The following is a 243,793-nucleotide window of genomic DNA, read 5'->3' on the forward strand; positions in this document are numbered from 1 at the left end:
TTCCCTGATGATTAGGGATGTTGAGCATTTTTTCATACGTTTTTTGGCCATTCTTATGTCTTCTTTTGAAAAATTTCTATTCATGTCCTTTGCCCATTTTTTGATAGGATTGTTTGATTTTTTCTTGCTGATTTTCCTGAGTTCTAAATAGATTCTTGTTATCAGTCTTTTATCTGATGTGTAGTATGCGAAAATTTTTTCCCATTCTGTAGGCTGTCTGTTTATTTTCGTGACTGTTTCTTTGGCTGTGCAGAAGCTTTTTAACTTAATCAGGTCCCATTCATTTATTTTTGTTGTTGCTGCGATTGCCTTAGAGGTTTTCTTCATAAATTCTTTGCCTAGACCAATGTCTGTGAGAGTCTTTCCTACATTTTCTTCTAGAATTCTAATCGTTTCCCATTTAAGGTTTAAATCTGTTATCCACCGTGATTTGATTTTTGTGAGAGGTGAAATCTGTGGGTTCTGTTTCAGTCTTCTACATGTGGCTATCCAGTTTTCCCAGCACCATTTATTGAATAGGGACTCTTGTCCCCAGAGTATGTTTTTGTCTATTTTGTCAAAGATTAGATGGCTATATGAGGATGGTTTTATATTTGGGTTTTCTGTTCTGTTCCACTGGTCTGTGTCCCTGCCCTTGTGCCAATACCAAGCAGTTTTAAGCACCACAGCTTTGTAGTATAGTTTGAAGTCTGGCAAATCAATACCTCCCATTTTGTTTTTATTGCTTAAGATTGCTTTTGCTATACGGGGTCTTCTCTGTTTCCATACAAAGTGTATAATTATTTTTTCTAAGTCTGTGAAAAATGATGTTGGTAATTTAATAGGAATTGCATTGAATCTATAGATTACTTTGGGTAGTATAGACATTTTAACGATGTTAATTCTTCCAATCCATGAGCATGGTATGGATTTCCACTTGTTTACATGTTCTGCAATTTCCTTCCTTAGCGTTTCATAGTTCTCTTTATAGAGGTCCTTTACCTCTTTAGTTAAATATATTCCTAGATATTTTATTTTCTTTGTTGCTATTTTGAAAGGTATTGAGTCCTTAATTTGGTTCTCCGATTGAATGGTATTGGCATATATGAATGCCTCTGATTTGTGTGTATTGACTTTGTAACCTGAGACATTACTGAATTCGTTAATTAATTCCAGGAGTCTCTTGGTTGAGTCCTTGGGGTTTTCCAGATACAACATCATATCATCAGCGAAGAGTGATTCCCACTCAGAACTGGAACCAGACAAGGCTGCCCACTGTCCCCATTACTTTTCAACATAGTATTGGAAGTCCTTGCGAGAGCTATCAGACAAGAGAGCAGAATCAAAGGTGTCCAAATAGGGACAATGGGGATACTTGTAATGGACACCTTGACTTGGCCGTGGGATGCCCAGATAACTGGTTAGACATTCTTCCCGGATGTGTGTTGAGTCTGTTTCCAGAAGAAAATCACACCTGAATTGTCGGACTGCGTAAAGTAGATGGTACTCCCCAATGTGTATGGGATTCATCCAATCCACTTGCTGCCTCAATGGAACGAAAAGGCAGAAGAAGTTTGCATTCACTTCTCTCTTCCTGACTGATGGAGCTGGGACATTGTTCTTCTTCTGCTCTTGGTACTCGTAGTTATCAGGCCTTCATATTTAGGCAGGAAGCCATACCATCGACTCTTTGAGTCTGAAATTTTGCTTTCCTGGCTCTCCAGCTTGAAGATCCCAGATTGTGAGATTTTTCAGCCTCCATTATAGAATGGGCAAATACCTTATAATAAGTCAATCTCTTTCACACACTCCCTCTATCTCTCTGTCTCTCTTACTATTTCTGTCTCTCCCTCTCTCTCTCCTATATATACACACATACACATACAATACATATATATGTGTGTGTATGTAGATAATATTCTTTGTGTGTGTATATATATATTTCTATAGATTCTCTGGAGAACCCTAATACAAGCACTTGCTATACAATTAGTGAATTTATTTATTTTTCTTCAAAATTAGAACGAAATACCTTGATGCCACTGTTTAGCTATTGCCCTAAAATATGTTTGACTTAGAAGATTTCTTCTAAGACGATGTAAACATCACATTTTTATAGCACTTGGAAAAACTTCCATATGAAAATTTTAGAGAATAATCATTCAAATGTTGATTAATCTTCTCATGTTTTTCCTAAAGGACAGAGGTCCTTCCCATTCACCTTACTGACATGTGACTATATAGTTTGATTGGCAATCATTACTATCGGTCTTCCTTCTCATGAAAAAGTAATAAAAAAACACAGTATTTCAACCTTTGAAACAGAAGCCCTATTGAATTCTGCAACCACCTGCCCCAAATAAAGACAAAAGTACAAAGCAGGGGATGGAAACTTTTAGAATAATTGCATAGTGCTATAGTGCTATTTAAGTAATGAATGTAGGATGTGTAGAAATTCCATATTGACTGATCTCCAAATAATCTGAATGAGAAAAATTTTGCATAACTGATTATTTAAAAATAATTGTTCTCTGTGTGCTTTCAAATCAAGAGCACAAACATTGCTGAACCAAAACTTTAGTTATGGATCTTATAAATCTATATTTCCACAAGCTTTCCAGGTAACTACAATGCCCACTGAAGTTTGAGAAACATTGTTTTAACAGAACAAACAACAAAAAGCAGTCTACACAAAAAAGTTCTAGACAAAAGAGGTTCTGATAGGCACCTAATAGGTATAATAGTTAAGATTCCTCCATAGCTAGTTCACAACCCAGGCTCTAACAAATACTGTTCTAGTTTTGATTGGTGGTTGTTATTTTTTTTCTAATTCCTGATTATGTTATTTCGTTCAACATCATCTTGGATAATTATGTCAGCAGTTTCCTGAACATTAGAAAGCATTGTAAAATGGCGAGAAAAATATGTTTATACATGTACATATATAAAGACAAACTACAAATTCTTTTAAATCTCCAGATTAGGAAATGAATACACCTTAATTCTTAATACTCTAAATAATTGAGAATACTTCTACCATGTTATTAGAGTTTCAAAGGATAGTTTTAAATTCAACATCAGCAGTATGCCAGAAAACTGGGTGAGCACAGCAAAAAGAATACACTTTATATATAAAGATTAATTAAATAATATATATGTATTTCTTTTTAAATGTAATTATATGTAGTTTCTTTTTAAAAGAAGCATAATATCAAAGCTAAAATGCAGGCTTTGCACAAATGTATATTTTACTTTTTCTCTAGCATCTTACTTATGGGAACAAAATATTTACTAAAGGGAATAAATCTATAAAAGAAGAATGGGGTCACACTAAGAGAATAGAGATTTTCTTGAATTTCAGAAAAGTATAAAGTAGTTGAGACTGTACTGAAAGACAAACCAGAGAAGAGGAATCTGTGGACTAGACATGTACAAGAGAAGGCTACAGAAAGAGTCTGAGTTTCTGAGAGTCTCCTACCTGCCCCTTCCATACTCACGCAACCTAGAGTAGGACTTGACAGGTTACATAACAGCCCATATACTCATAGTTTCACATGTCTCTTCTCACTCAAGGAAAAGGCTAATTAGGAAATCAGACCTTGAAAGTGGCAGAAGAAAGAGACACCAGATGCTTATATTACTAATCTAGTCTTTGGGTCATAACAGTGAATGATAAAGCAAACGTCTAGAAAATTGACAAGAAACCATTAGTACAGTGGATATATCATGGAGTAATAAAAATGAACAAACTAAAGACATAAACAATGATATAGATTCTTTTGGGTGAGAGAATAACAGTAGCGGGATTGTCATCCCTTTACTCTCTTCCCTGGGGGGGGGCAGGTATCTCTCAGAGGAACAAAAAAAGAGCAAATGACCTGGTTTAATCATGTGTACTAGACCTCTAGATATAAAGAATAATGATATGTGTTTTAGGTACATATGTTTTATATTGTTTTATTAATAAGATTGAATAGCTTCTATCTGATGTCAGTCTAAACAAAGAGCCATTGGGATTTGGTAGATAACAGAATTGCTGGATTTTTGCTCTGCTCACCCAAACAGAAACCTGCAACCAATATATGGTATATGAATCTCAAGGCTATACAGCTCTATTTGGTGTATGATTTATCATACTCAAGTTCTTCTCAGAGGAGGTACACAACTTTACCTTTTCATGTTTTATAAAGACAAATGAAAAACATATATCCTGTAAAATGTTTTCCTTTGTTTTCTGCTTTAAATATTCTAGAACAAGAGGACAAATGATTAAAATTTGATGTGTATTTTCAAATACATAAAAATATTTTAAGCTTATTCAATATTAACACCTTAAGTCTTTAAAAATCTAGGACAATTGCAACTGCAAAAAAAATTCAACATGCACAAAATTATACCCACATCTAACTGGAAAAATTTTGTGACTATTTTACAAAAAGAGAAGAGATATTACTACAAGACCTAAACTTTTCCCTTTAATGTTTTTTTCAATGAGTCTATGACTTGCTTATTTCTCAGGCTATAGATAATTGGATTTAAGAAAGGAATTATAACAGTGTAAAACAGAGAGTCTATCATGTCTCGATCATTAGATTGTAGAGATGCAGGGAGCACATACATGAAGAGAAGAGGGCCATAGTATAAAAACACAGATAAGAGATGAGCTCCACAGGTGGAGAAGGCTTTCCTTATGCCTTTGACTGATTTCTTTTTTAAGATTGTAAAGAGAACAGATGTATAAGAGACAAGAACAGTCAGAATGGTGAATGCTTGAATTGAACCTGCAAAAACATAAAGCACAAGATAATTAATAGACGAGTCAGTACAAGAAATCTTTAACAATGGGATGATGTCACAGAAAAAGTGATGTATTATGTTGGAATTACAGAAGGTTAACCTAAGTAAAAAACCTTCATGAATAGTGGCATGAAGAAAGCCACCTAGGAATGACAAGACTAATAGCCGGATGCATAGTGCATTGGTCATAATCACTGGATAGAGTAAAGGTTTGCATATCGCTACATAGCGATCATACGCCATTGCTGCCAAGAGAAAACATTCTGTGGTTAAACTGATTGCAAAGGAAAAAAATTGTATCATACATTCAGAGAGAGACATCATCTGACTCTTGGATAAGAAGTTGATCAGCATGTTGGGGGTCACTGTGGAAGATAACCAAGTATCCACAAAGGCTAAATTTCCAAGGAATAAGTACATGGGGATGTGCAGGTGAGGGTCATTCCAGATGAGAGTAATCAGACCAAGGTTCCCCACAATGGTGATGAGATATATCACCAAGAATACCAGGAACAAGGTGATTCGCCACTCTGGTTGATGAGTAAGTCCTGTGAGAACAAACTCTGTCAGCAATGTTGCATTTTCCTTTTCCATGTCTTCCCTTGGTGTCCTCTGAAATAAAATGAAGTACATATAAAACATATATATTCACTATGCATTAATAATTACTATGAGTTCAAATTGGGGTAGGGAGTTCAAATAAAACTCTTATCAGATCACCTTTTCATTTTATTTATTACCAGTAAACTGAAGGAAACTTTTTAGGAAATAGAAGAAAGGAATTAAAATATAATTACTTTCCTTTAAAAAATATGCAGTATTTAATGGATTTAGACAAAAAGAGATACATTCTGAGCATGTGCTAAATTTGTCAGGACAGGATTGAATACGGTAAGGAAAGCCTGTGTCTGGGACATGGATTCAGCATCAAGGGAAAAGGTATTGGAAGGTCGAGGATTAATAAAGGAATTAAATGCCATGTTAAGGATCTTGACCTTTAATTCTCAGGCAATAATCATGCACTGAAAACTTTTCAAATGGGGAGTGGCATTATGAGATATTTTTTAAATCAAATATTTGGTAGTGCAGAAAAAAGCTTGTGAGAAGGGGAAAATGGAGTCAGCAATACTAATTAGGAAACTGCTACTATTTTCCAGGGCTTCCCCCAAAGCAGATTACACATCAGAATGCTCTGGGGGAGCTCCTTGTGAGAAATATAGATTGCAAGGTAATACGGTAAGTATATGCACAGTAGTACAAGAATGGAACCTAGGATTCTTAATTTTCAAAATGTTCTCAAAGTGATTCAAATGTATCAAAGTGATTAAACCATGAGTGATATGGCATTAGAAGTGATGAGGAGAACAAAGTAACAGATTCAAAGAATGCAGACTATAGAGTCATTAGGACTGGTGCCTATTAGGTGTGGAGGGGATGGTTAGTGAAGGAGAGATGAATCACTTGGTTGCTGGGTAGAAGTTTTTCAAAAATTGAGATTAAGGGCTTAGGGGCATTGGAAAAATTTGGAAGGAGCATCCTCTGAACATTTAGGTGAGATATACTTACTATCATATGTCTATAAATCTTAAAAAAATGATAACCTTGGAGTCATGGGAGTCATTGACGGCATAGTTATAGATGACCCATCCATTGCAGAGTATGCAAAGCAAAGGGATGATTACCAAGATAGACACTTGAGGAAGTTATATTAGAGAAGTAAAAAAGTGGACACAGTAGTCCCCCTTTTCTTTCCATGGTTTCAGTTACCTGTGACAACCTGCAGTCTAAAAATATTACATACAATAAGATATTCTGAGACAGAGAGATCACATTGACATAACTTTCATCAGAATATACTGTTATAATTATAGTGTTTTATTATTGGTTATTGTTTTTGATATCTTACTGTGCCCAACTTAAACTTTATCACAGGTACTATGTATGGGAAAAAACATAGTGCAGTATATAAAATGTTCAGTTGAGATTTCAGGTATCCAGTTAGGGTCTTAGAACGGATGCCCTGCAAATATGGGGCGACTACTGTATATGTCATTTATTAGATGACCAACACCTGATCGCCTTTTCTACCACATGATTCTTGATGGTGAGCCGAGACTACCACCCACTCTAGAACAAAAAAGCTAGAAAGATATTTTCTTATCCCCCTTGTATCTAGAGTAAGGGGACTCGATCTATGTTTGCTCAATCAAATTCACCCAAACTAGATTTGGAATATGGAAAGAGAGTGCAATTACAAGGTCAAAGAGAATTCTCGTCGCAAAAGAAAAAAAAGCCAAGGCAGACATACCAAGGCTCCAGCAAATGCATCCTGCATCCACAACAATGACACTGACATTGTCAGTAAGGGCAGCTCAAAGTGAGCAGCAGTAAAACGAGCTTTCATTGAACTAAGTTGGCACATGATTTTTGCTGTTTCCTTTCTTCTACTGCCCATTTTTCCAGCTGGTTTTTCAAACTGTACCAACTTTTCTATGTTAGAGACAATATCCATTCAATAAACTAATTTCCTACTGCAAACAAAGCCCTTACTCAAACTAAAGATTAGGGAGAGGCTAGAAAAGAATACCAAACAGAGTGATGAGAGAAGGAGGAATACTGAAAAGCTGAGTGTGTGGACATAGGAGAGGAAAGACATTCAAGAAGGACAAAGTGAAGTACAGGGCCACGTGCCAAAATAAATGCTCTAGAAGAACAAGGAGTGAACAGAGATCATTGAATGTGAAAATTAGGAAATGATTAGAGGGTTTATTGGGAGAACTTCCCATTTAATAATTAAATTAAGGTCAGATAATAATGAGAATTAAGTGGGTAACAAGTGACACAACAGTAAGTGAAATGAGATGGAGCACTCTAAGAAATTAGGAGAATAGTTGGCATTTGTCTGCTGCCATGGACAATTGTAAATATTTTTCTATAGAATTTTTGACAAAAGTTATCAAAGGGAGAAGAGAGGAATATATAAAGAGGAAACATTTTATTATTTTAATGGAGAGGTGGAAAGGGAATTTGGATGGGTGAAAAGAGAACAAGGAGGAACAAAAATAGGTAGAGAATAACAAATGCATACAGGGATTAGAGTATATAAAACAAACCAAAGAAGTTGGAGAAGGGAATCATCAGAAAAAGGCTGAAGACTAAATAAAGGGGAAAGCTCATAGGCTTGGGAAGGGTGGTAAATATTTGTCTTAACACTAGGATTTATTAAAAGATGTCAACCCTGAGATTTTCTTTTTCTGTTATTCAAAATTCAAAGTTTGTTTTCCTTTGGTGATTTTTGCATGAAAGAGAGATTTGATTGTAAAGACTACTTTACAATCTTTGTGTTATTCATAAAGATCCTAGCACTGCCCTAAACTTCTTTACATATTTAAAAGTTGCTTTTTGTTTGTTTTTACAATGATTACAACTGACATTCTCTAGGAATATTACTGATTTTACTCTTGAGAACATATTTAGCCATAAATTTTTTAGCAGAATAAAGTCAAAGATTGTAACCTGATCAGGCTATAGAAATGGCAGAGACAATAATTCCAGTTGTTAAAGTTACCTTTATTTGATATAGTTTCCTTTTATGTAATTCTAAACAACAAAATATCTGAAAATTTTCAAATTCCCTTTGTGTGTGGGTACTTAAGTCATAAATGCTGCAATTTAAGAACTAATAAACTGATCATTGGAGAGATATTTTCTGTATATTTCCTACTATATACATATATGTACACATTATTAAGATTTTGATATATATATATGATACCAAATTAAATTGCTGTTTGGGTGAAAGGATCTAGGAGCTAATATTTAAGTGACTTACCTTAAAAGTTTTATTCATAATATATATTTAATTCAACAAAATGGGTTTTTTTATTTTAATCATCAGAAAGATTGCTTACATTAAAATCATTATGACATAAATCTTTAAACCTAGTTTAAAATTATTTACCTTTTTATTTACCAGACTTATCTGATAAATTCATCATAGTTAAATTAACAAGATAATAAAACATTGTTAAAGGAGAAAAATCATGCTTACAACTATTTTGAGTGTCCAGATTAAGTCATAAAAATAAAATATACAGAAAATGTACTATTTGCTTTCCATTTCTCACTGGTCCTGGCATCTTATAAATCCAATCTAAAATTATTATAAATTAAACCATATTTTTAACTTTCTAAATAAAAGACAGTTTTTTGGAATCATTTCTCTGTTACCCATACCTTAAAAGAAATTGTGTAGATCCTTTAATAGTGTTAGGCTTTCTAAAGCACAAAGAACACAATAGCATGGAAATGCCAATAAAAAAGGTAGCAATTTCTTGCACAGTGATTCATTCTGTAGGCTTCATTTCCCAAGCTCAGAAAAATGTTGTTTATATAAATTTGCTTTGGGCACAAGAGTCAACCAATGGTACAACTGTGTGCTTTTGCCAGAAGAGGAAGGAGTGGAAAACTGGAATTCCCATAAGAGCACCTGAAGATTTCCTGTAGGAAGATAAAGTGAAGCTCTTCTACTGGGCACTGTGGATTTGGACAAATTGTCCCACAGGTCATTATAGTCTTTGAAATGATAAACATCCATTCACTGTAGGCAGTTCTTTTACCAACTGAAATTTTCCACCAAAGGTGACACTTATGATATGTGCAGGCAAACTGACGTTTATATATATATAATTTGTTGGTCTGAGTACCATGATTAGTTTGCTCATGTCTGAGCTAATCAAAACATAATTTTAATGTGGCCAAAGATCTAGATTTCTTTCAGGAGCCAACTCCAATTAAAGTTTTCCATCTCATGCAAGTTGCCTCTGAAATCCAGACATATACTATTAATAGCTCCCCAGCTTTCAGCTGATAGAAATCCTACTAGGCAAAGGGGGAGGAGCCAAAGAAAAACAAAGACCACAGTGGGATGAGTAAGGAAGTTGAGCATCTTCTCTAGTTCTTACTTGTCATCCATAATTCTTCTTTGGTTAAGTGTCTGATTAAATCTTCTGTGCATTTTTAAATTATGTTTTGTTATTATTGAGTTCTGAGACCTCTTTATATATTCTGGACACAAACACTATACTTAATACATAATTTGTAAATGTTTTCTGAAAGTTTGTGCGGTTTTTTTTTTTATTTTAACAATGTTTCTGAGAAGCAGAAACTTTGAATTTTTTTAATTTCAGCATATTATGGGGGTGCAAAAGTTTAGGTTAAGTATATTGCCCTTGCCCCACCTTTCCCCTCTGAGTCAGAGTTTCAAGCATGTCCATCCCCCAGAAGGTGCGCATCGCACTCATTATGTATGTATACACCCATCCCCTCTTCCCCCCCATATGCCCAACACTCGATTAATGTTATTCCTATATGTGCACTTAGCTGTCTATCAGTGAAACCAATTTGATGGTGAGTACATGTGGTGCTTACTTTTCCATTCTTGGGATACTTCACTTAGTAGTATGGGTTCCGGCTCTATCCAGGAAAATACAGGAGGTGCTATATCACCATTGTTTCTTATAGCTGAATAATACTCCATGGTATACATATACCACATTTTATTAATCCACTCATGGATTGATGGGCACTTGAGTTGTTTCCACATCTTTGCAATTGTGAATTGTGCTGCTATAAACATTCGAGTGCAGATGTCTTTTTATAGAATGTCTTTTGTTCTTTTGGGTAGATGCCCAATAATGGGATTGCTGGATCTAATGGTAGGTCTACTTGTATCTGTTTAAGTTATCTCCATATTGCTTTCCACAGAGGTTGCACTAGTTTGCAGTCCCACCAGAAGTGTATGAATATTCCTGTCTCTCCGCATCCCTGCCAATATTTATTGTTTTGGGACTTTTTGGTAAAGGCCATTCTCACTGGAGTTAAGTGATACCTCATTGTGGTTTTGATTTGCATTTCCCTGATGATTAGAGATGTTGAGATTTTTTTTATGTCTGTTGCCATTCTTCTGTCTTCTTTTGAAACATTTCTATTTATGTCGTTTCCCCACTTTTTGATAGGGTTGTTTGATTTTTTCTTGCTGATTTTCCTGAGTTCTAAATAGACTCTAGTTATCAGTCCTTTATCAGATGTGTAGCATGCGAAAATTTTTTCCCATTCCGTAGGTGTCTGTTTGTTCTTCTGTCAGTTTCTTTGGCTGTGCAGAAGCTTTTTAATTTCATCAGGTCCCATTTATTTATTTTTGTTGTTGCTGTGATTGCCTTAGGGGTCTTCATAAATTCTTTGCCTAGGCCAATGTCTAGAAGAGTATTTCCAACATTTTCTTCTAGAATTCTTATATTTTGGGACTTTTTTTTTATTTCAGCATATTATGGGGGTACAAAAGTTTAGGTTATGTATATTGCCCTTGCTCCCCCTCTTCCCCCCAAGTCAGAGCTTCAAGCATGTCCATCATCCAGACAGTGTGCATCGCACTCATTATGTATGTATACACCCATCCCCTCCCCACCTTCCCATCTGCTCAACACCCAATTAATGTTATTCCTATATGTCCTCTTAGGTGTTGATCAGTGAAACCAATCTGATGGTGAATACATGTTTGCTGGCCGTTATGCTGTCTTCTTTTGAAAAGTTTCTGTTCATGTCCTTTGCTCGTTTATTGATGGTGGTTGTTTGATTTTTTTTCTTGTTGATTTCCTTAATTTCTATATAGATTCTTGTTATCAGCCCTTTATTGGATGTGTAGAAAGCAAATATTTTCTCCCATTCTGTAGGTTGCCTATTCGCTCTAAGGACAGTTTCCTTAGCTGTGCAGAAGCTTTTTAATTTGATCAGGTCACATTTGTTTATTTTTGTTGCTGCTGTGATTGCTTTGGGGGTCTTCTTCATAATTTGCAATTGCAAAGATGTGGAAACAACCCAAATGCCCATGAGTGGATTAATAAAATGTGGTATACCATCGAATACTACTCAACTACAAAAAACAACGGTGATCTAGCACCTCTTATATTATCCTGGATAGACATTGAGCCCATCCTTCAAAGTAAGGTATCACAAGGATGGAAAAACATGCACCACATGTACTCACCATCAAACTGGTACTAACTGATCAACACTAAGGTGCTCACATGGTAGTAATACTCACTGGGTGCTGGTCAGGTAGGGGGGATGGGGGGGTGGGGGCAAGAGTGGGTGGGGTGATAAACCCACAGCTAATGGAGATGGGATGCACTGTATGGGGGAAGGACACACTTGTGGCCATGCCTTGAGTGAGGCAAATACATTTCATGTAACAAAAATGTTTGTACCCCCATAATGTCCTGAATAAAAAGAAATTGATGTATTTGTACTTGTCTTATTTTATATTTATAGAAAATAGAGCTAGATGGAACTTTAGGAGGAAATTAGTGTGGAGTTTCCACATGTGCCACTTTAAAGGAACTGGGATGGCAGGATACATTCTTATCATTATAGAAGACATTATTTCGAGAGGTTTATCATGTAGTTTCAATATTAATTATTTCATAAGATGTAATTATAATGAATTAAGATTGTTTTTTAATAAAGAGTATGATATTTATATGAGAAAATAGATAAATAAAGGGAAAGAATCAGAAACATATTCTACCTCTCTTTTATGGACCATATTTCAGAAATTTAAATTTAATGAGAGAAAATTTGTCTTTATAGAAGAATTACAGCTAATAAATGCAGAAGATGGGTGAGGGAATTCGCATTTTGCAACATCTGATAAAATAACAGATTTAGCCAACAATCATTAAAATCATTTTGTGTAGCCTTGATAGGGAACTCAGTAATGAATGGCTCACACTAACATGATCTCAACAGCCATCAATGAATATCAATAGAAATGGGGAATCAGAAATTTGTTCTTCTTGATATTACACAATAAAAAGTCCACAGCCCACAAACTAAAATAAAAATATCCTGAATTTAATCAAGCTTCTATATCTAATTCTATCTCATTTGCATACAATATATTACCTTCATCAAAAGATATTATCAGTCAGATCCAGAATGTAAAAAATTTTACTGGACAAATAAACCAGTTTCTTTAACAAATAGGTGAAAGAAGGAAGAAGAAAAAACTGTTATAGACTAAAAGAGATTTAAAAACTGTCATCCAAATACAATAAGCACATCTTGTTTAAATCTTGGTTCAAACAAAGAAACGACAAAATTTTTGAGACAAATTGGGAATACTGAACACAAACTGATATAAAATAATATTAAACAACTATTACTAATTTTGCAGCATGTAGTAATAGTACTGTGGTTAGTTAAAACAAAATATTTGTTAGTATTACATCCACTAAAAGATTAATAAAGCTTCTGCACAGCCAAAGAAACAGTCATGAGAGTAAACAATCTACAGAATGGGAAAAAATTTTCGCATACTACACATCAGATACAAGGCTGATAACAAGAATATATTTAGAACTCAGGAAAATTAGTAAGAAAAAATCGAACAACCCTATCAAAAAGTGGGCAAAGGACATGAATAGAAATTTTTCAAAAGAAGATATAAAAATGGCTAACAAACATATGAAAAAATGTTCAACATCTCTAATCATCAGGGAAATGCAAATCAAAACCACAATGAGATACCATTTAACTCCAGTGAGAATGGCCTTTATCAAAAAGTCCCAAAACAATACATGTTGGCGTGGATGTGGAGAGACAGGAACACTCATACACTGCTGGTGGGACTGTAAACTAGTGCAACGCCTATGGAAAGCAATATGGAGATATCTTAAACAGATACAAGTAGACCTACCATTCGATCCAGCAATCCCATTATTGGGCATCTACCCAGAAGAACAAAAGTCATTCTATAAAAAAGACACCTGCACCCAAATGTTTATAGCAGCACAATTCACAATTGCAAAGATGTGGAAACAACCCAAATGCCCATCAATTCATGAATGGATTAGTAAATTGTGGTATATGTATACCATGGAGTATTACTCAGCTATAAGAAATAATGGTGATACGACATCTCTTTGGTTCTCCTGGAGAGAGTTGGAACCCATTATATTAAGTGAAGTATCCCAAGAATGGAAAAACAAGCATCACATGTACTCACCAGAAAATTGATTTCCCTGATCATCACCTAAATGCACATTGGGGAATGGTACCAACTGGATATCAGACAGAGACAGGAGGTGGGGGGAGGGGATGGGTGTATGCCTACATGATGAGTGTGTTGCGCACCGTCTGGAGAATGGTCACGTTTGAAGGTGCTGACTCGGGGAGGTGGGGGATAGGGGGAGGGGATGGATGTATGACTACATGGTGAGTGCCAGGCGCACTGTCTGGAGAATGGACATGCTTGAGGCTCTGACTCAGGGGGATGGGCGGGACATGGGCAATATATATAACCTGAGCTATTGTACCCCCATAATAAGCTGAAGTAAAAAAAAAGATTAATAAAAATTCAGTTATCAGTTGTATTTTTAAAAATTCAGTCATAAAGTATCCTTGCAGAAATCAGAAGCATTATGGAATGTTTCTAATTGAATAATTAATTGCTAATAATTTTTTACTTTAACTAAAAAAACTTTTTAAACATTTGAGACATGTACATGTGGAAATAAATTTATTTTTTTCAAAATGGCATTATAACAGGAATTTAAGAGATTATAACAGAGCAGCAACAGTAAATAATAAGAATAGAACCCTAATCAAAAGTAAAAATGTGATAGCAAAATTAATCCTTATAAATTAACCATCAAGACAACAAAATTAATCAGAATCTCCTGAATGTCCGTAGTATTTCTAAAGGAATACACTCAGTTGTGTAATTTTTTTGTTATAGGAATAAAACCGTCGACTTACACAAATATTTTTCATTTGTATTCATACATCAAATAATCAATAAATTTATGATGTATAGTATGTCTACACATTAGATTAATATTTTGGTTTATCTACTGGAATTACAGCCAAAAAAAAACTAAAAATAATTTTTAAAATCCCACAGCAAGAGATACATTTCACCCCTATATCAACAACTTTAATTTTTATTTCCTATTAATTCTTTTTTCACAATGCTTGAACAGATTGCTCAAGGAACACAATTCATACTTTGCAAAAGAGGATTTGTGTCCATTCTATTATGCTAAAATAAGTTGATATATATTAATATAATTCTGTCATTGAATTAGAACTAAATTGGTTGCTGAGACCATGAGAATCTGGTCTCAACTTTAAAAGCATTCACAGGCTCAAATTTGCACCCCATCCACATACATTTAACCAGTTTCTTATCCTTGCCTTCTGCCTCTTGGAGTACAGCAATGCATTCCCTATGTTTGATCATGCTTACTACTGCAAACAAAATGTTCATGTAGATAGAGTACAGGAGTTTTGTAATGTTTGAGAAGGCTGTATACTGAGATATTTTCTAATCTGCAAATTTCTGGATACCATTGTATCATATAATGCCCTATATAAAAGTTATTATATGGACTTCTAGATATAGAAAGTTTTAAATTCTGATGCTCTATTATTCAATTCAAGCCAACCTCTTTTTAAAAAGAGATTATTGTTGTTAGCCAAAAATTTTAAAGGTAAAAAGAGATATCAATTTTTTAAATCCTTCATTTTTCTTAATATTTCTGACTTTTATTTCAGGAACACTGCAAGAATCTGAGTTTTTATTGTGTTATTATTGTATGGTGGAGTATTACAGAGCCTTATTAACACATGGGCCCAGTGCAGTGAGCCATGAACTAAATGACTCGCATTTATATACCAGCCTCCATTTTTGTCAATTATTCAGTGGAATTTGGGTGAGGAGTCCCTGGCAGATAAAAGATTTTCAAAGACTAAATGTCCAGGTAACAAGGAAGTAAACTTTTTTTAAATAAATCAACTGTGGATGATGTGAAGACACTTCAATTGGACCACATCCCAGTAAATATAGTACAAAGCTGGGTTCCCTCACGGAGTGCGTGCACATCCTGACTGCTAGCCCCGTGATGCAAAGGCACAGCCATGACGAATCCAGAAGACTCCATGACTTGTTTATGCAAAAGGTGAAAGAAAAGATTTGAAATTTTGCTAAGGAACTGTTTACTTCTTTGTAACTCTTTTTAAGGCATGCATAACTTCTTTATTTCTCAAACTGTAAATAAACGGGTTTAGTAGGGGAATTATAATCGTGTAAAATAGCGAATACATTTTGTCCTGATCTTCAGCTAGGCCAGATGCAGGACGCACATACATGAAGATAAGAGTTCCATAGTATAATGAGACAGAAAGTAGATGGGCACTGCATGTGGAGAACGCTTTGCTTCTGCCCTTTTCAGACTTTTTTTTCAGAATATCAAAGAGCACACGTGTATAAGAGACTATGATGGTCATTAAAGTGGATATTTGTATGAGAGCTGCAAAAATAAATATTAGTAGTGCATTAATAGATGAGTCATTGCATGAAATTTTGAACAGTTGTACAATTTCACAGTAGAAATAATGTATTATGTTAGACCTGCAAAAAGTTAATCTTAATAGCAAACTCACATGAACCAGGGGATGCAGAAAACCAATTGCATATGAAACACTTATCAACTGAGTGCAGAGTTTGCTAGACATCACCACTGGATAAAGCAAAGGGTTACATATGGCTACATAGCGGTCATAGGCCATCACTACCAGGAGGAAGCATTCTGTAGTTGCACTAGAAGCAAAGAAGTAAAATTGAGTGATGCACTCAGCTAGAGATATCATTGCAGTCTTGTCTAAGAAATTGACCAGCATCCTGGGGGTCACAGAAGTGGAAGTACAAACATCTACAAATGCTAACCCACCAAGGAATAAGTACATAGGCGTCTGAAGATGAGGGTCCTTCCAAATTAGAGCCATCAGTCCAAGGTTGCCCACCATGGTGATGAGGTAGACCATCAAGAACACGATGAAGAGGAGGACCTGCAGCCATGGTCGATCTGTAAGTCCTGTGAGAACAAACTCTGTCACAATAGTCTTGTTTCTTTCTGACATAGCCACACTTGTCACTGTAATAAGAAAATGGGTGACAGACACAATCAGTAAAAATAACACAAAGCAGTGGCATTTTATTTGTGAGTTTATCTACACTTTTGAGTTTTCCATTTAATTGATGGTTTTTAAAGTTTAACCTTCATCCCTTTGTAAGATTTGTTTACAAAGTCTGTGTTTGGGTATCTGACCCTAAAACTGGAAAATACTGAAATGAATGAAAATATTTGAGGCACTACCTCTACCCTCTTAAAGTTTTTGGCTGGCCTGAGAATTAAATAGATATAAGACAGGTTAGCAGGAGGAAAGCATACAAATTTATATAAATTTTACATGACATGAATGTCCTCATAAGTAAATGAAGACCCAAACAAGTGGCAAACTTAAATATTTTTATACTACATTGAACAAACAGAGGCAACTGTGAAAAAGCAGCTAAAGTATGTGAGTAGGCAAAAGGAACACAATTATTTTAATAAGCTTTATTTGTACAGAATTCTCTTGGATGTAACCCCTCAAATAGAAGAAAACAAAGTTTCTTTTCTCCTGGTACCAGAAGGGCATCTTTCACGTGGGAGTTTTTAATATCTTGTTTTCAGGAAGAAAAGGAGAGATTAGCATGCCCTTCTTCCATCTGTTCCTTCTTTATGTGCCTTTAGCTCAAAACAATCTATATGCCTAAATTTCATATTTTGGAGTGGCATATTTGCCACCCTTGAGAGGCAATATTAAAACCAGGTAGAAGAGATGCAAATCTAAAACCATTACATTTGGAAGAGAAATAGACTAATCATTGAATGTAGGCATAACTACGTAATTTTTATGGCATGGCAGAAGAATCTATAAGCAATGGGAAAGGACAAAAAATATGTTGGGAAAATATCTGTAACATAATTTGCATATATAAGGTTAATACTTTTACACATACAACACTTATACTCTCTTATAACTTGGTGAAAATAAGAGAACTCAATTAAAAAATGGGTAAAAAATATGAACAGTCATGTTTACAGAATAGCAAGTGAACATGACCAATAAATATATAAAACAATGTTCAACCGCTTTAATAATCAGGGATATTTTAAAAATTGATGCATCATTTTCACTTGTCAGATAAGCAAAAAAGTAAAATGAGAAATAATATCTGCTGATGACAGGAAAATGACAAAAGAATCACTCTAATAAAACTGGTGAAAATGTAAATTGTTTTTTTTTGGTTTTTTTTTTTTGAGACAGAGTCTCACTTTGTTGCCCTGGCTAGAGTGAGTGCCGTGGCGTCAGCCTAGCTCACAGCAACCTCAAACTCCTGGGCTTAAGCGATCCTACTGTCTCAGCCTCCCGAGTAGCTGGACAGGCATGCGCCACCATGCCCGGCTAATTTTTTCTATATATATTTTTAGTTGGCCAGATAATTTATTTCTATTTTCAGTAGAGACGGGGTCTCGCTCAGGCTGGTCTCGAACTCCTGACGTCGAGCGATCCACCCGCCTCGGCCTCCCAGAGGGCTAGGATTACAGGCGTGAGCCACCGCACCCGGCCGAAAATGTAAATTGTAACAACATTTTCAATCTGGACATTATCTAACAAAATTTAGTAATTAAAAAAACCTGTGATCTAACAATCTCTCTCCTGGCTACATATGCTAGAAATAATGTCACTCATACACAAGAATGAAACACAAGGATGTCTGATAAAGCATTGTTCATGAAGGCAAAGTCTGGAAACAAAAAACACTCATCAACCAACCACAGAATTACTGACTAAATTATGGCATAGTCTGCCTATGGGATATTATTCAGATACAAAGGAAATGGATTTGAGCTATATCAGTTAATAATAGGAGAATTTTCTCAATGTATTATTAAGCAAAAAAACAAAAATGTAAAGAAGTTTAAATTACTTGTCCCATTTTATAACTTTTAAGCTTTTTGTTTATGTATGTAAATGTCATGATATGAGCATGGACAAAGACTGATTTGCTTTCATGAATTATAAGCTACCTCTAAAAGAACTTCTAGAATAAAATTTCACAAATATTCTGGGGTGAATGTATGTAAAAGGATGGTTACCTGCATATTTATAGAAATAAGAATAATAGGCCGGGCGCGGTGGCTCACGCCTGTAATCCTAGCACTCTGGGAGGCCAAGGCGGGTGGATTGCTCGAGGTCAGGAGTTTGAGACCAGCCTCAGCACGAGCGAGACCCTGTCTCTACTAAAAATAGAAAGAAATTATCTGGCCAACTAAAATATATATATAGAAAAAATTAGCCGGGCATGGTGGCGCATGCCTGTAGTCCCAGCTACTCAGGAGGCTGAGGCAGTAGGATCACTTGAGCCCAGGAGTTTGAGGTTGCTGTGAGCTAGGCTGACGCCATGGCACTCACTCCAGCCCGGGCAACACAGCGAGACTCTGTCTTAAAAAAAAAAAAAAAAAGAAGAAGAATAAAATGATATTTTTACCTTTAACAAAGAGTATTTGACACTGATAGCTCTAATGTAAAAGGAATAAATAATCCATAAATTTTTCATACAAAATATCTATTAATGATCTTTTATGTTTAATGATATTTTCCAAATATTAAATAATTGGTAATAGATACAACTATTGAGAGCAGGTATGATTTTTTTAAATAGTCAGAAATATTTGAAAATTATATAAGATAGTGTCCAAAGTATAGTTATCATTTTCATAGTTTTTTCATATACTTCCAATACTTTTCTTATTATACTTTATTCTTAAATGTTTTGTAGGTTTTGTTGCTATTATGAATATAATATCTGATATTTTCATGACATAATATGATTTATTTCCTTCTATGATTTATAAATTATCTCTGAAAGAACATCCAGAGTAGAATTTCCCAAATATTTTGAGTTGAATGCATAATCTCCTACGATCCTTGAAAGGGAAACAAAGATATATTTACCACAAATAATAAGAGTAAAAAAAAAATCATAATTTATTCACTTCAAAAAATGATTTCTTAATTTCATAGCGCATACCTCTTGACACTTATAATACACAGAAATGTAATATTAGAATGAATTAGAAGAACTGAGTTTGTTTAATCAATAGGAAGAATGATGAGTTGTTATTCTCCATCTTCACTAAGCTGAAAAAAAGATTAAATAAGTTTAAAAAACTAAACACATACCCACAGGCATCCCTATTACAATACACACAACCTAAAAAATTCACTGGAGTGTATTTGCTGAAAATAGGTTATGTGGATGTTATGGAAATGTAGTTTTCTTTCCAAAGTGGAGATTTTGTCCTAAATAAAGTGACTTGGCTTTCTTTGCAACCCAAACCACCAAATAATAGATATTTCTAGTCTCACATTATGAATTCAGTATAATTAAATCAAGAAGTAATAAGATTTGGGAATTGTTTTCCTTAAAATTAATATAAAAAAAATACTTATGGGTTGGAGTAAAGGAGATGATGGTAGTTGTATTTATTGACTTTAGCCCTTATTCTTATGATTCCATGAAAATTTAAAAGCTTTTTATAATAAACAGCCACCAAATCAAAGGATAGGATTATTTACATTCTGCAAAATCACAAATAATGTAGAAACAAGCTGCATGGCTTGTGCCTCAATTCTAAACTTTCTATTCTATAAAATAATATGATAATATAAAAATAATTTTAAGGTTGTTGAATCATTCTTACCATGAGTGATTTTCCAAGTAACTTCCTTCTTCTATTAAAATTTATTACTTATGAAATTTTGTGATAAACATTTCTCCTCTACGGTAAGACATCCTCTCCCATCTGTCTAAATTTTGATGTCTGGTTGAGAAGAATCTCAATGCCTCAATGGAATTTTAATTTCTCACATAGATATCTCATTATTATCTAAAGACATTGAAAAACTCTAAATAATAAAAATTGTAGAAATCACTATATTCTCACCCAGTTCCTGCAAAAACATTGGGAAATTGAAAGTGATACATTTCCTGAAGTAGCATAGAAAATGCAGAAATGAGGCAGTGATTACTTACACATTGATTTTTACTAGTCACTTCAACATGAATGAAGATAATGTGTATTACTTATATTTCCAAACTTGTTCTTTAAAAAAAAGGGAAAGGAAAGAAAAATATTCCCTCTACGCTTTCAAAGGATTCCCTATAGGATGAAGTCAAATTTGTTCTACTGGGCATTGTGAGTTAATCATCATTTCACCCCCACAACTAGCTGTAACCATTAAAAACTGTTGTAATCCAAAGGGATTACTGTGGGGGGCACCTGTAGAAAACTTTAATACACACGTTAGGAAATGTTTGTTTTTCCATTCTCTTCTTTCCATTTACAATAGCATCATCCAAATACCTCCTTGGCATGTTTCTTTGGAAGTCTAAAAGGTACATTAGAATCACCATGTCCAAATTTAAAATTGGGATCATCTGTTACCTCACACCCAGCCCTAGTTATCTTCCAGTGTTCTTTGTCTTAGGGAATAACATCATTAAATAATCTGTTATGCAAGCCATAAACTAGGAAGATATCCTGGCCACTGAACTCTCCTTCAAACTCTAAGGATCAATGATTGCCAAGTCATATAAATTTCATCTCCTAAAATCTCTATCTTTCTAGAAATTTATCCATTTCCTCTAAATTATCTTATTTGTTGATATAGAGTTCTTACATACTATTCCTTTATAACTCTTTATTCTTGTATGGTCAATGGTGACATCCCTTCCTTGATTCCTTATTTTAGTTAAGTCTCTTTTTTGAGAGTTTCTTTTTATTTCAATAAATTTAGAAGTACAGGTGGTTTGGGGTTACATGGATGAATTCTATAACAGTGAAGTCTGGTTTTTTTTATGTACTCATCACCTAAATAGTGTACATTGTACCAGATGGGTAATTTTTCATTCCTGACCCCCTCCTACCCTTCTCTCTTTTTGGGTCTCCAATGTCCATTATACTACACTGTACTTCCCTGATTCCCCATAGTTTAGCTTCCATTTAAAAGTGAGAACATGTGGTATTTGGTTTTCCATTCCTGAGCTACTTCACTTAGGATAATAGCCTCCAGTTCCATCCAAGTTGCTGCAAAAGACAATATTTTATTCTTTTTTATGGCTCAGTAGTATTCCATGGTGTATATATACCACATTTTCTTTATCTAGTCATCAGCTTTATCTACTAATCAGCTTAGGTTGATTCCATATCTTTGCAATTGTAAATTGTGCTGCCATAAACATATGAGTTCATGTGTCTTTTTTATATGATTTATTTTTCTTCGTGTAGATCTCCAGTAGTAGGATTGCTAGATCAAATGGTAGGTTTAATTTTAGTTCTTTGAGAAATCTCCATATTGTTTTCCATAGATGTTTTACTATTTACATTCCCACCAAAAGTATATAAGCATTCCCTTTTCACTACATCTTTTCCAACATTTATTATTCCTTGACTTTTTAATAATGGCCATTCTGACTGGGGTAAGATGGTATCTCATTGTGATTTTAATTTGCATTTATCTGATGATTAGTGATATTGAGCACTTTTTCATATTTATTGGCCATTTGTATCTCTTGAAAAAAATATCTGTTCATGTTGTCTACCCACTTGTTAATGGGATTATTTGTTTTTTTCTTGGTGAGTTGTTCGAGTCTCTTGTAGATTCTAGATATTAGTCCTTTGTCAAATGTATAGTTCGAGAATATTTTCTCCCATTGTGTAGGTTGTCTATTTACTCTATTGATTATTTCTTTTGTTGTGCATAAGCATTTTAGTTTAATAAAGTTTCATTTATTTATTTTTGTTTTTGTTGCAATTGCTTTACTGGTCTTAGCCATAAATTCTTTGCCTAGGCCAATGTCAGAAGAGATTTTCCTAGGTTTTCTTCTAATATTTTTGTGGTTTCAGGTCTTAAATTTAAGTCTTTAATATATCTTCAGTTAATTTTTATATGTGGTGGTAAATAGAAATCCAGTTTTATTCTTTTGCATACATCTATCCAATTTCCCCAGCACCATTTGTTGAAAGGGTGTCCTTTCCCCAGTGTGTGTATCTGCTTTGTTGATGATCTGTTGGTTGTATTAATAGCATTTGGATTTATTTCTAGGTTCTCTATTCTATCCCATTGGTTTGTGTGTCTACTTTTATACCAGTACCATATTGTTTTGGTTACTATACATTTGTAGTATAATTTGTTTATTTTAGCTTTTGAATTTTTTATTATGTATAAAATTTAATTACAAATTTAATTTCATCACACAGGTTTATATGTAGTTTTATGAAGCAGTAACAGTACATTCTTATTCTTTATAAAGCAAGTAATATCTTGAGAGGCATATTTATTTGAAATACAAAGGAGGTGTGTATAAACAAAAGCCATGCTTTAATTTTAGAAAACGAGAAAATCAAGAGCTGTTTTACTTGCCAACAGAACCAAAACCAAACATTGACTGAATACATTCCTTAAATTGATCTCACCTAAATAAGAGCTTTTAAAGGTCAATTGAACTAAAGTGTCTGTTCAACAAGTCTTTCATGTGAGCTCTATTTAGTTTAATGAGGGTCACAGTAAATATATGGACTACTATTAATTTATAGTGTTTTATTTTATGCATAACCTGGCAATAATAAAAATAATACAAAGACTATATTTCCCTTGTTATTAAAAACTATCTTGTAGTATGATTTGAAGTTGGATAATGTGATGCCTGCAGATTGGTTCTTTTTTCTTAGAATTGCTTTGGCTATTGAGGTGCCATATGAATTTTAGAATCATTTTTTCTAGTTCTGTGAAAAATGACATTGGTGTTTTGATAGGAATTGCACTGAATCTGTAGATTGCTTTGGGAAGTAAAATTATTTTCACTATGTTGATTTTTACAATCCATGAGCATGGGATATTTTCCTATTTGTTTGTGTCATATGTGACTTCTTTCCTCAGTCTTTTGTAGTTCTACTTGTAGAGATCTTTCACCTTCTTGACTAAGTCTACTACTTGATAATTTTTTTTGCACCTGTTGTAAATGGAATTGAGTTCTGGATTTGATTCTCAGCTTGGTTGTTATTGGTTTATAGCAGTGCTACTGATTTGAAGATGTTGATTTTGTAACCTGAGATTTTACTGAATTCATCTATCAAATCTAGCAGTCTTTTGGAAGAGTCTTTAGGATTTTCTAGGTGTAAGATCATATTATCGGCAAACAAAAATAGTTTGACTTTCTGTTTTCTAATTTGGATGCCTTTTATTTCCTTCTTTTGCCTGACTGCTCTGACTAGGACATCCAGTACTATGTTAACTAGAAGTGGTAAAAGGGAGTATCTTGGCATGTTCCATTTTTTTAGGGGGAATGCTTTCAACTTTTTCCCATTCAATATGATGCTGTATGTCAGTTTGTAATATCTGGCTTTTATTATTATGAGGTATGTTTCTTCTGTGCCTAGAATTTTGAGCATTTTCATCATGAAGGGATGCTAGATTTTATCAAATACTTTTTCTGCATCTATTGAGATGAAAATGTGGTCTTTGTTTTTGCTTCTGTTTATGTGATGGATCGTATTTATTAACTTGAATATTTTGAACCATCCTTGCATCCCTGGGATGGAACCCACTTGAACAAAGTGAATTATGTTTTTGATGTTCTGTTTGATTCAGTTTGCTAGTATTTTCTTGAGAATGTTCACATTTATATTCACAAGGGATATTAATCTGTAGTTTTGTTGTTGTTGTTATTGTGTCCTTTCCTGGGTTTGGTATTAAAGTGATAGTTGCTTCATAGAATGAGTTGGGGAGGATTCTCAATATTTTGGAATCATTTCAGTAGGATTAGTACCAGTTCTTCTTTGTAGGTCTGATATAATTTGGGTGTGAATCCAGCTAGTCCTGGGCTTTTTTGTTGTTTTCATTGGGAGATTTTTTTATTACTGATTCAATCTCACTACTTGTTATTGGTCTATTCAAGATTTCTATTTCTCCCTGATTCAAACTATGGGATTTGTACATTTTCAGGAATTTATCCATTTCCTCTACATTTTCTAGTTTGCTTGCATAGAGGTGTTCATAATGGTATTGGATGATCTTTCCCATTTCTGTGGCATCAGTTGTAGTTCCATTTTCATTTTAGATTGAGCTTATTTGAATCCTTTCTCTTACTTTCTTGGTTAATTTAGCTAGTGGTCTATCAATTTTGTTTATCTTTTCAAAGAAGCAACTTTTCTTTCCATTGATCTTTTGCATTGTTTTTCTGGTTTCATTTCATTTAGTTCTGCTCTGATCTCTGTTATTTCTTTTATTCTGCTAGCTTTGAATTTGGTTTGTTCTTGTTTTTCTAGTTCATTGAGATGTGACATTAGGTCGTCAATTTGTGATCATTCTGTCTTTTTGATTTAGGCATTTAGCACCATAAATTTCGCTCTTAGCACTGCTTTTACTGTATCCCAGCAATTTTGATAGCTTGTATTACTGTTATCATTCATTTCAAAAAATTTGTTTAATTTTCATCTTGATTTCATCAATAGCCCCCAAATTACTCAGGAGCAGATTATTTAATTTCCATTGTATTTATATAATTTTGAGACTTCCTCTTGGCATTGATTTCTATTTTTTTCCACTGTGGTCTGAGAAGATACTTGATATTATTTTGGTTTTTTAAAATTTATTGAGACTCGTTTCATGGCCTACCATATGGTCTATCTTAGAAAATGTTCCATGTGCTCATAAGAAGGATGTATATTCTTCAGTTTTGGGGTAGAATATTCTGTAAATGTCTATTAGATCCATTTGTTCTGAAGTCTAGTTTAAGTGCTGTGTTTCTTTGTTGATTTTCCTGCCTCAGTAATCTGTCCAGTGCTGTCAATGGAGTGTGGAAATCCCCCACTAGCATTGTATTGCTGTCTATCCTTTTCCTTAGGTCTAATAGTATTTGTTTTATGAATCTAGGAACTCCAATGTTAGGTGCATATATATTTAGGATTGTTATATCTCCCTGTTAGACCATTCCCTTTAACATTATGTAATGACCTTTTTTGTCTCTTTTTACTGTTGTTGACTTAAAGTCTGTTTTATGTGATGTAAGCATGGCTACTCCTGCTTGCTTCTGGTTTCCATTTGCCTAGAACCTTTTTCCCACCCTTTTACCATGAGTCTACAAGAATCTTTATGACTTAAGTGTGTCTCTTAAAGGCAGCAGATATTTAGGTTGTATTTTTTTATCTGTTCTTCCAATCTATATATTTTTACTAGACCATTTAGACCATTTACATTCAAGGTTATTATTAATATGTGAGATACTGTTCCAGTCATTGTATTGATTGTTACTTAGTAGCTTTGTTTTCTCCGTTGTGTTACTGTTTTACAAGCCTTGTGATTTTTGTACTTTTGGATATTTTTATACCAGTGAGAATCGGCCTCTCATTTTGATGTTCAGGACTCCTCCTTTGAGCATTTCTTGTAGAGCCAGTCTAGTGGTGACAAATTACCTCGGAGTTTGCTTGTCTGAGGAAGACTATTTTTCCTTCATTTATGAAACTTAGTTTTTCAGGATGCAAAATTTTTGGATGATAATTTTTCTGCTTAAGAAGACTAAAGATAAGATTCCAATTCCTTTTGATTTGTGAGGGTTCTGCTGAGAAGTCTACTGTTAATCTGATAGGTTTTCATTATATGTCATTTGATCTTTTTGTTTTTTTTCCCTTACAATTCTTTCCTTCACATTGATTTAGATAGCCTAATGATTATATACCTTGGTGATGTCCTTTATGCAATGAAGTTCCCAGGTTCCAAACTTTTTGCTTTTTCTTCTTTCTCCCACAGGAATATCCACATTTCTTAGCTATGGGCATTTTATTAGTACATAATCTCATATTTCTCAAAGACTTTGTTCATTTAATTCTTTTTTCCTTATTTTTTTATAACTTGGTTAATTCAAAAGACTTGTCTGCAAGCTCTGAAATTATTTTTTCATCTTGGTCTGTTCTATTATTTGAGCTTTCAAGTGCATTTTGTAAATCCATGAATGTGTCTTTCATTTCCAGAAGTTCTGGGGTATTTTAATATATCTATCTCTTCTTCAACAAATATTTTATCCTTCATTTTTAGGATAAATGGCCACAGATTTCCAAAATGGTTCTTGTCCTCCAATTCCGAATCTTCTGTTGATGAGCAAGGTATATTGCTTTTCTTTAGCAGGAGAAGAATCATAACATTCAGATCATTCAGCACTAGAAGCTTATATCTCCTTGAAGTGTCCTATAGTCAATCCCAGTGGCAGGGCTGTAACCTGGTCATGAATATAAAATGCTCCTCTAGAGCCATAATCAGTGAATATTCCTATATATATTTTTCATTTCATCAATAAACTATTCAATTGTCTCATATTTTTTGAAACATTTCATTGCCATTGCTTAGAACATAATAGGTATCTCAAGTTTTAAAATTATTTACTATCTTTCCATAGAAGGAGCTATTTCTACCAAGGTCTAATAACAAGGACTACACTTTCCTTTAAAAAGGCTCTTCCTTGCTGCACATTAAGTAATTTAAAAGTCCAAAATCCTGATGCACGTCATTGTATGATAATGTTGATGTTTGCCAAAGACTCCAATCTTCATGACGCTACACAGCAGACACTTTTGACATCAATTGTGCTTTAGGATGATATGGCTCCAAAGAGACTGTTTGGGATATAGCTTATATGTCTCTTAAAGTTTGAGGATTCTTTTCCTCACTTCAATAAAACTCAGATTTCTTTCAAATAATTCAATATAGGGCTTAATAAAGTATCCAAGGGCAATAAATACACTCATCAACATGCATATAGCCCTCTTCTTATCCATGGGGTCTGAAAAGTTAGTAATTTATTCTCATCTGTCTATAGAATGTCTATTGTGATTCCAGTCCCAATTATTCCCCAAAATCATATGGATTGTGTAAGGCCTTGTATTTTAGTAGGATTGATTAGCCATTTGTGGTTAGTCATATGTGTCATTACAGTCCTTAATTTCTCTGAAATATAAATTATATAATATTATAAATTTAATGAACTTGTTTTCTCATAGGGATCAAATCTGGTTCTTATCTGACCAAAGTATATGTCCACACTGGAAAGATTATTTCAAACATTTATTAGAGACTTTACCAAAAGACAGAAAATTGACTTTCTTTTGAAGTTGGAATAAACATAAAAATCCTTGGATAACTCTGTAGTGGTATGCCAGTCACCTTCAGTTTGTTATAGGTTCTGAACAGCTTTCACTCTATCTGACATAGAGAAGACTATCAGTAAACTATTTTATTTAGTTCTCATTAGTCTATGGTTAGTTTCCATGAATTGTATTTTTTCTTAGAGACTAGATAGGACTTTTATAAAATTAGTTGATAGGGATTGATATCCCTGTTTTAGAAATTTATTGTGGTCCTCCCGGAATTTGGTTTTGCTTAATTCTCACTACAGAGGAGAGTTTGCACAATTCTAAAGTTTCTCATTTGTATGTCAAATTGGAAATGGGTAGAGGCATATGCAACTAATACCTGTTTAGAAAGCAGGCAATGGAAAATTGTTCTATTCTCATAATGTATCAAATCCAATAAGACATCCAGATAGAGGTGTCATTTCCACAAGGTATTCTTAATTTCACATTTTCCAATTTATAATTTAATATAGCTCTGGTACCTACTACCACAGAATCACATTATCCTCAAAGTTTTATCTTTATTGGTCCTCTAATGTTGCCCTCTCTTCCTTTTGATAGTATCTCCCTGTACTGTGTTCTAGTTTCTGGTAATCCTAGAAAACTCTGTTCACCACCTATTCAAGCTAGACCAAACATACTTCTTCGGATTTCCCTGCTGAAATTTGCAAGTAGATATCAACCTTCTTTTATTCTATTGCTTTAACAGAAGTATCCTCTGCACCTTGCTTACATACTTTATTTTCCCAATACCCTTTGACATATTCAAAATAGGAGTAAATAGAACCAATATAGTCAGGTCTATTCAGTGAGGTGAGTACAGTTGGCTGAACTACAAGAAGTTTTCCACCTCCTAATTAGTAATAATTCACTATGTTATTTTATATAGCACGTTCACCAATTTATTTCTTTTTTTATCCTACTTTCATTAGCCATCAAACTAACAAGTTTGTCATGGCCGTCTATATAGTATTCTATTCTTCTAAAAGGAAGATTATGTAAGGGTAACAAGCACAATGAACTGTCCTTATCACTGAATTTCTTATAGTCTGTGTTGAGGCATTTTCCATTAAGAGTAATTCTATGGTTTATCAATATTCAATCTAGGGTGACTGCATTTGGAACATTTTTCCTATCTCTGCAGGGCTCTTTCATCTACCATTATGTGAAACAATTGGGTATGAATTCCAGGGTAAGCTGGTTGGATTTTTACTTTAACCATGGGATATCATTATTTAGAATGAGAAACATGTAGTGAAGTTTATATTAGTCTGACTATATAATCCTCTCCATTCAGACTGAATGGATTCCCTATCATTAAAATATTACTCCCTTGAACATGCAGTCTGAATATGCAGATTGATAAAACCTCATCAGATTTCTAGTGTTTGTCTGTTGGCAAGATGCTTCAATTATTTAACAATATCCTCTAGCTTCTATGGTCATCTGGTATTGTCTGCCCACCTCTTGGACAGTCAGTGGTCATAGTTAGTGACTCTACTTGAACAGTAAATATAACATCTACCAAGCTCCCAGCAAAACTTGTCATGACTCATCTCCTATTTTACATATTTGCCTCATCTCTTCTAAGTCAAGTCTATTTCTTTGTGTTCTCCTGGTAGGATTTCCATTTCGCTGATGCTATTAATAATGATGAAGCAATATTTCTAGCCATTTTTTCTGCTTGCCTTTTTATTAATCCATTTTGCTTAATCCTAGAGGTTTGAAGCTATCTCATCTAAATTCCATTGATAAAGATTTTTCCCCCATAATTTGCCTCAAAAAATGTTCGCTACTTCAAGCCAAGGATGAATTGGCAGCCATCCCATCACCAAAGTCTCAAAAGATCTTCCCAACCATCCTTGTGCATGAGTCTCATTTAATCATAAGATCACTAGAGTAGATTTCAAGTGTACAATGACCATCAAACTCACTTATTCAGTGTTTACTTTGCCACATATATTGCTCAAGTTTATTTAGCTGTAAGCAAGATAACAAACAGGTAAAGCAGCAGCATGAACAGCAGCAAAATTCCCAAGGCCATGGACATGCAAATACAGCTTCCCAAGTCTCATCACTGAATGCAAACTGATATAAGTACAGATTAAAGTAGTACAGGGAAAGTAGGTGGTCTAGAGTCTCTTAGCTCATGTAACTTGTTACCTAGCACCTAGACAGTGTTTGCATTGCCTCCATTTTTTAGTACAGCTGCCTTCCATAATATACAGGTTATATAATAAACAATCTTGATAACTGGTACAATGTACTTAGGAACATTTCAGATCAGCAGGCAGTTCAGACCAATCTCAGTGATTTGTTCTGAATTGATACACATCTTGAGCTAATATTGCAAGATTGTCTAAATGTCACTTCCTCAGGGGGCTCTCAAACTGCAGGAAAAAACTACAGTTCAACTGTTACTCTTTTCTTTCCATGATAATATAAAATAATAGCTGGGATTTTGTTAAACATAATCCTGATAAAACCTGTATTATTTGTGCAATTATAAAAATAATAAAAGAATTTTAAAAAATAACACATAGTTTTTTATACAGGTACTCGAAATAAAATACTGTACCATTTAAATGAAGAAATAAATTTATTTATATTTACATACATAATAAAAAGTATTTAGGGGACTATATTAAAAAGACCAATAGTAAGTTACAGAAAAAGGATTTTACTAAAAAGAAAATAAAAACATTAAGGAAATTAAGATTTAGCTTACAGTGTTTACAAGATGTGTCTCGAAGCTGCATGATATTGCTGAAAATTACCTGCAAATACAGAAAATTTTTAAAAGACAATAAATTTAATTTTATGGAGTATTTTTTTTCTCTTTTTTTTTATTTCAGCTTATTATGGGGGTACAAAAGTTCAGGTTATATATATTGCCCATGCCCCCCCCATCTCCCCGAGTCTGAGCCTCAAGCGTGTCCATTCCCCAGACAGTGCACATCGCACTCATATGGAGTATTTTTTAAAGAATTTTGTTACTGGGGATCTGTTGGAATTAATCTTAAGACCATACAAACAAGTTGACTTTTTCCAGTAATGTGCATATGATAAATAGGTTTAAGTGATAAAAGCTATTTATTAATATCATGTACCTAAATCTTTAGATAAATCTTTTAGCCTATTCGTTGGTACTGTTGACTTGACAAAAGATAATGTGTTTTGGAAATACTAGAACAATAAATATATCTTCATTCTTCAACAACTTAAGCTTAATTCTCATTTTGTATTATTATTTTTCCTAAGTATGCCAAAAAAAACCAGATTGCCTAAGGAATATAATTGTTTTACTGAAATAGAAGTTGAATCATTTATGTTTATATAGTAAATATAAAATTGTGCCAGTGAATTCTCAACCACTAATTTATTTCCATTTCAGGGACATATATATATGTGTGTGTGTGTGTGTGTGTGTGTGTGTGTGTGTGTGTGTGTGTGTGTATGTGTATATATATATATATGTATGTGTGTGTACATATATGTAATTAATTGGCACAATTTTTTACTCATATCTTTATATACTAAACCAGTACCTTATTTCTAATCTAATCTCCTTGCCTTCTGCCTGGTCAGCTCCTACTAATACTGACAGGCTCTGAACTTGCTTTTTATTACAGTAAAATATTCCTAAATTTATAAATTATTGAATATCATTCTATATTCAATATCTCTGATTAAAATAGTATGTGGAGATACAAATATAAGCTGTGATTAGTTGATGTTCCACTCTTAAATTCATACTAGCTTCCAATCTTCTTCCTAAGGTCCACCAATTTCTTTCATAGAATTTTTACTTTTTTCTAACTTTCATCACTGAACAGTAAATTTCTCCTCAGAAATATATTCTACCAAAATGCAGAGTTTTATTTTTATCAGACTACTAGAGCTACTGTATCTGGCAGAGAATCACAAAGGTTTATTAACTTGCAGGTCTAAAGAGGTGGGTTGGGCTCATTCACTTAAGTAAATAACCATCTATGCCAGCCCCAGAGCTATTTCTCAATAAGTATTTCTCAGATGTCACAGTAAAATTGCCAATTACTACCTGTAATTTTGGAAGTCCCTAGAAAATAGTTAATTTGCAAAAGCTGAATGCTCAAATACAAATGGAACGCAATGTTTCTAAATAAGCTAGTTATGGCTAATATTACCAAACTGTCACTGGACCCATATCCAAGTAAACATATACAAAGCTGGGTTCCTTTACACACAGCTTGTGGACCACCCTGACCACTAGCCCTAACCTGTAGGACTTGGGTTTTTTCAGCAGAAGATAAAGAAGAAACAGTTTGAAAGTTGTCTGACAACTGTTTATTTCTTCATTATTCTTTTCAAGGCACAGATAACCTCTTTGTTCCTCAGGCTGTAAATAAAAGGATTTAATAGAGGAATTATTATGGTGTAAAATATAGAATACATTTTGTCCTGATCTTCAGCTGTTCCAGACCCAGGACGCACGTACATGAAGAAGAGTGTGCCATAGAACAAAGACACAGAGAGCAGGTGGGCACTGCACGTGGAGAAGGCTTTGCTTCTGCCTTTCTCAGACTTCTTTTTCAGGATGGCAAAGAGGACACAAGAGTAGGAGATTATGATAGTGATAAAAGTGAAGCCTTGTATAAAAGCTGAAAAGATTAAAACCAGAAGTATATTAACCATAGGATCAGAGCAAGAAATTTTGAACAGTTGTAAAATTTCACAGTAGAAATAATGTATGATATTGGACCTGCAGAAAATTAATCTAACTAACAACCCTACATGAATTGCTGAATGCAGAAAACCAATAAAATATGAAACACCGATAAACTGAGTACAGAGGCTATTGGACATCACCACTGGATAAGACAGGGGACTGCATATGGCTACATAGCAGTCATAGGCCATCACTACCAGGAGGAAACATTCTGTGGTTGCACTGGAACCAAAAAAATAAAATTGGGCCACACAGTCAAAGAGGGATATCACATGATTCTTAGATAAAAAATTGATAAGCATCTTAGGAGTCACAGAGGATGAAGTGCATGCATCTGCAAAGGCTAAACTGCCAAGGAATAAGTACATGGGGGTGTGAAGGTGGGGGTCCTTCCAGATGATAGCAATCAGGCCCAGGTTGCCCACCATGGTGATGAGGTAGATCAGCAAAAACACCAGGAACAGCGGCACCTGCAGCCCTGGATGATCTGTAAGTCCTATGAGGACAAACTCAGTCACCAGAGTCTTATTTTCTTCTGCCATATGTGACCTGGCCAATCACTAAAACAAAAGGATAAGTGAGGAAATAGTCACAAAAGAGTCTTAAAATTGGTGACATTTTTGTGTGACTAACATTTTCCCAAGAAGTGCTTCTCATTTTATTAGTAGCTTTAAATTTTTACCTTTGTTCATCTACTTTTATATACATTCAAAATTGTTCATAATAAAAGGTCTTAAAATGATAATTTACCTAAAGTGACATCTAAATTTAATGCAAATCCTTTTCGATCTAACAGGGTTAGATTGTATATATTCATCTTAAAGTTCATATTTTTAAAAGTTTGCATTTTCCCCCAGAAAAATATAAACAGTAAGAATAGTCAATAGTACCCTAATTGATATTAAACTATAATAAAAAGCCATAATAATCAAAACATTAAGATACTAAGCATAAGAATAGACAAGAGGATCAGTACAATAGAATAGAGAGCCCAGAAATAGATTCCAATATATACAGGAATGTGGCATAAGACAAATATGGTATTTCAATCCAGTAGGAAAAGGATGATTGATTTAATGAATTGAACTGGTGCTGCTGGCTGTTTGTCTGGAAGTAAATAAAGTTAGGATTCTACCTCACAGTGTAAATATTTTCTAAGAAATTTAGGAGATGATAGTGTAACACAGGTATTAGAGAAAACCTTAAAGCCAATATAAAGACATAGCTACTATATAATTTTGATGCATATCAACAGAGTCAAAGGGTATATAACAGATTAGGAGATATATTTCACCGTATATATAAAAGACATAGATATGTGTCTGTAACATAAAATAACTGTTAAAAATAGATAAGAAAAGGCATACAGCATAAAAGAAAAATGGGTAAATAATATGAAGCAGCAAGTTTACAGATAAACAAATCAAAAAGACCAATAAATGAAATGGAAAGATACCAAAATTTCACACACACATACACACACACACACACACACATACCTCTCTTTTCATGTATCATATTAGTAGAATTAAAATGAATAAAAATACCCACTGCTGATTGAAGTGAGAAAAGTGATACTCTCGTATATAACTTGTGGAACTATTTTTGCAACAGCCTTTTAGAAAAGCAATTTTTATTTAATTTAAATCATTAAATTTAAAAAACATAAACCCTTTGATCTATAATTTTCATATACATATATATATATATTCTAGAAATAAAAGTACCATTACTCAAGGATAAATATACAAAAAGTACCAGACACATCCACAGTGAAATGATTGGATAAATCACAGCGCATTCATATTACGGAATAAAATTCAGCCATGAAAAAAAGAGCTATACCAATTGAACTGAGATTTACCACAATGTACAGTTATCTGAGAAAAGTAAGATAAGATATAAAAAAAATTTTTGGAAAAACTTTTGTAGACATTGGCCTAGGGAAAGAATTTATGAAGGCCTCAAAGGAAATCACAGCAACAACAAAATAAATAAATGGGACCTGAAAATTTTTTCTGTTTTTTGTAGAGTTGGGGTCTTGCTATGTTGCTCAACCTGGTCTTGAATTCCGGGCCTCTAGCAAGCCTCCTGCCTCAGCCTAACAAAGCAAATGCATTTTAAAATCACTCTTTCACCTGGAAAAAAATGTGAATAATAGACACTAAGTTTATAACACTGATTTTAAAGTGTTATGGGAGTAGTGGTAAAAACAAAGAAAGTTTTGGGGAAGGTAAGGGGAATGGGTCAAAACAAAAGTTTCACAAGAAAAGCAGCATATATATTATTATCTCTTTTACATAAAATTATATAATTATGTGTATATATGTATCTATATACATATACAAAGGGATGTGTTAAAGAGCAGTCTCTAACATGATGATGGAGGAAAGAAACAAGAACAATAAAATTCTGTTGTCTTTGTAAGGAGATGTTTTGGCACTGAAAATTCCAGTGTAAAATTAGGAGATGATAATCTCCAAATTTTGCACTCAAATATCAGTTAAATACAGAAATGGCCTTCAGACAAATTTGCATATTCTTTTGGATATTATCAATGGGAAAGACTTTTGAGCATTGACAGATGTACTTCAAAGTAATCTATAATTGTATAAGATAGGGATTCAAATAGAGCAACAGGGTTTTTCAGAGTTTTTGTAATTTCTGTTATGTTCTTATTAAATTTACTCCAGTATACTTTATTTTTTTGTCACTGCTGTGAATTTAACATCTGGTATTTGCATGAAGTAACGAGATTGGGTTTTCTTTCACTATTTATATATAGCCTCTAAAAGAACTTCAAAGAGAAGTTTTCCAGTGACTATAGATCCTTCTAGAGTACCTTGAAAAGAAAAATAAATACATTGAATCATACAGATTGTTATGGTATTTTCATGTATGAAAACATATTTCTATAATTGTACAGTCATACCTCTCAATACTTAGGAAACATAAAAACTTTTTACTACGAAAAAGTATTTTTTTAAAACTGGGTTTGATTAATTTAAAAATATAAATTAAAGCTTTTTTCTAAGAATTAAATGTCAGCAATAGAGTAAGACCCTGTCTCAAAAAAATGCATTGCTTGTTTTATAATAATGAGATAATATTCACACTTATCTGTATCTTTCTTTTCTCAGATAACTATACATTGTATTAAATCTCAATTCAATTGGTATAGCTCTTTTTAAAATGGCTGGATTTTATTCCATAATATGAATGCACTTTGATTTATCCAACCATTTCACTGTGGATACGTCTGGTAGTTGAGAGATATTAGTCCATCTTCACTGAAAATATTAATAAGTGAAGAATAGAGTTTTAGAATTTTTACTTTTAAATATATATCCACAGAGGGCCCTAGTATGTACAACAGGGCCATAAATATAAATTAAAAATTAAGAACCATAAGAGATGTTTGCTCTGGGCCATTTTTCTTTATGACCTCAAATAACTGAATTATTGATATTCCTGGTTTTAGTTCCTACAAGGTATAGTTTAGCCAAGAATTAATAAGCTTTGTGAATTTTTTTCTCAAGTTATGTGAGACATAAGTAAACACAAGGAGTCTGTTGAAGTTACCTTCAGTGATGTTAGCCCATATCCTCATGATTTCATGAAATTAAAGAATTTTTATTACATTCATTCAAACCAAACCTTAGGTCAGAATTTCTCATTCTGCAAAATTACAAGTAAGTGAGATTTGAGCAGCATATCTTATAACTCTTAAGAAAACTTTTCACATTATAAAATAAATTCTGAATACATTGGATTTTTCTTATCATTATTACTTAAGTTTTTCATTTTTCATTTTTCTAATAACCGAAGTTTATTTAAAATCTTCACAACAATTGTGTTATCTCCACTGTAAAAATTCTGATGAAAATATACATGTTTAGACAAGCATTTACTTCTGTCTGTCCAGATTTGGGTTGCTGATTTGAAAAAAATATCCTGTCTAGGATTTTAATTTCTTACTTAGATACTTTGTTATCTTATAGACAACTTACAAAGATCTAATAATAAAAATTAGGAAAATCTTTGCATCCTCACCCAGTTCCTAGAAAACATTGGGAAACTAGAAATGTGCTTGTTTTCTGGAAGTAATATAAAAGGTACAGAAATGAAGCAGTATTAATTGTGTACTGCTTCAGGCTGCTTACATAATTCCTTTGAAACTCCAAACTACAGAGAGATAGCATTTCTTTCTTCTATTTTCAAATCCATCCTCTAAAAAATGTTTAAATTCCCTTAGTGTTTCTAAGGGATTCTCAGTGGAATGAAGTCAAAGTTGTTCTACTGGGCATTGTAAGCTAATCATCAAATCACCCATATACAGCTAGTCCATAACAATTAAAACTATACATTGTGTCCTCAGGGTTCACTGTAGGGGCATGTTTATAAAATATCACTGGTAGAGTTTATAATAAGCTTGTTTTCTTTCCCCTTGTCTTTTTCTGGTGCCACAACCAAACCACCTAATTAACTTGATTTCCATTTGGAAATCCCCAAGGTACCTTAGAGTTAACATGTCCAAATCTGAGATTAAGACTTTCCCCTATTCCACCCCTAAACCTGGCATTCTTCCAGTGTTCCTTGCCTCGGGGAATAGGGTCACCAAACAAGCATTTATCCAAGCCATAAACCAGGGACACACCTTTTACACTAACCTCACCCTCAACTCCATTGTTTTCAACCATTGCCAAGACCTCTAGATTTTATCTGCTAAAGATGTTTTAAATCCAACTATTTCTTCCAAATTACACCTTTACCCTCAAAAGCCCAGATCAATTCATCTCTTGCCTGGACTTATTAAATAACCTCCTAACTATATCATCTGTATCTGCTAACACACTCATTCAGTGTATTTTCCGTACTTAACAGACTGCACACTTTTCAACCACCACAGCATAAACACATTCCCTCACTTAAAATTTATAAATAACTTCTCATTGCACATAGAATAATAGCTAAAATTCTTTTTTAAATTTCATGTTATTTTATTGACAAATAATACTTGTACATATTCATGTGGTACATAGTGATATTTCAATACATATAATGTATGGTGATCAGATCAGGGTAATTAAAATATTCATCATCTCAAACATTTTTCATTTCTTTGTGTTGGGAACATTCAGTATCCTCCTTCAAACTATTTGAAACTATATAATATATTGTTGTTAACTATAGTTGTCCTGTAGTGCTACAGAACACTAGAATTTATTCCTCCTTTCTAGCTATGCTTTTGTATCCCTTAACAAATCTCTCCCTAGCCTTCCTTTCCCAGCCTCTCATATTTTCTGTTCTACTTTTTACTCCCATGAGTTCAACATTTTTTAGTTTCCACATAAGAGTGAGTGTTTACCTTTCTCTTCCTGGCTTATTTCACTCAATGCACTCCAATTCCATCCATGTTATTATGAATGACAGGATTTCATTCTTTTTTATGGCTGAATAATATTCTGTGGTATATGTGTATCAAATTTTCTTTATTCATTTATCTGTTGTTGGACACCTAGATTGATTCCATATCTTGGCTGCTGTAAATAGTGTTGTAATAAACATGGGGGTGCAGATGTCTCTCCAAGATAATGAATTCTTTCGGATAAATTCCCAGTAGGGGGATTGCTAGATCATATAGTAGATCATACATATAAATCATACATCTATTTGTAGTTTGTTGAAGGACCTCCATACTGTACTCCATGGTGGCTGTTATAGTTTGCATTCCCACCAACAGTGTATAGGTGTTCCCTTTTCTCCTCATGCTCTCCAGCATTTGTTTGTTGTTGTTGTTGTTGTTGTTGTTGTTATTGTCTTTTTGATAATAGACTTCTTAACTGAGGTGAGATGATATCTCGGTGTAGTTTTATTTGCATTGGTGAAGTTGAGTATTTGTCATATATTTGTTGTCCATTTATATGTCTTCTTTTGAGAAATGTCTGTTCACATTGGCCCTTTTTTAATAGGATTATTTGGTTTTTTGCAGTTGAAATTTTTGAGCTCATTGTATATTCTGAACATTGATATTCTATCAGAGGAGAAGTTGGAAATATTTTCTCCCATTCTGTAGGTTATGTTTTCACTCTATTGATGGATTCCTTTGCTATGCAGAAGCTTTGTAGTCTGATATAATCCCAATTGTTTATCTTTTTTTAGATGCCTATGCTTTTGAGGTCTTATTCATAAAATCTTTTCCCAAACCAATGTCCTGAAGCATTTTTCCTATGCTTTCCTCTGGTAGTTTTATTGTTTCAGGTCTTACATTTAGGTCTTTGATCCATTTCGAGTTGATTTCTGTATAGGGTGAGAGGTGGGGGTCTAGTTTCATTCTTCTGCATATGGATATCTAGTTACCCCAGAACCATGTATTGAAGAAACTGCCCTTTCCCCAATGAATGTTCTTTTCACTTTTTCAAAATTCAGTTGGTTATAATCATGTGGATTAATTTCTGGTTCATAATTCTGTTCCATTGGTCTATATGTCTGTTTTTATGCTATTACCATGCTGTTGTAGTTACTACAGTTTTATAATATATTTTGAGGTCTGGTAGTGTGATGTTTCCAGCTTTATTGTTTTTGCTCAGGACTGCTTTGGTTATTCAGGGTCTTTTTTGTTCCATACAAATTTTAGGATTTTTTTCTTTCTGTGAAGAATATCACTGGTATTTTGATAAGGATTACATTGGATCTATAGATTGCTTTAGGTAGCATTTTCATTTTAATGATATTAATTCTTCCCATCCATGAGCATTGGGTGTCTTTCCATTTGTTTGTGTCCTCACAAATTCCCTGAAGTTGTTCACCTCTTTGGTTAAATTTATTCCCAGGATTTTTTTCCTTTTTTGTGCAGTTTTTTTTTTATAATCATTGTAAATGATATTGTCTTCTCTATTTCTTTTTCAGCTAATTCCTTGATCATGCCTACAAATGCTGTTGATTTTTGTATGTTAATTTTGTATCACAAATCTTTACTATATTTTTTATCTAGTTCTAAGGATTTTTTGGTAAAGTCTTTAGGTTTTTCTATGTATAAGATCATGTCATCTGCAAACACAGACAATTTAACTTTCTCCTTTACAATTTGGATGCCTAATTGCTCTGACTATGTTGAATAAGAGTGGTGAAAGTGGGAATCCTTGACTTGTTCCAGTTCTTAGAGGAAAAGCTTTCAGCTTCTCTCCATTTAGTAAGCTGTTTACTGTGGGTTTGTCGTATAAGGCTTTTATTATATTGAGATACTTTCCTTCTATACCTAATTTATTTAGAGTTTTTATCACTAAGGGATGCAAAATTTTATTAAAAGCCTCTTCTGCATTTTTTTGAGATATAAATGATTTTTGTACTTCATTCTATTGATGTGATGTATGACGTTTATTTAATTGCATGTGTTGAGCCATCCTTGTATTCCTGGAATAAATCCCATTTTATCATGGTGTACTGTCTTTTTGATGTGTTATTGGATTTGGTTTGCTATTATTTTTTTCAAGGAGTTTTATGTCTATGTTCATCAGGGGTATTGGCCTGTAGTTTTCTTTTTTGTTGTTGTTGTTGTGTCCTTGTCTGAATTTGGTATCAGGGTTATGCTGGCCTCATAGAATGAGTTAGGAAGAATTTCATCTACTTCAATTTTTTGAAATAGTTTGAGAAATATTGGTATTAATTTTTCTTTAAAGGTTTAGTAGAATTTGGCTGTGAAGCAATTTGGTCCTGAATCTTTATTTGTTGGAAGATTTTTTATTACCAATTTAATTTTGTTAGTTGTATTGGTCTGTTTAGGTTTTTACTTCTTCTTGGTTTAATCTTTGTAGGTTGTATATGTCCAGGAATTTATTCATTTCCTTTACATTTTCTAAATTATTGGCATATAGTTGCTCATAGTAGTCTCTAATGAACCTTTGTATTTCTGTGCTGTCCATTGTAACATCTCATTTTCTTTGCTGACTTTATTTATTTATTTGGGCTTAGCCTAGCCCTGGGTTTGTCAATTTTGATTATATTTTTAAGAAACCAACTTTTTGTCTCATTGATATTATGTGTTTTTTATTCTCAATTTTGTTTATTTCTGATCTGACTTTTGTTATTTATTTTCTACTACTTTGGTTTGTTTTTGCTTTTCTAGTTCTTTGAGGTGCATCATTAGGTTGTTCATTTGAAATCTGTCTAGTTTTTTGATGTAGGCATTTATTACTATAAACATGCCTCTTAATATTGCTTTTTCTATGCCCCATAGGTTTTGACATGTTCTGTGTCTATTTTAATTTGTTTCAAGGAATTTTTTATTACATTCTTAATTTCTTTCCTTACCCATTAGTCATTCAGGAGAATGTTGCTTAATTTCTATGTATTTGTATAGTTTCTAATGTTTTGCTTATTATCAATGTCTAGTTTTATTCCATATGGTTACATAACATAGTTGATACGGTTTCAATTTTTAAAATTTTTTGAGACTTGTTTTGTGTTCTAACATATAATCAATTCTAGAGAATGTTCCATGTGATGATAAAAAGAAAGTGTATTCTGCAGCTATTTAGTGAAATGTTCTGTAAATGCCTGTTAGGTCCATTTGGTCTATGGTGCCATTTAGATCTAATGTTTCATCGTTGATTTTCAGTGTAAATGATCTGTCCAGTGCTGAGAGTAGGGTGTTTGAGTCCCCAGCTATTATTGTATTGGGATCTATCTCTCCCTTAAATCTAATAATACGTGCTTTTATATCTGGATGCTCCAGTGTTGGGAACATATATATATTTACAATTGTTATATTCTCTTGCTGAACTGATCTTTTTATTATTATTTAATGTCCTTCATCTCTTTTTACAGCTTTTAATCTGACATTTATTTTTGTCTGATATAAATATAACTATTCCTGCTCACTTTCTGTTTACATTTGCATGGAATAATTTTTTCTATCCCATCACTTTCAGGCTATTTATGTATTTACAAGTGAAATATCATTTACAATAATATTTTTGCCACATGTAATATTAATAACTATATTTTCTCAATGTAAAATTTTGTAGGATTTATCTGTCATTTCCTGAAGTACATGAACTTTACAAGGATACTTATCCAGAGTACTTATCAGGTCTGATTCATATATCAGCAACATAATGGAGTAGAATGCTGTTCTGTAAAATGTCCAGGAAATAAAGCTTCCTTCAGACATAGAACAGAAGAGTTAGCATAGTCCTGGGGCAACATCATCAATGTATACTGTTGCCCATCCCAAGTGAATGTAAAATACTTCTGATCCTCATTCATTATCTGTATTAAAATAATACATTTTGTACATCAATAACCACATATCTCACACAAGATATTATATCGACATATTCTAGTAAGGGTAGCACATCTGGCAGAACAATGGAAATAAGCACTACAGTGTGGCTAAGTGTGTGGTTGTCTATCATTATCAGCCATGACCTCTATGGGTTTTGTAGAGACCAGGATGAAAGAATAAAAAGCAATATTATGGGAATCGCCACCATTGCAGCCTTTGAGTCCCTGAGAGTAGCACTAATCTCTGACACTGAATCAAAAATGCCTTATATGTCTGTCTGAGATATGAACCTTTCAAATGACTGAAGCTGACAGACCTCACCATTCTCACAGGGAAGCCTCTGAAGGACTATTTGGACAGTGCTGCTTATTCTAAAGAAGACTATTCTAAAGGAGACCTCAGGAAGTTACAAGTCCTTTAAACACCAGGGGAAGCCATGACCTAGTGCTGCCCTTATCCCAGGTGCTTTGACTATCTGCAAGAACTGGACTACTTAAAAAATGTTAAATCACAGAATCTAAAAGGGAAAAAAAGTGTGCATTTATAGGACAGCTGTCTTGAGTTGCAATGGTTGCCTCTGATAAGCATTTAGCATATGGAAATCTTCCACGAATTTCCCTCAGTAAAGAGGTAAATTTCATTCTTTGTGGACTTTTATGGTTTGTTTATACCTCCCAAGTCAAAGGTTTGCTGCTCATGGCATTGCAGTAACTTGAAAATCATCTCCAAAGATATCTCCCCAGGGTATGGAGGAAACGTTATGTAGTGTTAAATTTTGTTTTTCCAACAGTGAAAACACAAAACTAGGATTTTTCCATTAAAAAAAATAGTTTAAGAGCAGAGAGTTGTTGCATAAGAAATAAATACCTGAGTTAAATGAGAGCTACACAAGAGCAAATTAAGTTACCTGAAAATTCAAGGGATTCAATAAATCACCCAAGTAGAAAATGACACACAGCCTGAGTTCTCCCCTCAGTGCAACTGCAGGGATTCCTGGTCCCATCGCAATACCTGGGAACTGTGATGGGAAAATTTCAAGCCACCCTCTGTCTAATCTTGTTGCAAACTATGCCCCAGAGTTGTACAGGAAAGACCAAGAGGTGGTTCCTTGCCACACTCTAAAACAAGACTGTGGGAAGAAGCCTCCTCCCTCAGGCTCTATTAAAACTATCTACAAATCTCTTCAACTCCAGATTGGAGCCTGCCAAAACAAAATTGGGACACAGTCATCTGACTGCTTCCTGTCCCTATCTATCTCCTTATTTTTCTCCCCTCACCACTCAGTGAGAAAACACAGGCTTACTTTTTACTTCTCTTACTTTACTTCCTCCTTGTACCATAAAGAACCCAGCCTCAGCCTAGCAGGCATAGCTACATTTATAGTATGGAACTCTGACCTAAGTTTTCTGGCTCACTTCTTAATATATGAATACTAAAGAGCTAGATAAAAGAATTTTTATGAATATTCTTTCAAGAAAAATTCCTGTTTTTGACGTCAGAAGGTGAACTTCTTTCTTTTGTATTGCTTCTATAACAATTCAAAACATACTCCCAGACAGATAGAAACCTTATGCCAATTATAAAGCCAGCTCTATACTCAGAGTGGTGACTAAGAAAAGAAAATTAATACTTTCCATCCTCTTTGCTCCATTACTTTCTCTCCTTAGTAAATGAGTCCACTCAAAAGATTCTTATTCTTTTAGGAGTGCGGAAGGGGAATCTACCTACTTTTTTTTTTTTGAGACAGAGTGTCGCTTTGTTGCCCTGGCTAGAGTGAGTGCCGTGGCGTCAGCCTAGCTCACAGCAACCTCAAACCCCTGGGCTTAAGAGATCCTACTGCCTCAGCCTCCCGAGTAGCTGGGACTACAGGCATGCACCACCACGCCCGGCTAATTTTTTCTATATATATTTTTAGTTGGCCAGATAATTTCTTTCTATTTTTAGTAGAGACGGGGTCTCGCTCAGGCTGGACTTGAACTCCTGACCTCCAGCGATCCACCGGCCTCGGCCTCCCAGAGCGCTAGGATTACAGGCGTGAGCCACCGAGCCCGGCCGGAATCTACCTACTTCCTAAAAGATCTCTGAGTTGAATTTCTGTCATTCAGATTGTCAGAGTTGGGCTAAGTAAAACCGGATATTGGATGAAAGTCTTTCCTCCTATCAGGAAGCTGCCTCCACCCACAGTACAGCCCATCCTTGTCCCAAGGATTCCAGCTACAAGGTCAGCAGGTCAACCTCCCTTGGGGAGGTGTAAATATAAGATAGGCCTTGACTGGAGGTGGACCATTTAGCTTTATAAAGGTGTCAAAAAGTATAGGCTTTCACCCAAATCCCAATTTTTCTCTTTCCCCACTCTCATATACCTACTCCCACTGTCAGGTGATAGCCCCATCTCTGCCTCAGCTGCCTGGCTGGAGTGGAAACAGCTGGATGAGCTGATTCTTGGGAGATTAGTAGGACATCCCCCACTGATCTCCTGGGATCTCTCGTGCTGGCCTTGGAGAAGGGTCTGGACACCAACTGACTGGTCCTATAACTTGTCGCTCATAAATATCTTAAAATTGAATATACTAACAGTGAACTGTTACAGAGAATTGAGAATAAAAAGTACATGGTATATTTTATGCCAAAATCTCAGAAAATGATACTCTGATTCAAGTTCAAAAGTATTTTCTCCCTTTCTTAGGAACGCTTTCATATCTTTCTATTGAACAAAAAATAACCTCCATTTTTGGTATGATATATCTCATTCTTTCCTCCAAGACATTAATGGCTTCAGTAATGACAGTAATTTAAAATCCCATTTCTGCAGTTTTCTATCCATTGCCATCATGTTACTTGATTATATATTCCTCAAAATCATCCCAAAGTTCTAATCAACTCATTTGATTATACATTTCTCAAAACCTTATTTCTAATATACTGTTTATATTTCTAAAAATTTAAAAAGTTCCCCAAAAAACTCTTTTATATGAACATAATCATCATTCATTCGGTCAACAAATATTTATTTAGTATTTCTTAAGTTAGTACACTGTCATTCTTAGCTCAGTCACACATAGAGCTGTAACCCTGTGATACTACAATAACCCCTATTTTAAGAATAAAGAAAAAACAAAGACACTAGCCAGCTTATTTGCAGACATGGAACACATCTGAGAGCTATCATTAAATGTCAATGTACTCAATTATCCAGTTAACTAAGAATGTCTTTTACTATTTTAGAGGTATATAAATCTAACACACTTGTAAGGATTTTTTCCTTCCTGATCTTTTTGTTATTACAAGTGGGACTATCACAGTCAAAGTGAAATAAAACATTACAATAACACCATAGTAGAAAGAATGGCCAGTGTTTCAATTTTCTGGATTCAATTTAAATGGTAAAAATTATAAGTTTTGTTTACATAGTAAATTAAATGAGGAGAAAAGAGAAACCAAATTAATAGGAAATTACTATTTAATAACATAAAGATAGGCAAGGCAGTAAATATCTCAAGCTGAAAATGTATTCCTGAGTTTTATAATCCTGGAAAGGATGTGAGAAGGCTCGATCCTCTGGAAACCCGAGGAAAAAGGTCTAAGTCAGCAACATCACAAAGTATTTCTTTAATGACAAACTATGCATAATTCTGGACATAAGATATGTTTTATGTATTCAAATCTCTGCCTTGGTGATCTAAAACAGGAGCTACCCACATAGAAACAGCAGACCTAAGAATATAACCGTTAAAGAAAGATTTATAAGTATTAGATTCACAATTCTCAGGCTTTCTTTTTTTTTTAATTCTTATTTCAGTATATTGTAGGGGTATAAAAGTTTAGGTTACATATATTGCCCTTAGCCCCCACCCCTCCGAGTCAGAGCTTCAAACGAGTCCATCCCCTAGACAGTGCGCATGGCACTCATTATGTATGTTCATAGTAAGGCCAGCCAAGTGGGTGTCATACTAAGACAATTTTTACTTCTATAACCTAATCACCAATTCTGTATAGACATAGCTAACATCTTCACTCCCCAAGTCTATGCTGGCCTGAAACTAATTTTCTCAAAGCATCTGCTCTGAACTTGAAACTAAAGGCACAATAATGGAAAATTTAAGGAAGATAAGGTTGGTGAAAAATGCAGTTCTGACAACAGTAAAAATATATAGAAGCACTGGGATGTTTTACATAAGAAAGCACCCAGGGGTTTGGTTTCATACTTCTCCCTTAAACTGAGAGGTTATTCTGTAGAAAACAGTTCTCCATCTTTATCAGGAATAGAAAAAGAAAATTAATTGGGGGGTTTTATTAGATATTAAAATGCACTAACAGAGAGGCTGGTGATGTTTGCATTAATCATTGGGTAAACATGCTGCAGTCAAATCACCAAAAGTACCAGCGTATCTTCATTTTACATCGGCCAAGAATATGGTGATGAAAATGTGGCTCTCTGCAGATGTGGTGAGCTCTTCTTTTCTGTGTATTTCCAGGAAGTACTATCTAAAGCAAGATCCAGATTGAGGAGAAAGATGTAGACTCCCCACAGGAACCACATATCTCTGTGATCCTTTTTACACTGCATATTTTGAAACAACTTATTCCCCAAACTATATACTAGCAAAAAGAAATAAAAATACTTGTGTTTGTTTGCATATGCATATGTGTGTATGTGTGTGTGTGCGTATAGAGATAGATACATACATACACACACAGATATAGACATAGATATATAGAAATCTATGTATCTATATATATACACATGTACATATATATCTATATATATGATTCAACTTGGCAAGAAATATAACTGACATACATTTTTGACAAAAATATAAAATTTTACTGAGAAATATAAAAAGTGATATAATGTATGAAAATTCATAATTTTACCTAAATAGAAAGGCTCAATTAAAACTATTAATTTTCATAAATTAATGTATGAATCTGATGCAATTTCAAACAAAATCATAGGGAGGTAATTTGACTAGAAAATTCTATGTTGCCTGTGGTTTTGGGGTCATATCCAAAAAATCTTTGCCAGGACCAATGTCAAAAAGCTTTTTTCCCTATGCTTTCTTCTAACAGTTTTATGGTTTCAGGTCTTATATTTAAGTGTTTAATCCATTCTGAGTTGATTTTTGTTTATGGAGTGAGGTAAGGACTAGTTTTATTCTCCTGTATGTGGATATCCACTTTTCCCAGCATTATTTATTGGAGAGATTATCCTTTCCCCATTGTGTATTCATAACACCCTTTTGGAATATCAGTTAGCCATGTATGTGTAAATTTATTTCTGAGCTCTCTATTCTGTTCTATTGGTCTATATATCTATTTTTATGTCATACTGTCTTGTTTACTATAGCTTTGCAGTATATTTTGAAATCAGGAAATGTGATGCCTCCAGTTTTATTCTTCTTGCTCAAGATAGCTTTCACTGTTTGGTGTATTTTGTGCATTCACATGAATTTTAGAATTGTTCTTTTCTATTTATATAAAGAACACCACTGTGATTTTGATAAGGATTTTGAATTGGGATTTTGAATCTGTAGAATCCTTTGGAGGATATGGACATTTAACAATATTAATTCTTCTAATCCGAAGTCACAGGATATCTTTCCATTTATCTGTGTCTTCCTTAATTTTCTTCATCAATGTCTTATAATTTTTAATGTATAAGTCTTTCACATCATTGATGAAGTATATTCTTAAGTATTTTATACTTTTTGTTGCTATTATGAATGAGATGGTTTTATTAATTTTTTTTCAGATAGTTCATTGTATATTGATTTTGTATCTTGCTATTTTACTGAATTTGTTTCTTAGTTCTAAGAGGTTTTTTATTGACACTTTAGGTTTTTCTATATATATGATCATATAATCTGCAAATAGAGATCATTTTACCTCTTCCTTTCCTATTTGGATACTTTTTATTTCTTTTCCATGTGTTACAGCTTTGAATAGGACTTCTAGGACTGTGTTGAATAAAAGTGGTAAGAGTTATCATCTTTGCCTTGTATCAGATATTAGAAAAAAAGCTTTTCATTTTTCCCCATTGCTTATTATGCTAGCTGTGGGCTTTTCATATGTGGACTTTATTATGTTGAGGTCAGTTCCTTCTACGCCTATTTTGTTGAGAGTTTTATCTTGAATGGATACTCAACTTTGCCAAATGCTATTTCTGCATCTATTGAGATTATTATGTGGTTTTATCTTTCATTTTTATCACTGTGGTATACCACATTGATTGATTTACATATGTTGAGGTATTCTTGAATTTCAGAGATAAATTCCACTCGCTCAAGGTGACTGATCCTTTAAATATGCTGTTGAATTCAGTTTGCTAGTATTTTGTTAAGGATTTTTACAACTATATTCTTCAGGGATATTGGCTTACAGTTTTCTTTTCTTGTGGTATATTTCTCTGGTTTTGATATAAGGATGATGCTGGCCTCATAAAATGAGTTTGGAAGTGTTCTTTCTTCTTCTGTTATTTGAATGAATTTAAGAAGAATTGGTATTATTTTTTTAAAAAATGTTTGGTAGAATTCACCTAGAAAGTAATCTAGTCCTGGGCTTCTCTTTTTGTTGAGAGGTTTTTGATTACTGATTCAATCTCCTTATTTGTATATTCAGAATTTCTATGTCTTCTTGATTTATTCTTGGTAAGTTGTATGTCTGTGTTTTCATTTCAATTTGAAGAACTCTATCTAGAATTTTTTGCATGGCAACTCTCTCAGTTTTTGTCTAGGAAAGACTATCTCTCCTTTATTTTTAAAGAACAATGTTCCTGGGTATAGTATTTTTGCTTAGAAGTTTTTTTTTTCCTTTTAGTCTATGAATATATTATCTCACTCTCTCTAGGTTTCTGCTGAGAAATCTACTGATAGTCTTATGGGGTTTTCTTTATATAGGATGAGTTGTTTTTCTTTTACTTCTTTTATAAGTCTGTTTGTCCTTGACTTTTGATAATTTTAGTATAATGTGTCTTAGTATAGTCTCTTTTTAGTTGATCCTATTTGGGAACTTTTGAGCTTAATGAGTATGGACTCATAATGCCTAATCTTCTAAGATTTAGGAAATTTTTAGCTATTATTTCTTTAAATAAGTTTTCTGTCCCCTTTCTCTCTGTGTTCTTATAATTCCATAATTAGTTCACTTGATGGTGTCCCACAAATCCCACAACTATTTTTCACTTTTTTCTTTCTTCTTGTCTGATTGGATAATTTTAAATGGGCTGTCTTTGATTTTGCAGATTCTTTCTTTTGCTTGATTGAGTCTGCTGTTGAAGATCTCCATTGCATTTTTCATTCCATTCATTGTATTCTTGAGCCCTAAAATTCTGTTTTGTTTTTTTTTTAATGATTTTTATTTCTTTGTTGAACTTCTCATGTTGTTTATGAAATTGTTTTCCTGATTTCACTAAATTATAAATCTGTATTTTCTTGTAGCGTGCTGAGCTTATTTAAAACAATTATAATTCTTTGTCAGGCAATTTGTACAGCTGCATTTCTTTGGGGTTGGTTAGTGGATATTTGTGTTCCTTTGGTGGTGTCATGTTTCCTTGATTTTTCATTTTTCTTATAGCCTTGCACTGATGTTTGCATATTTGAAGGAAGAGTTACCTCTTCCAGACATTACAGACTGGCTTCAATGGGGTAAGACTTTCACTCACAGAATGTGTGAGGGTGGCCAGATGGGGTGTAGCAGCTCCTACTTTGAGGTGTTACATTGACATGGACTCCTGACAGCTTCATCAGCTGAGGTCAGTGTCAAAAAAGACCATGAGTGTCCTTGATGACAAAGACTGTAGGTGTCCATGGCAGCACCAAGAGCTGCTGAGGTCCTTCTGCTCTCCTTTTCCTTCACAGGGGGAGTCTTATCTGAGACTAGGAGTCCACCAGCACGCGTCATAGTGGCACCAAGGACCAAGAACCATGCCCGGCAGTGGCAGCACTGGGGCCCAAGGAGATATATTAATATCAGAGACAAAAGGGTCTAGTAACAATGGACATACAAAGCTCAGGAAAACTAAAAATGAAGTTTTGAAGTAAAAACCAAACTAACAAACAAAAAGGGGGGAAGATATTAAAGATGACTTAAAATTTCAAGCCTGGGAAACAGAGACAATGGTGGTAATCTTAATCAAAATCATGATGCTGGAAGATCATACAACATTAAACATTTTTACAGATGAATGAGAATGGTAGCTAATATTAGTTATGTTAATTAATGTATTTTCAATGTACCAGACATTGTTCCAAACACCTGGTCTCATCAATTCTGACTATAATCCTAAGAAATAGATTCTAATTTTATTATCCTTAACTGACATATAAAGTAACTGACTCAGAGAAAGATATTAGGCCATTAACAATGTTCACATAAACAGTAAGTGGAAGAATTAGGATTTGTACCCATGAAAACTGACACCAAAGATCACATTCTTAACCACTGTGTTTTATTGTCTCCTCAGGGATCTCAACAGTTATCTGTATACACGTGCTTAATGAAAACAGAAAAGGAAATTGAAGTCCAGGAAGTCTAAGAAGCTTTCTAAACATTATACAGTAGGTGCCACATTACAGTCCCAGAGCCAGGTCTCCTAATGTCTTATCTAGTGCACTTTCAAAATATGACTCATAACAGGCACTTTATTTTTACAGAAAGCTCATTTTTCCACAGTGTTCACATCTATCTCTTAGCATTTCCAGAAATAAAATGCTTTTCTTAGGTCTAGACAAAAGGTGAAATCTTTAAAATATGCTTAGTGTTCAAACAGAAAAACCAATAAATTGCATTAGTCAATCATTCAAGGTAAATAATTGCATTTTTCTCAATAACAGGGTTTATGTTTTGTTTATTTGTGGGTTTTTTTGTTTTCTTTCCTGAGTCATTTGGCATTGTATCATTAATCTTTTCATTTCACTTGGGCTGTGTTGGTAAATACAAATTATTCAGCATTCAGTTTTTGGGTTTTCCTCACATGAGGAAAACAATAGCGTTGTCTGGCTGGGAATGTGTGTCCTATGCTGCCATCTAGTGATGATATTGCACTATTACACTATGCTAACGACTGCTGCGCTTTAGTGCCGCCGCCTTCCCTCTAAAACAGAGCAAGATCCTTCAGCTCCTATCACAGCTGATTCTGTATCTCAGGAAGGACGTGAGGAGGGAATAAAAGAAAGGTGATACGAAGGAAAGATGACCTACTGGGGCTCTGATAATTCTGGGAACCAGAGAGGAAACAGGATTTTTCAGTGGGAGCAAGGTTTTTTGGAGGGATAGCAAATGCCCCCTACTGGCTGCGCTAGGAATGGCCAGTTATATTTCCAATGCATCAGAGCAAAATACAGTCATGTGTAGCTTAATAACTGGGATAAGTCCTGGAAAATGCTTCATTTAGTGACTTCACCACTGTGAAAACGTCACAGAGTGTACTTAGACAAACCTAGATAGGATAGCCTACTGCATACCTAGGCTATGTGGTATAGCTATTGCTCATAGGCTACAAACCTGAACGGCATGTTACTGTACTGAATACTGTAGGCATTTGTTACACAATGGTAAGTATTTGTGTATGTAAATGTATCTAAACATAGAAAAAGTGCAGTTAAAATATAGTATACAAGATTTTAAAAATGGCATACCTATATGGGGCACTTACCATGAATGGAGCTTACAGCATTGGAAGTTGCTGTGGGCGAGTGAAAGTGAATATCTAGGACATGACTGTACACTACTGTCGACTTTATAAACACTGTACACATAGACTACACTAAATTTATTTTTAAAATATTTCTTTTTCTTCAATAATAAATTAGCATTAGCTTACTCTATGTATGACCACCGTCATCTATGCAGTCCGTTGTTGAATGAAATGTCATTATGTGGCATGTGACTGTAAATAAGAAAATAAAAGCAAATGAATCGATCACTTAATCTCACTACTCCTAGCTTCCTCATCCATAAAAGATGGAAGGAGGTAAGTGAGGATAGTCTAAATAACCTCTGAAGGTCCTTCCATATCAACATTTTATAACTCTGGAATTTCCACCTCAAGATATTTTGCCTACAGGGCGTCCTGTAGACACATTTAGAAATTTCTAGAGGCTTGGACTTTGTTGTTATTGTTAGATGTACTTGATCCACTCAAGAGCTTATTTTTCCTTTTGTTTTCTCTTGGTAGGCAAAATCATAGCTACATATCCCAAGATGAATACTGGGGACACAGCCATGTTATCTAAGTTTTCTCTCTGTCCCTCTGCCAAAGGAAAAGAAACTGGCTGACATCATCAGAGTGGAAGAAGAGTGAACAGGAGGCAGTTTATGCAACAGAGAGCTTAAACTATTACAAAATTCTCCAGTGACCCTGTGATTCATTTTGTTTCCTGGTGGTTACCACTTTCTAATTTTGACAGATGTGCTCTTCTGCTTTTTTTTTTTTCTTAAGAAGCTTACTGGGCTTGCAAAAGAAAGCTCTAAGGGGATAAGGTTAAGGAGCCGACTCAGCATGAACAGAGACAGATGCCTTGTTGTAATTGAACTAAAACCCTTAGACCTTCTATAAACCAACTCTTTCTTGTCTCAGCTATTGCCTTATTTTCATTTTTAGGCAAACCATTCCCTACTTAAAATTCACCACCAAAATAATATAAACCGCTTTTCTTTCTTCCTTAATGTTAATATTGATGTGAATAGTTGGTTTGGCAAAGGTTATTCGATAAAAAGGTCAGATGTATTCTCATCATTGATTCATTCTCACAGTGCAGAAGGAGATACTCAGGGCATCCTAACATGATTTAAACGACACCAAGGAGGCATACGATCTGACAGATACTTCTGAAAAGCAAGTGTCCCCAAATACCTACTATAAAGTGGACAGCTTCTACTCCAGTGCTTCCTCCCCTCAGGTCAATGACTGCCTTAAGGAATCCCCTCTTAATGTCTTGCTTATTCTTTACCAGCTACCAATACATCACTGTGAACTTCATAGTTTAGCAGTCAGTAAAGGTAGTCTTGAGATGATAAGACATAGAATTTTGGTAAGGAAGATGTGTAAAGCATGGATTTATATATAAATCAGAATTTCGCAAAATGACTGTCCTGGATCTGAGGTCAAATAAGTTTGAGAAACAAAATTCATCAAAACAGAACTAAACAGGCTTTTTTACTGAAGCCTTTAATGTATTAATATTCATTCATCATTTAATACATATTTATTAACACCAATTACATGCCAAACATACAAGTGGTTGGAATACCCCAGGGAAGAAAACAGACAAAGATCACTCTCTTGTAGAGTTTATATTCTAGCACGAGTAGATAGATTATGAACAGTAAACATAATATGTAAATTATATAAAACATGCTAAATGAAGTATAAGTTTGTATAAGGTTGTTGGAGGAAAGAAAGTATGTTGCATTTTTTAAAAGGGTGGTCAGTGTATGCTTCATTGAATAAATGACATTTGAACAAAGATTTAACTTGTTGAGGGAGTTAGTCATATAGCTATCTCGATGAATAGTGTGTTAGGCAAGGCTGACAACCATTGCACAGGCCCTGAGGTGGGAGCATGTTTGGCACGTCTGAAGAACAGCAGAGGCTAGCGTGCCTGGAAGAGAATGAGTTGCTGAGGTGAGGAGAGGGGGTGGTAGAGAATAGTAGCATAGTGTCAAAGAGGCCAGGAGGAGGAGGAAGTTACCAATTATGTGAGGCCTTCCTGGCCATTGTAGAGACTTTTTTAATTGAGAAAAATGACAAGTCATTGCAGAGTTTTGAACAGAGGACTAACTTGTTCTGACATTTTAAGGGATCACTGGTTGCTATGCTGAAAATCGACTGAGATGCAAGGGAAGAAGCAGGGAGACCAGTGAGGGCACTGTTGCAGTAACCCAAGCGAGAGATGAGGATGACTAAGACCAGGGTAGTAGCTGAGGCAATGGTGAGAAGCACTCAGTTCCAGGATCCATTTTTAAGTTGCAATGGATATGGAGTGTAAGAGAAAGAGAGGAGTCAAAAAAGGACAGTATTGCTATCTGTTGACATGGAGAAGGCTGCAAGTAAATCGGGGGAAAATATTAAAAAGTTTACCATTGGACATGTTGAACTTGACATACTTATCAGACATCTCAGTAGAAATATTAAGCAGGCAGAAGTAAAAGTATAATATGACACCATTTATATAAAGTTTTAAAAACATGCAAGATGTTTGTACATTATGGATATATACATATATAATAATAGTGCAACTGCATACAATTATAAACACTAAATCAAAGATAAGAAGAGAAGGGAAGATTTATTATAGTACTCTGTATATTTGTAATATTTTACATTAAAAATATATTTTAAAGAGGAAAGATATGCCTAAGAAACGTAAGAAGAGGTTTTAATGCATGGGCTAAGAGAAGACATAACCCAAGTCAAAATAAATTAACCTGATAATAACACTGGATACAAAGTGTCAAGGACACAAATCATTTTGAGGAAATTTAAGAATTCCCTTCACAAAACTATATTTTGGGGAAGAAAATGGCATTCTTCCTAATTCCTAGTAGACAGGTCAGTTGTTGTATTGCTCACCTTTTGATATTCTAGCTGAATAAATTTAATTTCACGGACATGTCTATTCATGCACTTTGCAGACACAGAGGCAGTATTTCCAGGAAATATTTCTACTCCATGTACGCAAAGTACCTTTAGGAGACTGTGTGTTCATAATTTATGCTTACTATATTAAACTTTAAATTAAACCACTTTTGTTATTAATGGAATAAGCCATCATCTTAAAATATGACTATTTACCTGACAAAAATAATCATTTGAATATGTGTTTGTGATAAGGCAGCCTGTATCCATTTGGAGAAGAAAAGATTCCTTTCTGCATTAAAAAGAACCATGGGATAAAGGAAAAGGTCTTCATATAACGAAGATTAAGTTAATCATCTTTTTCTCATTAAGCATATTATTTTGTGGAGTCATTCAATATGTTTAAATGATATTGCATTGGATTAAGGGGATTAATGCCTAACCTCACATCTTTGTTTTCCCAGAACTGCAGCTGAGAGTTTACTGAGTATGGATCAAGCATCACACACTAAGAACCTTTCCCGGAAAAGGGGACTCACAGATGTAAACTGAAAATTTTTTAAATCTGCTTTGATTGTCTTAAATTTCCAACAACAGATATTTTCCTATAAGTGATGTGAATCTATTTAATCTACTAAAAAAAAAAAAAGAAGAAGAAGAAGAAGACAGCACTGAAGGCAATGTCTCTCCTTTTGCCTTAAAACCTTTTACCGGGAACACTATTTATTTTTTTAAAAGACACATGAAGAAATTGTGATAATCCACCTGCATTCCTTTCTTTTGGAAGAGATGATCCTGGCCTTCCGCTTGGTCTTCTTTGCGTACATCTGGATCATACTGATGCCAAATGCTTTTGCTGCTGCTGACATCAAGGAGACACCCCAGTGGTGCTTCTCTTCAATGCAACAAACCCGGTAAGTTGCTCATACTATGGTTCATGGAATTATTGCTCAGTTTTTCTTACCAGCTGCTTCAGACCTATTGCAAACCTAGAAGCATATCTTTAATCGTAGGACATCTTTGTGGCCATGTCTGTCTCTAGAGATAGTACTAACTCATCATAATAAATCACCTCTGGCTGGCTTCTGAAAGATTGGAATCTTGAAACTCTGGTGGCACTTGTATCTTTATTTATGCTTATTTTTGGGGAAATAGTTAAACAGGTTCATTCTTCTTTTAAGAAATATATTTCTTCCATAAGTAATACATTTGTTACTAATAAACACTTTAATGTTCCTTCAAAATTTTTTTTGAGTAGAAATTAGTTTAAGCACCAACTTCTCTTACTGCCCAGTATTTGTGAGGTATATAGTTTCATATATTGATGGCATAATACCCACAGGCATTAAAACCATTTGCCTTTCAAAAATAGTTTATATGCATTTGGAATATCCTGAATATCAACACATTATCATTATTATCTTCCTGTCAATAATCAAGAGCATGTTTGGACGTGCTAGTAAAGGGAAACAGTGATCTAGAGTGACTTGTTTGTACCACCTTGCCTGAGACTTTAAACAGGTTTTAGTACTGAAAGTGCCAGGAATCCCTTCAGCTCCAGACAAATTAGAATGATTGGTCACCCTACTATCCATATGGCTTTAATAAACAAAGAATGTCTTTGAGAAAGTCTTCTCTTTTTACCAAGCACAAGATTTCCAAAAAGACCAGGAAGGAGAAATTGAGAGATGAAGATAACTAATATCCAGTCAACCCTGGCCGTCGTGGGGTGATAGATGTTGCAGCCAGATTGTCCTCACATCTTGAATATTTATTAAGCATTCACCACAAGATCAGGAAACAGAACATAAAATTTTAATAAATAATTTCTGAAGTCTCAGGTTTAATAGTCAAAAACAAAAGAGGTAGTGAGGATTGAGGGGTTACTGTCTTTCTAATTCCTGCTCTGCAATTAAAAATCAAGGATACCTCCCACACTTTTCTTCCTTGCTTCTGCTCCCAGATCCCAGACCTGAGATGATACAAACTCGAGTTCAGTTTAACAACTTTCTGAGTCTTCAATGCACTTAGGCAAGGAAATATTTGTGAAATGTGGGGTTATACCATCAGACTACATATTATTTTCAGATTGTAACATTTATATAGTATATTTTATCTAATTTTAGATGCACACTGCTTAAAATTTCATCTACCGTACAAACAGTAGGAGGTTTGTCCAGTGTGTTTGGTGAATGTTTAGATGAGAAGAGAGACTGTTGCAGGAGCTAATCCATCACACCGGCTCACTATCGGTGGCAGAATTGCTGCAGAAAAATTTACCATATATATTTTTTAGGTGTCATTTAAGAGACAAGCAGAGAAAATCAGTTCTTTGTTGTGGTCTAGGGATTTTTTTTCTTACGTTAAGTGCCTCATTTTTAGATCCTATCTAAAGGAAGAGAAGAATTTTAGAGACTACTCAAAGTATAATAGATTTCCTCCATAGGGAACCACAGAATTTCTGCTACATGGGTCCAAACGTGTTTGTTCTTACTTCTCTATGTCCTGAGCGATGTGCCCCTTTAAATCACAAGCTAGAATAGGATTCATTAAAATATACATCTGCTCTTTTGTTCTCCAAAGAAAAATCCTCTAGGGCACTGGAGATTGAGTAAACCATCACACTGGTTCAGAAGTAGCCACTTAGAATGAAACTCAGGTATTTTCCCTGAGTGAATAGAGTAATCCAGCTGGCCAATTTCTGAGCTGTCACTCAAGCACTCTCTCATGCATATTTGAAGGCATTTGACAAAAATACAGAAATTACTCTACAAGGCAGTTTCTAGAGTAAGGAGCCCAGGAAGCTTCATATCTTGAAATATGAATAAATACTGTGAGATTCTTTGCCCCACACCAACCTGATTATCCGTCAGTAAATAAGTAATAAACTAATTAATAATCCACTCTTTTATAATACAAGAGAATGAATAAACATGAAAGGAAGACATGGTCTTTCTTTGAAAATTATGAAATATATTTATATATACTACTTCATATTTATATGCATTATTTTTGACCAGTTGTCATACAATCAGCCCTTTAAATGCTTTGCTATTAATTGTTTCATTCAGAATATAACCTCATTTTTTATCCAAAGGTTCTCTTTTTTAAAATTCAAAGTTTTAAAAAATCTTTTATGTATATATTTATTTATTTTTAATTTTTTTTTATTTCAGTATATTACAGGGGTACAAATGTTTAGGTTACATATATTGCCTTTGCCCCACCCGAGTCAGAGCTTCAAGCCTGTCCATCCCCCAGACAGTGCGCACCACACACATTAGGTGTGAATATACCCATGCCCTCGTCCCCGCTTCCATCTGCCTGACACCCGATGAATGTTACTACTATATGTGCACTTAAGTGTTGGTCAGTTAATACCAATTTGATGGTGAGTACATATGGTGCTTGCTTTTCCATTCCTGTGATACTTCACTTGGTAGAATGGGTTCCAGCTCTATCCAGGATAATACAAGAGGTGCTATATCACCATTGTTTTTTGTGGCTGAGTAGTACTCCATGGTATACATATATCACATTTTATTAATCCACTCGTGTGTTGATGGGCACTTGGGTTGTTTCCACATCTTTGCAATTGTGAATTGTGCTGCTATCAAAAAGTCCCAAAACAATAAATGTTGGTGTGGATGTGGAGCGATAGGAACAAAACTCTTTTATTTAAAGATTCCCTTTGTTTTTTAAAAACACAGTGGAGAAGGATGTGAATAAAGTAAATTATGGCAAGTGAAAATGTCCCTCTTTTGTTTAGGGAAGAAATTTGTTTCCTTGATAATGCAAAGAAGATTAAGCATATAGACTCACTGAATATCTATTCATTCATTCAACCACTGTACTGAGTGACCTTTACATGCAAGTGCTGGACTGGGGGCTAAGGATGCTGTAGGGGCAACATACTGTCTCTGGCCTTAAGAATAATCAGCAGAGGGCTGGAGTCTGCTCAAATTCGCTTGCAAGAGCCAATCGTTAAATTTTCAGAAAATTTGTGAGCTGGCTGTTATTTAATAAAAACAAACATTATTAAAAATTAAATTACATAAACCTACAATTAATTAAATTATTTTTAAAACAAAGGTAATAAATACTTAAAACACCACTTCCTAGTTATTTTACTACATCTTACTATCACCCGTCACTCTTAAGATTATTTAGGCCTGTTGTATCTGTGTGGTAGAAATACTGCAGTATACTATACTATACCTCGGCGCCACTCCCCTCTGCTCTACTATACCATACCAAACTATACTACGGGCTACATATATCTCATGCATGTCAGTAGCTTGAAATGAGCCATGTGGGAGTATTTACACCATGGAAATAAGCAAACTTTACAAATCAGGGCTTTGTTTTTTTCCTGGAGATCCACTTGTTAAACACTACCCTGAACCTAATGTAAAAGCCAGGTGGGTCCTAGAGATTGTAAATTCAATGCTACTGCAAGCAAGACAGAGTAACAGAGACTCCAAGAGTCTGCAGAGAGTCTCCAAGAGTCTCCAGAGTGTCTGCTCTTCTGAGGGAGAATGGCTGGTCAGGTGCAGCCTCCTCTTGTTACAAGAGAACTTGAGCCTACTGTTGCCAGATTTTCTGATTTATTTTTTTCAAAAGAAGCAGGAAATCCAGATTTTCATATGAAATTTTCCAATTTATTACACCATGTGGGCTATCCAAAAATGTCTGCTCCTAATCTGATTCAATTTCCTCATTTCACAAATGAGGAAACCAAGGCCTCATCATCAAGCTCATGATCTGACAGAGACCCAGGTGGGATCTCTCCCTGGCTGGCCCTTCCACAGAAATGTCCATCTGCTTGGGTTTCTCCTTTACAAGAGATAGGCTGTTGACTAGAGTCAGGTATGGATCTTCAGAGTTCAGGGGTGAACAGCAATTCAATCAAAGCCACAAGATTTTCTTCATCTAATGCACCCTGTCCTCTCTAAGATATCTCAAAAGCATCAGGACCTGGAAATATGCATTGGATCAGAATCCTGAAGGTTTTCTTAGTAATGAAAAATTGGATCAACTAATTTCTCCACTGCTTTACTTTATTCCTTTCACTTCTATGTAGCCTCATCAAACATTTTTTATTCATTTTGTATTTTTCTAAAGAAAAATAATGAGCCTACAAAAACCCTTTTAAGATTTTGCCTACATTATTTGGGACAGTTCATAGTAAAGCTTTATCTTATTATGAACTGTCCCATGTTAGCAAGAGGGCATGTGTCTAGAATGAAAAGGAGAAAGAAGTGATAGGTGGAGAACTGTGACCACCAGATCCTTATTTAGAAAAGATTCTAGATGGCAAGTCCAATTTATTCTAGATAATTTATAAAACATTTATTACAGAAATAACATTGTAGCAATAATGGAAAACATGGAAAAAAAATACCAAGAATCTCAAATATGCTTTCTCTTTTCGAAGTTCACCTCTAATCACCTATGTGATTTTTTTTCATGTTTCAAATCATAGCATAGAAACTATTTCATAATCTTAAGCATTTCCCATATTCCTTCATAGACATTTATAATGGTATTTTTAATCACTCCATATAATTAATATGAATTGATGAACAAGAATTACCTCCTTTGTTTTTGAACATTTATTTTCAACTTCACACTGTTACAGATAACGGCAATAAATATTTTCACTCATGTAATTTTTTTCCTTTACCAATAAGAATTGTAATTTTCCTAGAATTGAATTACTGAGTCAAAGCATATGAAATATCTTTATAGTTCCCAAGACGAATTTCTAAAAGGTTTTAACAACATTTATATTCCCACCTGAAAAGTATAAATGTTCCCACTTCATCAAATCCTTATTAGTATGGAGCACTAACATTATTTTTTGTCTTTTGCTCATTTAGTAGGTATAAATGGTAGTTATGGTTTACACTGGTATCTCACTGTTAACCCTTTCAATGAAATATTTTAAAACATGCTTGCCAATTATATCCTCCCTTGGGTAAATAGTCTTTTCATGTCAGGCCTAGCTGTTTTCAAGTTCTGATCCTACTTAACTAATCAGATATATAGGCCTCAAAGCCCTCCGGAAAGCAGTTTTGTAAAGAGGCCAATTGAGTGTTTGTGACTCAATTAAAAAGAGTTTTTGTCATCCCACTTAGAAAACTACTGTGCCTCAGAATGAGTTAGGTATATTTCTGTTTCCTCAACCAGCTCTATCACTTTTTAATTCTTTGTCTACTATGTCCTCCTCAAAGACCTTCGTAGGACCCATAGAGACCACTCAAAATCCAGCCTTTCCTTCCTCCTGGACACTCCCTTTCTTAGTCCCAAAATTATAGTCGAGTTTCTGACACTGAGGAGAGGGAGGAGCATAGACAGGTTTCCTCTGTAGGATCCAGGAATGAAAAGGCCCTAACTCAAGGAGAAAAACCCTGACTATTACCAAGACATCCCTACTGTTTCTCAAACAATAATACTTATAATACTTTGTGGGGAAAAAAAAAATCAAAGATTAAGAACGCTGATGAAAGACTTTTCCATGAGTTGAAGTTTCTTTGCTTGATCCCATCAGGATCGTCAGGACTCAGAATTCTGGAAGATCTTCTCCTTAGAAGTTATCCAAAAGCTTTCTCTCAGTAACTAGTAAAAATGAAATCATTTTTTCTAGAATAGGGGCGAGGGCAAAAGACACAAAGTGGTTTAAAACGATACATATACATCTGATGGTCTCTCACATAGTAACCCTTTCATTAACTATATTTGCTTCTGTCTCCTTTGTTTTATTTCAGTCTTCATTTCAGCAGTCTTTCTATGTATGCCTTTTAAAAATTATTTTATAAACCAGGGACCTTCAAACCAGGGCATCTATACTCCTGGGGTATAATGTACCCCTACGGGTACATGCAAGCTATCTGAGGGTCAATTTCTGGATCTTTAACTTCCTTGTTGACCTGTTTCCTGAATTGATCCACCTCAAAACTCACCTGCAGTCTCCCTTTAATGATTGCTTTGTCCCATGTGGCAAAATAAAGGTAACCCTCTGTCTCTTCCTGAATCCTACTATGTGCATGGCCCCAGTGTGTGAAAAATTTTCTGGGTACAAAGAGACCACTATAAGTATTATTGTTGAGGTAGTAGATGGCTCTCATCTAAATCACACATCCTTTCCCAAATTGGGTAAATTCCTATTTTTTGCTTTCAACAAAACTGAGAGAGGAACCTTATTAATTTGTCAGGCTATATGTCATGAAAAATAATTGTTGATGATAGATCACACTACATGAATTTTGAAGAATAAGAAGGAATTTAAATAACTGTTACCTTGCTAAAATAATACTGAAACAAAATTTCTTCAGGTTCTATGTACTTACATGAAGATGAACAGTTTTTCAACATTTTCAGCTATAAAAATAAAAAATAGGAATGTAATTTATGCAAAATCCTGTTTCATTCTAGCAATGAGTAATATCTACTTACTGATACATGGAATAATTGGGGAGAACATACCATCACTTCATTAAGAAATTTTATTCTTAATTTTTAAGAGTATCAACATTTATGAAATATTTTACTTCATTTTAACAGTCATAGACAATAAAAAAGTTAATTTTAATGTCTACCTATCTTTCTTGCAAAGATATATGGAGTGATAAAATTTCTATGGAAGAAATAAAATCCAAACACAAGTTTTAAAAAAAAGGAATAAAATAAAATTTCTCATTTTTGAAGAAGAGCTTGTTCATATATTTTTAAATGTATAATGTGGGTATTTAGATTCATTGGACACATTTAAAGGCAGAATATTTTATTTTAAATCATCAGTATTTAAGTTATTTTAAAATTTATGATGAAAAAGTTGTAGATGTCTATTTAAATATGTGTGAGGGAGTACATAGATTTTCAAAATTCTTTTAGAGAGTGTATAAGCAACAAATTTGGAGGAGAAGATAGATGAGGTGCAAAAAAGACAAAAATAGATGAATATAGAATATATCATTGTGTATCTGAAGAACCTTAAAGTAAGAACTGGTGCATGTGCTTTCATGTACTGCCAAGAGAGCATTTCATAGCAGGCTCTGTGTTCAGTGTTCTTGGGAGTCTTAATTAAGATTTATCCTTTCCAATCTCATGGAGAGAAGTGCTTCTGAAAAGATAAGTTAGTGACATGCCATTCAGTTATATTAAACAAATATCATTACCAAAGGGGTTCACAAATTTTCATAAGTTTTCACCCAAAGTTACGTTTCCATTTGTCTTAAAATAATAACAAGTAGCTAGCTTTTATTAAATGTGTACTATTTTCTAGGCCAGTGATTCTCCTCAGGAATTATAATAAATGTAAATTCTTATACCCCGAATCTATTGAATGAGAAACTGTGGGCATGGGGCCCAGGAAACCATCATTTGAATGCATGCCAAAAAACATAATATTTACAAACATCTGGCATGGTTCCTTGAATGTAGTAGGCATTTAATAAAAGCTATCTGCTATTATTTTTAATCAATAGTTCATTCTAGCTCCTTGGAAGAAGTTTCCCAGTTAATTCGAGCCCCTTGGAAGAAGTAGGTTCTAGGTGTTCGAATGTTCACGGGATATAATGGCTTAACATATTTAAACCCAAACTCATTGCCTTCTACCCAAAACAGATTTCTTCTCTCAACTTCGCCATATCTGTCAATGGCAAAAATAAATCTGTAAACCTCTGAGGGTTTCAGCCAGAAACTGCGCTGTTGAGAGACCACATTGGTTGATCTCAGGTGCCCATAAACCTGAACGTATTTCTTCTACCAGCTGCTTCGGGGTCTGAAATTCTCCCCATAAAAGTCACTTTACCGAGTTGAGAAATTGCGTCTCCCAGTCTTATGTTAAAATTCACATGCATTTCCTGGAGAAGATATTTATTAATGCAAAACCACATCAGGTATTCAGAATGATGAGTATTCACTTAGCAGAGCCCTCAGGATCTTGTGTTATTGCTGCTGCTGACCATGATGACGGTGATGACGACAGGCACATTTTTCTGGAAAGAGGAGCTGAGCAAGGTCTCCATCAGGAGAAGACAGTTACATGTCACTCACAAAGGAGCTTTGCTCTCACAGACATTTTCACTGGGAAGTAGGTGTCAGGGAGGTCCAGCGACTTGCCCAAGTTCTCAAACCCAGGGAGAGATGGGGCTTTATTCCCACATCAACACACCAATGGTAGAGAAGCCACTCCCTGCTTTGCCTTTGCCCTAGGGAACTGTAGGTAAAGACAGGCTCTGTCACCTACTTCACAATTTGACCTGGCATCAGGTTCAAACATTGCCATGCCTCAGGTTCTAGAACCTCCGACAGGGATTCTGCTTTCACTCTCAGCCTGCACCTGTTTTCTGCTCATTTTGTCTTTGTAAAACACTATTTTAATCAGTGTACAATCTTGTAGTGTTTTCACTTCTTCATTTAGTGCAGAGATTGTTCAACTTCAGTGATCCCAACAGTCACTTAGGTAGCTTGTTTAAATTTAGATTCCTAGGCCCTGTTTCTTGGTGGCTGGTTTAGTCAATCTGGGACTGAGGTCTATAAATCTGAATTTTGATCACCTCCACCCAGGTAATGGGGATATTCTAGGTCTAAAAAACTGTGCTGTGAGAAACAGTGCCAGTTCATAAATTAAGTCCAAACTCAGTTTGTCATTTAAGGTGCTCCAAAATTTGGTTTACTTTATCTGCTCCACACTTATATAATAAAGAGCAAATGTTGACAGATCTTTGGCTTAATATGAACTGAGAAAATGAGCTTTTATGAATGTATTTCAGAACATGCTATGTTGAGCACAGATGGCTAACCTAAATCAAAATATCCAGAAGCATATGTATCTCAAAAGTATTTTTTTTCCCTTTGTGGGAACAGCAAACAAGAAACTAGAAGGAAGAAAGATGACAGTACCAAAGTATGGCCCCTGAAATATAAGCAACTTCTCCAAATAGAGGACCACGATTTTGCTATGAGACCTGGATTTGGAGGTGAGTATTATCTTTACAAAGCTCATGTCAAAACCCATTGCACTGTCAAAATTGAGGTGAAAATATGAAGCAATTGAGACCAAAACACAAGTAAAGATAATCAGTTAAAAAAAAAACTTTTACAATTATCTTCTATTGAATGAGAACAATTGATAATTTATCTATTTTAAATTGACCAAAAAATTCATTTTTCTACTATGCACACTATTGTAAATAGTATGTGTTCAATAAATAGTGAATGGATATACCCTGCCTATACACCAACTTACTGTTTTAACTAAAATCTATAAGTCAGATTACATGTTATTCATAAAATCTTGTTAAATATGCCTATGAGCTGAAATACTGGAAGAACTAGTATGTCAAATACCATAGCTCCCTATGAACCAACTCTGCTGAGTTGAGTTTTTAATAACTTTTATCACTTCTAGCAATTAAAATTGATCAAAATGTTAGAGTACCAGACACTGTGCTAAGGCCTTTAATCCACTATCTTATCCCACTCTCACACTGACCCTATGAAATAGGTACTATCATGATGTTGAATATGGCAGTGTGGAAACTGGGTCTTAGGTTAAGAGATTTGCCCTAGACCGTGAAAGCAGTAATTGGTGGAACCAAGCTGCTATGGCAGACAAGGAGGAGGGAAGACGTCCGTATTAGAAGTGCATGCTTGGAACAGCTTTTCTTCCCCTCAGATTGTTTAAGGTGCATATAGATGCATCACTGAGGGTATCGAGTGCTCCAGCAATACGCAAGGTGTGGTGAAGTCAACTCGTTGCATTGAACTCCGGCTTACTACTAAATTCATCCTGACTCTTCTTTCATTGACCCAAAGGTCTCCACTCCCACAGTTCCTGAACTGATAACTTTGCAGAATCCTACATATGTGAAGATGAGGGAGAGAAACAGGATCCTCTGGCAGTAAAACAGGTTCAGCTTTTTGATAAATAACTAATACCTGATGTATTCAGGATGTGGAGGGGAGATTCTCTTCGCATACTATGCTTATGACCAAGGGAAGCGCAATAGACAGGTAGATACCAGAGAATTAATTTGTTAACAGGTAAAAAACAAAAAAGTATGTCAGGTAGGTATTATGTTGAGGATTGGGTTTTTGTGTTTGTCTTTTGTTTTTTAATTTCCTGAAAACCATTGGGTTACGATTCTAAGGGTCTGACCTTGATTTCATTAAATCAGGGACTCAAACTTTAGCAAGCGTCAGAATCACCTGACGGGTTCTGAAGGCACAGATTATTGGGCCCCACCCCAGAGCCGCTGATTCACTAGATTGGGGGTGGGCTGGGGCAATGATTTGCATTTCTAATAAGTTCCTGGTGATGCTGATGCCGCTGGTTGGAAAATCACATTTTGAGAACCACCGCATTGGACTACCAGCATCATATTAAATCTTGGTGAGTTTAATTTTTTTGTATTCCAAAGCACTCTTCACACTTATAGAATCCTAATTTAAGACATTAGAAGTTCTGATGGTTTAGAACATAAGGTTTTTTGTTTCATGTTTGTTTGTTTGTGCTTCTGAGACTCTATATCTTTTTTCCTTCACTGCTTCTCAGAGATATCATCCTATGGCAATTCTCCTAACGATGCTTGAGCCACTACCTACCATTGCCAATAGACCATTTCTTCCCCCAACCAAATTTGCCAAAACTTGGATAATATACTGTACAGCTACCATGCAGATACTCTGTGCTTTGGTCTCTACGATTCTATAAAAAGTTTGTAAAATCCCGTACAAATTCCCCTGTAATGGGACTCTTGCCTGGCGATGGGGTTTTTAAGCCACTAGGGGGCGCCAGTCGCACGGGAATAGCTTGAAACTGGCATCTCCGAATCAGCCGTTGCAGGTTCCCCATGATGGACTGTTTTCAACAACAATTCAAAAAGCTGCCCTAATTCCTGTCAGGTTAGATTCCTCAATTAAATTAATTCCTATCCTAGAGGGAAGGGTTTTTAGGGAGATTATTGTACGCCATTGAAAACCAGAAAGATTGAGAGAAAAATGACTGTCCTTGAATGCAGACCTCGAAACAAGCAGTCCAGAGAGGTCTTGTCACTCAGAGTGGCCCGAGGACCAGCAGCAGATCACCTGGGAGTGAGTTAGCAATGCAGAAGCTCAGGCCCCGACCCAGGATTTCTGAATAAACTCTGCATGGTTAGCAAGCTCCCCAGGTGACTCCCATACACGTCACAGTGTGAGAAACACGGCTGCGGATCACTAAGGGCCAGTCTTCCTCTTCTGTCTTAAAGCATTTATGCCTTAATTTTCCATGCTCTGTATCAGCCCCAGCCTCCAGAAAAACAAGAAATTGACCTTAAATTTCCACTTTGCTTGATCTGTTAGAGATACATGTTAAGATTTTTTTTTTTAGATGAAAATGTGGGGTTTTTTTAATTTATTTTTTTCCTGAGACGACTCTGTGAGGTTATTAAAAATGCAATTGAAATGTGCTACTTAGTGGCAGGTGGCAAATCATCCCACGATTAAGAAATTTTTCTGACAGTCATACACTGGGGCCAAATGGTGTCCAAATTGCTTGTGTGTTCAGTCAGTTCAGGCAGAAAAATCCATAAATTCAGTCAGAAGTGTCAGTCTAGTAGCTCAGTGAAGTATAGTCCTTAACCTCTTGTCCGTCTTGGTCAGAACAACTTCTTACACCAGTGACCCGTTCCTCTGTTCTCTCACAGCTGCCTTCCTTGGGAAAATCAGATTGCGGGATATAAAAGACATGCTTTAATTTATCTTCTTTTTCTTAATACTTGTCTGTAACACAAACACACGAACATACTTCTTCCCTCTTCGGCTAAATGTAACTTCAGCACTTCTCTTGCCTTAATGTGTTTTCCTAATTAGCTTTAACATTAAAACCAGCTGCTACTGCAGTGTTTTTTACTTTTATAAAGCATTAGAAGATTAATTGACTCATTATGTGGAAACAGGAGGATATAAATTTAGGGGAGCTTTTTGTTTAACTTGGGTTATAAATTGCAGCTCATTTTCTTTATTTATGTTTCCCCTACCCTTTACATCTCCCATAACTAAGGGCTGTTTCGTTACAGTCTTACAGATGATAATTTCTTTGTTTCTTCAATGTGAAATCAATTTAGCATCTAGATACTGGTTACTGAGTCAAGACAAAAGCTAGCGTTATAAAAGCTGCTTGTACAGTTTTTGCTTGTCAAACAAGAGCACTATACTGGGAGTCAAAAGGGCCTGGCTATTTTCCTATCATTAATTAGCTTTGGGTTTCAGGCAAATGTTGTAACCTCTCTGAGTTTGCTCATATGTCAAGTGGAGCTCAAATCGGTTCTATCCATCTAACAAAGTGGCTATAATGATAAGATGAGATAATATTTATAGAGTCAATTTTAAATGCATTATATAAATAAGATGTATAACTTTTATTTAACTCTCATTATTCCAGCCTGCATAAAAAACAGGTTGATGCTATATCTTTATGCACATAAAAAGGATTATAAATGTGTGTGCTGCTGCCTAGTTAGTGATACTGGGAAATGAACACCATAATCATAATAATTAATAGTTATTTAATTTTTACTATATCTTAAATGCCTTATATACAGAATAAAAATATAAAATTATGATTTATGTTGTTATATTTACTATTGATCCAATAGATAATGAATAAATTGATTGTTAAGAGGTTTGAATGGGGTTAGGCTAAGGACTTAATAAACATTCTTTCATGTAGTCTCACAGCAACCCTATAAGGCAGGTGCCAGATATTTATTTCTCCTATTTTATAGATTAACAAACTGAGGTATGAGGAGTTAAGGAATTTACAGAAGTTTGGCTCTAACTCAGGTTTATATGGCTACAAATTCCATGAATTTTAATCCTGCTTTTTTGCCACCTTCTCTCTGTGACTCAGCTCCTTATCTGTAAAAAGAATATTTGGAGGTTTTATCCAGCTCAAGAATTCTGATTCTGTGTCTTGCCTTTCCATGCCCCTAATTCTGCACTCTGTCCTCAAGAATGCCAGAGCACAGTACAGATTCTGAAACCCAGGAGTAAGGTGCACCGTGACATGGAGCTCAAAGGAGGCAGAAATGAGGCCAGACAGCACCTGAGGGCACACACTTTCCTTGCAAACAGAAGAGCTCATCCTCACAAGAACACTGTAAATCTGCAGGGAGGAAAGAAGAAATCTATTTCCAGGAACCCATTCCTGATGGACAAGCCATGTTTTAACTCCACTGTCAGCCCAGCCTTCAAAACAGCCCTGAGGCTTCAGTGCTTGGACAGCAGTGGCATGAATATGTTCGTATTCATGTCCTGGTTTTGTCAGAAAATAAGTAATCAGAAGCACCGGATCTCTATTTTAGTGAAGAGAGGACTGATTATCTAAATGTTTGTGTAAGGAATAGTGGCTTGTGTTCCTAAGGGGTAAGTTTACATTTTTGCTACACTGCCATAGTAATAACATTTATTTTGTGCCATTTATTGAGTACCAAGTTCAGTAACTGTATTATTTTTAGTCCTTAAATGAGTCTCCAAGATGAGTATTCCTACTCAGACTTGAGGAGACTAAGCTTAGCAACAACATTACTCATCCTGATCACATAACAGTGATGGAAGCCGGCTTCAAACTCTAGCCTGTGACTCTAATACGGGAACTTTATCCAAGACAGTCGGCCACTCCTCCAAGATCTTTGCAAATCTTTCATTCCCTTGGAGTATTGGAATTAATAAGAAGATATACTCACCATGAAGTGCCAAGTAGAGCCATGAACTAGATATTTTCATGAAGTTTCATTTTAATATTAATTACTAATTTAAGAAAAAAAGGCACACATGTACAAAAAAAACCCACCAAAGCTTAACCCTATGAAGGAATAATAATGAGATGTTTCCAAGTTAATGCTTCAGCTTCATCATAATTATCATTGAACAATGTTATTCATAGAATTGTCATAACTAATGGTATGGGATGTCCATTAATTGCTCCAATATGGCAGGAAGAAGTTGGTAGTTAAGATGCAAGTGAGGTATTTCTGGAGCCTGAAGCAGGAATGTGTGACCAGCCCCAGACCTGGCTAGCTGAAACCCTTCACAGTAAGGAATCATATTGAGGGTATGGACTTAAGGAACCAAAAAAAGGGAATCTCATGTTAATAAAGTGAAGATAACATCAGCCAATTAATGGGGGAGTCACAGAAGAGATACAGGGACTGGCAAGATAGACCTTGTTTTATAATGTATTGTGCATTTATAAAAGGCTGTGAATTGTATGTACACACATGTTCCGTGTAGCATGTACAGGCACTACACAGCCTCAGTGAGGAAGCTTTTTAGGCTGGACCCTTCTAAATCCCCTAATCATTAGATTTATATTTTTTCAACAATAGTTGAAAGCATTTTTTTTAACTCAGGAGTATATAGGCAATAAAGTTTAATTCAGAGTGGCTTACTATGGAACAAAAATACATGAAAGACTATATGTATAAATGTACAAATTATTTCAACATATATATGCATCAAATTTCATACACAGAAATAAATGATGAAGTATTAACATCAATCTTTAATCACACTGGAAGTGGTGAAATCCTTTGTTAGATATAACCAGGAAATGTCATAGTCTCAGTCTAGTCTGGATTCTCTTATGTTGTCTTTCAGGTTTTCCGGGCCGGTGAACCTGATTCTGGGAGCCCCAACTGCAAATAAGTCTCAGCAGTTTTTCTCTGTCTGAAATTGCCCCAATTCTGACTCTCAGTATATTATCATCAAATGCATTTCTAAGGATGTTTGCTTCTTTCCAAGTGCAGCCTGTGGTTACCGATGCTCTGCAAGGGAACTCTTCTGAATCTGCAGTGTCTGTGTGTAGCACTGTACTATTATCTGTGTTCCTCTAATCTGCCAACCACCGCACAAGTGAAAAAGGATGATTTTTTTTTTTTTTGGTAGGAGAGAAAAGGTTCCAACACTGCCCAGAGTCAAGGACTCTGTGACACTCCCTGACTATCCAATATGACCGTTACCATACAGAATACATACTTGTACACACCCTTAGACATGTTTTCCAGACACTGTTCCTTTTTAAATTACTACTAGCTAAAAATAAAAAAATAAAATAAAAACCTGGTGATACCATTTCAATACATAGAAGGATAATATTGAGATGTTCTCAAGCAAATGAGTAATGATTATTGGAATACCATTTATTTACACACGTGCCTTTATTGCTATTGAATGTATAATTCTGATTCAATAGATGATGGAGATATTTGTTTTTTTTAAAAAAAACTTGAAAAGTAATCCATTTACAATCTATGAACATTGATCTTTCTCCTTTGAAATTATTGTAATGCATTTCTCAGCCTGTTACCCATTCTTCTTTCTGAAGGGTCCCCTGTACCGGTAGCTATAGATGTCCAGGTTGAGAGCATTGACAGCATTTCAGAGGTTAACATGGTAAGTTTCTCCACGGGATATTGATTGGTATTTTTCTGAAAAGATTAGAAATCAACAGTATCAAACTCACTGGTATTTTAATAACTCATTTAATTAGGCATATTATTTATTTTTGCTACTTCACTCAATAATAGAGTTGTGGTTGCTGTTTTCCACATCTTTCTGCCCTTAATTACAATCCTCATTTCTTTCCTACTCTTCTCTTTTCCTTCTAGTGGTTTTCAGTGGTGAAATACTGTAGATCATGATATATTTAGCTATATAACATCAACTGGGAACAGTTGTAATACATGTGCAATATGAAATCACAACCATGAGTCCTTACCCACAACATGATAAACAGTTGAACCGAGTTTGATGGGCTGCTTCCAAATTTGTCAGTTGTTATTAATTTTGCTTCTCTATCTGTAGACAACCAGTAGCAGAGGACAAAGAGTTTTTTTTTTTAATTCATGGGACTAAAAATAAAATTAAGAAAAATTTTATATTACCTTTTATTTTTTAGAACTCTAGAAGGGACTGCCATTATTTTATTTTGCAATGAAACATCTGTATTTTCATGGAGTATTACTCATGAGCCAATGTCCATAAAATTTGAAACTGATCACTTATTGTTACATTTAACCTTCTTCTGTCTTCTATGACATTTTGCATACTTTGATTTTTTTGTTTCTTCTTCCATTCCCTTAACCTGATTTTACCACTTTAGCTATTTTTATGTTTTAATACCTTCTACCATAATTTTTCCATTTTATTTTCTCTATTCCCAATTTAGAACACCTTCCTTGTCTGCATAATTACCAGATCCATTTTTCATGTAAGTCATTTTCACAGTTGTGCAGAATTTTGCTTTAAGGACAGATAGTTAATACCATGGCTAATTTGTGTGTAAGCCCCTACATATTTGTTTTCAGATATATTTCCTTTTTACCTACTCCTCTTCTGTTAATTTGTTAATGTAGTCTCAGAGTTTTGTTTAGCCCCTTTTAGTTTACTTTTCTATGCCAAATTAAGAGTGCCTTTATAGTTTCAAAATTTCAATGTCTGTTTCTTTTTTCTTACCTAATTGCTGTGTGTATTCTTATATTGGGATCACACTTTCCATCTCATTTCAGTCTCCTCAATCATGCTGTCTTCTGCATCATCCCTCTTACATACATTTCTTTTGTTTCCCACCAACACCATGCTGCATGCAACTATTAATGATAAGGACCTTAACAGGTACCCACGAGTAAGATACAACTTATGAATATGTTTGGTTTGGCTTCAATTTTGGATTTGGTTTGTATTTCAGTTTTATTCTCTGCCCCTCCACTCAGAGTATTAAATAATTGAATTTTTGAGTTCCTTTGGATGGGGCCTGTGCCCTCCAGATTGCCCTGAAACTGGTGCCTTGCTTTGCGCTAGATACAGCCTGCTACCTTTATTAAATGAAGTTGCCCACCTGGTCCTTAGAGTCATTTGCCATTGCAGCCCTTAGAGAGATGCTTTTTGTCCTTTGTTTTCTGCTTTAAATTCGGCAGGTTGATTTTTTTGTGGTTTTGTTTTTTAATAAGGAGTACCTCTTTCTTGAAGAGGGACAAGTTAAGCTACTTTCTTTTCAAATTCCATTTTCAGTTTGAAAAGATATTTGTTATTTATCCAATTTACTCATTTAACAGACTTTTTTTGTGTACACTAATCTATGCACTTCATTCTCTTTTCTGGAATCTTTTATACTTGTGTTCTTATGATTTTTCAAATGTTGCTTTTAAATACTCTTTGGAATAAAAGTATTTTTGATACATAAACTTATAGCAAAGTGATTTTTATAGAATTAAGTTTTGAAATTTAAATTCTATATATTATTTTTGTAATATGCGAACACCACCATTAAACATAAAAAGAGAAAGAGAAAGCAAACAAAGCAGGGATCTCCAAGCAGGGCCTAGAAAATATAAATTACTAAGATCAAAAATCTTTTCATACATATATTTACAATAATGTTAGTATTTATAGTGATTCCTCCAATTAACTGAAAGAAAAGTTCAGGACATATAAAAATTCTAAAAAGGTCTAAATGAAATCTTCTTTGACCTGTTGAGTCTTATTTTAGTCTATAAACTCTCCAGCTGGTGTTCCTTCTGGTCCTCATCATTATCTAATTCAATTCTTATTGCAATTTGATGTAAGCCTTAAATTAAATCTCCTTCATGTTGCCACCCTGTACCCAAAAGAAATAGCGCCAATAGGACTCAAGGTCCTGGTTTAGAAGATTTTAACCCTTGCCTACCCAGATGCCACTCTTATCGGTACTTCCTGGAGCTTGTGCTCCCAGAACAAGCTCTTGTTTCCCCTCTCCTGGCATAATATCCAAGCCGTTTCTGAATGACCCAGTCTGCATTGAAAATTCTTATTATCTCTAACCTGCAGCACCCAAAACTGGACATCATCTTTCTCCCCTGAATAAGGTTAGCTTTGCTACTAGATATCAAATAAAACTTGACTGGATTTACCATGTCCAATTGCAAAATGCTTTCTACCAGTGACCCCCTCTCCCCTCCATGTTAGATTTTTTACTTCTCATTTATCATTTTACCACCCTCTTTTGTCCCACCCTAAATTCATTCTTTTTTTTTTTTTAATTTTAAAATATTACAGGGGTACAAATGTTTTTGGTTACGTGGATCACTTTTATTATGCTTGAGTCAGGGTTATACGTGTGTCTATCACCCAGTTAGTGTTCATTGTACCTGATAGGTAGGTTTTCACCCATCCTCCCACCCCCACTCGATTTCCACTGAGTTTTACTTCCCTCTGTGCACAGGTGTGCTCATCAGTTAGTTCCAATTTAATAGCAAGTATATGTGGTATTTGTTTTTCCATTCTTTAGGTATTTCACTTAGAAGAATGGTCTCCAGTTCCATTCCATTAAATCATCCTTCTTCACGGCTGAGTAGTATTCCATAGTATACATATACCACATTTTGTTAATCCACTCATGAATTGATGGGCACTTAGGTTGATTCCACATCTTTGCAATTTTAAACTGTGCTGCAATAAACATTCAAGTGCAGGTGTATTTTTAATAAAATGACTTCTTTTCCTTTGGGTAAATACCCAGTAGTGGATTGCTGGATCGAATGGTAGGTGACTTATTTGGAGTTTACTGAGACATATCCTTTGTTTGTATAATAAATACCAAAGTTCTATTACATGTACTAGTTCAATAAAAATTTGATTATTGTTGGGAAATAAAAGATATAAGAAATAAACAATTGTGAAAAGTGAAACACATTGTTATTGTCCACACCCAATGACTTGGTTAAAGTTGGGAGAGTTTCTGTTCATACAACCAAATATTAAATGTAATATCTGAGAGCCAAACAAAACTAAATTATTAACAAAATATTTTTTTCCTAATATAATGTTAGTATACTTTTGTCCTCTCATCCTTATGTCCTTATAACTGAGATGAACATTAACAATTCAAATCCCTGAGTCATACTGAATCAGAATCTCTGCAAACTTGCTTATGGAAAATGTACCATTTCAACAAACTTCACAGGTGATTCTCTTGAATACTAAACTTTGAGAATCACCATTTCATTTCATGATAACTTTCTGTCTTTCTAACAGGAAGATCACTGTCTCTGTCCCAGGACTTCTGACAACTTGCTTTCTACGAATAGCTCTAATAAATGCTAGGTTTCTGTGGGACCATAGTTTATTCAATTTGAGAGGTTTTCTTTAACAAAAATAATACAAAATTATAAAACAAAATCAATTTTAAAGGGGAATATTTATTTAGAATTAGAAAAAAAATCACCATAAAATAATGGATAATAAAATAGTGGAGTTTCGGGCGCTTTTCTTCTGAGATCTCTTTAGGTGATTAATCAGAATGCTTACATAGAAATGCTTCCCATTTATAACCTGACTTCCCTTCCCCAGTTTGAATGCTCCATAACTCACAGAAACTGTCAACATTCACCAGAGCTCATATGAGGGAAAAGCCCAAAACTTAAGCTTATTAGCTTCCTCCTAAATCTACCTGAAAATACAATATGAGCCATTCACTTATAAGTCATTAGCTCCCTTGGAAATCAGTCCTGGGACTAATAGTGTTGAAGTGGTCATCTTGAACCATATTCCTACTGGTTTTAACTGGTCTCTTTTTGTCTCTGTCTAGGACTTTACGATGACTTTTTATCTCAGGCATTACTGGAAAGATGAGAGGCTCTCCTTTCCTAGCACAACAAACAAAAGCATGACATTTGATCATAGATTGATCAAAAAGATCTGGGTGCCTGATATCTTTTTTGTCCATTCTAAAAGATCCTTCATCCATGATACAACTATGGAGAACATCATGCTGCGTGTGTACCCTGATGGAAACGTCCTCTTCAGTCTCAGGTGAGGAGAGTGGCCTTTGGCTTCCTCAGACCACAGGTGTCTACACCAAAGCTGGTGGGTCTCACTTCAGACTAAATCCACAACATTGCTTTCTGTTTCACAAGCAGAAGATGTGATTTTCCCTGGTTGTAACATTCAGATTTCAAATAATGGTTTCCTATTCTAACTCTATTTACTCTGGGTATATGTTGGTTGGACAAATAGAATGGAGTTGAATGATGGAAATCCTTAAAAGTCTGCTTTTCCTCCTCACCAGCTCAACCCCACCCTGCACCCCACCAAGTAGTTTTAGAATCTTGGATTAGATAAATAATTTTCTTAACCATCTCCTTCATTTTCCATGGGAAGGCATAGTCATCATCCATGTTACCACTGTTTACTCACTTCATTTTTCTGTTTGGTTTATTTAAAACCTGTGTTCTAACAATATGCTATAACAGGCCTCCATCTTTGATGTTCCATATTTTCTTTTAGCCTGATAAGTCCTCTGTATAATAAGTGGTTTATCATAGATAATTCTAGAAAATGTTTGGTGAGTCCAAGCAATTCAACTTGTTTTAATGTCCTAGAAATCCCAGAAAGATTATAAAGTAGGTTGAAAAAATATGATCCCCCAAAAGATATCCACATCCTAGTCCCTGAAACCTGTGAAGATTACCTTATATGACAAAAAGGATACTTGCAGGTGTGAGTAAGTTAAGGATCTTGAGATGAAGAAATTATCATGGATTATCTGATTGGGATGTAAATGCAATAATAAGCATCCTTATAATAGAAAAGTAGAGGAAAATTTGATACACACAGAAAAGGAGAAGACAATGTGACCACAAGCCAAAGAATGCTTGTGGTGACCAGAGCTGTAAAATGAACAGATATTTTCCCCTAAGGCCTCTTAGGGAGACAGACCTTTCTGACACTTTGATTTCAGCCCAGTGATAGATTTAAGACTCTGGCCTTCAGAACTGTGAGAGAGTAAATTTCTGTTGTTTGAAACCACCAAGTCTGTGATAATTCCTTACAGCAACAATAGGAAACTAATAGTTTCTTTTTTCTTATTGAAAAGAGAATTGTAATAAAGGTAACTTCAGTTCAAAAAAGCTGTTGCCAGCCATTTCATAAAGGCTACAAATCTTTTAAAAAATGCCATTAAAGGCAAGTACTGTTCTCAATAGGACTTTTAAATCAATAGTAACATGGAACTCCTAGGTACTGGAGTCAAGCCTTACTTGGAATAAGAAGCAAAATGGCAATGTCTGGCCAAAGAATCAACTGTTTTAAATTGATTTTGGTGAAGCAAAGTCCAGTAAAGGATTGATTCAGTGGATTTCCTTACTTCTGTTCATTCCAAAGAAAGATTTGGTCCTTTGCTGGCTCCTGGGAGGTAATGTCCAACCCCTAGGAATATCCAGCCTGATAAGAGTGTCTTTGTTTACCTGGGGGCCTTGGGCAATGCCAGATAGTCTATGCTAACAACAGGATTTATGGTGGAGACCTTACGCCAAGTGGGTTTCAACTCGACCTCTGGAAGGAGGGGCTAGAGACTAAGGTCAGTCACGTGAGTGGTTAGCCATTACTACGTGAAGACTCTTAATTAAAACTGTGGACACCAAGGCTTGGGTGAGCCTCCCTGGTTGGCAATCTCCATGGGTGTTGTCATATATCATTGCTGAGAGAATGTAACAGAGTAGTCGCCTCTCCTCCCATAGATAGAGAAGCATGAAATTGAGAGTGGAGAAGATGTAACAGAGGGAATGGCCTGAGGGTGGCGGGGGGGGGGGTAACAGCAAAAAGATGTTTTCTGTCTCTTTAAAACTTCCCTCACTCTTTTTGGGAACTGAAGCCTGCATCCCTGTCTCAGGCAGGTGGTCAGGAGGGGCAGGGGAATATCTTTTGTTCTTTGTGTTACAGGAAATGGCTCAGTTGAACTGTTGGCTCTATCCCAGGCCAGGTGGCTGGCCTGCAGAGGTCTGGGTGGGCCTCTCAGGTGGGCGGAGAGGCTTTGTCTTTTGCAGAAATGAGATGATTCTAGAATCGTGAAGGACACTAGCCTAGAACTTTGTCTTTTGCAGAAATGAGATGATTCTAGAATCGTGAAGGACACTAGCCTAGAACTGAGGGCCCTCCATTTAAAAGCCCTGTATTTCTGCTTATGGACAGGAATTTGGATTTTGAGACCATCAAGTCTGCCATTTTCCTCCTTTGCTGGCAAAGTAATAAACTTCTCTTTCCTTCTCCTCAAACCTCTTGTTCTTGTTCTTCTGATGTGGCCTCAAGGACAAGTGCTGAGCTTTCGAAATGAGAATTAAGCACTGTCCATATAACTCTAATAGGAGAGGACAACTGGGAACTTATTCCTGGCCTGTCCTGGAATCTGCCCTGTACCCCTTTTCCATTATTGATTTTAATCTGTATCCTTGCATTGTAATAAAGGTAGCCATGAGTATACCAGCTTTGCTGAGTTCTGTGTGTCTTTCTAGCAAATTATTGACCCTGAGGGTGGTCTTGGAGATGCTCAAATGCAAGAGGAACTCAAAATTGTTCCCAGCACGAGCTTTTCTGGCCAACAGCAGAGCCAGTCCAAGCCCAGTGTCAGGTCACCTGGTTCCAGGCTTGATTCTAGCCACCTAACCACCTTGGTCATTAATTTCTCCATGTGTACAATAAGGAAAGTGGACTGAAAGTCCTCAGTGATCCCTTGCAGCTTTAAAGTACTAGGAATACATCAAAATGAATGTTTTCTGACATGAAGTCATCCAGATACTTCCCTGGCTTGGCATTTTACTATATAACTCTTGACAGTAGAATTCAGCCCATAAAAAATAAAACGGTTCTATTCCTCTGATTAACTCAAGGGCACCATGGGTAGGAGCATCTGTTGCCTTTGTTTTTTGTAGACCTGCTCAGGGGCCTTTTATGAACCTCTGATCTGCTATTGTGGGTACCAAAGTTTCTGCTTTGAGGCAAGATCATAGTACAACAGCCTCTGCCTGAAGCCAGGAAAATCTAGGAGGATATAAAATTTGAAAAAACAATCCTCATCAGTATGCAAGCCTATTGACTTAATAGCACCTGAATTATGCATTGTGTACACAGATCTATTACTAAAAATGCTCCGGGCTTTTCCCTCACCACTGGAAAGAGAATTTCCTCAGGTAAACTTACTTTGTGAAGGAAACCTTTACCTACAGGTTTTTATTACCATCCCAGCCCTTTATTACTAGAGACTAACCTTCCAAAAAGCAGAAAGTATTTAAATCTATTTAAGAGTCTTCTCACTTTGAAGTGTGTTTTTCTGGAAACATCAGAGCCAGAAAATGCACAGAGGGCTGACCAAGAAATAGTGAGATCAGAAGCAATTATGAGAGCTGGGATTTACTCATTAACTCTGTGTCTTAAACAAATCACCTACCTTCCAGGGTTTGCTTCCTTCTAGGTTGTTTGAACAAAATATAGTAATGCCTGTTTTGCATTATTCTTAAAAGGCACGCAGAACAGGCAAACAGTAAGAAAGCTTCAATGTTGCATGCTTATTTGGCCAGATGGTTAAATGATCTTCAGGGTTCTTTGTCTCACTCTTTTTATAGGGTAACGGTTTCAGCCATGTGCTTTATGGATTTCAGCAGGTTTCCTCTTGACAGGCAAAATTGTTCTCTTGAACTGGAAAGCTGTAAGTCTTACTTCCGATGGAGTGAGTATACATCATTTGAACACACCATCACATACTTGCGTGCAAAATAAGCATGCTCTTAACAAGCCTTTTAAAATCTTGATACATTGTCCAAAACCAAAATGGTTGTGGGTTTTTTTGTTCTTTACTAAAGGTGATAGCAGTTTGTCTCTCAAATGAGAAGATTCAGAGGAAAAAAATGTTTTGAAAATTACATAGTCTGTAGTTTCCACATTGATTATACAGAAAGAGTTCTCTAAAAAGGTACATTTTTGGTGATGTTATTATGTAGATTAACACAGACTTTTCACATTTGGAAAGCTCTAGAATTCATGTTCCCAGATGAGTAACAATCCTCCATTAAATATACCTGGATTCCCCAGAAAAACCCAGCTCTAGACATAGACCCCCTAATCAAAGCTCTGTCACAGGGCAGCTGAGCTAGCTCCCTGTCAATCACGTTGACCTGTCAGCTCCTTTTGATATAACATCTTGAAAGCTAACTGCAATTATTCATAATGTGTCTAAAATGCTGGGAATCTCAGTCAGTATATACTCCATAGACGCCCTTCCCCAAATCCATTAGAAACTTACTATACCACTATTTGACTTTAGAAAGAAAATTCTTTATGAGCTAGGTCCATTTTGGAATTTCATCCAATAAAACCACAGAACTAAGGGGAAAAATAATGGCATGTGACAGTGAGGCAATGCTATGGTGTCATTCCGAGGCCTGGCTTAATATTTTAAGAGAATGAACAAAGATGGGAGCAACTATTTGGAGAGTTTTAACTTATTGTGTGGGCACAATAAAAGATCTACACTATACCAATCAGGGTCTCATTTTGGGAGACTTTTTTTGCTCTTTTTGCAAGATGTGAGTATGATCAGTCTATTGGCAAACATACTTTTCAGCACTTAATACATATTATACATGTCAGTATAATATGCCATGTGGGCACTGGGGTGACAGAGCTGAAGAGAAACATGGTTATAGACCTCATGGAACTTACAAGGACTTATTCCAATTACAAGACTGTTATTTTCTTGTTTTAGATGCCTACAATGATGAGGACCTAATGCTATACTGGAAACATGGAAACAAGTCCTTAAATACTGAAGAGCATATTTCCCTTTCTCAGTTCTTTGTTGAAGAATTCAGTGCATCCAGTGGATTAGCTTTCTATAGCAGCACAGGTACAGCATTTTACATGGATGATTCCTCAGCATTCATTGAACATTTACTGTGTGCAAAGCACAACATGTGAACAGACCTGTGTTCAAATGATTATCCAATTTGGCAAATAACATCATCCCTCGCGTTTTATAGGCAGCCACCTCCACATTTCCAACCCATTGCTTCTCTCCCCTTCATACAATGCAACCACCTCTAGCTAGATGCCTTGCTTCCACTCTTGGCCCCTCCAATCTCAACACAGCAGATAGAGTAATCTTTTGAAACACAAAGATCACAATTCTTTCCTATTCAAAACCCTCCAGTGCTTTTTCCATCACACTTAAAACAAAAGTCAAGCTGCTCAACCTGATCTATCTCCTGCCTAATGCTCTGACCTCACCCAGTCCCCCTACCTTCCACCCTCACCTCCTATCCTCCCTGTGGGCCTTACTGCTTGCCCATCTCATTCTGCCTGCAGGGCTCAGCTCTGGCCTCGTCTCCCTCCACCTGGGATGCTCCCCAGCCCCTCTTCTCAGGACCAGCTCCTTCACTTCAGTCAGAGCTTTATTCAAATAGCTCCTCAAACAGTGCATTCCCAACCATCCTGTCTAAAATAGGTGTCCTTCCTCGCCACTCCCTGTCTCTATTTGTCTTCACGGGACTTACCACTACCTGAGATATGTACTTATTTGGCTACTTTATTGTGTGAGTACCTCACTAGAAAGAGGGCAGGAACTCTGTCTGCCTTGTTCACCATTTCTTTCCCAGCACCTGGAATGTGCTGAGCATCTGACAAATGCTCAATAAAAATCAGCTGAATGATTTTTATTTATTTATTTTATTCATTCAAATAAATCAATAAATTGCATCATTGCCCCAAGTACAAAATCCATCCAAAATTGTACCTAAATTGTGTATTCTTTCCTATGACAGACATATTTCTGATTTGGCAGCATTTATCCAAGGCACTGTTGTACTTGATCTCTGCTGTCTAAAGTTAGAAGCAGCCTCCTCTGTTCCCCTCCACGACTCCCCACCATCAGTCCCCTGCTGGATATTAGTATTCTGGGTAATTTTAGGTAGAATCTGTGTAGAATTCCTTTTCAGACTCAATGAAGCCATGTTCAGACCAGAAAGTGTGACAGCTGCTGCCCCTGAGGTTCAGAGCTGTCCTGGCTAGAATCCTTTCTCCTGCTCTGCTTTCATGGTGTTGCATTCTCTCCTCAAAGGTTCTCCACTCTGAGGTCCTTAGAACTCTGAGAGTAGTTATCAAGTTTTTCCCTAAAAGCCTGCATCTTTAAGAGAGAAACCGAGATTTACATCACAGAGAAGCTAAATGACTTTCTAGGACCAACAGCTATTTAGCTATTTAGACCCCAAGAAAATGCTCTATTTCACTCGTTATTTGTGTTATTTGTTTATATTGCTTGGGATTCAGCAAATGATGCTATTAATTTAAATCATGTTTTTTGCCTTTTCTGATTATATAAGTTAACACACATTTATTTGTTTTGATTACTGATATAGCCCTGGCTCATATGAGATACTCGAAGGCTAATTGTTGAATGAATGAATAAATGGCAGATAATGTGAAAAGAACTCAGAAAAGTTTAAAGAAAAAATTCTTTGTAATCCTGTCTCATAGAGATAAACTCTATTATTTTGATATATTTTTCTGCTCCTCCTCTTTTCTTTGTCTTTCTCTATATAAATAAATATAGGCATATTTTTATCAGGATTTTTAATGTTCTTAGTTCTAAACTAAATTAATATATAGATAAAGGAATGGATGCAATGGACAATGATACATATGAGGTATAATTTGTAGCTTTCATTTCACTATTGCTATGATGAAATAACTTAGACACATGATAAATTGTGCATAGAGCTTTGCAATGTTTAATGCTAGTATAATGTGATACATATGAAACACAGAAATCAAAAGTATTATTTCCTGCACAGAATATATACAACAGAATAATAATAATGGCAATGACTTTTTTTAAATTTTGAAGCACGAGTATCCATTAATCTACATCCAGCTCTCCTCTTAAAAAGAAGTTAAATTCCACTTCCAAATTCTACCTTTACCCCTAAATCATTCATTGGCTCCATTATCTATTTGTACCTGTCGGCCTCTTCCAGCCCTACCAGGCAGATCCAACTCTAGTTCATTTTTGCCCTTTGCTTCACATTTTAGAGTCTTTCTAAATCCAAACAGAATATTTTCATTGAAAAATATATTGCTCACAAAGATGATTTTAAGTATTTAGAAGTGAACTATAAATCCTTAGCATTCAAGTGTAGTTACGTTTTCAAGAAATAGCATTTTGTTTCCTAAGAAAAATGGAAAAAGTAGAATTAAGTTCAAGTGTATGTACTTTGTATAGCATAAGATGGAAAGTTATCCATAGTAAATTAAATTAAAAAAACAAGGTACAGAAGAATATATAAAATATAATCCCATATTTTTTATTGCAGAAAGGATTTATACATATATGTGTGTTTGTATATATGTGTGTATGTGTGCATGAGATGTATATATATGTATGTGTGTATATGTTTTAAATGTCTAGAAAGATTAACAATAGATACCTCTGAGAAGTGGGTATAGATTAGGGAGATTTTCAACTTTGTTTCAACACTTTTTTGTCTTTTTAAATTTGTTATATACATTTTTTAATGAGAAAGATTAAAATATGCTCTAAGAGTAGGAAAAATGCAAGAGTAAAGCATTTTGGAAGTTGTATATTCAAATATCCAATTAATAATCATATCTGGGTTCATGTAACCATTCCTTAGGTTTCAAAAGATCACATTTAAAAACTTAATTTTAGTTCATGAGTATGTGATAGTTTTGCCTCACATTATTCATGAATTATTAAACATAGTCTCCTGTCAGTCAAACTCATATATCTTTCTCAGATTGGTATCCTGCTTAAATATATTAGCTTCATCAAAAATAATTTTTGATATTTTTTCTTCATTCCTGTCATTACAACTACCCACCATAACTACCACTCCCAAATCAACTTTATAGAAAAACCATACATCTGGCTCTGATTTTCAAAATTTTTAATTATTGTAAGAGCTAGATGTGTAGTTATAGAACCTTAATTTCCATTTTGTAGCTGAACAACAGGGTCCTCGCTTTTTTTCTTGCCATTGCCTTCACCTCTACCATTGCCACTGTTCCAAAACCACCATTACCTGGCAATATTAATAAGCAGATGAGGGCTTCTGCCCCCTCCTCCCTTTCAATGCTCCTCAAGATCATGCACTATAGATTTACAAAGGAAAAAGAAATGACTCGTGTCCCTAAGGGATGAATCGAACAGTTATTCTTTATCACAGCATGATCTAATGGCTAAAGTATAAGTACTAGAGAGAGATTGCCTAAGTTCAAACTCTGACTCTATCACTTATTAGCAATGTGACCTTGGACAAATTACATAATCTCTCTAACCCTCAATTTCCTCATTTTTAAATGGGTTTTGTAACACTCTCTGTCTCCTAGGGCCCATGATTTAATACACATAAATAACGTAGACTGCCACCTGCCAGAAACAACTGTCGGCCATATGTAGATACTCAATAAATATTAGTAGCTATGATCATCACCATTTCCATCAACAATATTATCCTGATTCTTTTAATTCAGATTGAGGTCTTAGTATCAAGAAGCCATTGAAGGTGACAGTCTTCAGGTATAAAAACATTTTTCAATTTTGTCTGTGGGCCAACTCCCCAGTTACTGCTCCTCTCCTGCGTTTCCCTGGCTGCCAACTTCCCAGCCCTTTTCTCTCTTTCATTAACTCCTTTCTACTGTGTGGCAATGTACCTAATGGAGGCAGATGGACCCTCCCCCACCCCAAATTTGATTCAGATGCCAAAACTGATGATGCCTTACACATGAAAAAAGGGTATAAAGAGGTTTATTACTCACATAATGAGGCTTTCTAGAGAGAACAGGCAGGCTCCCAAGCAGGTCTGAAAATGGCTTGAGAGAAGAGGAAGGGGTGACTGGCTTGGGTTTTATAAGCGCGTTCAGAAGTGGGGCAGAAAAGAAGAGGAAATTGGGTTTGAAAGCTATCAGCAGTCAAACATCAAAAACAGAATCAGACTTTTTATTAAGCTACAATGAAGGCTCCACGTCTTCCCAAGGAAGCACCGCCTTTCCTGGGAGGTAAAGTGACTCCTCCCGGCCTGCACCTGCTACAATACCACCCCTAGTCTTCCCTTCCCTGAGGAACCGCAAGACAGAGCAGCATTTTTCCTTCGTGGTTACTCCTCTCCACTCCCACCCCCCGCAAAAGACAATTATTCTTCAGAAAATTATGAGTAAAGAAAGGATGCAGTTACCTTAATGTCTTTTGAGAACCTCAGAACCAGGTAAGGAAGAAAAGGATAATGAGCACTTAATTGAGAATAGGATACTAGGAGTAGAGTCTGCCATTCAGCGTAGGTGTATTTCTTACACCAAGAGGGAAAAGTATTTGCCTGATTTGTGTTATATGTTTGCCATCTTGGGTTTCTAAGAAATTACTACTGAGACTAGAAGAGTTCTCTAACTCTGCAATACCTATGATTTTATTTTATAATTTTTAACTTGTAGTCCCTGTGTTTAGAAAACTCAAACAGCATTTGTCATAGAAAAATTAATCTTACCACTTATTCTGAGTAAAGGTAAGATTAACCATAAAATTCATTTTCATATTCATTCATTTCATTGTTCATTGCCTTATTTTAGTAAATATTAATAATATTGACATCACAGTTATTAGAGATGCATGAGACAGATAAGGGAAAAAACAAGGGTAAGGTATTATATGTAACCTGCCATTCTGGTTGTTACAGAACGGCCCTCAGAGAAATCCTGTAAATGGTCTAGAAATATGGCTTTAAATTTCCCTTTACTCGTTGTGAAAAGGGAAACCTGAACAAAATATGTGTGCAGATGTGATCACAACTGGTGCTTTTGATCAGCACAAGTAACCAATGTTACCAACATGAATTTATATAATTCCAACAAGATGCAAAGGAATATCATCATTTGATTACCTTTTTGTAGATCTATCATAGACAAACTATGGTGTCCATGACACTTTAAAATAATAAAATTAATTTATGGATACTCTTTCCCCTATTCTTTGAATCCCTAGCTGCCTCAACCCCAGGTTGAAATCCAATGACCTAGTACCTACTGTGAATATTTTCCTCCAGATAAAATGTTTTTCTTCATTTGTTATAGGTAATAAATAGATGGTTGATTGGCTCTTTCATTCAGACATCACTCATGTATTGAAGACTTTCCCTCTTGCAGAAACATGCAAACACAATATATTGTGGAGAAAGGTCTGTAGAGGCCATCCCACAAAATGTAATTACTGTTCATTCCTGAGCTGCAGGTATGGAAGTTAAAGGTGACCTTGAATCAAATAATTAACCAGACTGTAGTTCAGCTGGTTGAACAAACATTGATGAAGTGTAAGGCCCAGCTAAGCAGAGATGAGTATGTCAAGTTCCATGTCCCCTGAGAGCTTGGAGTCTAAAGGAGCATGTCATGTCACTAAGTGTACTGTTTCCAAGAAGAAGCTTGTTCTAATGAAAACTTCGGCTTTTTCTTGTAGGTTGGTACAATAGGCTTTTCATCAACTTTGTGCTAAGGAGGCATATTTTCTTCTTTGTGCTGCAAACCTATTTCCCAGCCATGTTGATGGTGATGCTTTCGTGGGTTTCGTTTTGGATTGACCGAAGAGCTGTTCCTGCAAGAGTTTCTCTGGGTAAATCTCTCCCCATCTTTGTAAAATATTAACATGGGAGAAAAGTTAAGGGAGGTAAATAAAAATGAGTGATTCATAGGAAGAAAAGGAAAGTGGTGGTTTAGCAGAAATACTTAGAGATCCACATTCAGGTTAAAGCATTTATCTTGACAGCTTCAAGGACAAATTGTAAGTGGGTTTTTTCCTTGGGAACCCAGACTCTAGGGATGTAGGCTGTGCTGACTGAATAGTAAGGGGTGGTGACAGTAAGGAAAGAGGGTGAAATTATGAAGCATAAACAGCCTCAGTTTAAAAATTTATCTTTTCCCCTTCAAAAAATCTCCCTATGCATTATTCAGGTCCATTTGGCTTTGCATGACAAACCCTTACATCATAGAAGGAAGAGTCTTCAAACAAATTCACACTATATAGTTGATGTCTTAATAACAAATTACTTGGGTGGGTTGGTGGTGGGGGTGGAGGTGGGGAGTACTTGAATTTGGAAACATGAGTGCTAATTAGAAATTAGGGCTTAACCTAAAAGCCAAAATTAGAATCAACCACAGTGGAATTTTAGATATAATGCAGTCGGTTAGTTGGCAAGAGATTTTAGGTGGAGAGACATTGCCAGTCACATAAAGTCACCACAAAGAGAGATTATCTACTCCATCTAGCATGTTGTATTCCCCCGTCACACACATTGATTTATGGGAACCATTTCAGACCCATTTACCAGTTATTGAGTCCTTACAAAGTGGAAGATGCCAAGCTATGCACTTAGATGACATGTTACTTAACGAGAACCCAAGAGATAACCCCACTTGCTTTCCTGGCTGGTCAGGGCAGAGCTCCCTCATTCCATCTGATTTTGTTCTTTCATTTATAATGTTCTCTCTAGAGAGAAGATTGTTATAAGTGGTTCACAATTATTGTAATTATCACACAATTCATTCCAGAAAGGGTGGTTTCTAAGTTAATGTTCACAAATTATATGCATACTTCAAAAGATCATTTGAAAGACATAAATTATTAATATTAATAATTTGTTCACCTCTTTCCCCTATTAAAAGCTTCAATCCACAAGCATCTGAGGCTTAAATGTCTTCAAGAAAAAAATACTGTCTGAATGAATAATTACATTACCGTGACTGTTTCTTCACATCAGAGCATTTGTGCCCTGACCTCAGCACTGCAGCGCAGCAGCATAGACCCAAACTGGAGACCGAGGGCACATTTCCAGCCCTCGAGACAGGATGAGAAAGGCACTCAGTTTATAAAGGTTTATGAACATGATTTTCAATCAGATTCCTGAAGTTGACTCTCTGCTCCTATGCTGTGAAAATGACAACAATAAGAGCTAGTTCCATGGCAGGTTGGAGTGAATAAGGAACACTGAAATACATTTAAGTCACCCCTGAAATTCTGTGCTTCTTGAATCTACATCTGATCTCTTAGGATTAGGAAACTGCTATGCAGATTTATGTAAAATGATATGCAAACCAGAATAGTCCCTCTCCCTTCCCACCCTTTTTTTTAAAATAAAGAGAACAGCAGTATTCCTATAACATTGCTATCCTCTCAGGCTTTGCTCCCTACTGCTCTCATGTTTCTTTAAAAGGGATTTTGCCCTCTGCTAAACTCAGTATTCCCAAATGCTGTGCAACCCAATTCTCTGGAAGGTCCCTGTGAATACCTGCTCACCTATTGCACTTGCCTTTTCTCAGCTGTTCCCCTCCTTCACCTTCTCTAAAACATTTGACAGTATTAAGCATCCTCTCCAAATCCAGAATCAAGGGTAATGGTGAAAAGTCCAGCATCATCTTCCTCGTCTACAAAATGAGGTTATTAATACTATTTTCTAAAGGTCACCATGAGAATTAAATGGGAGAATTCATGTCAAGTGCCGAGCTTGACAGTTTTTAGCGTTTGATAAAACCAACCACACATGCAATGCATTAGTTTTCATTGCTCTTCAGTAGTCTAGTTCTTCTCCGTTAGACTTTTCTTTCCTTTCTCTTTCCTGCCTTTAACTTCTCCCTTCCACTCCTTAAGTATGGGTAATTCCCTCCCAAGGATCTGCTCACTTTTGATTCTTTTATCACATGGAACAAGCTTCTTGGTTCCAACTACTATCCCTATGAAAGTAAATCCCAAATCAGCGTCCTTATCTCAAATCTTTCAAGTTCTATTTGGGTGGTCCCAGTTGTGTGCTGGACTCAGCAAGTTCAAAACTGAACAAACAACTGTCCCCTCCAACTCTCATCCCACTTATTCTCTTTACTTTCCCCATTTTGCTTAGGGTCCCCCAGTTTATTGAGTCTTTCATATTTAAAAACCTCAATTTCCTTCTTAGTCTTCAGCAGTTGTTCTCAAACTCTGGTCTTAGGACCCATTTACACTCTTAAAAATTACTGAGGACTCCAAAGAGCTTTTGTTTTGGGGGATTGTTCTATCATTATGAGCCATATTAGGTGTTAAAACAGAATTTTAAAACATTTATTAATTCACTTGAAGCTAGCAATAATAAACTCATTACAAGTTAACATGATAACATATTGTATGAAACACAATTGTTTTTTGTAAAACAAAATTTTAATGAGAAGAGTGGCTTTTTTTACATTTTTACAAACCTTTAATGTCTGGCTTTATAGAGGGCAGCTGGATTCTTATCTGTTTCTTCATTCAGTCTATTGCAATAGGTTTTGGCTGAAATATAGGGAGGTATCTAACTTTGTCAGATACGTAGTTGGAAAAAGGAGTTTTCAATATTTTAATATATTTTAATAGTCTTTGCAGATCATTGTGGGTAGTCTTTCCTCATATTACACCAAAACTCAGCAAATGATAGCTTCTTAAAGGTTAGTTGCAATGTGGAATCTGAAACCATCTCGACAATTTTTTTCTACTCTGTTAGATTAAAATCCATTGGTCTGTGCTGTTCTTTGAATAGATCTTTTTACCCATGAATTCATCGTTCAGAAAATATTGGTTCACTGAGTTATACAGATCTTTTAAATGGTTACATAATTCATTATACCAGTTTGGATCATAATCTCAAAAGACCAAATACCAAAGGCCATAATCCTGAATTTGAAATCTCGAAAGATCAAAATCCTTGAAGTCTAAATCCCTAAAGTCTATAATCTCTACCATTTAAAATCCTGAAAATCACAATCACAGGATAGTTGCATCATGTTAGACTAGCTTTTATGGACTATCTATGCTCATAATCTATCCCCATAATCTATCCCCATAATATACTTTTCCTATGTGCAATTTTGGTTTTAGTTTTGTTTCTTTTCCTTTTTTTCGTTTAGTTTTTTTTCATTATTTTAAATTGTCAAAATTATATTTTACAATTTGCTATGCCATGTATTTCATCTTTGCAACATTTCCAATACTGAAGGTATACATTGTACAGTCACTTTCAGAGTAGCGATCCTCATCCTTTTTGGCACTAGGGACCAGTTTCATGGAAGACAATTTTTCCAGGGACATTGGGGGAGCGGGAGGCAGAGCTCAGGCAGTGATACAAATGATGAGAAGGGGCCTGGCTATAAATACAGATGAAACTTTGCTTCCTCACCCATCACTGCTCACCTCCTGCTATGTATCCCCCTCCTTCCTAAGTTTTATGGTGGGGATGAGGTGAGGCAGTGGAGCTCTGTGCCTAGTCCCTAACAGGCTGCAAACTGGTACCAGTGCATGGTCCAGAGGTTGGGGACCACAGTTTTAGAGAGCTTAATTCATTTTATACATTCTTTGCATACTTAACTCCATTGAAGTACATTACCATAATGCTGACTTTGTATGTAAGCATTGTGTGTGTATGTAAAAATGTTGAAATTTCTTCTATAAGTGAAACAATGTCCTCTTTGTACAGCTGCATTTATTTGTTTCTCAAATAAATCCCCTTCTAAAAAATGTAAATAAATACCTTTTTAAAACATTTTAAATTACTTTTTTTCCAGAATTATATTTTTAGGATTTTGGTTTTTTAAGATTGTGATTTTCAGGATTTTAGACTTTAGAGACTTTGATCTTTTGGGATTCCAGCATTTGGAATTATGGCATTTGGGATTGTGTCTTTTGGGGTTATGGTCGGCTCCCCCTCTTTACCTGTGTCTCTTTCTCAAAATCCTGCTGTCTTTCAATGGCCAGAAACTTTTACTCAGGCTCCGAGCACACAAGGTCTCTTCCATCTTTGAACAACATGGCACCTTGTATGTCTCCTAAAGTAACTTCTTCCTCTATTTCATGTTTAGCTATGAAACAGAGGAAGAAGCAGGGTAGCTTTTTTTTTATCTCCTCTATTAGAGTGTGAGCTCCTTAAGGACAAAGATCATTATTGCCATTTTTTGTTCCTGCAGTGAATAACACAGTGCCTTCCTGCACATAGTTTATGCTCAATACACAGTTGTTAAGTTGCCAGGATTTAGCTTACCATATTTTTACTGATTGTGCTTAGTTATTAACTGGAAACAATAAAGGATAATTCATTTGCTAGTTAAGACCCTCCCAAAATTGCCATGTTTCAGGGGAAGAGCAGTATAGGATGAGTAGCATAGAAGTATCAATTATGATTAGAAAATTCTCACAAGAGATAATAGCTACCATAACTTGGAATATGTGATGGTTCAAAACTATTATTACATCTCTCCATTCCATTTGGTATGGAAAGAGTGTGAGACAATTACAGAATTGTTCAAGGGTGTTTTAGTCCTCATGGAGGGAGGAGTAGTATTCCTCTCCCTTCTACCTCTCTTCTGCTTTCTTTGCTTCCGTCATTCTTGCTTGGCCCCTATGCATGGGTATGCCCTTCCCTACACAATACATTAAGTACTAAGGTCATTTACTGGGAATCAGATATGGCAGAGGAAGGCAACCAAAGCTCTCAGGCCTGTAGTCACTCAGAGACTGTTAGGAGAGAAAAATGTCTCCTAACAGAGGATATGCCACATGTCTGGAAAAGTGAATACTTAGGGAACTGGATAAGGACAATTCATTTTGCCATCAGAGAGATTACCACAATTTCTAATGATAGTCACTGTACTCTAGCACCACCTGTGTGGGAAAATGGTTGTCAGATTCAGGCCATAGAGCAGTGTTAGAATTCCCAACCCACCTTCCTTTCCTTCATATAATGTAATATTTTCTTTCTGCCTAGGCCTATAGGGAAAATATTTTTACTCATTTGAAGATGAATGTAAATACCCCCTCCCTTCAAAAGAACTACCTGCAACACAGCTACTGAAGAGGTGAACAAACTCAATAATTGTATAAGTGATGCCTGCCTGTCCTACCGCTATCATGCTGGTCAATGAACCTGTCCTCCATGTATGGCTAAAAATGGCCAAACACAAAGATGTATAATCCTTCTCAGACTGTAGGGTTCTCAAGACCCCATGTATGTCCTTAAAAGTTAATACGGTGAAGCCACAAGGGCTCAGGAAAATTGAGTCAAAGGGCCAGAGTAAATATTTCCTCATAACACTTTCCTAACTATGCATAGCAATATCAGTAGGTGGGAGGATAATTTTCTAATCCCAACACATGACCTTCCTTTGACTAAATGGTCGCTTCATATAATTTAAAAGTCTTTTATTGGGATTTTAACTTTAATGGGTTTGGAAGGAATACTATTTGTCAAGATTAATGTATTTCTGAGGGATGGCTCAAGACATAATAAGTGTGTTTAATGTAGCTATAATACTCCTGACTTCAAGTTCTATTGCTTTAGGAATTTATGTATCAGTTTTCTCATCATTCACTCCCTCCTTACCCAACAATCCCTCCTCCCCACTCTCTAATTCTTTTTTTTTTATTGTCCATTTTGAACAAGGAAAATCTAGAATGCTGGTTTTAAAATCAAACTATAGTAAATTAGTTGGACTAAACATCCTTTTAAAGAAAATGACTGATAGTGTATTGCTCTCTGGCAAATATAGATAATTTGATTCCTTTTTATTAGCCCAGTAGTCATCAATTTCAGATACATGATGAGGCTGTTCTGGCATGTATACTTGTGTGTGTGTTTGAAACTCTTACTTCATCCACTAAGCAACATATTACTATTTATCAAAAAAAATGTTTTATCTTCCATATCTTAGAAAACCAGTAAGAGAAGACATTTAAAAATTTTTGAACTAATGAGGTAAGCTACTATGTAAGAATGTTACATCAGGCCGGGTGCGGTGGCTCACGCCTGTAATCCTAGCCCTCTGGGAGGCCAAGGTGAGTGGATCGCTTGAGGTCAGGAGTTCGAGACCAGCCTGAGCGAGACCCCATCTCTACTAAAAATAGAAATAAAAACAAATTATCTGGACAACTAAAAATATACATGGAAAATTTAGCCGGGCATGGTAGCGCATGCCTGTAGCCCCAGCTACTTGGGAGGCTGAGGCAGGAGGATCGCTTGAGCCCAGGAGTTTGAGGTTGCTGTGAGCTAGGCTGACGCCATGGCACTCACTCTAGCCCGGGCAACAAAGTGAGACTCTGTCTCAACAAAAAAAAAAAAAAAAGAATGTTACATCAGGATTCCTTCAGTTCCTACTATAGTGAAATCTTGAAGGGAATAAGACATTTGGCCTATTGAAAAGCATAAAGTGGTTTCTTTGTGCCTCTTGACATAATTCTACACTCAATTTTATAGCATCTTATCCTAGAGATCCTCCATATGTAGACATTGGTTTATAATCTTATTACCTTTATAGGTCCAAAATGAGAGACAGCAAGTTTGTGTGTAAAAATCATGGTTACTACACTCAGGGAAAGGTTTGAATCCTGCTCCTGACAAAATCTGGTTTAATTACTTAGCCATGCTCAACTCATATTTATTTTCTGCAATGTGTGGCTAATAATTATTTACCTAGGTGTGTGTTAGGTAAATATTTAATAAAAGCAAGCAGGTTTTATTTAATAATCTTGGCTTCAGCTGTACCTGTAATGTTAATAAAAATTCTACATCTCCATGTTTATGTAGCAAGTATGTTTTGGAGCCAAGGAATGCAAACAGCACACACTGATATGCAGATTGTTGATATTAACATTGTAGGGGGAAACCTGGGACCCAATGAGACAGTGGGCTATGTTTAATGTTAAGAGCTAGAACAGCATTTAGGTTTTATTATCCTGGAATTCAAATCAGTGTCAAGGTGAGATTTCAGGTCCTCTCACGATACTGTCAAATTGCCAAGTTGCTTTGGTCTTGATCACACAAACTAAAAACTTCATTTGAAATAGAATGGCTCTATGGAGTTGTCACTGTGTTTGATATGGGGCTCCCTCGGATGAGAACCTTGCAGAATTATTATAGAAAGGGTAGAGATGTGTTGATGAAAGCAGTCCTCATGCTGTGTCTGTACATTTAGGAGTAAATCATGGTGCTCTTCCTGCTGTTTGGGACTCTGTCTGTTGACATTAAAATGTTCTAACAACTTATAAAAATCATTAAGGATTCCATTTGCACCTCCCTGGTGGGAAGTTAAGAAATAAAACCATGCCAGACAGTGTACATTTCAAATATTTACAATAGTATACTTTCTCTCCAGGCAGTACTCTTGCAATATCCCTCTGAGAAATTAGTGTAGATACTGAATGGCCTTCCCCAAGGCCAGCATTTTATTAAGAAAATCTCAGAGTCATTTCTTCCTCCATTGTCGCCCGGAATCTTGATCTTATTTCTGATGCTCATGGCAGAGAACAAAAGAATAACAGAAAAGGGGGGAAAAAAAAAAGGAAATGGAAAGGGAAAGGGAAGGCAGGAGAAGGAAGGGAGAGGAAGGGAAGAGGAGGAAAGGTAACAGAGAAAACAGAAGGAAAGGGAAGGGAAAGGAAAAAAGTCACTGGAATTTAGCAGTTGCTCAGTAAGTGTTCACAATGAGCTGAGCCTCCCCTGGCACACGTAGCTCTGAATCTCAGGGGAACTGTAGTTTCATTAACAATGATCAAAGAGACTAACAACGGCTTTTAAATATTCTCTATGAAAGAATAATACAGAGAATAGCAATCTTTAATGCTATTAAAGCTCACTCAAGAAGAAATAAGCTCCCCTGAAGCATGAAAGATTAAAGGTAGACACAAAGGCAATTTCTTAACAGTAAAAATTATAAAATGATGGGAAAGGCTGGTGGAAATGGTTTTGGAATTTCTTTCTGAGAAGAATTTTTAAAAATTGAACCCATGCTTCCCTTTCTGGGATGGTTAGAAGATGCCCATCTGGGGGTAGGAGGCAGAAATGGCAGACTCTGGACCCTGTGAAGTCTTTAAATGGACAAAAGGAAACATTATGGACAATAGGAATGAGAGCAAGGGAAGAGAAATCCAATGAAAGCTTCTGGCTTAGGCTCAAGATGTGTACTTGGGTAACATGCAGAGATCTTCGCCCTCTCGGATCACCATCAGACTGATACTGCTCCCATTTCTAGTGAGAGCATGCAACGGCTGGTGAGATCCAGCACCAGATCCCGGAACTGAATGGTTCTGTCACTGAGTTTGTCACTATGCTTGAATGGCAGGAATCACCACAGTGCTGACCATGTCCACGATCACCACCAGCGTGAGCGCCTCCATGCCCCAGGTGTCCTACGTCAAGGCTGTGGACGTGTACTTATGGGTCAGCTCCACCTTTGTGTTCCTGTCAGTCATTGAGTATGCAGCCGTGAATTATCTCACCACCGTGGAAGAGTGGAAACGATTCAAGAAGAGAGGGCAGGTACAGCCTTGCTTTGACTGTCAGATCCCTTTTGGAATGTGGAAAAGAATAAGCCCTTGTATTAAGTCCATATGCCTTGGCAAGATGAAAATTTACAGCATGGTGACGATTTAATAGTGAACTTTAATCTCTGCTCTATGCTGGCTGGTTTCTCAGCATCCTCATTCACCTTCACCAGGAATTTTAGTGTGTGAATTTCTCTCCGTGTGCTCATCTCCCCTAACTGTACCCCTGGAATAGAAGCAGTTGATACAAACTGCATCCTTTCAAATGGATGACAATGAGAATGATGATGATAATAGCTAACACATAATGAGTATTTATTATATATTGGCGTAATGCCAACCACCTACCATATATATTGTCATTTAATTTTCATAGTAACACTGAGAGGTCAGAATTTTATCACCCTCCAAGTGCAGACAGGTGGTAACTTGGCCAAGGTCACATAGCTAAAGAGAGATCAGGATTTGCTTCTAGGCCTCCTTGACTCCAAAGTCTGTGCTTTCAACCAATAAATGATACGTTTCTCTCCACCGAGAGCAAGGATTTATTTTCCTCTTGCCACTCAAGAGAGTGGTAGAACATAAAAGGAGGTTTTTCTCTCCAAAATATCTTGGGACTAAGGTGCCTTCTGGGCACTAAATGTTATCACATCTTTTTTGTGACATTGCTCGATATATGGATGGATTGCTCTCTGCCTGCTTCATTTAACCAAGGATTTGGGCACCAGTTCCCTGTTCTTACTAGAACTGACATATAATATTGTACTTCAGAAACCTAACTGATAAGTCATTCATTTGTTTGCCTATATTTAAGACTACATATATATACACACAGACCCACATGCACACATACACATTTGTATATAGTATAAATGTGTATGTATATATAATCTAGTATATATGCATATGCAAACATAATTTCAATGAACTGTATTCACATTAAGTGAATTCTTATGTGAGCATTTATACACACCCAAAACATTATTTAATATTTTTTATACTTCTAGGGAGAGCATTTCATGCTTTCAGAGTGTTTTTAGATCCTCTTCTGCACTGAATCTTATCTCAGCTCCCCGATGTAGGTTGTGCAGAGACTATTATCTCTATTTTATAAATGAGGTAGCAGAGTTTTAGTGAAGTAAAGTGATTTGCCAAAAGACTCACAGCCAACAGAACTGCAATTGCAATTCAAATCTCCTGGAACGCTAACTTCATTCTTTGATTTTATATCCTTTGAGTCAAAGCTCTAATAGGAGCTGATTTTGTTTTATTGCAGATGCTTCCATTCCTTTTATTGACAGTGTGTGGCTATGTGTGCCTGTCACACACACACCCACAGTGAGTGCTATGCAGGTGTGGGGGAACCGGGAGCTTCTAGACCAGTGTGCAGCAGTGGTGCATGTGCATCACCTGGGTCCTTGTTAAGGCTCCCAGTAGGTCTGGGATGCAGTAAGACTGCTTTTCTGACAAGTTCCAGAGGCTTCTGATTCTGCTGGCCCATTACCCACACTGAATAACAATGATTTGGATAGAGTGACGGTGACAGGAAAAAATGTGGAAAGAGGAAAAGAATTTTGTTCCTCTTTTATTTTGTTTTTATGCAGTTTGCAGTTAACAAAAGAAATAGACACTGAAGTAATTTTGGCCCACCTCCATCTAGTCCTTTGACTCCACAATATTTTCATTTCCCTGTCCCATCAGCCATACAGCACATGTGTTCACAGTGCTTGATTTTTCTCACTTGATGGTGTCATATACAATCTTCTTGTGTACCACTATAGAGATTCTTGAGTTAATATGCACCATTCTTTTTTTAAAATACTTTTTTATTTCTAATTGTGAAATACACACAATTTAGAATTTTTATCATCTATTTTTAAATGTGCAGTTCAGTAGTGTTAAGTATAGTTTCATTCTTTGTGCAATCAATCTCCAGAGCTTCTCCATCTTGCAAAACTGAACCCATTAAACAACTCCCCATTTCCTCCTCCCTTTAGCCCCTGGAAACCACCATTCTAAATATCCCCAATTGTCTCAAAGAAATGCAGTTATTTCAAAGAAATATCCTACTTGCCATTCATATATTTTGGGGACAAAATGAAGAAATGATTTGGAGTCAGAAGTGATGCCAAACAGAACTCTACCACATCCCAGTTTTGTGTTCCAGGCTAAGTCTCCTAAACCTTGTTCTGCATTTGCAAAATGGTGTCATCTCTTCCTTATTTACCTCATAGGGCTGTTATGAAGATCAAATGATATAGTAACTGAGTGTGAAACCTTTGCAAATATAAAGTGCTATACAAATATAAGTTTTTGTAGTGCTTAGTGCCCAGAGCATTCGCTCTGAGAGAAAAAGAATATTAACAGGGATAGTGGAAATGGGCCAACTGAGATGAGCAGCCGTGGAAGGGATGGCATGGTCTCATGAGGAGCAGGGCGAAGGATATGTCTGTGGGTGTGGGGGCTAATCCACGACACCTCTCTCCATATATACCTGAATTGGAAACCAGTTTTAGAGAAAGAATCAGAAGTGAGAGCCAGACATATTGATATGGATATAATAATTTCACCCTTTGTTACTGATAAAGCACTTTTAAGAAAGTTGTTTAGATCTGTGAGCAGGAAGGCTTATTAATATTTTATCCTTAGCTTAAGTATACTTAGTCTCTTGGTCATGGCAAAGCTAGAAAATTCCAGGCTCTCCCTGTAAAGACGGTTTCCTTGTACCTCATTTCAGAGAACAGAGCTGAACACCAGCGCAGATACCGAGGTAAAGACTGAAAAGGGACTGAAACTCATGTCAGTTTTTTCTCCTAAACTGCTAGGGCAGGGTTACCGGGGGATGGTGAGAAGGGTCAGCAATGTTAGGCCTCCCTCAGGAGTTCCTGCCTGTGAAAACATGAAGTCAGGTAAAAGTTGTTTACACCACTCACCACACCACCAGCACCAGCACCAGCACCACGACCCACCACTACCACCTCCACCCACCGCCTATCACCACTACCACTGCCTGCCAGCACCACCCTGTACCATCTCACACACACACACACACACACACACACACACACACACACACACACACACACACACACACACACACACACACTCCAACTACCTCCCAGCTACTAAGAGCTAGGAGAACAAGGGCTATGGAAAACCCATCCCTAGTGCTGACTATTGCTCAAAAGCAAGAGGGGTAGCTATTTTCTTTCTTATCCCTCCGTCCAAATATTTTCTAATTTCAAGACCTAGAAATCAGTCAAAAAAGCCAATCTATAGTTTAGTTATAATATGCCTTAGCTATGTACTTATTTATCAACTGGAGTGAAAAATTAAAGACCTGTTCTAAAGCTGTTTCTATCAAAACAACCGACTTATAAGCTTATGGATTGTTTGAGGAACATGACATAAGAACAAAAAGAAGTAAAAAAAAAAAAAGCATATGGAAGATAGCAGCAGCCTATTGATAAACCATGGACTGCAAGATTTGATCAATTATATAGATAGTTCCAGATTATCTCAATGGAAAAATAAAATGGCACCCTTGCTCTCAAAAGAATATATGTCTTCTTTAAAAACTGATGACATTTTTGTTAAAAAGTTTTTGGACAGTGGAACAGCTCAGTAGTGTTCTGGGTGGGTGAGGAAACCACTGAAGAGATGATATATAGTTATTCTATCCTCAGATCCAGAATTGAATATATCATTAATATTGTTGGCTATCTGAGGTTATTTGATCTTTATCTCATTTCACGTTTATTTTGTCCATTTTTATTTTATTATGTAAAATTTCCAAAATTAAAAAAGAGGGACAAGATAATTCAAGTAGGGTCCCTGATTAGTTCACTGACTGCACAAAATAGTCTCCAAGTGTTTTGAACTCAGTAAAATACTAGGTTTTTAAATCATTATGAACCCAATACACATTTTGGCAGAATTTATTCTGCAGCCTCCAATTTGAATTCTGAATAATCTCATCCAGTAGTAGCCTCTCCATATGTGTTCACTTTTGAACTTCCCTATAGATCAAGAAGTGATGTTTTCTCTAAAAGCAATTAGTAACAGCTGCTTTGTAGACACTGCTCTGAACCAGTGAGAACCGCAATCTCCCTCTGAGTAGAACCTTGAAGAAAAATTTAGTTTTGATCCAATCAGCCACATAAGCCAGAAAGCATTGATAACTTGCTTCTTCAGAAATATAAACCATTTTCATGTTGTTTAATTGGGTTATGTTAGCATCATTTGTAGGTCCTTTTAAGCAAAAAAGAGAAGGCCTGGCCAATTTGCATTTAAATGGAGTAGCTAAAATCTCCCCCTAACCCATACCCAATTTAAGCATAAATGGATCACCAGATGATATTGCTCTGTTTTTGGACAAAAAAATACATTGACTGGGCACATTGCTATATTCTCTCTAAAGAGGAAAAATAAGTTGAAAAGCAAATCCAATTGACTTATATTGCTGTTCAGATAAATCATATTCAGCTCTCAAACTTATCACAAACCATTCATACTACTCAGAAACAAAGAAGAAAACATGCACAGCATGTAACAGTCTATCAGACCAGCACTAAATAAGAAAATGCTGACATCATAGTTGTGTAACATTTACTTGTGTGATAATAAAATATCTCTATGGAAATAAATATAAACCTCCTTGCTAAATCCCTATTGAAAACAGGATCTGTAAAATGATATTTTCCATTTATTATTAAAATGACTTTTAGACACCAGAAGCAAAAGCAGAATTCTATTCTTCAAGCAAAAAATTCTTAGCCTTTATTGGAATTACCTATTTTAAAAATCTGATTATTCACATTATTACTGTAATTCCCATTCATAAAATCATATTCATGACTTACTAAAAAAAAAGTCTTTTTGACAGATTTCTGGAATGTACAATATTAACACAGTTCAAGCCATGGCCTTCGATGGTTGTTACCATGACAGTGACATGGACCAGACTTCCTTTTCTCTGCACTCAGAAGAAGACTCCATGAGAGGAAAATCTACAGGCAGCCCCAGCACAGATTCATCTCGGATAAAGAGAAGAAAATCCCTAGGAGGACATGTTGGTAGAATCATTCTGGAAAACAACCATGTCATTGACACCTATTCTAGGATTTTATTTCCCATTGTGTATATTATATTTAATTTGTTTTATTGGGGTATATATGTATGAAAAAGAATTTTTAATGTACAAGGCTTATATTAAAATCAGATGATGTTTTAAAAAACAACTCTTGAATGCGAGTTGGACAGTACCAATTGAACTGGGAAAGAGCCAGATGAATCTCTTGGCCTAAAGAAAATGTGAAGGCTGAATGATTTACATCTAGGAAAGAGTTTAAGGTCCTAGGAGAATTTGACTCCACAAGTAAGAGTCATAGGCATGTGTATTATGGGGAAAAAACTTTTCCATAGAGAAGGGCTTTGTAACTACTTCATCTGGACCCTCCTTCTATCTTAATGAAAATATTCTTTACTTAATTAGGGAGTAAAGCTGCATTTATGATGATAATTCAAGAATGTTTTGTTTCATAATGCCAGCCCAGTGTCAGAGCCAGCGGAGCCGAATCCTCCTAGGGAAGAACATCCATTCGAGCTGGCACCACCCACACTCACACAGCTGCATCCCATGAAAAGCCTCCTCCTCCATTTCTAATTAAGTCTTTTATCTTTTTAAGTATTGTTTCATATGTTATTGAGTTCAATGGGGGGGGAACCTAAACTTCACTCAATGTTCCCATTCTCATGTTAAATTAATACATCAATCATCAATAATAATATCTTGCATTTTGTAGATGAGGTATAACTTCTTGGAGGCATTTAATTACTTTGTTCAAAAAATGTTTATTGATCATCTACATATGCCAGGCACTTTATTAAGTATTATGTACTGAAAAATAAATATGAGATAGCATTTGTACCATCTCTGAGAGCAGAGCCTAGCAAGAGCAATGAACTAGTAGCTATGATAAATGTAATGAATCTTAAAATAGGGGCACATACACTGTGCTGGGTGAGTTCTGAAGGAGAGATACCAAAAGAAGGAAAAGAATAGCCATGAAGGGATGTGAACTCTCAATTTATAAACAACTGGAGATGCTTCCAGATAGTGTATCAAGTAAAAAAAAAAAAAAAATGAATGAAATTTAGGTATCCCATAATAATCCTTAGTAACTTTGGTTGAACCAAGTATATCAGGTCAAGTGGGTATTAATTAAATGTTTGTCCAGTAGAAAAACCTCCAATGATTAGCCTTCTTTTTGCAGATCAGCAGTATGCAGGCCTTTGTGTTGAGTATTTTGTGAAAACAACTCAATTTAGAGAAAAGCCCTTGGCAGGAAATATAAAATATTCCCATTCCTATTTTGATTGCTGACATTGAATTAAGAGAAATAAATTAAATAGTGTGTTACTTTCAGTGTATTTCATTTTATTTCACCATAAAGTGAACCAAAATGATTTGAATTATTTTATGACAAGTGAAGAGATAAATAACTTCCTGCTTGTTTACCGATAACATTGGTTTTGATTCTCTGTTGTGAATCACAGAGGGTTCTAGAAAAGTATCTTCCTTCTGGGTGTAATAGATTAAAATGAAAATTCTTTCTTTTTATTATGCCTTCCCTCATGGGCAGGATAATTCTGAGATACTTCATTCTATTTCCTTAATATAACTTTTCCAATTCTTTCAAAATTTCCCCAGGATTATATTTTTCTAGGATACGCTCCAAAACTGAGTTAATGTAACTTATTTATACCCTTCTCCATTTCACTGTAGATAGACCATAAAAAAACTTTTAAAACTATTTATTAAAATGGTTTTTAAGCTTGATTTTATAGGGGTAGTATTTTGGTAGGATTATATTTTCAAAATAGAGCCCAGATTAGTATTTTAGATGGTTGAGAATTTGTAGCTATTATTTAACAGAGTACTACAGTTGTATTACATTTTGGATTTTGACAAATTCTGTATATAGTTGATGTAACAAAAAAAGTGGGGACAAATCTATAAATGGACAGAACAAATCTACACTGTCTCCTTCTTCCAATTCTCAGGTTATTCAGACGTTGCTGTTTTTTATATACTTTGAACTATGGTATTCAAGATGTCTAATGCTTCCTCTGGGCATATTCATTTCACTATTTTAAATCAAATGCATCACTGAATGTATTTGGCAGTCTAGGCTAGAAGAATGGGTCTCTATCACACTACACATACACTCCGCATTCCTCTTGAGGAGCATTAATGCACAATTGTTGGCCAATCAAACGTAACTTTTGTTAATGTCTTGAAATACAGGCATTGCATTCTTCAGCAATAAATGCCTGACACTGAGAAACAAAATGTGTTTATTGCTCATAGGAATTATTAGAGCATTCAGAATGAGCTCCTAGGATTTTAGCAAGTTTTCTTCTCAAATTGGTGGCTTGGGAAGACTCTGAAGACAGGGCTGTTCCTGCTAGCTTCATTTCTTCTAGGGAGCAACAAGATTTCTGGTTTCATTCTTATTATATTTCTAGAAGAATGAAACCACAGTTTACCTGAAAAATACATGAGTGACAGAAAGCATAATATAATAGTTACCTCATTTTGATTTTCACTTCATTTACTGATCACAATCCTGAACAGACTGTGCGTGATTGTTCACTGAGGAATAAGCTCGGATAAAATGTGAGGATTTCAGAAAATAAGCTGCTTTCTAAGATTAAGAAAAAGCCAGCTAGCTCTGTAAACTGCCTAAATATAGAAATGGGCTATTTTATAGGGATTTCTCTGGAAAACCTATGAAAAGTTACATTGTAACCCAGTTTTATCATTTTTGTTCTGATTAGAAAATAGTTTCATTATAAAAATTAAAAATACTGATTGGCAAAAAATAAAAACCACCCACCCAGAATTAAATAGTTAACGTTTTAATGTATATTTTTAGAAGTTTTCTATGAATAACTTATATTTTTTCTAATGGAACCACTGTGTATATACTTGCGTTCATTAATTTAAGCACTTATATTGTACCAAACACTGTGCTGTCTACTGGGGATACAGTAACCAAAGATGGACATGGCCCCTGCTCTTATTGGACTTATCGTCCATTGGGGAAAGTGTCTAAAGTATGTCATTTGTAGCCAGATTTTCTTCTCTGGATTATAAACAACTTTTGATGTTTTTTTCCTGCAAACTAATTTTTATATGCTGCAGAGTAGTCCACTGAATGGGTGCACCATAGTTTATTTAACGCATCTCCACCTGTGGGACATCAGTGTTATTTCCTATTGTGTGCTATTATGATACAATGGTTTTCAATTAGTAACATAAGGAATATTTAGAAGAAAAATTATTTTAGGAACAAATGAAATTTCTAGCCATATTCAAATGTTAGTACTTACTTCTTGTAGAATCCTTGTTTATCACTGGAACCTGCCATGTCAGACTCACTTACCTGTCTGCCCAGAAACTCTGGGGTATAAATTACTGTAACTGAAGAAACTTTTTTATTTTTAGTTAAGTTTTTCCCCCTGAAGCAGAGCCTTCTTATATATATCTCCTGGCATTTCCTTTTTATAATGGAAGTTTGAGTATTGTATAAAATACTCATATTAAAAAGTACTACTTATTGAAAATTGGCTTCCTTCCATAACTGTTACTGCCACTGCAATCCTTTGCCATCTTTCTAAGTAGGAGAGTAACTGAGATTACAAATATTTGCATATGAGTTGCCACAAAATCATAACTTGTGACCCTATTATCTTAAACCTTGCAAGTCTTCATGGGTAAGGTCTATTAATCCTTATTGTGCCACTCATAAGCCTGTTCAAATCTCTCTGTCTCTCCCCAGCACACACACACACACACACACACACACACACACACACCTATATATATAATTTTTTTTAAACATGGAGATGAATGAGAAAAGCAATTATATCTAGTTCCATAATCATTCTTAAGGTCAAAAGTGCATTGCAATCAAACAACACCCTCAAAGAAGCAAGAAAAAAGAGGTGGTAAGAAAATTGCTATTTCAACTACAATTCTGTACCTGGTGCTGCTGTTATTTCCTGGCAAGGCCTTAGGCAAAGCAATATTACACTCCAACTATCTCATTTTTGGAATGGAGCCAACCTAGTCTTTCCCTCTAAACATTGCTTTAAAACACTATCATCCTATAATGTCCTTCACTTTCCAACTGCAATTTGATTCTCCTCCAGATTTTATTCTATTTTAAAGAAACTGTAAAGATAAAATGCACTGGACATTTAAGGAGATAATTTTATTCAGGTTATTACAATAGGAAGAATGTTAATTAATGAGGAACATCTCAAAGAAAAGAAAGGAGGTAAGAGCTTCAAAGAGGCAGGTGTCCAAGTGAGTCATATTCACTGAAGAACAATAGAGTAGGTCTTATCTTGGAATCTGTGAGAGCAGGATGGTCTTTTCTCAGAATACAAAATGTTGGAGAGATTTCCAGACCTTTGCCACTTTCCAGGAATACATGGATTCATGGAGTTCAACATTGTCAAAATAACATTGTCAGTTTTTCTTCCATTTCAACCCCCTGTTGAATCATAATTTTTTTTTTTTGGTCAGTGATAAGCCAAGTGTAGAGAGATTTCACAAAGTCACTAAGAAAAATTATAACAGTTTCCTTTTCAATAGATTGATACTTAATTTGTTGTGGGAAACATTGAACTACATTTTATTATCAGGTCAAAGGATGTGATATTACTTTTAATCCTAGGATCAATACAATTCATAAAAACTTATTTTCTGCAAGTGTTTCTTTTTTATTTATTTTATTTAAAAATATTGAGAGGGTACAAATATTTTTGTTACATGGATACCTTGTATAATGCTTAAGTCAGGGCTTTTGGTGTGTCTGTCATCAGAATAGTGAATAGTGTTTATAGTACCCAATAGGCAAGTTTCTATCCCACACCTCCCCCCTTCTTGGTTTCCAAGGTCCATTATATCTTTTTGTGCCTGTGCATACCCATGGTTTGGCTCCCACTTATTACTGAGAACATATGGTGTTTGGTTTTCTATTCCTGAGATATTTCACTTAGGATAATGCTCTCCAGTTCTATCCAAGTTGCTGCAGATGACATTATTTCATTCCTTTTTATGGCTGAGTAGTACTCTATGGTGTGTGTGTGTGTGTGTGTATGTATGTATACCACATTTTTAATCCACTCATAAGTATTGATGGGTACTTAGATTTATTCCACATTTTTGCAATTGTGAATTGTGCTATGATAAACAGTCAAGCGCAACTGCTTTTTATAAAACTACTTTGTTTCCTTTGGGTAGGTACTCAGCATCAGGATTGCTGGATGGAATGGTAGGTCTACATTTATTTCTTTGAGGAACTGCCATACTGTTTCCCATAGAGGTGGTACTAATTTGCAGTCTCACCAACAGTGTATGAATGTTCCTATGTTTCTACATCCACACCAGCATCAATTGTTTTTCGACTTTTTAATAATGGCAATTCTGATAGGGATAAGGTGGTATCTCATTGTAGTTTTAATTTGCATTTCCCTAATGATTAGTGATGCTGAACATTTTATTCATATGTTTGTAGGCCATTTCTCTATCTTTTTAAAAACTTCTGTTCATGTCATTTGCCCACTTTTTGATGGGGTTGTTTGTTTTTTCTTGCTGATTTGAGTTCTTTTTAGATTCTGGCTATGAGTCCTTTGTCAGATGTATAATTTATAAACATTTTATCCCATTCTGTAGTTTGTCTGTTCACTTTCTTGATTATCTCATTTGCTATGCAGAAGCTTTTTAATTAAGTCATATTTATTTACTTTTGTTATTTCTATATTTGCCTTTGGGGTCTTAGTCATAAATTCTTTGCCTAGGCCAATGTCTAGAAGAGTTTTTCCTATGTGTTCTTCCAGAATTTTTATGGCTTCATGCCATACATTTAACTCTCTAATCCATCTTGAATTAATTTTTGTATACAGTGAGAAGTAGGTGTTCTGCTTCATTCTGCTGCACATGGCTATCCAGTTTTCCCAGTACCACTTATTGAATAGGGCTTCCTTTCACCAATGCATGTTGTTGTTGTCTGCTTTGTCAAAGATTTGTTGGTTGTAGTTATGGTGTTATTTCTGTAGTCTCTGTTCTGTTCCATTTGTCTATGTCTGTACTTTTATACCATGCTGTTTTGGTTATTATAGCCTTGTAGTATAATTTGAAGTCAGGTAATGTGATGCCTCCAGATTTGTTTTGTGCTTAGAATTGTGTTGGCTATCCAGGGTCTTTTTTGGTTCCAAATGAAGTGTAGGATTATTTTTTCTAGATCTGTGAAATAAGACTTTGGCATTTTGATGGAAATTGCATTGAATCTGTAAATCACTTTGGGCAGTATGGACATTTTAGCAATGTTGATTCTGCCAATGCATGAGCAAGGGATATTTTTCCATTTGTTTGTGTCATGTACTATTTCTTTCATCAGTGTTTTATAGTTCTCCTTGTAGAGATCTTTCACCTCCTTAGTTAAGAATATTCCTAAGTATTTTCTTTTCTTTGTAGCTATTGTGAATGGTATTGAGTCCTTGATTTGACTCTCAGCTTCACTGTTATTAATATATGTACATTGATTTTGTAACTTTAGACTATGCTGAATTTATTTATCAAGGCTAGGAGTCCTTTGGTGGAGTCTTTAGGGTTTTTAGATACAAGATCATAATGCCAGCCATCAGGGATAGTTTGATCTCCTCTTTCCTTTATTTCTTTCTCTTGCTTGATTGCTCTGGCTAGGACTTCTAGTACTATATTGAATAGAAGTGATGACAGTGGGTATCCCTAAGCTGATGTCTAAAACAGTTTTTCCTACATTTTCTCCTAGAATTTTTATGGTTTCATGCCTTACATTTAAGTCTTTTATCCATCTTGAATGAATTTTTGTATATAGCAAGAGATAGAGGTCCTGTTTCATTCTTCTGCATGTGGATCTCCAATTCTCCCAGCACCATTTATTGCATAGGGCATCCTTTCCCCAATAGATGTTTTTTATCCATTGCCATTAACATCATAACAGAATGAATAAGAACCACAGCAGTTTGAAAGACTAACAAAATGTGTCCACTTTGATTGGAATTATTGCACAATATTAATAAGCAATATTTTACATTAATTAGCTCCACTGTGGTCTAAGAAGATATGTGATATGATTTTGGTTTTTTGAATTTGCTGAGAACCTGTTTGTGGCCTAAGATATGATAAATCTTGGCAAATGTCCCATGTGCTAATGAGAAGAATGTATATTCAGTAGTTTTGGGGTAGAATGTTCTGTAAATATCTGTTAAGTCCATTTGTTTTAGTATTTAAGTCTATCGTTTCTTTATTCATTTTCTGCTTTGATGATCTTTCCAGTTGTCAGTGAGGTGTTGAAGTCTGTTAAGATGCTTATGTTTATTTCTTTGCTTAGATCTTGTAGAATTGCTTTATGAATCTGGGAGCTGGAGCGCCTATGCTAGGTGCATATATATTTAGAATTGTTATGTCTTCTTGTTGAATTGCTCTCTTTAACATTATATAATGACCACCTTTGTCCTTTTTTTACCATTGTTGATTTAAAGTCTATTTTATCTGGTATGAGAAACCTGCTCAGTTTGGATTTCCATTTGAGTGGAATATTTTTCCCATCCCAGTGCAGGCTGCTTCTAGTCTACCATCTTGGCCCCTCCTCCACTAAAAGAGTGTTTCAAATGCTTTCTACAGGATTGTGCTGCTAGTTGATCACTCCTTGCATTAGGCAATCAAAAGTAGATGAAGTTGTCATGTCATTAGCAAATCTTTTAAAATAAATTTTCTATTGTGAAATAATAAGAGTTTCTGAAGTTTGATATACAAGCCTGTGTCCTTTAAAAGTGATTTATAGGTTCCAATATTTTCAAAACTAGGTAACTTAACAAGGCATCCTAAGAAAAAAAAAGTACTTGCACTCACGTTCATTTTTTTTACTTCATTAGAGAACATTAAAGCAGGTGTTTCAAGTATTTTGCACTTCTAAGAAGTGCTAAAAACACAAACCCACACATGAAATAAATTTTTGGAGCAATCACACTACCCCAAAATACCTTAAAATATTTTTTGTTAATTAGGTTGTATCTTGGGTGAAGTCATATTTAAATTAAATCATGAATCAATGGGAAAGTAGCCTCAGGACCAGCTGCTACATAGCTTTGAAACAAATATACAGTTCAGGTAGACAGAAGAAAAGAGAAGGTTTTGTGAAAATGAGCTCTAATAATTGAATGTGATTGATAAAGATAATATGAATTAGAAGAAAAATAAGACAAAGGAAAGTGTAGAAGCTAAAAGTGTAGTTGGTCCACAAAATTACCTCCTTAAAGTCCCATAGTATGTATCTTGGAGGAAGATTTGGATTTGAATGTAGAATAAATTATTTGATTATTTTGGATAATGTTCTGGTCTAGATTAATGTAATTAGATGATTATTGCTCATTTGTATAAAAGATGGTGTGCCTCTGGGCTATCAGAGCAATTAATTGCAAGTTGGTCACCAAGTAATCAATACAACATGACATCTTGACTGAAATAATCATTAATCATACTAATAATTTCAATTATTCAAGTTATTCACATTACTTGCTTCTATCATAATATTACCATTTATCATATACAAGATGCTATGTGGGATTTAACAATAATGCCTCTCAGGTGAATAGCTTTTTACAGTTTTAAATGCTTTTGCTTACTCGATCTCACCTGAGGCTCACAGCAGCTTTCTGAATTAGGAAAAATTAACTACTTTTAAGATGAAGAAACAAAGGTCCAAAGAGAGTATTAATTGATCAGCAGTATGGGTGCTATGGTCTGAGTATTTGTGACTCCCCCCCAAAAAAATTCGTATGTTGAAACAGAATCATGAATGTGATTAGGAGGTGGGGCCTTTGGGAGGAGATTAGATCATGAGGGTGAAGCCTTTATGATTGGGATTAGTGCTTTTATAAAATAGCCCCACATAGCTGCTTTTCCCCTTCAACTAAGTGAGGACTCAGCTAGAAGGTGTCATTTGTCAACTGGAGAGCGAGCCTCATGAGGCACAGTGAATTCCAGAATCTGCTGGCATCTTGATCTTGGAATTCCCAGGCTCCGGAACTGTGAGAAATAAATTTTTATTGTTTCTAAGACACCCAGTCCTATAGTATTTCGTTATAGCAGCCCAAACTAAGACAATAGGCCTTTAAGTGCCAGCTCTGCTACCCAGTGGCTGTGTAATTTTGACCAAGTTATTTAACCATAATGTGCCTCAGTTTCCTTACATGAAAAAGTTAGGCTAATCATAATGGTACAAATATTAAAGTCACATGGAAGAAAGAAATTACTTAGACGTTTTCTGGATCAAAGTGCATACACAGGGGGCGCCAACCATTCACATAGTTCAAAATAATGTGCTTCCTGGAGTTGCACAACAGGGTAGCACTATAAAACAAAAGAAAGTTTTAAATGAAAAATACAATTATTAATCATTTTACAAGTTCTTTGATGTTTATAGAATAAATGAATGATTCCACCCAGACAGACTTTTTTTCTAATACCCTGTGGATATTGGTGCACAGACCCTGAGGCTTATGGAATTTGAGAGCCAATAGAGACATCACAGTACCTCCGGTGCAAGCTCACTTTACAAATGAGGAAAACTGAGTGTTAGCAGAAAGAGAGTTTTCCAAGTTCATACACTTGGCCCCTCCAGAATGAGATTTAATAACCATAAAAACACTATCATTCTTGGGTTCTTTGCACTCAGTGTCATTCTGATTAGAGGAGGAGGTAGGACAGGGATTCACTTTTGCAGCCTGACATCCAGGCTGAACAGGCCTGGTGGGGAGCCACAGTGAGGTGGCTAAAACCCAAAAGCTCTACAAGAAGATCATAGAAGAGAAACACAAACTTGGCTATGAAAAGTCTTTTAACAAAGCTACCCAAGGGTATGAACATCAAGCACCTCTGTAGGAGTTTAACTTATTTTTAAAATAATCAGGGATAAGTCTATTTCAGGATTTATGCCCAAGACAAGGCATGGAAAGAATTCTCTCCTCTCTCCTGTCTCCTTGGCATCTCATTCCCAGGATCCAGAGGAGGATCACTAGTCACTAGATTGATTCAGAAATCTGGAGACTTCTACAGGCTTTTCTGGGCAGATCTGAGGAGCCACCATCTATGATATTGTTTTCATGAGAAAACTAATTATAGAAACAAAATAACTGACTTTTTAATGAAGTTTTGGAATAAGTGGGGACTGGATAGCAGTCTTCTTCTTGTCCTCTGGAAATACTTTTAAACTCAATGGATTAAAGGCAAAAAAGACCAAAAAAAAAAAAATTAAGTACTAGAAACAGTACAGTAGGAATGCCATAGATTCTAGAAGCCTCCTGGGCAACAAAATGGACCATTCCTCACTCCCACCCCATCCCGATCTTAAGCTTTTTCTTCCTCCTCCTTTTCTTTACAGACATGATAGGCAGTGTTTAGGTCTGAAGATGGAATAATCATGACATTTTTTGCTTGTCACACTAAGAAATCCGAATTATAATGAAAATATCAAAGAAAACATATTGAAAGACTAATTTTGCATCAGGACAGCCTCTATACAATGATTTTCCACAGCAGAGCTGACTTCAATGTGTACTTTAGTTCTGTTAGACATCCTTAGGGCTATTCTATATGATGGAAAATGGTCTTTTGTGTTGACACTGGAATTTTTTAATGACAGACACAAAGTATTGCTTCTACAAGTGCCAGACATTTGTGAGAATTTACCATTTTCTGAAACCCCATAACATCAATGTTGTTCTATATTATCTCTAGTAGTTTTGAAGTCAAAATAAAGAGCAAAATACATTACCAGTATCATGTCAACTAGAATTTTTTGTCTTATAGTCTTTTCTGAAAGGGCTAAATTTGACACGTACCATGAGTTTTTCTGACTGGAACCTGACAGGAAGGTTGCTGGTCACAGTGGGCGAAAGTAACACAGTGATAAAGAGTCAACAGTTGACTGGTTTGGTGGGTCCAATCTTGTTTCTGCAACTTCCTAGCTGTGTGACCTTGTGCAAGTTACTTAACCTCTCCTGACTCAGTTTTCTGAACTGTAAAATGGAGGTAATTACAAGGTTGTGGTGAGGATGAAGTGAGGAGTCTACAAAACACCTAGCATGATGCCTACAGACAGAATGGACCATCAGAAACAGCCGCTGGGCTCAATCACTTTGATAGAATGAACTGATGACATCCTGACATCCTCGGGTCCTCTTTCGCTCTACAAAGAAAGGCACGTGCCATGATTCACACCTTCCTATCCAAACGTTCCAGAGAGTAAGTCAAAAGGGGAGGCTGTAAGGCCAAAATTACTCAGATAATTGCTTTTGTCCTTTGGGTCTATAGCCAACGACACAAAACATTTCCTTTTATCTTTTTAAACCAGGATTGTTTCTCCTGGAGCAAGATGACAAATTACAGGTGACTTAGTACAAAGCAGCAAGGCGTAGCCATAGAGCCATATAAAGACGGCGGAGGAACCTGGACCACCGGCTCCCTAAACTTGGTTGGTTCGTTTTCCCTTCCCATGCCTTGGTTTCCCCATTCATAAAAAACACAGAGTTGTACCAGAACACTTCCCCAAAGCCAGCCTCTAACTAAGAAAAAAAGAAAAAAAAGCGAAGCCATTTTTTCCTTCAACACGAAAAAAAGAAAAAAAAAAGGAACGTCCAGGCAAGAACACCTGACACCCCCAGGCAACTTGGGGCCAGGAGCGGCCGCCGTGCCGGGCCTCCCCGAGCACCCACCGCGTGCAGGCCGGCGCGCCGCGGGGCGGGCCCGGGGGCAGGAGCGCCCCGCCCCGGAGCGTGCCCACGCCGCCCCGCCCCCCGCTCCCGCCGCCCCGCCCCCAGCCCCGCCCGGTCGGCTCGCGGCCACGCGCAACAGGCCGTGCCCGGTGAGTGGCGCGATCCCGCCGGCTGCGCGGCGCCGCCCGGGGTCGTGCGGGATCCCGCGGGGCGCGCGCGCCGCTGCTCCCGGCGCCCGGGCGCAGGTGCGGGTCTGGGGGACCTCGGGGCCCGGGCGGGGAGTCCTGGTGGCGGGCGCTGTGGTTGCAGAACCGGGGACGCGCGCCCACGCGCTCCACGTCCCCGGAGACCAGGGCAGGGTCCCGCGCGGCCGGGCTCGAGGGGTCGCGAATGTCTTGGGCGCGGAGAGTGGCACACGGGGTGCTGGGCCCGCGGGCCCGAGAGTGGGGACGAGCGCACGGCAAGTTCGGAGGCTTGGCAGGAGGGTGTGCGGCCGCCACACGTGCTGCGCCGCCGGCGTCAGGTCGGGCCTAAAAGACACGCTTTGCAGCCGGGAAACGGGAAGTTCGGGCGTGTGGGGCGACGGGAAGCTGCGTCTTTCTTTCACATTACTTCTGACTTTAAAATTACAGCCTACGCTTCCAATTCATGTGTCAACTAATAATTCTACAAGGGCTGCCCCACAGCTGAGTTGCCCAACAGGTTAGTAAGACCAGGTTATTCACTGTTTTCAGGAAGGGTAGGCCTCGGAGTCAGAGGATCTGATTTCATCACTAATTAGCTGTAAATTCAGCGCCAGGAGTTTCATTTCACTGGGACCATCTTTGGAGGAACCTGATTTATCTAGCTTTTTCTGTCATCACTTGGTTTTTGCCTCCTGGGCCTCATCCTCGTGGTCACCAAAATACATTGAAGTACAATTCATTTTTTCTCTAAAATAGAACTATGACCGCCAATCCCAGCTTTAGGTCAAGAGAAGAACCAGTTTTCTCTCTTGGTTGATAATTTCTGTGAGCCTGAAAGGAATGTTTTAGGTTAGCCTAGGCAGCCTTGTAATATATTAATATAATTTCTGACAGGTGCGTGTGTGTTTAATTGAGCTGATTTTGACTGTTGTCCATCCCCAGTGGCTCTAAAATCCATCAGGGGAGCTTATTACATTAATGCGGATTTCTGGGCTCCTGCCTTCAGAAGTGGCAATCCCATGAGCTTGATAAGGGGCCCAGCAATTTGCATTCTAACAAGTGTTGCAGGTGACTCTGGAGTACACTCTCTAAAACACTGCTCAGGGGATGTAAAGACACCTCCCTGCACTCCTTGGTGATAGCTACTGACGTAAGTGACAGCTGCCATCAGAAAAGTAATCCCCACTTCACAAGCCATCTGTTTTCCCCCTATTTTGTGCAAGCTCTTTCTCTAAAACTGTTATGCAGACAAAAGATGAAAAAATGAAACAAAGCTCAGCGAACATTTCTTGAGGACCTATGTGCCATGCTCTGCTAGGCTCTGGCAACGTGTAGGTCTCTTCAAGAAGCTGTGTTATGTCTTCATGTCATTAAATATTACTATAGAAAAGGAGATTAGTACACCTTAAAAATATAATGACTTGCTATTCGTTGGCTGTAATATGGGCACCAATATTGATTTACTTGTAGAGTTTATACGTGGGGCAGTTACTGAAATATGAACCATAAGTCTTTTGAATTAATCTTTTTACGTCTTAATGCTTATAGTCAACTCCAATGGAAAGCAATTGCTTTTCAAAAAACTTTTTTCTGTAGCTTTATAGAAATAGTTATTCGAACTTCTATTTGGGTGGTCTGTGAGGTTTATAGGAGGCTTTTGTTGGGTGTCCTAAACAAAGCACTCTGGTTCAATTACTGTATTCTTAGATTCTAAAACATGCTTTTTTACTTATTACTGTTTCTGAAACTGTAATGCACCTTACAATTTTTGTATGTTTATTGTGGTAGGATATCTCATCTGTTCTCACCTCCACCCTCTGGAAGCTGGTAAAAGGAATGATTGTTTTACAACACGAGTAGTGTGAAAATCAGAGAAATAGTATATTTGCCCAGTAACCTCTAAGCTAAGTTGCAATTAACTGAGCCTCAAATCATTTCAACATGAACATAGAGAAACAATTAATGATGTAACTTTTGGCAGTAGAAGTAGTAAAATTTATGTTCTAACAAAAGCATTTGGGAGTTTATTTTGTTAGTGATTGTAGACGGGAAAAATTCCTTAAGTGATTTTTATTTTGGCTTCAGTATTTTGCACACCGTTTAGCCACATTTTCTGGTTAATGTGTTTATAGATTATGCTTAAAGAAAAGTCTTTCACCTGCATTTTCTGCTGCTCACTCCCCTTAAATAAATTTTAAACTGACCAATTACGAGAGATAAAAGATGTATAACTGAATATAAAATTGCTTTATAGGGTAACCTTTAGTGATACAAACCTAATAATCTAACAGCTTTAAAAAATTAAATGTGAGCAATTTTAAATGTGTCAGTGTTCCCAAGACCATCCTTAATTCGGCGATTTGCTAGGAGGCCTCTGTGCTGATTTACTTCTGCGAAAGGATAACAGGCACAATCAGCAAGGGAGAGAGGCACATGGGGTGTCCTGGGGAGACCAAACACAAGGTTCCAAGGATCTTCTACCCACTGGAGTCAAAATGGATGTGCTCAGCTGCTCCAGGAAGTAGTTGTGCCAAGACTTGTGAAATGTTGCCAACCAGGGAAGTTCATTATAGATTCAGTTCCCAGGGTTTTGATTGGGGGCTGATCACGTAGGCAGCCTCTACCTGGCACAGACCAAAATTCCAGACTCCCAGAAGGAAAGCAGGTGTTCCCTATAAACCGTATTGTTTAGACAGTTTAGGCATAGTGAGCCACTCTTATCAGTTAATAGTGGTGGGAACCCTTCCAAAATCTTAAATTCCCAGGCTTCAGCCCCAAGCTGGCCTTTCAAAGGATAGCAGTCAGGCCTCCTCTGGTAGCTCTTTTCTGCACAAGCAGTACTCCTTGCTGAATCTGTTTTTGTAACTCATGCATTTCTGAGTCACTTCAGAGTTCCAAGTACTAGCAATGCTTTGTCTCACTGAAGCCTTGATTCTTGAGTTGAGAATTCAAGCTGGTCTGTTTGACTTAAAAGGAACAGAAAACGTTTTCAGAAAATGTGTCTCATTGACCACATATCCTGAAACAGTAAGGTTTATTTTTTTCCAAGTTTAAGCCCTTATGCTCCTCTATTGTAGGCTTTTAGTATAAATTCATATGGTTTTCCAGCATGCTCCTGTGTTTCCTTACTGGAAGCATTTGATCTTTTGAGGAACTGAACTATTTGTGGGTACGAAACATAGAAGCTAAGAGAATCTATGAGAGAGTTTTATTATTTTGACGTTTCTACTTCCAAATTTGTTCAGTTTACATCTGGGTTGCATGCTAAAGGTTCTTTTATAAATGAGTTGGTGCAACGTTTAACATACGGTTCCAGGGTGCTTCCTTCCCAGGCCAAAACACTAGTTCTACTCATTCTACAGTGTAGCTGAGATACTGCTTAGTTATAATGACAACAGAGCAGAAAACAGTATTCTTGCAATTCTGATATTCAACAAAATTTGAAACCATATTTATAAATACATTACTTGTCTTTCCAAAATTTTGGTTTTTATAAGCACAGTGGTTCTTAACCTTTTTGGAGGACACAGACTTCTTCAAGAATCTGGTGAAAGCAATGGACTCCCCAGAAAAAAAAAAACAAAACTTTAAAATAGAATTGCTGCTGGTTGTTCTCCAGTCAAGTGTGTGTAAGCCAGGGTACACCTAATTAGATTAAGGGCCTGGTGCTAGTTGCAGCCAAATTCAAGATTTGTGACTCTGGTGTGACAATGGCCACAGGCTAAACCTATGACTAGGATCTGCTGAGACAGTCAGATGGTTTAATTTGTCATAATTATACTAATAAATAATAAATTCTGTGACTTAATGCTTGTGTACAAGAAAAAAACATGTTTTCTTTTAGATGAATATGTAATCTGGTGGTTGAGGCTGAATTCTATCTTGGAAGAAATGGTATTGGCTTAAGGCTGTTGCATATCCCAGGGGGAAGCAGCACTGACTTACAGAGAGTTGTCTTGGAGGCATAATGGACATGCAAGTTGTGTGTGTATGATCCACTAACACCAACACTGGCACTCCTAAATCTGACCATGTGTGTTTTGTTCTTTTGGTAGGTTTGCATTTCCTTACTACTTTGTCTTGAAGACGGAACTATGCCAAAGAAAGCCAAGCCTGCAGGGACTGGGAAGGAAGAAGGGCCTGTACCCTGTAAACAGGTGAAGGGGGAGGCAGCTGCGGGGCCTTCTACATTAAACTTTGACAGCCCCAGTGGTCTCTTTGAAAGTTTAATCTCACCCATCAAGACAGAGACTTTTTTCAAGGAATTCTGGGAGCAGAAGCCGCTTCTCATTCAGAGAGACGACCCTGCACTGGCCACGTATTACCAGTCCCTGTTCAGGCTAACCGATCTGAAGAGCCTGTGCAGCCGGGGTGTGTACTACGGAAGAGACATCAATGTGTGCCGGTGCGTCAATGGAAAGAAGAAGGTTTTAAATAAAGATGGCAGAGCACACTTTCTTCAGCTGAGAAAGGATTTTGATCAGAAAAGGGCAACAATTCAGTTTCACCAACCGCAGAGATTTAAGGTAACAGGTTTCCCCAATGCAGAATCCTCATACGTACTAAAGTGCTAACATTTGGCCACAGATCAGCCCGAGGGTGAATATGTGGTATGATGATGATTATCCTCCTGCCAGTTTGAGAAGGGACAGCACCTGTTTGTTCTTTAAATGGATTCTAACTTAGGACATTTTAACTATGTTATCTTTTTGTTAAACTGTTAGAAACTCTAACAACTCAGGCTGCAGGTATCATTGAGCTGCAAAAACTAAATTACATTGCATGTTTATAACGTTATTAAAGTAGCACTATGCCTCTAGGAGCATGTTCTGTGGGCTGGTTTGTTTTTCTATATGCTGGACATTTCTGTTTGGTTTGTCCTGTCACTATAAGTTAAGGCATGATAGCATCAAGGTGATCATTTTTCTTGAAGTTGCCTCTCTTTACTGCCGACATCTATCTCAGCGGAGGCTTCAGAGCCATGACCAGATCACATACTAGGTGCACGTTCAAGAAAGAGACTTCAGCCTTATTGATGGCCCAATGGGTGATATTGAGACGCAGGGCACTAAAACTGCTAATGGTGAGGCAGTAGTAGGTGGAGGATATCTTTGATTTGCAAGTCTAGAGGACTGACTAATTTTTAAATTTATTCTACATCAGGAATTGACATTTGGGAAATAATTTCTCTCCTCTGTGCTCAGTTTCTACATTTATAAAATGCATATTTAGAATGAGCTAATCTGTTTTCCTAGAGGTTTGAGATATTTGTCTCATCTCATGACATGGCCAAGAACAGGTGAGGGCCTGTTCTGAATTTTGGATAAAGTTTTATCCTCATTCAGAAACCTTCTTCTGTGACCCATGGCTAAATCAAATTGGCACCATGGGAGGAGAAAGAGAGGGGTTGGTGAGTTCCATATTGAGAGGAGTGTATTCTGGCTCTATTGATGGCTTCTGGGCTCAGTTACCAATAGTGTTTCCCATGATTTAACTCAAGAGTTGGCTTGTTAGATCCGATTAGGCCTCATCTGGTGAATAAGGCCCTTACTGTTCTTGTCTAAAGGATCTTGAACCTAGTCTTCCTCCTCGTTCTGGAGGAAGTATAAGTACTCTTGGGTTTTTCAGGACAAGTCCTGATTCCAGTTTTCCATCTCAAACAATCATAAGTTGAAATGTCCCTGAAATACCAACCTTTTGGCCCTAGCACTCAAAAAGAATTTATAGATGATTTGCAAAACCAAGTCATGATTTTATTTAAGAAAATATGGACACCCCGGATAAAATTTTTCTAAGATAGCCCTTGGCTCTTTACCTGACTAGACGTAGCACTTTTAAGAGTGGTTTTTAGAAACCTAAAAACTATGAACATAAATTAATTCAGTGAAGTTGATTACATGTGATGTGGTCATAGACCAGTGGGGAGTTGTTATTTGGCACATATGTGGTGTCCTCTGTGGCTGTCATTTCTGTACTGTAGAATCATCTCCCCCAGGGCTTTTCTCTGCTTGTTCACTTAAGCCCTGCACATTCCTCCTTTGGGATTCCAGGTGGCCAAGAATCTATTTCCTTTGCCCTGTTGACTCTGCTCTTTGGCCCAGTTTATTAAAGCAGGAAGGATAAGCTTTCTCAGCCCAAATTCAGCCCCCAGGCTAGATGAGTGTGCACCCCGGTTTTTTTGTTATTGTTGTTGTTCTCCTTTGCCACCCATACTTGAGAAACCATAAACTGTAGGAGCTCACCCTTATACATTAGAAGCTGGGCTTTGAATACTATATTATGAGAAGGCTTAGTGTTGTGTGTGTGTTTCTTTAGGGCATATTAACATCAGAATAGAAAAACTCTACAGGTGGTTCATTACTGGCCAGGTTGAGAGACTGTTGGAGTGGACATTTAGCCCTTTGGTTATTGGGTCTCAGACTGTGTACAGCTTATTAGTCTAGTTAGTCTAGAAATGACTAAGGAGCTAATCAGAGAGCCGTAATAAGTTGTTCCTCACCTGCTTTGGGTAATCCATACATCAGAAGTTCTGGTGAGGGGAATTATCACAATTATTTGCATCTTGCGTGGCAGGCTAGAATTGACCAAATACTTTCACGTGTTAACTTTTGACCCTTACAACAGACATTTGAAATAGTTAGAGCAGCCATTGTGGTCTCCATTTTCCATATGAAAAAACTGGAGGCCACAGATGTGACTTTTCCATAGCTGTTCCAAGCTGGTAAGGGTTTCTGACTTTAGATTTAAGGCATTTTCCTACCATACTTTGGAAAATGTTAATTGAGACATAGTAGGGCTTTTTGCATGTGTTTTTGCCTTTCTTTAGGCATACTCATGAGCTTCTCTTCCTAGGTGTGGCATTCAGTTTTGACTTTGTGGGGTAGGTCAGTGGAGAGAGACTCCCACCTTCCCTCTTTGATTGTTCCGGGTCCTCCTTGGCCTCTCTCGACTTAGTTGGGAGTGACATGGTAAAGGAGAAGAGAGATTTTCAGGGGCCTTGCTTACGCATGAGTCTGTGTTGGTGAAGCAATCACACTTGCACTTGTGGTAACACTGCTTTGCAATTTCAGTAGGATTTGAGATAAGTTGTTTTATGCTGTTCCCCCACAGTCTTAGGGTGTGAGTGGTAATATCTTTATATTGCAATCAAAGAAACCAAAGTCACCTAGCTTGTAATGACAACTTGGAGCGAAGTGGATTGACTCTACATACCTTTCTGGTAGGCCACAGTTGGCAGATTCAGAAGCTGAAGGTGCAGGAGAAATGGAAAAAATGTGCGATTGATAGCATTTTCAGTAACCTTTAAGAAGAAAAGGGTCATGTATTTATTAGTTACAGACCCTGATGCTTGAGTTGGGAACTATAAAGTCACTGTATGGGCCTGAAGGACCTCTCGGGCCATTGGAGAGAGAGCGAAAAGCCCCGGTTTTCTAGTGGTACCAGTTACTGTATAAATGTAATTATAGAGCCGGGTCCTGCTGACCTCTTACTGAAATAAATTAGCCTCCTTGGGAGCTCTGGTAACTCTTTGGAGCTATTCAGAGGCCATAAAGTTATTTTTTCTGCGTTAAGTAGAACCTCTGAGATCTATAAATAGAGAAGCCCAGTGGTCTGAATAAAGATATCCCCCAAAGCTTTTTTTCAGACTGACCCAATTCTTTCCCACTTGGTATTTTAATACTGTAAATCCTTTTTCAGGCCTGTGGTAGAATTGACTGCCAAGCTGTGGTCATTGGTTTACTCAGCAAATATTTTAATATGTTGCAATGTATTCCATGTGCCAGGTACTATACATTCATATGTTTAAAACTTTAATCTCTTTAGTGTCCTTGGTGATTTGTCTTTTAAATTATCTCAAAGGTAATTTAAGCCTTGAATTTGAATCCTGTCTTCATTATTTCTGGTTGCATGTTCTTGCGCCTCAGTTTCCTCATCTGTAAACTGAAGATGATGATACTCTCCCCCCTTATGAGACAGGGTTGTTGTGAGGATCAGTACCTGGCCCATAGGAAGTGCTAATATCTACATGGTCTAGTTGCTGCCTTCCTTTTTCTCATCAGCCTTGGGAAAATCAGATTTCTTTCTTTCTCCCAGGAATATATGGCTCATGGCTAGGCTCCTAAGTCTCTTGTATGCCCGGAAGAGTTGATTAGTGACTGGAGAGAGGGAACGTAACTTGGCCCTGCTATTCCTTCTCTGTCTGTTCCTTCTTCCTGGGTTATCATTCTGTTCCCATTGCTTTAAATATCCATTTTGTATAGGCAGTTCCCAAGTCTAAGTCTCCAGCCCTTACTTCCTGCCAGTACTTTTTAAAACATCTCCACATGGGGGTCTTAGCATCCCAAACTTAACATTTCTAATGTAGAACACCTTTTTTTTTTCCTCCCGAAAACTTGTTTTTTAGCAAGTCTTTCCTATCTCAGTAAATAGAACTGGGAGCTAATAGCCCAAGTCGAAAACCCAGGAGTATTTTTTTTTTTTTTACTCCCTTCATTTCCATTTTTTTTAACCCCTTTGTATGTACTCCATCAGCAGGTCCTGTCAGGGCTACTTTGAGAGTATCTCTCACTTTTTGGCTTCTTTCTACCCGTCTCCCACCATACTGCTGATTTCTTACCTGGGCTGCTGCCTGAGTAGCTTCCACTCTTCAGCAATTCATTCTCCACACAGTAGCCAGGGTGAGCTTTTAAAAATGTAAATTGGATGGTGTCATTCTCCTACTTAAAATCCTTCATGACTCCCAATCGCATGCCTTGCCAGTCTCTTGTCTGTGTACTCAAGTCTTTTTTGGTGGTGTTTCTGCACTGGATGGAGGATTCTTAAGGGCAGGGATGTTGGCTCTTTCCCTGCTCAATTCCAGTGTCTGGCATATAACAGTTGCACAGTAAAGACTTTTTAAGTGAACGAGAACATGTTCTTATTTCTAATATGTTTTTCATTTCTCCTCTCCCCGCCCCCCTCCCTTGCTTTTTTTTTTTTTTTTCTATTAAGGATGAGCTTTGGAGGATCCAGGAGAAGCTGGAATGTTTCTTTGGCTCCTTGGTTGGCTCAAATGTATACATAACCCCTGCAGGATCTCAGGGCCTCCCACCCCATTATGATGATGTCGAGGTAAGAGGGGAAGAAAATTGCCCAATGTGGGGAAGAACAAGTTGCTGAGAGCCTGGTTTAGTAAAGTTGTCAGGGGTAGTTCACATTATTCTCTAAGGCTCTTGGGCCAGGTCTGTGTTTGCGCTTTCTGTGCAGTGTCTAGAGATCTTGATCTCATCTAAAGGTTGGGCCAAAATAAATCCCACTAAACTGGTTTCCTGCTCCTTCTCAAAGGGAGATATTGTTTCCAGCCTTACTGACTTAAAGAGCCACACAGTCCTTTGAAACAGGTATTTATTGAATTTATCTACAGAAAAGTATGATTGGCTTTTTCTTTAATTTCAGAAAGTATGGTCTTTAATAAGGTGAGGTCAAAAATAATTCTTAACATCTGCTTTCATTTTGTTTCTTTTTCAGTAGCTGCCAAAAATATGTATATTTTTTCCATTTGCGAAAATCTTGGGACAGCTTGAATAAGGGTCATGATTTCACTTAAGCATTGGCACCTTGACAAGTGTTGATTTCACTCTCATGTGGCTTCCAAAAAAAGTTAACTCTTTGGCTTAGGTATTTCATAGTTTTATTTTTGTACTAATACAAGGTGTGAACACAAAGTTATTAGTAAAAAGCCTCCTTTATCCCCTTGTAGAGAAATTTGATATCAATACATTTTCCAAAAGTGTTATTTTTAATATTTTCAATAAAGCATTATAATACTTTTGGCTGAATAAAGAATAAAAGTCTTGAAGTTTTCCTGTCTGCCAAGGCCCTTTCAATATTCAGGATTTTAGGCATTCAGTAATATCTGAGGCCTGGCTTTTCCATCAGAGATTATGGGCTTTCAGCTGTCGGATAGAAGATTTAGAGGAATGAAATAGTGGGATATAAAGAACTCAGAGAGGCTCTAAGAAAGTGAAAAGAGTGAATATCCAGTATCACGAATCATGATTACCTGTTTGAAAAATAAAAACCAGTAGTGGCAACTTTCATTTAAGTGTGGAGTGACATGTCTTTCTGATCTTTCATTTTTAATCTGAAACTTGTGCGGTTGACCCTTGAACAATGTGGGGGTCAGGGGCACTGACCTCTTGTGCATTTGAAAGTCTGAGTGTAACTTTTGACTCCCCCCAAACTTAACCACTGATAGCCTACTGCCGACCCAAAGCCTTAGCAGTAACGTAGCAGTCAGTCAGCACTGACTTTACAGCAACACGAGCTCAGACGATAGCAATAGGAGGTAGCTACAAAATTATTACAGTAGTACAGTATGTGTACACCACAATTAATTTTATACAGTTATGATTTAATACTGCTTCTTTAAGCTTGTTTATGTTTCTCTTGACTGCAAATGGTGCCATGTATGGTAAGTTTTGTGTGTGTAAGTTTTGATAAATTTTAACTTTTTATAATTGATTTTGTATGTTGTGTGTATTGTATACTATATTCTTAACATAAAGCTAGAGAAAAGAAAATGTTATGAAGAAAATCATGTTTCCAGCACTATATGTATTTATGAATGCCGTAAGTTTATGTCATCTGTTTACAAGATGGATCAGCTGTCTGAAATGGCGGGCAACCTCAGTTGCCACCTCAATCTACATATCAAGTAATTCACCTTTTTCTTGTAATGTCATGACTGTTTTCTGCTTCTTGGGAGCAGTTCTAGCATCACTAGTGGCACTTCATATGGGTCCCATGTTGTTATTCAAGGTTTACAACAATATTGCACTAAACATAATGAGAAATATGTGAAAATGAGAGATCGCTTTTTACTGCAACACGTTATTTATTGGAGAGACAAACTGCTCATGTGGAGATGAGTAGCATCACCCGTTGTTTTAAGCGTTACAGCAACACGAGCTCAGACGACAGCAATAGGAGGTAGCTACAGAATTATTACAGTAGTACGGTATGTGTACACCACAATTAATTTTATACAGTTATGATTTAATACTGCTTCTTTAAGCTTATGTTTCTCTTGACTGCAAACGGTGCCATGTATGGTAAGTTTTGTGTGTGTAAGTTTTGATAAATTGTAACTTTTTATAATAGATTTGTATAAATTTTATAGTATTATAGCAAATGATAAAATAGACTAGTATTTACATACATTTTATGCATTTATGACATGCCTTTTTCTTAATTTTTTGATTTTTCTTTTTCTTCAAATTGTTGCAAATCCCCAGAATTTTTTCTGGTATATTTATTGGAAAAAAGTCCATATGTAAGTGGACTTGCACAATTCAAACCCATGTCATTCAAGGTCAACTGTAATTCATCTAAGCCGTTGGAGACCTAGTATTCCAGAAGCACTTTGCTATGTGAGCCGTCAGGAAGCTCTCTGACGCTGCCCGGCCTTTGGGTCTCTGTAGGTTTTCATCCTGCAGCTGGAGGGAGAGAAACACTGGCGCCTCTACCATCCCACCGTGCCCCTGGCGCGGGAGTACAGCCTGGAGGCGGAGGACAAGATCGGCAGGCCGGCACACGAGTTTACACTGAAGGTATGGGATGACCAACTATGTGGGCACCTCTCCTCGACTGGTTTTCTCTGTTGCTCAGACAGATTCGGGTTTGAGGTTTAGAGTTTGGTGATGGTCCCCGTGGGAACATATCCCCGGGTCTCAGGGCAGGGTGGCTCTCGTTGCAGTCAGCCAGCACATGCAGTTTCTGGAGGAGTCTTGTGGTTTGTACTTGGAGAAGTGAGCTGAGGAAGTATTAAGTTCATTTTCCTAATAGCCTGTCTCTGTGTATGATCCAAATTCAACAGGAATAAAGTGAATTCTGTGAACCACCGACCTCTGGAGTAAAAGTGGAAGGTCTGGCCTTGGGCAGCTTCCCCACATCTAAGACAGCTGTCAGCACGGGGCTGTAAGTTGCTTAGGGCACAGCCAGGAATCGCTTAGTTTTTCTGTGGCTAAAATTCCAGTGTAACCTATTTCCTATCGAGTATGAAGTGGACTATCCCTGCATTCCCTTCCCTCCCTCTGCATAGAGTGACCAGAAGAATAGTAATTATGGAAGCTCTTGAGGATTCCTCCTCCAGGGAGCAGGTGGCTTGATCATGTGCTAGTTCCGTAGCATCTTGCTGCTGAGAAAATCTGTCTGTGAGCAGTTAGCCTGGATGGAAACATAGCCAGTCCCCAGCAGGAGGGGTTTTTGAGAAAAAGCCTTAGAGGAATAGAAATAGCTCCCTAATTAAACTTCATACCCTTCTTAAAACACATAACTTTAATTTCCTTTAGTGGCAGTAGAACAATAGCTAATTCAAACCATTCTAAAGATTCTGTCAACCTGGTATATTTGCATATAGTTGTTTTGTATTTCTTGCATCTTGAAGTTAAAATTAGTGCCTAATTCTTATTCAATGCCTGTGTCTTTCTTGGTTTTCATATCTTTGCCTGTGTGCCAATAACTGGGGGAAACAATCTCCGTTTTAGGATAGGTGCCTATATTATAGGGGACTTAAATAAATAAATGACAATAAAGGTAACTTTCTAAGTTTTTAATGCTCTGAGTGGTCACCAAACTATGGCCCATCAGCCCCGAAATCTGGTGTGCTGCCTGTTTTTGTGAACAAAGTTTAATGGAACCCAGCCACACCCATTTCTGAGTGTGCTGTCTGTGACTGTTCAGGTTATAGCAGCAGAGTCAGTCAGTTGCCACAGAGACCACACAGCCCACGAACCAAAAATGTTTAGTCTTTACATCTGGCCCTTCACAGTTTGCCTACTTCTGCTTTTGGTGAACCACGTTTATGTAGACTCTTGGTTGGTTATTTTTAAGCTAAAGACTAAGCCATCTGTGGCCTCTGAGGGCAGGGCTGATGTACTCAGGCTGACAACCTGGCTACCTGCCCTGCCCAAGGAGGTCTGGCTTCATTGTGGCCCTGAGGTGCAGAGGGTGTGTATCCTTTGTATTGTTGCTGTGGGACTTGGAGGAGATGGAACAAATGCCCATTTAAACACTAAAATGAATACATGGTTCATTAAGGGAAATCTTAATCTCCTGGAAGGAGAAAGACTGCATTGTACAGTGCAGTGTTCTTTCAAGTGTGTATGTTTCTGTACATGGGAGGTTTTAACCAGTGGGCCTCTTCAGATGAAATCTGTGTCAGTGCCCGATATATGAAGTAGAAAATCTGAGTCACTCTGGTTGGGGGATGGGCATGGAAGCTACAGTGAGAGTCATGGGACCCTTATCCAGCTTCCTCCCCATATTCCAATGTACCTGCCAAACCTGGGCTCGCAGGGTGAAGACCACCCCTGTGATGGAAACATCACTCTGCGGCTTGGAGATCTGACAGATCTGGGCTTGAACTTAGCTGCTGTCACTGATTAGCTACATATCCTTGGGCAAGTCATTTATCTAAGTCTCTGCTTCCTCTTTATTAAAATGGAAATTATAATATATAACTTGCAGGCTGTAAGGATTGAAAAATATTATTTTGATGCCTCCTTTACAATAAAATTCCTTGGAGGAGGTATCTATTTGTCTGTATTAGTTTTCCTGTTGCTGCTTATCAAGTTACCACAAACTCCATGATTTAAAACAACATAAATTTATTACCTTATAGTTCCTGAAGGTCAGAAGACCAAAAGAGGTCTCACTGGGGTGAGCAGGACTACGTTCCTTCTGGAGGCTCTAGGGGAGAATCTTCCCTTGCCTTTTCCAGCAAGGGATGGGGGTATTGAGCAAATGTTTGTGGATTAAATGAAATGTACAGTCATGTGCTGCATAGCAACATTTCAGTGGATGACAGACTGCATGTACAACAGTGCTTCCAACAGATTATAATGTAGCTAAAAAATTCCTATTGCCTGGTGATATCGTAGCTATCGTAAAACATTACAGTGCAATGTGTTACTCGTGCATTTGTGGGGATGTTGGTGTAAACAAACCTGCTGCACAGCCAGTTGTATAAAAGTGTACAGTGATGTCCTGGCCCTTCACATCCACTCACCACTCACTCACCAACTCACCCAGAGCAATTTCCAGTCCCGTAAGCTCCTCATACATGGTAAGTGCCTTATATAGGGGTACTGTTTTTGTTTTTTTTTATCTCTTATACCATATTTTTACTGTACCTTTTTTATGTTTAGATAGATTTAGATACACAAATACTTACCATTGTATTACAGTTGCCTACAGTATTTAGTATAGTAATGTCCTATGTAGGTTTGTAGCCTAGGAGCTATAGGCTATACTGTATACCCTAGGTGTGTAATAGGTTATCCCGTCTAGATTTGTGTAAGTACACTCTGTGATGTTCGCACAGTGATGAAATTACCTGATGACACATTTCTCAGAATGTATCTTCATCGTTAAGCAACACGTGACTGTATGTGCAAGGTCGTCACTTGGCCTGGCACACTCAGGAAATGGTAGCTATAACTGTCAGTAAAGCACGCACTAGGCTCTGCCCATGGGTGCAGAGGGAAGAGCAGCTCTCAAGATCCCCCTCTTCTCCTTAGGCAACTGCTATACAGAATGGTTTGGTCTAGGTGGGACTAGGGGGGAGGTAGCTCAGCGCAGTAGTACTTTGGGGAGGATATTTCTGTCCACCGGTTTGGGAGAGAAAAGGATAGGGTGGAGGAGGACCAACTGCCTGAGAAAATGACTGATCTTCAGTTATGTCTATTTTTTGGGTTTAAATAAAGGTTGTATCATTTTTCATCCGTTCATCCTAACATTTATTGAGCCTGTGTTGTGTGCTAGGTGCTTTGCGGGAGTGGGCTCTGGGGGGTACAAGATGGGTAAGATACAGACCCTGCTTGGAAGAGCTCAAAAATTCACCACATGCCCATCACTGCCCCCAGAGCACTGGAAACAGCATCTTTTTAATTTTCAAAATAACCCTGTGAGGTTTGGGGCTATTAGTTCCATTTTAAAGATAAAGAAACTGAGGCTTTGGGCAGTTAAGTAAATTGCCAGGTCACCAGCCAGTGACTGGCAGTGTCTGTATGACTCTAAATTAAAGCTTCTGCTCTCAAACACTGCAGAATGTGAGGGGGAGGGAGCATCACCTCCCTCGATCCCTGAATGGAGGCGGGATGGAGGCGGGGTGGTTTCGGGTGTATCTGGTCTCAGCTTGAGAATAAAGACAGTGACTTCAGGCACTGAAGGCCTCTCATGGATTGTGGTTTCCAGTGACGCTCCTGGACACGGAGAAGCCAGCCCAGCTGGACACACGTGAGCGCAGCATGCAGCCTGCTCCTTGAAGTAGTGGTTTCTAGAATGGAGAACTGGGACTCAAACCCTGTATTTATTCCCTTAAAACAAAGAGGACTGAGAAGTTATACTTTTTATTAACGCCTCTCCTTTTCTGTTTCTTCCTTCAGCCGGGTGATTTGTTGTACTTTCCCAGAGGGACCATTCATCAAGCAGACACTCCCCCGGGGCTGGCCCACTCTGCCCACGTGACCATCAGCACCTACCAGAACAGGTAAGCGCCCTGCCTCCCCGCTGCCGTCCTCGCGCGGCTCCGAGTCCGGGCCCAGGGCAGCTACGTTCAAGGGGGTCACGAGACAGTCGGCCACCACCTCTCAACCAAACCCTGGGGTTTCTATCTCCTTTGCTGACTTCCATATTCCTTATTCCTTTGAAGTCCCATGAGTGTGACCAGCCCATCTGGACGTCCTCCTGGGAACGTTGTGAATCTGACTCTGCGGGAACCTGGGGATCACCCATATAGAGGCCTAGTAGCTTGGAAAGAAAGAAACTAGCTGTGGGTATTTCACTGTTAGTGATGCCAGGCTGGGCTTGTAGTCTTTTTTTTTTTTTTTTTTTTAATTATAGTAAAACATACATAACAAAATATGCCATTTTTAAGTGTATAATATGTTGGCATTAATTACATTCACACTGTTGGACAACCATCACCACTGTGTTTCCAAAACGTTTTCGATGCCTTCAACAGAAACTCTGTAACCATTGTAACCTCTTGGTCTGTTTGAAGGTTTTTCCTCTTTACAGTCCGTGAGGTTCGAGTAGGAAAGGCAGTCTGGAACGGTGGGAATGAAAAGCACAGGCGCTGACAGCAGTTCCCATTGAAGTCACGTTTGGTTTCAGCAAGTGCCTTCTCACAAGACAGGAACTGCGTGGGTGGCAGCGCTTGTGTGTGTTATTTCCAAAAGGCAGCGACCTTGTTGGTCCAAATCACATTTAAAAACAGCAATCATTAGTTAATTTATTCAGCAAGCATGCGCCAGACACTGTGCTGGTTGCTGGGAATGCAAGGATTGTACTGAAGGGGCTTTGAGAGAGTTTATGCTTTTGGAAGCGGTGGTGGGAGGCGAGGTAGACACGTAAATAGCTACCGGACAGTGTGATAAGCTCTGTCTGAGGTTTGCAGAGGAGAATCTTGGAGGATAGAAGAATGCATTCAGCTAAGCGGGGCTGGCACAGAAGGCTTCAGAAACAACTTGACACCAAAGCTAAGTGAGTCTTAAAGGATGAGTAAGTAGGTGTGGGTCAGAAGATGAGAGTAGGAGAGGACGTTCCAGGCCCAAGGGACAGTAAGTCCCCTCCTACCTATAAAACCATAACTTGCAAAACAAGTTAGTAAGCATACCTCTGCTTCTTCCTCTGACTTTTCAGTGTGAAATTCTCTAGGTTTAAGAGATTTACTGGAGGAACTAGCTGGTGACTGGCCTGAGGTTAGTGCTATCTTTGCCCACAAGTAGAAGGCCGAAGCTTGCTTCCTCTTTGAAAAAACGCCCTTGTCACTGCGGCTAGTTAGGTTCCTTGCATAGTAAGGGATGGAAAGTCACCAAGGCCAGCTTGAGAAGAGCAGGAGCACTTGAGGGAGTGAGTCACAGGAACTGCGGAAGGGCCGGGCCTCAGAGGGCTGGGATCAAATTCATTCTGGATCCAGAGCAGCCCTGGACCTTGGCAGCTACATAGTTTGGTGCCGTGAACATCCGTGCATCCTCTGGTATCCCATCATGAACGGACTCAGCTACTGCTTCTCTCCCTAATTCTGTCATTTTCATTTCTCTTACTGCCACCAGCTGGTTTCCAGTAATTGGTTTTTGCTCACTCCTTCTCCTTCCTCAGCATCTGTTTACTCACAACATTGGCTCATTCTAAGCCACCATCATGTTACTTCTCTGACCTCCCTCTATCTCCTGGCCCTGTTAGCTTTTGCTTCCGCCAAGTACCTGACTCTTTCTCTGTTTCCCGGTCCGAAGAGTGAAGATCTGGCAGGCTGCTCTTGGGTCCCACCCATGCCTCTTCCAGTCGGTCAGGGCTGGGGAAGTGCCTTTCATGTTACCAAAGTTACCTACCTAGGGCTGTGGGTGGGCGCCGCGACCCGTGTGTCTAGGCTGGACTTTGACCTGTGTCTTGGCCAGTGATGGAGCTAGAGTGGGAAAATGGGACTGAGGCATCATTGCTCCCCAGAAACGTTCCTGTGCTTTGAGCCTGGTGCTCCTTCAGCTACCACAGTAGGGAGAAGATTTGGGACTCTTCCTAACACCTCTCAAGGTAGCACCATTGGAGCAATTTGGATCCTGCTATGTGAGACAACAGAAGGTTGATTTGGCTGTTTTACCAAAGTGAACTCCTCAAGAGATGTATTCCTAAATTTTGGAAAGTCCCAAGATCTATTCTGACTCTTAGAAGAGCACAGAGCACTGTTTACCTGCTGTTAAATCCCTGCATGAGAAAGTCCTGTGTGACTTCCACCCGTAACCCTGCAAGGGAAGCATGGATTTTATGCTGCTGTGAGAGCTGCATGTGTCCTCCAGGTTGAGGTTCAATAAAAGCTGCAGGGTTGGATATAACATTAAGTCACAAAGCAGTGAGGCCGCCAGGCGGTGGGTGTCTCTGGGAAAGTGTCTCTCACGTGGCTTTTGTCTTCCTTTGCCACATTTCTGGGAGGGAAGCATAAAAGTGTTAATTTTGCTTATGAGTGAGAAGCAAAAGTCATACTGTGAATTTCCATTTTGCACATAGCAATTTGAAATCTGGTGACACAGGAAACTTTTAAACAGCTCAGAAATGTTTAAAGAGAGCAACCCAACAGAGTGTGTTTCTCATCCTGGCACACACTTAGGAATGAGCCAATTCTAAAAACCCCAGAGAAAGCAAAGGTAATTGAACACGGACCCTTGTCCCTAGATGTTATTTTTAGCCACTGGCTTCTGCTTTCTACCCCGGTAACACCATTGCTAGAAGTCAATTTTTTTTTTTTTTTGGAATTATTGATGTTGGTTGATATTTTACTCAGAAACGGCTTCCCTCTTGTAAGTGACAAGGAAAATGTGACATTTAACTGTTCAGATAATTACACAGTCCAGAGACCTTGCTGTTACCCTAAATGCATTTCTGTTGGATTTACTGCATATAAAATTTTTTTTAGGTTCTATAATAAATGTTAAAATTTCCTACAAAGCTCTCCTCATATAGACTTTTGTTAAAAATTTGGTCCCTTGAACTTCCTATTTTATGACAGTCTATGATTAATGTTCTGTTATCTTTAAGAGCAATCACCAGTGAAGCCTGTCTTCTCAACTTTAACTTTCCGAGTGAGTGTCTGGAATGGGGAGGAAGCAGGGTGATTGCTTAGGAAAATCGTAGGTTTTTGTGCTGAGGAATGTCCTATTAATTGAACTCAAAATACCTGGGAAGTTGGAACCTAATCTGTAGCTTTTGGCTTTACCAGCATTATGTATTTTATGTATATCTTGTTATGCATTCATTGTTTGTTTGTTTTTTTCCCCTTGGTGCATGTTCTAGTTCATGGGGAGATTTCCTTTTGGATACCATCTCGGGGCTTGTGTTTGATACTGCAAAGGAGGATGTGGAGTTGCGGGCCGGCATCCCCCGGCAGCTGCTCCTGGTAAGTAGAGGCAGGTAGGAATGGAGGGTGGTAGCCGCAGCGCAGGCCAGCTGAAGCCCTGCCTCCGGGCGACCCCAGGATCCTTCTTCCCAGATGGCCAGGCCTGTCTCCTGTGCTGCCCTGCTGAGCCTGTGATTTGCAGAATGAATGGGGTGCTGTGTGTTATGTGGTGATCCAAAGAACCACAGGTGTTGTACTGACAGCTCTTTCACAGTGGCAGCAGCGGGCACTGTGGGAATGTTGGTTGAATAAATGGTTAAATAAATGAATAATGTGGACTGGAGAACTGTAGGTTCAGCGCTCATCAGATTATTCGTTAGGAGAGACCCACTGCCCTGGAGATCCTGGCCTTGGTGTGTTCCACCAGGCTTTCCTGCTCTTTTTCACATTTTGAAACAGGAGTACTATTTTGTTAGCTTTGAGAAGATGAATGGATTAGTGCTGAGTTGAGCAAAGGTTACTTTCACTGTGTGAAGCAGTCATCTTAGGACAGTGACTTGCTTTCCTAAAGGCAGAGCCCAGACTGCATCACATTTCCAAGGATTTTTCCTTACAAAATCCTGAAAACTGATCTTTTTTTTTTTTTGCAAATAATAGGTAACTTAAAATAGACAGTGTTTGCAAGGAAACAATGGGATATTGTTCTTAAGGGCTCAGGTTGTCCCTTCCCCTTTGGAGTGACATGGATTTATGGCTATACTGGGTGGTTGGTGGGTGTGCATACTACTGTGGAGAGTGAGACCTGGGCAGGTGAGTCCTGCTGGGGTCTGGGCCAGGACTCACCTCTGTGTTTCTAGCAGGTGGAAACCACAGCTGTTGCAAGAAGACAATTAAGCGGCTTTCTGAGGACACTTGCAGACCGGCTAGAGGGCACCAAAGAACTACTTTCATCAGACATGAAGAAAGATTTTGTTATGCACAGACTCCCCCCTTACTATGTGGGAGATGGAACAGCGCTATCAACACCAGGTGGAGCTTGCTGTTTTCTTCTGGGTGATTAGGGGCTAATGCGGGATGTTTGAGGCTTTCCTGGGTAGGTTCCTTTGAGCAGATGGAAAGTGTGAAGCACTTTAGTGTTAACGTGGCCCTAAATCCATCCTTAGTGTGTATGGCTAAAGGAGACAGGCTGTGCTCAACCTTTAGCATCCTGCATCTCAGAAGTCATTTGTGTGATGACCTCTATCTTTTTGGGTACGAAATATTTGTATTTATGGGTACCCTGGTATTTGTTATCTTTAGGAAGTTTTAAGAACTTGAACATTGAAATAATCTTGTTGGAATTAAGTCAGGAATGGGTAAAATGTTGCCATCAGCAGGTGAAATACAAGACTCCCCAAGGTTATCACAAATCTTCTCCAAGTCATAGGTTGACTAATTTATGAGAGGTTTAGGGTGCAAATGATATAGCACACTTGTGAATGGATGATGTCAATGTTCTGTAGCAAAGACCACCAAGAACATATTCCTGAGCTCAGACAAAAGTTGGACTGACTTGTTACAACAGGAAGACCACACACCATTGGGAATTGTAGGACATCTCAGTAAAAGGGTGTTAGGCAGGGTTTATAGGATTTGGGCTTGAATTAGGTGGTTTTGGAAGAGGGTTCAAGGAAGCAGGGCTTTGCCCTGGATTGGATGCTCTGAGGGAACAGAAGGGATTCTATGATTAGGTCTCTTCTAAATCTTAATCTAGTGGGCAGGAGGAACGGATGAGACTAAAGTTATCAGTGGTAAAGCAGCAGCAGTCACTCGTATTAGCCAGGGCACAGGGATGTGTTTGATCATTATTGTGGTTTGGGCAATATGCCAGTTTTTGCCAGAGTTCAGACCTGAGTATGGAATGGTAGTTTTTGTCTTGAACTATCATGGTCACAAGGTGGTTTTGACTGACGGTGGTGTTCTGTGAATTGTCTGTGTTCAGCAGGAGAACACCAAGAGCTAGATATGACTACTAGTCTAGCTCCAGAGCTGCTGTTCTTTCTCTAGGGTTGAGTGTGAGGAATATTTTTTTTTACTAACTTTTATAAAAGTTTTATTTATCACACCAGGTAAGAACAATTGAAATAGACAATCTAAAGTCCCTTTTAACATTGATTCTGTGTACATTTTTATTATAATCTTTAGAAGAAGTTTAGAATTTGTTTTGGATTGCATCTATTAATATTCAAAATAGCAAGTGTTTTACTAGCATATGTTTTAATCTTTAGCAGTACAGAGTTTGCTGAATACCAGCTTATGGCCCAGAATACTTCACTGAATGTAATAGCTAAGACAAGGAAAATGTTAAAGTTATGATCCCTCAGGACTCTTTCCACACCCGATGACCCTGTATGGCTAGTCTGTGTTTAGTGGCTGCCTTTTCATTAAGTTAAATCCAGTTTAGAAAAGAGTAGGGTTTTTTTTTTTTTGTGAACTTTATTAGATGGCTTCTGTGGGATACTGTGCTTGACGTACATAGAATAATTTGCTGGGGTTACACAGCCGGTAATTGGTAGAAAGGTGCAATTTGAACTCGGGTAGCCCTTCGCGAGTGCACGTGGAGAGCAAGAAGCTTGCAGAGCAGCGCTCCTCAGCCTTTTTGGCACCAGGGACCAGTTGCATGGAAGGCAGTTTTTCCACAGATGGGGTCGGGGGAGCTCAGGCGGTGATGCGAGCGATGGGGACTGCTGTAAATGCAGGTGAAGCTTCCCTAGCTCACCCGCTGCTCACCTCCGGCTGTGTACCCTTCCCCTAAGCTTCATGGAAGACAGTTTTCCCATGGGGGTGGGGAGGTGGGTAGCTCTGTGGCTTGGTCCCTAACGGGCCCCAGACCGGTATCGGTCCGTGGATGGGGGGTTGGGGAACCACAGTTGTAGGGGATAGAAACTGGGAATGTACATTCTGTGCAGAAGGCACCGTGACCCTATTTGTTGCAATAGCTACTGTGCTTCAGTAGTAGTATTTATGTCTATTTAATGTACTTATTGTCTTGTTATTTCTCTAATTGTATGTCTGTCTTCACTAGAAGAATGAATTCCATAAGAATGTGAACTATACTTTTAATATCACTGTAATGTTGATATAAGCAAATACTTGAGTTGGAGAGGGTGCCCGTGTTTAGAATTGCACATGCAAGCAAGTTTGAATCTACTGGTTCCATTTTTGAAGACTGTCTTTCTGGTTTTCTAGGTGGAAAGTTACCGAGGTTAGACAGCATAGTAGGACTGCAGTTTAAAGATCACATCGTCCTCACGGTAGGACCAGATCAGAATCCATCTGTGAGTATCCAGAAAGGAAGAGATTTTCCTCTCTTCTCAGGTTATTTTCATCACAGGCCTCAGGTCGCCCGATTAACCACTGGTACCTGACCTTTTCCTTTGGGAATCCATCTGTGTTCAGTTCAGTGCCTCCTCTTCAGGTCAGATAATGCCCAGTTCCGTATTTTCTGTCCTGTGGGGCATCTGAGGGCTCACCCTCATCCCCGCAGAACCCTCCTTTACTCCCCTTACGTGGTGATGAATGTCTGTTCCGTGCCTCCCATCCCACTTCAGGCCCTGCTGCTTGTGCATGGACAAGTGCAGACCCCATTCATAGTCTCCCTGCCCCCGTCCCTCTCCAGTCCTGTAGACCGCACAGATCTATTTTTATTTGTGGTTTTGTTGATCCCTCTCCTTAAACTATCATGTAGATCATGGAGAACAAATCCATGTTCTGTAACCTGGCCACCTAGTGCAGCAATTCCCAAAACTGACTGATCATGGAATCAACTGGAAAGTTTTTTAAAATTGTAATTTCTTGGGCTTCATTTGGTCTCGGAGCCTTTGCATTTGTTTTTGTAAAGCTCCCTGTACAATCCTAGGGACCTTTGGAACTATCTCATACCATATGGCTTCGTCCTGTTGCTCCTAATCAGCTCTCTCGGAAGTACCCCATGAAATGATTGCGGGGGATGAGGGGGGACTTGCTTGGCCCCATCACCAGATTGGTGCAGCTGTCAGGGCCAGACCTAGAGAGGACTGATTTACAATATATGTGCAAAACCTCAGAAGTATATACTCTTACATCCCTATATAAAGAAAATAGTGAGTTTGGTACCCAGTCAGTTTGAGACATTGTATGTCAGGCCAAGGTTTTTGGTCCTTTTCTAGGTGACAAGTAGGACAGGGAGTGAAGGGAATCGGGGACCATTTGGGGAACTACTATAAAATGGAGTTTTTGACAGATCACACAGCTGGTATAGCTCAGCTCCATGGTGTTCATAAATTGCTGATTTTTTTGATGCAAAAATGACTGTGCAGGTATGATTAATAGGAGAAATTGAGTGTTTCAGTGAAAATTGATATATAAATCATCACTTTTTCATTAAATAAAGTTCCTGAAGAGGCTTTACGAGGCAGCACTCTGTTTTATCTTTAACAAAGTAACTTAGAGTACCCGTTAATTGCCATATACAAATAGTAATCTGTGATGACTAATGAAGTATAGATGTTGTGTGTACACACACATAACTTTTTGCCAAAAGGATTCTTTACAGTATTCAATAAATTTCACTTGGGCCCTCAGGCTTTCAAGAAGACTGATAGGAAAACCCTCCTAGTTTGAAGCTCTTAATGTTTTATTGTTGATGACCTAACACTTTTTCTCCCCCTAAAGGATGAAGCTCAAGAAAAGATGGTTTACATCTATCATTCCTTAAAGAATAGGAGAGACATACACATGATGGGAAATGAAGAGGAAACAGAGGTTTGTTCTAACTAAAAACAAATATTTTTTCCTGTGATTTGGGTGGTGGCTGGGAACAATCAATATTTTTGATATATAGGTAATGTGCTTTTTATGGCTGCAGTGCAGACTTACCATTCACCCAACTGACAGAACCCTTGCATGGGGATGAGTCAGTCAGTGTGATACATGTGCACCAGTTTTAAAACATGCTAGCTGGGACCTATAGCCTAGAGGAAAGGTATAACGTAATAAATGTGAAGCATTTCAAATGACTGGTAGCACTCAGTACATACATTAAAATGCCTTTCATGAAATCTAAGCTTTCACACAAGAGTTGGCAATTTTTATAAGTTATCTAAATAGCTTATCTGAAACAAGTTCGTTTATAAAGGGTATCAAAAATAGAAGTTTATGAAAATGCCACTTCAGTGACAAAAGCAGTGTATTTTTTTTTCTTTTGACCAATTTATCCTTTTTCAGCCTCACGGACTTCGCTTTCCTTTATCACATTTGGATGCACTGAAGCAAATTTGGAACAGTTCAGCTATTTCTGTCAAGGACCTGAAACTTCCTACAGATGAGGAAAAGGAAAGCCTGGTTTTATCCCTCTGGACAGAATGTTTAATCCAGGTAGTCTAGTGCCTTTATCTACTATCTTATATGCACATATTAAAAGTGAAGAGGCAGACTGGGTAGGTTGAACAGCTACGTACATGAGACCACCCCCCCGTTACAGGTAGTCTCTGGGCTGTAGGTACAAGGGCACATGGAAGAACAAACAGCAAATTACCAAGTGTCCCACAGAGTGATAAAAACCATACTTTTGACAAGTTTATTTAATCCAGTGTGGTAAAAAAGGCACAGCTCCAATAAATGTATCATTTAGAATTAAATGTTAACCTGGCTTTATCTTTGTTCTTTGGAAGAAACAACTTCTTTAAAGAGCCTCCTTAGCAGCTCTAGAAAAATTTTAAACAATTAACAGAAGAAAAGTTTTTAACTTGGTTTTTTACAATGAAAATATACATACCTTTGTGTATACACAGGCCCACCCGTTAAAGTTATTCCTGCAACATAAATTTCATTAAATAATACTGCCACACCAGGGAGAGGCACTCAACAGTATGGACGTAAGGGAGTTTGACAGATGCTGCTTAAAAGATGACAAGAGAAGACACTGAGGGGGAAAAAAACCCAATATTTACATGGAAAGACCAAGTCTATAAAAACTACTCAAAATAGTGGATCTTTTTCTTTGAGTTTAAACTATTCACTGTTATTTTACATTCTAAAGTGCACATAGGTTGATATTTTTTTAAAATATCACTGGAGAATTTAATCTTTCTATATAAAAATAGAGCATTTTTCTGCTTTCTGGCAAAAGTTGGGGATAAAAGGAATAGGTGTCTCAGTGTAAGTTTAAATCCAACTCAGGAGGGAAAAATTCTTGTGAATTGTGCAGTTGAAGGTGGTAAAGATGATTTCCTACCTTATTTCACTTAAGAGAAAGGTATTTAAAAACTGAATTTTCTGTCATTTAGTAGAGAAATCAACTCCACCTTTACTTGAAAAGTAAGATGGTAAGGTCAAGGCTCAAATACATTTGAAATTTGTTTAAGTGACATAGTCCTTATAAATACTTCTCCTTGCAGGCAGATCCAACAAAATCTACGGTGAAGTCTCAGCAGGGAGATAGATAGGTAGTCATTGTTAGAGTCTTGTCACCTAAAGGGATGTTTTTGTTAAGAGCGCTAGGTTGGCCATTTTTAGTTTGAAGGACTGAGTAAAGAATGGCCACAGAAAACATTCCAATACTTGTGCCTTTTTCCTAACACAGCTGAGGTCCCCCTCTGGGGTCAGTTACAAGTATATATACATAAGGGATGCTCCAGTTATAAAAGCCTTAATATAGAAACTTTAAGGTTTATCTAATACAACAGCTTAATAAAAAGGATTATTATATATGATTTCAGATGTTGCTAAAAATTACTCATCTTTTTTGCAAAAGTATGACTTGACCTATAGGAAGGAATCTGTTTCCCTGTGCCTTGCATTCATACAAGCATCTAGTAGGATATTAATAACTAATACAGGGTGATGGCATTACCAGTGTCCTATAATGGGCTATCAGGAATAGGATTCATGTTTGGTGGACAGGAGAGGAAATATTGACTTCAGGAAACTTGCTCACCACAACTGGAGATCAATCAGGAATAGAACCTTTCCCAGAAATCATAACATTTTCTCCATAGGAACACTGGGTCAGTGGCAAGAATATTTTTAGCTTTTCCATGGTGAAGAGCTTGGGAGAGAGAGAAGTGCTTTCTTCTCAGTGATCCAGGAGTGTGAGGACAGTCGCTTCCTTGCCCCATATGCAGGACAATGAGGGATGGGGGTTTCCTTCTTCCTCTGCTCTTTCTAGGGATGTAGTTGATTCTCTCACAATATTTCAATGTCCCATTTCTGTGTTTCTTCTCCCTCCAGGGGCTGATTTACAATTACATGAGTCTTGTCACAATAATTTCCTCCTGAAATAGAAATTCCAAAAGAAAGGATTATTTGTTCACACAGGTGCTTGGCAATTGCACAATTCTCACAAGCTTTTGTTCAGCTCACTCTTTGGGTAGATTACTATGCCATTTACAAAGCAGTCTAAAATGGAAAACTGAATTTGAACAGGCTTAGCCATTATTCACCTCAAATTGGACCTTATTATGACTCAAATTGAAAAACTAAAAGGCTTTTAGTTCTTCAAACAATGTGATTCTTCAGAACAAAGTACTCTGAGAAATTCTGGCTGAATGTCAGGTACTCTTGTTTTTGTTTCTACACCAACAGTGACTGACTAATCCAATTAAAGCGGCAGCCATGAATAATATTGGCCCTGACCTGGCTGAATTCAAAAACAAGGTTAATTGATACCTACCATAAATTTTGACTGAGAGCTTTTAAGGACATGGCAATTCACAGCAAAAAGTTAGAGATGTTTCTTTCTGAGAAACAGATGACATTTGTTTTATGATGCTTCAAGTTTAGAACTAGTGTCAGTTCATGTAGCAAATGAAAATTTTACAATTGTACTGACAAAAACCTTCTTAAATTTTGTTGTTAGGCTTTTTCTGTTTGATCCATATAACTTAATTGGTTTGTTCATAAAACTGCATACCTTAACTTCTTTCACATAATTAAGGGTGACTTAACATTTCTCTGTTATACACAAGGATGTCCTTTACCCATAAGGAAGAGATCTGGAACTGAAACTGGTATCATGGGGTGTCATCCAAGGCCCACCTTTAACATCAAGGACAAGGTGATCGCTGAGATAAGAGCTGATAGTTCCATTTTTATTCAGTCTCCACTTCTGCCTGAATTGCCCATGTTCAGGCCACAGGGCCACTTTAGCTCCAGGTGTGTCCCGGCCACCAATCACATCAAGACATGTATCACTGGCCTAAAAGGGTTAAGAAATAATTAACTGGCAGTACTGTGTTTGCTAAAATAAATGGAATTGCCTCTCTTTTCTTTCAGGTAAACAAATCACAGACATGAAGTGGCTATGTTTTATGTAAAAAAAAGAAAATAATGCTAATTTCAGTATTCAGTGGTTTTAAGTCTTTTTTATGGCTGGGAGGAGACGGTATGGAAATGAACCTACTGAAAGAGAGATACTTGTTTTTAATAGGATGTCTGCATCTGGCAACAGATGTTCAATAAAGGTTTGTTGAATTGGAATTAAATGTTAAGTCCCTGTTTGCTTAAAATGTATTACATTGAGCTTTGTTTTCTTATAAAAACACTGGGTGGTATCCAGACAATAATTACTTTTAAATTTTCATTTTTTGTAGCTTGAGGAAAAGCAGATAATCCATTGGTGATACAAGAAAACACGGGTTTAATGTTTTTAAGCTATTACTCTATTCCCTTAGCATCAAACAATGGAGGTCACAGAAAAAAACCTAAATTTTATTTTCTAAGCTTCCTCCAATAACAGTTTTTTTATTTTTTTTCTTACTGCCACTTCATTGTATATCTTGAAAATGAAAGGCTGTTATGGAATTGCACAGGCAGCTGGTTTTTACCTGGGCCATCAAGTAAGGAACATCTCACAGAAGCACATTGTCCAATTAAGATCCAGTGACTTAGTATCATTGGTTTAAAATATCACTTAGGCATATCCATAGTATGTGATAACCTTAGTTTTTAACTGAAAATTGAAACTGGATTTTCTAGATCAAATTCTCAAAGTCCATTTGACCTAAATGCTTTAGTAATATACATGGCAGTATTTTTACGATCATGCAATGAACTGTTTCTGACAAGTTACATTATTTTATCATGCCAGCTGCTCTGACAAGATTCTTGTTTCCAGAAGAAGAAACCAAAGACCAGAAAGTTCTGTATCAGTGAGGTCGTTTACCTTGGATTTAAAGAGTCCTCGACAGTAGTGCCAGATCTGAGTATTCTTTCCACTGTAGGGAGAGACGCACACAGATGTTGCCCTTGTGTCCGCCAGGTTTCCAGTGACTGTCAGGTACTCATCCTGGGCTCGGTTCTTTATTCTTATGTACACTGCGGGCTGTGGCAGGGTAGAAACAGAGCCATTTAGAAATAACCTTTTGAATCTGGAAATCAATCCTTCTAAAGGAGGAAAGCTGGGCGGGGAAGTGAGAGGTGACTAGTTTATTTCCATCAGTTTCACTCTTATTCCCCTTAACAACTATGTATAAATTAATATTTTCCATTGATAAATCCTTAAAGCATAGAGCGCAAGGCTTAAATTGTACATTCTCTATTATACTTTCTGAAAAGTGTCCTTTCGAAAGGGTATAAAGTAATGAGAACTCTGTGGCAAGAGGTGGGGTAGTGAAGAATTAGGGAACTGATGAGTGTCATTCAGTAACTGTGTCCCAGCTGGGCTGAGGGAGGGTAGGGTAGTGGGAATAAGGGCAAGGTACTACCATAAGGATCTTACAACTTCAGAAGGACAAGTACAGTAATCAGACATGCTATCTTGAGCTATGATTAAATGCCAGAAGTCAGCTATGGGCGGTCTTGAAAAACCGAGATAGCTGAAGCATTCAGTAGCTGTGATAATCTCTTTGTTTATAAAAGACCTTTATGTTTCTTCAAAGGAAAGAACTATGTATGTGTAATCACTACTTAGCTATTCAAAAATTGGGTAACAAAGGACTTCATCCCCTTGTCCTGGAAGCTTTAAAATACATAAAGTTTTAAAATAAAATATTAAATCTGGGACTTGCCTCTAAGGATAACAGCTACTATATATTGAGCACTTAGTATATGTCAAGCAACATGCTAAATGCTTTCTGTGCCATTATGTTATTTGTCAGAATTAATAACCAGAACAACCCTTTAAGAAGCTACTGTTAAAGGCTGGGAGCGGTGGCTCACTTCTGTAATCCTAGCACTCTGGGAGGCCGAGGTGGGAGGATCGCTTGAGGTCAGGAGTTTGAGACCAGCCTAAGCAATAGCGAGATCCCATCTCGACTAAAAATAGAGATTCGCCAGGCGTGTGGCGCGCACCTGTAGTCCCAGCTATTCGAGAGGCTAAGGCAGGAGGATTGCCTGAGCCCAGGAGTTTGAAGTTGCAGTGAGCTATGATGACACCACTGCACTCTCTACCCAGGATGACAAAGCAGGGCTCTGTCTCCAAAAAAAAAAAGTACTGTTAAGACCCTAGTTTCATGAATAAGGTGAACACAGATGTGGAAAAACACATCTGTCTGCACCACCACCCTTGCTGTTAACCGGGATGCTCTCAGGCCTATGCTGACATGCACTAGTTACTCTTAGGCAGAGGAAGAAAGAGACTAACTCCAGTGTAAGACAGTAAAAGGGTAAGGCACATAATCAAAGCTCCACAGAAACCATTCTTTCACAGTCTCATGACTCAGGCATCCAGCCTCAATGTAATAAAATATAGGAGACCCAACATCCTCCAGTTGAGCTGGGTGTTGGCTCCCAATTAGAACCTTGGCTGAGTTATAACCACAAATGGTCTATTACTTAATAAGAGAGCACTTTCACGCTGAGAAACTAAGTGCGAGGTAAATGCAACATGGTATTAGAGTGAGACCACCGATGGATAGTTTACTATTTTTGAAACTTATGATAAATCAACATGAGACAAGGTGAATTTTAGTAAACTGCTGCCATGTTTAGCCTTCCTAAGGAAATAAACATTCTGAGCACTTAAGCCAATAAAAGTACAAATTCTCTGGCCACTAAAGCAGGTGAAAAAGACTTCTACTTGGCAAAATGTTTTAAATGTTTCAAACCTCTGCTTCCACATTCATAATGCCACAGTAATGTACTTAAATTTCTATAATCCAGCCTGGTGTCCCACTGCAATTATTAAAATTCTTGAGGCTTCAGTATATCTTTATTACATTTTCATTACCATGTACAGATAAGAAAACAGGCGTGACCTTCACAGATGACAGAATTCCAATTACTTTAGGACCAAACATCACAGTTTTAATCAATTAACTCAAGCAAGGTACTAATTACCCTTATTACACATTTGTAGTCTGACTCCTCTGTAATTATACTTAAAAACACTGATATACATTATAAGTACCTTAGTGACTTCCTAATTCCCAACCTCAAAGAGGGATCACATTTTAATTAGTCCTGAATTTCAAAACAAGAATATGAACTAAAGCAGCACTAACAGCCTTACCCAAAAAGTTAAATGTCAGCCACAAACTACTATTTTAGCAACCAGAATTCTTTGCTGGGTTTCAGAGCTATGGTACAAATAAACAACAGGGAAAATAATCTATTATTATTTTGAAATTAAATGTTTAATCAGACTAGGAATCAGTTAGTTCCTAAAGCACTATGGAAGAAAACAGTGTATCATTTTTATTGTCAAAAAAACTTCCTTATAAAAGTAGAAGCCCTTGTTCTAGCTATCCTTCATCTCAGGACCCTGACCACCATTCAAAAATTAGGAAAATATTCTCAGTGTTCAACTTGGCTACTAAAATTTCTAACAACATAGGATTAGCATTATTATGTGGTTGATAAAAGCTAAACTGAATTCCCACTTCTACCTTGCTTTTTCCCATAGCTTTTCAGTGGGATTACTCGCCGTCCCAAGCAACAGGAGTGAGGAATAAGCAAGATACACAGGTCACGATACACAGGTCCTATAGCACATACTCTGCCAGAAGAGCCACTAATGTTTTACTATGCCTTGGAAGAGCATCTCTGGTTCTTTCAAGGGACACTGTGAATAATAAAATTTTGAAATAAATGCATTACCGCAGTAGCAGTAATTTGAGCCAGATGTTATATCACACCCTTTACATACATTATCTTATTTAACCTGCGTAGCAATGAGATGTAAGCAGTGTGATCAGTTTCACCAGAGAGGAGCCTGAGGTGCCAAGAAATGAAGACACACTGCTTACAAATGGCAGAGCTAGGATTTGAACCAAGAGTGGTGGGAATGAGCATGGTTGTGTGCACGTGTGAAGGGGAGAAGAGAGGATCAATTAGGCTAATTTTCTATTGGCTACCATTTATTTAACACTTAAATAAGTGTTACGTAAATGTCAGGTTAGAACATCAGAGCCTTGGCATCTATACCCACTATGCTACACTTTGCTTAGTGCCTGAAATATATGGTGGCACTCCACAAACGATCTCATCCTGGAGCTAGGCAGTGTGTGGTTGCTTAAGAACATGGATTTTAGAGCACATAGATTTGGGTTCAAATTCTGGTTCTGACATTTGGCTGACTTTTGCAATGTGCTTTACCTCTCTGAGCCTTGTTTTTCCACCTAGAAAATGGGGACTATAATTCCTACCTCAAAGAACAACTGCAGGAATCAAGTGAGAAAGTGTTTCTAGAGAGTAGGGTGTATCCGCTGACCATCCCACCCTTGACAGCCTCGTGGATTTTCTACTTCTAGGAAACCTCCCCATCACTCCTATACACGTCCATACTCCCTTTCTCCAAACCAGGCACTACCAGTGGCTTTTTGATGATTATGCATTGTTTTAACTTTCATGTTGCTGCTTTGAGTTGGACATGTTTTACTCAACAAAAATGTAAGTTCTAATAAGACAGAAATCACATCTATCTTTATATCTTCCATTATACTTTGCACAATATCAAATATGCATTCGTCCATTTATACATTCATTCTTTCATAACACAAACAGGCCCTGCGCTTCTACAATGTGCCAGACATGAAAGGCACAAGGGGCAGAGCAATAAGCAAAATATGCACAGCCCTTGTCTTCAATACAAACTAACAATACAATTATAAACCACATACAGTGTCTTGTAGAAAAAGAACCAGATCTTTCAGGATCTAATTTAGATCAGGAGAGAGGGTGGGGGGAGGAATCCTTGAAGACCAGACACTTAAGCTGAATTTAGAGGGATGACGAGTCAGGTAAAGAATGAGGGAAGAACCCTCTACGCAGAGGGCACAGCCTGTGCAAGGCATCTGAGTGGGAAAGCACTGTGCATTTTGGTGCACGTGACAAGGCCACGTGGGAGATGTGGCTGAGAAGCAGGGGCGTGGATCACAGGCTGCGCTGAAGAGTAGATTGTATCCCAAGTGCAGTGGGAAGCCTTTGAACGGAAGACTGACAAGCAGTAGGTGTGCAATAAATACTATTTTAATTAAATTGCCAGGATCTCTCCTGAGTATTATATAAGTAGGGGGAAAAAAATCCAAACACTTAGAAAGTAAAACTAGTACAGTATCAAAGTTCATTCCTATTTCTATGGTTTTCCACATAGCTTACATCTTAGTTTTCCATGAAGAGTGAACATGGCCAATAAGACTCAAAGCTAAAATCCAATGTTGACCTTAGATACAGTTTTACAAATTGGTTAAAATCTACAAGATTCCCCCATCCTAATCCCACGCCCCTTGGTACATAAATGGCAAGCTAAATTAAATTTCATATGCTGGGTGTGTGGCATTTCTACCAGAAAATCAAGCTCTTGGGGATCTTAACGGTTCTTTCTCCTTACCTGCTTCATGGGCCGGAGGGAGCCGATTGTTTTCCATCCACTGAATGCTGTCCAATTTGGGATCTCATTAGGCTCGAGTAGGATTTGCCTTCCCAAGAAATTGGATCCTTCATAAGCTATCCATCTATAAGAGAGCAGGAAGAAATAGGCTACTTCAAAACAAAAAAGCAATCTCTTATCAAAAATACCTGCTATTATAACTTAAGGGTTCATAAGCTTCTAGGTTTACAGATTCTTTTTTAAAAAAAATAGAATTAGGCATTTTTTTCCCAGCAGAAAAATCAGGGAGGTCTAGGAAAAGGCCCGCTGGATTGGAGTCAGAATTTGGGGATTCCAGTTAGAATGTGGGTTTCTGTACTTCATGAGCGTAAGGTTCCCTCCATCTCTGAAATTCTACATTTTGATAACACTAAGTCTTTCTTCATAGCATTTTAACATTCAAAGACAAACCATAACCTCCCACTTCAGGAGATAAAAACACTCTCCTGGCCTCAGGGTAATCATCACATGTCCTTCAGGGCCTCTCAGGTGGCTCCAGTGACCTCTCCAGACATACCTTCCTACACAATTCCTTGTACAGCTTCCCCAAGGCCACCTAGGACTACTTAAACAATTATCCACAGAAGTCCTCCATCTCACCCACTTTCACTTCAAGGCCTCGCTTCTTTGCAAATCCTCCCCCCCAAACCCTTGCCTTCCACTCTGGCTGTGTTCAAGTGTGTAAAAGTGCACAGGGCCTCAAAGTGAGTGTCTGGAGTCTCAAGACTGATTTAATGGAACACAGTCATGCCCGTTCCCTTACTGACTGGCTATGCTGCTCTTGCATTACCATAGCAACTTCAGTAGTCGTGGACAGAGACCGATGGCCCACAAACTAAAACGACTATCCGGCCCCTCACAGAAACTTTGCTGGGCCTTGCTTTAGGTGGCTACCAAGGTGGATGGCTAAGGAGAATGAGCTGCAATCGCCAAAAGAACCTGAAATTCTCAGCAGGACTCAAGGTCACTGTACACAGGACTTTAAGAAAACACGTGCGGAGAACAAGGTAGCTGTCTTGCTTGCTCAGACAAAGCACCTGCAAGTGTAGCAGGGGCTGCCCTGCCTTGGACCCATGGATGTGTAACCTTGGAGAAGGGGTGCAGAGGACCAGCAACGGGAAAGGTCTTCCAGTCAAAGGGACCAGAGCTCTGCAACGGGTCATCTGGAGTTTAGGACTCACGCTGCAAAGGGCTGCTGCAGTGCTGTGGTGGCAGTGACTTCAGCCTCCCACTTGTCCAGATGAAAACTTCTAAAACTTACAAAGGGCAATACTCCTTAGGGACTTGTAGCTCCATTTGTGCAGGAAAAGACATCAACTTTTACATAGGTTGTGGGGAGAATGAAGGAACTGAGGAAAGCTCAATGTATTAATCTGTGGAAGCTTGGGTAGACATTACTCACCTTAACTGACCACTACTAGGAAAAGTCCACCTGCTCCCTACAACTGAAATCAGGCTTGGCCAAATTATGGATAGATGAACAAGACGGTTGAGCCTTCCTCAATCCCTTCTCACCTACACAAATCTAAACAACAGGACAGGTGCAGATACAGGTCAGCATGACCACGGAGAGGCTTAGCCACCTCTCTAGCTTCACAGATTCTTTAAATAGGTGTGAAAGTTTCAGTTATAAAACCTAGGCAAGATTTTAAGAAACAGTATTAATTATATATTGATCTAAATAAATGCCTCTGGTGGAAAAACAGCGTGGGATGGTGCATTAAAGCATGGCCCTCATCACCACCACAGATCAAAGATACAGGATCATGTGGGGATTAAAAAGCAAAACAAACCCAACTTGTCACTGAGAGTAGCTGGCTGTGCATTAAATATTGTCATGTAAGCCATGTGTACCCTGGAATATCTTTGGACAGCCTTCGCTATTTCCTTATTCCATGTACCAGTTCTCTTTTAGAGAATCTGGAATACTGAGAGTAGGTGGATAATAAGCCAAAGAGAAGAAATCAAAATGTCAAGCTGAAATGGCACCAGTTTTCCAGAAAAGAGTGAAATAGGAGAGGGAGGAATTTCTAGAGGTGAATCACATATCAATTTCACTTGAAAATATAAAGAAATGTATAAAAATGTTGTGAAGGTCCTATAACACAGGGATGTAAAATTAAGTTCAAATGCCCTTAGTTAACTGGCAAATAATATGTTGGAATCTTATGCTTAGAGTAAATGAATTTGTTACAATAAACATCAAACCACGTGAAATGCTTTGCAGAAGAAAATTTAAGCTATTACACATATGAATAATATAAAATCCATTCATTGTAATAGTTGACTTAATTTTGAAATCAACTTACATTCTTGCCTTTCTCTTTCATTATCCCACATATTTAAACAAGCAGAGTCAATTATCACACAATTTAAAGCCATAAGAAATTTTCAAGAAGCATTTTTATATTCACCATCAAGAGCTATGTGCTTTATTAGTTGACTTTTGGTACCAAAACACCAACAGTGCAGGAGTAGGGGCTGGATAATATGCCAAACTCTTCAGAAATGGCCTGAGAGGCAGATTTTCCAGGAAGCAAATACAGCTTCAACTCCAGGGCCCCTCACTTGCAGGACTCTCACCATTTGTGTTGTAAATTAATACATTTCAATACCTATTAATAATTTTTATATCCATAATGTATTTTTTCTTAAAGGCAGCTTCCCAAATTGTAAAAGCACAGGCCCCACACAACTTGGATCCACTCTGAGTGACTGACAGCCTAAATGAACAACAATGGTAGGTAGGTCAACTAGTATAGTCCACATGAAAATGAGTACCCTGGAGGGAACTGCTCGAGAATAAACGTGCCGTCAAATCAAAATACAAACACTTTTAACAAAACACTCTTAGTTTTGCCAACAGTCATTTGCCTTAAGTGAGCAATGGCCTTACCCAGTGAAAGTTGCTGACCTACTGAAATCTCTCCTGAAAGGAAAGTTGGCTCAACCGGGTAAAGTCATCTGGTTGACCTACTCTTGGACACATACTCCGACCATGAGGTGGCCCTTCTCTCCCAAAGGGCTCTTCCCTCAGGCCACTGCAGACTACTACATACTAGACAAGGTTCACAGTCTTCTCTTATTTAAACAGAAACTACTACATGGAGGGATAAAAGGAGTAAGAGCACCATCAGACCAAAATAACACCACTGGGCAAATAAAAAGCAACTGTGCAACTCTGTCCCAAAACAGTGACCAAGTAAGACCAAGCCCTTCTCCCATACTTACAGTCCACTTTTAACCCACACAGACTGGGTGTAGAAGTGCAGGTCCTTGTTCAGAACAGAGTTCACGGCCTCTTCTAGATGTAACTCCCTTCCCTCACAATGTTCCAGAGCAAAAAGGCTGATGGAGGGTTCTTCAAAAACCTAATAGCACAGAAAAGGGAAAGCATTACCATATGGGGCGGCCATACCTCACTGACATCTCAGTCTGAACTCAGGGTCCCCTCGATCCCTTTTATTCTCAAATGTATAGAGTTTACTGCTCTATCTTCTAAGGACGGTACAGTTAAAACTACACTGGCAGGATTAGATTCTATTAATAATTTTAATATGCTTTTTGTAAATTAAAACTGAAGCTATCAGAAAAGCAATCAATTTCATAATAAAAATGGACACAAGAAAAAGTGACACTTGGTTACAAATCACATATTAAGGTCTTGTGCTGTAATATGGACTACAAACTAGTCCTGTGAAAGCTTTTATCTGGCAACAGAATAAATATGGAATGGCACGGCACCCTCATTTCCCAGGGGGTCACAGGAGCAATCACTGGGAATGCAAGACTTCATGGCTCTAACCTCTTAAAAAACATTCCTAGGAGGGAGGAAAAAGGCAACTTCAATTTAAAAAAATAGCTAGAATGCACAGGAACAGTGGTGATTTCTGCATTAAAAGTATTCCCTCAACCCATTACATTAGACGAAAATAGACTCAATATTGCTCTTTTTTTCATTCATTAGTATATGTAAGATACCATGCTAAGAGACTTTGGGGGATGACAAATCAAAACAAGGCACCATCCTTGTGTCTGGGGCATTACTAACAAGTAGCTAAATTAAGAGAATTGCACAGATATTGTAACATAACCCAGGGCAGAAAAGGATATGCCCTTTAAGAGTGCTCATTAAAAGGCTAAATTATTTTTAGCAGAAGGGAGCAGGAATCAAGGCAGCTTCATGGATGTGGTGGCGTGTGAGCTCAGTCTCAAAGGATGCAATGGATCTGGAAGGCAGACAGAGAACAGACGGAAGGCACTCTATGCAAAGCGAGGGAGACAGAAACACATGGGACATGGAGGAACGGCAAGCAGAGACCCATTTCACCAGAAGACAGGGTCCAAAAGGAAATAGTGTCCAGTGCTCCCATTATCTGTTACTATGCATGGAACTGCCTGTCTCCCATCCCACAATGACAGGGCAGAGACAGACTTATTGCCAATGAGGAGAATCCCTGAAGCTTCTGAACTAAGGACTGAGCGAGGGCAGAAGTATCTGCAACTTGGCACATGAGAAGCAGAGCACAAGGAGCAAGGACTGTGGAGGGTCAAAGAACAGTGAATAAACAGAAAACAACTGGCTTTCACAAGTGACCTCACATGAGAACAAAATGACTTATCAAAGAGTTATTCCTTGCAGCAGTGCTGGGAATACTGAAGGATGGGGATGATTTAAATGCCCATCAAGAGGGGACTGGTTAAATAAATTAGGGTACATTCACAGAAGAATCCTATATAGCTATAAAAAAAAAAGAATGAGGAGCTCTTTGTAGAAAGAGAAACAGGATCTATTCTTTAGAGGCAAATAGAAAGTGAAGAACAATGTAAAATAGCATATTTCATGTAGAAAAGGAAAATTTATGCACACACATATGGACTTGTATACACATTTAAAAATTTCTAAAAAAATAAATACAAAATGAGTAACAATGACTACCTGTTGGGAAGATAGTATCTGAGAAGATAAAGGGTACAAATGGGGGACAGTTTTTCACTGAATGCCTTTTGGTACTTTTTGATTTTTGAACCATGGGAATATATTATTCAGAAATTTAAATTGTTGATTATTATGCATATGTTTGCATTGTGTATATGCACTTTTTTTAAAACAGCCTGCAAGAAATTTATTTAGCAAAAGCTTGAGTAAAGAATAGAGAGAACGGAAGTAACAGCACCAGTACACTGGTAGAATATGTGAAAGCAAAGAAAAAGAGAACCAGAGGATGGGAAGAAGGTGAGGAATGAGGGATGGTCAGGAAAGCCATCGTGGTGGTAAAACAGACACACCAGGGCAAGCACAGGGAGTGAGTAAGTGAGGGGAAAGGTGTGAAAAGTTGCAGCTGGGAACATGGTGGCATAATTTGCCATATATAAGGAAGTCGGGAGGAAAAGCATGCCCAGGAGTTAAGAACTTATATTTAGAACTGGATGTTTTAATTTTTAGATTGAGACAGGATAACCTTAACAGAGATGCCCAACACACACTGGATCTTTTGATCTGGAGTTTAGGGAAAAGACCAGGCATAGAGAGGTTGAGTTTAGGAACTCCCAGAGTTTGTAATAACTGGAAGCACAGGTGAGAAAATGGAAAGGGAAGGGGGACACAGGACTGCAGGGAGATACACTGGTGGGTGGGGATGAAAGACAGAAGGTGGAGGTGATGGAACAAATGAACCCAGTGAGAAGAGTTAAAACAGAGCCCCCTTTACATTATGGAAGTAAAGGGGAGAAAAAATTGTAAGGAAGGTTTGTCCCACAATATCAAACTCTTCCCACGTTGAGGAAGAGGGTGACTGAGAAGAGGCTGTTTGGATTTGGCACTCAGGAGGCAGCTGGTTCAAGGACAGGTCAGAGAGAAGGAGTGGAATCTAGGTCATAAAGGTTGAAGAGCAAGTGGTGAGAAATTATAGACAGGGTACACAGACTATTCCTTAGAGAAATTTGTCCTTCCTGTTGTTCTTAAAAATTATCTTGGCTATTCTGGACCTGTATCTTTCCCAGATTAATTTTAGAATAAGCCTGTCATGTTCTACTCTCCCAACCCCCGCTCCCCCGCCCCCAAGCCAACTCCACCTCCAAAAAAGACAAAAGACCTATAAACCTAAAATACTATTAAAATACTATTAATTTATAAGCCTAAAATACTATTAATTTGGGGAAGACCATATGCTTATAATATTGAGTCATTTTATCTATGAAAGATGATATTTCTCCATCTTTTATGTCCTTCAATAAAGTTTTTATAATTTTCCTCAGAAAAATCTCACTGCTATGTGTTAGATTTATTCCTAAGCACCCTATAGTTTAATTGCTATTTACCTTGTATCTGGCAACTTTTTAAAAATTCACAATAACCCTAAAATTTATAATTTAAACTCTATATGCTCTTCTCAGTTTTGTTTTCCTTTATATTCTTTTTTGCTTTAATCTTATTTTTTAGATTTTTTTTTTATTGGCTAGGATTCCAGAACACTGTTGAATAGAGTAGTGACAATAGAGATCTTTGTCTTCTGCCTAAATTTAAAAAGAACTACTTCAAATGTCACACGAGGAAGTGTGATGTTTACTGTAGGTTTCTGTTGGTCTTCATTTTCAAAATGTGCACAACAGTTAATAACATTAACTATTTAACTGTTAAGCTAAAAGCTTTAATAGTAACCAAATTCTTCTACACTTTATAAACTCATTGCTCCTTTTCATTGTGAAGCTGGATTTATAGTCTTCCTCTATTTGTAGCTGTGCCTCTTCAGTATCCTTGCACAGAAGGAATCACTGTCTTGCCAATTCTTATTCTACCCTCTTAAGATCATTTATGTCATCACAGTCTTAATGTCATCTGAAGTTTTTATACAGCCTCTTGTTAAAATGTTTCTTTGGCTTTGCCCGCTTGTAGCTGCCAGGACTGGATTATTACTTCAAAAAAGGCCAAACTTCCATGCCAAACCCCCATGGTGACATTACAGAAGCAACAAGCAGATTACTGCTCCCATGGAAATGCAATAACAGCAGGTTACCCCACACACTAGTGTGCCAGTGCTTAAATGTCTTCCAAGGTAGTTTGAAACTCAGTTACCTTCCTTCTTAGGTCAATCAACAGTTAGTTACTCATGTATCCTGTTCTTGTCTATACGGACCATTATAATATCCAGTCTCATTTCATCAGTAGCTGGCCATTGTAAGTTACTATTTTTTAAATTAGGTTACCCACCCACCCCCACTTTCTAAAGCTACTATTACAACATTGTAAGTGGATAAGACAAAGTACAACCCCTCTTATAGAATGTGCTGAAGTGGAAGAACAAACTTTATATAAGTGCTGATTGTAATGTTTAGGCCTGAATGAATTAGTTTATTTAGTCTACTTATTATATAATGGATTCTTGATATTTTTATGGCACTGTGCTAAGTAGAGAGGACACAGGGGTGAAAGAATTCAAAGCTATAATAAATATAGATCATGCCCTCAGTGGCTTCACAGGTTTAGTAGGTGTGATGAAAGGTGGAAAGTGAAAAGCATCTTGAGATACAGAGAAAGAATACTCAGGGCAGAGGAAAATCATACTAAGAAATGAGGATCATTGAAGGCTTTCTAGAATTGGGGTCCTTTCATCTATATCTTAAAGGATTTAGATAGGGGAAAGAAAAAGTATATTTTAAGTTGCCACATGAACAACATAAATAGAGAAAGTTGAAGATATTGGGAAGGGGGAGGGGTGCTTTGTGAACAGGATACATGAAGATTGAGCAATAATATTGGAAAAATAGGTCTGACACTATCTCAGAGTCTGGACTTTATCAGAAGGTTACATGCTCAAAGCTGCAAATAAGATGAACTGAAGAAGAAAGAGCTATCAACAACAATGACAAAACAACTAACTTCATTAAAAAGTGGGCTCAGGACATAAACATACATTTTTCAAAATGACAAATGACAAAAAAGCATAAAAACAATGTTCAACATCACTAATCATCAGAAACATGCAAATTAAAGCCACTATGAGATACCATCTTACATCAATCAGAATGGCTATTAGTAACAAGACAAAAATAACAGATGTTGGTGAGGATGCAGAGAAAAAGGAATGCTTATACACTGTTGTTGGAAATGTAAACTAGTGCAACCTCTGGGAAACCAGTAGAGAGATTTCTCAAAGAACTAAAAATAGTACTACCATATGATCCACCAATCCCACTTCTGGATATCTACTGAAAGGAAAAGAAATTGATACACAAAAAAGATATTTGCACTCATATCAAAACACTATTCACAACAGAAAATATATGGAATCAACCTAAATGTCCATCAGTGGAGGACTGGATAAAGAAAATGTGGTATTTATACACAAGGGAATACTATTCAGCCATAAAAAAGAATGAAATCCTGTCTTTTGCAGCAACATGAATGGAACTGGAGGCCATTATCTTAGGTGAAACCACTCAGACATAAAAAGGCATATACCCCGTGTTCTCTCCTGTAATTAGGAGCTAAATAATGTGTACACATGGAAGCAGAGTGTGGAACGATGGACAATGGAGACTCAGAGGGGTGGCAGGAATGGGGGGGATGAGGGGATGTTGCTTGGCGGGTACAACATGTGTTGCTTCAGCGATGTATGCACTGAAGGCCCTGACTTCACCACAGTGCAATGTATCAATGTATCAAAATTGTACTTGTTCCCATGAATATATACAAATAAGTGGGGAAAAAAAGATAAGTCATGGGAGTAGAATAGCTAATACTTAGAAACTAACTGAATATTGGAAATCATGAAGCAGGGAAAATCAAAGCTGAAGACTGTAAGACTAGATGATGGGAGTTAATGATGATGTCTTTCAACACAAATAGGGAATAAAAGAAGAACAATTCTAAGAGGAAAATGTGTTGCTGGTAGAACATGCTGATGAAGACCCACTAGGAATCTGGGAATGGAGTTCAGGGAACAATAGACTAGTGCTCACTCTAAAGATTTTGGAATCATCTTCATTGATGAGGGTGAGAGCTGAAGTTATGATAATGGAAATTTCCAAGTACAAGAGAGAAAAGGCCAAGAATAGATCTCCGGGAAACATCTACACTTGAGGGGGCAGGAGGAAAATGACATTTGAATTTGATGACACAAGTTCACTATATGTTATCTAATTATTTTTTTCATTCATGTGCAATACTTAGCACAATATTTGGTGTATAGTAGATGTTTAACATTTAGGTTGAATAAATAAACCTAAAATACATATTCAGCAACGTGAGAAATATTACAAATGCTGTACATTAATAATTATAAATGCTATACAATTCATCCACTTTAAATCTTTTTCTTTGATCAAAGTTAAATAGAATACTTTTAAACTTTCTTCTACAAAATTACTGATCAGTTGTGTTTTCCACTCATAGAACGCAACACTCAATGTCCCAATCATCATCTTTGGCCTTTCTGTCTTCTTGTTGATCTTTCACATCTGGTATGATTATTTCTAAATATAGAATGCCAAACAAAACACTTAAGCTCTGTTAAGCCTAGTATCAACCCCTTTCATCTTAAAAGGTCCTCTTGTAATCACTGTTAAACAAACTGTTACCAAACCAAGGTTGCTGAAAACCCTAAAAGGAAACAAATCAAAGAAACCTATTCCACTATGGTTTGGAGTAGATATTCAGGTTTATTATCAGACACATTTTTCCAGAAATACAATTACATCTTGTGAAGAGCCTGAGGAAAATCCTGGGCCTTAGTTCACTTTTCCGACACTAGGCTACTTAATTTGGTATTATTTTTCCCAGATGATTACATAGAATCATCTTGGTGTGGTTAAATTAAATTTCCCAATATTAAATTACCTGATGATTTTAGAATTCTAAATTAATTCTGAAGGGGCACTGTAGGCCATATTCTGAGGTAATGTCCTCTACTTGTCTATCATACACTTCATTTGACAGCCACCAAATCACCTCCAGGCTGTCACTGAAAATGAACCTTAACAACAATCTTTTTATTTAAAAGGAGGTTAGCTCTGTTATGATGACAGAGAGAAGAATATACACACAATTTATTAAAATTTTATTTCTCCCAAAATCTGGTAAGAGAGAATAGTTCTATAAGTTTATATACATCTCTGATAGATTGTATTATTGCTTAAATATATTTACTCTGTCAACTGTAACCCTATCCAGGGAGAAGGATGAGGAGTCTATTCCCCTGCCTGCTTGAGGTCTGGCTTAGTTTTATGATTTGCTTTTGGTAGTAGAATGTGAATGGACACAGTGGTGTCATATCTGACCAGAAGCGTCAAATGCGTTTCTATGGTTGGGGTCTCTCTTCCTCTTTCTCAGTCATGAAAATAGGCATGTCCCCACTAGGAGGTGCTCCTATTAGCCTGGTCCCAAAACAAAGTATATACCAAAAGTATATCTGAAACCAACTTATAACCCAGAGTGGAGGCCAAGCAACTGTCCTGCAGTTGCTGAGACAAAATATTGGGGGGGAAAGTGTCTGTTGTTACAAACCACTGAGATTCCGGGGACTGTTGTGAAAGCTAATACATGATCATATTCCCTCCAACCACGTGAATCTTAAGGCTGGATAGACTCTTTTTCATGTCTGATTGGAAATATGACTAGGATATTTCTTATTTACAACAGAAATGGATGCTGTCTATGATTTGAAATATCTGTTCCAATAGTTTCTTTGTAGATGAGTTAACGGAGGCCTAAATAAATTAAGAGATTGTTCCCAAGGTCACATTAGTGAGAAGCAGAACTATAAACTATGCTCCCAGCTCCTTTCACTGTAAAATGACTGTGGCATTGCAAATTATGCATCCTCTAGAATGTAACATACATCCACACCAATAGAAGTTAGCCTAGTGCAAACCATCATTTGCAAAACATACTGATCTTGTATGAAGATGAAGTCTTAAGGCTCCCAATATTACACCACTTTGACACTTATGCACTAAGTCATAGCATGTCTGGGAATGCCAATTGTAGGAAACTCCCTCGGAATTTTTCAGTTGCAGCTAACAAAAGAAAAATCAAAAGATTAGCTCATACATAAAGTCAACTCAAGTGGACAGAAACATTTCCTGGAACAAATCCAGAATGCCACTGGATTGTGGCATAGGCAGTAGTATTAACAAACCTACAGAAAAAGACATATCCCTAACTAAGGAAACAGTAGGGGGAGAGAGGACACAGAAGGAATCTGAGAAGCAGAACAGGTAGAGTGTGTCTAACACTGCACAGGGAAAGCAGACACAGAATCTGGAGGACGTGAGTGACTGTGACCTGGAGAGTGGCAGGAGTCTCTTTTTTGAGGGGGCCAATGTTAGCCTATATGCTAATCTCAAGACATCTACCTTATTTTACCCAACTATTATGATCAATAAATAACCTTCTAAAGACTAATTCAGTTTCCCATGTTCTTCCAGAGAGGCACAAAAATGCCCAGGACAGAACTGTCAAGAATTCATTCCAGTCACTAGAATCCACTTTGTACAAATCACTAAATTGACCTCTGTTTTACATATCAATCTCCCTAGGTCCAATCAACTCAGAACCTCGGGGCCTCCCAGGTGAAGCGGGGTTGATTTCACCAAGCCAGTGCCACCTGTTGAGGCTTCTTCATGGTCAATCTGGATCTCTGCTGGGTTACCCAACCTCATCTCATACTCCTTCCATTCCAACACCAAACCTGTTGCCCTAACACGTCTTCAACAAAGACCATTCAAAGATTTAAAACATACTATGAAAAGGCATTAAGAAAACTAATGTACTGCCCTCACATAAACTGAATATATTCCTTAACTTGTTCTTAAAGTGAAAAGTCTACAGATTTCAAGTCTTCCCAATAGGCACCTTTACCTCCACTGCCTGGATTCCACAGGACCAAAACTAAAGACAAGCAACGGCACACGACAACTTAACAAAAAACATTTCATTCCTTCTGCATATTTTCACTCCCAATCGTTAATTATTCATTTTACACTTCATGTATGCAAAGGAATTATAACTTTGCAAAGAAAAATAGTAATACTCCTTAATTTTGACCCTGTTTTGAAAATGCCCTCCCTAGAACCTTAGTTGGTTTAGTTTACTGAATTCAGAGTCCTACAAAATCCATTCAAGGTAGTACTTTCATATTTAGACTTTTATCTTTTGCTTTTAGAGTTAATACCAAATAAGTATCTGTTTGTTAACTTGGCCAAAAAATTGCTAAGAAAATTCCTTTTCCAGTAAATGTAGGCTACTTTCCAATGCCCTTTTAAGCATGATCAAAACCTGTGAATACTTACCAGATCACATTCTTTTTTTTTTTTTTTTAACCAGTTTTCCTCCTACAGACAGGAAGCATCAGTAGCCACTTATTCTTTCCAAGTTGGTGTCGACAGGGCTACTGAGTGTGACCAAGGACTCTATTTCTATTCTTGTTCCTCAACCAAGATTCTATTCTTAGCATGATATCAAGAATACTCTATCCAGGAATGCCTTGTAAAATAGCACTGTGACCAGCTCTGTGTACCCCTATATGATTTTTATAATCCTCTACCCTAACTAACTACTCAACCCTTTGAGTTGTTTACCAGAAATGATAGACTTGAACTCCTGGCTTCAAGTGATCCTCCCACCTCAGCCTCCCAAAGTGCTGGGATCATAGGCGTGAACCACCAGCCTAAAATGATGGATTTTCCACAGACAAAGGTGCTGAGATTATGAGGCCCCAGGGCAGACTTCCTGCAGCCAAGATTTATCATCCCCCTCAACCTGCACCCTATGCACATAGTCCCTTGTGAGATACACAGCAGCCACCCCCAAGGCATGTGGCTCCTCCTTCAAAGTCCATGATATCCCTTAGTTGGAGAGACGGATTTGAGGCAGCTGCTCCCCTTCTCCCAAGACGTCTGTCATATTAAAGATTTCTTTCTTCCTTGACAATCCTCATTGTCTCAATAATTGGATTTTTATACAAGAAGTAATTGGACCTAGACCAAAACCCTGTGGTTTTGACAACAGGACCACATTGTTTAGGCTGAGATCAAAGCTCCTGAGTATGACCATTATCCCCAGAGTCAGCTCTGGCCAAAAAGTCTGAGTCATTCCTAGTATTACGCAGGGCTTCTAATCAGCTCTGTGTAAAACTCAGGCTTTGACCAAACATGTCCCTAGGGAATTGCCACAACTACGTATCTTGAAAATATCCGAGATCTTCACTACTTCCTCTGTGCAGACACCCAGGTCCTGCTTTTCTCACATTTAAAATTCTGAATAAATGTGTTGAAAAGGAGAACCTACTTCCTCTATAAATGGGCTCCAAGGTGACCCAGATAATTCTGCACACACCAGGCAGAAAGCCTTGGTTCCCCAAAACAAGGTTTAAAATCAATACCAGTGGCGGTCCATGCCTTAAAATGACATTATAAACCTGAGTAGCAGACAAATTGTCATATGACTTATCTAATAGAATTGTACGGTGGTCAGGTTATTATTTTTATATTTTAGCAGCTATAACAATAATGACCATGGTTCTAATAGCTAACACTGATTGAGTATTCACCACACGCTGGACATTTTACAAGCATCAACTCATTTAACATTCCAATGGCCTTGTAAAGTAAAGCCAAGAGAAAACCAAGTAACTTTGCCAATCTGGTTAAAGTATCAAACTGGGATTTAAGCCCAAGTCTATATTACTCTAGTTCTTGAGTTTTGCACTCTTGCTTTCAAAAAAAAAGGAAAATATCAATATTGCATTTTGTTTGGATTTTATGAGTGAACCTCAATTTCATAACCAATAAATAAATTATTCATATTTTTGATATTTCCCTTTGTATCAGTTCTTCCAACTTTATATTATCATCTGTGGTAATAACACTGGACAAGAAGAAGAGTCTCAAATGTGCACCGAGCAAAGTACTTACATAGTCAATGGGCTTGAGAGATTTGACTCTAGAAGCTGGGCAGCCACAGGAAGTGAGGTCGGCATAGAGGCCTTCTTCTAATACACACTGATTATCAAAAATGCCCTCTTGGTAATACAGGAGCCAGCTAAAAACAAAGCAGTAAGACAGGCAGTCAAATTGCATTCAGCTGGCAGCGAAGGCTCATCATCGTGCTGTGGGAACTGGGGTGGGCGTAGGACACAGAAGCCGTGGTGCTGACCAGCATCAGTAAACAACAGCTGTCACTGTCATTCACTGACTGCTCACCGTGTGCCAGGCATTAGGCTAGGTACTTGACATGTATTATTTCATTGTGCTCCCAAGAATTCTGTGAGTCAGAAACATATCTCATTTTTACAGGTAACAAAACTAAGGATTGGAAAGGTGAGGTGATTTGCCCAAGGTTCCCCCAACTATTAAATGATAGAGCTGAAATTTAAAACAAGAAGACATCTGCTTTAAGCTAAAGACATTCTTTCTTTCAGTGTCTTCAAGTATAAAACTTTGATTTCAAATTATGGTGGTTATTAAGTACTCTAACTGATTAGAAATCTTTTTTGGGAAACCCCCCCAAAAAATTGAAAATTTTTTGTACCCTTATTTAATGATGAGCTTGTGTTTGGTCTGGGTGAGTACAGAAGCTAGACTTCTAAACTCACATGAGGGTACATGAAATCTATCACCTGACATCTGATGGCCAACAGAAATTTTTTAAAAAATGCTTTAGAAATCTTTGTGAGTTATGTTCAATACAGCATTCAACAAAAGTTAAGAAATGCCCTTTTGAAAAGAAGGAGCCCAAGGGAGACATTAACTGGCTATTACTAATTTAGTTTTTGGGTTTAAGTTCTAGCCCTATAATTTAAGATATCACTAGGACTGTACTCTAGCTATACCAGGTTATCTTTAGGTAACCACAGAAATGCTCCAAGACATTATAATTTACTATCATGTATTTCATGTAATAAGCATTTTATAACCAACAATTATCAAAGGTTGTCAATGTGTCAAGCATAAGGCTAAGCCCTTTGTGTACACTGTTTTACTTAGTCCTCGTAAGAATCCTTTGAGGTGCTATTATCCCTGCTTCACAGATGAGGAAACTGAGGTTCATAGAGATCACCCAATCAGCCTCAATTTACATAGCTAGGAAATGGTGGAACTGGGTTCAAATTCAGGTCTCTCAAGCATCCCAGGTGCTTACACATTCACCAAGGTTCTTGTATTCTTTTATTAAACTTGGGTTGTGTATTTCCTACATGAAGAGACACCTGTGACTAATTTGTCCTAGATGTAAGTATCAGGAAAAACATATTTTCCTCCAGAAAGCTCTTCAATGCTTCTTATTAACAGAAAATGAATCTAAATCTTGCAAAATATTTTATCTTAGTGGAGAAGAAACTCAGAGCCAAATAACAGTAATAAAATTATTTCAGGTCCTTGATACATATATTTCTCTATTACCAAAGAGCTGCAGATAATCTATTTAAATTTAGCGCCCTATTTTATGTGTTTTGATGTTGTAAAACTCTCATATCCTTTTTTAGAGGTAAGTATACAAATGTTAGCAAATATAAAGAGGCTCAAAGCAGAAAAGCTATAGGAAATATGAGAGGGAAAAGACTGCTTGATTTAGGATTAATCAGAAGGTTAACTGAAAGAATGGGGATGGACTGAACCTTAAAGGATATATTTGGATTAATATTAAGCAGGGCTCACAAACTTACATACATGCAGGAGACCAGACAGGTAATGCAAATGATCAGCGTAGCAGGTGAAAAAATTGGAAATGGTAGTGACTACGGCACACTTGGGAGCACACACACAATCTAGTCAATACCAGCAATTATGGATAAAGGCAAAAACTGTCCCAAGGTCTTTTAAAGGGAAAGTGAAAACAGGTTCTTCTGAAATATATCCTAAACATAAGTATTGATAAAAAATTTTTTTAACTCAGCGTGTAGGCCAAAGGAATGACATTTGCTGGCTAGATGTACCAGAGATCTATGACCTTTGGTGTGGAGTAGAGGTTAGCAAACTACAGCATGTGGGCCAAAGCTGCCCCACTGCCTGTTTTCATACAGCCCATAAGCTAAGACTGGTTTTTACATTTTTGAAGGGTTAAAAAAAATTAAGACTGCCTCATGACATGTAAATATTACATACAATTCAAATTTCAATGTCTATAAATAAAGTTTCATTGGAACACAGCCATGCCTGTTGGTCTGTGCATTGTCTTTGGCTGCTTTTGTGCTATACACAATGGCAGTCTAATAACAAACACAAAGAGAGCTTTGTGTTTGTTATGGAACTGCAGAAGAGCTATAGGAAATACGAGAGGGGAAAGACTGCTTGATTTATTTACTACGAAAGTCGAAAATATTTACTATTGGGCCTTTTATATATACTTTGCTGACCCCTGGTATAGAGGGTAAAAAGGAAAACAAATGGCTGAACAAATGTTAAACGAGGGGAGGGGTGGAGAGGGGGACAGTATGAGGACAGGATGGAGATGGACCCATTGATGGGAAAGCCTGGAAGAGGAGGAGCTTGAACTTGACTTGACTGGTACTAGAGAATGTCAGTGGAGATTCAATCAGACTTGTAAAAATATTAAAATGGATTTTGGGACAAATAATTGGACTATGGCTGATGGTAAACACTGGATATAAGAAAACACGGGAGCGGGGGATAATTAGAAGACTGACGTCCCCAAGTGAAAAACAGAAGATCTAGGTCTCTAATGGCCCAAGAAAGAAGGGAGGAGACTTGACAAACCCAAGATATTTTGAAGGAAGAATTTAGAGACTTGGATAGGTTATTAGGTAGATATTTGGTACATAGAGATGCCAGTGAACTATACACTTAAAAATGGTTAAAACGGTAAATTTTATGTTATGTATATTTTACCACAATAAAAAACTGATAGAATATATTTTAGTCTTGAAAATCACATACAGTTTCATATACCTATGAGAAAGATCCAGTATCTTGTTGTAGACTGTAAGATTCAAACCTTAAAAAAATCAAAACAAAACAAAACAAAAAAACTACCAAAGCAATCCTGGGTTTGACACTTGGTATGTGATCTTGAGAAACCCTAACTCTGAATCTGGTTTCCTCACCTGTGAAATGGGGATAATTAAAACCTTAAACAAACAAAAAGGTAAAAAAATAAATTTAGAAGTAATACATCTTACATGGACAAAAACACTATTTTTTATAGCATTTTGTTGTGCTATATAGGGAACATACAATATCAACATTCAAAATATTTAGGAAATAATTTAACAGTGAGAAAAAAAATCATAAAAGGCTCCCAAAGTTGGTTAATCAGAACTCTGTTTTTCTGTATTCTATGATGACTCAAAATACATATTCAAAAAAATATAGGCTAATTAGCAGCTAACCAATGCCTAAAAAAGAAAAATCTCAAAAATTCATGTGCATGCAAAACATAAAACAGGTCAAATCTCTGTAAATTTAAAAGAAATTCAGTTAATAAATAATAGAAAACATTTAACAAGCACACTTACCATCCCCGAAGAACTTTAAAAGAACACGGTGTGAATGAAGTCAAATTAGATACTTCTTTTGTAAAATCTATACATTCACCTTGAAACCCTGGTTTACTGAATGCTTTGAGCTACAAGAACAACAACACAATAATAACTAAACGGAAAACAATTATTTGACATCATCGCAAATAACAACCTTTAATATCACATACTTAAAAATTCAGCAAAATGTTAGATTTGTTTTTTATCTATTATCAATGAATTTATGTTAAGGATGATGACATTCTCCTTAAACTAGCTCTTTTTAAAACATGTTTCCAGGAATGAAATGTCACCACTTAGTTACCATTTTCATCTGTCCTTTGTACCAAACTGTGGGCACAGAGGCCCAGAAAACAATTCTGCTGATAAGAGTAAATCAGAATCCATCCTCCACTGAAATGTGGACCTTGTCCGTCATATTATTATGCCCTATGGTCAAACTAGATGTATAAAACAGTAAGTGATTTAGTGCTAACCACGGAAGAGGTTTAGAATAGAATGGGGATAGATGGTAATGTCTTTTCTCTCTCAGGTCTCCCTGATCCAGAGTTAATAACGGAGAGAAGAAGAGAGCATGAGCGCATGCTCACAAGAATGCCTGTGAGAGCACAGGAGCAGATGGTGGGGAAGATAATAATGATGGGATTAGTGGGAGATTTATGGTGAAGAAAGAAAGATGTCTGTCTCAGGTATTTCAGCTTATAGGCTTCAGTTTTCTGATAAGAAGACCTTAAATGTACAGCTTACAATTATATACAACCACATTTCTACTTTAGTCCTTTTTGCCAAGAAAAATCCATGAAACCTCAACTATAATTCCCTTTAGACCAGAGATATAATAATCTGCAACTCCAGTGGCCTCGGATATATAATAGGAAAGAAAAAATTAATGAGCCCTATAAATATTTCATAACACACTGGAGACTTGAACTAACATGGCCCACCGGTCCACCCAACACTGACAGGCCTGCACTGTAGCAGCGGATGCATTAGAATGAACGATCCGCAGCATCACCCTTTCTCCTGCTCATGTTGCCATCCAGAACAAGGACTCTCTGAGCAGCTGACATTCACCTCCCTCATCTTCCCAAGGGTCCTCTCTTAGAAGAATTGTTTCATGGCTATCTCATTCTGCTCTGACCGTACTTGGTCTGATATCAAAGATCAGCGAAAACCAGGGAAGTAAGAGAACCAATTCCCCCCGGACCAGCTGCGGCTTGCACAACATGCTTCCTACTGTGAAACCACGCTATACTTGCAGCATTAAGACACCAAGCGTCTCCCTGCCATAAAGTGATGTGTCCGGCAAGTTTCTGTCACAGTCCTGGTAAACACAGGGAGAGGACAGCAAGAAAAAGAAAGTCCAAAACAAGATAGACTTATGTTTTTTAACTTAAAGGCTTATAAAACATGAGGCTAAAAAAGCAAATCACTTTTAAACTCCAAAAATGTAGATAAATTTCTCTTGCATGCAAATACTATCTTAATTCACAATAAGAATCAGAAAAGCCACAGGAGAACAGAGACCATACTGTCTTGTTTACTACTTGTACTCTTGGTTTGCTGAATGAATAAATTTCATATTGCTAAGTTTAAGATTTATACTTCAACATTTCACCACAAAACATCAAATCTTGGGCAACTGACAATGCAAGCTAAGCATATCTTAGATGGTGTACATAGTAGCCACCTCTAGTTTTTTGTCTGTTTTCATACCCAGAAAAATTAATTAAAATTCATACACATACACAGAAATACTCTGCCATAAAATATATTTTTAATTTGATGGTTTAAAATAGCCTCTTACCAAACTTAAAAAACTGGGTTTAATGCTTATCTGAGTTTATTTTTAATCCCCCAATGAGATATAGTATATGGTTCACCCCAAATTAGACCATCCCTGCCAAAATAATGCCTCATTTTGATCTCCTTATAAATGCCTCAGAATAGGACAATTCTCATAATAATGTTCTGAGGATCATCCACAGAGAAACCAATTCTGCTTTACTAATTATAATAATTAAATTGTGGTTTCTACACTTGGTGAAATTAAGTGACAGAACTATGGAGAAATTAAGTCCTAGGGGAAACCAGCTGGATAAATCACTGTGTTGGTTCCCTTTCCAAATCAATGCAGAATAAATATACAAAACATCTCAGACAGACTGCTTAGAACCTAGGCAAACAGTCTGATGAACAAGAGATGAGTTTTTTCAAACTAAGTGCCTCTGTGCCATGTAGGCACGGCTCAATCCTATCTGTTCCCCAAATTTAAGTGTATGAAAGCAGGGGGCAGGGAAAGGCATGTGGTAACTGGTTTGCTTTTCATATATATTATTGTATTTCTTCATTGAAACTACCCTTTGAGACAGAAATCGTCACCACTTTATGATGAAAATTTTGTAGAAATATTTTTTGTTATGTAATTTTCACTTATGGTAGACATGAATAATATGCAATAGGTCTTTAATCTGACAAACTAAAAATGCACAAACCAAACAGGAAGCTGTGCTCAATTTATTCTACAACATCAGCAACATTTTTAATGTAATTTTATTTACTCCAATACTAAAATAATTTCTATGAGGAACTTTTCTTCCATGTCTAAATAAACCTTTCTCCAGCCCTTCGGAGCTCCCTCTAACAAACATGCCAATTGTTACAGAAAAGTTTTGTTTCCATTCTTCTACTACATCACACCTTTTTCATATTGTGTTATATACTTCTCACATCAATTACATTTTCAACAATAATTTTATTTCCCTTATCAATAATAAAATGTTTTCTTTACTTAAATAATTCTTCTTAAGTACTTCTGTGCTTTGGATCATATAAAAATGATCTGGTTGTAGTGCCACAAAGAAGTATTTTCTCTCCATTGATCTTGAATCTTACTGATATTTACATAAAACTGTCATTTTCCTATAAGCACAACTATTATAGATCCTGTGATTACTTTAAACTTGAGTTGAGTAAGGCTAAGTTATCCAATATAAGAAAATATCCAGTTGCTTTTCTTGGCTACAATCATGTATAAAATGGAACAGGGGCTCAATATTTAAAGAAATCCAAGCTTTTAATTATATTTGCAAATGGATTTGAAAAAGATTCTAGAAACACAAGGTACATGATTAAGTCACAGTGGGTAACTGGTTAGAATTGCTAGAGAATGGTGTCTGCCTACAACATCCCCTGAAAACTAAATTTACTTTCAGAAGATTTAATCTAGTAAGCTTTCTGATATTCAGGACTTGCCAAGAGAGAGAGATGATGACACTATGCAGATAATCCACATTCTCTTTGGTTTTTGTTTTTTTTGGGGAAAAATTAAAAAATAAAATGCCACCTGCTAATAATGAAGAACTCTATAACGATCCTGTATATTCTGAGTTGGTAACTGGACTTAGTGACTGAACTTTAGCCTTAGCAGAAAAGCAATCTTCTTCATAAAAGGTGGTGTTGTACTAGTATCCCAAATAAGATACATCTCATCATAATATGCTTACAGAGCAATCATATTTTACTATCATAACTCTCATGATATATGTTAATCTCTATTTGCATACATTTTCTGGCTTTTCCCCTCTCAAGTTGCTTGAGGTTCCCCTTAAAATTCCCAGCATAAAAAAACAAATTCCTCTTTGATTTGAACCCTGAGATGTAACTTCCTCCTTATTCCTCAGACAGGGAAAATAAGTACACAAGTACCCCATCTGAACACAGCATCTGTATGGCCACTCTGTCATAACTGCCTGTGAAGGAGAAAATACTTTCTAGTAACTGAATGGAACCAGTATGTCAGCCACGACCCGTTCATATTTAGGTAACTATAAACAAGAAAAATGTCTGCAAATTTGGTCCACTGAAAATAACAAGAGCTTTGACACTGGGTGAACAGAGGAGGCTTTGTTCATGTGTTACTAAATATCCAGCTATCATGTACCTGTCAGAAACATTTATTTCACAAGGCAATAACTGAGCCATACCCAGAAAAATGAAGTTGGGCTGATTTCTCTGGGCGTTTTCTGCCACTTCCTCTCTCTTCAAGTTGGACTGGAAATACTATCAAGAAAATCCTACCAGCAATCTGCCCCAAACAAGGAAGTCCATAAAAAAAGGAACAGGGAGGTAGGAGGGGGAGGAACAGAAGTTAAAAGAATGGGACTTTTTACTGGCCGTTAAAACTCAAAAGATGTATAGTTTGAAATTCATCTTGTTTAATTCTTTTAATCTACTCATGTTATTTTGATTCATGGTTCAAAAAGTTCTTTAAAAATCCACAGTTGAGAGTTCTAAGAAATTCAAAATAAAGATCTGGCAGCAAGTGTCTGTAAATACAATAACCAATTATATTCAGAAAGGAAATGCTCCCAATAGGCCTGAGCTAATCAGAAAATAATAAAACTTGAAAGCACTGTGAATGGAAACATGGTTACACTAAGCTGGTCTCAAACACACAAATGCTGACATGAATATGAGAAACACAGACATTCAGAGAAAAGGAATGAGCATTATGCAAAGGTAGCAAATGCTAAATATCTAAAATTAATCACTATATTTGGCTTTTTGGCAGCAATTTTTTTAAATTTGTTATTTAAAATGAAACAGAGAAAGCAATGTCTCTCACCCCCTCTACAGTTGTACTGATCATATCATGATATGTCTTTCTCTGATGTACGACCCTGAAAACGTGGTCTTGTTAACTGGAGTCAGATACCAGAAAGGTCTATTTTGCTAATTCTAGTTGTGTGATATGGGACTTACTTAAATTCTGAATCTCGGTTTTCTTTTCTATAAATAGGATTAATACTGACCTCACAGAGTTAGTATAAGTATTAAATAGGCACAATTTCTAGCCCTCAATAGATAATAAACAGACATTAGGCTCCAGAGTATTGCCCAATCCCCTTTAAATTATTAGCACACTAGAAATGAAAACGTAGGGTTTCAACTTCACTAGCTCATTGAAGAAACATTTGTTCTGACATAGGTATCAGAACTACATGCATGTAATAAGCATGCCAAGTCAGTGATTTCTCCCTGATAAATTTGCACCTGCCAAGACAACTTAATATGTGTTAAATAAAAATGAGACACTGAAGAGAGAATGGGCAACAAGAAAGAGGGGGCAGAGGTTCAAAATGACCCTAAAATGGTCAGAGCTGCAGCTCTGTCAAGAGAAAATGAAAGGAACCGTGACAAACCCAGGCCAAAGCAATCACTAACAAAGACAGGCACTGCCCTGCCATATAGACACAGAAAAGTTATCCGAGGAAAACAGAAAGATTTGAGTATAAATATTTGAGTATAAAGATTTGAGTATAAATGCTTTTAGTAAGTAATTTAACAATTACAAGTTAAGAATATTTTTAAACATACCAAATGTGGAGGTTCATTTATTCCAAGTGGTTCCTGAAAAATATATTAAAACATTTCTTAAAATGTAATCTCATGATCTTAGTTGCCTTTTTGAATGTGTTGAAAATTTCCTTTGAAAAAGAATTTTTTAATGGTCTGACCAATTTGCTAGATAATTTGAACTGTCTATAACCTTCACATAACCTATGAATTCTCTTACAATTTTAGCACTTATGACTAATTCATTTTGAATAATATTGTAGCCAAAAGAAAAAGCTACCCCAAGGCCCGTTACAAAGACGGAGTGTGAATTTCTGACCATTATTTCATGGGCACTCTTATTGTTCCGCAGTGCTGGTTATCATCCAAACTGGCCACACTCTTTCAACAACTTCATGACTTTGCACAAAAGGAGATTATTCCCTCTTTGTGAAATGCCCTTTCTGCCTGGAAAAATTGCTTTTATCCCTTAAGCTGTCACTCAACACATCTTCTGTGGAAAGGTCCCCAAATCCCCAGGCACTGAGTGTTCCCTTCCTCTGCTCCCCCAGCACAATCTACACACTTCATTTTCTCACTGATTGTACTATAATTAATTGTCCCTACACCTATCTCCCCTAAGAGACTGAGACCCACCAGGGGAGTCTTATTCATCTCTTATCTCCAGTGATCAGCATGGTGTCCAACATATCAGAGGCACTAAAGAAACACTGTTGAACAAATGAACTGATCAAATTACAGAGCCATCTCATTCATATGTTAGTATCTACTGGCTCTCTACGCGGTCTATAGAAATTCATATATGCTATTTCATTTTCTCTATATATACACATAACAAAATTTAAAAATTCCACTCTTACAAAGTGTGAAATGATACAAAATTACAGCTAGATAAGAGAAATAAGTTCTAGCATTCCATACCACTGTAGAATGACTATAGTTAACATTATTATATAGTTCCAAATGGCTAGGAGGGGTATAGTGAATGTTCCCAACACAAGGAAATCACAAATGTTTGAGATGATGGATATATTAATAATTACCCTGATCTGATCACTATGCATTATATCTATCAAAACATCACTATGTATCCCATGAATATGTACAATTATTAACTGTCAATTTAAAAAACTGTCAGGGTAAAAGGTTAAAAAAAAAGTGTTTCCCACTTATTCAGTTGCATAGTATTACATGCCACTGGCATTGGTTATCTTCATATTTCACTCACCAGTTGGATAGGTCGTATCGACATGATTATATTATTTGATCCTCCCCAATCAAAAAAGCATTTGTATTTCCCTTTCTCTAAAATGTATTGCTCTCCACAGAAGAACTTCTGCTGGTAGGCAACCCATCTAGCAAGGGAAAAAAGGAAAAAGAACACAGGTGATGGTCAATCAAGAAAACAATAATTTTAAACACCAAAGAATCTCTCAAGGTTCTTAAGAGTAGGGGACAACTTACACTCCACTTTTAACGTGAATGGATCTTATTTCACTGCCAAAGCCAATTTCTTCTAAGTCAGAAATTTCCTGATTTGTAATGTCAATAAACTTCCCACTTTCTAGGTCAGATTCAAACAGTGTGATAGAAGATTCTATAAAATTCTAAAAAGAGGAAGAGGAAAGTTTAGGAAAACATGCATTTTGTTTTATGGACTGATATTATCTTAGCACAAGTTCACATACTCGTGGGATAATTTTCACATAAATAACTCCAGGAAGAATTTTAAATGGCCCAGGAAACAGTTTTATAGTCACTGTTCCTATATAGTTTAAAGGAAAAAATAAGCCTGAATTTACTTTAATCAGGAAGGTATAACATTTTTATATAAATGGAAATTAGTCAACAATTAGTAAACTGCTGGGACTTACAGGCCATCATATGTAACACTAATTGTAAAGGAAACTAGTCTCACTGGTGCTAAAGGAGCAAAAACTACATAAAACAAAAGTGAATATACAATGTGGGCAATGCAGGAGAAGATTCTATGAGCTTAAATGTAACAGAAAAAATAGATACAATCTGCTTACCAAAAAAACTGTTCATGAAAAAATCAAAATGAGGACAGGAAATTTAAAAAAATTTTTATAGTGGGCAAACATATTTAAAACAAAAATATCTTAGAAAAATGCTAAGACCCAAATAGATAAATTAGCAAAAGGCACACACAATTGAAAAAGGAGAAAATAACATTAAAAACAAATATCCAAATGTCTAATTTCACTAGTAAATTAAAGAAATTCAAATTTAAAAAATTACAATTAAAAAAATTTTCACTTTTTAAAATTCAATTAAGAAAATGAATTTTTTTCAATGTTTTGTCAGAAAACATTGCTGGTGGAAATACAAATTGAACAACTATTTTAGAAAATAATTTAGAAATAATTAAAAAGAAACTGTTCATGTTTTCCAACCCTGAAATTTCTCTTTAAGAAAAGTTTCCTAAAAGAACTAAATGGTGAGCAATTTATATGCAAGGATGCATTATTTAGAATAGTGAAAAACTATTAATATAAACAATATAAATGTCTAAAAGATAATTTAATAACCCTTACTACCTCTTATCACTTGATGGAATATTAAATATAATTAAATATAATGAAGAGTTTTTAACAGTTAAACGTATTATATACTTACTACTGACCAGAGGTTTATGTACGTTACTTCCCAAATTGCTACCACATGAGATTACACTACTATCAATCCAATTTTTTTTTTTTTTTTTTTGAGACAGAGTCTCACTCTGTCACCCTAGCTAGAGTATAGTGGAATCATCATAGCTCACTACAGCCTCAAACTCCTGGGCTGCAGCGATCCTCCTGACTCAACCTCCAGAGTAGCTGGGACTACAGGCACACTCCACCACACCTGGCCAATTTTTGTATTTTTTGTAGAGTCAGGGTCTCGCTCTTGCTCAGGCTGGTCTCAAACTCCTGACCTCATGCAATCCTCCTGCCTCGGCCTCCCAGAGTGCTAGGATTACAGGCGTGAGCCACCTCACCTGGCCCTATCAATCCTACTTTATAGCTAAGGAAATTGAACAATTTGTCAGAGTTCACACAGCTAGTGAGGGGCAGAGATTGAATTTGAGTCCAGGGCCGTCTGTTTAACTACCCTAAACTTTTAATCACTGTCAGATATAAATGTAAAGATGAAAGAGCAGGACAAAAACTCAAACTTATAAACATCAGTAAGATTAGATTTCTTTTCTTAAAAAAATTTTTTCCTTAAAAAAAAGATTAAGAAATTTTTAAAAATTAAGAGAGGTTACCTTTGGGTACAGGGAAATTTAACATTTTACCCTACATTTTTTTCAAATTTCTATCACATATATTAAAATTGGAAAATATAGAATACATTTTTTAAAAAAAATCCTCTCTTTCCCCCTTCATTGTTCATACATCAAATTTTATGCAAATCAAATCAAATGTTACCAATTTCCGTAAGTCTCATCAATATCAATTTTCTTCCCTTTTTAGTACATTGTAATCTGAGTATATAAGACTTCTAGGTAAACACATTTTATATGAACAAATAAAACAATCCCTCCCACCCCCACGCAAAAAAAAGCAAGGCATCTATAAGGAGAGCGAGAAAATATGTTTAAAAAATCCTCTTGCATATACTACATATACTACTTGTCACTTTTCAAGGATTTTTAAATTGCTGACATAGCTGGGTCAAATTTCACTTGAAACTTCAGTATAAAAGATAAAGGCTTTTTACTTGAAATTTTTATTATAAGATAATTTCTAACCCATAACTGTTTTCAATTCCTCCTTGAAAGTAAACCTTTGGAACCTAAGAGTACCTGCCACCTTCATTATTTTCACACGGTTCTTATAAACTGGGACCTCAGTAGATCATTATCACCATGCCCCTTTTTATTAACATTTTATTTTCATAACACTTTCACATTTATCTTTTTTGAGCTCTCCTAATTCCTGATTTTTACACACACGTACACACAATATGCCATTTTCCAGATAAGGAAATCAGGGCTCTAATGGCCTATAAGTGACCTACCTTAAAGTCCCCAAAACAAGCTTCCCAACTGGACTATGATTTACAACGTTGATGCCACATCAACAAACTTGATTATATTGACAACATAAACCTCTATCATCCCAGGAATTTGGACATAACTCTGTTCCCTGCAACCTGAAAGTGTGTTAGCCAGTTCAAGGTGACTGTGAGGATATGATGTGATGATGGCTGAAGGGAGCCCAGTCTGGGTCCTGGTCGGGAACAAGTCATCTATCACCAACAAAGTCACACCCAACCATAATAGGAAGGTTCCTCAACAGCTCTCAATTATAGGGACCTCCCCTCTCCCACTCTGGTGACTCTGGAGCTGTCTATTTCTGATTCTATGTCCTCTGCTCCTACAACTAATTGTTCTACTCCCTGTTAGAACTGTGAGAATGGGAGAGCAGGGATGAGCTGAAATATGTCATCATCACTGTGATATGTTGGAGTAACAGGACAAGGACAGAGCATCATGAATACAGATATGTGCCTGTGTGCTGTGTGTGTGCCCTGTCATTTAGAAATAACTTGTGTTATGCTGGGGTATACTTTACTTGAGCAATGATTTGCACAAATAATATTGTATGGGTTGTCAGAGAGTCGTGGCACTGAGGACAATGAGGAGCTGGGAAACAGGTTAGAGGCATGGGCCACCGGCAACAACGCAGACTGGAGATGAGCAGAGCGGGAGGGACCTATTGTCACAGGGCCCACTGCCAGATACAAGTGCTAGCAGCATATGGGCTCACAAGTAAATTTACTCACATGGCTTGAGTTTGTGTTCTTGCTACACTGTCTACCATTCCCAGAGACCTGCCCAAGGGCCACAGGAATCTCCTAATTGCTATCACTCTGCTCTTTCCATCTTCTACTTTTGTTTATTCATGGTTCTTCTTGCCTTTTGGCTTTTGCCTTCCATCTTTTTCTACATACTTCGTCCTTTCTGAGCCACTCTCCTGTTTTGTCCCTCTCTGTATTTTTCTCTCAAGCCTACATATATACGATAGCTAGTCTAGTTAATTAGTTGCTCTCAATATGGTGCCCCTGCTGGGCAGAGCTCTAGCTCTAAGCCAACTGCTGTGCTCAGGGTTACAGGCTAGTCCTGGCTCCAGTCACCTGAGAATGAAACTCCATGGGTCACATGTACAAAGTGTGGTTAAAAAAAAATATGCAGGAAAAAAAATCCATAAAACAAAAAACTTCTAACTGCCTTTTTCAGGAAGTGACCAGAATAGGGACTCAAGTCATGTCCAGAGTAAGCCCTATGAGGTTACCAGGCTACTACCTTCCCTGCTTTTCTAGGCACAATTAAATAACTCTGAAAGTCACACAGAGTAAAATGGAGCTCTTATGCCTGAGAAGAATGAACAATAATGGAAAGATCTTACAAACTGTATTCCATTTTGTATTTTAAAGCACTTGGATAGGTTAGTAGAGTCTCGGGTATAATACTCCCCACTTTAGAGAAAACTAATGAGCAGTGCTTCAGGCCCAAAGATAATTCCTAAGGATCAGTAATTTGATTACTCTAAAGTACATAAAATCTCTCAGCTGAGTTTTTGTGCTACAGTCCCCAGTGGGCAACATGGTATGAGACACCACTGGAGATCTGATGCATCCATTAACTTAGGAGAGATGGTCTCCACTGCATGCCACCTGGTTTCAGGGGTCTGAAAAGAAGCCTACAGTCTGAAAATCATAACAAAAGCAAGCCTAAAAGTTAATACTTGGGAAAAACAAGCACACCAAGAAAGTTTTATTAAGGAAGCCAAGGAATAAAAATTCCTTAATCCCTGGAGCCTAAATACATTCCTTTTGCTCCTCTCCTTTTCAAAAAAAATAATAATAATAATCAAGTCCAAGTCAATGTATCTGAATGACTCATTTGGAGTTAGGAACACAGTTCTGGTTGTCCTTTCCGAAGCACTCCATGACACAGATCACATTATCCCTAAGGAACATGTCCGGTATTTGACCTTAGTAGATCCAGAGTGTTCCATATACTGGAGCCAGGACATCTGAACATTGCATTGTATTATGCAGCTCTTCTATCTATCCTCCTGTTTATTTTATATTACTTCCACTGAGATCTTAAATGCAGTGCTTCACTCTTTCCCAGGTTGGAGACATCTGAGAGTCTGTGTGGGGAAACAACGTCTCACATAGCTCTACCTGTTAACTCACGGAGGGCTGTCACAGTCACATGAGCTTTAAGAACTCCTTCCCAATTATGTGCTATGTCTGGGGAATATATAATTTTTCTAAGCATAACTTGATAAGCAAGTTTTTAAAGCATTTTCACAATACATATATATGTAAATTTTACATTGTCTAAATATGTATAAAATTTTTAGTATATTTCATCTGAAAATATTTTAGTGAACATAAATTTACACGATAAAGTGTCTGAAAATAAAGTAAATACTAATTTGTTATATATGTATATTGGTCTATAATGTGACCCTGTATTTATAGCTATAAATGAAATGCTAATAAGCCTTTGACTGAATAAAATCCAGTTTTCCATTGTTAAGGTGCTTTTTAAGTCTAAGCATTTTGCAACTATGGAAAATAGATAATATAACATGGGAGTAAGGCAGACTTGCCCTGAAATCACAGCTTTACACTTGGGCACAGTATCTAACCTCTTCGATCCTCAGGTTTTGTATCTGTAAGATGAATCGTAAGGGCCTCTACCTCATAGTCTTTGTGAAGATTATTAGTGCAAGTATACACGTAAAGCCAGTAGTTAAGTACCTTACAAATGTTAGGATTATTGTAATGAGGACTATGATAACATCTTTAGCTATAAGCTAACAACTAATATTTTAAATTTTTGAAAAATATAATTTAAAGAAAACAGAAGCTTTTCTTTGAAGGGCATTTTCACTTATGTCTAACAAAACTGTGTCATCAGTTTTGTATATGCCCAAACTTCTGTGTGCAGCAGTAACACGCTCATTTATGCCAATTTTTCTACTGTGCATTAGAGACCCTATCTATATCAAATATGTCCTAATTATTTAGCTTTATAGTTACAGTATTTAAAACTTTTCACATTTTCTACTATTGGGAGATTTCAACCAGGGACTTGGAGTTTTGTGTTTTGTTTGCTTGTTTTAATCACAATCATCTTTGGAAGATACCATCACATTCATTGCTAAACATTTCTAGCATCAGCAATGCCCCCACCCAACTCTCTTTTTTAAATGATATGGGAAAAAGTTTAAGTTATTCAATACTGGTTGGACAATGCTTTTGAATGACTTATGGTTTCCTCAATGAATGTGGTCACAATGACCTAAAAAAAAAAGTCTCTTTTTTCATTTTGTCTTGCTTGCCTCGTTTAGTGGTCAAGAAAGGCATGGCTAAGTAAAGAAAATCTGTGGTCCTTGTGTATTAGAATTGTGGACTAAATACTTCAAAAGTTATTTATCCATTGCTCAAGCAATCCCAGTGCCTAATTTTCAGTGGACTGTTCTATATTTCCTTCAGGTAGAACTGGTTTCCGACTCACTTGACACAGTCACCAAAAAGATCCTTCTAAATCATTAACGCAATCATGCTCACTAGGCCCCAAATCCATCAATGGCTCAAAATCTTACTCCTTAACATGGCATAGTGCCCCTCATTATCTGGCTCTGGACTCATCTTCCCAAAGTTCTTCCCAACTTCCTAACTTAGCCTCATTTCCCCAAACACACCACAGTTTCACTCATAGGAAGGTTTCTCAACCTCAACACTATTAACATTTTGAGCCCCATAATTCTTTGTTGCTGTGGGCTGTCCTTCACATTGTAGGGTTTTAGCAGCATCCTTTGCCTCGACCCACTAGATGTCAGTAGCATCCCACCCCCCCACCCGACATGACAATCCAAAATGTCTTCAGACACTGCCAAATGCACCCTAAGGGATAAAATCACCACTAGCTGAGAATCAATGACATACAGCCTGACTTTACACATTAACATGTGTTCATCAGGTCTTGCTAAACAGTACCTTCCTTTTTCCTTCACCCTGTCTTAAAAATTCTCCACTTGGAGCTAATACTTTCTTGAACTTCAAACTTCAAACTATCATCCTTTCCACAAAGCCCTCTTTACTCCAAGTGGGGGATAACTGACCAACAGACCTTTCTCTGGGTAGTACCCTGAGTGCTCTGTACTAATCCAATCATAGTCAAATGATATCAAACATTCATATAAGTGCTATCTTTCCTACCAGACTGCCTCCTCTGTGAATGCTGGGACTAAGCCTCTGGCCACTAATCTCCAGCAACTAGCACAATACATCTAACAGGTGCTCAAAAATGACAATGGATGAAAAGTAAAACTAAATATTCTCTAATAATCACGGCAGTTAAGAACAACAGGCAAGTCATAAGGGCAGTTCAGTTTCATGTCCTTGGGTGCTAGAAACATTTTATAACCTCACAAACTATGAGTGGTCATGTCCAATTTTCATGAACAGATAAAACAGGTAGAAAATTAAGGATAAGGAAGTTAACTCACAGCTTGTAAGTACCGGAAAGACAAGATGGGGCCACTTAATGCCCCACAAGCATTTCTGTCTTCAAAGTTCCCTTCTTCAAGTAGGAATTGCTGGCCTTTAAAATGTTCTTTTTCGTAGGCAACCCACCTAGAAATACAAAGGACACCCAACTGAACCACTGATAAAACTGTAGTCAAGAAAGCAAAAGAGAGAAAATCATGATAAAGCTCATAGTGACTCATCTCCATATTCTAAAAAGCAACACATCTCCTTTGTTTCCATTTACAAAGACAGACAAATGGTGTGTACTTCGTGGATTGATAGTTTTTATAGTTTGAAGGATTTTCCCAACAAAAAGTTAATTGTAGAATTGAAATAGAGCAATGCTCATTAAATGTTTGTGGTATGACTTGCTCACACAGCCCAACATGCTCAGAGAATAGTTTGCCAAGTAAAAATAATAGAAAGCATATATAGCCAATGAGAGGAGTTACAAATCCACATTGAGATCCAAAAATAATCATTTTTATTTTACTGATTAAGCCCTTCTAGAACCACAAAATGACAATTATATTAAACATTTATTCAGAGTTTAAATCAAGGGAACCTCTCACCAGGCTTCAGATCAAAAACACAACATAGGCGGGTTTAGCAAAGAGGAACTGGGAAATGTGACTAAGCTGGTATTAGCCCTGGTGCCCTACATGAACACAAAGATATCTGTAAACACTTACGGGTGGGAAATGTTGGTCCCACCACCTTCTTGAAATATAATCTAAAACTTAGAAATACCATTAGTTGTTAAGCTCCTCCATGAAACTTGTTTTTATATGGAATAATCCATAGTATCTAATGCAGTGTGGGCAAAGATGGTTCATGAAACAAGTTGACTTGATTAAATCTGCCATTAGCTGCACTGTGTAGTTAGGGAAGGACCCCCTCCAATTGGGCAGATTCCAAAGATGACAATTCTGAGCTCCAGGGTTGGGGACTTTGGAATTCAGGAGCTTGACAAAATGAAGACTAGGAGAACTGCCTAATATTGTTTTCTCTTTATCCCTAAGTACAGTTGTGAAAATATAAAAGATATTCTAAAAAACTGTTTTCATGGGGCACAAAATAACAGTAGCTATTCAGTAATCATTAACCCTTTCTTGGTTTCCATGTGTATTTACAGTGGGCAATGGGGGGTCCACGTCAGTTGGAATAACCCTATAAACCCATTTATACATCCTAGTATATATGTAATATGTAAAGAAATTAACAGTAGTAAGTTTCAAAAAACAACTTTTAAATTCTAAGCTTTCTTTTGTATAAATACGGCTACTAAAAACATGCTTTTAATTATATCTGAGTGAGAAAAGGAACAAAAGGTATAGAAGATCTTACTGTTAAAGGACAGATTAAGTATATCTATTACATAATGACAATCTAAAAATCTGCCCAGTTTTTCTTAATATACTGTTTTGATTAAGATTCAATTTATATATTCATCTGTGATATTTAAAAATAGGTATTATCTGAGAAAAATTAAGAAACATCAATCAACTTCAATTTCCTCAGATTCCTTGAGATGAGACAGGCATGAGGAAGAGTCCATGCTACCTAGAGATAAAATTACACAGTTAACAAAAGCAAAACATGGTAGAAATGGTGAAAAAGTAATGATGTCAGCTGCTCATCTTTAAATGGGGGCATTGCATTTTTCTCCTGCAATTTCATATAAACACAAAACTGTGTACACTGTATTACAAGCCATATTTTCTTGAGATTTTTATGAAATAGCTATAAAAAACAGAACAGTGTACATCACACTGAATTTTAGCAGATAATTTTTTATGAAGCAGAAAAATAGTTTTAAATCAATCTATTTAATAGGAAAAACATTTAGATTCCAAAGAGAGGGAAAGGCAAAAATATTTTACAGCAGGGTTAACAAGAAGCATGTGTGTTCGCAAACCAGAAAATACTGCAAATAAATACAACACAATAAAAATGTGTTTATCTAAACCATATTTACTCTTGAAACTCCAAATTTTCAAAATTCAACGATAGGAATTATATGGTTACCAATATATCAGACTAATAATTGATATGACCTGCATATCAGGTATATTGTAGTCTCTTACATTTCCATTTTGGCTGGTGTGGCTATCACTTAATTTATTGCCAAAAATTGCAAAGTCTAAGTCTGTAAATATAGACCTTTGGAGATCTCACACAAGTCATTTAACTTCGATGAATATAATATTTTAGTAACGTCCTTTGCTAGAATAGCATAAAAAAGTTATATGATGTTACTGCAAATATCAAGAGATACTAATAATTTGAAATGAACTGATGGGCACACATGGGTACAGAAAAAAGTAAAAATTATGGGAAATCAAGAAGTGGGCAGGGGGAGGAGGGAAGGGGTAAAAATCTATCTAACAGGAACAATGAACAATATTCAGGTGATGGGCACACTTACAGCCCTGACTAAAACATTATAAAAGCTATCCATGTAACAAAACATTTCTACCCCCTTAATATTTTGAAATAAAAAAATTAAAGTAAAAAAGAGAGAGAAAGAAAGATACTGATGCTTAAATTAAACATTCCTCAATAACCAATGTATCAACAGAGAGAGACACAGAATGTTTCTGGAGGGATTCTGGCACTGGATTGACAATGACAAAGTATGAGAAAAGTTTCTTCTCCATGGTTTTAAAATAAAGGCACATCCCAGCCTGGTCACGGATTTCCTGGGGTTTCTGTCACAGTAACTGCTGATGGAGACTGGCATGGTAGCAATGATGGGTGGACTTGGGTTTACACCCAGGGCTTCCTCAAAAGCAGTTCAGGACCAGAAGGCAACCAACGTCAAAAACCCTTGATTTTGGAAACACACAACCCAGACTACTTCTTCAATGAGGGAGGGCTCACTGCCAAGGTCCTTGGCTCCTAAGTTGACTCAGATCAACAGAATTCTAGACAATAAAAACTGGGGCTCTCATTCGTGTTTATAACCTGTGAAAAAATAATTTTATCTTGCAATTCTTGTCTTCTATGTGGTGTTTATAAATACTAAGTGTTGAAGTTTTAGAAACCATTTCCTACATTTAATCTATCTCAAAATCTTTACTACCAACTAGAGTTCACAGAAAGCTGTTAGTAACTAGTATTTTTTACTTTGAATATCACAAAAAGAATGTATATTTTTATATTAAAATAAGCAGATTGCTTTTTTCTCTGCTTAGCACATTTTTTTGTGCTGATCTTCAAAAATGGACTACTAAATCAATTATTGAAAATATGACACTCACACTCCACCGATGACACGAATTGATCCAATTCCATGGAAGCCCTCGATATTTTTTAAAAAATTAGGGACAGAATCTATATGTTCACTAAACTCCTTGGCCTGTCCATGGAAGTGAGGTTCTTCATAAATAATAACCTGAAAAATATGAAAAAATTATTTAACATCCTCATATTTCAGACTAGATACACACTGATTTACTTAAGTGATACCAAAGACCACAATGTGAATAAGGACCACTGTCTTTTTCATTAATATATACTTACAACATAGCACAGTGTCTGATATTCACAAGGAATATGTGAGTCCTTATCATCATAAAGGTAAAAGTGTTAATAATATGTTTCTCTCATATTAATATACTTGAGTATGATTACATTGTTCTGGTCCTACGACCATCTCATAGAGTTAACTGTCTTATAACTTATTCTTGAAATACCTTTATAAGTTTATCCCTGTGTTTGAAATTTAATATAGACCTGGCCTTATATTTACTGAATACCCCCTATAAGAAATAAACACTCTCTAGAGATTCCAGCGTATAACAATAAGTTACCTATTGATTTGAAAAAATACATACATACTGTTTCTTACAACACTAACTGTTCCTATGGCCTTTATACTATCTACTGAGAACAAAAACAGACGTGCAAATTCTTGAATTTAAATACAAAAGTTCCTAAAAATAAGAAATTATTGAAAAATTGTTTTTTTTAAAATTGGATATTTGATTCAAATTCGGGGGAGGTGCAAGAAGTGTTATAGGGAACAAATTTCTAGCATTTTATTTACTTGAAATTTGGATCAATACTATATGTCTCTTCTTCGACTATTTTGTTCTTCTTTACTTCCCAAGTACCAGCTGCCCTAAGTATGGGGGAGTGATAAAGTGATAATAGCATTAATCTATACACACTCTATCACTTGGTCCTATTTGTAGTTAGTGAAACAATTTGTGCACAACTGGCAACCCAAGAACTTGGCAAATAAGACCCCACATTTAAACACACTAAACCAAAAAATTACAGCCTCCTCATTTCTGAAAACTGGTAACATTACACAGAATAAAAAAATATATAGTACTGCTTCCACTGTTTTCTACATATTAGATTTTCACTGTGTGCTGTATTTGAATTGATAAAGTTTTATTTGGGTTTATATAATACATGTTACGTATGCTGACAACATTCAAACTAAGGAGCAACAATTATTTGATAAGCCAGCCATAAATAATATCTAACAACTTGAAAATTATGATTTTCTATGATAATCAATCCATTCACATATACCTACACCCTGTCAAACTGCAACTGTCCAAGGAAGACCCAGACTGTGACAACTGAAGTTCTGATTCACCAGACTAGGAGACTGAGACAGGAGTCACTGAGTGTCACAGCTAATTCTACATCTTTTAGATCAATAGTTTGCAACTTTGACTGCATGCTAGAATCACCTAGGGATCTCTGACAATTCTTCACCACACCCCAAATCAAAATAGTATCTCAGAGAGCGGAACTCAGGCATAACTATTTTTTAAAACTTCAACAAGTATGATTCCGACATATAGTCAAGGCTTATTAGATACACTTAGATACACAAATTTTAGAAGACTCCACCTATGCAACTGAGAGAATGGTGGTCAGTTCCACAAACTAGGATGCCCAGAAATGGGAAAGTTGGAGGAGTTGTGTCTTGTTTTGGAGCAGAGGCAAAGGACAGATGAATCCCTATTTCATATCTCCCTCTAGAGCTCCTGTAACCTAAGTACAAGGAGGCCTGTTTGCATCTTTGATCACTGCACTGGTTTTCCTCCTATTTTTCTTCACACACATTTTGTAATTCTATTTCCTCCTTTCTTTCCCAAAATCTGCTTGATCATGGCACCACTGTCACCTCACTGTTCACTGCCCTCTACTCCTCCCTTCAAATATTCATACTTACAAACTGACATCTATCTGATAAGAGCTACCTAGACCTCCTCCGGATCACTCTTGACCTTTTTCTGAACATCACTTCCAAATGCCTACTAGCTAGCTCCACTTGAATTTCTAGCTGCTATCTCAAGACCCCCAAAACAAAAATCGAACCTATCATCTTTCCACCTTTCCACACTTAGTGGGTGTGACTGAGCTGCCAGTGCAGACCTGCATCTTTGCAGACTGATCCCACTCTGCATTCACAGCCTCAGGTGCGCCCTCAGCAAACGTTCCGTGCACTTGTTCCCACCACACAACATGCATTAGCTAGGTATTATCATATACTGAGGTAATTTTTTTATTCTAATAGTTCAAAATACTTAATGATTAATACTCAGACTTTTTAACTTGTTACAAAAATCTGTTCAAGACTTACCTTTAAGTTCATAGGCATTTCCACTTTCAGTCCACCCTTAAGATGACAAGACATTTTAATATTAGGTATGTAAATATTTAAAACATTTGAAAGTGACATGTTAAGTTACATAAAAAATCTGATTAGTGAAGATTACATACCAAATTTAAGTTCTGGTAAATTTTAAATTTTAAGCACAGAATTCTACAGTAGTCAAAACCAAGTCAAACTGCTCTACATCAATGTAGATGGGGCAAGAAATCTTAAGAGAGGTGCTTTCCAGATTAATACTACTTCAAGGAAGGAAACTGAGCTTTAGTCCTTGAGCACACACAACCAGTTAATACTGAATCCCACTGCAGAGTGTCCCAAAAAGGAGAGTGGAATTGCTGGCAGATTTAGAAATCTCATTTGGCAGAGTAGATTTCTTAGCCAATTAATACAAATGTCTTCCCTACAATTACTCGGGCTTTCTAAATTTTAGAGCACTGAGCTAACCACATTTCCTTTTCCAAGTTCTGCCAACGCTTTTTATCACAATGTCTTCATGACCTCGAGGTTGTACAGCATAAAAAGTAACCTCCTCCTTACAAAAACCCTAATTCTGTAATTTTCTAGTTTCAAATGCTACTCCACATTGTGGTATTTCTTAAAATTTCTCAGTTTGTCATGGTTTCTGTTTTTTAAAAAGGCACAGAACAACCAGAAATGGCTTATCATATAGCCAACATTTAACTGAACAGTTTGCTCCTTGAATAAAAATGTTTACAACAAAAAGAAGTACTGCAAATACTGCAGGAACTTATCTTTAAGAAAGTAACATTGACAGAACTGCCCATTTATTATTAATGCTGAGCTTTATCATTCATTACTGCAGTGAAAAAGTGTAATTTACTACAACTAATGTTCTAATAATCATCCACAAAGCAAATTCAGAGCTTTATTAAATATTCAGAATTTTCACAGAAGAATACTTATAAGGCAACTGCATGTACTGTGATAAATTTGGCAAAATACAAAGTACACTCCGACATGTTACATATACTCTCTACAATATAAAGAAACAGAAAAACAATATGTAAATATTAATAGTTTGCCAATTCAGTAGTACACATGTTCACTTCTTGAGATTGAATGCATGAGCAATCATCACAGCTATTTAATTTTGGACTCATGGATACCTGGAAAAAGAACACTTCTTTTTAAATTTTCTTACCATTTGAAGTGGATGCAATGATTTCATTTCTGCTGCAGAAATCTCAAAGAGCCCATGGTCCTCCTCCAAAACTGTAGCTTGCCCCTTAAAATTAATATCTGGGTAGGCAAGCCAACTAAATAAGAAATAAATGGTCAGTTAAAGTATAATAGTAATAATTCAGTTTGGTTCTGTAAGAGTAAAAAAGGCTACCAAAAAAAGATCATCCACCACAGAATCATACTAGTAAAACACACTCAAAGTGATTAGCCAGACAGTATGTAACAAGAGTTACCATGTTATTATTTACCCTCACACACTATCTATCCTATAATAAGTCTAATATATTTGTCAAGTGCTAGGCCTTAATTTTCTTATTATTTTCCAATACCTAAAACATGTGGTACCTTTAATTCAAGCAGGATATAATTTAAAAAATCAGAACCATTCTACTATATCTCATTCTTTTTTAAACTGGGGCAATAAGAGGCAGGGATTTCATCAGGCATTTTACATTTTGAGTCACATTTTTAGAATTGATATCAGTTCTGTTTGGCTGCCTAAGGAACAGTATTTGAAATAAGATTCCCAAAAGACTCATCTTATCTTCCAGCTAAGCTTGTTAATTACAGATATTTCTCATGGATAGGGCCAATTACTGGACCTGCCCAAGAATTCTAATTCATGGTTAAGGGGAGATAAAAAATGATGTCTTACAGTGACCCCAAAATTGTACACTAACCATCATCAGAGTAAACAAAAACAGTGAAAAAGAGAGGAGGGGTCCACATAGAGCGACGTGTACACAGGCTTTTGTGAATTGAGCCAATGTGGGACTGAATTTAGCCTGAACTCAGACCCAAATAGATACCTTTGGATTCAGACAGGCCTTGTATCAAATCCGTGCTTACTAGCTAGTAGCCTGGGACAAATCACTCATCTATAACATGAGGGCAACACCACCTGCCTTGAGGAATAGAGGAGTAATAAAAAAGCAGAGACATTCGATAACTATTAATATGTAGACACTCTAGAAATAGTTCAGGCTCGACTTTTAGGGCAGGGACTTGTTTTTTCATTTTGTTTTGCTTTTTGTTTTTCTTGGTTTTCCTAATAACATTTCTCAGAATGTAGCCAGGGATATGTTTTTATTTCTTAATTGCAAAATTTATTGGATGAAAAGACAATGGCTCCATCTATCAAGAACTATTAATATGTCTGAGAATTCTATATCTGCTCCTGTAAGCCATACATCAAGGCCTTAATCAGATCCAAAGACAGAATCTGTTTTAAGCCCTACAGTAGTCTTTCTGGAGTGTCTAGGAGTATAAAGAAAATTAACTAAAAACTACAAAAATACGTATGTCACTTATTGAAATGTTAACTTTGGTGGCCATCGATCGCTGTAATAAAGAGAAACTGATACATACACTCCTGACTTCACAGTGAAGGACACAGATTTGGGGATATTCAGTTCTTCCAAATTAGGGACTGCCCGCTGTATATAGATAGGACAACATGCTGGGTCAGATTGTGGGCAAAGCTCTATCTCTGGAATGCTGCAATCCTGAAAAAAAAAAAAAATTTGGCTTTGAAATCATCTAGAGACACAGTCTAGTATTCTCAATGTTCTGGACACACAGTCACAATTATTCTCATTGTTCAGTTGAATTTCTTCACAAAAACAACATAAAGGAAATATTGTTTCTCCTTGCCCATTTTTTTAAAAAAATAAGTTTTTCTAAGAAGTTCTGTTAATAATATAAACATTATAAATATTATTAATGGAAAAATTGTTGTCCCAATTTTTCTGCTTTGTTTTTTAAAGGCTTATTCCATTAAGCAATGCTCAGACTTACCAAACTAGCTGAGTGCCAAATGTCTGTAAGCCTTCCTTCTTAGAAACATAACAAAGCCGTAAGGGAGGAAGGGAGTTAAATAAAAGCTGATCTCATGGGGAACATAAAAAATAAATAGAGAGGCACTAGCCCCTTCAGTGTGTTTATCTAATTTACATTGACAAAAGAAGTAGGAATTAGAGGTGAGGGTAAAGGAAATCTGTTTTCCTACTTGTAGGATTCTGGTTTTTTAGTGCAAGTTGGTTTGAAGAAGAAAAGCATTATGAAATTTGACCTACACTCCATCACAGTCTTAAAAATTATGCACCTACTGTCACCATGTCCTATCAAATCCTCCTTTAAAATTTCACTTGTGTATATCTCTTCTCACTTATTTCCATCGTCCTGGTCCTTGGTTAGGCCCAGATTCTAATTATGGGTCTACTCACAACCACCCGTCGAGCATGAACACCACTTTCCTTATGTATGATACTCCTTGGCTTAAGATCCAATCACATCAAATTCATATTTCTGTTTATCTTTCTATAATACAATATGGAACCAAACCAGCAATCCACATTAATGTTCACAACTCTGTAGTCACACTGGTCTCTATGCATCTCCACTCCCACTCTGGCCTCTGTATGCTTTGCAGATGTTTCTCCCATCCGAACTACAGAATTATCTGTAATCTTTTCTTTTTTTTTTTAAGGGGTGGGAGGCTGTGAGGAGGGGTGTTCAGTTTCCTTGTGTTTTTTTTTTTTGTTGTTGTTGTTGTTGAGACAGCCTCTCACTCTGTCGCCCCGGGTAGAGTGCAGTGGCGTCATCGTAGCTCAATGCAACCTCCAACTCCTGGGTTCTAAGCGATCCTTCTGCCTCAGCCTCCTAGGTAGCTGGGACTACAGGTGTGTGCTGCAGAGCCCAGCTGTTTTTTTTTTTTTTTTTCTTGGTAGAGACGGGGTCTCACTCTTGCTTAGGCTAGTCTCCTGAGCTCAAGCAATCCTCCTCCCGCCTCGACCTCTAAGAGTGCTAGGATTACAGGCATGAGCCACTGCGCCAGGCCTGTAATCTTATTTATGAAAATCTCTTATAATAGTTGAGTTCAAATTCAAAAAAGGCCTCGTTCTTTCTTAGGGAATCAAAATCACAATTATTTTTCCCTTCTCTGAAATTACAGATATGCTTCCTATCTGCACACACCACAATCTACCTCAATATTCATGAGTGCTTAAATATACAACTCAAATTTCATGTGAAATTCAAATAAATATGTTTTAACCAAATAGGTAAATGCAATAACAGAGGTGACATTTATTAGAGACTAAACTATATTTCTGTAGTGATTATAAGTTTTGTATAATTTTAAAACTGAAATTTTCTGACTTTCAACCTTTCCCTAAACTGAATTATCATTTTGTTAACATGTAAAAGCAAGCAAATTTACACAGATAATTTTCAGAAAATTAGTTCTAAAATGCAATATGCTAAAGAAGCATAATCTAAAATATCCTTTAAAGTATAAAAGTATATTTCCTTCTAAAGTTTTAGCTCAAAAATAGCCAGAAATATCCAGAACCGTCACCTGTCAATCTTCAAAGCTCTTTTGTATGCCTTGAAATAAGAATAACATTATTTCAAATACTGCCATATAATGTTCCCCTAGGGATATGAAGTACAGTAACAGAATACATAACTAAGTGTCTCACACAAACAAATTTCCTCTGCATTGTGTTATACAAACAATGTTTGGGTGGTGTACTCTAAAAGGAAAAAGCATTCAAGTCTACAACAACACATAAGGAAACAGCAAAAGTATAATGATTACTAAAAACAAAGAAAATAAACAAAAATGAGAAGGCGTATGTTCTTACCTATCTTCACTAAGAACCTAATTTTTGCTCTAGTTGACTGAAAAAGATTTCACTAATAAGTTCTACCTTTTTCCCAGAAATAGCATCTTTTGGAAGACCTGTATAAGTATGCACGGACAAAGGCAGTCAAACACTAGCAATTTAGGGGCACTTAATAGTAACCTAGCAATAATAAACAGTTTACATGGCTTCCTCCCAGACTTTTCTAGTCACGCTATACTTTGCAAATATACTGGTGAAATTTGTAAGCTTGGACTATTATGGCAACTAGTTGAGATAGAGACAAAGTTATAGGAGAGAAACAGGGTAGTAATGAACTACAGTTAACAAAAATAGTAAGAAAATCTATGTCTCTATCTTACATAAGATACTGTGAGTCCCTGATCTAAGGGACTCTTGCTTGGCTCATTAATGAAGGCACGACCTAAGAAAAATGTCATACCTTTAAAAAGAATATCAAATGCACAGTGAACACAGTGATCTGCAATACTCATTTATTCTAATTTGAGAAACAAAAGCACAGTACTGCTACTCTCATCCTTAATATTCTCACTGAGGAGGGACAAAGATGACCCTTGAGTGGAATCTACAACTGCTGATAACTAAGGGTATCTGCTGCTATCTGTTCACAGCAAAGTAAAGACATCATGAAAGAATTATCTTAACATTAAAGTTTTGACTGCACAGATGAGAGCAACTAAAGTTAAGATGATGAAACAAGATAAAGTTGGCATAGGCCTAGGTGAATTTGGCATGGAAACAACCAAAAAGGCAGAATTTTGACAAGGCTGGGAAAAGGAAGCAGTTTTATGCCTGATTATTGCTTTGTAAAATATTTAGAACAATGCTAATGCCTTTTCCGTTCAATGCTCAATAGCTTTATTTTCCTTCCTCACAAAAGGTTACTAGCCTGTCCAAGACACATGGGCACTAACTAAAAAATGATTCTAAGAACAATGGAAGGAAGAAAAAAGTGCAAGCATGATTTACTCTCTTATAACACATTCTAAGCAAATGGTGAATGTGCAAATACCCATGCTCACCAGATTGAATTTGATTTTATTGTCGATTTTCAGGGGAGTGGGAGAGTGACTGTTTGCCATATATTATTCATATTTTTTCCCACTAGGCCTGGAATAGTACCTTATTTCACAAGGAAGGCACAAAACCACAAGTTATATAAATCTCAGAAGATTTGAGTGATAAACTAATTATCCATTTCAAGGAATTTCCAATGGGTTAGCTAATTAAGTGAGCACTCAAATGCTGTTGGCAGAACTGAACTGCCTGCAGTTAAATCTTTCAATGAAAATGGACACTGTTCTTTCCACTTTACCCATCTTAATCTAGCACCACCACCAAGCCACCAATGCTTCCCTCTGTATCTGAACAAAAGTGGCTCTGCTAGGAGCCTAGCTAGCTCATGCTCTCTAGCTCCTGTTTATCCTTGCAAGATTCCAATCAGCTGCTGCCTCCTCCAAGTGAGGTCCCTCCTCTGTTTGCCCACAGGACCCTGTAGGCCACTTCTCACATCATATGGTCATGTGACTCATCTGTCTCTCCCCCAGACTTTAAGCAACCTAAAGTAAGGGGACTACATCTCACTTATATTTCTATTCCAGGGCCCACCACGGCATTGGGTCCAAAAGCAAGCTCAAATATTTGCTAGATATATAAATATTTACATTTTTGCAGAAAATATTGACTCACACAAAAAGGCAATCTTTTATGAAAGCTTGAGTTTTTCTGTATGCTATATTTAATTTGTCTGTATAGTTGTGCAACCATCGAGAGTTTAATAACATCGATCCAAACCATCACGACAGGGTCCACTTACATTTTTTAAGTATATAAATGAAACCTCTATACTTGAAAAAATGTATACATACATATACACACATGACTATCACACGAGTAACTGCTCGATATCATGCATGTATTACACCACTGCTGAAGGAAATCTTCAGAATACATGGGAAAATTCTGTCCTTATCTGATATCTGTCCTTGTCACTAATTCACCTCTCCTCTAAATCACAGAACTTTTATATTGTTTTATATTGGAAGACCTTCCTCATCTAAGCATTAATATTTTCTAAAAGAAAAAAAAAAAGCAACACTTTCCTTTCCTCTCATCCACCTTTCTTTACTTCCCCTAATACACACAAACACATGTACACACACACACTAAGATGTAGCAATCTACACTAGAGAAAAAGATATACTTGGTAATATCAGCCTTTTTTCCTAAAGATTTCTGAACAGTATACTCCTCTTAGTAAAAATATATACAGTACATCATGTACCATTTTATGAAACAGTTTATTGTTAATATTTTTAGCTATCATTCACTCTTATGCTTTATATAAATTCACAAGATTATCAATGATAATGAAGATTAATAACATTAGCAAAAATATTACCAACCATTTCTAAACACTTCTAGGCCACAGCACAGTTTTACTATATGATGACATGAAATAAAATATAGGGGAGAAATCAACAGCTGTTACCTTTAACACACGTTTGATGGAACCCAATACAAAGTTTCTCTGTGGATGCCTTCTGTTCTGAAGAATCCAATCACGATTTAACACTTTTTCCCCTTCTTCTAACACACATTTCTGACCTTGGAAATGTGGTTTCTCATATAAAATCCAGCTAAACAAATATAAATGCAATGACCAGTTATATTTAATTTTCTAAGAAATGAGGCATAAAACAAATGATACTTAGTATCACAGACCATTTTATGTACTTAATTTTTTTAAATTGGATTATCTTCCACTATTAGCATATAATCCTATTTTTGAAACAACAATATAGGCTAGTTTAAGCATAGACAAAAAGTAAAAGTAAAGAAAAAATAAAAGTGCATACAACTTAGAAATAAAAATACTTCCTGAACATAGTACCACAATATATGCCTATGTCTCTATTTATGTATACATGCACTTTATAGATGTCGTATACACAAAGCTATACATTTATATTAAAATGATAGTTTAATAATTCCAGATTATACTTCTACGCTAATTTTTCTATTGCTGGATAATATAGGACATGTGTCACATTTTATTATATGAAGACAACCCTACACCATACTGACCAGGGGTTAACCTAAACACTGGACAAGGAAATTCTAGCTCCAGCATGTCCATGAGATATGGTCAGTAATAATAAATAACATTTTCCCTCACTTTTAGACCATACAAAGATTCCTTCACTTCTTGAGCAGGTCAGCTATACAAGTGATTTTAGCTGTGTGGCCGTCACATTCCTTAGCATCCCACAAATTCTCAACTCATTTTCAAAACTATGCTTCATTCCACTGAAGCAACCAACTCGACCTGCCAAACTCATCCTACTAATAATGCAGTTACAGAATGGCATCGATTGTCTAGATTGTATATATTAACATCTCACAACTTCACTGCTGCTGGCTTTAAGAACGAAAATTAGACATTTTCTGTTATAGTAAATAAAGAGAAAAATTAAGTTATAAAACACTAACAATGTTTCAAAATATTCAATCAAAAACTAGGGAAAGAGAATATAACTTTAATAAAAAAGATACAAAGAAAGCATAAATGGTAAGAAGACATACTTAGTTACACAAAATATGCTATAAAATTTTAAGAGATTTCTTACCAGCCCCTTACAACTTTTATTAGTACCCCATTCGGAAACAACCATGACGTAGCATCAGGAATATTACAGTAAACCTCTTGTTTACATTTACTTCGATGTAGATCATAGATAACCATCTGCAACATATAGTAAATAGGCACAATAACTAATTTTTAGAATGTATTTTAAATTCTAAATTGTCCTAGAATATAGAAAAATATCCTAAATACATAAAAGCAAATATTACTTTAGATGTTAAATCCTTGACTAAAATAATCATTTTTTAAGTCAGTTAAAAGTATTTATCTTAATCTCTTCAAGCCTAAAAGCAACCTTATTTTTCATCTTTTATCTTAGTCTACTTGAGAAAGTTATGCTTACCTTCCCAGGTCTTGGGTTACATCTGAGAGTTTGTTTGTCAATATTCTGAAATAATAAAAGTAGAAAAGTAAGGCTTAAGAAACATCAGTAGAAAGATACATAGTTCGTTTTCATTTTCATCACATATTTACTTAGAGACCATTATAAGCAAGGAGCTTCTCTAGATACAAGGAATATAAACGCAAATATACAGGAAAATAATGTCATCTCTGCCTTCAAGCAGCACATAGCTTACAAGGGGGAAATAAATGACCACGACTGGCATAACTCTTCTAAGTGGGGGACCCACAGGTAAAATACTATGGAAATGTCAGGTTATGGAAATGGCACCTGCTTGGAGGTGAGGTAGGTGATGGCACAAGGAGCTTCAGAAAAGGCTTTTCTGAGAAAGTGTTATTGAGAGGGTCTTGAAAAAAAGGATGTCAGTGAGTGAAAAAACGTGCTAGGTTGGAGTTGGGATAATTGAGAAAGAAATTCCAGGAAGAGAACCATCATGGGAGAAAGTACGGTGGTAGGAAACACAGAGTGTGTAACCACACCCTGGGGAGACAAGAACTTGGGGCCTTATAACAGAGAATGAAGACATTCCACTTAATTTGGTAGGGCAATGGAGAACCATGAAAGAAACATTTCTGTAAATCCCATCGTTTCTTTTAAAATGACTGCTTTGCAAGGTACCAGTTGGTCTTCAAGTATTACTATTTGCTACTAAGGCTGTCCAAGGTAAAGATGCAGGCCTTGGGAATTCTCCAGAAAGTATCATGACCTTGGGAATGCCAGAAAGGAAAGTCCCACGTTCAATAAATATACTATATTAAACATTTAAATTTCCAAATCAAAGAAAAATGTAACTGAATTTTGAAACATTTTCCAGTTACAATGTTTTCAATTTTTGATTCAAATTAGGCTGTTCACTGCCCTGCTTTGTATGAATATCAGCAACTACAGTAAGAGGCTGCTGTCAAGCAAATACTTAAAAATTTCACCCAACAGAAATATTTTCATGAGATACACAAGCTACTTGGACACTGACAATTTTCCCATGTTCAGTACCTTGAGAAATTCAGAATGTTGTCACTTAATTTAGTTTGAAAAATGTTAGTGAAGGACTGCAAAGTAACTTGCTTTTCTATTATGCTTTTTAAATTCTGACCAAAGAATTTTGCTTTCCCAATGTAACAGTGCACTAAAATACATGAGTTACGATACACTTCAACCAAAGAATAAATCTGGTATTTTTAAAAAACAAACCATACAACCTCCAAGCACTGATTTTCTTAATAAGCTTAATTTAGATAACTTCATGACTCAAAGCTTTGCTTCACTAGGTAATAAACAAAACAACTTACCTCTACGAATGGGCTCAATCTGCCTGAGTTGTCTTGAACACGGAAATACTTTGACACCGGCTCCTGAAAAATCCCACCAAATCTGGCTCCTTTTTCCGAGGAATGAGTTTTGGAAGTCTGCAAATACTGATGATATGCACTCTTTAAAGAAGAATGTAGTTTAGAAGTAAGGTCAGATTTTTGGAGAAATGAGGCCTTTTCTGGCCACAGACCAATTTGCAAATTGGAGGTAGTAGGTTCATTTGACGTGACATATGAATTCTTAGAAATTTCAGTGCTTTCCTGGTCATCCTCAGGGTAAAATGGGATGGAAGAATCTAGCAACTGGAAGGTAACATGCTCCCTCCTTTGAGCTCTCAGGCCTCCTTTATACAATGCTGCTTCCTCCTCCTCCTCCTCTTCCGTCTCAGCTGCCTGTCTGTCATTTCCATCAAAATTCATCTTTAAACGCTCTGACACCGACTGGAGAAGCGATAAAACAGAAGAGGGCTGGTTTTCACTCTCTCTTGATTTCATGGAGCCATGGTGACCCGGGGAGACCTCACTGGAGAGAATGTCCTCCTGTGAGCTGTCGTCCTCATAGATGGGAGACAAAGCTAAGGGGTAAATTTTGTACCTTTTGGCCTCCACTGATAAGAACATTTCTGAACTATCACTATCAAATGTCTCACCTAATTTAGTATCTTTTTCAAAGTGATGGACAAGGTCAGTTCTACTCTCTGACCTTTCACATGCCAGCACGGGCATGCTGTCAGGGGACATATCAGGAAACAAGACAGACCGTGTTCTTCTTACTTCTGCAGAAGCATACTTGTCCTCCTCCTCTTGAAGGGGCTCTTCATATAATATAGTAAAGGAAGAATGTTCTTGTTCATCCTGAGAAACAAAGGCTAAATCATATTCTCCTTTGTCATGGTTGTAATCTAGATCTCTCCTCTTGTCACATACCGCAGTAACAGACATTCTTTGATCTAACCTTACTACGGTATCCTCAGGTTGGAAATCTGGCATTGCTAAGGCTGGATAGCCCTCATAATCCTTACTTAACGTAGGTGGTTCATATCCCCTGAAATATGAAGCAAGTCTGCTGTCGTGCGCTATCATGCCTTCCTTTATTTCAGTGGGTTCTTCCTCCGTTTCTTCAACACCGCCTTCAGCATACTCCTGGGGTTCCTTTTCAGCTTCAAATATGGGAGGTATGGCCTCCACTTGTGTAATGGTAAATTCCAGTCCTGTTCCACGTGTTTTCTCAACATCCACCACTGTGGGTAACACTCTGTGTCTCTCAGTATCCCCACCAGAATCTTCTGGGGATGTTCTTTCCATTTCTATCATAGAGGGCATGGACACGCTCATTCCAATAGTCTCTTTAGCATTCCTCTTGCGTGCTTTTTCCATGTCTAAGGAGGCAGGTGCTGCCTTCTTGTGTGATTCATTCACTTCTACCACAAATGGTCCCATTTCAGTTTTCCTGATGACCTCCTCAGCATCCTTCTGGTAAGCAGTTTCCATTTCCAACGCAGGCCTCTCAGTCTTTCCAGTAATCCCTTCTGCATTTTTTTGTAAAACATTTACTACCTCTAACATAACAGGCATTGCCTCAGTTTTGCCACTATCTCTTTCAGCATCCTTTGGGTAAATATTTTCCATTTCTAACCCCACAGGTGTCACTTCACCCTTCACAATATCCCCTTCAGCATCATTCTGGTAAGTATCTTCCACCTCTAATGTAAGAGGTAGCACTTCAGCTTTTTCAGTAATCCCCTCACCACCTTTTTGGTAGTAATTTTCTGCTTCTAACACAGACGTCACCCTGGTCTTGCCAACATCCCCTTCAGGGTGCTTTTGGCAAATACTCTCCGTTTCCACTGTAACGGGTGTCACCTCTGTCTCTGCGATATCCCCTTCAGCATCCTTTTGGTAGATATTTTTAGCTTCTGACATAACAGGCATCAACTCAGTTTTGCCAACATCTCCTTCAGTAGCCTTCATATTATAAGATTTTTCCACTCCTAAAGTAACAGGTGATACCTCAGTTTTTTCAATATGCCTCTCAGCATCTATTTGGTATGTTTCTCCCATATTAAAAACGTCAGCTCTTGGCTCAGTTTTGGTGATATTTAGTTCCACATTTGTTTTATGTGTTCTTCCCATTTCTAACATTGGAGGGACTACCTCATATTTCATAATGTTCAATTCAGCATTCTTTTTGTTTGTTTTTCCCATCTCTAACATGGAAGGCATAAGTTCGATTTTTCCTATATTTGCTTCGTTATCCTTTTTGTGTACTTTCCCTACTTCTGACACTGCAAGAGGTGTGCTTTTACTATGTCCCAGCAAGCTTTTTTCAGACATACATACAAGACTATCAGACAAACTGCTTTTGGATGTACCAGGGGCATGGATGTCATCATTCACAAATGGAGGCCATTTGAAATTTAATACAAGAGTTCTTGTACCCTCTGTCCCAGTTTTGTGATTATCTACATACTCTACTTCTGTTGTTTCCTTACAGTCCTCACTGCAAAATAAATGTGTTTTTACCCTATCATCTAACCCTTTATGTGGCATGTCATTAGCTAGTAAAACAGCATCTGATTCCTGCAAATTTATACTATCAGACTGTCCAGCTCCATTTCCAAAAAATGGGGATTTTTGGTAGAGAACAATTTCTCTTCCTTTAATTGACTCTGTGCCACTAACTAGGTTACTTACAGAGAAGAATCTACTTAATATTTTATTTTCACTAATTTCATGTGTGCTTTGATTAACTGCCTGTTCTGATACCAAGAACTCCCTAACTACATCATGTGGCTTAACATTATCACTGTTCAGAATTTTTGAAGTATTAGCCTGAAGTTCAGAATCCCAGGTATCCTCAGTATCTTCAAAAGCATCATTTGTCAATTTTTCTTGGGCTGAATAAATAATCTCATTGACTAATTCCCTAGCTTGTTCTTCTAACAAACAAGATACATTCGTTGCATCAGAATCAAAAAGGAGACTCTTCTCACCAGCTGTAGTTGAAACACCAGCCTTCTCTTCTTTGACTTCTGACACATTTTCCATACCCTGCTCTTCCAAACCCTCTGTCAGTTGGATCCCTGTTAGCATCACTTCTGATGGGTTTTTCTCAGGGATGTCTTCTTTTGGGGCACCTGGATTCATTATCCCGTCTATGGTTATTAGCTCCTGGCAGGTACCAACTGTGTGTTTGGATTTTAGTTCTTCCCTGACAGAATTAAAAATCTCCTCAGTCAATGTATCAGCCTTTTTGAGTAAACCACTTTTAAGGTCCAAAAGTTGGTCATGTGCCCTTCTCCTAGCTTCTATGTGTTCAGCAGATGCTTCAGAACACGGCTGGCTTGAGCTGTTAACTGACGTTGGAGTCCCAGCAACTGCTCCAGTCTCTGCTTCCATGGGATTGTCAAATTGGGCAGCGGTTGGGAAATCAAGAGATACCTTCCCTGTATGAACCCCAAAATGTTTCTGAAATGGGGTCACTTCTGCCCCTACTGAGATAGGTATTTCAAATTCCAAACAGGAGCTATTAGGATACAGCAGGTTAGTTGAAGAGGTGCTTTCACATGTGAGATCTTTGGTGACTCTTACAGAATCAAGATTATTTGGGGGTTTATGTGAATTTATAACCACACTAACTTCTTCAGAGTGACTAGAGGAACAAGACACATTATCAGTACCACCACTTAGAAAACGAGTGTTCTCTTTCTTTCTGTGAGATGAGGCTTTCTTTCCTGATCTCAGCACAGAAGGTACACTAAGAAACTTCAAATCCTCAGATGCAAAAATATTTTTTTCCAAATTGATATCAGAACCTAGAAAAGGTGAATTTACTTTTATGCTGTCAGTTTCTTGGAATTCTGGAGAAATATTAGATAAGCTCAGTTGTGCCATTTCTGGGAGACCAGAAATCTCTTTAGTCCCACAATTATCCAAAGATTGATGAACCACACAAATATTGACATCACAATTCTGTATTGTCTGCCTAATGACTTTCTCACCCTGAACAGGTGGTAAAATCCCAGATATAATACTTTTGAGAAGAGCAGGAGGAGAGGCTAAGGTGTCTACTTCTGTTTTTTGTGTACCCTGATATTTAGAGGCAAATGGAGGAACCTCAGCTTGACGATTCTCTTTAAGGCTAGAAGGTGAACATTTCTCTTTAATCCCCTTATGGTCCATCGGTTGAAAACTTTTGTACTGTTCAAATTCTAGAGAAGTTAATTCCGATAAAATAGGCTTTTCTGGCTCATCTGTAATTTCAAATGGATAAGAAAAAATTTTATCCTGAGAAATGTCTCCAGGCTCTGTTTGGGAAACAGGTATCTTGGACAAGGGTATTGTTTTTCCTCTTCCAGACTGAGATTCAACAGGAACACTCTTCTGACCATCAACTTCAGTGTTTGACAAAATTTTAGCAATGTTATCAGTTTTGGTTTCCAAGGACAGAGAATCAAATTTCTCTATCATGTTCTTACTTGCATTAGTGTTTGAAGGCATTAATTCTGCTTTATTAGGGTCTTGAGATGAAGTGGAATTGTGCTCCTTAGAGAGGCTTCCAGACTCAAAATTCAGTGGGTCCATCCCAGTTAAGTAAGTGCCACTAGCTTCAAGACCTAGAGGAATCTGGCATTTTTCACTATCAAGAAGAATGTCTTTGGAATCAAGAACTGCAGGTGCATGCTCACAGTGAGGTGGAGCAGGAGGACTCTTCCTGTCTGCAGCCTCCACAGGATCTGTCACATTTTCTTCTTGATGCTTAGTAGGCTGACAGGAAATGCCAACAACATCCGCAGTTTCAATGAGCACAGAGGAACCCTCATTCTTTAAAACAGGAATATCTAACTTGCTCAACATCCCAACTGCAGAAACAAAGGTAGGAGGTGAAGTATTGAAATTTGATTTTTTAGAGTCAAGGGTAAGAGCTGTTTTAGCATCAGGTGATAGTTCGGCTTGTTGAGGACTCTCAGAGTCAAGAGGAGATTTGGAAATGTGATTTCTATTAAGTTCAAAATTTGATGCAGGTGCTATTTTATTAATACTTTCTAAGTTTGCTACAATTGTCGATTCACCGATGTATTTTACAGAGGCTGGGTCCCTTTGATTTTTTCTAATAATGTGAGGAGTTTTGTCATGTGGCCTGAAATCAAGATTTTTGGCTTCTGTTTCAAACAATTGGTCAGTACCTTTGGGTGATGACTCAATTTTATCTTTTGGAGCTTTTACATGACTTGAAGTTATAGGTTCACCAGCTGAGGCACTTTCTGTTTCTGGCCTGATTTCTGTAACAGCCAAATTTTTCTGTGAGTCTTGAGCGGACAACCTCTTTCCTTCATTTACAAGTTCTGTGTCTGTCACAGCATGTCTCTGAAGAGCAGTGGCACCGGTGTGATTGGCAGACTGCTTTGATGAGTTATCTACAGTTTGCTTGTCAGAACACTCACTCTCTGGCAGCTGCAGAACTTCATGCCTAATTGATTTATTTGGACTTGGCAAATTTGTACTTTCTTGTTCAGTAGTGTCACTCCCATCAGATTTACTAGAAGAGGAGTCAGAAATAGCAGGGCTCTGAGGCGTAACATGCTCTTCTCTTTGCACCAATGTCCTATTACTCAACACAGAGCTGTTTTCTTTTATCGTATTTTCCACTGTAGTTAGCCTTTGAAAATCCGGACTGCAAGGCACTTTGCTCTTACTTTCTGTCAACAATGCTGAACATACCAAATTTTTGTCAGTCTGAAAAACTGGTACACAACTTAAATGGTGCTGTGAGTCACATTCTTCAACAGCGTGGCTGGAGTTAGTCACAGAAGAAGGGGATGATCTATTTCGCTCAGGGCCCCCAGGATCATTTATATTTAAATGAGCCTTAGAAGCAGCAGTATTGTGCAGTTCTGGGTTGTTTGTCAGATGATTTTCTGTGTTGAAACTTATTTTGCTAGAATCAGGGTCTTCCAATGGATCTTCAAGCAAATATCCTTTTGTAGATGAGTCTGTGCTAGCTGATGACAACGATGGCACCAGCCCAGCCTCGATCTCACTTTCAGGGCCAGTGTGTGTGTGTGTACTAGAGTCAGAACTTTCATTTTCTCTGTCCAAGGTATTCACAGTTGCCAACACAGTCTGTTGCTTTAAATATTTCCCAATTTGTCTGGGGCCTCGATACGTTGCATATGTTACTGAAGGCCTCTCTGGTTTACCATCAGTTTGTCTGTAAAAGGAAACAGCATGGGAGTATCAGGATATACAACAACACTTAATAGTAGTCCCAGCAACTGTGGTAAAATATGTCTTTCAAACACCACTTCTCCTAATATGTACTAATTTGGTGAGAAAATACTGGAATGCTTTAAACTTATCTTTATTAAAAAAATAATAAATTGACAAGAAGCACAGGGCAGCATAAAGAATGTCTGAGCTCCTTGGAACTGTTCCTTCTTACCCAATTACATACATGTCTCTGACTGTGGTTAATGGAGAGAACACGAGCTGATGAGCCTAAGGCTTGAGAGCTACTTCTAATCTCAAAGTAGTGTCTAAGGAACCACACTGACTTTGTGCCTTACACTGGTACAATTTTATGGATACATCACTGTGATTTCTCCACATCAGAGCATCACAGCAAGCTTCTAGTCCTTTACTCTTAAGTGTGAATTTGAACAGCAATGTTCAGCACACAAGTTGGAGAAGTTTTACAGGAAAACACATGGCAAGATGTCTAGCCCACAGTAAGCACTCAGTGTATATTTGTTAACTCAATCAGTGACAGAAGTGCCTTTAAAATTCTCATGTGTTCAGTTCTTCAAACATTCACTTCTTGTAGTAAGTATTAAACTGTTTGGGTAAATGCAGAAATCAAAAAGGATTTCTAGAAAAGGTAGAGAACCAACCCCAGCATAAAGCTCCTGATGCTCCTGGCACCCAACTTCCTCTGAAGAATCCACCCCTGTGGGTTTCTCACACCATGCTGCCTTGTAGCCCTTCACACACACCATTCTCTGTCCTTCAATTCCAGCATCAGAGAGAAACTCTGATGTCCCCTAAGACTCAGCTCACAAATCATCCCCACTGCAAACCTAACTCTCTACTACTAAGGTGGATATAGTTTCTGATCTATGGATGCACACACACAGCACTTGCCACCTTAATAAAGATCTACGCACTTATTTATTTTCCCCACTGGCCTTAATCATCATTGTATTTTTAAGTGCCCCACACAAGATTTGGTAAGTACTATAATACCTTTTTGTAAATTAATGAATCACCAAGTAAAGCAATGATACTAAATGCTAAGTAATCTATTTTAGAGTAGTATCTTAATTCTTACAGGTGATATCAAAGTGTTTTAAATTCTGAACTCTAATTACATTTTAGTGTCCTGAATATAAAACCATATGGGAGAAAAATCTGATGTGTGTTCTACTTGATTTCAGGTTAAACAAAACATTACCAAAGAATCCATAGGAATAATTAAGAAATCCATTTATCAGTATATACCTAAACATACATTTTATCAACAACTTTAAAGCAGTAACATTAAGAATGCTAGATTTTTCTAAAAGATAAAACAGACAGTAAATCTCCTTTGACACATAAAAATGTCATCAACTCTGCCTCTTACATACTTTCTGAATTTTATTTTAGCAGAAACAGATCATCTCAACCTGTACAACTGCTGGTCCCTAAAATACTAACACACCACTACCGTAAAAAGTTGTGTTAGTTACATTCATTTACTTTTACTGTCCATTGTGAAGCAGCTAAAGGAGATGTGTAGAGAAAAGCTTTGCCTTGCAAAACTGGTTTTAGTTGCTGTATGAGTTTCAGGTTAGGTCAAAGACTTATGAAACAAAGACAAAAGCTGGATAAGGCACCATCATTTGACATTTGGGTCTTTCTTTATAGGTATTTTTTAAAAATCTAATCCTTTTGACGACAAAGTCCAGTGGATTGTTTTTATTAATCTATGTAAACATCTTACACAGAGCCCACTTCATGACATAAATATTTAAATAAATATTGGACAACTTCTATGTATCAGAAAACTAAGTGCAAAGTGTCCTTAGATATGAATCCTATTGTTATATGCAACGTGGAGAAAAAAATTTTGTACACATTTAATTTTATTATGTAGTGATATTTCATACTAATTTTGATAATTTGTCATGTTTTACTCAAAGTGCACATGGCAATAAGTTTACTAAACATTTAACTTGTAATTTCCCAAAAAAATTGAATGAATAAAGGGATAAATGCAATAAAACAAATAATGGGAAAAAAGTTGGGTGAGTCAATCTGTCTATGAAAATATGCAAGAAGAGAAAAATATACATAGGTAAATTAATGTTATCGGTGAAATCTCATATCAAAATACATAAATTATTCAGAAAATACAAAAGCCTTTCAGAACATATAAAGATCCAGAGGTCTGAATAAATGACAGGTTTTTTTTTTCTTTTGAAGATTTAATGTTTTATACCTAAAACCTAGGGTCAAGAGGCTGCAATGTTTTTTCCCCAAAGGATCACCAAAATAATTCTGAAGAAATGAATATCCAAAGAAATGCTCATGATGTCAACAGAAGTAAGAAGAGATAAGGATCAGAATTTTATTTTTTAAGTATAGTAAATTTAGGTTCTCTTACTACCATCTCTCTAATGAGATCTCAAAATATTTTATCCTGCATCAATGCAGCTTTTGATCTGAAAGGATCTCTGATAAAATAAAGCACAAAGAAAAGACCACTACATTTCAACTCATTATAATAATGACTTTTGGTAGTTTTAGAATCTTTTGTGAAGGATCACTGTTTTACATTTTTTAGGGCTTTCAGAATACTTTCAACTAAAATGATTAAATTGATTTATATGCACTAGTTTCAACTCCTGCAGCACCTGTGGTGGAAATATTAGGTTACTAAGTATGAAATGTCCAATTTCCTTAAGTACTAAGTTTGACAGTTGGTATCTCTGACATTTCACTTTGACACTTTTTTATTTTTATTGTGAAAGTATATACTCATTTTCTCAAATGCACAGTTTGGCTTGTGATCATCTTTCAAAATTTTTTTAGAGCAATTTTTGTGAAACCATGCAAAAGTCAAAAATTTGTGTTATTTTCGAATGTGAGTTCCATTGTAGAACAAATGCTACGCAGACAGCTTTAAACATAAATTAAGTGTTTAGAAAGGATGTGGCTAATGAATGCACAGTATGTTGATGTTTTGAGAAGTGCCATTCTAGTGATTTTAATCTTAAAAATGAGCCACATGGGCGACCTGAGACCAAGGTGGATAATGATGAGCTGAAAGCTGTAGTGGAAATGAATCCATCTCAACCTACGCGTGAATTAGCAGCAAGATTTGACATTACTATTCCAACAATATGGGACAATTTGAAACAAATTGACCAGGTAAAGAAGCTGGATAAATGGGTACCACATGAATTAAATGAGCATCAGAAGAGAAATCATCTGGAAGCTTGCCTTTCTTTGCTGTCACAACATAATGGTGAATCATTTCTATACCATATTGCTATGTGTGGTAAAAAAATAGATTCCTTTTTGACAATTTCAGGCATTTGGCACAATGGTTGGATACAGATGAAGATGCTGAAACACAGTTCAAAACCAAATGTTCACCAAGAAAAGCTAATGGTTTCTGTTTGGTGGTCCAGCACTGGTACCGTCCACTACAGCTTCATGAAACCTCGTCGATCAGATTCCAGCAGATGTCCTCTGCAACCAATTGGACAAAATGATGAAGATGCTTGCCATTAAGCAGCCGAGATTGGTCAACAGAGACAGGCCAATCCTCTTGCAAGACAACACTCAACCCACATGTCGCACAAACAATGCTGCTCAAACTACAGCAGCTGGACTTGGAAGCTTTCCGTCACCCACTGTATTCACCAGACCTTGCACCAAATGACTAACACTTCTTACAGGCTTTGGACCACTTCTTGCAAGGAAAAATATTCAATTCTCCACAAGCTGTGGAAAATGCCTTTCATGACTTCATCGCCATTCACTATCCAGGCTTCTTCACTGCTGGCATAAACAAGCTACCACTGACATGGCAAAACTGTGTCCATAGTTTAGGCCCATACTTTGAATAACTGTATTGCTTCTTGAGATATAATAAACTATTGATTCAAAATTGGACATTTCATATTTATGACCTTATATATACTTGTAGCTAAAAAATGCATTTTTATATTAAACAACTATATTATCATTATCATATTTAAAGCACTGAACATCAAAGTTTCAAGCTAAGCTTCATGTGTTATAATTAGTCCTTTCAGGTACTGAAGAGGTACACTCCTACTTTTAAAGTCATTCCAACATTGTCTATTTTGTACATCATTCTTTCTTGGGGTGCAGTTAAGTCACCAAAATTGAATAATATTAAGATCATAAAATTGTCCTAAAATTTTTAATTTTTTCCTTAGTAAATAAAACAGAAATGCCAAAAACATATAACTTTAAAAATAAGCTGAAGATGGAAAATTGAAAAAGTGTATTTTCACAAGCTGAACGAGAAAAGGGAGTATTGATTTTATGTATTATATAACTGTACATGGGTCTGATAGCTTATCCTGTATACCAAAGGTATGTAATCCAAATAATAGTTTGAAAAAAGTAAAATGTCTTGAAATTTTAAATATTTAAGAGAATAGGTGTAGGTACTAAAAATTTGAAAAGGTTTTATGGACTTCAGCCCAAGACATATATATTCATGCTGTGAAGGTTTACTAAGCCTCTGTGTACTACATATGGGTATACTCTATTCTGGATAAATTTGATACACTTGATACTACAAAGGTCAACTAAAGATGTATCATTCTTCAAAGAAAATTCTGTAATAGCAGCCTGAAAATAAAAACTGTCCTTATAGCAGAAGTACCTAATTCAATTGTAGGAAAATACGACTGAGCTTTTTTAGCAGTAAAATTTATTTTCTTTCAAATTACGTAGTTAAACTATCTTTTCTCACAATGTGGAAGGATTTTAACTTTTCTATGGAAAGAAAAGCTGCAAAACAAGCAAATTAAAAAAAAATCACACAAGAGTTTTGACAGAGGAGCTTTTCATTATGACAAATATGAACCTGTGAAAAATATTAATATAAGAATTATAACAGAACTTTCTAAAAAAGGTTTAACCCAACAATAAAGATTCTTTCTATATAAATTATACCAGAAACACGAGTGAATGTACAGAAAACAATCTAAAAAATGTTACCTATTACCAAACAGGTTTCCCTAATGCTTTTATATTGAAAATGAAATTTGCATAGTCAACTGTATAGAAAAACAATTACAAAGCTGTTTATTATTTTTAACTAAGTGAAGATGAAGTCCTTTATATTGTCTTTTGAAGAGAATTTTAATTTACTTCACATAATAGGTATAGGTTGAGCATCCCTAATATGAAAATCCAAAATCCATAATGCTCCAAAATCCAAAACTTACTGAGTGCCAACAAGATGCTACAAGTGGAAAATTAACACCTGACACCTTTGCTTTCTGACAGTTCAATTTACACAAACTTTGTTTCATGCACAAAATTATTAAAAATGTAGAAAATTACCTTTGGGCCATGTATGTAAAGTGTACATGAAACATAAATGAATGTCATTTTTAGACTTGGATTCCATTCCCAAAATATCTCATTATGTATATGTAAATATTCCAAAAATCACAAAAAAACCCAAAACACTTCTGGTCCCAAGAATTTCAAAGAAGGGATATTTAACCTGTAACAACCTGTCTAAATTTTGAAAACTGTACTAATGGCAATCATAAAAGTATGTTTAGTAGTATAGTAATGGGCAGTGTTATACAGCACAGGTTATGTTATTCAGTTGTCTAAATTAAGCCATTATCTCTTTTTAATACACCCTGATTATCAATACCCACAAAAAGAAGGAATATTCATGCATGAGAAAGGCAACTTAGTAAAACCTTCAGTTAAGCCATTCTTCCCTATACAAACATAAAATTGAAATTTTTGTAAGTGAAACTAAAAATTCCTAGCATTTTCAAAAGTATAGGTTCTTCATTTTTTTAAATTTATTTTAATTGACATGTAATAATTGTATAAATTTATGGCATACACAGAGTGATGTTTTGATACATATATACAATGTGTAATGATCATAATTAGCATGTCCATCACCAAAACCATTTATCATTTCTTTGCGTTAGGAACATTCAAAATCATTTCTTCTAGCTGTTTGAAAATCTACAATAAATTATTGCTAACTGTAGTCATCCTACAGTGCTATAGAACACTAAAATTTATTCTTTCTATCTAGCTGTAATTTTGTATCCATATACCATCCTCTACCTACAGAACCAAAATAATTTTAACATTTAAAATGCAGATTTTCAAAATTATTAGTAAATAATTATCTAGATAAATTATTTAAATAGCATCTAGAATCTATTGTGAGCAGTCCTTAATCATACTGTCACTCTATTACCAAAATGGTATTCAACTTCTAAATTATAATTCTTAAACAAATTGACAATTGTCAATGGGAAGTTACTGAAACTATAATTCTAAGACTGATAAACTGTGGGATTTCCAAAGTTAGGCCTGGAAGAAATCTGTATCTCAGTCAACTGGAGTCCAGTGGTCTTTTCCTTTTCCCCTAAATCAAAAATCACCATTCTTTACTGAGGTGCTTCTGGAGAATTGCCTCAAACAATTATTCTGTTAATAAGGAGGGCTTTAGAAATAAGGGGAACAGTATCCTCTCATTTTTTTTTTATTGTCCAGTACCAAAGAAATAAACCTGACCAAACTAACCAAAACCAAAGGAGAAAAAACCACCAGCCTTCCATTCTACCCACTTCCTGCATAATTGGCCTCAAAATCCTCACCATTTTAAATTACTTTAAAATGCTGGATCTCAAATACAAGCATGCAAAAAAGTCACCAGGGGAGGTCATTAGAATATTGCTGGGCCCCACTCCCAGAGATACTGATTCCCCATCAGAATCAGATAATCTGCATTTCTAACGAGCTCTCCGGTGCTGCTGCTGCTGCAAGGACCACACTTTGAATAGCACTGGCTTTGACAATCTTTTATTATGGAAGCATAATTTAGCCACTTTTCTGCTGAACATTTGTTTCCAAATATATGTTCCTATAAATAATGTTTCAATAAACACCTTTGTACATCATCAGAAATAACCTATAAACTTTTTAAGGCTCCTGATATATATTGCCAATAGACATATATTGCCTAAAACAAGTTACCAAATGACACCCCACTCTTAGCAGTGTATATGAATGCCAGCCTTATCAATTCTGACTCACGTTATTATCATTTATTAATCTTGTTATCAATTTACAAAAAAAAATTATCTCATTTTAGTTTACATTTCCTTGTTAGTGAAAAATTTTCACTTACTTTTTAGCAATTTATATTTCTTTTATTGGATTTGTTGACATTGTTTGCCCTTTTTTTCCTATTAGTAGTGTCTAAATTGCTTATCAGTTAAGGCATTTCCTGTCATAAATTTTGCATATAATTTTCTCATTTGCCATTTAAATTTATCATTGCTTATGTTATTTGACATAGAGGATTTTGAAAACTGGGAGTAATCTCACCCACCAAGCTTTTTCCTGATACCTTCCATTGCTATTATGCATGGAAAGTCATTTCTCACCAAAATAAATAATTCACGTATATTTATGGTTTTTAATTTTTTGTTTTTTTAACATTTGTTATTCTATATTATTTTATTCTATATTATTTTAATATAAAAATAAGAGAAGGACCTATCTACACCTTTTCTTTTTTTCTACAAACCAATTTCCCCCAAGTCTCTTTTTCTGACAGAATTGTGATGCCATCACATTCAAGGGTTCAAATCACAAAGACGAAGGTCTATTTCTAGACTGTCTACCCTGTTCCATTTAAATGTCTAGTAAATGTGACATCAGAACGACACTGTTTCAAATACCACAGCTTTATCAGTACATTTTAAAATCTGGTAGAGCAAGCCCCACCACATCACTCTTGATGGGCAAACTCTCATCTATTTGGGTCTCAGTTCTCACAAATGTAAGACGGGTCTGTGCCTATCTTGAAAGCTTGCTAAGAGGAATTAACTGAAAACACCCACATGCAGACACTTTGAAACTACAAAGAAGTATGTAACTATAAGTTATTATTTATATCTGACTACAGATGACCCCTTCAAATAATAAATTCTCAGGTGGAGGTAAAATTAAAATCAACAAAACAGAACCTTGTTAGTTACAAATGAATACTTTGATGTTACAAAAGATGTCTAATGGACTCAACACTTATAAACATTTCTTGGATAGAAAATATTCCTTCTAGCTCATTTGAATAAAAGGAAAAACAAGTTGGTGCCTGTTTGTTAGACAAAGAAAGAAAAAAAGGGTAGTAAAATGCTCCTTAAATTTATGCAAGATTTTAGTTTCTCATGACTGTGTAAAAAGTTCATAAAGCTAGCTTCATGAACACAGTCCATTTAATTGCTTTCTTAACCCATTTAATTGGATTCCACAAAGAAAATATATTGCTAGAATGGGAATACATACCTTACCACCCTTTTTGATCCCAAAATGCACATACTGAATACATGGCCTGCCCTAATGTATGAGTAATTTATACAACAGAAAACACTCCCATTCAAGGAAGAAATAAATCTTGTACTAAGACAAATTTATCACCTAAAAGGTGTTAGTGCCACCTCCTAAAATAGCTCAAAAGGTCCAAGATTACCTACATGGTACACAGAACAATAACTTTTTACCTAGTAGTAGGGACATTACAGAATACTTTTTCCAATCCCCTCAATTAACAGGCTTAGAACTGAGGCTCAATAGCTGGGTCCAAAAACTCAATTTTTTGGCTCAATTAAGTTTCAAACTTACTTTGGCTCATCACTGGTTTCCTGTTCACTGTCTTGTGTTGTATCCAAAGAAAAGGCATCAGAGAGTTCAGCTGAGTTGGACTCTTGCTCTTCTGCTGGAAGCGTCTGTGTTCCCAGGGAGCCACACACCATCTCCCTCTCTCTCCTGATGGCTTCCTCGTGATGGTCACTAGGATTCTGTACATCTTTCTCAGTTTTATCATGGTCATCTTTGAAAGAAGAATGTTTAGCTTCACCCAGAGATGATTTTCCTGAGATATTGAACAGGTTACCAAGAAAGTGAAAAAAGCTTTCTTTTGGCTGTCTATCACTTTCTCCTATTTTGGTTTCTAAAGTAGAACTGGAAAGATCATTTGGCTTTTTGAGATCTCCCTGTGTTGGAACAGTGATTGGCTTCTCAGCATGGTTCGTTTTGTCCTCACTTTGGGGAATCTTTGAAAACAAAATAGAGAACAATAAGCATGATCATTTAAAAAATAAAATAGATTGACTAATAAACTACTATAAGACAGACTCTGTGCTAGACACGAGGGATACATTTGTGAATAAGGCTGATGGCTTCTGTTCCTTTGGGCAGTTAACAATCTACTAAAGAACAAGTCAGCACAGCCTCAGCAGAGCTACATAGTAACTGTTGTGAAGGGAGAGGTACACCACACATGAGAACCCAGAATAGCAGCAACTAGTCCAGGTTTGGTAGCGGTGAAAGCAGAGGTGGTAACTAGGGACAGAAAAAGTGACTACATGATGTTTATGCCTCTCCATGTGTATGTGTGTGTTTGATGACATGTCAGCTTCTAAGGGAGTTAATATGATTGTAGGTTAGAGTACAAAAAGAAGAATGAGAGGTAAGTATGGAGAGATAAGTAAAAGGAAAGTAGAAGTGACAGCACCAAGTAAAAGTACAGATGATGAAAAACCTTATGTGTATTTAAATTTAGCCTTTATAATTACAGAGCTAATGGAGAATATTTCAAACACTTGGTACTTTAGACAGTGACACCTAAATAAACCTCATTATTTGAGCACTGAGTTAACCCATGAAGCTGTCACACTATGTAAAACTGTTCCTTATGTGGATGAGGAAAGACAGTAACATGGTGCTTCAATTTAGAGATAACCCACTGTGACCCCTTCATGGTAAAACATGAAGTCCTGATACGTACATTAATGCAAACTGGACTGCACCAAGCATTCTCACAGAGATTTAACAATTCCAGAGGTACATTTTACCTGCTCGTAATTAACTTACTGGTAAACCAAACTCACATTCATTCATACTCCGTGTGAGGAAAAATTGAGCTGCTATATTAAAGAACATGCTGGCATTCCACCTCACACTCTTCCCAAGATTCCAAAAGGTTTTAGGCCAATGTGCCAACTCACCCTGCCTTCCAAACATGCTTGCTTGCATACTTGTAAAAGGAATGCATGTCTGACAGTATCTGTCATCGGTTATGCTTACTGGCCCTTATGAAAGGAAAGCTTAAGTGTGAGTCAGAAATGTTCAGAACACAAAGGCAAAACCACCTTAGGGCACTTTTGATTCACACGACAAAGTTTTGTAAGAAGCTGATCTTCCAGAAGACAAAAGCATCATAATTATATCACTTGTTCACTTCATTCCGTGTTTTAATCTAAGTTCAAAATAGTTTAAAGGAATATTTCACTAATCACTAAGAAAATTTAGCATATGAAAGGCTGAGAAAATGTTTAGAACCTATTAACCCCAGCAAACTGATTGCAAGCAAACAATATTCTTAAGTTTGTTCCCACCTTAGGTGTCAAAGAACATTTTTCAGTAAACCCACAGCATTTTTCTACATATTAGAACTTGATATAACTTGTGAGCCTCTGTATTTAGAATATCACCAGCCTTCTGGAGTCACTACAAGTCTCACCTTTCACGGGTTTCAACTGCAATTTGATTCTACCTGTCTCCTCCTCACCTGCCCAAGCTTCTGCACATTCTGTGAGGCAGCACTGTAAGTTACCTGTGCCCTCTCCTCATGCAAACAGCATAAATGGCCTCTCAGTCTGGTAATAGAAGATATACCAGTGGGCAATTTGAAAATGCTCATTTATATGAAAGACATACTTTTTTTTGTTTTATACTCCATTTAATTTGTTGTAATTTCTAGCCACAGTATTTCTCCCTGAGTCAAAACAAACTAACACTGTAACATGAATGAACAGTGATTAATTCTCTTCCATAACTAAAATGAATGACTGCTCATCTTACACAGCCATGTGAAGAAAGTGAACTATGGGCTGCTCATTAAAATACCATAAATGTCCTTAAAATGCTTCAGATTTTCACAAAAGAGTATTATAAAATTGGGGCAATGGTCTAAAAGAAGGAAAATCTAGGGAACAAGGAGATTATAGCTTTTGGCATCATTCACATTTTAAGACAAATAATTTTTGTCAAAAATAGTATTTATTTCACTGACTCAACTGTTATTTTTACTTTACGATTCTTTTTAAAGCATAACAGATTGCTTTTCAAATGAGGAAGATACATTTTGCTAAACTAATGAAGCCTTTACATTTAATCTTTTTAAGTTCTATACAAATTTTTTTTAAGAGACAGGGTCCCGCTCTGTTGTTCAGGCTGTAGTACATGATCATAGCTCACTGCACCCTCTAACTCCTGGGCTTAAGTCATCTTCCTGCCCCAGCCTTTCGAGTAGCTGAGACTACAGGGGTGCCCCACCATGCCCGGCTAATTTTTTAAGTTTTTTGTGGAGATGGGGTCTCGCTATGTTGCCCAGGCTGGTCTTGAACTCCTTCCCTGATGTGGTCCTTCCACCTTGGCCTCCCAAAGTTATACAACTAAAAAAAAAACTAAAATACAAACAAACAAACAAAAAACACTTGTTTCTCCTTCCCCTCAATTGTCAGCTTCTTTGCTATTCCAGATTCCTTATATCATAAATATACTAAAGAGCAGTTTTGAGTTTCCTTAAATGTCTTAGTTGCTATAATTCTATGAGAAACTTATACCAGTAATTAAAATACCTTCAACAAGGAAAAAAACATTTCTGAATTTAGAAACAAAAACTAGTAGAAAAGAACATCACTACCTACAATAAATTATGTATCTACATAATTAAAATTTTATGTTTAATCTAAAGCAGCTGTTCTTTGACCTCAACCTAGACAACAGCAAGTTCAGACTGCTACAGGCCCTCATTAGGTGGAGCCTATATCTGCTTGCCAATAAGACTGTCTGCCATCATTCCAACGAGTGAGCAGAATGAAAGCACTCAGAATTCAAGCAAATACTAACGAAATATTAATCCCAGTTGCCCTCAAAGATGCTGATATTCTGTATATATGAATGCCACTGATGAAGGCATACATATCATATGAATTTTTAATCTTTTTCCTTCATGTTCGATATGTTGTAATGCAATACTCTTAGACTAAATTCATTCAACTATTCTCTTTGCTATGTCCCCAATCAGGGTAATATAGGAATGCATTATGTACACTAACAAGATTTGGCTGCAGCCTTCAAGGAGCTTACAGTCTCACATGATACTCATCATTATATCACAGTGTGGGGCTTAGAAGAGGTATGTACACAATGGAAGACACAATTAACTTGACTAGGGACGGCGAGAAACCACTACATAGAGAAGGTGACATTTGAGCTTGCTCCTGAAGGGTGAGAAGGGCATTCTAAACACAAGGTATGGTATGCACAAAGACAAGGAAGTTTGAAGTATGCTTACTATAGCATGGGTGTGGCTGAAGAACATTAGAGCACAGAGGCTAGAGAAAGAGGTTGAGTTGAGGGTGAGGAATAACAGCCATAGATGACTGGGTTTCTCTAAAGTGGGCCAAAATTTGAGTAGTTAAGCCAAAAATGGATATCGGAAATATAGAAAAGGAAGTGAGAATTAGCACTTTTGGGGAGAGGGGAAGGAAGTGCAACAAACTATTTAGATGTCAAACATGTTGAAATTTTGGTCCATTGGTGACACATAAGTTGAGATGTCTGATAAACAGTCAGAAGCACAGCTGAAGAATGTAATTTGGCAATACACAGTGGGTGTAGGGGAACAAAGTACCAATGAAAGATCCCTAGCGTAAAAAAAAATTAAAAGCAAGCACAAAGGAGAGAAGAAATCAGTGAAAGAGATGGACAAGGCAAAAATCAGACCTGGTCATTTCCTCCAGAATACTGGTCTCAAAGGCAAAGAAAAAATAACACTTCCAAAACAGAGGGGATTAAAGAATGTCAAATGCCATTGTGAACTCAAGAAAGATGAGGATTATCCACCTCACTGGTCTTCAAAAACATCAGGCATAGTCCTACCTTGGGAATTTTGCATTTACTCTTCTCTCTGCTTAGAATGTTCTCCCCCCAGACAGCTAGATTACTCACTCCCCCTCACCTCCTCCAGGCCTTTACTTAAAAACCATCTCCTCATTGAAAGTTCCCTCATCACTATCTAAACTAGCAAACCCCTCCACTCTAAAACTGTCTATTCTCCTTCTCTGTTTTATTGTTCTCCTTGTACTTACTAGTAAATACACACATACACCCCACAAAAACCACAAACCTACACCAACACTTATAACATTTAATATCTGTTTCTTCTTTTAGAACATAAAATTCAAAAGGGCAGGGCTTTTGTCTGTTTTATTCATTGCAGTATTTGTTAGATTAATAACTGAAGAAATGAGGACTATGGAAAAGGTCTATGAATGCAGGAAAAAAATAGTTATAACAGTCCAGGAATTTGTAAGCCCAGTCCCGAACTCAAGGGATTAAGCAGTTGGTAGTGGCAAGGAAATAGGAATGGTCGTAAATAGAAGGGAACCCTTTTAAGAGATCTTTAACTAGAAAGAAGTAAAGACAAAAGACAACATTTTAAGTTCCAAGACAGAAGTGGGTTTCTATTTCAGTTTTGTAGATCAGCTGTACATTTGTTGGAAAGGGAGTGACTACTGTATAACGGAGATGGATGATAGGTTCCAGTAGGAAAGGCAGAAGATAAAGAGGCCAACATAATCTATAATACTTCTATTAATAATAAAGGGAAGGTATTGGCTTTGGAGAGAATTAGGGACATTTCCTCTTCCAAGTAAAGTGGGAAGAACAGTGGCTACAGCCTGATAAAATCTATAAGTGAAGACAATAAGTAAGGTCCAACAAGTGGCTCTCAGGTCAGTAAGTAAGAGGACTTATCTAACAAGCTGAAGGGGAGACACGTAGGTGAGCTGGGATTTGGGTTCCTAAACTAGAGAAGATTTGGAGGAGTGTTTCTGAGGAATGCAACCCCAAATTAGCAATGGGCTAAAACCAGGTGACCTAAGTCGCAGTTAGGGTCAATGTAAATGTTAAAGTATTCATTCAATAAATACTGAACATCAAGACATCATTCTATTAATAGGTATTTAGATGCAACAGTAAAAAATACACCAAAATCCTTGTTTTCATGGAACCTGCATTCTAATGATATAAGAACTTTGTTTTGATGGTCTAATCAGGATTATTTAGTCACCTCCTCAAGAGGCCTGTAGGAGGTGGCGGGTGCTGTACCAATGTGGTGACTAGCATAGTGAACAAGGTCAAGGTGTAGAGAATTTTGTCCTGCCCCCTTGACGAGTAGAGCTGCTGAGTGCTATGTGTATGCTCCCCAGGGTCTAAGAACAGCTGCCAGTGCCTGCCACAACCAGCAACTGCAACCCCAGCAAAGCCACACCACTGCCTCCACAAACATACACAGTGTAGGCCACTGAGGCATTCATAGATGTTGATTTCAGCCAAAGAAATCACATGGAGACTACACTAGGTACCCACCCAGAACCAAAACACCCTAACCAACTTACACTATAGATCACATCTACAAGAAAAAGTTCCTTTGAAAGCTACTCCATAAATTTAGAAGAGATGACTGTTCCACCAGGTGTGCAGACATCAGTGTAGGACACAGTAACATGAAAAAGCAAGGAAACATGATATTTACAAAGGGACACAATAATTCTCCAGTAACATGACCCAAATAAAAGAAAATCTATGAAATGGCTGAAAAGGAATTCAAAATAATGATCTCAAGAAAATTCAGCAAGTTACAAGAGAATATAGATAATTCAATGAAATCAGAAAAACAATTCATGATATGAATGAGAAACTCAAAGAACTATTGATATAAAAAAGAACCAAACAAAAGTCTTGGAGCTGAAAAACTCGATGGATAAAATTAAAAATATAATTGAGAGCTTCAACAATAGAGTAGACCAAGCAGATGAAAAGATTCTGAACTTGAAGACAGGTCTTTTGAAGTAAGCCAGTCAGAACCAAAAAAAGAAAGAAAGAAAGAAAGAAAGAACATCCATGGAACCATGGGACATTATTAAGGGAACAAATGTAAGTATTTTGGGAGTTCCAGAAGGAGAAAAGATGGATAAAAGCATAGAAACCATATTTAATGAAATAATAGCTGAAAATTTCCCAAGTCTTGCAACAAATATGGACATTAAGATCAAACAAGCTTAAGGGTACCCAAATAGATTCAACTCAGAAAGATCTTTTCTGAGGTGCATTACAGGCAAACTGTCAGAAGTCAAAGACAAAGAGAGAATTCTAAAAATAGCCAAGAGAAAAGTATCAAGTCACATATAAGAGAATCCCCATCAGACTAATAGCAGATACCACAGCTGAAACCTTGGAAGCCAGAGGAGAGCGGGATGATGTATTCAAAGCACTAAAATAAAAAAAATAAAAAAAAAAAAAACTATCAGACAACAATATTATACCCAGCAAAGTTATCCCTCCAAAATGAAGGAGAAAGAAAGCCTTTCCCAGACAGAAAAAACAGAGAATTCATCACCACTAGACAGACCTTAAAGAAATACTGAAGGGTACCTACATCTGGAAGCAAAAGGACAATAAATACCAGCATGAAAATGCAAAAGTACAAAACTCGCTGACAGAGAGCAGATACACAAAAAGAGAAAGCAATCAGACTTTATCACAACAGAAAACCTCCAAAGAAAGATAAAGTATAAGAGAGAAAGGAAGGAACAACCGATATACAAAACAACTGGGAAACAATTAACAAAATGACAGGAGTTAAGTGTTTACCTGTCAGTAATAATTATGAGGTAAATGCAAATTAAAACCACAAAGAGATACCATCTCACCCCAGTTATAAAGGCTACTATCAAAAAGACAAAAAATAACAAATGCTAGTGAGGATGTGGAGAAAAGGGAACTCTTATACACTGTTAGTGTGACTATAAATTGGTGTAGCCATTATGGAAAACAGTATGGAGCTTCCTCAAAAACCTAAAAATAAAACTACCATATGATCCATGAATCCCACTACTAGGTATATATCTAAAGGAAATAAATGAGTATGTCAAAAAGATATCTGCACTCCCATGTTTATTACAGCACTACACACAATTAGCCAAGATATGGAATCAACGTAATTGTCCATCAACAGATGAATAAAGAAAATGTGACATATATCTATACACAATAAAATACTACTTAGCCATAAAAAAGAATGAAACCCTAGAGGACCTTATGTTAAGTGAAATAAGCCAGGCACAGAAAAATAAATACTGCATGTTCTTACTCATGTGTGAAACTAAAAAAAGTTGATCTCATAGAAGTAGAGAATAGAATAGTGGTTACCAGAGGCTGGGAAGGGTGGGGAAAGGGAATGGGAAGAGGTTGGTTAATGGATACAAAATTATAGCTGTATAGGAGGAATAAGTTCTAATATTCTATAGCACTTTAAGGTGACTATAGTTAACAAACTTTATTGCATATTTTAAAATACTTACAAGAGACAATTTTGAATGTTCCTAACAAAAAGAAATAAGTTTGAGGAGATGGATGTGCTAATTATCCCAACTGGATCATTACATAAACATGTACCAATTATCACTCTATATCATGTAAATATGTACAATTATTATACGTTAATTTAAAAAAAAGTTTTTTAAGAGTCTGAGTGGAAAACAGGAAAGAGTCAGGTGGCTCTACTGTCTCTAGCACCTGGCTTGGTCCTCCTTTCTGCCCCAGGTGCTGGCTCCATTGTTCAGAACAAGGACAACTCTTGAGAACATCCTGACCCTCCATTCCACTGGGTTCCTTAGCATCCTCAACTCCAGCAACCTCCCCTCTTCCACTCTGCCTGCCCCTTTGGCTAACCCTGGCCTTTGTCTTTACCCTAACTGCCTTTGACTCTGAATTTCAGGAATCCCCCAGTGTTCACACCCGATCATCTTTCCAGCTCCTCTATCCCACTGTCCCACGTGTACCCATCACACCAGTTCTCCCGCCTCATCATACCTTCTGTCCTCTGATTCTTACTGTCCCTCTCAGTTTCTAAAAATGTTCCTATCTTCTCCATCAGCTCTCAAATATGGCCAATAATCTCTAAGCTTCTTTCTCTGATCCTTGGTCATTTCCACCCAAAAAAACTCCAGTTTACCCTTTCCACATAGGTGAATGACTCTTGCTTTAGAAATCTGTGAGTGTATGCAGAGCTATGCAGATTCAGGCTGTCAATAATTCATGGTTTACAGCCTCAGTCTGTAAACAGATTCCCCAGACTGGATATCAGTCTGTAACCTTCCCCCATCCACATGATAGGTTATTTATCCAGAAGAGAATCAGTGAGAAAAATGGAGAAGGAAATAGCCACAGGTGGCAATTGAAAATTTTTAAAAAGGAGAGTAAGACTTGGAAGATAAAGTCTTTCAACTGATTAAACAGAGTAAGAGTTAATGCGCCGAGCACAGTGGCTCAGGCCTGTAATCCTAGCACTTTGGGAGGCCAAGGTAGGAGGATTGCTAGAGGCCAGGAGTTTGAGACCAGCTGAGCAAGAGAAAGACCCCCATCTCTACAAAAAATAGAAAAATTAGCTGGGCACGGTGACATGAGGCTGTATTCCCAGCTACTTGGGAGGCTGAGGCATGAGGACTGCTTAAGCCTATGACTTTGAGGTTGCAGTGAGCTGTGATGATGCCACTGCAGTCTAGCCTGGACCCTGTCTAAAAACAAAAAAAAAAAAAAAAGAAGAAGAAGAAGAAGAAGAAGAAGAATTAAGGACAGGCCACTAAATGTGGTCAGCAAGAGGTCACTGGTGACCTCGAATGCACTGGTTTCATGGAATGGCTTTCATTCATCCAATGACTGCATACTCAGCAATCATGACATGTGTCCCAGGCACAGTACTAGGCTTCTCATGTTGGAGGGAATCAGAAAAAAAACAGGAGTCAGATCAGAAAGCATTAAGAATTGAACAGTTCTTAATATAGACTTTCATAAGAAATTTTTGGGTAAAAGGAGTAAAGTGGAATGAAAGACTGAAAGTAAAGGAAATCAGATCCACCAAAAGAAAAAAAAAACATTGTTTTTAATATTATATACTAAGAGAGAAACATGTAGAACCAAGACAAATGGGAAGAAGTCAGTGAAGATGGAAGGATGGAAGCAGCCAAAGCACGGCACAAGGGAAGGCAGGAAGTAAGGATGCCAACACTGCTGGTACGGGATGGGGTTGGGGTGGGGCTTGAGGGAGTTTAGCCTTGGAAGGAAGAAAGGGATGGATATTCCTCCAAAATAGGTAAAAGGGAGCAGGGCATAACAACATGTCTTCCCTCTTCCCTCTCTTTTAAATAAAAATGAATGTGAATGCAGCAAGAGGCTAAGGCAGCAAGACAATAGTAGAATGCGGACTAAATATCTGGAAGCTTCTCCAGCTAGATACAAAAACCTAATATAAACAAAATACATATTTCACTAGAAGAACAGATCCAAGCATTAGAAGTAGCTGCCAATGTTAGCAAAACAGCAAAATTTGTGTAGCATATAAGTGGGATTTTAAGAATCAAGAATTTAATGATGTTGAAAGAATACAAAATGTAGTTTCTAATTTAAAAATAGGATTAATTTTTTGTAGCTCAAACTTGCCTTGTAATGGGCAATTTTTGATATCCTGATTTGGTATCTCAAGGTCAAAAAAGACAACATAAATAAGGCTATATTTATTATACACAAATCTATTATAATTCAGACTTGAAAATACTACACATTTTTTTCCTTATCATAAAAGACATTATAAAATTCAGGTAAACAAGATAGAAGCATGGCAAGAAATGTCAAATTGCACTAAAATGCTGTTTCAAGAAACTCTCCATTAGAAAGAAAACAAATGGCATTGCTTTATGCCACCTGCTAAATGAAAAATTTTCAATTGAGACTGTTCAAAATAGCAAGATAATAAATGTGACTGCTAACTATTTTTTTAAAAAAGGCATGGGGCTGACTGTTGACATTACCAAAGTACACATTTGTTTTGATGCCTGGTAGCAGTCACCCCTGAACAACTGGGTCTGCATGGCTAGATTGAAGGAATTCTTCCGATAGTTTCCAGCAGATTGGCCAAAAAAAAAAAAAAAAAAGTTACATGGGCCAAAATGCTTAGGCTACCCCAGAGAGAGTGCCATGGTCTTTTCTATTATGGGCTAACCAGAGTGTCCATGTATGAGTAACCCTATAGCCTCAAACATAAGAAAATCAATCTCATGACTGTGAGTGGCATTTACTTAAGGATCCAGATACTTACCAGATCCCCAAATGAAATTACTCTGGGCACTCAAAAATAAGATACTAAGAATGAACAGAAAAGGATGTTAGCAAGACCAAGATATTAAAAATGGATAGGAAACACTGTTAGCATGGAGGCCCAGATGTCTGATTTCTAATCAAAAGTTTAGTTTATTATATCTCAAACAAGAAGCAGTACTATTAATCAAAGTATGCACCTAAACTATCAATTCTGGCACCTTCACTGTGGCTTGTTTATGCCAGCAGCAAAGAAGCCTGGAGAGCAAGTGGAGATGAAATTGTGAAAGACATTTTCCACAGCTTGTTGAGAACTGAATATTTTTCCTTGCAAGAAGTGGTCCAAAGCCTGTAAGAAATGGGAGTCATTTGGTGCAAGTTCTGGTGAATACGGTGGATGAGTTTCCAAGTTCAGTCTCTATAGTTTGAGCAGCATTGTTTGTGTGACATGTGGTCAAGCATTGTCATGAAAGAGGATTGGCCTGTCTCTATTGACCAATCTCAGCTGCTTAATTGCAAGCATTCTCATTATTTTGTCCAATTGGTTGCAGTAGACATCTGCTGTAATCGACTGTCCAGGCTTCATGAAGCTATACTGTATAATATAAGCACTGGAACACCAAACAGACACCATTAGCTGTTTTTGATGAATATTTGGTTTTGGACCATATTTTGGTAGTTCATCTTACCCAACCATTGTGCCGAACGCTTGCGATTGTCAAAAAGAATCAATTTTTCATCACACTAACAATACAGTGTAGAAATGGTTTGCCTATGATAGCAAAGAAAGATAAGCTTCCAGACGATTTCTTATCTGATGCTCGTTTAATTCACGTGGTACCCATCTATCCAGCTTCTTTACCTTGCCCACTTGTTTCAAATGGTCCCATATTGTTGGAATAGTAACGTCAAACCTTGCTGCTAATTCATGCATAGGTCGAGATGGATTTGTTTCCCCTACAGCTTTCAGCTCATCGTTATCCACCTGGGTCTCAGGTTGCCCACATGGCTCATTTTCAAGATTAAAATCACTAGAATGGCACTTCTCAAACCATTGACATACTGTTTGTTCATTAGCCACATCCCTCCCAAACACTTCATTGATATTTTGAGCTGCCTGCAATGCATTGGTTCCACAATGGAACTCATGTTCAAAAATAACATGAATTTTTTTACTTATGCATGGTTTCACAAAAATTGCTCTAAAAAATTTGAAAGATAATCACAAGCCAAACCATGTCTTTGAAAGACTGACAACATCCCTTCACAATAAACATAAAACAAGAGTGTCAAAGTGAAATGTCAGAGATATCAACTGTCAAACTTAGTACTTAAGAAAATCGGACATTTCATACTTAATAACCTAATATATTTACTGAATCCACAAAGATGTGACTTTATAGAGCAAATCTCTAGAAAACAGGACTATTGTAAATAAGAAGCTGAATTCATCCAAATTTGAAGACTGAAGTTTTTTTGTTTTTTTTTTTTTTTAGTGACAGTATAGCTGAAACAGTACACCAGCAAGTAATGGCTGAATAGGGAAACAGGTAGAGACCAAGAGAAGAGAAGGGAGCAAGAAAAGCAGAAAGGCTTGGGGAAGGTCAAGAGTGAGTTAAAAGGCAATGAGGGATTAAGAGATGGAATGACAAAAGTTGGCAACCAAGGAAACTTCCAAGTCTGAGATCTCAGAAGTAATAGCCTTCCTGAGAATCTATGCAAGGACAAAGTTTCATATATAGCATTAGAAGTGAAAATCTTGAGTAACTTTAGCAACTCAAGGCAAACAAAAACTGAAGAGCAGGGAGCTATAGAGCCCATAGGATGGTAAACCAGCAGGCTGGCTAACAATTGGCTGCAGAAGAGAAGCAGGTGAGAGATATTATAAAACCATCCACAGCAGAATTTAGAAACCAAACTCACAAAGGAAAAGGAAGCAAGGTGGTGCTGATTTTTTTTTCTCTCCATAAAGTAAATATGTATATGTTCTACTATGACAGGAAAGGCAGGAAAAAAAGAATGAAAACAATATTATCTTTACCATATTTAGTGCACTTAGACTTTATATAGCTTTTTAAAATGTTAAACGTATCAGTAATGAAGAATTCGGATGATTTTTTTGGTCTTTCCACTGACCAAGCTAATATATCCCGAAATCCCTGCAAAGTACAAACTTTCTCCTTGACTGATTGTCACAAATCATGTTACAAGAAAGCAGCTGGGACAAAAAGCCATGATTATGGGACAGCTACCAAAACATGATCACATACCCAGAAACTGGAAACTTCAAATTTCTAGAAAAGCACTTATGAATAAAAAAAGAGGCTGCAAGCTTTAGTGATTTTCAAGGATTTTCAAGTACTCATCGATAATTGTCTAGGGAGGTGTGTAGCTTATACACTTTATGTGCCTGTCCTGTAGAAGCCAAGGCCAGTTCATATGCGAGCTGACCAAACATATCCAATACGAAGCAAGGACATGTAGGAACATGTTATTAACTTCTGTCCCCCTCCAAGTACTATTACCTGTCTATAGCATTTCAGAAAACATGACATAAATCCCTGAACTTCACGGGGAAAAGAGACTGTGGAGGTCATGTGATCCAGTTTACAGATTAGAAAACTAGGGCACAAAGAAGTTAAATGCCTCAGCTGAAGACCACACAGCTGGTTAGTGGCAGAGCCTAGAACCCCACTCTGCACACTCCCTTCTCAGGGCCCTTCTGTCCTCTTCCCCACCCCCCCACTTCCCACTTCATGATGCAAGTGTCCCACAGAGCCGGGCTGGATTTCCACATAAAGTAATAATGTGGCGTTCTTTTTGAAATGTAAAATAAGATGACAGAATCTAAAAGGAAGAATGAACAGGAATTAAAAATATCTGCTTGACATAAAATAATATTAATTTAAAATTGTACCTTTACTGCTTCTGCTGAAAGTACATTTTCCTTTTTCTGACTTGTGCTCATGGGTTCATTTTCAACACTGAAAAACAAAAACCACAGTTTTTTCTGAAATTAAAATAGAATTACTAAACTCATACAGTTTCTGTAAACAAAAAATTGAAAGGCCCATTATTGGCAATGCCCAAAGATTCATATACAAAATGTTATACTAAGAATATATTGATTTGAATATCTAAACTTGAAAAACACATTAAAAAAATGCTCATCCAGGCTTTAGAAATTTTTGTGAGCTCATTATGCTTCATATTTTCTCATATTGATAATCAACATCACAGTAATGATGCATCTGAACAAAGGAGCACCAATGTATGGCCTTCATAACCTCAGAAAGTGCTAGCACTCTTAAGATTTTACTTAAAGTTCTACACAGTCTGATCTTTCTTAATGCCTATACTGAGATTTATTTGGAATAGAACACATTTCTATTCAGAAAATAATTATAAACATTTGGTTCATCTAGTAAATTCTGGGAATACTCACAAACAGATGCAGGCTTATCTATCCCCAAGTATGTTCTAGATGACACCTTAAAAATCAGATTCCCAGATAGTGACTTTTAATTGTCTTTTGTCCAGAATACCTTCACAGATGCCTTATAAGATGTCATCATAAACTACTTCGCTAATCAGCACATATGCATTTTAGATCTTAATATTTATCTCTGTGTTTATACACTGTCTCATTTGCATACTTTCATAACCTGAGACGCATTGAAGTAGCTCCACTCTAAAGATGTCTCCCCATGCCAAGGACTGTGCTTGGCCTTAAGAATATAAAAATGAGTAGGTCCGGGTTTTTGCAAAATTCGCCCTAGTTGGGGAAACTGATACACAAACTTTTAATGATACAGTTTGGTAAGAGCTGTAACTGCTGAATGAACAAAATACCGTGGAGCATAGAAGAAATAAGAAATTTGAAGTTTCTGCCTACTCAGTAAAGTGCCCTCGAAGGAGGGACAACGGCAGGGAGTAATAGAGAATATGGCATTATCGCAAAACCACGTTTTGTTTTGTTTTTAACATGACTTGAGCATAGAACTTGTGACAGGCAGCGGTAATCCTGCAAGAGATGAGAATGAGACCAGAGGTTAGTGGGTGCCAGTCTAAGTAGAACTGGTTCAACTCATTACAGAATTTGATGTTTGTCTTACATGCAGTGGGGAAGCCTTCAAAGCCTTCAGGCAAGAGACAAGTATAAGCAGGAAGGTGACTGAGAGTGGACTAGACAGTGGAATCCTGCTCACTGGTGGTGGAGAGACCATAAAGGAGGAAATGTCTGTAGCTCAGGTCAGAGGAAGGCCATCCCAAAGCAGATGGGATGGAAAGAGAGGACAAGATTTATGCCACTTAGATTTTCTATGCATAAGATCCAATGTCATTATTCAGAGTATCCACACAGGAACAAAAGACAGCTCATGTCACTTGGAAAATACAATGGATTAAAATGTCATTAAGTCCTAGACTCCATATAGGAACACATGGACCAATGAGATAGGCTGGGCCCTTAAAGCTTTTAAATGTCAACAGGAAAAGCAAGTATGTAAAAATAAATAAATAAATAACTGTGAGCTGTGTGTTAAACACATGAAAAATTCTATAGGAAAAATCAGAGGACAAAAGTAAAAGAACAATATTGTATAAAACAGAATAAGTAAAAGAACAATATTGTATAAAACAGAATTATAACCCATATACATACATATAAAATAAGAATGTCTCAGTGGTTGCTATTTTAAAAATGAGTAGGTTCTTATCTTTTTTTTTTCTATTTTACTAGTCTCATCTCTTGCCACAAGGTTGTTTACAATTAATTTTTTTAATTAAATGTGAATTGATACTGGTCTATTTAAGCTCAAATCAATAAAAACAGACTGGTAAAATACATGTAAAAATAGCACGTTGCAAGGCTTTGGGGTATAATTAAGAATACTACTGACCTTGACAATTTCATAAGTAAATTCTCTAACTACAATCTGTTTTGAATCACCTACCTAAAAACTATGTAAACACACAACCGCCATTTAGTCTTCTAGTAGAATCTTGCTTCAAGATTCCCAAAATTCTACTTCATTTAGAGTGTTTACAGAGCTTTCTATAAACATACTCCCTGAGACTAGAAATGAAAATGGTAAAACAGCAAAAGCTCTGCAGAAAATGCAGCTCTGAGTTCACGGGATTAAGGCAGAACTCAGTCTTTTTAAGTAGCTGTAATTACTTCCAAGTACAACTATAAACACACACAAAAATTCCAGAAAAACACAGCAGTAAATCAGCATGTAAGTACTGAACAAACAACAAAAGAACTGAAAGCTAAAATCACCAAAAGAAATATTATTTGATACTTAAAACTCTGGAATTTATTTCCCATGTTTAAGTTCCGTGATTCTTATTTGCTAAACCAAAATTCTAAAATGTGTTGAGTTTTAAACCAAACAACACATTTTAAAATTTTGTTTTAGCGATAAAAATCACTGCTTTAATTAATGATTTTAACACTTCTTTTCTACATTATTAGAATCCCTACCTAATTGGTCTCCTGTATCATCAGAATTGCTCTGATTCTATATTCCTCCCATAGCTGTCTCAAAGCAAGACATAATATAATCATGACATTCTTGGGTTCAAAAATCCTTCAACAAATCTCCGTCAGTTGATATATAAAATGAAGAGTCCTTAGCATAAATATAGTTATTCATGACCTGGATCCAGATACACTTGTCACATAGAACCACTTAATATTGCTAAAATATGCCAAGCTCACAGTCTAGCAAACCACTTTATTCCCCTGCCTGCAACATCCTTCTCTACTTGACTCTTAATCCTTTACTCACTGAGTTCCAGCTTTGCTTATATATTTTTGTGTTCCCACTATACCCAGAGATACCTCTACTAAATTTATTTACTGCTCCTTACTCTAACAGCTGGTTGTCCATTTGCCCAACTTGAATGTGAACTTACTAAATTCAGAAAATGTATCATTCCTGTCTGTATCCCAGAGCCTAGTACTGTGGTTGGCACTATAAAGGCAATCAAATATCATTTGTGAAGGGAATAAAAAGAATATAACAGAATTTCCATTAGTGCCTGCTTACCTTCATAGTGGAAAACACTATTCCACTGGGACAATGTAATAATACACATTAATGTTTTTTGCATAACGGGGTAGTATATAAGTCTCTTGAAAGAATAGACCAGCCATTCCTATTCTGCACTACCTTTCTCTAAAGATATAAAAGCAGGGAATGGGGCTGGTAGGAAAAAATTAGTCAAAGGAACAAGGTCATTTTCAGTGGATTTAAAAATAAAACAAAAAAAATAAGAACACAGTAGCTAAAGATATTTAAAACACTGGATACTTAGTAAAAAATAAATAAATAACAGAAAAGATTCAAAAGGGTTGGAATGGTACTTTCAGACTCTTAAAAATGAGGGAAAGAGAATTATGTTCATCTCAAACTTCATGAAAAATGACAATCTGTTCCTATTGTTTGCTCACAATTTAACCCCCTTTGGGACCCAGGGATATTTCAATAGAAATATTTTTAGAAAGTGCACATTTTGCTCATGGCAGGGGTGAGGGGCAGAGATCATAATCACACGTAGGCACAAATAAAACTACCTGCCTTTCTGAATAGCCTCATCTTACTTAGCTAAGAAAAATTTGGGAATTAATCTATCAAAATAGCTCAAATATGAAGGTCAATGTAACAGAGAAGCTCCTCATTTTTAAAGCAACTTTATTTAGACCATAGTTGAAAACAAGGAATCCAACTTATAGCCACTTACCATTTACATACCTTGTGCCAAATATAAAATATTTAGGTCATTAAGTATGAAATGTCCGATTTCAAATCAAAAATGTAGTTTATTATATCTCAAACAAGAAGCAGTACAATTAATCAAAGTATGCACCTCAACTACCAACACAGTTTTGCCATCTTAATGGTAGCTTGTTTATGCCAGCAGCAAACAAGCCTGGAGAGCAAGTGGCAATGAAACCTTGAACGGTATTTTCCACAGCTTGTTGAGAATTAAATATTTTCCCTTGCAAGAAGTAGTCGAAAGCCTGGAAGAAGTGGTAGTCAGTTGGTGCAAGGTCTGGTGAATACAGTGGATGACAGAGAGTTTCCAAGTGTGGCCTCTATAGTTTGAGCAGTGTTGTTTGTGTGACATGTGGTCAAGCGTTGTCTTGCAAGAGGATTGACCTGTCTCTGTTGACCAATTTCAGCTGCTTAATAGCAAACATCCTCATCATGTCATCCAAGTGGTTGCAGTAGACATCTGCTATAATCGATTGACCAGGTTTCATAAGGCTAGTGGATAATACCAGTGCTGGACCACCAGACAGACACCATTAGCTGTTTCTGATGAATATTCAGTTTTGGACTGTGTTTCAGCACTTCATCTTTATCCAACTATTGTTTGCAATTGTCAAAAAGTATCCATTTTTCAACACATGTAACAATACAGAATAGAAATGGTTCACCTTTATGTCATGATGGCAAAGAAAGGCAAGCATCTCTTCTAGATGATTTCTCTTTTGATGCTCATTTAATTCATGCAGTACCCATTTATCCAGCTTCTTTACCTTGCCCATTTGTTTCAAATGGTTCAATATTGTTGGAATAGTAATGTCAAACCATGCTGCTAATTCACACATAGGTTAAGATGGATTGACTTCCAGTACAGCTTCCAGCTCATTATTATTCACCTTGGTCTCAGGTCATCCATGTAGCTCATTTTCAAGATTAAAATCACCAGAATATAACTTCTCAAACCATTGACATACTGTGCATTCATTAGCCACATCCTTCCCAAACACTTCACTGATATGTGGAGCTGTCTGCGCAGTACTGGTTCTACAAAGGAATTCATATTCAAAAATAACATGAATTTTTGACTTAACCATGGTTTCTTAAAAAAAAAAAAACACTTAAAAGATAATCATAAGCCAAACCAGGCACTTGAAAGAATGAGGATGTACCTTCACCATAAAAATAAAAAAGTGTCAAACTGAAATGTCAGAGATATCAACTGTCAGGCTTAGTACTTAAGGAAATCGGTACTTAAGCATTTCATACTTAATAACCTAATGAAACAAAACTGTGGGCCGTAAAAAAAAGTGGGTCACTTTAACATTCTAGAGTTCAAGTAATTTACATAGAGGGAAAGTCCTAACCTGTCACTTAGATACATTATACTCTTATTTTGTATTAAATTCTAATAAGATTCCCTAAGCAACAGCAGATAAGCAGCAGAAAACTGGGCCCAAGAACTCACTCACCCACTCAACACATGTGTAGTGTACACTTGCGTCAGGCACTGTTCTTGGCGCTGGGAGGTGAACCATGAGTGAACCAGACAAGGTCTTTGCCTTCACTCCATCAGAACCTATATCTACATGCATCAGAATCACCTGGGCAACTGTGTTTCTAAAACGGAGTTCTGGGCCGGATTGTCAAGGAATCCCATTGGAGTGGGGGCCCGGAATCTACATTTTCCACCACCAAACCCTTTCCCAGGTTGTTCCAATGCAGGTCATCCTCTTACCACATTATTTATAAACAATGGTCCGAGAGCCTCTCTCACTGAAACCAACAACTGATAGTTTTATAGTGAAGAGAAAAATCTGGACTGGTTGATCTCCACTTAACATTATTTAATGCACTAAGCGTTGATACTTAAAGAATAAGTAACAATTTTTACAAAACTCACTCATGTGAGACACTACCTATTTTCCAACACTACTGCTAAACAGAGCTCCTGGCCCCAGGAAAGAGCTGTTGCCCTAATGAGCATGTAGAGCATTGAAAGTACAGAGTAGGACCAACAAGGAAAAAATCCCTTTCTTTCAGTCCATACCACTAACTGAAGCACCAGGCAAGCTGCTGGGCTTCTCCGAGAGTCAGTTCTGTGTGTGGTAAGAAAGCAGCTTCCGTGATGGCCGTAGGATGGACTCACAGGAACACCAGGTATACTCAGTGGAGATCGGTGAAGGCAGAGTGAGGAAGAGTAAAGCTCCTCACTCCTTCCCTCCTAGAAAACACATATTGGGTACCTCCTTCTCCTCCTCCTGTGCCCTCTCTCACACATCATACTTTTGGCTGCATCAGAAAAATCTAGAAATGTTAAAGACCCGAATACAGCTTCCATAACCATCTTCCAGAGGCTTGCCCACTTCTCTCCAGATGCTGGAGTCTGATTTCTTGCCATTTCCAGAGAGGAGGCAATCTTTGGTGCTAATGACATCACTGACAGTAATTCAGAGCGTCCCCGAAACACAAGGTCACTTCACATAAAGTGGTCCCTAACTTGGGAATGTCCTTACATCTAAACAACACCCTCGACCCACTCTCCATGAGGACATTTCACCATTTCCAGGGTCCTCTGCTGAAGATGTACCTTCTCTCCTCGTTCTCCACCCCACTCAGCCTGATGCTGCCCGAAATTATCTTCCCACTGGAGGCCTTCACTTCCACTGCACAAGGTGTGTTCTGCAGTAGAGGAACAGCAACATCGTTGAGGACATGGAAAGAGAATCAAGACAAATCTCTCCATCATTTTTTCTTACCCCGCTAATATAAAACTCTGCTAGTTCCAGAAGCCTGGTCCACCAAGTAGCATCTCCCCCTCTACCGAAACTTCATGAGGCCTTCCCTCCCTGGGATGCTGCTCCTCGCCTCAGAGCCCACCTGACCCAACTCCTGTGGTGAAACCCTAGAAGTAGCCAGAAACCAGCCGTCCCCTGAAACGTGATCAAATCATATTTCAGTCCTCCAGGTGAGACTTTCCCTTGGACTACATGAAAAATAATACAGAACTAGAAGGGATCTTTACCTACCTACTGCCTCTCCCACTGTCAGTAGCAGTAAAATGCTTTGCAAAAACTCAAAATCAACATTTGCCTGTTTCAGCGACAGCACATTACGGACAAAATGCACTCTAGTCAAAACGCACCTTCTTTCTTTCTGGATCTGAGTTTACAATTATGTAAATTGAAAGAGTCAGACTGGTTGATGTGAGATCTCTGCCAGATCTAAAATCCCATGCTGCTGTGATCTACAATGGTAGGATGAGTGGAAAAAGAAACAGGCAGACTAAACCTGAGGCTTTTGTGGTAAAGGAAGAGAAAGACTATTACCAAGAAAACAACTAAGAATCAAAACCAGCATCAGGACATCATGACAGAGGCAAAAATGTCTACTGTCCTTTATTTCAAAGTTACTGAGGTCCCTGAGGGGGCCTGTCCTCTATTCCTTTAGACTCCATCCTCTTAGCCCTAACCTGTGACCTTAAATATAGTATGGACTTCATCCCCACACCTTCCCGAAGGACATGGGGGTCTCATCTACATTACTGTGGGGATATTTTTCTTAGAAACATGGCTTCACATGACAAGATCTGTAGTTCTCTTTGTTTGATATGATAGTGCAGTTATGTTATAGATTAAACTGACTTTTGTGCACTGGCCTGAAGTCACATCTAGCAGGTCCAATTCTATGGGGAAAAAGACAAAGTTCCACACCAATGATTTACAAACAACCATCTGGAAAACTGTCCATTCATAAACGGGGACTGTCAGCAGTAGAGTGGTACTTCTATTTTTTATGACCATTAACAGAATATAAAACAGGTGGTTATAGCACTATTTCTGGGCTTCAAATTAGAAGGTAACTACAAGCTGCAATTTTAAGGCACTCAAACAGCATGTACTTTAGCTCAAACATCTGGCATTTGAATGATTTCAAAACTTTGGAGAAAAATCAGGAGGAGAGGGGCAAGGTAGACATGATTATGAGGTTCAGTTGCTTTGCAATCATAGACTTCTGACACTCCTTTTCTCCATAATGTCAGACCTCTCCTATAATTTATGTATCTACCTTGAAGCTGCTTTATTTCCTGCTCCCCCATCTCACGCCCCCAAAACAAGACCCATAATTACAGTTCAATCACAGGCTACAGACTGACAATCTCAGTATGGCTGATGTGTCTGAGCCGTCTACCATATACCTGTCGTGAGTGACTGCTCTCTTCTCCCCAGAGTCCTCCATCCACTCACACTCTTCACATTCTGAATGTTTGTGACCCACCTCAAAAGAGTCTACACCCTGAATATTTTGCTGTGATGTGAATCCAAAACAGTATTACAGCTGCTTTCTACAATGGGGCATTCATTCACGTATCATTTGACAAACTGTCCCAAGCAAAGGTCACTGGAGACCCAAGATTGTGCCTTCCCAGAGCTCCCCAGACACTGACCTCGGCTGACCTCACCTCCAGGTCAAATCCTTCCTGCTCTGTACATTCTTCCAGACATAGATAAACAGACAATACATATGAGTTTAAAAACACATGCACACATATGCAAATAAACGTGTGCCCAAGTGATACTTTCAAAAAGTAAATTCATCATTTCAACTCCTTTCTATGGCCTACCAAATCTAGCCCCAGCTCCCTGCCCCATGTCACAGATACCCACTCTTCCTTCCACTCTGTGTCTCTGTCCACACTGGCATCCGTGCCACACGAGCCTGCCCCTGGACCTTTGAAGTGGATGTTCCCTCTGCCTGGAAAGTTCCTTCCTCGGGCTTGTCCATGCCTCACTCTCAGATCTCACCCAGGTCATTGTTCAAATGTTATCCAACAGAGGCCTTTCATGACCACCCTGTCTACACCTTACCCTAGACTCACCACTTCCATTGTGCTCCCTTCACTCACCCTGTTTTATTTTTACTTCAAAGCACATTGTATGTTAATTTATATCATTTATTTTCTGCCTTCCCACGTTAGAATACAGGCTCTAAGTAAGCAGAGCTTGTATTTGGCCATGTAGATATTCAAACCAATTCAGAAAAGTGATGACACAATTAAGATTTTTCTAAGAATTAAGTTTTACATTATTTTTTATAATTTGTATATGTATGATTGTTGAAAATGTTAAAGCACTATTGTTAAGTGAAATAACTCCAGTTTCAAAATCGTGAAGAGAACTTTTACTTTTTGTAAAAATATTTACACGTGTAGACATGAGCATATTTAGACACACAGAGAGGAAACGATGTGAAACAATGGTACATGTCTCTGAGTGGGTAGGGTCATGAGTGTGCTTTTTCTTTGTGATTCTCTTATAATGTCACACCTGTTTTATAAAAGCATATACTGCTGTCAAAAAGACAAAAAAGTACAAAGTAGCATAGTTGATTAAAAAGAAAGCAAACACAAGTCAGTGCAAAAAATGCAAGCAATGAATTTCAATAACAAAATACTATTACCACAAATTTTACATAATGGTAACTTCTTTGTATCACAATATATACAACATTGCCAAATAAGATTCTGTTTTGCCTACTTAGAGAACAAGGAAACAGAATTATTACAGTTCACATTTTCAGCTTTGACTAATAAATAGAAGAATGCCACTCTTCCAGCCCAGGTATGCTCCTTGTTGCTTTAATAAGCAAGACAATAAAAGGTAAGAGTTTACATCTCACCTAACCTGTCTCCAGTTATTAACATAAACAATTCAAAATATTTCATTCCTTATCATAGGAATCATGGTAGTTATAAGGAAATCATCATCTGTCACTGAGGTAGTATCCACTTTTTGTATAAATTTTAACACAAGGAGTAAAGCAGAAATGTCTAACAAATCTAGAAATTACATGAAACTAATCTTGTGAAAGTGCTTAAATACCATTTTTATGTCATTTTTGGCACTGCCATTTGTGTTGCTTGTCATAAAGAATACAAAAAAGATATGTTTTCACTCTTTTTTATAAATATGTCGGGAGCCATCTTCAAACTGCCTGTCACAGTGAGTTATATTTCTGTTCCAACAACTTATTTGAAATTAGCACTTAAAGCATAATATGTGATTTTATAATTATGTAAGTGCTATGGTTCGGATGTTTGCCCCCTCCAAACTTCATGTTGAAATGCAACCCCCAATTTTAGAGGTGTTTGGGTCATGAGAGTGGGCTCCCCATAAATAGATCAATGTCCTCCCTGGGGCAGGGGTGAGTTTTCACTGTATTAGTTCCTTGAGAGTTGGTTGTTAAACAGAGCCTGGCACCTCCACTCCTCTTGTTTCTTTTCTTGCCTGTGATCCCTCCACATGCCAACTCCCCTCTGCCTTCCACGAATGGAAGCAGCTTGAGGCCCTCATACATGGAGATGTCCAACTTAACTTTCCAGCCATCAGAATCATAAGCCGAATAAGCCCTTTTTCTTTATAAATTAGCCTCCAGCATTTCTTTATAGCAACGCAAAACAGAATAAGACAGTAAGAAACCTCTGTTTTGTAATCTTTTAGCAATTGTTTCCTAATAGCCACTGTTGAGAGATTATGTGAAAGGGTTCAATTTATACTCAGAGAGTAAAGAGTTTGACAACAATGATATTTGGATAAATTGTCTAGCTGCTTCTGGAAAAGCAAGAGAGACCAACATGTTTAACTCTGTTCCATCGAAAAGTCTCACTAATGACAATAAAGCAATAAATAAGAGGAAATAAGCCACTATGTAACAAGAGGAAGGGTAAAAGCACTCGTGAGATAGATTTTTGAAGGGCAGAAAAGTAGGCAGAAGAATGATTTAGAATAGATAAAACTTTTATCATTTCTTTGTGTTGGGAACATTTCAAATCTTCTAGTGATTTTGAAATATACAATATACTATTTTTAACTATAATAACCCTACTGTCCCATCGAACACAAAGTAATGGAGATTGTAAATACCCTGATTTAAGCATTACATATTGTATGCACGCAACAAAATATCACATGTAAAAAATATGTACAATTATGTACACATTCCAGCAACACATCAACTAAAAATTTAAACATAGATAAAACTCAGAAACCAATACCCCAAAATATGGTGCTTTGACACGTTGAACTAAAGCAGCAGGCTAAAGATCTCTCTGACCTTCCCTCTCTCCAAACCTGTGTCTCTCTCAGAGCACAGAATGAAGTTGTTCTCTTAAGTGCCCTTATCTGCCTAAAGGACCTGCCAAAGAAGAAAACAATTACCTCTGGGCCCTTTCTTCAGTTTTCATTAGCTGAACTCATTCATATTGCAGGAAGAAAGACTGAAGTCGGTCAACACACCTGGACAGACTTTTGTCACAAATCACTGTCCACCCTGCAGGCCCAACAGCCATTGTCCCAGGCCACTGTAGTTCTTAAAGCCCATGGAATTCCCCTAAACATCATTTACTAAATCATACACATCTCTCCATCTCCCTTTCCGCTAAGAAGTAGAGTACATAAACACCTACACCCCTCTGAGATAACAGGTAATCACTCTGCTTTTCCCCCAGGGACACTAATAAATTTGTATGTCATTTCTCCCATTAATCTTCCTTATGTCATTTGACTTTTCAGCAAACTTGCAGAGGGCAAAGGGGAAGTTTTCCCTTGCCCACTACATATGCATGTAACAAAATATCACATGTACTGCATAAATATGTACAATTATTTGGATTAATAAAAAAATGTTTTTAAAAAAGAATAGATCAAACTGCAATGTAAATCGAGGCAGAAGAGCAAACTATCATTTCAGTGTATCCTGACACAACTCCAGAAAAATCTCAGACTTGGAGGCCCAAGTAGGTGATGAGTAACATGGCTGGAAATAGGGACTAGTAGAATGTCTGTTAACCCCCACCCCAACTCATACCCCCAAATTACATAGACATTTGGCAGGAGACTGGACATTTTTTTAAAAGAAAAGTCTCCAGGCTCCAGAATACCAAGAATAATAGAAGCATACAAAGCACAGACCCCACAAACAGGGAACTTCAGGAAAACTCACCATCCTAAATGGTAAGACATAAGTCTCTCAGATGAAAGAGCCTGCCAATTGCTCAGCAAAATGAATAATAAAGGACTAGGTATGGTTTATTACCGTGCATTTGTTGAGCTTGGATTAAAATGTGATTTTAAGATTTTCTAAATTCACAAAGATAATAAATGAATCACAAAAACAGGTCCAGAAATCAGATTAGCATCAAATTTCTCAACCACACAGAATGAAAAAGAATAACCCTGAGAGCAAATAATTTGATCCTATAAATTTGTACCCAAACTATCATTTAAAAGTATCATTTACAAGTTATTTTCAGAAATGCAAAGACTGAAAAAAAATTATCTCATATGCACTCTTTCTTCTTGGATATGTAAAAAAGAGGAGTTAACCAAGAAAGAGGAATACATGAAATCTGAAAATACGGGCTCTAACATACAAATTAAAGGCAGACTCAGAGGTCAAGGGAAAGGTCTTAGAGGGCATAGGGGTAAACAGATGTGATTTAATGGTGTAGAAAAAAAGCACTGAGTTTTATAAATATGTTTTTGCATCCTAAAAGTAGCAGAAATAAAGAAATGAAAAACAAGGTAATTTATTCCTCCAAAAACACAGAAGATCATGCAAAGAAATGTAATCATAGTATAGTACTTGGCTTAGCAGAAAACAATATCCATATAGTAATAAAAATCTAAAGACTGATTTTTGATTTAGTGCTAAAATTATAACAGCTATTTTGGCTGGATGAGTGAAGGGATGTGGAAAGGTATAAAATAGCTAAGTGCTCATCTACTATAACTAGAAGTCAATACATATTGTGTAAAGTTTACAAATCAAGAAACAACAGTAAAACGTTATTTAGATACATGTACAGAAATAACAGAAGAAACAGTTTAAATGAGATTAAAATTTCCTCTAAGAAAAATGCTCAAGATTGGGCTCACACCTGTTAAATACTCCTATAGTCCCCTGCATGTCCCCTTGGCACTTATTTTAAGAGAGGAAGAAATGCTTGTGTGACGTCGCCTTCCCTACAAAATTGCATGAGTGCTCTGAGGCTAAGATCACGTTGTACCTTGTTCACTGCTAGATTTTGAAAGCCTAGCACAGTGCCTGGCACAAGTGGTACTAAATTCTTGCTAAACACAGGTGAAGCTTTCAAATCAAATGACAAAAATGTTAGGAGCACATGGAGGAATTAACTAACACATTTTCATATGTCACTTTTCCAATAAAACACAAGGTCGTCTTCTTTTTTTTTTTTTTTTTTTTGAGACAGTCTTGCTCTGTTGCCTGGGTTAGAGTGCCATGGCATCAGGCTAGCTCACAGCAACCTCAAACTCCTGGGCTCAAGCAATCCTTCTGTCTCAGCCTCCCGTGTAGCTGGGACTACAGGCATGCGCCACCACGCCCAGCTAATTTTTTCTATATATTTTTAGTTGTCCAGCTAATTTCTTTCTATTTTTAGTAGAGACAGGGTCTCACTCTTGCTCAGGCTGGTCTTGAACTTCCTGACCTTGAGTTATCCTCCCGCCTCAGCCTCTCAGAGTGCTAGGATTACAGGTGTGAGCCACCACGCCCAGCCAAGGTCTTCTTAATTTGTAAGGCATATTAATTTTGTACATACCTTATACCCCACAGAGTTTTGGCAGGTATGCTAAAGCTGGGAGAGACCTTAGACCTGAGCGCCAACTCCCTCACTTTATAACTAAAGACTCTGAGAAGGTTAATGACCTGTCTAGAGTCACACAGGAGGTCAAGGTGGATGGTAAGTGACTTTATAAAAATGAGTTAAATTGATAATTTTGTGGCTTTAGCTGTTAACTCCACCTAATTTCACATTATAGATTAATAATATGTAAGCCTCACTCATACTTGTACGAAATGTCAAAATATCAAATCACTCTTTATTATAAATATTACTTCTATATATTTATTAAGCCTTATTCAGAACTTTTCTCACTTGAACAAGTTAATGTAGTCCATTCTCTCTTCGGAAAACTTTTGCCAACTTGGGATCACAAATTCTCTTGTTTTTTTCTTTTAGACACAGATATTCACCATATCTTAATCCAGTTTTTTCTTAATTTTGAAAATAGGTATTTCACATTTTTTAAGTATAAAAAGTATAAAATGAAATCTCCCTCCTGCTCTCCATCCCCCCAAACAGGTAATAAAAGATTTCATACCCCCCTTTTATATACAAATGGGGATATACTATACACAATGGTTTGTACCTTGCTTTTTTTTTTTACTTAATGTATTTTGGAGATATTTCCTTATCAGTACGTAAAAAACTTTCTCATCGTTTTTGACAGCTACAAAATTTACATTACGTGGATATACTATGATTTCTCAATTAGTCCACAATTAATGGGATTCTACTCTATTTTTCATCTTTTGCCATTAAAACAATGCTGCAATGACTAAACTTGCATAGGCAAGCTTTTGGCCTATTTGCAAATTGCATGTGTCAGATGGAATTCCCAGAAAGGAAATGCTGAATATATGAATCTGTAATATTAACAGAACTTGTCAAATTTCCCTCCAAAGTGGTATATCAACTTACACTCCCACCAGTAATGTATGACAGTTCCAGTTTCCCCAAGTCAAACTGGAGTTTTACTTATCAAATAGGTAGAATATAGTACCTTGTCATAGTTTTAATTTGAATCTCTCTTTTGAAGGAGATCGACCCTTTTATGTATTCAAATATAAATTTATAATTTGTATAAATGTATATACATTCATTTTCTTCTCTCTATTGTCAGGACTACAAATTCTTGGTTGCACAGAGCACTGACCCAGTCAATCTGGGCAGACGTCCAGCTGCATGCCATTGTCTTTTATTCCCATTCAAAACCATTTTCTAAGGCCAGCCTTCTTTTATGGGTCTTCCCAACTTAAGCAGAGGAAACTGTCATATAATGCTGTAGGCTTTGAATTCAGGAAGGAAAATTTCACTCAACAGATGCTATGAGACTTTTGATTAACTACTGACTCTCCCAAAGCCTCAAATTATGTATCTGTGAAATGGAGTAAAGAGACCTCTCTCATAAGTGTGCCCTGAGGATTAAGTGAATTTATATATTTAAAGTCCCAAGCACAGGGCTTGGATCTGAGTAGGGCCTCAATAATCGGTGGTTCAGTTTTGTCATCACTAATCTGTCAAGGAAAAAGGAAAAAAAAAAAAACAAAGCAACAACACGTGACTAAGCAAACAGTTGTTTCAGTGCTTTAGGGTATTTCCAATTAAATACTTCCATGAATTAAACATTGAGGGATAGTCTTGCTGGAGTTGTACCATTACTTGGTTATTCACAACTGCCAAATAAATATTAACAATGAATTATATCTGTTTGTAAAACTTCAACTAGTTCATTATCAACATCAAGCCATCTTGTGTAAGGATCACTACACATTTGGAATGTTAATTGCTGAAAGGATGCACTTTTCTGCCTCCATCTAGGACTTGCCAAGCCTGCAGGGGTCAGGGAGGAGCAAGAGGAATCGAGGGAAAATACTTCCATTCACCTTGCTGATACAGCTACTATCACATCTCCCTGGCTAGGCTAGCTTGGCCAAGAATGCTAACCAAACTATGCTCAGAAAAAAGTCAATAATATGAGAAGATATTTGGCAGCCCAATAACAGTTCTGATACAATGTATGACATTCATAAAACATTGTGTTCTGAGCCAACAAGTCACACATTCCAAAAATATGTTTGGCTTAACCTGACCTCATATTAAGAATAGAGACATACTCATTTATCTCCTCCATTAATTTATGAACTCTTTGAGAGCAGTTCTCGTCATTCACTCATCTTTCTTTACTCATTGCTTAGCACTTTGGACACACAGCAGCTACTCGATTTATGGATTGAACAGATTGAAAATAAGTATTACTTCTTTAACTTTTATTTCATGCTGATTCTCCCTTTACAGAATATAGCCTGTATTATTTTCCTTAGTTTAAATTTACATCAACCTACATTTTCTTGTTACCATAGCTTTATTTTGCATTTCTGGTATATCTGGGCTTCAGATATATCATTATCAGAATTCTGGGTAGAAAATGAAATATTTTGCCTTGAGCGAATATTATTTCCTCTTACTTTATAAAATTTGCTATTATCCTTTTTACATATTTTCCACCGTGATGAATAAAATTCCTAAAAATGTCATTATTATCTATAATGTTACACTGTATACAATGTTATTGTAACTTTTCAATAAAGTTTGAATTCCTGATTACATAAATTTATTGCAGGCCAATCTGTGGTATACTTGTTACTCTAACATATTTAGAGTGTACAGTTTTGAGTCAATTTCCAAGGAATGTACACAGCAAGAAATAGAATCCCCAAATTAGCCATCTGGTAGACACCCTGTTAAACTTAAGAGAAGGAAATCACTTGAAAAAGGTAAGGTTTTGACACCCTAAAACAGTTTATATTGCTACTCTGCCAAAAAGAGTAGGTTCTTGCTCTGAGTTAACCTGGGAACCCAAGATTCTGACAAAATACACACCCGTGAGGACTTCCAGAATTTGCCAGTTATCTTTACTACTGCAAGTATGAACTGCCGGTGTGGCACAGGAGTCTCCTATTCAACAAACTAATTACCAATTATCTTCAATAGTGCTTCAAATCAGTAAAAATACAATCACCATGAAAATTCAGACAACAAAGCTCCCTTTCTTCACATAACTGATGCTATGGTCAACATTGATAGTTTAACCTGAAGGCCAACGGCTTTCATGCTTGCCCTCAGAGGCACTATTGACAGTTTTTAAGACAGTACCTCCTACACTACAGCCCATTAGCACCCTGGCCCCAACCTCTCAACACTTCCAGCATGGTGACAAGCAAAAACAACCCCCTCATGTTTCTAAATGCCCACTTAGAGGGGAGTGTACTACCCCGAGCTGAAAGTCACTATTAAGAGCTTTAACATTTCAATCAACAAAACACATATTCACTCCTCATCTGAATTAGGTAAAAGAGGACACAAAGATGAATAATACCCAGCCCCTGACCTTGGGTCTAGTGATCCCGTCTTACCTTCTTTCCATCAATAACAAACACTACATTGGGTCACTCTAAGTAACAGCCAAAAGAAAGATACTTGAAATGTGCCACACTGTCATCCACTCTGGAACAAAGTAAGGAATGGTACCGTTGACTTACATGTTCAAAAGTGTTTTGAAGGATGAGAGTTCAGATGGGTGGTGGATAGGATGGTGCAGGGGGAAAAAAAAAACCAGAGATTCGGAGGCAGTTAGAGACCTAGGTTCAAACCTCATCCCTGAAACTTACTTCTCTCATGATTTGGGGTAAATCATTCTCCATTGGGAGTGGTACCATTCTCTCCCCCGCCCACCTGGGTGGAGGTATTTTAAATTATTCCAATGACCAGAGGATGCTACTGGCAATTAGTGGGTGGGGTCATGGGCAAATATCTTGCAATGGACGGAACAGTCCAGTTCAAAGAACTGTTCCACCCAAAATGCCTACAGCATCCAACGCTAAGCACTTTCCCACCCTCAGTTTTCTGAGTTGTCAGATGGTGATAAGTGTACCAACCTCTCAGGCTGAGTGTGAAGTTTAAATAAAATGCTGCCAGTAGTACCCAGCCCAGGAGTAAGTGCACATTCAGTCCTTGATAAATGCTGTTCTTACCTTACTATCTCCCTTCTGAGGAGTTATAAACACTGCACAGAGCTCATTTTAAACAGGTCCATCATGCATGATACAGCAAAGAAACGAAGTTGAGCAATCACTGTGTCAAAGCAGATAAAATAAGAAGGCAACTATCCCTTCAAGTTTCACATTTCAGCAGTATCTGTTTAACAGGCTTTTGCAAAAACTCTCTGAACTTTAAATCGACAGCCATTCTGTCTAGAGACTCAGCTCCAACCTAACTTTCTTACTGCCTCTTTCACTGTCCCACTAATGTATATAGCTCCTAACAGATCACAGAGCCCTGTAGGCCTTTGCTCAGCTTAGAATACCTGTTTCCTATTCCCATCTTCCTGGATAAGTTCTCTACATATAGAAACATCACCAATTCCTTGAAGGCCCAGTTAAATCACCTCTACCGTGAAGCCCTCCCTGGTGGGGAGTGGTCACTTCTAATGAATCCATGCCTGTGTGCTTATAAACTGGGCTTAACACTGCAGCAATGATTCTCTGAGAGGTCTCAAGTATCCTATAAAAACTTCAATTGCAGTTTGTTTCTACATTATCCAAAATAAATATAAGCACTTCCTGGAACTGGTCAACAACCCAGATATGAGTGCTATCAAGCAATTTGAGTGCCCACACCTGAGTGTGAATATACAACAGTGTTGATACTAACAGGACTTTGTTAATTATGGAAGGTTAAGGAGATCAGAACAGCAGCAAACTCAATACATAAATGATGTGTTCACACCAAGTGAAGCTCATATAACTCACAACACACCATAAAAATAAAGGTTTTCCTGTAGTTCAAAATAGAGAAATACTGAAAGACCTGTATCATGAGGCAGAGTAGTGCAGTCTTGGCACTCCCCAAAGACCCTGTGTTTGGCCCAGTTGGTACCATATCCATTTTGTGAGTAGCCAAAACACAATTGTCAGGATAATGTTGAAAATCCAACTTTTCTTGGTCTCCCAATTATGTTTGTTTAATTTTTAATTCTGTCCTTCAACTGTTAAGGAATTCTGTTCTTAAGGAACTTATGTCCCATTTTGTATTTGTACATGTGTAAGTTACGTAATAAAATTCATGTAAATCAACACTGAGAGTGCAGAAAAGGAGACTGCACAGCACACGGTTGAGAGAATGCATTTTGAGTACACTGAAAAGCCAGAATGCTGACAGTAATCACCCTATGTTCAGAGCTGCAGGCAGTGCAGGACTTGATATATATTCACTGAGTAAAAAGTGGCTATGTGACTTTAGGCAAGTTTAACATTGATTTTTTTACAGTAAAATGGGGACATTGATAATATAGGTTTGTCAATAATATTACTAAAGGTACTTTGTAAAGTGCCAGACACATGATAGGTGCCAGTAGTACTGTTTTCAAGTGGTCTTCTCAGTTTCTCATAGCTCCTTGAGAGAAAGGACCCCTTTTCTCACTCATCTGTACAACCCTACCACACCAAGCCTGTCTAGCTGTTGAACTGACTCCTCTGAATTTAGAACCACCACCACCACAAAAGGTAAATCTGGCTCTCATTAAGACTAAAAGTTTTTACTGCCACAGAGAGAAACAGCCAAAATACCCTTTCATTTTGAAATAAGATCACAGTGACAAATTGCAATTCTGTTTCCAATCTTGTTAACACCAGAGTATAGTGTTACTGGGACATTCGGTACTATTAAGCGTTTCCATTTGTTTCATTAAACTTTCAATAAAGGCTTTGTGTTTGTTTATACCCTTGAAATGAAAGATTTAAGCTCATTTAAAACAGTAACACACCCACACAAAGGATTATCTGCTATCCCCTTAACATCTGGCAAGCTCCAGAAAAGATGAAGACAAAATTAATGTTCATGTAAGCATAATTTAAATTTTCATTGTGAAAAAGTCACAGTCGGTGCCTATCTGGATATGATGAGAATAGAGAAGTGACAGGTAGACAAGGAACTAGCTGCCAGAGTGGTCAGCTCCAGTCAGAAAAGAAATCAGAAATGAGAAGTGCCTTAAAAACCCAAAATAGGGCAAGGAGGCAGGCACGATTTCAGGACAATACTGACATGAGCCTGAAATTGGCTTGTTTCCTCCATTCTAACACTGATTCTCAAGTTACCAACTTTTGCTGAGTCTACTTGGAATTTCTTTCAGACTGCGTTCATATTATACAAGACTGTTAGTGTTGTTCCAATGATGGCAGGCATCTCAAGCTGTCCACACCAGCAGAACTATATCTGACATCCTGCTTGAGACCTGTCAGACTTCAAAACTATTTTTAACCACTGTGTTAACTTTGAATTTTGAACTCTCAACAGTCAGGGCAATAATAGCTGAAACATGCCAGGAGAATAACCGGTTAATTATAGTAAGAGATTTCTTGGAAAGATATGGTTATCTTAACAGATGGTCATAATGGAAATTATTTCACAAGTAGGGAAACTGAGGAACACACATGTGATTAAAATCACACCACAAAACCTGAAGAGTGATGGAACTAACTCAGTCACAGTTGTTTCCCATCCGTTTTTTCTTTGAAGCCCAACATGAAATCTTAAGTCTGAAGTAAACACCTCTTTCTGGACTGTATCCTTCTCATGACAGGTAACACACTCTTCTGGTGCAATTTGAGGAGGAGGGAGTGTAAGCCTTTCTTCTCGTCAAAAATTTAAGACAGCGAGTTGCATTTCATTTAACCCCTCTATCTCCTTCGGGATGGATGCAAAGACTCAACAACAGGCATTTCAATGAGATACATCTAAAAAAATCGATTTTTGGACTTGTAGAGGTGAAGGAAGGGGAAAGGGCACGTCTTGGTTACTGAAACCAAGACAGCTGGAATCCTCCTTTCTAGACTGCGGGGACTTGGGGCATGTGTCTCTGAAGAGAGATGGGAAAGAATGAGGGTGTCATCACTTAAAAGTCCAGTCCCTGGTACGTAAAATTAGCAAGGATTTTATATTCTGATGAAGTGTTGGGAACTCATTATCACAATTCTTTTTCAAAAATCATTTTGAAAAACTTTCAGTCACAAGGCAAAACACCAGCCGAGGAAGTGACGCTCCATGCTTTGCCGTCTCCCCTGTCGCCCCGTCTACTCCCACACCGGCGCGTGTGCGATCGCGCCCTCGTCCCCCGGCCGGGTCCCACTGCCGCCGGCGGGGCGCCGGGGCGGCCTCGCCCGCAGCTCGGAGAGCGGAGCGTGTGTGGAAGGAACCGAATCGCGTCCGGGGAGGGGAGGCGGGAGCGCGGCGGGGCTCCGGGGAACGCGCCGGCCGCGGGCGAGAACTTCGCCCGGACTTAACTAACCACGGAAAGCGGAGCGATGCGGCACTGGGGACCGGGCGAGGAGGAGGAAACTTCAGCAATGGAGGAAGGAGAACAGAAAGTGGCGAGCGAACTGCAGCCTGGCCCGAGAGCCGCTCGCCGCCCGCGGTCCCGCCAGGAGCCCCGGCCCCCCGAGTCCGCGCCGGCCCCGACGCTCCCCGCGACTCCCACCTGGCAGCGTCCCGGCCGGGAGCGGGAGCCTGGCTCGTCCCCGGCTTTTCCTCCTCTTCCTCTTCCTTGTCCCGGGAAGGGCTTCGGGGAGCGAAGAACCGGGAGAAGCTGTGCCAGGGGGCGCTGCCCCTCCTCCGGCCGCCGGACATCTCCCGGCGCGGCAGGGGCAGTCCGCGGGAAACGGGCTAGCTGGTGCCCCGTGTCCGGAGCCCGGCAGGGCGCCGCGGGACCCGGCGGAGGCAGGACTGACGCGGCGCGAGCCGGCTCAGTCCATCCCGGGCGGGAGACGCGCGGGCGCGACGCCCTCCCCGCGCGGCTTCCCTTCGCGCCGCGGCGGCTCCTCCCCCCGCCCCGCCCCCGGGAGGAGCCGGCGGCCGCGGCGCCGCCCCGCGGCGGGCGTGCGGGGTCCCCGCTGGAGACGCGGGCGGGAGGGCGAAGGAAGCCCCTCTGCGGGCGCTACGCGGGGCTCCAGCTTCCCGCTCAAAAGAGTTCAGCCTGCAGCCTGTTTGGCTTTTGTGTTCAAGTACTTTGTGTTACTAATTTATTCTCTATCTTAAAGCACAGAAAAAGTTTTTCGAACTTTTGAAAGAGGTTTCCCGCTAAAGTTTGTGAAAACACCGGGTAAGCTGCAGTGCCAGGGCGCCCTGGGCTGCCTTTGAGCCGACAAACAGCCACTCACTCCAGAGGGCTTGAACCGGGAGAGCGAAGGAGGTGTCTGCCCCAGTCCCGGACTCACAGCTGAAGGGGTGGGGGCGGGACCTGTCAAGCGGTCACCAGCTCGCGTCTTGTTCTGCTGGTTTACTGTGGAGTAAGTTTTCCTAACCCAGATGGGCTCTAAACTTCTCACACTCCATAGTACATACTACACAAACTCTTCCAAAAACGACACCGATCGAAAACAAGTACGATTCAACCTTGTAAATGCTGAAAGATGTTTTGTAGTCATCACACAAACATCACTGAAATATGGAAACCAAAAGGTCCTTAAGACCTGCTTTAAAAATAAATGTCTAAATAAAATAGTATGGATTGTCTTCGTTGTTTATACCCTAGCAACTAGTACAGAAAACATTGAGAGGCCCATTCACACAGGTGTTTTGTTTTTGTTTAAAGCCGAGCTGCCCCTAGTGTAGAAATCAAGGAAGTAATATGGCCAAATATTTCACTAAAACATTTTACTAAAAATGTGATACAAGTAGTGAGCTAAAAAGGAAACATCCACAGCAGAGGGGAACCTTGGCCTGATCTCCCTTCTGGCTTTGGGATGATGGAGGAGAAGGTTGCTCAGGAGTGGATTGTGCATTTCCAAGTCCAGGTCCTTTCAGCACCAGCGGGTGACTATTGAGCCTCCCTGCCACCCAGGTCGCCTCCTACAAGCCCTCCAGCTCCTACTAATTGCAACAGACCCAAGGCACTCACTCTAATTTATTCTGGCTGGGTTTAACCCATCAAAGTTCAATCAGCTCAGTTTTCTTCAGTTGCATTTATCTCAGACTATCCCTCAAGACTAACCCTTTTTTTACTTGTTTCCAAATCTTTCCTATTTGTCTGTGGGTCTGCAAAAATAGGAAAAAGGTAGGATAATACACTAGAATGAGAAAGTAAAGTTCCCAATTCTTGCCTTATTATGTTAGGAGAGAATCTCCATTAAAGGCCCATTTACCAGAAAGCCCAAAGAGAATATGAAAGCAAAGAGCATGAAACAAACTGTTCCCTCCAGCTAGAAGGCCCAGAGAATAATTAATCTCCCCCAAACATTGTTAAATGACTACTAGATTTTCCCCCCACTTGTATCATACTATGACCAAAGCAGGCCTCAATCCCTATCCCTAGGGTACATTGTTCAGGAAGTCTTTCTGGGGATAAAAGTGGGTAAGAGCAAGATTTATTAATGAATTATGGTTTTAACCAATAATCTTTCTCTAAAAAATAGATTTCAAGGAAAATGCTGTGATAATCCACATATTTCTCCAATAACCCCTTTCCTCAATAAGTGAGGAGGCATCAGAATGTAACATCACAATATATAAAGTTCTTAATCTTCAAGTTTCCTACAGTGTTGTAGAAATGATGCTAATGTTAATCCAGGTAGAATCCCTTCTATTAATGGACAGCTTGCAAAGGTACAAGATAATGTAATGTTATTAGAGGCCCTTAAAGTGAACAGTTGAGCAATACAGACCCATGATACATTTTTTCTCAAGAGCAACTACTTCATGAAAGAAAGAAACAAATATCTAACAATACTCTGATCACCACTCTGTGGCAGAACAAAGCACTGCTGGAATGAATTTTAAATACAAATAGCACCATTCCTCCATTAAGACAAACTTTGTGAAAAGTTAGCTTAAAGACATAAAACAATGACCCTTAAATTTTCCTTCATTTGCTTTCCCAATATTTATCACTTTCTTAGATGTCCTACATTCTTATAATCTGAATTCATATTAAGAAATTTCTAAATACTAAGTCCAAAGATTTTATTGGGAAGACTATAAAAATGTCAAATTTTAGAGTTGTAAGGATCTTAGAGATACTAATTTAGCCTTGTTGTCTTCATTCATTCATTCATCCAGTTATTTACTGGACACTTAGTGAGTGCCTACAGTAGACGCACATTTACTATGACACTGACGAAGCTCACATTTCAGGGCTCCTCACTGGCAGTCTCT

At 37.2% G+C, this 243,793-nt stretch overlaps 6 protein-coding genes across 13 annotated transcripts; 2 read left to right on the forward strand and 4 right to left on the reverse strand.

Annotated features, from left to right (window-relative positions):
* Positions 1–4,440: 4,440 nt before the first annotated feature.
* LOC123642454 (olfactory receptor 5H8-like) lies at positions 4,441–5,391 on the reverse strand. The gene has a single exon (XM_045557548.1). It carries the CDS (start codon positions 5,368–5,370, stop codon positions 4,441–4,443), a length of 930 nt encoding a protein of 309 aa, XP_045413504.1. The 5' UTR covers positions 5,371–5,391.
* A 10,440-nt stretch (positions 5,392–15,831) lies between these two features.
* LOC123642459 (olfactory receptor 5AC2) lies at positions 15,832–16,760 on the reverse strand. Its single transcript, XM_045557561.1, has one exon. The coding sequence runs from the start codon at positions 16,753–16,755 to the stop codon at positions 15,832–15,834; it is 924 nt and encodes a 307-aa protein (XP_045413517.1). The 5' UTR covers positions 16,756–16,760.
* Positions 16,761–32,237: 15,477 nt separating this feature from the next.
* Positions 32,238–33,161, reverse strand: LOC123642461 (olfactory receptor 5AC1). The gene has a single exon (XM_045557576.1). The coding sequence runs from the start codon at positions 33,159–33,161 to the stop codon at positions 32,238–32,240; it is 924 nt and encodes a 307-aa protein (XP_045413532.1).
* A 22,107-nt stretch (positions 33,162–55,268) lies between these two features.
* Positions 55,269–99,823, forward strand: GABRR3 (gamma-aminobutyric acid type A receptor subunit rho3). Its single transcript, XM_045557585.1, has 9 exons — positions 55,269–55,393; positions 64,353–64,465; positions 70,855–70,922; positions 75,094–75,317; positions 78,902–78,984; positions 80,041–80,181; positions 85,792–85,944; positions 94,440–94,636; positions 99,527–99,823. The coding sequence occupies exons 1-9, from the start codon at positions 55,269–55,271 to the stop codon at positions 99,821–99,823; spliced, it is 1,401 nt and encodes a 466-aa protein (XP_045413541.1).
* Positions 99,824–111,582: 11,759 nt separating this feature from the next.
* RIOX2 (ribosomal oxygenase 2) lies at positions 111,583–139,026 on the forward strand. 6 transcript variants are annotated; one of them, XM_045540427.1, is made up of 11 exons: positions 111,583–111,623; positions 115,715–116,185; positions 120,651–120,770; positions 123,122–123,250; positions 127,088–127,191; positions 130,488–130,590; positions 131,388–131,559; positions 133,759–133,847; positions 135,223–135,312; positions 135,775–135,924; positions 138,823–139,026. In XM_045540427.1, exons 2-11 carry the CDS (start codon positions 115,754–115,756, stop codon positions 138,841–138,843), a joined length of 1,410 nt encoding a protein of 469 aa, XP_045396383.1. In that variant the 5' UTR covers positions 111,583–111,623; positions 115,715–115,753; the 3' UTR covers positions 138,844–139,026. The 6 variants fall into 6 exon arrangements, with proteins under 6 accessions (XP_045396383.1, XP_045396386.1, XP_045396387.1 ...); XM_045540430.1 differs by having other exon boundaries at positions 131,391–131,559; XM_045540428.1 differs by lacking the exon at positions 111,583–111,623 and adding an exon at positions 111,665–111,719.
* On the reverse strand, positions 136,113–241,451 carry CRYBG3 (crystallin beta-gamma domain containing 3). 3 transcript variants are annotated; one of them, XM_045540423.1, is made up of 22 exons: positions 241,122–241,451; positions 220,089–220,155; positions 206,570–207,000; positions 191,627–197,858; positions 190,278–190,322; positions 189,918–190,033; positions 188,780–188,927; positions 183,989–184,125; positions 182,580–182,694; positions 181,385–181,420; positions 179,037–179,170; positions 175,752–175,878; positions 168,673–168,815; positions 168,437–168,563; positions 167,230–167,262; positions 161,827–161,936; positions 158,270–158,396; positions 147,587–147,726; positions 144,317–144,440; positions 139,712–139,870; positions 138,586–138,745; positions 136,113–137,822 (listed from the first exon to the last, which is right to left on the reverse strand). In XM_045540423.1, the coding sequence occupies exons 1-22, from the start codon at positions 241,268–241,270 to the stop codon at positions 137,734–137,736; spliced, it is 8,949 nt and encodes a 2,982-aa protein (XP_045396379.1). In that variant the 5' UTR covers positions 241,271–241,451; the 3' UTR covers positions 136,113–137,733. The 3 variants fall into 3 exon arrangements, with proteins under 3 accessions (XP_045396379.1, XP_045396380.1, XP_045396381.1); XM_045540424.1 differs by lacking the exons at positions 136,113–137,822; positions 138,586–138,745; positions 139,712–139,870; ... (1 more) ...; positions 147,587–147,726; positions 161,827–161,936 and having other exon boundaries at positions 158,277–158,396; positions 241,122–241,398; XM_045540425.1 differs by lacking the exons at positions 136,113–137,822; positions 138,586–138,745; positions 139,712–139,870; ... (5 more) ...; positions 168,437–168,563; positions 175,752–175,878 and having other exon boundaries at positions 168,777–168,815; positions 241,122–241,398.
* Positions 241,452–243,793: the final 2,342 nt, after the last annotated feature.

Source organism: Lemur catta, chromosome 1, assembly GCF_020740605.2.
Source record: "Lemur catta isolate mLemCat1 chromosome 1, mLemCat1.pri, whole genome shotgun sequence".
Classification (NCBI taxonomy): domain Eukaryota; kingdom Metazoa; phylum Chordata; class Mammalia; order Primates; family Lemuridae; genus Lemur; species Lemur catta.

Coding starts and splice junctions, on each gene's coding strand:
- RIOX2 (XM_045540427.1), top strand. CDS start 115,754: ATGCCAAAGAAAGCCAAGCCTGCAGGGACTGGGAAGGAAGAAGGGCCT. Junction 123,251..127,087: donor CACACGAGTTTACACTGAAG/GTATGGGATGAC, acceptor TTCTTCCTTCAG/CCGGGTGATTTGTTGTACTT. Junction 135,925..138,822: donor GGACAGAATGTTTAATCCAG/GTAGTCTAGTGC, acceptor CTTTTCTTTCAG/GTAAACAAATCACAGACATG.
- LOC123642454 (XM_045557548.1), bottom strand. CDS start 5,370: ATGGAAAAGGAAAATGCAACATTGCTGACAGAGTTTGTTCTCACAGGA.
- LOC123642459 (XM_045557561.1), bottom strand. CDS start 16,755: ATGTCAGAAAGAAACAAGACTATTGTGACAGAGTTTGTTCTCACAGGA.
- GABRR3 (XM_045557585.1), top strand. CDS start 55,269: ATGATCCTGGCCTTCCGCTTGGTCTTCTTTGCGTACATCTGGATCATA. Junction 75,318..78,901: donor AACGTCCTCTTCAGTCTCAG/GTGAGGAGAGTG, acceptor CTCTTTTTATAG/GGTAACGGTTTCAGCCATGT. Junction 85,945..94,439: donor TCCTGCAAGAGTTTCTCTGG/GTAAATCTCTCC, acceptor CTTGAATGGCAG/GAATCACCACAGTGCTGACC.
- LOC123642461 (XM_045557576.1), bottom strand. CDS start 33,161: ATGGCAGAAGAAAATAAGACTCTGGTGACTGAGTTTGTCCTCATAGGA.
- CRYBG3 (XM_045540423.1), bottom strand. CDS start 241,270: ATGTCCGGCGGCCGGAGGAGGGGCAGCGCCCCCTGGCACAGCTTCTCC. Junction 197,859..206,569: donor GAAACCAGTGATGAGCCAAA/GTAAGTTTGAAA, acceptor TTCCTTTTACAG/ACAAACTGATGGTAAACCAG. Junction 182,695..183,988: donor TTCACTGTGAAGTCAGGAGT/GTATGTATCAGT, acceptor TTTCTTATTTAG/TTGGCTTGCCTACCCAGATA.